We start from the raw sequence: 288,358 nt of genomic DNA, 5'->3' as shown, positions 1-288,358 counted from the left end.
GCCAATATGCCTTACGGTTCCGTACCCTTGCTTCTGAGCTTGCCTGGGATAACGAGGCCCTGCTGTCCGTCTTCTGGGAGGGCATTTCCGGTCGGATTAAAGATGAACTTGCCGATCGGGACATCCCTACCACCCTAGACGACCTGGTGTCACTTGCTACCCGGATTGACATCCGGTTCCAGGAACGTACCAAGGAGACCACCCGTGAGAGAAGGTTTCCCCGCCTTGCTCCTAACTTCCAGAGACCTGTCTCTTCTTCAGTCACTCCCCAGGCACACTCACCCGAGCCCATGCAGGTCGACCAGACCAAGTTGGTCAAATCCCGCCAAGAGTCACGCCAGGCCGAGAGGAGCTGTTTCTATTGTGGCAGCAAGGAGCACCTGATCCGTTCCTGCCCGGAGAGGCCGGGAAACGCCGGTGTCTAGGATCGCTCGGAGAGGTCGTCCTAGACAAAAGTAAGTCCTCTCCCTCCCTGACTTTGTCTGTCTCTCTCTCCTGGGGAGAGGATCGGCACTTTGAAATCGCCCACCTGGACTCTGGAGCTGCTGGGAACCTCATCTCCCAGTCCTTAGTAGAGAGATACCATATTCCCACCAAGCCTCTCACGGAACCTTTGTCAGTTGCCTCCGTGGATGGTAAACTCCTTCCAGTGCCCATCCTGCTCGTCACTGAACCCTTATCTCTGCAGGTGGGAATACTGCACTCTGAGAAGATCTCCTTCCATGTGCTATCCGGACTCTCTCACTCCCTGTTGCTAGGTCTACCTTGGCTCCAGACACATGAACCCGTATTGAACTGGCGATCCGGTGAAGTACTCCGGTGGGGTCCAGACTGCCATAAAATCTGCCTGGTTCCGGTCCGTCCAGTTCACCCTCCGCCGACTCCAGCTAATCTACCCGGTCTCCCGGCTCCATACTGGCCCTATGCGGACGTCTTCGGTAAAAAGGAAGCAGAGACGTTGCCACCCCATAGGCCATATGACTGCCCGATCGACCTGGTACCTGGCGCCACTCCTCCCCGTGGGCGTATCTACCCGTTGTCTGTGGCCGAAACTCGGGCTATGCCTGAATACATTGAAGAAAATCTGGCTAGGGGATTTATCTGAAAATCTACCTCCCCGGCTGGAGCCGGATTCTTCTTTGTCAAAAAGAAAGACTACAGAGGACTCAATCTAATCACTGTAAAAAACAAATACCCCCTGCCGCTCATCTCTGAATTGTTTGACCGTCTCAAGGACGCCAGGATCTTCTCCAAGCTGGATTTACGAGGATCATATAACCTGGTCCGTATCCGTCAAGGAGACGAGTGGAAGACAGCATTCAATACCCGGGACGGTCACTATGAGTACCTTGTGATGCCCTTTGGTCTCTATAACGCCCCCGCTGTCTTTCAAGAGCTGGTCAACGACATCTTCCGTGACCTCCTATACTCCTGCGTAGTGGTATACCTGGACGATATCTTGGTCTTCTCTCCGCATCTCCCCACACACCGGAGGGATGTTCGTCAGGTCCTGCTTAGGCTTCGACAGAACCACCTCTATGCCAAATACGAGAAGTGCCTCTTCGACCAGACCTCCCTTCCATTCTTGGGCTACGTTATCTCCCAGACAGGTCTGCAAATGGATCCCGAGAAGCTCTCTTCTGTTCTTAAATGGCCCCGTCCAGAAGGTTTGAAGGCGATACAGCGATTCCTGGGCTTCGCCAATTACTATCGTCTTTTCATCGCACACTTCTCGTCCCGGACTGCTCCCATATCTGCACTTACCCATAAGGGGGCAAATCCCAAGGTATGGTCGCCTGAAGCCGAGGAGGCCTTCCTTTCCTTAAAGAGAGCCTTTGCCTCTGCCCCCGTCCTGCACCGTCCGGACTGTAATAAGCAATTCTACCTGGAAGTTGATGCCTCCTCCTCCGGAGCCGGAGCAGTACTCACCCAAAAATCTTCTACCGGGAGAATGGTAACCTGCGGCTTCTTCTCCAAACTCTTCTCCTCGTCTGAGCGCAACTACTCCATAGGAGACCGTGAATTGCTAGCCGTCAAATTGGCATTGGGGGAGTGGCGCTATCTGCTAGAAGGGGCTCTTTACCCGGTAATCATCTACACGGATCACAAAAACCTGGCATATCTCCAAAATGCCCAGAGACTCAATCCTCGCCAGGCCCGGTGGTCGTTGTTTTTTGCCCGCTTCGACTTCATTCTTCATTTCCGCCCGGCAGACAAGAACGTCAAAGCTGATGCCTTGTCCCGGGCCTTCCTGTCCTCTGATCAAGAGGAGGAGCCTACGCACATCATTGACTCCTCCAAGTTGATGAATGTGGCCCCCTTGGATCTGACTCGTCTTCCACCCGGTAAAACGTTTGTAGCAGTACCAGATCGGGAGAGGGTTCTTCGCTGGGGACATTCTTCTAAACTAGCTGGCCATGCTGGCCAAAAGAAGACCTTCCAGCTCATTTCCCGGCATTACTGGTGGCCTACCCTGCGTAAGGACGTTGTAGACTTTGTCGCGGCCTGTTCATCCTGTGCCCGTAACAAAGTTCCCAGACATCTACCAGCTGGCCATCTCCTGCCCCTGCCCGTACCTGCTGCTCCAAGGGAGCACATTGCTATGGACTTTATCACCGATCTTCCTGTTTCTGCCGGTTGTACAGTCATTTGGGTGGTCGCTGACTGCTTTTCTAAAATGGCCCACTTCATTCCCCTGCCTGATCTCCCATCTGCACCCGAGCTGGCTAAAGACTTTATCCGCCACGTCTTCCGTCTCCATGGCCTACCCCCCCACATCGTGTCGGATCGTGGGGTTCAGTTCACCTCACGCTTCTGGAGAGCCACATGTAATCTGCTAGACGTCACCATGGATTTCTCTTCCGCTTACCACCCACAGTCCAATGGTCAAGTGGAGCGGATCAATCAGATCCTGACCAGCTACCTCCGGCACTTCGTTAATCAAACCATTCGGATTGGGTGGATCTTCTACCATGGGTCGAGTTCTCTTATAATAACCATGAGAGCGAATCCTCTTCCAAATCCCCGTTCTTTATAGTCAGTGGCCAACATCCCCGGATTCCAGTTCCTGTCTCCGCTTCCGTGGACAACCCTGCCGCAGAGTCTCTTTTCAGCGAATTTTGCCGTGACCACCTGCCTGCCAGCCAAGAGACTCTTACCCGCTCACCTGGGAGCCCGTGACCACCCGCCTGCTCACCCAGAGACTGCTACCTACCTGTTGTGTCCACCCGCTACTCCGGTCAGTCCCAGCTATCTGACCCGTGGGAGCCACCTGCTCTAATACAAGGTCGTCTTCAGTATAACACCTGCCCCTCGGGGTCCCTCCTTGTTCCAGGGCACAGAGGTTCCACCACCCGGCCCCATTACAGTCACCAATTTAACCTCAATGTAATCACATTGTTCAGCTCATGCACCTCCTCCTCCATCTCCGAAATTATCACATCAGTCACAAGCTGACAGCACTGCAGCACTGCCTTGGCCAAGCGGCAACAGGCTGTGCTGAAGATAACATGCTTAATGCTTAATTTACAAACTGCCCAGCGCTGCAGAGTTGTTGAAATCTGTAACACAGAAGCTTGATCTGTGGCTCTCCTCTCACCGCTGAACATATAGCCAGGCATTGTCGTGTGTGACAATGGGCGGAACCGGGTGATGGAGAAATGACAGCCGGGGTAGATACGGTTTCCCTCTATGCCAGTTCTTTCACCGAGCTAAAGAATATGGCTGTGGTGAAATACAACTCCCACTGAGAAGCTGTTTCAGATTGAACAACATTGTGCCCACCAGAGGATTTGATTCTGAGGGCTCACCTTTCTCCCCTGCTCAAGAGCCCCATAGCAGCTGCAAAGTTAGCGCTATCATGAACCCTCCTGAGGTAGAGGCCAAGGCACACCAGAGGATTCTCTGGTGGGACCGTCCAACCCTGCTGAGAAGCAGTCCTGGCTAAGAAAAGTGTGTGGGAAGGTTCCCGGACACTCTATGGCTGCTTTTTTACTGAGGAGGAAACACACGCAAACACAGGGAGAACATACAAAGTGCTTGCAGATGTTGTCCTTGCTGGGATTTGAACCCAGGTTCCCAGCGCTGCAAGGCTTCAGTGCTAACCACTGATCCAATGTGCTGCCGTTCACCCTCTAATATCTAACAGGCTGGAGAAACTTGCACCTACTGCCAATCTATCTTCAGCTCCTTTGTGACAAAATGTATTTGGGCACCCACTCAGTCTACCATATAAAATTCCTGAGAAGGAAATTGGGGATGGCTTCGCTACTGGTACTGGGGGCAGTGCTAATACCATGGCGTCGTACCATAGTTTGCTGGAAATATTCCAGGCTGGTAGGAGGCAAGCAAATTCCCACAGAAAAGTACCAGCAGTAATGTTCAGGCCTCATTTCAAGTGCAAGCAGCTTTAGAGGACTTCCTGGGAGAAATGACATGCAGGGTAGATAGGTTTTCCCTCTATGCCAGTCCTTTCACCGAGATAAATACAACTCTCAGCAAAAACAAGTTGTGGACTGGCTCCGTAAGGTTACCAGACACTCTATGGCTGTTTTTTTAATGTGGATCGGCCATGCTTATGCATGTTATTTCTCAAACTGCATTACAGATCAGGCTATTGTCCAACTCAGTATTCAAGAAATTAAATACGCAAAGAAAGATGTGTGTGTGTCAAAGCACCACCGACAAGTGCGAGTTGACGTTGGACGGGCTGCCATTGCTTCTGCAACAAGCTCAATTACAGGACTTCCTGGGAGAAATGACACGCAGGGTAGATACGGTTTCCCTCTATGCCAGTCCTTTCACCGAGCTAAATACAACTCTTAGCAAAAAAAGTTGTGGACTGGCTCCGTACCGTACGTGGCCACATTCATCTGTCCACGTCTTTGTGGTTAGGCGGTCCTTCCTAGTAAGTGCACTGGGGAGGGAACGGGTAATCTTGTGAGACCCGTGCTTGTGGAAGGCGGAGGCGATACCGGGAAATATAGTGGCGGCTGGGGACCGAGTATGGACACTTGGCTGCCACCGGCATGAGGTTATGAAAAGCTTCCGCCTCCAAGAGCCTCATTTCAAGTGCAAGCAGCTGTCAAAAATTTGGCAGTATAGTATTGCAGCCTGTGGGTGGGTGGGTGACTGCCTGCATACTTGTGCTTGCATTCCAAGGAATGGGGTAGGGACAACTGAATGCTGCAGTGGGACAAGGACGTGGACGGTGATTGTTGCAAGTCTGCAATGACAGGTGCATGGCGGGAGGTATCTTCGCATGCGCCAAGGATCACTTATGATGGGCACACTTTTAGGCAGTGACCTGGGAGTCAGAGATGCTTCCAGAGGTCTTCCCCATGCTGTTCCCATGTCTTTTCAGCACTGTATTCATGTGTCTGATTATGTGTCACACACCACATGGCCAGATAAGGTTGTAAATTGTTAAAATGACATTTCCTGGTGAATGCATTTGTCTTGGTTGAAAGCAATGGAAAAGTGCAAAAACGCATCAAAAACGCTATGTGTGAACATAGCCCAAGTTGTGGAGGTGTACTTTTGTTTTTGGTTATTTATTTTGCCTTATATACAAGTCATTACCCTGGAAAGGATGTTCCTTAACATATTTCCCAGGAAAATCCATTTTGGTTTAGTTTTTGTATGTTTTATTGTGAGTCCGTAAAAGTGGTGTAATACTCTGTCCACATTGTTGACAGCAGTGACCTGGGAGTCAGAGATGCTTCCAGGGGTCTTCCCCATGCTGTTCCCATGTCATTTGAGCACTGTTCCTGTGGCGCTCCTGAGGGTTCAGTCGCCACAGAGGTACTGCATCTCACCTAGAGGTCTGGTATCTCACTCTCAGGTAAGGAAGGAGTATGGCTCGGGACCCTAACACCTGCATTCACTACACCACATTTCCGGGGGACAGGGTGAGATTGCTCCTACGGGAGAGCACAGTCCCTGATCCCTGTCTGGAGTGGGGGGGGAACCACCTAGAGAGGGGGAACCATGTAGTGGATGGGGTGGAGGACGTAGATCCTGGGAGCACATGACAAGGAGATATAAAAACTAGACACCATCTTAGTTCAGTCAGACAGTCAGAGGAGGAAGGTGACAGGAGCAGAGGCTCTGCACGAGCTCTGCTCCGGAGGCGGGCCTCGCACTGAGGCCCAAGTCTGGGAAGAGAGGAGCAGGACGGCTCCAGGAATGAGGAGTGAAGGGACTCTTGGGGTACGGGCCGTGCAGCAAGCCACCCGTATGCCCGCTGCTACCAGGAGGTAGAGGGGTCAGGCCAGATAAGGGGAACCGGTCCCTCAACTAGTGGAGAAAACTACTAAGGCTCAACTAGAAACCGGAGGCTGCAGTATTTCATGTGCTGTAAGCCGAAGTCCACACCAGTGCCACTAAGAAGGTAGCCACATAGGACCCAGGGGACGGAACACACGTCGCCTGCCAAGGCCCAAGGGTACCAGATAGAAGTGCCGCTGGGTGTAAGGTGCAGGGAGCAGGCCATAGAAAGGACACACAGAAGGGGGTCCGGCTAAGTACTACGGAGATACCTGAGGGGGTGGACTGAGCCCCTCACTGAGTACGCGCAGCACGATGTGGGAAGTTGCTTGGACGTCTGTAACTTGAACTGCAATAACTGTGAGTAAAGACCCTGGGACTGCACTATCTGACTCCGTGTCATTACTGACTACCTGCACCATAACCACCATCATCTATACACGATGCCCTAGAGCTACACTCTTCCTGTGGGGAGTTACACTACCTTAGCTGCTATACCACCAGCTTCAGAGGACTGTTCCGCAGCGGCGGTTCCTATTGACCGCATTCCACAGGTGGCGTAGTCGGACATTATAAACCTATACATAAACTACCCTTAGATTGACCACCTGGGTCACGGACCGGGTCACCGCCATGGTGACTACAACCTCCAGCATCTACAGGCCCGGCTCCGGGTACCCCGCGACCCAGGGGGGCGCGTCATTCCCATCGATTTGGGCAATTTTTAGGCCCTCTACAGACCGCCGGGGGGAGCCGCCTGAAAAATGCTCGAGTTTCCCATAGACTTACATTGGGCTCGTTGCCCGGGTGGAGCACCCGAGTATTCCAATGTGCTCGACCCGAGCAACGAGTACCCGAGCATTTTAGTGCTCGCTCATCACTAATAGTAACGCATGTTGATTGCGCATGTGAAGGTTCATGCATGTAGTAGTCAAATTATTGCACTTTTTCCCTCTACTAAGTGTTTTTTTTTTCAAAGTTGGCAGATAACGTGAATTGTCTCATAATTTGCGGTATCAAAAAAGGCCCAAGCTAGGCCCCTGCGAGCTGCAGACCCGCGACCGCTGCTGGCCACAGTTGTGGCTAAGGATACAGTGCTCGTCGTGGTTGCATCACTCCGTGTCTATGCCATAGGGCGCAACATAACAACCTCCTCCTCCACATCCTCAGATAACCTACTCAGCTGCGTGCCTTTGGGTTCACACCAAGTGGGATCTATAACCTCATCATCATCCTCTGTGTTATCCCATTCCTCCCCCTGAGAGTCATCCTCCTCCTCTTCCTGCCCTGACAGCACATTACACTCAGCGTGAGTCTCAGGTTACTGAGTCTCATCAGGATCATCTTCCACCGGGTTTAAAGTCTGGTGACGAGGGTCATGATGCTGCTTGGATCCTGCTTCGTCCTGCCCCGGGTCCAACCTAAAACAATTTTGCGCATCGGTGTAGATGCTTTCCTCCTCTTGACTCTGTGAATGTTTTGAGTAGACTTCTGATGCCCATGGCATAGAGTATGTGAACAGCTCTGCAGACTCACCCATCTGTGGTTCCCTACAGTCAGTTGAGCGGTTGGAGAGTTGTGACGCGGGGGGAAGCAAGGGTAATTGGGGTGCAAACTCTGGACTGTATTGTGTGTGATGTTGATGTAGAGGAAGAGGAGGAGAGGCCACTTGATGCAGCGCTTGCCATCCACTGGAGCACATGCTCTTTCTGGCCCTCACCTACAAGGCTTACCACTGGGTGGCTGTAAAAGAAAAGGAGTGTAGTAGCCCGTCCAGTAACAAAAGTTTTCAGTTGTCTTTGGCTAGGACATGACGGTGTTGGTTCACTAGTGCTTTCACTAACATTACCACCTACCTTACGTATACCTTGAACACCAAACCTATTCCCCCTTGCTCAGATAGTGTGATAGGAGCACGCTATTAGCAACAAAAAATTAGATTTTTTTACTCTGCACTAGCTCTACACACACCTGAATTTCAGCGCCACAAAATGACAAGGAGAGATGTGGTGTACTGTATCATGTTAGCAACAGAAAAAAATAGATTTTAAAGGTGTACTAGTGCATGGAGCACAATAGAAGCAGTGCACAACAGAGTTCTATGAAATGTGCCCTGCTGACTTTGTCTGGACCTCACTAATGGCACAAGAAAAAAAAATCTGCTGGAAGGTCAATTTCACAGCCCCACAGGACACTAGCTATCTAAACTATCTGACTTGGAAGCAACCACCTAGCTAGCTAGCTAAAATCTCTAATGAATCCAGGAGCAGACCAGTAGCATTCTCTCTGACCTCTTATAGTCACAAAATGGTGCTAAAAGAACATGTATGCTCTTTATATAGAGAGGGACATGTAATTTCAGCAGCCAATGGCACAAGCCCTTGTGTCTGGACACTGTGGATGGTTCCTGTGCCATGATTGGCTAGGTGCAATTTGCACACATAAAGTTAGGGAAAAAAAAAGATTACAAGCACACCGCTCCTCTGAGCTCTCCCCTCATCAAACATATCCCCCCTGCTCATCATACACCACCACTATCCTAGCCAAAGGGATAAAAATACTTTACTGGCAACGAAATAATTTCCCGCACTTTTACCGACTTTTACCTGATTTTAAGAAAAAATGCTCGTGTGTCCGATCACGAATCCGAACATTCCATATTCGTGCCGAATTTGAAATTGGCGATCGTTTTTCGAACATATTCACTCATCTCTAGTCCTGATCATTGGGCCATGTAAACATGGTAGCAATCAGTCGACAAAAGAGAAAAGCACTTGTTCATCAGCTGATCACACTTTTTATACAGCCTCTGGGCTCATTTCGATAAAGATTTTCAGTCCCTTTGCAAAACAGATAGCACATGGGACAGTGTACGTTATTGGGGTAGTGGAGACAAGCATTTTTTCCCCACAGGTGAGTGTATGGATGAAGAAAGAGAAAAAGAAGCAACATGTCCTAGTTGCTTGCATTTTTCTTATGAGATTCGCCTATTATACTCCATTGGGGTGTAAAAAATAAAATCCCATATGAACACCTTCTACATGGCATCGGTAATAAAAAAATACATCTTTCATGAGCAGTCTGGTGGACTTTGTGATTTGTAAAACCTTGTCGAAAGGAGAAGAGACGATGAATTCTCAAATATTTCTCAAGCTGGAGAAAAAGAGGGCTATCACAGAGTTTAGTATATTGGCCATTGCAGATTGTTCTCACTAGTGTTGAGCCACCCCCGTAGTGTTCGAGTTCGGTTCGGTTCATCGAACACCCGTATGTTCGCCGAACTGTTCGTCGAACTGTTCGTCGAACACCTTCGAACACCGTTAAAACCAATGGCAGGCAAACTAAAACACATAGAAACACATAGAAAACACCTTCAAAGGTGTCCAAAAGCTAACAAACTGCTCAGAAGACACAACTAACACATGGAAAAGTGACAAGTACATATAGTCATGCGAAAAGAAAAGAGGTGGAGGAGTAAAAGGAGGGGTAGACACAGATATAGGCATTTCATGCCCTTCTAAAACCAAAAAAGTGCGAAGCCAATACGGCCAGTCCGTTCCTGCCTATGCGACCTCCGTGTCGCCGGGTTTGTGCCAGAGCTGCGGTGGACCCTGACGGCCAGCCCCCCTCTCCCAATACTGGTGCCTGTCTGCTGGTGGGTCGAGCGAGCCCCCCTGTGGTGGAGCTTTTTAATTTAAATTGTCTCTCTAATTTGAATGAATACACTTTAAATCCTTTTACAAGGATCTATTGGAGGGCAAGTCTCATGCCAGCAGCCGCGTAATTCCAGCTCCAGTAGCGTCCACTAAAGTTGATGCAGTTAAAAAGCATTTATAAGGATCGAGCTCGGCGGTCCACCGCAAGGCGTCCTACCGCCAGTCCCAGCCCCTATGCCTTGGGGTGCCTCCCGATGCTCTTCACTGAGTATCCCGGGGGCCCGAAGCATTTCCTTTGAAAAAATTAAGTGTCCAAACTACAGGTGGTGTAGCTTGCTTAACAGCTGGGATAATACGCTGACTAGCAGACACTGCTACTAGGCACAAAGTATTTCCTGGGCTACATGCAGTTAAAAATTTGTAATTAGATACTCTCGTTGGATGCTGAGAAAGCATTCCATAGAGTCTCCTGGCACGCCATATATTATTCTCTTAAAAGGCTTGGGGTAGGGGTCTAGGGGACCCTTTTATAGCCAAAATCATGGCCCTGTATCGCAATACATCACCTAGGCTGAAGATAAATGGAACTGTAGCACCCCGAGGGCTCGGTTGCTACAGAGGTATTGCACCTCACCCAGAGGTGTGATATCTCACTCTCAGGTAAGGATGGAGTGTGGATCAGGACCCCGACACCTGCATGCATTACACCACATTGCCGTGGGGCAGGGCGACCAATATGCCCCTGAGATGGGCACGACGGTCCCTGTCCCTGGCTGGAGTGGGGGGTGGGAACACCGAGGAAGGGGAACCCTGTAGCGCAGGAGCAGGGAGGAAACAGTTCCTGGGTGCATTGAGAAGGGAGTATAAAAGGTGGGCACCATCTTAGTTCAGTGCAGAGAAGTCTGAGCAGAAGTGACAGGGAGCAGGGGCTCTGCATGAGCTCTGCTCCGGAGGCGAGCCTAGTAACAGAGGCCCAGGCCTGGAAGAGGGAGAAGGAAGAGGAGCGGAGAAGGCTCCAGGAATGAGGAACGAAGGGATCCCAGGGGTGCGGAAGGGCGAGTCGCCACCACACACCCGAATCCACCTGTGTGGAGGGGTCAGGCCAAAGGGGGAGACCGGTCCCCGAAACTAGTGGAGGCGGGAAATGACCCTCAGCTAGAAACCGGAGGCTGTGACATTTTATGTGGCGCAGCCCCTCGCTACACCCGCTAGGAAGGCACCACATAGGGTCAGGGAAACTGGCGCCAAGTTTACCAAGAGGAGGCCCGAGGCAGCCGGACAGAAGCGTTGATAAGAAAGGCCAGACAAAGAACACACAAAGGGAGTCCTGTGAAGCGCTCCAAAGTTATCTGGGAGTTGTCTGAGCCCCTCATCTGGTGAGCACAGTACGACGTGGGCAGCTGTTACCTGCAGAAGTGGTCTGGATAATAAGAACTGGGAGTAAAGGCCCTGGACTGCATCACTGACTCCGTGTCGTTACTGCTGCTGCCCTGCACCATCACCCCCATCCTCCGCATACACTGCCCTGAGGCTATACTCCTCCGGTGGGGAGTTATACTACGCTCTGCTGCACCCACAACACCAGCCTCAGCGGTCTGCCCTGCAGCGGCGGTTCACTCTGACCGCAATCCACAGGTGGTGTAGTCGGACATTTAAACATCAAAACCACATAAATAGTTCCGCCACTGGTTTGACCGCCCTCAGCCACAGAACCGGGTCGCTGCCACGGAGACTACAACCCCCAGCATCCACCAAAAAGGGTCCGGCTCCGGGTGTCCCAAGGCCCAGGGGGCGCGTCAGAACATTTTCATCACCTTTCATAATCACCAATGGGACAAGGCAGGGATGTCCTCTGTCCCCTCTCTTATACATCCTAGTGACGGAGCACCTGCTCTCATCAATTCGCCATAACCCTAATATTAGGTGGAGGTGGATTGAGGTGGGAGGCACCGAGTACAAGTGCTCTGCATTTGCTGATGATGTCCTAGTATATATCACTCAATCACATATATCCATCCCTGCTGTTATGGCTGAAATAGATCACTTTGTTACATGGTCAAATTTTAAAATCAATGCAGCGAAGTCTGAGGCCCTCGATGTCTCCCTCCCCAAATCCATACAGGATTCCATCCAGTCCAACTTTCCCTTTGCCTGGCCCTCACAGGGTATCAAATACTTAGGAATTCCTATTCATAGAGACCTCTCCCGTCTATGTTATCTTAATTTTGGGCCCTTTATTGAACAACTCCATACAGACCATGGTTGGCAAGTTAGAACAGTAAGATTCACTAAGTGAACCACTGGTGTTTTGTGGCAAAGCACATGTACACTGTGTTCCAAATTATTATGCAAAAAGTGTTTAGGAGTGATAAGGGAAGAATTTGTTTGTTTGTCAGTTAAACTCATTGATGGTGATGTGTGTCAGGGCTCTTTATATCACTGTAAGCAATTGCAGACAGCTGTGCTAATTAGTTTGGCAGTTGTGTCCAATGAAAGGCAAGGCTACTTAAGAAGGCTGTCCCACATTATTAAGCAGCCTACATTTTCTGCCAAAATGGAAAAGAAACAGGATGTGTCGGCTGCTGAGAAGCAATAAATTGTGGAGTGTTTAGGTCAAGGCATGACTACAATCAACATTGCCAAGACACTTCATCCTGATCATCACACAATCAAGAAGTATGTAGCTGATTCACAGTACACACGTGTGCCTGCTGATAAGGGCAAATTGAGGACTCTTTCCTACAGGCAATTATGTCAGGTTAAAAGAGCAGCGGCAAAAAAGCCTTGTCATAGCAGCAGACAAGTTTTTGAAGCTGCTGGTGCCTCCAACGTCCCCCGAACAACAAGATGCAGAGTCCTTCAGAGGTTTGCAGCTGTGCATAAGCCATCATGTCGACCTCCTCTATCCACTGCACACAAGCAGAAACGTCTAAAGTGGGCCAAACAATACATGAAGACTGACTTCAAAACTGTTTTGTTCACCGATGAGTGCCGTGCAACGCTCGATGGTCCAGATGGATGGAGTGGAGGATGGCTGGTTGATGGACACCCCACGCAAACACGGCTACGGTGCCAACAAGGAGGAGGTGGAGTAATGTATTGGGCTGGAATCATGGGGAGAGAGATTGTCGGCCCCTTTAGGATCCCTGAAGGGGTAAAGATGAACTCCATAATGTATGTGGAGTTTCTCAAACAGCACTTCCTGCCATGGTTCAGGAAGAAGAACCGTGTATTCCACAGCAAGATCATTTTCATGCATGATAATGCACCGTCTCATGCTGCACATAACACATCTGCATCTCTGGCTGATATGGGCATAAAAGGGGACAAACTTATGGTGTGACCCCCATGCTCCCCTGACCTCAACCCCATTGAGAACCTCTGGAGCATCATCAAAAGGAGTGTCTATGATGGCGGGAGGCAGTTCACATCTAAGCAACAGCTCTGGGAGGGTATTCTGTCCTCATGCAAAACAATTGAAGCAGAAACCATCCAAAACCTGACAAATTCAATGGACGAGACAGTTCAGAAGCTCCTTTCGAGCAAGGGGTCCTATGTGCAAATGTAACATCACCTAGAATAAAGTTTTGAGTTTAAAACTGTTTGATTTCAGTTTCTAATAACCTGCTAATGCTTAAAATTTCAAAAATGACCATTTTTTTGTTCTTTATTAAAATGAAAAAGTTGATCGAAGAGTGTGGGGGATCTAAGAGTGTGGCAAACCAGTAGTCAGGATTACTTCGAATTCTGACAATCTGAGGGTCATGTTGCAGGTAGTGCAGCAAGAAGGCACTCATGTGTCTTGCGCATCTAGGAGCCCCAAAATTATTTTCCGGGCTAGATGCAGCTAAAAATTATTATTAATTTTAAATCTGGTGGAGCTTAGTATAGATGGCCTAATAGAATCAGTACTGCACACTGCTACTGTGACACCCCAGGGGTCTGGTTGCCACAGTGATAGAGATATTACGTCTGAGAGCAGGTGGGAGGTCCTTTGGTCAGGGATCCTGTGCATGCCACACCTCCTGCCCAGTCTTGGGAGGGGAAGAACTTCCCCTATATAAACCCGGGGCTGAAGCAGGGTTAGCAGTCAAGGAGAGTAGAGACAAGAAACAGCAGAAGCAATACCACTACGAGTCAGGGGCTGGCAGCTGCAGAGCTCGCCCTGACTGAGAAGCTTTCTTACCGGACCCGGCGTCCGAGGCTGTGGGGACTAACTCTTACCCAGCAGCAGAAGCCGACTGGCAGGGGATTTCAGGTCCTCAGGCCCAGAAACCCGAAGGCACGGTCACACGCGTGGGACCAGCACCGCCATCGTGGAGCGGAAGCCATTAGAAGGCCCCGAGTCACCGGCCATATGGGTGAGCACCACACGGTACACTCAGGGACGTGGGCTACTTATATCCGCTTCTAGCAAGGTAGCCAGAAGAGTACAGTCAGTTTGGGAGGCCTACAACTCCGCCTGGCCAGGGGAGATCCCATCTGCTCAACGACTGACCAGGCCCCGTTCACTAGCAAGTACTCCGGGAGGGTCTATCGTTGTTACCAGTAAAGACCCTGAATTACACCGCACCGTCTCTGAGTGGTTCCTGCTACCCCCATCATCTGCATCTGCTGCCCTGAGGCCATACCCCTCCCGTTGGGGGTTATACCATCTACGCTGCACCATCCATCCACCGGCCTCAGCGGACTGTCCTGCAGCGGCAGCTCCATAGCTGCATTCAACGGGTGGCGTAGTCGTCCTACATCTACCGCCGTTACATCGCCGCTCAGTTTGACTCCCTGGGCACGGACCGGGTCACCGCCACGAGACTACAACCCTCAAGAGATCCGGCTCCGGGTAAGCTCCCGCGTGCGCAACGCAGCGCGACACAGGCCCAGGGGCGCGTCTACTTTGGCGTAGTCGGCAGGATTTCGTGCCCGCAACCACCGGGTACTGCGTGCCTGAAAAAGAGACTTTTCAAACTTACCTGTGGTGAAGATTCCCGCCATCCGGCGCCATCTTCAGCCTTCTTCCCGCCATCGGTGAAGTTTCCCGCCATCCGGCGCCATCTTCTGCCTTCTTCCCGCCATCCGTGGAGTTTTCCCGCCATTGGACGCCATCTTGAGGACGCCGCGCGGGAAGAAGAGGGGCGTTCACTCCGAAAGCGCGCGAGAACTGAAGCCCCGCCTCACGTCCGGACGTTGCGTAAGGTCCTGGAAGGAGCCCAGCAGACGCCGACGTCACAGGAGCGCGACGGAAGGTCCTCAACCCTGACGATCCACTGCGGAGCCGCGGCCTACGGAACAGGATCATCGCAAGGTAGGCCACGGTCCACTAGGGGGGAGGAAGATGTCGGATACGGAGGAGAGCTTCACTGCCTCAACCCCCGCCAGCGCTACCGCTGCTGCAGTTATGCCCTTCACCATGCCCTATATCCCGGGAGCAGCTTGGCTACCCCAGTACTCAGGGGAGTCACATACCCTGCATGACTTTAGAGAAAAGCTGGATAGCCTCTTCCAGGTGTACCCCCTCACAGAAGAGCAAAAAGTGAGCATCCTGGTGGCCCAACTAACCGGGGCAGCCAAAAGGGAAGTAAAATCCTGGCCACCTGGGAGGAAGACTGTCGCAGGGATACTAACCCGGCTGAAGGACACCATTGATACCCGCACCTCAGCCGAGATTAAGCTTAGATTCTACGGGTGCAAGCAGCGAGCGCATGAGAGTATAAGGGACTATGCACTAAACCTACAAGAGGCCCTGAGGGCCATTAAGCAGACCGACCCTGATGGAGTGGGAAACGAGGACAGGCTGTTGACCGAACAGTTTATAGAGGGACTGTATTGTAATACCCACCGAACCCAGTTGCGGGCAATGGCCTTACAGGATCCCCGTCTGGGCTTTGCACAGTTCAAGAACAGAGCCATCCGGGTGCTCCGAGAACCGGCACCGGGTGGCGTTGTGACCCACAAGCGCCCTGCTATCATTTACCACCAGGAGGCGGCGCCCTTGTCGGCAGGGCCTGTGGGAGCTGATGCGCAGGCTTTGGACAATGACCCGGCTCCAGACCTACACCATCAGGTCCAAGAGCTAGCTAAGAGCGTTGCTGCGCTAACCCGAACTGTGCAGTCTTTACAGGCTTCCACCCCAGGGAAGATCCAGCTGGCATCCGGACCGGAGGACATCCCGTGGCGTCGACCAAGGAGGACCCCACCGGCCAGAGGAAGACCCAGTGACCGATACAGCGAGGACGGACGACCCATCTGCCGCCGCTGCAATCAACCTGGACATATGGCAAGGTACTGTTCTTTAAACGGGCGCAACCTGGGGTAGAGGGCCAACCCCCAGGAAAAAGATCACCAGGCCCATCGAACTGGCGCGACAGATATGTGGGAGGACGTCCAGTCTTGCCTGTGGTACTGGATGGCATTCCCATGAGTGCCCTACTGGACACCGGGTCACAGGTCACCACCATCCCGTACGTGCTCTTTAAGCAGTACTGGAATGACTCGGATATTACCCGCTACCCTGACGACGACTTGAGTATCATCGCCAGCAATGGCCAGCCCGTGCCACAGATCGGATTTAAAGAGGTGACCATCAAAATCGGTAGAGTCGAACTGGCAGCACAGGGACTGATCATTGTAGATATTGACAAACATGAGAGTCACCCAAAAATAACTCTAGGAACTAATGTAATTGAAAATTGTCTTGCAGAGGTGATTTTCCTTTTACAGCAGGTTGCCAAGAACGCCAGCTCCGGCGAGCAGCGGGTGCTCCAGAAAGAGATCCAGGCACTGATGCGACGGCAACAGGTGGAACTCTCCGGCGGTGAGATTGGTAGCGTAAGAATGTGTGACCCTTTTCCTATTGCCATGCCCCCAAAAAGTGAAATGATGATTTGGTGCCGGGCAGCTATTGGTCTGAGAGGTAGAGATTACCAGGCAATGGTAGAACCAGTTTACTCGGACAGTAGGCCCACCATTTTGACAGCACGGGGGGTGGTTGATGTACGCCATGGGAGGGTGCCCGTTCGCATAATAAATATCGGGGAGAGGGAAGTGTACCTGCCCCGGTATGCCACGCTAGCCAAATTATATACCATTAACCAAAATTCTATACAATCTGTGGAACCCTTGCCTCCATCTCACCCGGAGGAAGGTAACGGCTCTAAGAAAAACATGGAGGACTGGTGTCAGCAACTACATCTGGGTACTGACTCCACTCCCGCACACCAGAAACAAGGAGTCTATCGGGTGGTTCAGGAGTACGAGAGAGTGTTCAGTAAACACCCGTTAGACTTCGGGCGAGTCAAGGGGGTAGAACACCACATCCCCACGGGAGACCATCCTCCTATAAAAGAGAGGTATCGACCCGTACCCCCTGCCCACTACCAACACGCCAAGGGGATGCTTAGAGACATGAAGGAGGCTGGGGTGATCAGGGATAGCTGTAGCCCCTGGGCAGCTCCACTAGTCTTAGTCCGAAAGAAAGACAACACCATGAGGATGTGTGTAGATTACCGGAAAATCAATCGTATCACACACAAGGATGCGTACCCCTTACCAAGGATAGAGGAGTCATTGGCTGCTTTAAGATCTGCTAACTTCTTCTCTACCTTGGATCTCACTAGCGGGTACTGGCAGGTTCCTGTAGCAGAGGCGGACCGGGAGAAGACCGCATTCACCACCCCGATGGGACTTAGCGAGTTCACCTGCATGCCGTTCGGACTCTGCAACGCTCCGGGAACCTTCCAACGACTAATGGAGTGTTGTCTGGGCCACAGAAACTTCGAGACGGTCCTGTTGTACCTGGACGATGTCATCGTATATTCCAAGACGTATGAGGACCACCTGAAACACCTGGCGGAAGTGTTCGAAGCTCTGGCAAGTTACGGCCTAAAGGTGAAACCCTCCAAGTGTCACTTCCTGAAACCAAAGGTGCAGTACCTGGGACACGTGGTGAGCGCTGACGGAGTGGCTCCCGACCCTGATAAGATCACCGCAATTAAGGAATGGCCAAGCCCCTCCAGCGTAAAAGAAGTGCGGCAGTTCCTCGGGTTGGTAGGCTACTACCGAAGGTTTATTCCCGGTTTCACCAAAAAGGCAGCACCTATGCAGGACCTCCTGATAGGCCAGTCCCGGAAGGCCAAGAACCAGAAGCCGCCCTTCAAATGGGAGGAGCTGGAAGAAGAGTCCTTCCGCCAGCTGAAGATGGCCCTCACGGGGGACGAAATCCTGGCGTACCCGGATTATAGCCAGCCCTTTATCCTCTACACCGACGCCAGTAACATCGGGCTAGGAGCCGTACTGTCCCAGATCCAGCAGGGGAAGGAACGAGTAATCGCCTACGCCAGCCGAAAACTGCGACCCACCGAAAGGAACCCCGAGAATTACAGCTCATTTAAGTTAGAGTTCCTGGCCGTAGTATGGGCAGTCACCGAGCGCTTTAAGCATTACCTCGCTTCTTCCCGGTTCACCGTGTACACGGATAACAACCCGTTGACACACCTGGACACGGCAAGACTCGGTGCCCTGGAGCAGAGGTGGATGGCCCGTCTGTCCAACTACGAGTTCACAATCAAATACCGGGCAGGACGCTCCAATACCAACGCGGACGCCCTGTCCAGGATGCCCAACCTGCCGGACGGAGGAGAAGATCCGGAGGGACTGGAAGAAGTTGAACTCCCTGCGTTCCACCGTCATGGGACTATCCAGTATTCCCACCGGGTAAGGAGTAAGCAGGCTGCTACGTTGAACCCCTTACCCCACTACAACTGGGCGGAAACGCAAGACAGCGACCCTGCCGTCCGACTGGTGAAGGAGATGCTGCCTCGGCCGGAGGCTCGCCTTGAACCAGACGCTCCGGAGGAAGCCAAACAACTATGGGCAGAGAAGAGTCGACTGTTCCTTTACAAAGGGAAGTTGTGCCGCAGAATGGTTAACTCCCGGACGCATGAATTACTCTGGCAAGTAGTGATGCCACGAAGAGACGCAGCCATGGTGATGGAGGCATACCACGACGGAGCTGGACACCTCGGGTGGAAGAAGCTGGAGTTCCTGCTGCGCGAGCGGTTCCACTGGGTAGGCATGAGGGGAACCTTCGAGAAGTGGTGCAGAGACTGTGGCCCGTGCAACCTGAGAAGGAAGGACCGTGCCAGCCAGAAGACTCCCCTGCAGTCCATCGTCACCCGGCAACCGTTGGAACTGGTAGCCTTGGATCATGTAAAACTGACCCCAAGCAGAAGTGGCTACGTCTACGCGTTAACCATCGTGGATCATTACTCCCGGTTTCTGGTTGTCGTCCCCGTCAAGGACTTAACGGCTCAAACAGCAGCTAGAGCCTTCCAGCAGCACTTTTGCCGTCCACACGGGTACCCGGACCAAGTGCTGACGGACCAGGGACCTGCCTTTGAAGCGGAGGTCTTCCAGGAATTCTGCAATCTGTATGGCTGCCGGAAGATAAGGACGACACCCTACCATCCGCAAACTAATGGACTTTGTGAGAAAATGAACCAGGTGGTAATGGATCTTCTAAAAACGTTGCCCCTGGAAGAACGCAGTCTGTGGCCTGAGAAGTTGCCCGATCTGGTGGACCTATACAACCACATCCCGGTAGGTTCCACCAACTGTACCCCGGCTTACCTAATGAGGGCAAGACCTGGTAAGTTACCTGTTGACCTGGAAATGGGAGTCCTGACACCCGAGGACACTTCACCAGAAACAGACTGGGACACAGAGAGGCAGCAGCAGTACCGGAGAGTACAGGAGAGCGTGGAGCGAAGTCTCTGTCAGGCTAGGGAAAGACAAGAGAAAACTTACAACCAGTATGCTCCCGCTGTTCCCCTGGTACCCGGAGAGCAGGTCTTGAAGAGGAAGAGACAGCTCCACAAGTTGGACGACCAGTGGGAGAACGACCCGTACACCGTACTGCCCTCAAGCCACGAGAACCCGAAGGTTTGTACCATCAGTAAAGACGGAGGGGAAACCACAGCCATTGTATCCCGGGACCACCTGAAGAAGTGTCCCGAACAACTGAGGAACCCTGAAGAGGAACAAGAAGACCATCGACCCGTAGAGGAAAGGGAAGATATGGTTAGTACTGTGCTCGGGGACTTCCCTCGGTCTTGGACTCAAGTCAATGGTGCAGTTGTGGTACCCGTACTCACCTTCCTCCAACCAGCATCCCAAGCACCTACGGAGCAACAGGTAGAGCTGGAAGAACAGCCGGTCCGGGAGGCAGAAGACTCCACACAAGCAGAACAGGAGGATCAACCCTCTGCTTATAGTGAGCCTGCCGTACCCCTAGTGAGACAAAGAGCCGGTAGACAGCTGCCCAGTTTACCCTTGACAGCTCCTACACCCTGTAGTTCAGGGCCAGACAGTCAGCTCCGTAGGTCCACTAGGGCCACTAGAGGCCAGTTACCCGCACGCTGGAGGATTTGAAGTGTATAAATTGTTTTATTTATGTTTATCTGTGTATTGTTGCTTGTGTATAATTTTGTGTTTCCAGTTATTTTTAGGAATCCTTGGTGGATCTACCGGGAATCCTTGTACAATTAGTTGGAGCGTAACCCAGGATGGACTAGAGACTGTTAAGGACTCGGGGTAGGACAGACCCCTACCTGGTTACGTCTCCCTGTTTTGGTGAAATGGACACCTTGCTTTTCTTCAAAGACTGCACCCGGTTGCGGACACGCCGTAACCATTTTTATGTGTTTTTCTTATTGTATTATTATTGTTTATACCTTGTTATGTTTTTCTAAAAATATGTTTAGTCCCGGAGTACTAAATTTCACTAGGGGGGAATGTGACACCCCAGGGGTCTGGTTGCCACAGTGATAGAGATATTACGTCTGAGAGCAGGTGGGAGGTCCTTTGGTCAGGGATCCTGTGCATGCCACACCTCCTGCCCAGTCTTGGGAGGGGAAGAACTTCCCCTATATAAACCCGGGGCTGAAGCAGGGTTAGCAGTCAAGGAGAGTAGAGACAAGAAACAGCAGAAGCAATACCACTACGAGTCAGGGGCTGGCAGCTGCAGAGCTCGCCCTGACTGAGAAGCTTTCTTACCGGACCCGGCGTCCGAGGCTGTGGGGACTAACTCTTACCCAGCAGCAGAAGCCGACCGGCAGGGGATTTCAGGTCCTCAGGCCCAGAAACCCGAAGGCACGGTCACACGCGTGGGACCAGCACCGCCATCGTGGAGCGGAAGCCATTAGAAGGCCCCGAGTCACCAGCCATACGGGTGAGCACCACACGGTACACTCAGGGACGTGGGCTACTTATATCCGCTTCTAGCAAGGTAGCCAGAAGAGTACAGTCAGTTTGGGAGGCCTACAACTCCGCCTGGCCAGGGGAGATCCCATCTGCTCAAGGACTGACCAGGCCCCGTTCACTAGCAAGTACTCCGGGAGGGTCTATCGTTGTTACCAGTAAAGACCCTGAATTACACCGCACCGTCTCTGAGTGGTTCCTGCTACCCCCATCATCTGCATCTGCTGCCCTGAGGCCATACCCCTCCCGTTGGGGGTTATACCATCTACGCTGCACCATCCATCCACCGGCCTCAGCGGACTGTCCTGCAGCGGCAGCTCCATAGCTGCATTCAACGGGTGGCGTAGTCGTCCTACATCTACCGCTGTTACATCGCCGCTCAGTTTGACTCCCTGGGCACGGACCGGGTCACCGCCACGAGACTACAACCCTCAAGAGATCCGGCTCCGGGTAAGCTCCCGCGTGCGCAACGCAGCGCGACACAGGCCCAGGGGCGCGTCACTACAAAGCCCAAATTATTTTCCAGCCAAGATACAGATAAACATGATTAGTAATTTTAAAGCTTAAAACGGTTGGTGAGGTGATTTTAACAAATCATCAAGCTTTTACTCTCCCCAGGATGACACAGGGGTAGAAAAGTCGTTTCGGATCCATGATTTGTTCATCTTTATGAACGTGAGTCTGTCTACATTATCAGTGGAGAGCCGCGTGCGCTTATCTGTCAGCACCCCACCAGCAGCGCGGAACACACGTTCAGACAGAACGCTGGCTGCGGGGCATGACAAGATCTCCAAGGCGTAAGTGGCAAGCTCTGGCCATTTATCCAGATTGGAAGCCCAAAAAGAGCAAGGGTCTAGTGACACAGTAATGGTTTCAATGTTTACTTGCAGATACTCCTGTACCATCGTCTCTAGGCGTTGACTATGTGTCAGACTTCTTGTCTCCTGTGGCCTTGCAAAGGATGGGCTAAAAAAGTGGTGAAATGATTCCGCAAAACTGATTTTACCAGCAGATATTATGTTTCTGTTACAGTTTGAGTGCTGAACACTCGACGGTCCCACGGTTGGCAAGTTGGAACTGTGAGATTCACTACGTGCACCACTGGTGTTTTGTGGAAAAGCACATGTAAGATTCTGCAACAGTCTCTGCTGATACTCCTGCATGCGTGCATCCCTTTCTATGGCAGGAATAATTTCTGCAAATTTACTTTTGTACCGGGGATCTAACAGTGTGGCAACCCAGTAGTCAGGATTATTTCTAATTCTCACAATTCGAGGGTCATGTTGCAGGTAGTGCAGCAAGAAGGCACTCATGTGTCTTGCACATCCAGGAGCACCAAGTCCCTGTTGTGTTGGTGGCGAGGTAACAATCATGCTTCCTTCCTCTGTCCTCTCCCCCCAACCTCGCACAACAGAAATGTGATCAAGGTCTCCCTCATCTGATGAGTCTTCCATCAGTTCGTCCTCCACTTCTTCCTGGGCTCCTGCACCTTCCTCACTAGTTTGGCTGCTACCTGGTAAAACCATCTCCCCCACCCTCACATGCCTGCCGCCTTGGTGCTGCCGACCATCTGGACCTTGCAGATGTTAGCCCTTCCGCATACAACTCCTCCTCCTCTACTTCCTCCACCTCCTCTTGTGCCACCACCTGACTCCGAATTCTGTTTAACATGTGCTCCAGCATGTAAATCACCGGAATAGTCATGCTGATGATGGCATCGTCAGCACTAAACTTCTTCGTCGCCATTTCAAAACTGTGCAGAAGAGTGCATAGGTCCCTGATCTGAGACCACTCCTCCAGCGTGATTTGCCCCACCTCTGGATCTCGTTGGCCCAGGCTATACGTCAGAACGTATTGCACCAGGGCTTGTCGGTGCTGCCACAGTCGCTGCAACATGTGCAGAGTTGAATTCCACCGGGTAGGCACATCGCATTTTAGCCGGTGAAGTGGCAGGCCCAACGACTTCTGTAGAGATGTAAGTCGCTGAGCTGCAGGATGCGAACGGCGGAAGTGAGCACACAGCGACCGTGCCCTCTGCAGAAGTCCATCTAGTCCGGGATAGTGGGCTAAAAATTGCTGGACAACCAGGTTCAACACGTGAGCCATACAAGGCACGTGTGTGACATTGCCCCGGCGAAGGGCCGCACCCAGATTTGCAGAATTGTCTCACACGGCCTTGCCTGGTTTCAGGTCCAGTGGAGACAACCATTCATGAAACTGGTTCTCCAGAGCTGAACACAACTCCTCAGCTGTGTGACTCACATTTCCCAGACATTTCAAAGTAAAAACCGCCTGATGACGTTGAGCCCTGCTGCCAGCATAGTAAGGAGGTGTGCAGGATCCCTTCTGCGCAGTTAGAAAGCTTGTGGCATGACCAGACAGGCTTTGGGTGCAGGTGGAGGACCGAGAGGAGGTTGAGGAGGCAGATGCAGTGGAGGAACTTTAAGATAAAGAGGATTGACGCACAACTCGTGGGGACGGCAAGACTTGGACAGCAGCCCCTTGTCCTGCTGTCACCATAGTTACCCAGTGCCGAGTCAGCGACATGTAACGCCCCTGTCCATGCCTACTCGTCCAAGAGTCTGTGGTGAAATGCACCCTGTCACACACAGAGTTTCTCAAAGAAGCGGTGATGTTGTGTGCGACATGCTGGTGGAGCGCAGACACACCTTTCTTTGAGAAGTAGTGCCGACTGGGCATCTGGTACTGGGGCACTGCGACGGACATAAGGTCTCGAAAATCCTCTGTGTCCACCAGGCGGAAAGGAAGCATTTCTGTAGCCAAGAGCTTGCAGATGGTGAAATTCAACCTCTTAGCTTTCTCATGGCTAGGAGGAAATGGTCTTTTACTTGTCCACATCTGAGGGACCGAGGGCTGGCTGTTGTGCTTAGACGGGGTCGAGAAGGGTGTCCCCGGCAAACTGCCGGTCTGTGAGGAAGATGCAGGCGGACATGTTAGGTTGCCTTGATCCAAAGGTGATGCTATCGATGTCGGACAGCGCTGAACACCAGCTGGTGTTACCACCTCCAAAGAAAATGATGACCTGCCAATCACGCTGGCTGTTGCGGGTAAAGAGGTGGCAGGTCTGCATCCCAAAACAGGTGTGACTGCTGTCCCCCCAGTCACAGAGGATGAAGAGGCCGCGGATGCACAAGATGTGGCAGACGGTGGTTGGCCCGGCCGGCTAGGCCGCATTGTAGCACAATGAGCTTTCCACTGCAACTTATGCTTCATGTCCATGTGCCGGTTCATGCATGAAGTACTCAAACTATTTATTTTTTGGCCTCTACTTAGCTTTTGCTGACAAATGTTACAGATAACACGAGTTGGGTCATCTTTATCGATCTGAAAAAATGCCCAGGCTATGCAAGACTTAGCACCCATGCGACCTGAAGAGCCACCACGACTTGTGGTCAGAGGCAGAGTTGTGTTTGAGGATGCAGTTTTTGACGTGCTTCCAGTACTACGTCTCTGTCCAGGAAGGCGCAACCTGACCTCGTCGTCACTAGCATCCTCCTCCACCTCCTCTGCTGACCTCCTCTCTTGGCTGACTGTGGGTTGACAGTAAGTGGGATCTCCAACCTCATCATCATCACCCTGTGTGTTATCACACCCGTAGTCCTCAGAGCCAATCTGTTCCTGCCCTGACAAAAAACTAAAGTTGTCGCTCAAATCAGGTATTTGAGTCTCATCATCGTCTTCTTCATTGTCTCCACCAACAGGAGTTACAGTTTGGGAACGAGGGTCTACATTATGGTCAGAACCTTCTGCGTCTGGTCCTGGATCCGACTCATAAAGATTCTGGGCATCAGTGCAGATCATTTCCTCGTCTGGATTCACAGAAGCTCTGGAGCCGACCTCTGATTCCCAGGCTATAGTATGAGTAAACAGATCTGCAGACTCAACCATCTGTTCTACCCCATACTCAGACGGGCAGCTGGAGACTTGGGAGCTGTGAGGAAGCAAGTGCGATTGGGGTGACACCTCTGAGGACTGGAGTATTTGTGATGTTGAAGTTGAGGTGGAGGAGAGCCCACTTAAAGGAGCACTTGATATCCGTTGAAGCACCTGCTGTTTTTGTGCCTCATCTGGAATTTGTAGCGATTGGCGCAGCCATAAGAAAGGGATCTTATCACATTGTCCGCTAAAAGAAGCAGACATTTTAGTTTGGCTGGAAGATGGTCTTTCTTCTGCAGATGTTACTGTTGCTTTAACACCTACTCCACGGACACAACCTTTTTTCCCCTTCCCAACACGCCTATTCCCCTTTCCACCAGCAGCTGGCCTTTTTCCACTCATTTTGGTGGTTAACTAATTCACAACTCTGGAGTTGTTTGCACAAAAAAACAATGGATGGGAACCGAGCAGAGCTGAGTGGCCAAACTGTGGTATTAGGGCAAAAGTATTGGCTGGGTTAGATGCAGAAAAAAATTATATTGAATTTGCAACATGATGGAGGTCAGTATAGATGGACTAATAGACCAAGTCCCACACACTGCTAGAAGCCTAAATATTTTTTCAGAGCTAGATGCAGAAAGAAATTATATTGAATTTGCAACCTGATGGAGGTCAGTATAGATGGACTAATAGACCAAGTCCAACACACTGCTAGAAGCTGAAATATTTTTTCAGAGCTAGATGCAGATAAAAATTATATTGAATTTGCAAACTGATGGAGGTCAGTATAGATGGACTAATAGACCAAGTCCCACACACTGCTAGAAGCCTAAATATTTTTTCAGAGCTAGATGCAGAAAAAAATGATATTGAATTTGCAACCTGATGGAGGTCAGTATAGATGGACTAATAGACCAAGTCCCACACATTGCTAGAAGCCTAAATATTTTTTCAGAGCTCGATGCAGAAAAAAATTATATTGAATTTGCAACCTGATGGAGGTCAGTATAGATGGACTAATAGACCAAGTCCCACAAACTGCTAGTAGCCTAAATATTTTTTCAGAGCTAGATGCAGAAAAAAATTATATTGAATTTGCAACCTGATGAAGGTCAGTATAGATGGACTAATAGACCAAATCCCACACACTGCTAGAAGCTGAAATATTTTTTCAGAGCTAGATGCAGAAAAAAATTATATTGAATTTGCAACCTGATGGAGGTCAGTATAGATGGACTAATAGACCAAGTCCCACACACTGCTAGAAGCCTAAATATTTTTTCAGAGCTAGATGCAGAAAAAAAATATATTGAATTTGCAACCTGATGGAGGTCAGTATAGATGGACTAATAGACCAAGTCCCACACACTGCTAGAAGCCTAAATATTTTTTCAGAGCTCGATGCAGAAAAAAATTATTATTAATTTGCAACCTAGTGGAGGTTAGTATAGATGGACTAATAGAACAAGTCCCACACACTGCTAGAAGCCTAAATATTTTTTCAGAGCTAGATGCAGAAAATTTTTTTATAGAATTTGCAACCTGATGGAGGTCAGTATAGATGGACTAATAGACCAAGTCCCACACACTGCTAGAAGCCTAAATATTTTTTCAGAGCTAGATGCAGAAAAAAATTATATTGAATTTGCAACCTGATGGAGGTCAGTATAGATGGACTAATAGACCAAGTCCCACACACTGCTAGAAGCCTAAATATTTTTTCAGAGCTAGATGCAGAAAAAAATTATATTGAATTTGCAACATGATGGAGGTCAGTATAGATGGACTAATAGACCAAGTCCCACACACTGCTAGAAGGCTAAATATTTTTTCAGAGCTAGATGCAGAAAAAAATTATATTGAATTTGCAACCTGATGGAGGTCAGTATAGATGGACTAATAGAACAAGTCCCACACACTGCTAGAAGCCTAAATATTTTTTCAGAGCTCGATGCAGAAAAAAATGATATTGAATTTGCAACCTGATGGAGGTTAGTATAGATGGACTAATAGAACAAGTCCCACACACTGCTAGAAGCCTAAATATTTTTTCAGAGCTAGATGCAGAAAAAAATTATATTGAATTTGCAACCTGATGGAGGTCAGTATAGATGGACTAATAGACCAAGTCCCACACACTGCTAGAAGCCTAAATATTTTTTCAGAGCTAGATGCAGAAAAAAATTATATTGAATTTGCAACCTGATGGAGGTCAGTATAGATGGACTAATAGACCAAGTCCCACACACTGCTAGAAGCTGAAATATTTTTTCAGAGCTAGATGCAGAAAAAAATTATATTGAATTTGCACCCTGGTGGAGATCAGTATAGATGGACTAATAGACCAAGTCCCACACACTGCTAGAAGCTGAAATATTTTTTCAGAGCTAGATGCAGAAAAAAATTATTTTTAATTTGCACCCTGATGGAGGTTAGTATAGATGGACTAATAGAATTATGCTATGCCCAAAAGGTTTTACTTCAGTAGGTGCAGTAAAAAAATGTGTATTCTATACACAGGTGGTGTAGCTTGCAACACAGATAGGCTACTCCACTGACTAACACACACTGCAAGAGGCCAAAAAGGATTTGCTTTGCTAGATTTACCCAAATGCTGTGAAAAAAACTTGCACAGCACTGGTACAGACCTGCCTGGCAAAAAGTGATAGGAACTGATGTAACTTAGTCCTGAAAAGGACTGCAATTACAATTAGTCTTTACTCCTAACCTATCTATTTAAGAGCACAGACCTGCCTGATAAAAGTCGTAGGAAATGATGTAACCTAGTCCTTAAAAGGACTGCAATCACAACTATTCCCTACTCCCAAGCTATCTGTAGATTTGTGCGAAAATTGGCTTGAAATTAAGAAAGTATAGAGCACACAGCAACAGCGGTGCCGTCTAACACGCAGCTGCAGCAGTGAGAAAATGGTGGCGACGGGGAAAATGGCTGGGTCTTATAGGGCAAGGACATGTGACATACACTGCCAATGACACATGCCCTTGCTTGTGTGAAAAAAAGTACTTCGCTCCGTGTGTGCGCTGCTGATAGGCTGACAGATTGCACCTCCCCAATGTAAATGCGGGAAAGAGAAAAAAAAATGGAGATCTTCATTATTCCTGCAGAGATCCATCCCCTGCCCCTCCCCCTGCTGTACACTCAAACTGCGTATTAACATTCATTTTCAGCATTACTGAGAAAAAATCCAGTTATGATTTTGGTGCACAAACAGTTATCGAACATAACCTCGAACAGCCGAATTTTTTTCAAATCGTTCGTGTTCGCCGAACGGCTCGAACACCACCCAAAACAGCTCGAATTTGAGATTGGCGAACAGTTCGAGTCGAACACCGCTCATCTCTAGTTCTCACCAATGTTCTTTCATTTTAGTGCGTGGTTTGGTAGGATATCTGTCCTGTGAGTAGTATATTCCTTACTACACTGGAGCTCCCTTCACAAACACTGTAGCCCAAAATACACCTATTGCCTCCACAAGGAACTAAGTGAAGTGATTGGCTCTTTAGTAGCCAAGGAAATAATTTTCTCCCTCCTTTCTCTCCAAGCGCTTAGGGAGCAGAGATAACATCTATATCAGGAGTAGAATCTTCTGACAAAGACTGGAAAAAGGGATGGATGAGATAGACAGTGGCAAGTGGTCCCATAGGAGGGAGGTAGTGATAAGCGAGCACTTAAATGCTTGGGTGCTCAATCAAGCACGTTGGACTTCTTGGGTGCTTAACTTGAATAACGAGTATAATGGAAATCAATGGTGCACTTTCTCATTGCTTTCAATGGTGAAAAAACGCTGCAAAAATGCTGAAAGAATTGACGTGCTCCTTCTTTCAAAAATGCAGTTTTCGATTTCACTAAGGGACAAAAAGGAATAAGGAATCTTGTGCATGAGATGTCTGAAATTTTCTTCCCATTTGTAAGGAATGGGACTCCTAAACTGGTGATGCCTGTGCAGTAAGTGCAAGGCCTATCAAAAATTGAAAGGAAGAACTGCAATACACCCTAGAATATACGTAGGATGGCCGCTGATAACATTTTTTCCCCATTTGGAAGCAGTGGGACTCCTAAACTGATAAAGCCTATGCAATATGTGCAAGGGATTCCAAAATTTAGAAGGAGGCATTCCAATGCAACCTGGAACACACGTAGCGTAGGGTCTCAGAAAACATTTACATTTAGGAGTGGGACTTCTGTGGCCAACAGCAAAGAGTCCCGAATTCGGGGCCACTACATGGAGTGCAACTCGCGCAAGAACTTTCAGGCATCTGACTCAGATTTTGCTCCAGCTAAGGTGGGCAGCAGTTCCTCCTGTGCCACCTCGGGGCATTGGGCAGCCCTGATGCTTTAAATAGATTGAAGTAGGGGTTTCAAAACATTTTATCTCCTTGGAGACCTTTGTCAATGAAAATTCATGAACCATGTGGGGGAAACTTCTCCAACCCATTCTGGGGAAAGAACACCACAAGTCCTTTGTCCATTTATTCACACAAGAGGTGCATTTGGGTCTTTCGCCCATTGGATGCTTCTTTATTTTTATTTTACATAGAGTTGAGGCAAACCTAAGGCTCGCAGGCCGCAGTCACTGCTCCTTCCCTGCTTAAGTTGATGCTGTGGGTTTTTAGTGCCGCCGGGGGCTTAATAACTGAAAATGCTGACAGGCTGACTGTTCTCAAAGGCTTGTGACGCGCCCCCTGGGCCAGTGCTGTAGTGCGGCGCGCGTGCGCGCGGGGAATACCCGGAGCCGGATCCGATGGGGGTAGTAGTCTTCGTGTGGCGGTGACCCGGTCCGTGCCCAGGGTGGTCAAACTAAGTGGCAGTTATTGGTATGATGGTATTAGTGTCCGACTACGCCACCTGTTGAATGCGGCTATGAAGCCGCCGCTGCAGGGCAGTCCGCTGAGGCCGGTGGTACGGATGTGCAGCGTGGATGGTATAACCCCCAACGGGAGGGGTATGGCCTCAGGGCAGAGGATGAGGTTGATGTTGGGAGTGATGGTGTGGATGTCCCAGCACTAATGGTGCGACAAGGAAGCACGGAGACGCGAGGGTACAGTTCAGGGTCTTTACTGATGGTACAAGGCAAATTCCCCCGGGAGTACTGGCTAGTAGTTGGGGCCTGGTTAGTCTGCGAGTAAGCCGGAGTTCCCCTGGCCAGGTGGAGTTGTAGGCCTTCCCGTTAGTCTGTACCCTTCCTGGCTACCCTGCTTTCGGCGGTTACAAGTAGCCCACGTCCCTGGGTATACCGTGTGGTGCTCACCCGTATGGCTGGTGACCTGGGGCCTCCTGTTAGCCTCCGCTCCGGGATGGCGGTGCTGGTCCCTTCGTTGTGACTGAGCCTCCGGGCTTTTATGGCCAGTGGACCTGGAATCCCCTGCCGGATGGATTCTGCTGCTGGGTATATCTTAGTCCCCACAGCCTCGGACTCCTGTGTCCGGTTTTAGTACCTTCTCCCAGGGCGAGCTCTGCACAGCTCCAGCCCCTGGCGCTTCTCCTTGGCTCCTACAGAGCTCCTGAGGTCTATCTGTCCCTGTTTCTGCGTGTCCAGACCAGACTCCGTCTCTGTCTGGAACTCCTCTTCCCTAACCCTGCCTCAGCCCCAGTTTATGTAGGGGAAGTTCTTCCCCTCCCAGGACTGGGCAGGAGGTGTGGCATGCTTAGGATTACTGCCCAGGAGACCTCCCACCTGCTCACAGACGTAATATTGCTATTACTGTGGAAACCAGACCCCTGGGGTGCCACATTCCCCCCTAGTGAAATTTAGTACTCCCGGACTAAACATAACAGGGTATAAACAATAACAATTAAATACATGAGATGGTCACGGCGTGTCTGTAATCGGGAAGCAATAAGGGTGTCCATTTCACCAAAGAACAGGGAGCCGTAACCAGGTAGGGGTCTGTCCTGCCCCGAGTCTTTAACAGTCTGTAGTCCATTCCTGGGTTACGCTCCAAACATATTTACAACAGAGTTCCGGTTACTCACTGTCCATAACCTGTCAGTCCATATAAAGAAACCTGTAGCTGAAAAACATAATTAGCAACGGCTACAACAAAACAGGTAAACATAAAATAGTTAAAGCAACTAGCCAACTTAGATTCTCCAACGTACGGGCATCTGGCCTCTGGTAACCCTAGTGGACCTACGGAGCTCACTCACTGGTCCTGCACTTCAGGGTGTAGGAGGTGTTATGGGCAAGCTGGGCAGCTTTCTGTGCACTCTTTGGCTCACTAGGGGCACGGCAGGCTCACTACTAGCAGAGGGTTGATCCTCCTGTACTGCTGGTGTGGACTCTTCTGCCTCTTGGCCCGGCTGCTCTTCCAGCTCTACTGGTTCTTCTGTAGGCACTTGCGGGGCTGGCTGGAGAAAGGTGAGGACGGGTACCACGACAGCACCGTTTACTTGTGTCCAAGACCGGGGGAAGTCTCCGAGTACAGTCCTGATCATTTCTTCCCTTTCCTCTGCGGGTCGAGGGTTTTCTTGATCTTCTTCTTCAGGGCTTTGCAGCTGCTCGGGACACTTCTTCAGGTGGTCTCTGGAGACAACGGCTGTGGTTTCTCCTCCATCCTTACTGATCACGCAAATCTTTGGGCTCTCATGGCTTGATGGCAGTACGGTGTACGGGTCCTTCTCCCACTGGTCGTCCAACTTGTGGAGCCGTCTTTTCCTCTTCAAGACCTGCTCTCCAGGTACCAGGGGAACAGCGGGAGCATACTGATTATAAGCCCTCTCTTGCCTTTCTCTAGCTTGAGACAGACTTCGCTCCACGCTCTCCTGCACTTTCCGATACTGCTGCCGCCGCCCTGTATCCCAATCTGCCTCTGGCGAGGTGTCCTCGGGCGTCAGAACTCCCATATCCAGGTCGATAGGCAGCTTACCAGGTCTCGCTCTCATTAGGTAAGCCGGGGTACAGTTGGTAGAACCTACAGGGATGTGGTTGTATAGGTCCACCAGATCAGGCAGCTTCTCAGGCCACATACTGCGTTCTTCCAGGGGCAATGTTTTCAGGAGGTCTATCACCACCTGGTTCATCTCCTCGCAGAGTCCATTAGTTTGTGGGTGATAGGGCGTTGTTCTTATCTTCGTGCAGCCATACAGGTTGCAGAACTCCTGGAAGACTTCCGCTTCGAAGGCTGGCCCTTGGTCTGTCAGCACTTGGTCCGAGTACCCGTGTGGACGGCAGAAGTGCTGCTGGAAGGCTCTAGCTGCTGTTTGAGCCGTTAAGTCCTTGACCGGGACCACCACCAGGAACCGGGAGTAATGATCTACGATTGTGAGGGCGTAGACATACCCAGATCTGCTTGGAGCCAGTTTCACATGGTCCAGGGCTACCAGTTCCAGTGGCTGTCGGGTGATGATGGGCTGCAAGGGAGTCTTCTGGCTGGCACGGTCCTTCCTTCTTAGGTGGCACGGTCGACAGTCTCTGCACCACCTCTCGATGGCTCCTCTCATGCCTACCCAGTAGAACCGTTCACGCAATAAGAACTCCAGCTTCTTCCACCCGAAATGTCCTGGTCCGTTGTGGTACGCCTCCAGAATCATAGCCGCGTCTCGTCTGGGGACCACTACCTGCCAGGTCAACTCATGTGTTCGAGAGTTAACCATTCTCCGGCACAACTTCTCCCTGTAGAGGAACAGCCTACTTTTCTCCTTCCACAGTTGCTTAGTCTCCTCTGGGGCGTCTGGGTCCAGACTGGCATCGGCTTGGGTCAGCATTTCCTTCACCAGACGGACTGCGGGATCACTGTCTTGCGTCTCCGCCCAGTTGTAGTGGGGCAAGGGATTGAACGTCGCGGAGCGCCTGCCCTTCACACGGTGGGAATACAGGGTAATCCCATGATGGTGGAACGCAGGGAGCTCAACTTCTTCCAGATCTTCTGGATCTTCCCCTACGTCCGGTAAGTTCGGCATTCTAGACAGGGCATCCGCGTTGGCATTGGAGCGTCCTGCCCGGTATTTGATGGTGAATTCAAAGTTGGACAGGCGAGCCATCCATCTCTGTTCCAGGGCACCGAGCCTTGCAGTGTCCAGGTGTGTCAACGGGTTGTTATCCGTGTACACGGTGAATTTGGAGGAGGCAAGGTAATGCTTGAAACGTTCGGTCACTGCCCACACTACTGCCAGGAACTCCAGCTTGAATGAGCTATAATTCTCAGGGTTCCTCTCCGTGGGCCGTAGCTTTCGGCTGGCGTAAGCGATTACCCGTTCTTTCCCCTGCTGGATCTGGGACAGTACGGCTCCTAGCCCGATGTTGCTTGCGTCCGTGTGGAGGATAAAGGGCTGGCTGTAGTCTGGATATGCCAGGATTTCATCCCCCATGAGGGCCATCTTCAGCTGGCAGAAGGACTCCTCTTCCAGCTTTTCCCACCTGAAGGGCGGCTTCTGGTTTTTGGCTTTCCGAGATTGACCTATCAGGAGGTCCTGCATAGGGGCTGCCATTTTGGTGAAACCGGGAATGAATCTTCGGTAGTAGCCTACCAACCCGAGGAACTGCCGCACTTCCTTTATGCTGGAGGGTCTTGGCCAGTCCTTAATTACGGTGATCTTATCAGGGTCGGGAGCCACTCCGTCAGCACTCACCACGTGTCCCAGGTATTGCACCTTTGGTTTCAGGAGGTGACACTTGGAGGGTTTCACCTTTAGGCCGTAGTTTGCCAGAGCTTCGAACACTTCCGCCAGGTGTTTCAGGTGGTCCTCGTAGGTCTTGGAATAGACGATGACATCGTCCAGGTATAACAGGACCGTCTCGAAGTTCCGGTGTCCCAGACAGCATTCCATCAACCGTTGGAAGGTTCCTGGTGCGTTGCAGAGCCCGAACGGCATACAGTTAAATTCGCTGAGACCCATCGGGGTGGTGAATGCGGTCTTCTCCCGGTCTGCCTCTGCTACAGGAACCTGCCAGTACCCGCTAGTGAGATCCAAAGTAGAGAAGAAGTTAGCAGATTTTAATGCAGCTAAGGACTCTTCTATCCTTGGTAACGGGTACGCATCTTTGTGTGTGATACGGTTGACCTTCCTGTAGTCTACACACATTCTCATAGTGTTGTCCTTCTTTTTCACTAAGACTAGTGGAGCTGCCCAGGGGCTACAGCTGTCTCTGATTACCCCAGCCTCCTTCATGTCTCTAAGAATCCCCTTGGTGTGTTGGTAGTGTGCAGGGGGTACGGGTCGGTATCTCTCCTTTATGGGAGGATGGTCTCCCGTGGGGATGTGGTGTTCTACCCCCTTTACTCGCCCGAAGTCTAACGGGTGTTTACTAAACACTCTCTCGTACTCTTGAACCACCCAATAGACTCCCTGTTTCTGGTGTGAGGGAGTGGAGTCAGTACCCAAATGTAGTTGCTGACACCAGTCCTCCATTGGTTTCTTAGAGCCGTTACCTTCCTCTGGTTGAGATGGAGGCAAGGGTTCCACGGCCTGTACAGAATTCTGGTTTATGGTGAACAATTTAGCTAGCGTGGCATACCGGGGCAGGTGTACTTCTCTCTTACCGATATTTATGATGCGAACGGGCACCCTCCCATGGCGTACATCGACCACCCCCCGTGCTGTCAAAATGGTGGGCCTACTGTCTGAGTAGACGAGTTCTACCATTGCTTGGTAGTCTCTACCTCTTAGACCAATAGCTGCCCGGCACCAAATCATCATCTCACTTTTTGGGGGCATGGCAATAGGGAACGGGTCACACATTCTCACGCTACCTATCTCACCACCAGATAGTTCCACCTGTTGCCGCTTCATCAGTGCCCGGATCTCTTTTTGGAGCACACGCTGCTGGCCGGAACTGGCGTTCTTGGCAACCTGCTGTAAAATGAGAATCACCTCTGCAAGACAATTTTCAATTACATTGGTTCCCAGGGTGATTCTAGGGTGACTCTCATGACGGTCTATGTCCACTATAATCAGTCCTTGTGCCGCCAGTTCGACTTTACCGATTTTAATGGTCACCTCCTTGAATCCCACCTGCGGCACGGGCTGACCATTGCTGGCGATGATACTCAGGTCGTCGTCTGGGTAGCGGGTTATGTCCGAATCATTCCAGTACTGCTTGAAGAGCACATACGGGATGGTGGTGACCTGTGACCCAGTGTCTAGTAGGGCACTCATAGGAATGCCATCCAGTACCACAGGCAAGATTGGACGTCCCCCTACGTATTTATCACGCCAGTTTGATGGGCCTGATGGTCTTATGCCTGGGGGTTGGCCCTCTACCCCAGGTTGTGCCCGTTTAAATGACAGTACCTTGCCACATGTCCGGGTTGATTGCAGCGGCGGCAAATAGGTCGTCCGTCCTCGTTGTATCGATCGCTGGGTCTTCCTCTGGCCGGTGGGGTCCTCCTTGGTCGGCGCCACGGGATGTCCTCCGGTCCGGATGCCAGCTCGATCTTCCCTGCAGTAGAAACCTGTAAAGACTGCACAGTTCTGGTTAGCGCGGCAACGCTTTTAGTTAGCTCTTGGACCTGATGGTGCAGGTCTGTAGCCGGGTCACTGTTTAAAGCCTGCGCATCAGCTCCCACAGGCCCTGCAGACAAGGGCGCCGTCTTCTGGTGATAAGTGATAGCAGGGCGCCTGTGGGTCACAGCGCCACCTGGTGCCGGTTCTCGGAGCACCCGGATGGCTCTGTCCTTGAACTGTGCAAAGTCCAGGTCAGGGTCCTGTAAGGCCATTGCCCGCAACTGGGTTCGGTGGGCATTGCACAGTAGACCCTCAATGAATTGTTCAGTCAACAGCTTATCTTCATTTCCCACGCTGTCAGGGTCTGCCTGCTTAATGGCTCTCAGGGCCTCTTGTAGGTTTAGAGCATAGTCTCTTATACTCTCATGTGCCCGTTGTTTGCACCCATAAAATCTTAGTTTTATTTCGGCTGAGGTGCGGGTGTCAAATGTGTCTTTCAGCCGGGTTAGTATGTCTCTGACAGTCCTCTTCCTCCCAGGTGGCCAGGACTTTACCTCCCTTTGGGCTGCCCCGATTAATTGGGCCACCAGGATGCTCACTTTTTGCGCCTCCGTGAGGGGATACACCTGGAAGAGGCTATCCAGCCTTTCTCTGAAGTCATTTAGGGAATGTGACTCCCCTGAGTACTGGGGTAGCCAGGCTGCCCCCGGGATATAGGGCATGGTGAAAGGCATGACCGCAGCAGCGGTGGCGCTGGCGGCGGCTGTGGCGGTGAAGCTCTCCTCCGTATCCGACATCCTCCTCCCCCCTAGTGGACCGTGGCCTACCTTGCGATGATCCTCTTCCGTAGGCCGCGGCTCCGCAGTGGATCGTCAGGGTTGAGGACCTTCCGTCGCGCTCCTGTGACGTCGGCGTCTGCTGGGCTCCTTCCAGGACCTTACGCAACGTCCGGACGTGAGGCGGGGCTTCAGTTCTCGCGGGCTTTCGGAGTCTACGCCCCTCTTCTTCCCGCGCGGCGCCCTCAAGATGGCGTCCAATGGCGGGAAAACTCCACGGATGGCGGGAAGAAGGCAGAAGATGGCGTCGGATGGCGGGAATCGGCTCCAGATGGCGGGAAACGACTCCAGACGGCGGGAAACTTCACCACAGGTAAGTATAAAAGTCTCTTTTTTCAGGCACGCAGTACCCGGTGGTTGCGGGCACGTAATCCTGCCGACTGCGCCAAAATTGACGCGCCCCCTGGGCCAGTGCTGTAGTGCGGCGCGCGTGCGCGCGGGGAATACCCGGAGCCGGATCCGATGGGGGTAGTAGTCTTCGTGTGGCGGTGACCCGGTCCGTGCCCAGGGTGGTCAAACTAAGTGGCAGTTATTGGTATGATGGTATTAGTGTCCGACTACGCCACCCGTTGAATGCGGCTATGAAGCCGCCGCTGCAGGGCAGTCCGCTGAGGCCGGTGGTACGGATGTGCAGCGTGGATGGTATAACCCCCAACGGGAGGGGTATGGCCTCAGGGCAGAGGATGAGGTTGATGTTGGGAGTGATGGTGTGGATGTCCCAGCACTAATGGTGCGACAAGGAAGCACGGAGACGCGAGGGTACAGTTCAGGGTCTTTACTGATGGTACAAGGCAAATTCCCCCGGGAGTACTGGCTAGTAGTTGGGGCCTGGTTAGTCTGCGAGTAAGCCGGAGTTCCCCTGGCCAGGTGGAGTTGTAGGCCTTCCCGTTAGTCTGTACCCTTCCTGGCTACCCTGCTTTCGGCGGTTACAAGTAGCCCACGTCCCTGGGTATACCGTGTGGTGCTCATCCGTATGGCTGGTGACCTGGGGCCTCCTGTTAGCCTCCGCTCCGGGATGGCGGTGCTGGTCCCTTCGTTGTGACTGAGCCTCCGGGCTTTTATGGCCAGAGGACCTGGAATCCCCTGCCGGATGGATTCTGCTGCTGGGTATATCTTAGTCCCCACAGCCTCGGACTCCTGTGTCCGGTTTTAGTACCTTCTCCCAGGGCGAGCTCTGCACAGCTCCAGCCCCTGGCGCTTCTCCTTGGCTCCTACAGAGCTCCTGAGGTCTATCTGTCCCTGTTTCTGCGTGTCCAGACCAGACTCCGTCTCTGTCTGGAACTCCTCTTCCCTAACCCTGCCTCAGCCCCAGTTTATGTAGGGGAAGTTCTTCCCCTCCCAGGACTGGGCAGGAGGTGTGGCATGCTTAGGATTCCTGCCCAGGAGACCTCCCACCTGCTCACAGACGTAATATTGCTATTACTGTGGAAACCAGACCCCTGGGGTGCCACACTTGCATTGGCCCAGACTTCTCAACTCCACCGGATGACAGCAGCAGAACCTAAAGGCAATTCAACTTTTTTTTCTATGGTGTATCCCCATGCACCCCTTCTCACCTCAAAAATGGTATACAGTTCATGGTTTAGTATTTTCCTTCTCCTCCTCCTATATCATATCAACAGGGTTATCATGCGGCCCTTGCTCCAAATTTTTTGAGGGCCAATAGGCCGCTCTCACTCATACATTTTTGAGGGTCATCAGGCAACCCTCACTCATATTTTGGAGGGCCAGAAAGCAGCCCTCACGCTAAATTAATTTTTTAGGGCTACATACACTACCGTTCAAAAGTTTGGGGTCACCCAGACAATTTTGTGTTTTCCATGTGTTATCAAATGAGTTGAAAAATGTATATAAAATATAGTCCAGACATTGACAAGGTTAGAAATAATGATTTTTATTTGAAAGAATAATTTTCTCCTTCAAACTTTGCTTTCGTCAAAGAATGCTCCCTTTGCAGTAATTACAGCATTGCAGACCTTTGGCATTCTAGCTGTTAATTTGCTGAGGTAATCTTGAGACATTTCCCCCCATGCTTCCTGAAGCCCCTCTCACAAGTTGGATTGGCTTGATGGGCATTTTTTGTGTACCATACGGTCAAGCTGCTCCCACAACAGCTCAATGGGGTTGAGATCTGGTGACTGTGCTGGCCACTCCATTACAGATAGAATACCAGCTGCCTGCTTCTTCCCTAAATAGTTCATGCATAATTTGGAGGTGTGCTGTGGGTCATTGTCCTGTTGTAGGATGAAATTGGCTCTAATCAAGCGCTGTACACAGGGTATGGCATGGCATTGCAAAATGGAGTGATAGCCTTCCTTATTCAAAATCCCATTTACCTTGTACAAATCTCCCACTTTACCAGCACCAAAGCAACCCCAGACCATCACATTACCTCCACCATGCTTGACAGATGGCGTCAGGCACTCTTCCAGCATCTTTTCAGTTGTTCTGTGTCTCACAAATGTTCTTCTGTGTGATCCAAGCAGCTCAAACTTTGATTCGTCTGTCCATAAAACTTTTTTCCAATCTTCCTCTGTCCAATGTCTGTGTTCTTTTGTCCATATTAATCTTTTCCTTTTATTAGCCAGTCTCAGACATGGCTTTTTCTTTGCCACTTTGCCCTGAAGGCCAGCATCCCAGAGTTGCCTCTTCACTATAGACATTGACACTGGCGTTTTGCGTGTACTATTTAATGAAGCTGCCAGTTGAGGAGCTGTGAGGCGTCGATTTCTCAAACTAGAGACTCCAATGTACTTGTCTTGTTGCTCAGTTGTGCAGCGGGGCCTCCCACTTCTCTTTCTACTCTGGTTAGAGCCTGTTTGTGCTCTCCTCTGAAGGGAGTAGTACACACCATTGGAGGAAATCTTCAGTTTCTTGGCAATTTCTCGCATGGAATAGCCTTCATTTCTAAGAACAAGAATAGACTGTCGAGTTTCACATGAAAGTTCTCTTTTTCTGGCCATTTTGAGAGTTTCATAGAACAAACAAATGCAATGCTCCAGATTCTCAACTAGCTCAAAGGAAGGTCAATTTTATAGCTTCTCAAATCAGCCAAACCGTTTTCAGCTGGGCTAACATACTTGTGCAAGGGTTTTCTAAACATCCATTAGCCTTCTTACACAGTTAGCAAACACAATGTACCATTAAAACACTGGAGTGGTGGTTGTTGGAAATGGGCCTCTATACACCTATGTAGATATTGCAATAAAAACAAGATGTTTGCAGCTAGAATAGTCATTTACCACATTAGCAATGTATAGAGTGTATTTCTGATTCACTTAATGTTGGCTTCATTGAAAAAATGTGCTTTTCTTTCAAAAATAATGACATTTCTAAATGACCCCAAACTTTTGAACGGTAGTGTATTTTATTTTCAAAAATAACACCATATTGTTTGCAGACGGGAGCACAACAAACACGGTGATATACGAGACCTAGCTTCCTGTCCCTCTTTGCATAGGGGCACAGGACAACACTCTTGAAGCCAGAACAGTGCAAACAGGTGGTCAGTTGGATGGCAGATAATGCTTCCATTCTGTTTCCAAGCACCACCCTGTCTTCTACATGGTCCAGTCTCACTAGCCAAGAGTCTGGACCACATAATCTTCACCCTCATCCTCCTTCCTCCCACCATGGTGAGTCCCAGGAGACAAGTGATCCCACACTAAGACACTCCAAGGAGCTCTTTACATTTCCATTTATTGATTCTGGCCTCTCGCCCTGCACATTTTAACAGGGACATTAGGAGATTGTGTGTAGTGATGCCCAAATATTTGAGCAGCCACTGTCAGAAGAAAATGACGGTGGGGAACATCAATTAGTGTCTCAAGAGGTAGATGATGATGAGACATAGTTCCCATCAAGTGATGTTGTTAAGCCAACAAGTCAGGAGGACCAAAGTGCGGAAGTGGAAGATGAGCTGGTGGACGATGAAGTAACTGACCCAACGTGGAAGGTGCCATGAGAAGTGAGCACAGGAGAGCAAGGGGGGAGTGATCTGCAGCATCGGAATAAGCAGACAGAGGCGGTGGGGTGGCCAGAGGGAGAACGCAGGCAACTGTTCTCCAGAGTACCCACATGCAGCAAGTTCCCAAGCCAAGGGCTAGGTGTTCCTCAGTCTGGCACATTTTTAAAGAAAGTGCGGACAATAAAAGAACGGTCATTTGCAACCTGTGCCGTATGAAGATGAGCAGGGGCCAGACCACTATCAGCCTGAGCACCAACAGTATTATCCGGCACATGTCATCAAAGCTCTCTACGTGGGCCAACAATCAGTGTCTGCAGGTGACACCACTGCCTCTTCCCCTGTATTACATGCTTGCCAATTCCCTGTCAAGGACGCTGGTGCAAATGCCTCCCACCCTACACCTGTTGTTGGACATTCGCAAGCACCATCCGCAACCACGTCCAATTCCTTGGCCCAGCTCAGCATTCAGCTGTCCCTACCTCAGGCCTTGAAACTTTTTTTCCCGGTGTGCCACTGTCGCCTTATACCAGCACGTGTCCCATAACATCACCAGTGCCCTGACCAACACAGTTACTGGGGACTTCCACTTAACCATCGCTATGTGGACAAGTGCTTGTGGCCAGGGTCGCTACATTTCCTTGATTGTACACTGGGTGAACATTGTGGAGGCTGGGGCTGAGTACCGCCCTGGCATGGCAAATGTGCTACCAATGCCGAGGATTGATCACCCTTCTTCTATCCGAGTTTCCTACACCAGTTTCTGCACCCCCTTCCTCCTCCGAATTGTCATCTCGGAGCACGTCATCCATATCAATCGCAAGCTGAAAGCAGTGCAGTACTGCCTCGGTGATGCGGAAACAGGGTCTGCTGAAACTAATTTGTTTAGGTGACAAACAGCACACCGCCACAAAGTTGTGGAAAGGTGTAACAGACCAGAAAAATCTGTGGCTCTCACCGCTGAACCTACAACCAGGCATGGTCGTGTGTGATAATGGCCGTAACCTGGTGGCGGCTCTAAAGCTTGGCAACCTCGCACATGTACCATGCCTGGCCCACGTCCTCAACTTAGTGGTTCAGCATTTGCTGAAAACCTACCCAGATGTGCCTAAGTTACTTGTGAAGGTACGTCGCGTGTGCGCCCATTTCCGCAAGTCAGCTACAGCTGTAGCTGACCTGGCAGTGCTGTAGCAGTGTTTGCAAGTGCCAGCTCACAGACTGTTGTGCGACGTGACCACGCACTGGAACTCCACATTACCCATGTTGGCAAGGCTTTGTGAGCAGCAGAGGGTATTAGTTGAATACCAGTTACAACATGCCCGTCGGTGTTCCGGTCAGCGTCCGCACATAACAACCGATGAATGGGCATGGATGTTTGACATCTTTGACATTCTACAAAACTTTGAGGAATCAACTAAGATGGTGAACGTCAATGACGCCATAATCAGCCCTGTTGGATGCCCTGGAAAATGACTTCAGAGTCTCTGTCCCCAGGAGCAACCTAAAGCACACTTTGGTGCTTTACGGACTATATTCCAGAGACTATACCATACAGGCTATTCAGGAAGACTATAACATCATGGACGGTCCTGATGTCGATGAAGAAGAGGACTGATATCCCTCTCCTTCCCCATCTCCCCTCAATGTCTACAATATGTACTTTCTTCCTCCATCTCCACCTGGTCTAAAGCTCCCTCTTTAATTGTGAGCAGTGTTGCATAGAGTCAACTGTTATTCCAGCCCAGGACGCTTTGACTACATCCCACAATTTTTTAACGTTTGTTGGCTTTGCCTCAGAAATGGCAGTTTTGATGTCACCCAACAAGTGTTCTATCAGATTAAGGTCCGGGAATTGGGCTGGCCACTACCTAACCTCAATTTTGTTGGACTGAAACCAAGATTTTGGTCATTTACTGGTGTGTTTAGGGTCGGTCTTATTGAAACACCCATTTCTAAGGCATATCCTCTTCAGCGTAAGGCAACATGACCTCTTCAAGTATTTTAATATATGGAAACTGGTCTATGATCCCTGCTATTCAATATATAGGTCTGGCACCATAGTAAGAGAAACATGCTCATATCATGATGCTTGTGTGGCACCCCAGGGGTCTGGTTTTCCACAGTAATGTAATGTTATGTCTGAGAGCAGGTGGGAGGTCCTTTGGTCAGGGATCCTGTGCATGCCACACCTCCTGCCCAGTCTTGGGAGGGGAAGAACTTCCCCTGTATAAACCCGGGGCTGAGGCAGGGTGAGTCAGACAAGGAGAGTGGAGACAAGAAGCAGCATAGGAAACAGCAGAGTTCCAAGGAGTCAGGGGCTGGTAGCTGCAGCGCTCGCCCTGACTAAGAAGATTCTTTACCGGACCCGGAGTCCGAGGCTGTGGGGACTAACTTCTACCCAGCAGCAGAATCCGTCAGGCAGGGGATTTCAGGTCCTCTGGCCCAGAAGCCCGAAGGCACGGTCACACGCGTGGGACCAGCACCGCCATCGTGGAGCGGAAGCCATTAGAAGGCCCCGAGTCACCGGCCATACGGGTGAGCACCACACGGTACACTCAGGGACGTGGGCTACTTACATCAGCTTCTAGCAAGGTAGCCAGAAGAGTACAGTCAGTTTGTGAGGCCTATAACTACGCCTGGCCAGGGGAGATCCCATCTGCTCAAAGACTGACCAGGCCCCGTTTGCTAGCAAGTACTCCGGGAGGGTCTATCGTTGTTACCAGTAAAGACCCTGAACTACACCGTACCGTCTCTGAGTGGTTCCTGCTACCCCCATCATCCACGTCGGCTGCCCTGAGGCCATACCCCTCCCGTTGGGGGTTATACTATCACGCTGCACAATCCTACCACCGGCCTCAGCGGTCTGCCCTGCAGCAGCAGCTCCCAGGCTGCACTCAACGGGTGGCGTAGTCATCAACTATTTACTACTAATAGACTGCCGTCTAGTTTGACTCCCTGGGCACGGACCGGGTCACCGCCACGAGACTACAACCCTCTACCGATCCGGCTCCGGGTAGGCTCCCGCATGCGCAACGCAGCGCGACACAGGCCCAGGGGCGCGTCAACTTTGGCGTAGTCGGCAGGATTTCGTGCCCGCAACCACCGGGTACTGCGTGCCTGAAAAGCAAAGACTGTTCAAACTTACCAGTGGTGAAGATTCCCGCTATCCGTGGAGGTTTCCCGCCATCCGGCGCCATCTTCTACCTTCTTCCCGCCATCGGTGAAGTTTCCCGCCATCCCGCGCCATCTTCGGCCTTCTTCCCGCCATCCGTGGAGTTTTCCCGCCGTTGGACGCCATCTTGGGGACGCCGCGCGGGAAGAAAAGGGGCGTGGACTCCGAAAGCGCGCGAGAACTGAAGCCCCGCCTCACGTCCGGACGTTGCGTAAGGTCCTGGAAGGAGCCCAGCGGACGCCGACGTCACAGGAGCGCGACGGAAGGTCCTCAACCCTGACGATCCACTGCGGAGCCGCGGCCTACGGAAGAGGATCATCGCAAGGTAGGCCACGGTCCACTAGGGGGGAGGAAGATGTCGGATACGGAGGAGAGCTTCACTGCCCCAACCCCCGCCAGCGCTACCGCTGCTGCAGTTATGCCCTTCACCATGCCCTATATCCCGGGAGCAGCTTGGCTACCCCAGTATTCAGGGGAGTCACATACCCTGCATGACTTTAGAGAAAAGCTGGATAGCCTCTTCCAGGTGTACCCCCTCACAGAAGAGCAAAAAGTGAGCATCCTGGTGGCCCAACTAACCGGGGCAGCCAAAAGGGAAGTAAAATCCTGGCCACCTGGGAGGAAGACTGTCGCAGGGATACTAACCCGGCTGAAGGACACCTTTGATACCCGCACCTCAGCCGAGATTAAGCTTAGATTCTACGGGTGCAAGCAGCGAGCGCATGAGAGTATAAGGGACTATGCACTAAACCTACAAGAGGCCCTGAGGGCAATAAAGCAGACCGACCCTGATGGGGTGGGAAACGAGGACAGGCTGTTGACTGAACAATTTATAGAGGGTTTATATTGCAATGCCCACCGAACCCAGTTGCGGGCAATGGCCTTACAGGATCCCCATCTGGACTTTGCACAGTTCAAGGACAGAGCCATCCGGGTGCTCCGAGAACCGGCACCAGGTGGCGTTGTGACCCACAGACGCCCCACTACCACTTACTACCAGGAGGCGGCGCCCTTGTCAGCAGGGCCTGTGGGAGCTGATGCGCAGGCTTTGGACAATGACCCGGCTCCAGACCTACACCATCAGGTCCAAGAGCTAGCTAAGAGCGTTGCTGCGCTAACCCGAACTGTGCAGTCTTTACAGGTTTCCACCCCAGGGAAGATCCAGCTGGCATCCGGACCGGAGGACATCCCGTGGCGTCGACCAAGGAGGACCCCACCGGCCAGAGGAAGACCCAGTGACCGATACAGCGAGGACGGACGACCCATCTGCCGCCGCTGCAATCAACCCGGACATATGGAAAGGTACTGTTCTTTAAACGGGCACAACCTGGGGTAGAGGGCCAACCCCCAGGAAAAAGATCACCAGGCCCATCGAACTGGCGCGACAGATATGTGGGAGGACGTCCAGTCTTGCCTGTGGTACTGGATGGCATTCCCATGAGTGCCCTACTGGATACCGGGTCACAGGTCACCACCATCCCGTACGTGCTCTTCAAGCAGTACTGGAATGACTCGGATATTACCCACTACCCTGACGACGACTTGAGTATCATCGCCAGCAATGGCCAGCCCGTGCCACAGATCGGATTTAAGGAGGTGGCCCTCAAAATCGGTAGAGTCGAACTGGCCGCACAGGGACTGATCATTGTAGATATTGATAAACATGAGAGTCACCCAAAAATAACTCTAGGAACTAACGTAATTGAAAATTGTCTTGCAGAGGTGATTTTCCTTTTACAGCAGGTTGCCAAGAACGCCAGCTCCGGCGAGCAGCGGGTGCTCCAGAAAGAGATCCGGGCACTGATGCAACGGCAACAAGTGGAACTCTCCGGCGGTGAGATTGGTAGCGTAAGAATGTGTGACCCTTTTCCTATTGCCATGCCCCCAAAAAGTGAAATGATGATTTGGTGCCGGGCAGCTATTGGTCTGAGAGGAAGAGATTACCAGGCAATGGTAGAACCAGTTTACTCAGACAGTAGGCCCACCATTTTGACAGCACGGGGGGTGGTCAATGTACGCCATGGGAGGGTGCCCATTCGCATAATAAATATCGGGGAGAGGGAAGTGTACCTGCCCCGGTATGCCACGCTAGCCAAATTATATACCACTAATCAAAATTCTATACAATCTGTGGAACCCTTGCCTCCATCTCACCCGGAGGAAGGTAACGGCTCTAAGAAAGACATGGAGGACTGGTGTCAGCAACTACATTTGGGTACTGATTCCACTCCCTCACATCAGAAACAAGGAGTCTATCGGGTGGTTCAAGAGTATGAGAGAGTGTTTAGTAAACACCCGTTAGACTTCGGGCGAGTCAAGGGGGTAGAACACCGCATCCCCACGGGAGATCATCCTCCCATAAAAGAGAGGTATCGACCCGTACCCCCTGCACATTACCAACACGCCAAGGGGATGCTTAGAGACATGAAGGAGGCTGGGGTAATCCGGGATAGCTGTAGCCCCTGGGCAGCCCCACTAGTTTTAGTCAAAAAGAAAGATAACACCATGAGGATGTGTGTAGATTACCGGAAAATCAACCGTATCACACACAAGGATGCGTACCCCTTACCAAGGATAGAGGAGTCATTGGCTGCTTTAAGATCTGCTAACTTCTTCTCTACCTTGGATCTCACTAGCGGGTACTGGCAGGTTCCTGTAGCAGAGGCGGACCGGGAGAAGACCGCATTCACCACCCCGATGGGACTTAGTGAGTTCACCTGCATGCCGTTCGGACTCTGCAACGCCCCAGGAACCTTCCAACGATTAATGGAGTGCTGTCTGGGCCACAGAAACTTCGAGACGGTCCTGTTGTACCTGGACCATGTCATCGTATACTCCAAAACTTATGAGGACCACCTGAAACACCTGGCGGAGGTGTTCGAAGCTCTGGCGAGTTACGGCCTAAAGGTGAAACCCTCCAAGTGTCACCTCCTGAAACCAAAGGTGCAATACCTGGGACACGTGGTGAGCGCTGACGGAGTGGCTCCCGACCCCGATAAGATCACCGCAATTAAGGGATGGCCAAGCCCCTCCAGCGTAAAAGAAGTGCGGCAGTTCCTAGGGTTGGTAGGCTACTACCGAAGGTTTATTCCCGGTTTCACCAAAAAGGCAGCACCTATGCAGGACCTCCTGATAGGCCAGTCCCGGAAGGCCAAGAACCAGAAGCCGCCCTTCAAATGGGAAGAGCTAGAAGAAGAGTCCTTCCGCCAGCTGAAGATGGCCCTCACGGGGGATGAAATCTTGGCGTACCCAGACTATAGCCAGCCCTTCATCCTCTACACCGACGCCAGTAACATCGGGCTAGGAGCCGTACTATCCCAGATTCAGCAGGGGAGAGAACGAGTGATCTCCTATGCCAGCCGAAAACTGCGACCCACCGAAAGGAACCCCGAGAATTACAGCTCATTTAAGCTAGAGTTCCTGGCCGTGGTATGGGCAGTCACCGAGCGCTTTAGGCATTACCTCGCTTCTTCCCGGTTCACCGTATACACGGATAACAACCCGTTGATACATCTGGACACGGCAAGACTCGGTGCCCTGGAGCAGAGTTGGATGGCCCGTCTGTCCAACTACGAGTTCACAATCAAATACCGGGCAGGACGCTCCAATACTAACGCGGATGCCCTGTCCAGGATGCCCAACCTGCCGGACGAAGGAGAAGATCCGGAGGGACTGGAAGAAGTTGAACTCCCTGCGTTCCACCGTCATGGGACTATCCAGTATTCCCACCGGGTAAGGGGTAAACAGGCTGCTACGTTGAACCCCTTACCCCACTACAACTGGGCGGAAACGCAAGACAGCGACCCTGCCGTCCGACTGGTGAAGGAGATGCTGACTCGGCCGGAGGCTCGACTTGAACCAGACGCTCCGGAGGAAGCCAAACAACTATGGGCGGAGAAGAGTCGACTATTCCTTTACAAGGGGAAGTTGTGCCGCAGAATGGTCAACTCCCGGACGCATGAACTACTCTGGCAAGTAGTGGTGCCACGAAGAGACGCAGCCATGGTGATGGAGGCATACCACGACGGAGCTGGACACTTCGGGTGGAAAAAGCTGGAGTTTCTGCTGCGCGAGCGGTTCCACTGGGTAGGCATGAGGGGAACCATCGAGAAGTGGTGCAGAGACTGTGGCCCGTGCAATCTGAGAAGGAAGGACCGGGCCAGCCAGAAGACTCCCCTGCAGTCTATCGTCACCCGGCAACCGTTGGAACTGGTAGCCTTGGATCATGTAAAACTGACCCCAAGCAGAAGTGGCTACGTCTACGCGTTAACCATCGTGGATCATTACTCCCGGTTCTTGGTTGTCGTCCCCGTCAAGGACTTAACGGCTCAAACAGCAGCTAGAGCCTTCCAGCAGCACTTCTGCCGTCCACACGGGTACCCGGACCAAGTGCTGACGGACCAGGGACCTGCCTTTGAAGCGGAGGTCTTCCAGGAATTCTGCAATCTGTATGGCTGCCGGAAGATAAGGACGACACCCTACCATCCGCAAACTAATGGACTTTGTGAAAAAATGAACCAGGTGGTAATGGATCTGCTAAAAACATTGCCCCTGGAAGAACGCAGTCTGTGGCCTGAGAAGTTGCCCGATCTGGTGGACCTATACAACCACATCCCGGTAGGTTCCACCAACTGTACCCCGGCTTACCTAATGAGGGCGAGACCTGGTAAGTTACCTGTTGACCTGGAAATGGGAGTCCTGACACCTGAGGACACTTCACCAGAAACAGACTGGGACACAGAGAGGCAGCAGCAGTACCGGAGAGTACAAGAGAGCGTGGAGCGAAGTCTCTGTCAGGCTAGGGAAAGACAAGAGAAGACTTACAACCAGTATGCTCCCGCTGTTCCCCTGGTACCCGGAGAGCAGGTCTTGAAGAGGAAAAGACGGCTCCACAAGTTGGATGACCAGTGGGAGGAGGACCCGTACACCGTACTGCCCTCAAGCCACGAGAACCCGAAGGTCTGTACCATCAGTAAAGACGGAGGGGAAACCACAGCCATTGTATCCCGGGACCACCTGAAGAAGTGTCCCGAACAACTGAGGAACCCTGAAGAGGAACAAGAAGACCATCGACCCGTGGAAGAAAGGGAAGATATGGTTAGTACCGTGCTCGGGGACTTCCCTCAGTCTTGGACTCAAGTCAATGGTGCAGTTGTGGTACCCGTACTCACCTTCCTCCAACCATCATCCCAAGAACCTACGGAGCAACGGGTAGAGCTGGAAGAACAGCCGGTCCAGGAGGCAGAAGACTCCACACAAGCAGAACAGGAGAATCAACCCTCTGCTTATAGTGAGCCTGCCGTACCCCTAGTGAGACAAAGAGCCGGTAGACAGCTGCCCAGTTTACCCTTGACAGCTCCTACACCCTGTAGTTCAGGGCCAGACAGTCAGCTCCGTAGGTCCACTCGGGCCACTAGAGGCCAGTTACCCGCACGCTGGAGAATTTAAAGTGTATAAATTGTTTTATTTATGTTTTTCTGTGTATTGTTGCTTGTGAATAATTTTGTGTTTCCAGTTGTTTTTAGGAAACCTTGGTGGATTTACCGGGAATCCTTGTATATAGTTGGAGCGTAACCCAGGATGGACTAGAGACTGTTAAGGACTCGGGGTAGGACAGACCCCTACCTGGTTACGTCTCCCTGTGTTGGTGAAATGGACACCTTGCTTTCTTCAGAGACTGCACCCGGTTGCGGACACGCCGTAACCATCTTTATATGTTTTCTTATTGTATTATTAATGTTTTTGCCTTGTTATGTTTTTCTAAATGTGTTTAGTCCCGGAGTACTAAATTTCACTAGGGGGGAATGTGGCACCCCAGGGGTCTGGTTTTCCACAGTAATGTAATGTTATGTCTGAGAGCAGGTGGGAGGTCCTTTGGTCAGGGATCCTGTGCATGCCACACCTCCTGCCCAGTCTTGGGAGGGGAAGAACTTCCCCTGTATAAACCCGGGGCTGAGGCAGGGTGAGTCAGACAAGGAGAGTGGAGACAAGAAGCAGCATAGGAAACAGCAGAGTTCCAAGGAGTCAGGGGCTGGTAGCTGCAGCGCTCGCCCTGACTAAGAAGATTCTTTACCGGACCCGGAGTCCGAGGCTGTGGGGACTAACTTCTACCCAGCAGCAGAATCCGTCAGGCAGGGGATTTCAGGTCCTCTGGCCCAGAAGCCCGAAGGCACGGTCACACGCGTGGGACCAGCACCGCCATCGTGGAGCGGAAGCCATTAGAAGGCCCCGAGTCACCGGCCATACGGGTGAGCACCACACGGTACACTCAGGGACGTGGGCTACTTACATCAGCTTCTAGCAAGGTAGCCAGAAGAGTACAGTCAGTTTGTGAGGCCTATAACTACGCCTGGCCAGGGGAGATCCCATCTGCTCAAAGACTGACCAGGCCCCGTTTGCTAGCAAGTACTCCGGGAGGGTCTATCGTTGTTACCAGTAAAGACCCTGAACTACACCGTACCGTCTCTGAGTGGTTCCTGCTACCCCCATCATCCACGTCGGCTGCCCTGAGGCCATACCCCTCCCATTGGGGGTTATACTATCACGCTGCACAATCCTACCACCGGCCTCAGCGGTCTGCCCTGCAGCAGCAGCTCCCAGGCTGCACTCAACGGGTGGCGTAGTCATCAACTATTTACTACTAATAGACTGCCGTCTAGTTTGACTCCCTGGGCACGGACCGGGTCACCGCCACGAGACTACAACCCTCTACCGATCCGGCTCCGGGTAGGCTCCCGCATGCGCAACGCAGCGCGACACAGGCCCAGGGGCGCGTCACTTGCACCACCATGTTTCACTGTCTTCGGAGTGTAATGTGGCTTGAATGAAGTTTGAAGGTCGTCTGACAAACTGTCAGCGGCCCTTGTACCCAAAAAGAACAATTTTACTTTCATCAGTCCCCAAAATGTTTCTGCATTTCTCTTTAGGCCAGTTGATGTGTTTTTTGGCAAATTGTATCCGCTTCAGTACGTCTTTTTTTTTTTTTTTTTTTTTAACAGTGGGACTTTGTGGGGACTTCTTGCTGAGAGATTAGCTTCACAAAGGCGTCTTCTAACTGTCACAGTACTCACAGGTAACTTGAGACTGTCTTTGATCATACTGGAGCTAATCATTGGCTGAGCCTTTGGCATTCTGGCTATTCTTCGATCCATTCGAATAGTAGTCTTCCGTTTTCTTCCACATCTCTCTGGTTTTCCTTTCCATTTTAAAGCATTAGAGATCATTTTAGCTGAACAGCCTATCATTGTCTGCACTTCTTTAGAAGTTTTACCCTCTCCAATCAACTTATTAATCAAAGTACTCTGTTCTTCTGAACAATGTCTCAGACGACCCATATTTCTCAGGCTTTCAAGGAGAAATGCATGTACAACATGTGCTGGCTTCACCCTTAAATAAGGGCCTCCTGATTCACACCTGTTTCTTCACAGAATGATTGACCTCACTAATTGACCTCTACATTGCTATTATTGTGAACACACACCCTTTCAATTAATTATTCAAATACACAGACTCAAAAACATGCAGCTCATGACTGCTGAGTCTGTTGGTTTTCTTAGAATCTACTGCACCAACTGGTAAATTGTTTGACATAAGGTAATATAATTTATAGTAAAACCAGTGATTAATCTGGTTAGTCATACTGGACTGCTATTATTTTGAACACTACTGTACATACGTTGTTCTAAATGTTTACAAGTCTCCAAAATATAGTAAGTTAAATAAGCTTCTAAATCCTTACCACTTCAGTTTTCTCTGCCAGTCTGTGTTTACTCGTCTTGCATGGATGATGTGGTGTTCATAGATGTGACCACTGCAGTCAATCATTGACCTCAGTGGTCCTGTGCAGTAAATGCACGCCAAAGGCTACAGTGGTCATCAGAACATGGATGACACGTCATCACTGCGAGGAAGTAAACAATGACTAAAAGAGGTCACCAAAACTGGAACAATGTGGATTTTTTTTTTTATCTTTTTAGGACAGAAATATTTTTTTGCAAATAATTATTTGTAATAAAATTATTGCTTTTTAGAAAAGCTTTTAAAAATCTTGGCCAATCCCTCTTGAGATCAGTCAAAACTGTGATGTCTACGGGGGCCCAACGGACTATCTTGATGTCTGCCACTGGGGGGGGGACAAATAGCCAAGTTGGATTAGTGGTGATTGGTAGCAGCTTATCCCACCATCCTTACTACTTTTAATGGGGGAAAAAAGCAAACTTGACAATTAGTGTTATTTCTTGATTTCCCCACCTCAAAAGAGTTTGAAAGGGATTTTCTAGGAAAAATAGGACATCGATGTGATCAGAGGGGATCCGGCCTCCGTTCCTGGCACAGTACGCAATTTCTATGTGCAGTTATGAGACTGCTGTATGATAAACAATGGTGTGAAGACTCGACAATGTAGCAGTCTAATGACGTGCTTATCTGTGTAGTAGCACATTTTAATTTCCCCTCTTGAATGTTAATGAGTCTGACTGAAGGGTTTGCGCATTGTTAAAACAACAGCCACTTGAATGCCTTTTTCACCTTCAATAAGGAAACCACTAATCTCTCCCATTCCTTATACAAGTACTTTAATGGATGCGGGGAGGAATTTCATTAGCTTTCAGAGTTGGCTCCAGTCACTAACATATCTGGGACAACACTGAACATATTAAGAATGGGTGGGAAGAAAGGAAAAAAGGTAGAATTTACAGCTGTAGTAAACACTAAGCGACTAAGTGGAGACCGGAGGCAAAGTAGTGAAATCTTCAATGAAGCTGAGATCCATAACATTAAAGGAGCGTTAAAGGGAATCTGTCAGCTCATTCTATCTGTACCCCGCCATCTGATCAAATGTGGGTGTAGCTTATAAGAACACAAGTGGATCTTTACCTTTATTAATAAAAAATGCAGATCTATTGCAGGGAGACCCACGTTAAAGGTCATAAGCGACTGCGACTGGAAGTGCCCTGGGTGGGACGGCGCACCAGCACTTCCTCCGTTCTTAGCCTCACTCCACCCTCCTAGGTGACTGACACGCTGCAGTACTGCTGTCAGTCACTTAGTGGAGTCGTAGACTGAGTATGTAGCTGGGAGCCAGGGCAGTGGAAGTGCTCTCTCCGGCCCAATGCACTTCCAGTCTCATTTGCTTATCACTTCCAAAGTGGATTCTTCTACAACAGATCAGCATTTTTGTTTAATAAAGGTATGGAGTTGTGGTGCCCCTGAGGGTTCAGTCGCCACAGGGTACTGCACCTCAGATAGAGGTGTGGTATCTCCTCTTCCAGGTAAGGATGGAGCATTTCTCGGGACCCTACTTTACCACTCAACACTACGCCACTCCTATCCTGTAGGGGGCCTAAATGCACCAGGGTGCTGCCCCGGCCCGGGATAGAGGAGATGGGGGTAACCAAAGATAGGGGGAACCATGTAGTGGGTGAGGGTGGAGGACACACTTTTAGGAAATACTTATAGATTCATATATCCAACGGCCATCTTTAGTTCAAGGTCTTTGATTGAGGGTCTTCTGTCAGGGTCCAGCAAGAGGCTGTAGCTGGCGGAAGGATCGCGGTCCTCGTACTCTGGCCTTGAGACGAGGAGCGGGTCAGAGTTAACCACTGTCTCTATCCCGGTCAAGGTCCTGACCGAAGAAGGAGGGGAGCAGAGGAGATAGGCTCCACAGGCAAAAGGATCCCAGGGGGGTACGGACGGAGCGGAGTCGCCACCTGTATTCTTTATTCTGGCCTAGTCAGAGGGATTCCTGCTGCAAGAGGGGTGACCGGCCCCCGATATCTGACTTTGTTACTTCACGTCTCAGTCAGAAAAGCCCGGAGGCTTAGTGGATCCCAGGGGGATACGGACGGAGCGGAGTCGCCACCTGTATCCCTCACACTGCGTTTATCCAGTGGGACCCGGCCTTACACCACGTTCGAACCACATACATTCAGGAGAAGACTTAGTGGGAGAACCTTCCAAGGAGAGGAACACACACCAGAGGGGTCTCGACAGGTGCTCCTGATATACCTGGAAGTGCTGAACCCGCTTCCTGGTGGCCGCAGTATGCCGTGTGTAGCAGAGGGAAGCTTTGCGGCTAAAGTTCATCTAAAGTGAGTAAAGATCCGGATGACTTCACACACCACCTCAGCCTGTTATTTCCTGCGTGGCACTGCACCTACCATCCCTTCTCACACTGCCCTGAGGCCCGCTCCGCCTGTGGGGAGCCGTTCCATCTTAGCTGCTCATAACACCAGCCTCAGTGGACTGTTGCAGCGCTGGTGGCCCTCACCAGAAACCACAGGTGGCGTAGTCAAGCAAACAACTCATCCTAAAAGAAGCCCATTATTTTCATGTGACAGCCCTGGGCACGGAACGGGTCACGGCCACGACGACATCCCACACCGCCACCCTACATTGGCCCGGCTCCGGGTACCCCAACGCTCAGGGAGGGCGTCGCAGCTTGGCGTAGTCGGCAGGATTGCGTGCCCGCAGCAACGGAAGAAGATAATCCCCATTGCCGACGGGTACTGTGCGCCTTTTTCACAAAAGACTGTCGTTACACACTCAAGAAGAACGGACGCCATTATGTGCAAAAACAACAGCAACCAAAGACCTCCCATCGTGGGCCTGGTTCCCCATTGGCGCCAAAAGTGCCGACTGCCCCCTCCAGCAGGGACTGTGCGCATAGTAGTGTCCGTCAAGACGGATGGGACGTCCCAAGGAGTGCCCGTCAATCAGCCGCCCTGGCGCCGCCCCGAAAAGAGGAGGAGAAAGAGACTGCACCCAGCAGCAAAGATGGAAGTGTGGCACCCCAGGGGTCTGGTTGCCACAGTAATAGAAATATTATGTCTGAGAGCAAGTGGGAGGTTTCTCTGGTCAGGAGCCCTAAGCATGCAACACCGCCCGCCCAGACCTGGGAGGGGAAGAATTTGCCCTATATAAACTGGGTCTGGGGCGGGATTAGTGAGTGAAGTCCCAGACAGAGACGCATTCAGGTCTGGAGGACAGCAGACAGAGGGAAGCAAGAACTAGGAGCTCTGTAGGAGCAGGAGCGAGTGCCAGAGGCTGGAAGCTAGAAAGTTCGCCTTGGCTGAAGACACTAAACCCGGACACAGAGTCCGAGGCTGTGGGGACATCCAGGTCCAGCAGCAGAATCCAACCGGCAGGGGATTCCATGTCCTCTGGCCTTAGAAGCCTGGAGGCACGGTCACAAGCAAGGGACCAGCACCGCCATCGTGAAGCGGAGGCTAACGGAAGGCCCCAAGTCACCGGCCATACGGGTGAGCACCACACGGTATACTCAGGGACGTGGGCTACTTCTACCCGCATAGAGCAAGGTAGCCAGGAAAGAGTGCAGATAGTCGGGGAGGCCTACAACTCCACCTGGCCAGAGGAGATCCTACTTGCTTACAGACTGACCAGGCCCCTACTGCTAACCAGTACTCCCGGGAGGGTCTGCGTTATACCATCAGTGAAGACCCTGAACTGCACCACACGTCTCTGTGTTTCATCGCCGCACCAGCACCATCAGTACTGGGACGCTCACACCATTCCTCTCATCATCCACACTAGCTGCTCTGAGGCAATACTTTTCCCGTGGGGAGTTATCCCATACTTGGCTGCGCATACAACATCAGCCTCAGCGGTCTGCAGCGCAGCGGCGGTCCCCACTGACCGCAATCCACGGGTGGCATAGTCGGAAATTTGTTATCACACTCAGACTGCCACTGGTTTGACAGCCCTGGGCACGGACCGGGTCACAGCCACGGAGGACTACAACCCCCAGCGATCCGGCTCCGGGTATCCCCTGCACAGCACAGGCCCAGGGGGCGCGTCAACTTTGGCGTAGTCGGCAGGATTTCGTGCCCGCAACCACCGGGTACTGCGTGCCTGAAAAAGACTTTTGTACTTACCTGTGGCGAAGTTTCCCGCGGTCCGGAGTCGTTTCCCGCCAACGGACGCCATCTTGGACCGTTTCCCGCCGTCTTCTGCCGTCTTCCCGCCATCCGCAGCAGCTTCCCGCCATCGGACGCCATCTTCAGGACGCCGCACGGGAAGAAGAGGGGCGTGGACGCCGAAAGCGCGCGAGATCCGAAGCTCCGCCCCACGCACTGACGCTGTGCAAGGTCCTGGAAGGGAGGAAGAGCGACGCTGACGACATCGGAGCGCGACGCCAGGTCCTCTACTCCAACGATTGACTGCGGAGCCGCGGCCTACGGAAGAAGAGCATCGCAAGGTAGGCCACGGTCTACTAGGGGGGTAGAAGGATGTCGGACACCGAGGGGAGCTCCACCGCCACACCGGCCGCGAGCGCAACCGCTGCAGCGGTCATGCCATTCACCATGCCCTATATCCCGGGGGCAACCTGGCTACCCCAGTACTCAGGGGAGTCACATACCCTGAGTGACTTTAGGGAAAAGCTGGATAGCCTCTTCCAGGTATACCCCCTCACGGAAGAGCAAAAAGTAAGCATCCTGGTGGCCCAGTTAATCGGGGCAGCCCAAAGGGAGGTAAAGTCCTGGTCACCTGGGAAGAAGAGGACTGTCAGAGAGATACTAGCCCGGCTGAAAGACACATTTGATACCCGAACCTCAGCCGAGATAAAACTAAGATTTTACGGGTGCAAACAGCGGGCACACGAAAGTATAAGAGACTATGCTCTAAACCTTCAAGAGGCCCTGAGAGCCATTAAACAGGCAGACCCTGACAGCGTGGGAAACGAAGACAAGCTGTTGACCGAACAATTTATTGAGGGTCTACTGTGCAATGCCCACTGAACCCAGTTGCGGGCAATGGCCTTACAGGACCCTGACCTGGACTTTGCACAGTTCAAGGACAGAGCCATCCGGGTGCTCCGAGAACCAGCACCAGGTGGCGCTGCGACCCACAAGCGCCCTGCTATTACTTATCACCAGGACGCGGCGCCCTTGTCTGCAGGACCTGTGGGAGCTGATGCGCAGGCTTTGAACAATAACCCGGCTGCAGACCTGCACCATCAGGTCCAAGAGCTGACTAAGAGCGTTGCCGCGCTAACCAGAACTGTGCAGTCTTTACAGGTCCCTTCTGCAGGAAAGATCCAGCTGGCATCCGGACCGGAGGACGTCCCGTGGCGCCGACTGAGGAGGACCCCACCGGCCAGAGGAAGACCCAGTGACAGATACAATGAGGACGGACGACCCATCTGCCGCCGCTGCAATCAACCCGGACATATGGCAAGGTACTGTCATTTAAACGGGCACAACCTGGGGTAGAGGGCCAACCCCCAGGCATAAGATCATCAGGCCCATCGAACTGGCGTGATAAATACGTAGGGGGACGTCCGGTCTTGCCTGTGGTACTGGACGGCATTCCTATGAGTGCCCTACTGGACACCAGGTCACAGGTCACCACCATCCCGAACGTGCTCTTCAAGCGGTACTGGAATGACTCGGACATAACCCGCTACCCAGATGACGACCTGAGCATTATCGCCAGCAATGGTCAGCCCGTGCCACAGATAGGATTTAAAGAAGTGACCATCAAGGTCGGTAAAGTTGAACTGCCGGCACAAGGACTGATCATTGTGGACATTGACCGTCGCGAGAGTCACCCAAAAATAACCCTAGGTACTAACGTAATCGAAAACTGTCTTGCAGAGGTGATTCTTATTTTGCAACAGGTTGCCAAGAACGCCAGTTCCAGCCAGCAGCGTGTCCTCCAAAAAGAGATCCGGGCACTGATGAAGCGGCAACAGGTGGAATTATCTGGTGGTGAGATAGGTAGCGTGAGAATGTGTGACCCGTTCCCTATTGCCATACCCCCAAAAAGTGAGATGATGATTTGGTGCCGGGCAGCTATTGGTCTAAGAGGTAGAGACTACCAAGCAATGGTACAACCCGTCTACTCAGACAGTAGGCCCACCATTTTGACAGCACGGGGGGTGGTCGATGTACGCCATGGGAGGGTGCCCGATCGCATCATAAATATCGGGGAGAGAGAAGTATACCTGCCCCGGTATGCCACGCTAGCCAAATTGTTCACCATCAACCAGAACTCTGTACAGGCCGTGGAACCCTTGCCTCCATCTCAACCAGAGGAAGGTAACGGCTCTAAGAAACCAATGGAGGACTGGTGTCAGCAACTGCATTTGGGTACTGACTCCACTCCCTCACACCAAAAACAGGGAGTCTATCGGGTGGTCCAAGAGTACGAGAGAGTGTTTAGTAAACACCCGCTGGACTTCGGGCGAGTAAAGGGGGTAGAACATCACATCCCCACGGGAGACCATCCTCCCATAAAGGAGAGATACCGACCCGTACCCTCTGCACACTATCAGCACGCCAAGGGGATGTTAAAAGACATGAAGGAGGCTGGGGTAATCAGGGACAGCTGTAGCCCCTGGGCAGCTCCACTAGTCTTAATGAAAAAGAAAGACAACACCATGAGAATGTGTGTAGACTACAGGAAGGTCAACCGTATCACACACAAAGATGCGTACCCATTACCAAGGATAGAAGAGTCCTTAGCTGCATTAAAATCTGCTAACTTCTTCTCTACTTTGGATCTCACTAGCGGGTACTGGCAGGTTCCTGTAGCAGAGGCGGATCGGGAGAAAACCGCATTCACCACCCCGATGGAACTCAGCGAATTTAACTGTATGCCGTTCGAGCTCTGCAACGCACCAGGAACCTTCCAACGGTTGATGGAATGCTGTCTGGGACACTGGAACTTCGAGACGGTCCTACTATACCTGGACGACGTCATCGTCTATTCCAAGACCTATGAGGACCATCTGGAACACCTGGCCGAAGTGTTTGAAGCCCTGGCAAACTATGGCCTAAAGGTAAAACCCTCAAAGTGTCATCTACTGAAGCCAAAGGTACAGTACCTGGGACACGTGGTGAGTGCTGACGGAGTAGCCCCCGACCCTGACAAGATCACCGTGATTAAGGACTGGCCAAGACCATCCAGCATAAAGGAAGTGCGGCAGTTCCTCGGGTTGGTAGGCTACTACCGAAGATTCATTCCCGGTTTTACCAAGAAGGCAGCTCCTATGCAGAACCTCCTGATAGGCCAGTCCAGGAAGGCCAAAAACCAGAAGCCACCCTTCAAATGGGAAAAGCAGGAAGAGGAGTCCTTCCGCCAGCTGAAGATGGCCCTCACGGGGGATGAAATCCTGGCGTACCCTGATTACAGCCAGCCCTTTATCCTCCACACGGACGCAAGCAACATCGGGCTAGGAGCCGTACTGTCCCAGATCCAGCAGGGGAGAGAACGGGTAATTGCTTACGCCAGTCGAAAACTGCGACCCACGGAAAGAAACCCTGAGAATTACAGCTCGTTCAAGCTAGAGTTCCTGGCAGTGGTGTGGGCAGTAACCGAACGTTTTAAGCATTACCTTGTCTCTTCCAGGTTCACCGTGTACACGGACAACAATCCGTTGACACACCTGGACACTGCAAGACTGGGTGCCCTGGAGCAGAGATGGATGGCCCGCCTGTCCAATTTTGAGTTCACGATCAAATACCGGGCAGGACGCTCCAATACCAACGCAGACGCCCTGTCCAGGATGCCAAACTTACCGGACGAAGGGGAGGATCCTGAAGAATTGGAAGAGATCGAACTCCCTGCGTTTCACCGTCATGGGATTACCCAGTATTCCCACCATGTGAGGGGCCAGCGATCCACTACGTTCAACCCCTTACCCCACTACAACTGGGCGGAGACGCAAGACAGTGAACCCGCAATCCGTCTGGTGAAGGAGATGCTGACCCAGGCTGACGCCCGCCTGGACCCAGACGCTCCGGAAGAGACCAAGCAACTGTGGACGGAGAAGAGCAGACTGTTTCTCTACAAGGAGAAGTTATGCCGCAGAATGGTCAATTCCCGGACACATGAACTGATCTGGCAGGTTGTGGTACCGAGACGGGACGCAGCTATGGTGCTGGAGGCCTACCACAATGGGGCAGGGCACTTCGGATGGAAGAAGCTGGAGTTCCTGCTGCGTGAACGGTTCTACTGGATAGGCATGAGAGGAGCCATTGAGAGGTGGTGTAGAGACTGTGGCCCGTGCAATCTAAGAAGAAGGAACCGTGCCAGCCAGAGGACTCCCCTGCAGCCCATCATCATCAGGCAGCCGCTGGAACTGGTCGCTCTGGACCATGTTAAACTGGCTCCAAGCAGAAGCGGGTATGTCTACGCCCTAACCATCATGGATCACTACTCCCAGTTCCTGGTGGTGGTCCCTGTCAAAGACCTGACGGCTCAGACAGCAGCCAGAGCCTTCCAGCTGCACTTCTGCCGCCCACACGGGTACCCGGACCAAGTACTGACGGACCAAGGACCAGCCTTCGAAGCGGAGGTCTTCCAGGAGTTCTGCAACCTGTATGGCTGCAAGAAGATAAGAACAACGCCCTATCACCCCCAAACCAATGGACTCTGCGAGAAGATGAACTAGGTGGTGATAGATCTGCTAAAAACATTGCCCCTGGAAGAACGCAGTCTGTGGCCTGAGAAACTGCCCGATCTGGTGGACCTGTATAACCACATCTCTGTAGGTTCCACCAACTGTACCCCGGCTTACCTAATGCGAGCAAGACCTGGTAAGCTGCCTGTTGACCTGGATATGGGAGTCCTGACACCCGAGGACACCTCGCCAGAGGCAGACTGGGATACAGAACGGCAGCAGCAGTACCGAAAAGTGCAGGAGAGCGTTGAGCGAAGTCTCTGTCTATCAAGAGAAAGGCAGGAGAGGACTTATAACCAACATGCTCCCGCTGTTCCCCTGGTACCTGGAGAGCAGGTCTTGAAAAGAAAAAGGCGGCTCCATAAGTTGGACGACCAGTGGGAAAAGGACCCGTACACCGTAATGCCCTCAAGCCACAATAATCCAAAGGTGTACATCATCAGCAAGGATGGAGGAGAGACCACAGCCACTGTCTCCAGAGACCACCTGAAAAAGTGCCCCGAGAAGTTGCAAAGCACGGATGAAGATCAGGAAGACCCTCAACCCGTAGAGGAAAAGGAGGAAATGATCAGGACCGTACTCGGAGACTTTCCCCGGTCCTGGACACAAGTCAACAACGCTATCGTGGTGCCTGTCCTCACCTTTCTCCAGCCAGCCCCTCAAGTGCCTACAGAAGACCAGGTAGAGCTGGAAGAGCAGCCGGCCCAGGAGGCAGAAGAGTCCACACCAGCAGCACAGGAGGATCAACCCTCTGCTAGTAGTGAGCCTGCCGTGCCCCTAGTGAGCCAAAGAGTGTGCAGACAGCTGCCCAGCTTACCCATAACACCTCCTACACCCTGTAGTGCAGGACCAGTTAGTGAGCTCCGTAGGTCCACTAGAGTCACTAGAGGTCAGATGCCCGCTCGCTGGAAAATCTAAACTAATGCACTGTGAATTTATCTGTTTAACTGTTTATGGTTTTTGTTGTTGCCTGTTATTAATTATGTTTCTCAGTTACCCTGCAGATTTATTTGGACTAACAGGTTATGGACGCTGGATAACCGGAACAATCTTGTAGATAGTTGCACATTGTGCCTCTTGCGAAGACGGCCGCGGAAGAGAAAACCTGTCTGGCGTGGCCTCCTTGCGGCCCAAAGTAGTTAGCTTCAGCCTTGCAGCCACGCCCAAGGCCAACGCAAGGGGTTTGCTTTGGACAGGTCCCCTACTTCGCTTAAAGCTTCACCTTGGGTGACATGGACGCTCTCTTGTTTCACAAACTTCACCTTGGGTGATATGGACACCCGGTTGCGGACACACCGTGACCTTTAAAGAACTAAAGCTTCTTGTAAATATGTTATTGTATTATTGTTTATACCCTTGTATTTATGTTTCTTTAAAAAAATGTGTTTAGTCCCGGAGTACTAAAATTTACTAGGGGGAATGTGGCACCCCAGGGGTCTGGTTGCCACAGTAATAGAAATATTATGTCTGAGAGCAAGTGGGAGGTTTCTCTGGTCAGGAGCCCTAAGCATGCAACACCGCCCGCCCAGACCTGGGAGGGGAAGAATTTGCCCTATATAAACTGGGTCTGGGGCGGGATTAGTGAGTGAAGTCCCAGACAGAGACGCAGTCAGGTCTGGAGGACAGCAGACAGAGGGAAAGCAAGAACTAGGAGCTCTGTAGGAGCAGGAGCGAGTGCCAGAGGCTGGAAGCTAGAAAGCTCGCCTTGGCTGAAGACACTAAACCCGGACACGGAGTCCGAGTCTGTGGGGACATCCAGGTCCAGCAGCAGAATCCAACCGGCAGGGGATTCCATGTCCTCTGGCCTTAGAAGCCCGGAGGCACGGTCACAAGCAAGTGACCAGCACCGCCATCGTGAAGCGGAGGCTAACGGAAGGCCCCAAGTCACCGGCCATACGGGTGAGCACCACACGGTATACTCAGGGACGTGGGCTACTTCTACCCGCATAGAGCAAGGTAGCCAGGAAAGAGTGCAGATAGTCGGGGAGGCCTACAACTCCACCTGGCCAGGGGAGATCCTACTTGCTTACAGAATGACCAGGCCCCTACTGCTAACCAGTACTCCCGGGAGGGTCTGCGTTATACCATCAGTAAAGACCCTGAACTGCACCACACGTCTCTGTGTTTCATCGCCGCACCAGCACCATCAGTACTGGGACGCTCACACCATTACTCTCATCATCCACACTAGCTGCCCTGAGGCAATACTTCTCCCGTGGGGAGTTATCCCATACTTGGCTGCGCATACAACATCAGCCTCAGCGGTCTGCAGCGCGGCAGCGGTCCCCACTGACCGCAATCCACGGGTGGCGTAGTCGGACATTTGTTATCACACTCAGACTGCCACTGGTTTGACCGCTCTGGGCACGGACTGGGTCACAGCCACGGAGGACTACAACCCCCAGCGATCCGGCTCCGGGTATCCCCTGCACAGCACAGGCCCAGGGGGCGCGTCAAAAGCAGCAAAGGAGATGTCCTCCGTCGCTGGCCCACCTGCTGCTACCTCTCTCACTATGGAGGGAATCCACTTTACCGCGTAGGAGGCCGAGTTCCTCCGTGGTGAAACGCAGGAATTGACCGAGGGTCGAAGAGGCCCAGCGACTGGCCGCCACAGAGTGGAGAGAAGAGGTGTTGCAGAGGATCAGGGCCTGCCGCCAGAGCTCGTCGTGCCTGAACAGAGAGGCTCCAGCCCAGGCGGAGGAAGCCCAGGAGGCCCCGTGCAGCCCAAGTGCGGGTAAGACTGAAACCCTTATCCCGGGCGCGGGACACACCGAAGCCCTCCTAAATATCCTGCCGGCACCCCTATCCCCGGGCGCCATCGTATGGGAGCAGCTCTTGGCTCCGGAGGCCGAGGCCCAAGCCACCGCCACACCCGGAGGCCTGCTATGCCTCCCGACCCCCGATCCTGAAACGCCTGCACTAACCTGGGTGTCCACCTGCCCCAACCCGGACTGGTCTGCACCAGAAGAGGGCCCGCAGCGGCCCCCGCTATTGCCGCTCCCCGCACCTCCGGTCACCTGCCCGGCAGCAGAAGAATATGCCTGGGACAACCAGGGGGGCGACCTGATGGGCTTCCCCCAGGAGACCTGGTCCGAAGCGCAGAGGCGGGAGGAGTTCTGTAGAAAGGAGCTCCTCCAGCTCGACAAGGAGCGGCGAGGGAGGAGGATCCTCTGCGAGCGCCTGGAGATGCACACCAAGGCTGCAAAGTCGCAGGCCCGCCAGGCGGAGGCCACCCGTCCAAGCCCCCGGGAAGAAGGCCTTATTGTGCGTTTCCACCAGGAGGCAGGATGGGGCTTCATTCGGAGCCCACAGTTCAGCCGGGATGTCTTTGTCAACCGACGAGACGTCGAGCCACGTCTGGAGCAGGGCCACCCAAGCCGGAACCTCTACCCGGGTGATTTGGTATCCTACACCCGCCACCACGGGGAGCGTGGGTGGTATGCCCTGGATGTCCACAGGGTATTCAGGGAGGATGCCCCCACTCACCTACCTACAGAGGACCGGTCAGGCTCGGTCGGCAAGAATGAGCCTTTTCCCCAGTGGGGATACCACTTGTAAGCAGCCCCGGAGGATGCACCTCCTTGTTGTTTAAACTTTTGTTTTCATGTTTTTCTTTTGCACCCGGATTCTGTTGAGATAGACATTTGTCCCTGCGGACGCTAAGCAGTAGACGGGCTAACTCTGTAAATAGTTTGCACCTATTTAGGTGCTCCCTATTGGTTTTATGCAAAAACCACTTCTACTACTACCTCAGACGTCAGAAGCAAAACCTGTCTGGTGTGGCTCTACTGGAGGTCCAACTCAGGATCTCCATGCCCTGCAGCCACCCCAGGGCCTACTTTGGGGGTTTGGGACAGGTCCCTCATGCTTACCTCATGCTGCTGAACTGACACTTTTCTACAGTGCTTTCTTCATACATAATGTCTCTTTGATGTTTTATATATTTATACTATATATCTTGCAACGTTAAAAGTGTCAAAACATCCCATAAAGGGAAGATTGCTTTATTGTTACAAAAGCATTTAAAATTTGAATGTCTGTACCAACTCTTTGCTCTATTGCAGCCCACGGACGTGCTGTGTTTCCTCCGGGGGGAATGTGGCGCCCCTGAGGGTTCAGGCGCCACAGGGGTACTGCACCTCAGATAGAGGTGTGTTATCTCCTCTTCCAGGTAAGGATGGAGCATTTCTCGGGACCCTACTTTACCACTCAACACTACGCCACTCCTGTCCTGTAGGGGGCCTAAATGCACCAGGGTGCTGCCCCGGCCCGGGATAGAGGAGATGGGGGGAACCAAAGATAGGGGGAACCATGTAGTGGGTGAGGGTGGAGGACACACTTTTAGGAAACACTTATAGATTCATATATATCCAACGGCCATCTTTAGTTCAAGGTCTTTTATTGAGGATCTTCTGTCAGGGTCCAGCAAGAGGCTGTAGCTGACGGAAGGTTCGCGGTCCTCGTACTCTGGCCTTGAGAAGAGGAGCGGGTCAGAGTTAACCACTGTCTCTACCCGGTCAAGGTCCTGACCGAAGAAGGCCTTGGAGGGGAGCAGAGGAGATAGGCTCCACAGGCAAAAGGATCCCAGGGGGGTTCGGACGGAGCAGAGTCGCTACCTGTATTCTTTATTCTGGCCTAGTCAGAGGGATTCCTGCTGCAAGAGGGGTGACCGGCCCCCGATATCTGACTTTGTTACTTCACGTCTCAGTCAGAAAAGCCCGGAGGCTTAGTGGATCCCAGGGGGATACAGACGGAGCAGAGTCGCCACCTGTATCTCTCACACTGCTTTTATCCAGTGGGACCCGGCCTTACACCACGTTCGAACCACACACAGTCAGGAGAAGACTTAGTGGGAGAACTTTCCAAGGGGAGGAACACACACCAGAGGGGTCTTGACAGGTGCTCCTGATCTACCTGGGAAGTGCTGAACCCCCTTCTTGGTGGCCGCAGTATGCCGTGTGTAGCAGAGGGAAGCTTTGCGGCTAAAGTTCATCTAAAGTGAGTAAAGATCCGGATGACTTCACACAACGCCTCAGCCTGTTATTTCCAGCGCGGCACTGTTATTTCCATCATCCCTTCTCACACTGCCCTGAGGCCCGCTCCGCCTGTGGGAAGCTGTTCCATCTTAGCTGCTCATAACACCAGCCTCAGTGGACTGTTGCAGCGCTGGTGGCCCTCACCAGAAACCACAGGTGGCGTAGTCGAGCAAACCACTCATCCTAAAAGAAGCCCATTATTTTCATGTGACAGCCCTGGGCACGGAACGGGTCACGGCCACGACGACATGCCACGACGACATCCCACACCGCCACCCTACATTGGCCCGGCTCCGGGTACCCCAACGCTCAGGGAGAGCGTCGCAGCGTCACTTGTGTTCTTATAACCTACACACACACAATCAGTTTGGGGGCTGACAGATTAATAGTTAAGTAGGAGATAAAGGGTTATTCTCAAGATAGCATTACCACCGATCCAAGGGGTAGAGTATGATGAAGTGATCTCTGGGGATCCAACCCCACAATCCTGAGAAAGATTCTGAAACCCAAGAACTACAGAGCCCTGTCTTGGATGGCGTAGAAATAAAACGCATGCTCAACAACGGCTCCATTCATTGTGATTGGGACTGCTGGAAATATCCAAGCGCTGTATTCTGAACTGAGAATTCTCTAGCTGTAGATGCTCTGGGCGTGTGCAGAGCACGGAGGGAACCTTCTACTGGGAATCGCCACTCCCTACTGCTCTTTAGTTCCTGCTTTTGGGTGGACAGACCCATACTTAAACTATCCATAGATCCTTCTACTGTCTTCTTCAGTCTTGGCATTGATTCACATTACTTAAAGGTATGTAGCAGAACTTTCTGCAATAGTCCCATGTATATGATTAAAGTCTTGCAGAAATTAATATGCTTACTGCCAACAGCACCCTATTCAGTTGAATATACCTTTTCTTCTGTCTTGTTCACAACTGTTACTGTAATAGATTTTTCTTTTATTCAGAAACCATGCCATATATATGACCCATGTGCTCCCCTGTAGTCCTCCTGCCATGTATATGATCAGTGTGATCCCCTGTAGTCCTCCTGCCATGTATATGATCCATGTGCGCCCCTGTAGTCCATCTGCCATGTATGATCAGTGTGCTCCCTTGTAGTCCTCCTGCCATGTATATGATCCATGTGCGCCCCTGTAGTCCTCCTACCATGTATATGATCCATGTGCTCCCCTGTAGTCCTCCTGCCATGTATATGATCCGTGCTCCCTTGTAGTCCTCCTGCCATGTATATGATCCGTGCTCCCTTGTAGTCCTCCTACCATGTATATGATCCGTGTACGCCCCTGTAGTCCTCCAACCATGTATTTGATCCGCGTGCTCCCCTGTAGTCCTCCTACCATGTATATGATCCGTGTGCTCCCTTGTAGTCCATCTGCCATGTATATGATCCGTGTGCTCCCCTGTAATCCATCTGCCATGTATATGATCCGTGCTCCCTTGTAGTCCTCCTGCCATGTATATGATCCGTGCTCCCCTGTAGTCCACCTGCCATATGATCCGTGTGGTCCGCTGTAGTCCACCAGCCATATGATCCGTGTGCTCTCCTGTGGTCCACCTGCCATATATATGATCCTTGTGCTCCCCTGTAGTCCACCTGCCATGTATGATCAGTGTGCTCCCTTGTAGTCCTCCTGCCATGTATATGATCCGCGTACTCCCCTGTAGTCCATCTGCCATGTATATGATCCGTGTGCTCCCCTGTAATCATCCTACCATGTATATGATCCGCGTGCTCCCCTGTAGTCCTCCTACCATGTATATGATCCATGTGCTCCCCTGTAGTCCACCTGCCATGTATGATCAGTGTGCTCCCCTGTAGTCCATCTGCCATGTATATGATCCGCGTGCTCCCGTGTAGTCCACCTGCCATATGATCCGTGTACTCCGCTGTAGTCCACCAGCCATGTATATGATCCGCGTGCTCCCTTGTAGTCCTCCTACCATGTATATGATCCGGGTGCTCCCCTGTAATCCTCCTACCATGTATATGATCAGCGTGATCCCCTGTAATCCTCCTACCATGTATTTGATCCGTGTGCTCCCCTGTAGTCCATCTGCCATGTATATGATCCGTGCTCCCCTGTAGTCCACCTGCCATATGATCCGTGTGGTCCACTGTAGTCCACCAGCCACATGATCCGTGTGCTCTCCTGTGGTCCACCTGCCATATGATCCGTGTGCTCCCCTGTAATCCACCTGCCATATATATGATCCTTGTGCTCCCCTGTAGTCCACCTGCCATGTATGATCAGTGTGCTCCCTTGTAGTCCTCATGCCATGTATATGATCCGTGTGCTCCCCTGTAGTCCTACCATGTATATGATCCGCGTACTCCCCTGTAGTCCTCCTACCATGTATATGATCCATGTGCTCCCCTGTAGTCCACCTGCCATGTATGATCAGTGTGCTCCCTTGTAGTCCTCCTGCCATGTATATGATCCATGTGCTCCCCTGTAGTCCTCCTACCATGTATATGATCCGTGTGCGCCCCTGTAGTCCTCCTACCATATGATCCGTGTGCTCCCCTGTAGTCCTCCTACCATGTATATGATCCATGTGCCCCTGTAGTCTTCCTGCCATGTATGATCCGCGTGCTCCCCTGTAGTCCTCTTACCATGTATATGATCCGTGTGCTCCCCTGTAGTCCTCCTACCATGTATATGATCCGTGTGCTCCCCTGTTGTCCTCCTATCATGTATATGATCTGCCATGTTTATGATCCGTGTGCTCCCCTGTAGTCCTCCTACCATGTATATGATCCGCGTGCTCCCCTGTAGTCCTCCTACCATGTATATGATCCATGTGCTCCCCTGTAGTCCACCAGCCATAGGATCCGTGTGATCCACCTGCCATATGATCCATGTGCTCCCCTGTAGTTCTCCTACCATGTATATGATCCGCGTGCTCCCTTGTAGTCCTCCGACCATGTATATGATCCCAGTGCTCCCCTGTAGTCCATCTGCCATGTATATGATCCGTGTGCTCCCCTGTAATCCTCCTACCATGTATATGATCCGTGTGCTCCCCTGTAGTCCATCTGCCATGTATATGATCTGTGTGCTCCCCTGTAATCCTCCTACCATGTATATGATCCGCGTGCTCCCTTGTAGTCCTCCAACCATGTATATGATCCTTGTGTTCCCCTGTAGTCCATCTGCCATGTAAATGATCCGCGTGCTCCCCTGTAATCCTCCTACCATGTATATGATCCGCGTGCTCCCCTGTAATCCTCCTACCATGTAAATGATCCGCGTGCTCCCCTGTAGTCCATCTGCCATGTATATGATCCGCGTGCTCCCTTGTAGTCCTCCTGCCATGTATATGATCCGTGCTCCCCTGTAGTCCACCTGCCATATGATCAGTGTGCTCCGCTGTAGTCCACCAGCCATATGATCCGTGTGCTCTCCTGTGGTCCACCTACCATGTATATGATCTGCGTGCTCCCCTGTAGTCCTCCTACCATGTATATGATCCATGTGCTCCCCTGTAGTCCATCTGCCATGTATATGATCCGTGTGCCCCCCTGTAGTCCTCCTGCCATGTATGATCCGCGTGCTCCCCTGTAGTCCTCCTGCCATGTATATGATCCGTGCTCCCCTGTAGTCCACCTGCCATGGATATGATCCGTGTGCTCCGCTGTCGTCCACCAGCCATATGATCCGTGTGCTCTCCTGTGGTCCACCTGCCATATGATCCATGTGCTCCCCTGTAGTCCTCCTGCCATGTATATAATCCACATGCTCCCTTGTAGTCCTCCGACCATGTATATGATCCCAGTGCTCCCCTGTAGTCCATCTGCCATGTATATGATCCGTGTGCTCCCCTGTAATCCTCCTACCATGTATATGATCCGTGTGCTCCCCTGTAGTCCATCTGCCATGTATATGATCTGTGTGCTCCCCTGTAATCCTCCTACCATGTATATGATCCGCGTGCTCCCCTGTAGTCCTCCTACCATGTATATGATCCGCGTGCTCCCCTGTAGTCCTACTACCATGTATATGATCCATGTGCTCCCCTGTAGTCCACCTGCCATGTATGATCAGTGTGCTCCCCTGTAGTCCATCTGCCATGTATATGATCCGCGTGCTCCCTTGTAGTCCTCCTGCCATGTATATGATCCGTGCTCCCCTGTAGTCCACCTGCCATATGATCCGTGTGCTCCGCTGTAGTCCACCAGCCATATGATCCGTGTGCTCTCCTGTGGTTCACCTGCCATATGATCCATGTGCTCCCCTGTAGTCCTACTACCATGTATATGATCTGCGTGCTCCCCTGTAGTCCTCCTACCATGTATATGATCCATGTGCTCCCCTGTAGTCCTCCTGCCATGTATATGATCCGTGCTCTCTTGTAGTCCTCCTGACATGTATATGATCCGTGCTCCCTTGTAGTCCTCCTACCATGTATATGATCCGTGTGCGCCCCTGTAGTCCTCCTACCATGTATTTGATCCGCGTGCTCCCCTGTAGTCCTCCTACCATGTATATGATCCATGTGCTCCCTTGTAGTCCATCTGCCATGTATATGATCTGAGTGCTCCCCTGTAATCCATCTGCCATGTATATGATCCGTGCTCCCTTGTAGTCCTCCTGCCATGTATATGATCCGTGCTCCCCTGTAGTCCACCTGCCATATGATCCGTGTGGTCCGCTGTAGTCCACCAGCCATATGATCCGTGTGCTCTCCTGTGGTCCACCTGCCATATGATCCGTGTGCTCCCCTGCAATCCACCTGCCATATATATGATCCTTGTGCTCCCCTGTAGTCCACCTGCCATGTATGATCAGTGTGCTCCCTTGTAGTCCTCCTGCCATGTATATGATCCGTGTGCTCCCCTGTAGTCCTCCTACCATGTATATAATCCGCATACTCCCCTGTAGTCCATCTGCCATGTATATGATCCGTGTGCTCCCCTGTAATCCTCCTACCATGTATATGATCCGCGTGCTCCCCTGTAGTCCTCCTACCATGTATATGATCCACGTACTTCCTTGTAGTCCGCCTACCATGCATATGATCCGTGTGCTCCCCTGTAGTCCATCTGCCATGTATATGATCCGAGTGCCCCCCCTGTAGTCCTCCTACCATGTATATGATCCATGTGCTCCCCTGTAGTCCACCAGCCATAGGATCCGTGTGATCAACCTGCCATATGATCCATGTGCTCCCCTGTAGTTCTCCTACCATGTATATGATCCACGTGCTCCCTTGTAGTCCTCCTACCATGTATATGATCCTTGTGCTCCCCTGTAGTCCTCCTACCATGTATATGATCCGCGTGCTCCCCTTTAGTCCATCTGCCATGTATATGATCCGTGTGCCCCCCTGTAGTCCTCCTGCCATGTATGATCCGCGTGCTCCCCTGTAGTCCTCCTGTCATGTATATGATCCGTGCTCCCCTGTAGTCCACCTGCCATGTATATGATCCGTGTGCTCCGCTGTCGTCCACCAGCCATATGATCCGTGTGCTCTCCTGTGGTCCACCTGCCATATGATCCATGTGCTCCCCTGTAGTCCTCCTACCATGTATATAATCCGCATGCTCCCTTGTAGTCCTCCGACCATGTATATGATCCATGTGCTCCCCTGTAGTCCTCCTACCATGTATATAATCCGCATGCTCCCTTGTAGTCCTCCGACCATGTATATGATCCATGTGCTCCCCTGTAGTCCATCTGCCATGTATATGATCTGTGTGCTCCCCTGTAATCCTCCTACCATGTATATGATCCGCGTGCTCCCCTGTAGTCCTCCTACCATGTATATGATCCGCGTGCTCCCCTGTAGTCCTCCTGCCATGTATATGATCCATGTGCTCCCCTGTAGTCCACCTGCCATGTATGATCAGTGTGCTCCCCTGTAGTCAATCTGCCATGTATATGATCCGCGTGCTCCCTTGTAGTCCACTTGCCATATGATCCGTGTGCTCCGCTGTAGTCCACCAGCCATATGATCCGTGTGCTCTCCTGTGGTCCACCTGCCATATGATCCATGTGCTCCCCTGTAGTCCTCCTGCCATGTATATGATCCGTGCTCCCTTTTAGTCCTCCTGCCATGTATATGATCGGTGCTCCCTTGTAGTCCTGCTACCATGTATATGATCCATGTGCGCCCCTGTAGTCCTCCTACCATGTATTTGATCCGCGTGATCCCCTGTAGTCCTCCTACCATGTATATGATCCGTGTGCTCCCTTGTAGTCCATCTGCCATGTATATGATCCGTGTGCTCCCCTGTAATCCATCAAACATGTATATGATCCGTGCTCCCTTGTAGTCCTCCTGCCATGTATATGATCCGTGCTCCCCTGTAGTCCACCTGCCATATGATCCGTGTGGTCCGCTGTAGTCCACCAGCCATATGATCCGTGTGCTCTCCTGTGGTCCACCTGCCATATGATCCGTGTGCTCCCCTGTAATCCACCTGCCATATATATGATCCTTGTGCTCCCCTGTAGTCCACCTGCCATGTATGATCAGTGTGCTCCCTTGTAGTTCTCCTGCCATGTATATGATCCGTGTGCTCCCCTGTAGTCCAACTGCCATGTATGATCAGTGTGCTCCCTTGTAGTCCTCCTGCCATGTATATGATCCGTGTGCTCCCCTGTAGTCCTCCTACCATGTATATGATCCGCGTACTCCCCTGTAGTCCATCTTCCATGTATATGATCCGTGTGCTCCCCTGTAATCCTCCTACCATGTATATGATCCGCGTGCTCCCCTGTAGTCCTCCTACCATGTATATGATCCATGTGCTCCCCTGTAGTCCACCTGCCATGTATGATCAGTGTGCTCCCCTGTAGTCCATCTGCCATGTATATGATCCGCGTGCTCCCGTGTAGTCCTCCTGCCATGTATATGATCCGTGTTCCCCTGTAGTCCACCTGCCATATGATCCGTGTGCTCCGCTGTAGTCCACCAGCCATGTATATGATCCGCGTGCTCCCTTGTAGTCCTCCTACCATGTATATGATCCGGGTGCTCCCCTGTAATCCTCCTACCATGTATATGATCAGCGTGCTCCCCTGTTATCCTCCTACCATGTATTTGATCCGCGTGCTCCCCTGTAGTCCATCTGCCATGCATATGATCCGTGCTCCCCTGTAGTCCATCTGCCTTGTATATGATCCGAGTGCCCCCCCTGTAGTCCTCCTACCATGTATATGATCCATGTGCTCCCCTGTAGTCCACCAGCCATAGGATCCGTGTGATCCACCTGCCATATGATCCATGTGCTCCCCTGTAGTTCTCCTACCATGTATATGATCCACGTGCTCCCTTGTAGTCCTCCTACCATGTATATGATCCTTGTGCTCCCCTGTAGTCATCCTACCATGTATATGATCCGCGTGCTCCCCTGTAGTCCATCTGCCATGTATATGATCCGTGTGCCCCCCTGTAGTCCTCCTGCCATGTATGATCCGCGTGCTCCCCTGTAGTCCTCCTGTCATGTATATGATCCGTGCTCCCCTGTAGTCCACCTGCCATGTATATGATCCGTGTGCTCCGCTGTCGTCCACCAGCCATATGATCCGTGTGCTCTCCTGTGGTCCACCTGCCATATGATCCATGTGCTCCCCTGTAGTCCTCCTACCATGTATATAATCCGCATGCTCCCTTGTAGTCCTCCGACCATGTATATGATCCCAGTGCTCCCCTGTAGTCCATCTGCCATGTATATGATCCGTGTGCTTCCCTGTAATCCTCCTACCATGTATGTGATCCGTGTGCTCCCCTGTAGTCCATCTGCCATGTATATGATCTGTGTGCTCCCCTGTAATCCTCCTACCATGTATATGATCCGCGTGCTCCCCTGTAGTCCTCCTACCATGTATATGATCCGCGTGCTCCCCTGTAGTCCTCCTACCATGTATATGATCCATGTGCTCCCCTGTAGTCCACCTGCCATGTATGATCAGTGTGCTCCCCTGTAGTCAATCTGCCATGTATATGATCCGCGTGCTCCCTTGTAGTCCACCTGCCATATGATCCGTGTGCTCCGCTGTAGTCCACCAGCCATATGATCCGTGTGCTCTCCTGTGGTCCACCTGCCATATGATCCATGTGCTCCCCTGTAGTCCTCCTGCCATGTATATGATCCGCGTGCTCCCCTGTAGTACCCCTACCATGTATATGATCCATGTGCTCCCCTGTAGTCCTCCTGCCATGTATATGATCCGTGCTCCCTTTTAGTCCTCCTGCCATGTATATGATCCGTGCTCCCTTGTAGTCCTCCTACCATGTATATGATCCGTGTGCGCCCCTGTAGTCCTCCTACCATGTATTTGATCCGCGTGCTCCCCTGTAGTCCTCCTACCATGTATATGATCCGTGTGCTCCCTTGTAGTCCATCTGCCATGTATATGATCCGTGTGCTCCCCTGTAATCCATCAAACATGTATATGATCCGTGCTCCCTTGTAGTCCTCCTGCCATGTATATGATCCGTGCTCCCCTGTAGTCCACCTGCCATATGATCCGTGTGGTCCGCTGTAGTCCACCAGCCATATGATCCGTGTGCTCTCTTGTGGTCCACCTGCCATATGATCCGTGTGCTCCCCTGTAATCCACCTGCCATATATATGATCCTTGTGCTCCCCTGTAGTCCACCTGCCATGTATGATCAGTGTGCTCCCTTGTAGTTCTCCTGCCATGTATATGATCCGTGTGCTCCCCTGTAGTCCACCTGCCATGTATGATCAGTGTGCTCCCTTGTAGTCCTCCTGCCATGTATATGATCCGTGTGCTCCCCTGTAGTCCTCCTACCATGTATATGATCCGCGTACTCCCCTGTAGTCCATCTCCCATGTATATGATCCGTGTGCTCCCCTGTAATCCTCCTACCATGTATATGATCCGCGTGCTCCCCTGTAGTCCTCCTACCATGTATATGATCCATGTGCTCCCCTGTAGTCCACCTGCCATGTATGATCAGTGTGCTCCCCTGTAGTCCATCTGCCATGTATATGATCCGCGTGCTCCCGTGTAGTCCTCCTGCCATGTATATGATCCGTGTTCCCCTGTAGTCCACCTGCCATATGATCCGTGTGCTCCGCTGTAGTCCACCAGCCATGTATATGATCCGCGTGCTCCCTTGTAGTCCTCCTACCATGTATACGATCCGGGTGCTCCCCTGTAATCCTCCTACCATGTATATGATCAGCGTGCTCCCCTGTTATCCTCCTACCATGTATTTGATCCGCGTGCTCCCCTGTAGTCCATCTGCCATGTATATGATCCGTGCTCCCTTGTAGTCCTCCTGCCATGTATATGATCCGTGCTCCCCTGTAGTCCTCCTGCCATATGATCCGTGTGGTCCGCTGTAGTCCACCAGCCATATGATCCGTGTGCTCTCCTGTGGTCCACCTGCCATATGATCCGTGTGCTCCCCTGTAATCCACCTGCCATATATATGATCCTTGTGCTTCCCTGTAGTCCACCTGCCATGTATGATCAGTGTGCTCCCTTGTAGTCCTCCTGCCATGTATATGATCCGTGTGCTCCCCTGTAGTCCTACCATGTATATGATCCGCGTACTCCCCTGTAGTCCTCCTACCATGTATATGACCCATGTGCTCGCCTGTAGTCCACCTGCCATGTATGATCAGTGTGCTCCCTTGTAGCCCTCCTGCCATGTATATGATCCGTGTGCTCCCCTGTAGTCCTCCTACCATGTATATGATCCGCATGCTCCCCTGCAGTCCTCCTACCATGTATATGATCCGCGTGCTCCCCTGCAGTCCTCCTACCTTGTATATGATCCGCGTGCTCCCCTGTAGTCCTCCTACCATGTATATGATCCATGTGCCTCCTGTAGTCTTCCTGCCATGTATGATCCGTGTGCTCCCCTGTAGTCCTCCTACCATGTATATGATCCGTGTGCTCCCCTGTAGTCCTCCTACCATGTATATGATCCGCGTGCTCCCCTGTAGTCCTCCTACCATGTATATGATCCGCCTGCTCCCCTGTAGTCCTCCTACCATGTATATGATCCGCGTGCTCCCCTGTAGTCCTCCTACCATGTATATGATCCGCGTGCTCCCTTGTAGTCCTCCTACCATGTATATGATCCGGGTGCTCCCTTGTAATCCTCCTACCATGTATATGATCCGCGTGCTCCTCTGTAGTCCTTCTGCCATGTATATGATCCCCGTGCTCCCCTGTAGTCCTCCTGCCATGTATATGATCCATGTGCACCCCTGTGGTCCATCTGCCATGTGTATGATCCGTGTGCTCCCCTGTAGTCCATCTGCCATATGATCCGTGTGCTCTCCTGTGGTCCACCTGCCATATGATCCATGTGCTCCCCTGTAATCCACCTGCCACACATATATGATCCATGTGCTCCCCTGCAGTCAACCTGCCATGTATGATCAGTGTGCTCCCTTGTAGTCCTCCTGCCATGTATATGATCCGCGTACTCCCCTGTAGTCCTCCTGCCATGTACAGTGCCTACAAGTAGTATTCAAACCCCTGCAGATTTAGCTGGTTTGATAAGATGCAAATAAGTTAGAGCCTTCAAACTGCAAACGAGAGTAGGTTTTATGAACAGAAGCATAAATCTTACAAACCAAAAAGTTATGTTGCTCAGTTGAATTTTATTAAATTTTAAACATAAAAGTGTGGGTCAATTATTATTCAACCCCTATGTTTAATATTTTGTGGAAGAACCCTTGTTTGCAATTACAGATAATAATAGTCTTTTATAAGACCTGATCAGGCCGGCACAGGTCTGTGGAGTTATCTTGGCCCACTCCTCCATGCAGATCTTCTCCAAGTTATCTAGGTTCTTTGGGTGTCTCATGTGGACTTTATTCTTGAGCTCCTTCCACAAGTTTTCAATTGGGTTAAGGTCAGGAGACTGACTAGGCCACTCCAACACCTTGACTTTTTCCCTATTGAACCAGGCCTTGGTTTTCTTGGCTGTGTGCTTTGGGTCGTTGTCTTGTTGGAAGATGAAATTACGACCCATCTTAAGATCCTTGATGGAGGAGCGGAGGTTCTTGGCCAAAATCTCCAGGTAGGCCGTGCTATCCATCTTCCCATGGATGCGGACCAGATGGCCAGGCCCCTTGGCAGAGAAACTGCCCCACAGCATGATGCTGCTACCACCATGCTTGACTGTAGGGATGGTATTCTTGGGGTCGTATGCAGTGCCATCCAGTCTCCAAACGTCACGTGTGTGGTTGGCACCAAAGATCTCGATCTTGGTCTCATCAGACCATAGAACCTTGAACCAGTCTGTCTCAGAGTCCTCCAAGTGATCATGAGCAAACTGTAGACGAGCCTTGACATGACGCTTTGAAAGTAAAGGTACCTTACGGGCTCGTCTGGAACGGAGACCATTGCGGTGGAGTACGTTACTTATGGTATTGACTGAAACCAATGTCCCCACTGCCATGAGATCTTCCCGGAGCTCCTTCCTTGTTGTCCTTGGGTTAGCCTTGACTCTTCGGACAAGCCTGGCCTCGGCACGGGAGGACACTTTCAAAGGCTGTCCTGGCCGTGGAAGGCTAACAGTAGTTCCATAAGCCTTCCACTTACGGATGATGCTCCCAACAGTGGAGACAGGTAGGCCCAACTCCTTGGAAAGGGTTTTGTACCCCTTGCCAGCCTTGTGACCCTCCACGATCTGGTCTCTGATGGCCTTGGAATGCTCCTTTGTCTTTCCCATGTTGACCATGTCTGAGTGCTGTTCACAAGTTTGGGGAGGGTCTTAATAGTCAGAAAAGGCTGGCAAAAGAGATCTTTAATCCACACATGTGAAGCTCATTATTCTTGGTGCCTGAACTACTTCTTAATACTTTAGGGGGACCAAACAGAATTCTTGTGGTTTGAGGGGTTGAATAATAAATGACACTCTGAATTAACTTTTTACGTTTAAAAAAAAAAAAAAAAAATTTGCTGCAGTGCATTTCCCACTTCCAGGCTGATCTACAGTACAAATGTCACAATGCCAAGTTAATTCTGCATGTGTCAACCAGCTAAATCTGCAGGGGGTTGAATACTACTTGTAGGCACTGTATATGATCCGTGCTCCCCTGTAGTCCACCGGCCATATGATCCGTGTGGTCCGCTGTAGTCCACCAGCCATATGATCCGTGTGCTCTCCTGTGGTCCACCTGCCATATGATCTGTGTGCTCTCCTGTAATCCACCTGCCATATATATGATCCTTGTGCTCCCCTGTAGTCCACCTGCCATGTATGATCAGTGTGCTCCCTTGTAGTCCTCCTGCCATGTATATGATCCGTGTGCTCCCCTGTAGTCCTACCATGTATATGATCCACGTACTCCCCTGTAGTCCTCCTACCATGTATATGATCCATGTGCTCCCCTGTAGTCCACCTGCCATGTATGATCAGTGTGCTCCCTTGTAGTCCTCCTGCCATGTATATGATCCGTGTGCTCCCCTGTAGTCCTCCTACCATGTATATGATCCGTGTGCGCCCCTGTAGTCCTCCTACCATATGATCCGCGTGCTCCCCTGTAGTCCTCCTACCATGTATATGATCCGCATGCTCCCCTGCAGTCCTCCTACCATGTATATGATCCGCGTGCTCCCCTGTAGTCCATCTGCCATGTATATGATCCATGTGCTCCCCTGTAGTCCTCCTACCATGTATATGATCCATGTGCCCCCTGTAGTCTTCCTGCCATGTATGATCCGTGTGCTCCCCTGTAGTCCTCCTACCATGTATATGATCCATGTGCTCACCTGTAGTCCTCCTACCATGTATATGATCCGTGTGCTCCCCTGTAGTCCTACCATGTATATGATCCATGTGCTCCCCTGTAGTCCTCCTACCATGTATATGATCCGCGTGCTCCTCTGTAGTCCTCCTACCATGTATATGATCCGCGTGCTCCTCTGTAGTCCTCCTACCATGTATATGATCCGCGTGCTCCCCTGTAGTCCTCCTACCATGTATATGATCCGCGTGCTCCCCTGTAGTCCTCCTACCATGTATATGATCCGCGTGCTCCCCTGTAGTCCTCCTACCATGTATATGATCCGCGTGCTCCCTTGTAGTCCTCCTACCATGTATATGATCCGCGTGCTCCTCTGTAGTCCTTCTGCCATGTATATGATCCGCGTGCTCCCCTGTAGTCCTCCTGCCATGTATATGATCCATGTGCACCCCTGTAGTCCTCCTACCATGTATATGATCCATGTGCTCACCTGTAGTCCTCCTACCATGTATATGATCTGTGTGCTCCCCTGTAGTCCTACCATGTATATGATCCATGTGCTCCCCTGTAGTCCTTCTACCATGTATATGATCCGCGTGCTCCTCTGTAGTCCTCCTACCATGTATATGATCCGCGTGCTCCTCTGTAGTCCTCCTACCATGTATATGATCCGCGTGCTCCCCTGTAGTCCTCCTACCATGTATATGATCCGCGTGCTCCCCTGTAGTCCTCCTTCCATGTATATGATCCGCGTGCTCCCCTGTAGTCCTCCTACCATGTATATGATCCGCGTGCTCCCTTGTAGTCCTCCTACCATGTATATGATCCGTGTGCTCCCCTGTAATCCTCCTACCATGTATATGATCCGCGTGCTCCTCTGTAGTCCTTCTGCCATGTATATGATCCGCGTGCTCCCCTGTAGTCCTCCTGCCATGTATATGATCCATGTGCACCCCTGTAGTCCATCTGCCATGTGTATGATCCGTGTGCTCCCCTGTAGTCCATCTGCCATATGATCCGTGTGCTCTCCTGTGGTCCACCTGCCATATGATCCATGTGCTCCCCTGTAATCCACCTGCCATATATATGATCCATGTGCTCCCCTGTAGTCCACCTGCCATGTATGATCAGTGTGCTCCCTTGTAGTCCTCCTGCCATGTATATGATCCGCGTGCTCCCCTGTAGTCCTCCTGCCATGTATATGATCCGTGCTCCCCTGTAGTCCACCGGCCATATGATCCGTGTGCTCTCCTGTGGTCCACCTGCCATATGATCCGTGTGCTCCCCTATAATCCACCTGCCATATATATATATATTATCATTGTGCTCCCCTGTAGTCCACCTGCCATGGACAAGTGCTTCTCACTAAATTAAAACATCAAAAAATTAATTTCAGTTCTTTATATAATATGAGTTTCACTTTATGTATTAGAGTCATTACAGACAGAGTGATCTATTTCAAGTGTTTATTTCTGTAATGTTGATGATTATGGCTTACAGCCAATGAAAACACAAGAGTCATTATCTCAGTAAATTACAATAATTAACAGAAAACACATGCAAAGGCTTCTTAAGTGTTTAAAAAGGTCACTTAATCTGTTTCAGTAGGCTCCACAATATTGGGGAAGACTGATGACTTGACAGATGTCCAGAAGGCAGTCATTGACACACTCCACAAGGAGGGTAAGCCACAAATGGTCATTGCTAAAGAAGCTGGCGGTTCACAGAGTGCTGTATTCAAAGCATATCAACCACTTTACAGCCTGTGGCTTATTAGTACGCACCAGACTGTCACCCCCTGTTCAGTGCGGGCTTCGGCGCTGAGCCCGCACTGAACCAGGCACGTCAGCTGATTATTACAGCTGACATGTGCCTGCAACAGCCGCGGGTGAAATCGCGACCCACCCGCGGCTGTGAACATGTTAAATGCCGCTGTCAATCTCCGACAGCGGAATTTAACATCGCCGCACCGGAAGCACCGCTTACCCCGCCCATCAGTGACCCCGTCACGGGATCGCGCGTCACTGGTGGGTGGGCATGACAACCCTTGGTCTGCAGCAGACCCCAGTGGTTGTGATGTGATCGCTATGAGCGCCACCTAGTGGTTGGCGCTCATAGCACAGGAGCATTTCTGCTACATAGAGGTGATCTGTTCATTACTGCTATGTAGCAGAGGCGCTAAGACAGTTGCTGCTTCTAGTCTCCTATGGAGACTATAGAAGCATGCAAAAAGTGTAAAAAAAAATGTTTTTAAAAATATTTAAAAAAATATAAAAGTTTAAATCATCCCGCTTTCGCCCCATTCAAAATAAAAAAATAAAAAAAACACATACATTTGGTATCGCCGCGTTCAGAATCGCCCAATCAATATAAAAAAAAAGTAATCCGATCGGTAAACGGCGTAACGAGAAAAAAATTCTAAACGCCAGAATTGTTTTTTTGGTCGCCGCAACATTGCAATAAAATGCAATAACGGGCGATCAAAACATCGGATCTACCCCAAAATGGTATCAATAAAAACTTCAGCTCGGCGCGCAAAAAATAAGCCGTCACCCAGCCCCAGATCCCAAAAAATGGAGACGCTACGGGTCTTGGAAAATGGCGCTTTTTTTTTTAGCAAATTTTGGAATTTTTTTTCACCACTTAAATAATAAAGAACCTATACATGTTTGGTGTCTACGCAGTCATAATGACCTGGAGAATAATAAGGCAGGCCAGTTTTAGCATTCAGTTAATGTGGTAAAAAAAAATGAAAAAAACACGTCTGTGATATTGCACTTTTTTTGTCATTTCACCGCGCTTGGAATTTTTTTCCCATACACGATACGGTAAAACCAGTAATGCCGTTCAAAAGTACAACTCATCCCGCAAAAAATAACCCCTCACACGGCCATATTGACCAAAAAATAAAAACGCTATGGCTCTGGGAACAAGGGGAGCAAAAAACGAAAATGCAAAAACGGAAAATCCCAAAGTTGCAAAGGGGTTAATGGAAAGTTGAGTGGAAGGAAAAAGTGTGGTAGAAAAAGGTGCACAAGCAACCGGGATAACTGCAGCCTTGAAAGGATTAAGAAAAGGCCATTCAAAAATTTGGGGGAGATTCACAAGGAGTGGACTGCTGCTGGAGTCATTGCTTCAAGAGTCACCACACACAAACACATCCAGGACATGGGCTACACGTGTCACATTCCTTGTGTCAAGTCACTCATGACCAATAGACAACGCCAGAAGCGTCTTACCTGGGCCAAGGAGAAAAACACCTGCACTGTTACTTAGTGGTCCAAGGTGTTGTTTTCAGATGAAAGTAAATTTTGCATTTCATTTGGAAATCAAGGTCCCAGAGTTTGGAGGAAGAGTGGAGAGGCCACAATCCAAGCTGCTGGAGGTCTAGTGTGAAGTTTCCACAATCAGTGATGGTTTGGGGAGCCATGTCATCTTCTGGTGTAGGTTCACTGTGTTTTATCAAGACCAAAGTCAGCGCAGCCGTCTACCAGGACATTTTAGAGCACTTCATGCTTCCCTCTGCCGACAAGCTTTTTGGAGATGGAAATGTCATTCTCCAGCAGGACTTGGCGCCTGTCCACACTGCCAAAAGTACCAATACCTGGTTTACAAATAACAGTATCACTGTGCTTGATTGGCCACCAAACTCACCTGACCTTAACCCCATAGAGAATCTATTATAGAGGATCTATGGGGTATTGTTAAGAGGAAGATGAGAGACACCAGACCCAACAATGCAGACAAGCTGAAGGCTGCTATCAAAGCAACCTGGGCTTCCATAACACCTCAGCAGTGCCACAGGCTGATCGCCTCCATGCCACGCCGCATTGATGCAAAAGGATCCCCGACCAAGTATTGAGCATTTACTGACCATACATTTCAGTAGGCCAACATTTCAGATTTTAAAAACATTTTTCAAGCTGTTATAAATTATTCTAATTTACTGAGATAATGACTTTTGTGTTTTCATTGGCTGTAAGCCATAATCATCCGCATTAACAGAAATAAACACTTCAAATAGATCACTGTCTGTAATGACTCTATATAGGAGTTTCACTTTTTGTATTGAAGAACAAATAAATTTACTTTTTGATGATATTCCAATTTAGTGAGAAGCACCTGTATATGTCCTGCGTTCTCCCCTGTAGTCCACCTGCTATTTATATGACTTGTGTGTACTCCTGTAGTCCATTGGATACTGTTGAAAGACTGAAAAGCCAAAATAAGCTTATTTGGGCTTTTATGATGTAATGCTCTGTACCACAGATATTGCATACAACAGATTAAAGGGGTCTGTATCAGCTAGACTGAAGATGACATCACAGCCACCTGTCACCCGACGGCGGAGGCACTGACTGTTTGCAGCATCAGGTGACTGATTGGATCATCTCATCTGGTCAGCCTGAAGCTGGTGAGAGCAGCAGCACTGGAGGGCAGGATCTGACATTAAGCATTCCTTCCCTAAGCTTTTTTTTTTTTAAATAAAGACTAAAAAAAACCCTTTCAACCTCTACCCTCCCAGCCAATTTTCTATTTTTCTTTTTAACAGTTTTTTTTCGGCTTCTTCCAAGAGCCATACCTTATTTTTGCTGGTCGTTACCATACGAGGGCTTGTTTTTTATTTGCAGGAGGAGCTGTAATTTTGAATGACTCCATGCATTTTACAATAGAATATGCTGGAAAACTGGGGGGAAAAAAATTACAAGTGGGATGTTATGGTAAAAAAACAAAAACTGCAATTCTACCTTGCTTTTTGGGGTTTTGTTTTTATGTCATCCATTGTACAATAAAAATGACATGGAAACCCGAGTCAGTATCATTACGATGATCAGCTTTGAATAAAAATGGTGGTGGTAAATAAAAATTCAGAAGTTTGTAAAAAAAAAAAAAAAAAAGTTTGGTTTGTGTTGCCATCTTCTGAGACCTGTAAACATTTTCATTATTCAGTGGATGGAGCTCTGTAAGGCCTTGTGTTGTGTGGTGTTCTTATTGGTACCGTTTTAGAGTATATGACGTTTTGATCACTTTTTTATGAATTCTTTGGGGAAGTCCGGCGACTTAGGAAACAGACCATTCTGAAATTTACGCTGTGTATAGCACTGGTTACATTTTATATTGTGATAGATGGCTGAAATGGAGCACTAACTGGTTCCTCTGCGCAGCTGGTGGAAATCCACAGGAAAGATCCAAGAGACACGAAGGTTGAATAATGTGGTTGTATCCTGAGGAAGAAGTCTGATGACTTCGAAACCTGTAGATATTAAAATTTTGATATTCAACCTTCATGTCTCCTAGATCTTTCCTGTTGATTTCCACCAGCAGAGCAGAAGAACTACTTAATTGCTCCATTTCAGCTACGTTTGCTTTTTTTTCAACCTGAAAAGCACAGATTGACAGCGGCATTTAATAGACTGAACAGTAGTGATTGGTGCGAGCGCTGGTCCCTGGTGTTCTAGTCATTCACCATTTGTGGAGCGGACTTGGCTTGGACTTGAGTATTTGCCTACTCAATACACTCGATATGTGATGAAAAACGAGTTCGTGTACAGTCCTGGTGCAGAGGTGACACTTCCCAAAAATCCAAATACAGATTTTGAATCATTCAGAGGAAATTCACAAGTCCATGTCTATTAATGGACAGCATGCGGGTGGCATGGTGTCCGCTGCATCACTTCCAGTATTGGACCAAATACAGACATGTGATTGCCTTATTTAAAAAAAATAAAACAAAACCCTAGAATGTGTGAATGGAGCCTGCAAATTACAGAGAGATTGTAACTAAAATCTGCAGAATTACGATTCCAGCTCTGGTTTAGCATATTTGTAAGGCAAGTTACAATATCAGAATGCTGCAAGATAAGTAAATGAAATAGTTTACACAGGGATCTGTACAAATTAACCAAAAACGTCCTCTATTGTAGAAAATGTAAGCCCCAAATGTAGTGCTGGTGAGCGTGAGCCGATGGTGGTTATATTTCTGCTTTCTTTTATCTATAATGAATATATGGCGTAATACAGAGAAGTTCTTTTATTGCTCGTTGGAAAATACCCTGTACATACATGATCAATACTTCACACTGAGAGGGATGATTGGCCTGGAAAGCACTTTTACTCGTCTACAGAATCATTTCATTGCTGGTCTTCAGACTTCGCTGCTATAGGAAAATAGTCAGAAAATATTAGACTCATCTTTCCATAAAGCTCGTTTAATATCAGAATATTACTGAACTTCCCAGGCTCCCACCCCGCATTTTAATGCATTTATCTCCAAGAGACATAGCATCCCAGAATCATACAACTTTACCAGCTATAATACATAAAATAACTATGCCACAAACATACATTTGGATAATTATATAGTTTAGACACCCATCCACAATAATTAAAAACACAAGAGTATGAATGTTAATATGGCCTTACGCAAAAATAATACTCCCACATCTTGTCTTAAGCCAATGTTAAGAGTACATTTCTCATGTACAATAGGAATATATCTGGAAGATTTTCTTTAAATACATATACATACAGAAAGGATGCAGAAAACTCCCTTTAATGGGAACCACAGCTGAATCTAGCTGTGAATAACCTGTCCTAAAAGTGCAAAGGCGCGTCCCTAGACTGCTTCATGATCTCCTAATCCAGCAATATCAGTTATGGGAGAGGGGCGAAGGAGACAAACCCAGCAGGAGAAGTGGCAACAGACATGATACTCGGCCACTTCCAAAGGACTGGAATCAGGGGCTAAGGAGCTGGTGGAGATCTCAGTGCCTAGAAAATAACACATTGAAACTTTGTTCATTTCAGCTGGTGCTAATCTAGCGGATGAAGGAGTTCAAATACAAAAATGAAGTAGTGATTGCAGGCTCGCATATATATTCTATATATACCGTCTGAACATGCTGCATGGTCATGCGAGCACCAGATATGAGCGATTGTCTACGTGGAGAACAAGAGTCCGCACGGTAGAAGACGTGGTTAGCAGGCGATCTCTGCAGGGACATCTTGTGTAGAGCAGCAACAATCTGTCAGTAATTGGCAAGGCAGAATACTGATTTGTGGCGATGATCAGCGCGGAGCACACGTCGCTGCCGATTCAATGCACTCTATTCCCACTCTCCAACACTTTGGTCACGCGGGAAGTTTTAGGACAGCCTTCAGAGGAGCATCCTGGCAGTCCCATTAAAAGGGTGGCAGTGTAACTTGGCAGGAGAGGTTCAAAGCTGCTGAGACTGAAGCTCTGGTCCTTTCTTCAGGCTCAGGATGGGAAGACAGGGAGAACGGAGAAGAACCACCTTCGGTATAAAGATCTTAGCACTGTCAGTGCAAATACAGAGGCAGGCACACAGGCAGCCCCATTACTGGCCCTAAATATTATTTGCTTTACTGGTGCCTGCCTCCAGGGTGCTAGCTCAGTAGTGTTTTGGCAACCTGCACTAATGTTTCTGGAATTGGAGCATCTGAACACCATCTGGTGTTTGCCCATCATTTATTTATGGCAATGATCGTTTTTCTTTTGTCTGAGAAAATACGAAAGATTCCATTTTAGGCAAAATATTTCATGGCACAAACATGTGGCTTCTGAGGCTTGTAACAAACAGGTAACATTCTCACTTTTCACATCCTACGCACCCATCAGGCTGAGCATACTGGGAAGAGACGGGTTAAATCGCATCTGTCACACTATTAATCAAACGGAAAAATCTTCCTGGTTATAAAGCGGCCGTGGCTTCATACAGACATCATTCTTTCTTCACTGGCTCTTGCAATAGCCAATATTACGTCTAGCCTACGGCGAGGTGTGTCTGGTGTGCCGGATGAGCATGAGATGGGGAGGCCGGACTGTAAGGTCTGCAGGGTTTGCCCAAGGTCTACAAGAGACTGAGGGATTGGTAGTGGGCTGCAGGTGATCCCTCCAGGGGGCCCGAGTCTCCTGGACCAGAGCGAAGACCGCTTCAATTTCAACCCTTGTCAGTAGGGAGCATTGTGATATCTGCGGATGAAGGAATAATCAGACAATTATTTACAGGCGTGCATCATTACCCCCAGTATGAAGGCAAATCTAATACATATGCTACACAAAGAGACAAAAACAGCAGCTGCTTCATGGATCTATATTGCTGGATATTACACACTCGGATGTAAGGAAGATTAACCTTGTCACTTCTTTCCATTCTCCAGGACATCTCAGGACAATAGTGAAGATTTCGGCGAGATATCACATAAATAGTCATAGCCAGCAGCTATTTTATTCTTCAGCCAGAATATAGATGAATATTATCCTGGCTCCCATCAGAATTAAGAGTTTGTATACTGGAAAGATATCTAATCATTCATAAAGCGACCAGACAATTACAGATGGCGAGTCCAGGACTATTCCATCCGGGACATGGAAGAACCAGATCAGCTTCCATCACAGACACAACTGTTCGTATTACCAGCCATTAAAGGAGACCTGACGTCTGTTCAGTTTTTAGTAAGGTCAGACAACCTCTAATACATACATACATACACACATATACAATATATATATATATATATATATATATATATATATATATATATATAAAATAAACAGTCAGATTTAGCCATTTTCCAATATTTAGACCAGACAGCCTGATGAAAACAAGGTAAATGTACTGTATTGGCTCACACTGAATGGTAACGGTCCAGCATCTGTAGACAATGGTCTAACTTTACACCACCTGAGAAGTGTGCAGAAGACCCCCAGCAGTGTCCTACTGCCGCTAGAGCACAGAGCCGGCACCAGAGAGTCCTCCTAAGGACGGACGGCGTGGCAGCTCAGATCAGACGTGCCGGGAGCCGATATTGACGCCCGTGTTATGCTCATGTGAAATACCTGCACCACCTTGGAGAATTCCTAGATTAGCCTTTTCCTAACATTACATCTTCATTCATCTTGCTGAAACATCGAAAAACTAGACTATTGAAATAAAAATGGATGTGAAATCCACTTCTGGAAATGGGCCCCTGATGTCCGACACTAAATCACAGGAGCCGGTTAGGTAACTGCTGATCACTGGTAATGATTAGTGCAGAGTTGCAGCACTGAACAATCCAATAAAATAACCTTCAGTGATTACCAATATCCCTTACTTAACCAAGCACTGTCATGGAGGCTTAACCCCTTCAGGTGCGGTTCTCTGTACACCCGAAACTGGCATCGGAAGGAAGCTTCAGGAAGGCACTTGTACAATGCTCTCATTCTGTGGTATAAGTATCCCGAGGGGGATATATTATGGGTCTTCAGGGGGTACTCATGCCACACTGTATTTACAAAGGGGCAACCGTGCTTCTAACCAATGAGAAGCAGGCGACTGTAGTGTGAGAACTAAATTCAGCCAAATTAAAAGGGTTACTCCGGCAGAGCTCACTGCTTCATCGAAGAAGAGAGGGGGAGTCCTGGTGACTCACAAGCAAAAGCGGCAGGCATTGTGCACCGGTTGTGTCCTAATGAGCCGGCAGATATTTGTAGTCAAGACATCACAAGCAGCCGCTCCCCTTCGATGTGTAAGCCGAACCAGATTACCCCTTTACTCACCTGTGGAAACTGATAACGTGTCTCTATTGGGATCTACAGGGGTACAAACAATTCTACATAAAGTCCTAGAGAACCAATCTCAAGAGTGATAATACATAGGATGTGGCTACATGACGACTTTGGCCGTGACACCTGGTGGGCGACCAGTTTGCTAGGTGACGATTCTACATCGCAGAGCACTAAAAGTGAATTTGGTCACAGTATGACCCCCAGGCCTAGCGCGACCCCCCGCCCCGAGTAGCGTGACCCACCCACTACCCTGAGGCTAGCGCAACCTCCCGCCCCGAGTAGTGTGACCCACCCACTACCCTGAGGCTAGCGCAACCTCCCGCCCCGAGTAGTGTGACCAGCCCCCCCCCACCCCCCCCCCCAAGGCTAGCGAGACCGCCCCTCCCCAGAGGCTGGCGTGAGCCCCAAGAATGGCGAGACAAGAGAGAAGTCCAACTCCCATCATATTGTTTGCTCCTTGCTAGTTGTAATACCCTGGGGGTTACAATGGGACCCCATTCACATGTATTGTGCTGTGATGTAGCAGTGACCCTTGAACTTTGCTCACCCAGCAGGTGTCAGGGCCAAAGTCACCATTTAGCCCCAGCCTTAAAGAGGCATTACTACCCATTGACAGCATACAAGTGCGTATAGATCCAATAGATTACAGCCTTAGTGGACTGACCCCTATGGAGAGGATGGAGGTTCCCTTCTCCTCCCCAGCTGCACAGTGGCCTCTCTGCCTTATATACTTCATACTAGACTATCACAGCGGGAGAGGATGAGAGTCCCCTTCTGCTGATACACGATGATCCTAGAGATGTCTACACAAAGCCCTCTTGTACTTGTAGTCCCAGTGCCCACCTACAGCCACTTCTCCCTGACATGTGAATCCATGTGAGCAGACACCAGACCTTGAAAAATCCTGCAAGTGAGCAGACTGTTGGGGGCCGCAGGTTATGCGCCCATGGTGTGGAATGGCTGCACTCTCCAGCAGGTTTATAACTCTGTACTATGTAATGCAGATTGAATACACAATCAGCTCAGGGTTTTGTGCAGCTGAAGGTAACCATCCGATAAATTCAGATTTTTAAGGATGAGTCACCCACTGCTTTTTCTTGATCGACTAACTATATGTTATGCTGGTAAAGTCGCCCACGGGACAGATGTGGTCAGTGCAGAAATGTAATGGTCTTATCTGAAAAGAAGACTTTATTCTGTAAACATGAGCAAAATCTACATCCGGCTCATGGATACGAGGATGGGGCTGGTATTGCTGCAGCGGGAGTCACACGAGGGTCACACATTGGTAAGGAGCCATCTGCCATGCGTGCATCTTCCTGCTGACTTACTTCGATGAACATAAACTACATTTTGTAAGTGTGAAATTGATAACAGAAAAACAAGAGTCTGCGGAGTGGAGAAACTACTTACTGATCAGATACATACTGAACAGCGGCTTCCGATAGATGGGCACCAAGTCTACAGTCCAGTCTGCAGGGAATGTGTCATTTGTGCCGTACTGGTGTCTTCCCCTCATGCTTCAAACATGCCTCACTCACACCCATCCTCAAAAAGCCCTCCCATGACCCATCCTATCTGACAAGCTACCGCCCCATATAACTTCTCCCCTATGCCTCAAAACTACTGAAACAACACGTCCATTCTGAACTGTCCTCCCACCTCTCCTCCTGCTCTTTGACTGCCTCCAATCTGGTTTCCGACCGCACCATTCTACTGAAACTTCTCTGACTAAAGTCACCAACAACTTACTAACCGCAAAATCCAAGCGCCACTACTTTGTCCTCCTCCTCCTGGACCGGTCATCTGCTATCGACACAGTGGAACATTCCCTCTTACTACAGACTCATCTCTTGGCATCACGGACGTGGCCCTATCTTGGATCTCATCATACCTAACAAACAGGACATTCAGTGTCTCCCTCTCACACACCAGCTCCTCATCTTGCCCCCCATCTGTCGGTGTCCCCCAAGGTTCAGTTCTAGGACCCCTGCTCTTCTCCATCTATACCTTTGGCCTGGGACAGCTCAGAGTCTCACGGCTTTCAGTATCACCTCTATGCTGATGACACACAGATCTACCTCTCTGCACCCGATATCTCCTCCCTACTAACCAAAATCCCACAATGTCTGTCCGCCATCTCATCCTTCTTCTCTGCCAGATTTCTCAAACTTAATATGGATAAAACTGAATTCATCATCTTTCCACCTTCCCATTCCCCCCCCCCATCTGACTTATCTATCAACGTCAATGGCTGTTCACTTTCCCCAGTCCCGCAAGCTTGCTGCCTTGGGGTAACCCTGGACTCTGATCTCTCCTTCAAACCACATATCCAAGCCTTTTCCACTTCCTGCCGTCTCCAACTCAAAAATATTTCCCAAATCCACACATTCCTCAACCACGAATCTGCAAAACACTAGTGCACGCCCTCATCATCTCCTGCCTCGACTACTGCAACTTCCTGCTCTGTGGCCTCCCCTCTAACACTCTCGCACCCCTCCAATCTATCCTTAACTCTGCTGCCCGACTAATCCACCTGTCCCCCCCATTATTCTCTGGCCTCTCCTCTGTCAATCCCTTCACTGGCTCCCCATTACCCAGAGACTCCAGTTCAAATCCCTAACCATGGCATACAAAGCCACCCACAACCTGTTCCCTCCATACATTTGTGATCTAGTCTCCCGGTACTTACCTGCGTGCAACTTCTGATCCTCGCAAGATCTCCTTTTCTAGTCCCCTCTTTTCTCCTCTTTCACCAATCGCATACAAGATTTCTCCCATGCATCCCCCCTACTCTGGAACTCTCTACCTCAAAGCATCAGACTCTCGCCTACCGTGGAAAAACCTTCAAAAGGAACCTGAAGACCTACCTCTTCTGACAAGCCTACAACCTGCAGTAACCACCGCTCCACCATACCGCTGCACGACCAGCTCTACCCGCACCTACTGTATCCTCACCCATCCCTTGTAGACTGAGCCCTCGCGGTCAAGGTCCTTGCTCTTCCTGTACCAGTCGCTGTCACGTTTTGTTAAAGATCATTGTAATTGTTTTTGTCTGTATACCCCCTTTTCACATGTAAAGCGCCATGGAATAAATGGTGCTATAATAATAAATAATAGTAATAGTAATAATAATAATACTTTGTACACCAGGCTCTTCAGGGGCCGGCATGGCACAGACCGGCATCTGGGTATTGGGTGCGGTGGTGCACACAGCTCCCTAAGGACAAGTCTTGTGTGCAACATAATAAAGACAAGAGAAGCCGGAAGCGAGGAGAGGTCGCTAAATACCGGTTTATTTATTTTTTGTCTGATCTGGAGTCTGCTAAATATTCAGAGCCCAAAAACCTCAAATATATTCAGTCTAATCTGGGGGCTGATTTATTGTATGGAGGACGGACGCCTGGGGTCTAAATTAATGGTGGGGTCAAACATATGATATGTCAATTCTGCGGTAGATGGTATGAATTTATTTTGCCTTATGGGTTGCCAGTCTTATTTTGTGATTCGATATCTGGGCTCTAAACGAAGTTAGCTGTTCCTTGAGTATTTCTGGTAGGCCTTTCTTATTTCTTTTAGGGGTTACACCAAAAGAGGGTTTGCTGCCCCCAATGCATAGAAGGCTGGGAAACGTTATAATTAAAGGTGAACATGTCACCTGGGATCTTCAAAGCTCATTATCTAGCCTGGTAGACCACATGGAGGTTTCAATATTTGTCTGGTTATACCTGGTTCTTCTTCCAAGAGGCCCGATGCCGCCAGCTTATTCCGGAGTGCACTATAACAGTTTTCAAGTCCCTGTAATGTAGAAAATCAGAACAAATCTATCATTCACCTAGGGATAAGCATTAAATATTTGTGGTCATAGACAAGTTACCATATTTCTTCTCTCTGAAGCCCAAAACATGTGGTCATGTAATATAATAAAAGCCACAGACTACTCAATTATATACATTATGGGCCTGATCCACAAAGGTATATTCACCAGAATTCTGGCACAAAACACTTTCAAATATTGCAATATTTTTAAGCAACAAAGTTACACAAACATTTTGCAACTTTTGTCACTTGAATACCAGTTTCAGCCCTCTCTGCTAAAGTAGGGGGAGATGGGACTGGGCGTAACAAAGCCTGCCCGACAAATTCATCAAAAGTTGTGGCATAACTTGCGCCAGAAATGTTACTCCAGTCCCCGACAAGGTGACAATTCTGGTGGAGGCACAGACGAGCTGTAAGATGTGCCTAATTCACTAAGTGGCGTGCACCTATTAATGAATTAGGTGTCTCTTACTCCATCATACCAATCATAAAGACTGGCGTGCACAAAATGAATTGGGCCCATGTGTTCCTAGAATCCCGATACCCTAACAGTACCCCATCACAAGACTCAACAGTGAGCCAACACAATAAAGAGCTAACAGTACCCCATCACAAGACCCAACAGTGCCCCATCACATCAAAGAGCTAACAGTGCCCCATCACATCAAAGAGCTAACAGTGCCCCATCACAAGAGCTAACAGTGCCCCATCACAATAAAGAGCTAACAGTGCCCCAACACAAGACCTAAGTGTCCCAACACAATAAAGACCTAAGTGTCCCAACACAATAAAGACCTAAGTGTCCCAACACAATAAAGACCTAAGTGTCCCAACACAATAAAGACCTAAGTGTCCCAACACAATAAAGACCTAAGTGTCCCAACACAATAAAGACCCAAGTGTCCCAACACAATAAAGACCCAAGTGTCCCAACACAATAAAGACCCAAGTGTCCCAACACAATAAAGACCCAAGTGTCCCAACACAATAAAGACCCAAGTGTCCCAACACAATAAAGACCCAAGTGTCCCAACACAATAAAGACCCAAGTGTCCCAACACAATAAAGACCCAAGTGTCCCAACACAATAAAGACCCAAGTGTCCCAACACAATAAAGACCCAAGTGTCCCAACACAATAAAGACCCAAGTGTCCCAACACAATAAAGACCCAAGTGTCCCAACACAATAAAGACCCAAGTGTCCCAACACAATAAAGACCCAAGTGTCCCAACACAATAAAGACCCAAGTGTCCCAACACAATAAAGACCCAAGTGTCCCAACACAATAAAGACCCAAGTGTCCCAACACAATAAAGACCCAAGTGTCCCAACACAATAAAGACCCAAGTGTCCCAACACAATAAAGACCCAAGTGTCCCAACACAATAAAGACCCAAGTGTCCCAACACAATAAAGACCCAAGTGTCCCAACACAATAAAGACCCAAGTGTCCCAACACAATAAAGACCCAAGTGTCCCAACACAATAAAGACCCAAGTGTCCCAACACAATAAAGACCCAAGTGTCCCAACACAATAAAGACCCAAGTGTCCCAACACAATAAAGACCCAAGTGTCCCAACACAATAAAGACCCAAGTGTCCCAACACAATAAAGACCCAAGTGCCCCAACACAATAAAGACCCAAGTGCCCCAACACAATAAAGAGCTAACAGTACCCCAACACAATAAGGAACTAAAAGTATCCCAACACAATAAAGACCTAACATGACAAGACTAAAATGTGTCTACTGACTGCGATTAATCTACAGTGTTATGAGTTTAAAGTGAAACGTTTATGGCTATAGCTAAGTTATGGTGTTTTATTACAGATCCTGGGGTATTGATCTCTGTGAACAAAGAGGCTGAGGTCACTTTGGCCATCTTCCTGCACAGTTGGGCTACCTGCCTCCTGCTGTTTAGGGAAATGCAGCACAGCTCGATTCAAGTCAATGTGGCCATGTCTTGATGTTCCATGCACATCGATGGCAGAAAGTTAAAAAAAGGGCCACAGCCCAGCAGTTAGACCTCATCAGAGAAGAAGCGACGGCATATAGTGGCAACATGTCATCAATAAAAATGGTGCAAATCAATTTGCAGGTCCAGTTCCATTCACCATGTCCATAATCTGTGGTCGTTGGACAGGAATCCCGAGAACCGCCTCCTACCCGATGGCATCCGCAGCTCTTCCTATGATTAGCCAGCCTAGCGCTACGTCATGGTGCGATAACGACACTGTCAGGCTGGCTAATCATAGGAAGAGCCGCAGATGCCAGATGGTAGGAGGTGGTTCTCAGGCTCCCATCCAGCAGCCACAGCGTGCGTGCGTATATATATATAATTTTATTTCCTCACCTTGAGCTGCTGCAAGTCAGTTTCAATCTTTTCTATATAATGCAACATCTGGTTGAACATCTCTGAAGGTGGTGTGGGCTCAAGGTGCCCGATGACAGGCTGAACCCCCCTGACCTCTGCGTATGAGGAACCTGCTTGTTGCTCGGAGTATGTGCATTGAGTAGAGGATTCTGCGTAAACAAAGTCGTCGTCTGTGGAACTTTCTTGCATGTTCTCATAGCCCTCCAGAATCAGATATCTCCCTGCAATAAAGAAAAAAAAAAAAAAAAAAAGCATTAAGACAAAATCAAGCAGTGCTAGAAGCGAGAAATAAATATAAGCGCATGCGGCAGATACTGACCCGATATCCGATACGGAGTGTCGTCAGAATCTTTAGTGTAATTCTTTGACTGTTCATCGCTTTGAGGTTCATGAGCATCAAAAAACTGCTCGGCGCCATCTTCTTCTGCCACGTCTGAGGATACACTGCCATGCTCAGAGCGGCGCTTTTCAGTCTTTTGCTGTACAGGAGATTGCTTATTTGCACAAGTCTTTCCCATTCGTTTCCTCTGGTGGTTGAGTCCCAAAGGTCTCATCTGTTTGTCACTGTCCGTCATCTGCTGGATACTCCGACTGCAGAAACGCTGGAAGTTTTCAGCTTCCTCTCTCTGAAGGAGCTTGACCTGCTGCATTAATAATTCTCGCAGTAGTTCCACTACAGGAAATAAATGTAACAATTTAATGAGGACATTAATCAGAGTAACACGTGTGGCACACATGAAGTGCAAGAATACATTTGTATCTATTGCACTCCGCACGGGGGACACAGAAGCAGAGGAGTGACAGCGATCAGTGGGAGTCTAGAGGATCGCTCAATGGATCTACAGGGGGGATCTCTAGATCAACTGGAGTCTTAAGATAAACTTGATGGACATATTGCTAATATGTCATCTATCTTGCTCTGGGAAGCAGAATGGCATCTATATTAATCACCACCACACTTCCTCCGACTCTGGAAAGATACAAATAACTACTTATGCAGCGGAGCTTTCCCTGCTCAGAACATAATAATTACTCACATTCATGGATCAGTAATCTGGAAAAGTTTACTAAAAGTGTCATTACTGGTTGCTTGCCTAATACAGATATACAAGACTTCGCTCTATGAGACAGTTCAATAGCTCAAGTTGATGTGAGGTTTTCTTTTTTTGTATTAGGATAGAAAGTCCTTAATTTGGCTATTCTGGGACATCACACTTATGTCTATTCCTAGGTCCTCCACTATATATGAAAACCGGAACAATGGAGATGTGGAGAAGTTCCCCAGAGCAACCAGAGTGTTAAAAATGGGAAGAATACAAAGTGTGAACATGGGTAACAGCGTTACTTTGTAGCTTTCTAAAATATAATTTCAATGGTACTTACAGTTTCTGAGGGCATCCTGTGCCCACGTGTGCTTGGCAGCGGTGTAGTAGGACATGCGGCTAGGACTGATAGACGTCGGGGGCAGCGGATTGCTCTGCACCGGTTGTACGGAGCTGTCCCCTCCACTATGGGATAGTGCTGAACTCTCAATGCCTGAATCCTTGTCTGAAAGGAGAAGAAAACTAATCAATGATTCATCTGATTTCTTCTCGAAAGTCTGGTGGCACAGTCTAACTCCAATCTCTCCTGAAAAGAACAAACTTAACGGGGTCTATGAACAAATCAAAGTTCAGTTTGGTTACTTTCACGACTTTGGTATGGCCTTAGAATATTACAGCTGTACAAATACTGTTTTGGGCTTCCCTGGGATTTAAAGCCATCCCCTTTCGATAGGGGCTAAGATAATAACTAACTCAATGCTGGAGGTCCAACTGCTGCGATCCCCAGTAGTTTTGGAAGTAGGACTCTGCAGAGGAGCTATTCATTGCCTATGGGACCACCAGAAATGGTGGCACACGACACCACTTTCTCAGGCAGTCCAATAGTCAATGGAGTGGATTTTATTCATGATCATATATTAGGGGCTTTTTTAGGGGTAACTGCATGTGTGTTCATTTTGCTGAATCTCCCAATAGTCATTTCAGTCATCTTATTAAAGGATTGCTATGCCCATGTTTGCCCTGCAGTAATGTTATACAACATACATCTAAGACTACTAGATGGCAGCAGCCATAGACAATGAATGGAGCAGGGCGCACAGGCTCGACCTCCGTTCCCTTTCGACAAGGATCTACAGAGCCCCAAATTTGGGATCATAAGTGCTCCAATCTCAGGAAGAACACCACAAGCATGCAGTAAGGCCCCAGAGTCTGGGAGTACAAGCTCATGACAACCTTTGACACAGTGCAGGAATGAATGTGTCACTTTGATTAATGTCTTTCTATATCAACTAAGGAATGTGCTCCTCAGACCTGTGGGGGCATCAGTACCCTGGACCAGACATCAATCATAGGACAATAAACCTTTAACACTCCAATACTGAATTCACCTGTCCAATAGTTATGGCCACAATGGTTTATCCCTCTCCCATAATGATAGTTCTCATTCACATCAAGTGTCTCATCTATTGCATTATTCTTATGTCTTGTTGTGCATAAGTATGTGACTCTTCAGATTTTGTGTTATACTATGCCTGATGAAGAGACCCTAGTAGTCTCAAAAGCTTGCAATTTGTTACCATCTTTTCAGTTAGCCATTAAATAGGTATCAACCACATAAGACTCTCAAATCTAAATATTTTTCCATCTACTGGCTAACACAGTACAAATATGTATATTTTTCCACACCCCGTTAAGGATGAAAATCCATATTACCAAGTTACCCAAAGGATAAATAGACCCTATTTAAGGGATGTATTAAAACATGACTTTCATTCAATTAATTTAAAGAAGTGGTAAAGAATTAAAAACACAGTAGTGAACCTATGTTATATTAAACAGGACTCCTAAATTTTAGAACCCTAGCCACTTTGCTGATCAATCTAACTGTATTATGAAGACTATGCTATCTCAACTCAAACACGGCTGCAGTCCATGGGTTAAACCAGCATTGTCTGGGTACCATCAACTATAAAACTGCATAGGAATCACTAAAGCTATCTAAAATACACACATAGCCACCCCAACAAGTTTAGCCTAGACAGGCTTCCTCAGGGGGCTGGGGCTCTAATATAGGCTAGGATTGTGCACTTCTGTATCTATTGGAGGTTGTGAGCGTATTCTCAATGGTTATGTGAGCTGGATTATGTGCTGGATTCATTATAAGGGATCCTAGTAGTCAAGCTGAACTGCACCCATTAACAGAGGAAACAAAAGGGATAAAACACTCCAGCTACGCCACCAGGAACCAATGGGATTTATTTCAGCACCGAGCAAAAAAACAAAAGGCTGGGAAATAAAGGAGTCAGTAGCAAAGTTGGAGGTACATTGGCTACTTAAGCCCTGTGATATGAGCCGCTGCAGGCAGATGGCTTGTCCATATATCCACAGCATGTACTACCACCCAACCCATAAGGGGGCGCTGTAAGGGAAGGGCATGGCCAGATACAGATACCTGATGGGTATCACAATAAAGGGTGATGAAGAGAAAAGCCTTTCAAGGATAACTGTACTTAAGCTCTAAAACAACAAAGCTACATTTACAGTTATTTTTTCCAATACCAGGAGTACGTGGAGTCAATGGGTCATTGGCTGGACACGGAGGGTTATTAAATGTAGCAGAAATGAATTGCGATCACATCCAATGCACACAATAGTCTTCTGCCTGGCGAGGACGGCTCTACAACGAATGCGAGCCTCGGTGTGCGCACTGAATGAGAACATTGCTTCTGCTTGCTCTCGCTTTATAGGAAGAGCATCAGCAAAGAATGACTTTTGGAATTAGCAGATAGGAGTTAACATATGGCAACTAAATCTATCTGGAGCCAAGTACACAAAGCAAAGCGTATAACAACGTGCCGAGCTATACTCCTCTCCCATCGCCATAATATACAAAGGCACATCTGTTCCTGAACAGAACCAGGCCCATATACAATACTCAGGTACCAAGTACTGAGCAGTCACATCTGATAATGCACAGCCAGAACTGGCCGTAAAATAAGACAAACACATGGCAAGGAGTCAGATTTACAGAGGCACAACTGACGCCAAAGTCATGAAAAAAGTGAATTTGTATCCACAAATGGACACCAGGCTGTCAGCGGAGCGAGCATCATCTCTCTCACTGCAAACAGACTGTAAGGCTGGACAGACATGGCAATACAGGGAAGGATATATGGGCAGATAAATACTTGTATGCAATGCCAGGAAAATCAACGTTGCATTTCCCCTGACTGAAGCAGCGCAGAATCTTTATTTTTTTTAAGCCCGTGTTAAATGTTCATGTACAGGACAGTGGAAAAAAGGTTGCAACGCAAGAATGCCTTCAAAAATGTAAATTTTTTAATATTGGCAAAGTGAGCAAGAAAGAGAAATCTAAGTGAAATCAGCATTTTAGGTACACTTGCACAGTGAGGGACTTTCTAGGATTATAGTCCGGTGTATGAGTAACCAATCATACCAATCATTATCAGTCATTAACTGAAACAGAAATGGCTGTGAAAGAAGCTTAAATCTGAGTGAGGAACAGACAAACTACTGCAAAAGGTGAGGTTATGGAAGACAGTTTCATGTCACAGGAAAAAAAAAAAAAATAAGGCCCTCACACCTTTAGTATTAAATCAATATGCAGGAGCACACATACGCTGTGGCTAACATACACTATGCATCAACACTCTGCGATTAATGAAGACATGAATTCCACTATTCCTACACACATGAAAAAATTCAAGGTACTTCACTAACATTTTTTGAGGACTGCTTGCTCACATAAGACCCGAGACATCATTTGTGATTTACTGAAGTCACATTTGTTTGTTTTTAGTCTTATATTCATTGACTTTTTTTGGCGCTAAATTCTTCAAAATGGTGCACACGTTCATGAATTTGGTGCAAAATAAAAAATGCTTTTTATTTTTGTCTTTGATCAATTTTTTTCAGCACCTAAAGTCGCATATCCTTTTCAATTTGGTGCATTTTTGTGAACACGTAGGCACTGACCTGAGGCACACCAAATAAAAAAAAAAAAAAAGACATTTAGTAAAGTTTCCAAAACTGTGCAAAACTTCTGCAAAGCTGTTGAGAAAAAATGGCTTACAAGGAGCAAATTACACAAAAAAGAGTGGAGAAATAGCAATGATTAATAGGGGCCATAGAGTCAGATCATCCAGATAAAGGTACACCATGATGAAGCTGAATGGCTTTTACACTTCTAGATGAAAATATGTTATCTAAGTACCTTATGTATTTTATGTGTATTAGCAATAAGGGAATTCATACAGTCATACATGATGCATACTGTTTTTGTACTGTTTCAGGTGATACACCATGGCAAGAATGAGCACGGCGGCAAGAAGGAGCATGGCAACAAGACACAAGGTAGTTATACTGCATCAGCAAGGTCTCTCAAAGGCAAAGATTTAAAGCAGACTGGGGTATCAAGATCTTTTGAAGAATCAGCAAGACACAGACAACATTAAGGACTGTAGAAACAATGGTTGGCTAAATAAACTTAGTGCAGCAGATGTAATCACGCTTCATGCTCCCATCTCTTCAAAATACTAAGATGTCCAGCAGTGCCATCAGCTCAAAACTCACAGCAACCAGTGAGGCCAGCTATACCCATCTATTGTTCTGAGAAATCGGACCAGAAGTAGTTTTTCATGGAAGAATTGCGGCCTAAAAGCCAAACCTTCCACATGAAAACAAGACCGAGCGACTTAAAACCTGAAAACACAGGTGCTGGGGTGCAGAAAAATGGTAACAAGTGCTCTGGACTAAGGAGTCAAAAATGTAACATCTGGCTGTGACAGAAGGCAGTTTGTTCGCCAAAGGGCCGGAGAGCAGTAACAATGAGCGTGTGCAAGCAGAAGAGAAGCATGGTGGAGGTTCCTTGCAAGTTTGGGACCGCATGTCAGCAAATGGAGTTGGGGGCTTTGCTCAGGATTAATGGTGTCCTTAATGCTGAGAAATATAGGCAGATACTTAATCATGCAATACCATCAGGGATGCGTATGTCTCCAAATATATTCTACAGCAGGACAAGGACCCCAAACATACAGCAAACTGAATTAAAGGGATTCTCAAAGAATGTAATAAAATGGCCCTTTCAAGCACTTCACATCCTAGTCACGTGTTAGAACGGGTTGAAGTCTGAAGAAATACTGCTCCCGAGACCTGTGTCACAACTGTCAGAAGACCAGAATGGTAAAGCACCACATACATCAGAGCCAGGGAGAAGTTTGTGGCAGGAGAAGAAAGAATCTCCTGAGCACAAAGGAATCTTTTCTCCAGTCTCAGTCCTTTATGCTCAGTCACACGAGGAGAAGATTTATTTCTTCTCCTGTCACAAACTTCTCCTTGGCTCTCAGAGGTATGCATGTTTAGGATACTGGTCTACACCAGATTAGGACATGTGACTAGGACAGGCGGCCATTTGAATTACAAGACTGGTGCCATTTTATGACATTGTTGGACCCCTTTAAGAGAATCTGTCACTAGGTTTTTGCGACCCCAACTGAGAGCAGCATGATGTAGGGGTAAGTAAACCGGATTACAGCTACGTGTCACTTACTAGGTTGCTTGCTGCAGTTTTGATAAAATCATTGTTTTATCTGCTCCATATCTACCAGCTCTCTGAATGCTGAGCTTTGTATAACCCTGTCCACACCACTGATTGGCAGCTTTCTATGTACACTCTGCATAGGCAGGAAGCAGCCAATCAGTGGTGGGGGGAGGGATCGTACAGAGCTCATGAGTATGGAGGACTCCATGGCAGCAGGTTTATTATTCCTCTATGATTTTACCAAAACTACATCAGCAAGCAGCCCAGTGACACCGTTGGAATCAGGGTCTCCACCCCTACAATATACTGCTCTCAAATTAGGTAGCAAAAACCTGGTAACAGATTCCCTGTAAAAATATGCTTAGTGTAAAGAACAAGGATTACTGGAAGTGATGAAATGGGCCCACAGATCCTGGTCTCAACATTGAGTATCTGGGATTACATGAAGAGACTGAATGATTTGCACAAGCGACATCCGCAGATCTGTGATTAGTTCTCCAAGATGTTTGGAACAATCTCCTTGCTGAGTTCCTTCAAAAACTATGTAAACGTGTACCTAGAAGAATTGTTGCTTTGATAGCAAAAAGCGGGCACACCGAATATTGATTTGATTTAGATTTTCCTTTTGTTTATTCACTTTGTATTTTGTTAACTGATGGAACTAAACTTTTAAACACTTCTATTTTGAAAGCATTCATATTTTTCAACATTTTTTTTTTTAACACACCCGCCTGAAACATTTGCACAGTATTGTAGTGTTTTGGATAGAAGTGTATATAACCTGCACTTACAAGACCACAATGCCATTACATATTAGTAGTGTTGAGCGAGTATGTTCTGTTAACCCTTTCGCCGAGTATGCTCGGGCCGAGCTCCGAGTATTTACAGCTGCTCGGTGATTAGGTTAAATCGCTCCCGTGTGCATGATTTGCGACTGTTTGACAGTTTTATTATATGGGAGGAATGCCTATTTCTTACACATTCCTCACATGTAATAAAGCTGTCAAACAGTTGCAAATCATGCACACGGGAGCGATTTAACCTAATCACCGAGCAGCTGTAAATACTCGGAGCTCGGCCCGAGCATACTCGCTCAACACTACATATTAGCTATCACTCACCTGAAATGGGCCCAGTAAGGGCTTCCCCTCCTTTATCCTCCGGGTCAACTTTCTGTTTCTCGCCATCTTCATGTTCTTCTCTGATTTTATAAAATAAATGAATGATATAACACGCGTGTCAGTCTCAGGTATTTCTATATTATAATAATAATAAAAAAAAAAACATCTTAGAAAAAAACAAAAGATCTAAGCAATTTCCCAAGGGTGAGGTCAAAGAAATCAGGATGGGCATGCCAGCAGCGAGGACACCATGACTAGTCCACACTGCAGCACCACCCAGACGACTGGAAGGAGCAGGGCGCCGGTCTATATTTTTTTAACTCCTACTTAAAGCTCATACACACACCTGTTTTTCATGGATAGTATTTGAACCTATGATAGTCTGTGGAAGCGGTGGGGAAACTTTTTTTCTGCCAAGGGCCATTTGGATATTTGTACCATCCTTCGGGGCCCGTACAAATTGCGCACTAACTCTGCCCACAAAGTGCGTCCTAACGCTGGCACTGGTGTCCGGACATAATCTTTCATTGCACGAGTCCCGGCCCTCAGTAGTGAGCCCTACATGCGTGTGCTCGCAGAGCAAGAAGAAATTAACGGGCCGTCGGCCGTCAAAATACAGCTACCGGCCCAAGTACTGCAGCCCCCAGGAATCGGATAAAAGGTCATGGAGGGCCGTAAAGGGCCCGAGGTTCCCCACCCTTGGTCTATGGGGTAGATCACGTTAAGATTTTTTCCTTGTATTGAGTTGTCTGAGCAAAATCGTGGAGATTTGTCGGATTTTAATCCGAATCTCGGATTAAACTCGCCAATAAAAGTCTATGGATCTGAGAAAAAAAAAAAAAAAAAATCAGTCAGCACTTGGACGCCATCTTTTTCATGGACTGTTTGTTATGAGAAGCTTGAGAAGTCTCCATCTTTTTTCTTTTATTTTTTTATCTGAGAAACACTGCGAAAACTCTGATACTGACCAATCTCTGGATGACTCTCAGATCAAAAACACTGATGAAACTCGGGATTGTTTTTTTTGCGTAGGAGAATCACTGACATGCCCCTCATACAGTATACCCCTTTGCTTAAGTACCTAAATTGTAGTGACAAATTCACTTAAAATAACTTTTATACATGATTTTCAGAGATAATCAAGATGCCTGAGTTTTACTTACGCATTTGTAATCCCTGGTGTGACCTGTAGTGGAATTGCAGGTCTGGGATCCTCCACTTTCGATGCAGCAGCCATTCTTGCAATCAAGTCATGCCAACTAAAATAAGAAAGAAACAGCACGCTAAGGAGCAGCACGCTAAGGAGCAGCACGCTAAGGAGCAGCACGCTAAGGCCAGGTTCACAGGGTAGATCATAAGGAGGGCACGGTAGGTGTGTGAACCGAGCCTTACATGATATTTATAGCACAATATCATGACGTAGATCAAAATAACATCTGGTAAAGAATCTTAAATCTTGTACTCCCAAAATCACAGAATTCCGATACTCAGACATTGTATTATTCCAGAAAAGGATTGAAGAAAAACTAGAGTGCCACAGAAGGCCCAGCGGAGCAGAGATGAGCATTTGCGAGATTCTTTAGGTTATAATATAAAGTGATAAAAGTGCATCTTTGGCAGAAATTTTGTTTTATAACAGGAATTTTCAATGTTTATTTCTTTAAATTGCCTTTCGCACTAAATACATTTTGCAGCTCTCTGTAGTATAGGTTATAAGTGTATGATTACTGGGAGTCTGTTAGGACCACCAATGCTCCTGACAATGGAGGGCCCGAAGTCCCCTGCATGAGTAGGCCTGTAGTGCACGTGCCCTGCAGCTTTACATCAGTTCATTAGGTGTGAACGTGCACCATGTACATAAAGACAGACTTTGGGAAGCCTGTTCACAGGACCAGTAGAGGCCCAATAATCAGTCCTCCAACCATCATTCATTCATCAACTATCCTGAAGATGGGTGATAAATGTATTTTGTTGTAACATTTCTTTAGGACATGTTCACATTGTGTTTTTACTGCAATTTTCTAAAAACGTACAGTAAATTTTTGGAATCTGTCAGTAGGATCAACACCCTAAGCCGTCTATATGAGGATGTAGGTCATAGGAAGCTGAATAAAATCATACCATGATGTATGCGATCTGATGTCTTATTCCAGAGACTAGTAATCCACATTTTTCTTATATGTAAATGAGCTGATAAGATTTATGGGCCGGACACTGATCTCCCTGAGAATCTGCCTCCAGAGATAATGATAGGTGGTGTTACCAGTGTGAGACATGTAGATCAGGAGAGCAGACTGTCAGTCATTACATGTCTCACACTGGTATTGCCCCTTTCATGTAAAATAAACTCTGGAAGCAGATTCTCGGGGAGATCTATGCCCGGCCCATAGATCTTAACAGCGCATTCACATATTAGGGAAAACATGATTTTTCTGGCATAAGGCTGTGTTCACACGATGCGTATTTCATGCGTTTCCGCGGCGTTTTTGCAGTTGCGTAAACGCCGCGGAAACGCATGAAAAACGCATGGTAGAAGGGAAGCAATGTTCCCCAATGGAAATCCGCATGTGCTGTGCCCATGATGCGGATTTTTCCGCAGCGTTAACGCTGCGGTCAAAAATCCGCAGCATGTCAATTAATTTTGCGGAAACGCGGCGATTTCGCCGCCATTGACTTGCATTAGAACGCGCCAATTCCGCAAGACAGCATTTGTACTTGCGTAATTGGTGCGTTCTAATGTGCGGATGGTACCCGGGTGTGGAGGAGAGGAGAGTCTCATCCACACCCAGGTACCATTAAAAAAAGCTGTAAAAGAAGAATAAAATAAAAAATAAATGTATTCTTACCATCTGTCGGCCCGCACAGCGCTCCCGCTTGGTTCCCGGCACTTGCAGTGAGTTGTAGGACCTGCGGTGACGTCAGAGTCATGTGACGGGTCACGTGACGCTGACGTCGGCAGGTCTTTCAATTCAAAGTTGCCGGCGAGGGAGAACAGATTGAGCAGGACAGCGCGGGCCATCAGAGGTAAGTATATACACTCTCTCGGGTCACACTATATAAATCCATGCTGTTTGCATGGATTTATATAGTGTGACCTAGTTATCAAGCACTTTCCAGGTGATGCTAACATCGCCTTTAAAGCGCTTGTCAATCTGCATGCGGAAACGCATGTGAATCTGCATGTGGATCCGCATGTATTCTGCAGGAAAAACGCATGCACAATCTGCATGCGTTTTTTCTGCCAGGGAGATGCAGAAATGATGCAGAAATTTTCTGCTTCATTTCTGCATCGTGTGCACATACCCTAAAACATCGGATTGCAGATATCAAGGTATCATTTTACTCAGTTTCTCATCACCTGCAAGTCCATATAGACGGCTCAGGAGGGTTGATCCTACTGATAGATTCCCTTTAAAAATGTGTTTTTGTTTTTTTTTACAGAGGAAAATGTATAAAAAATATTAACCAAAATTGGCACCCAAAATATGCAACAATAGTCTGCTCTAACACTTGCATAATAAACGCAGTATTTCTGCACATTGGAACATGATCATAGGGGTTATTAAATTCAGATTAAAGAAACATTACAATAGTTTGAGAGGAATAAAATTCAGGTGTTTATGCAAGTAGCCAAAGCCCAGTAATGGACATTGCAGGCTATGAAAATTATGGATTTGCTCATCATGCTAAATCATTAAAGGGGTTTAATATTATTAGTAAAAACATTTTATTTCATAGACTCTGCACCAATCTTGCCATGGTGTCCGCTACCACATGTGAATGGGGCTGAGCTACAATAAGACAACCACTGTATAAATGGGGCGCTGATTCTGAAGAAAAGAAATACTCTTAATATATTCCCAATTCCCTTACACTTAAATAACTACTGAAACAAAGACAAGTCTGCCCACGTAAGTTGTACTGCAGGATAAACATAGCCCAACTCAGGACTGCGGATATGCCAACCGTCCTGCCTGAAAATATCGAAGGGTATAAAAAGGGATAGGTTTCATCAAAGTTTGCCAAATGTTGAAAAACACATCTAATAGCAGGTTCAAGGACATTCCTCTATAGTAGCCTTTAATCGAATTATTGATCCAGGAAAACCGCAAGGTCACACTTTCAAGATGAAGGACATCCTCACAAAATAACAGCTTGGGAGATGCTTAAAAAGCAACTCAGCTTTTAACACCTTAAAAATGACAAAACTTTTCACAACTTTCTGTTCCCTCCTTGTACTGGTGTTGCATTACATAATGGATTTAACTTGGATAACATCTGAAGTTATATATGCTGCCACTTTCAATCTAGGATGTTACTTAAAGAACTTGCACAGGATTGGAAAATATGGCTGTGTGCAGTATAGTTCATAGAACTACAAACGCATCTATCTAAAATCCACTTATGACATATGGCATATATTAAATATACACTTTTTCAAACTGCCGCTAAGGCAACAAGTTACCCAATTTGTTTCCCTTCGCACTATAACAACGTACATCATGTAAAACAAAGCACAAAAACAGTTACAAATCTGATGGTTCCTCCATTTGAAAACAAACTACACGTGTGTTTAATTACTATTAAGATTTACGAGCTTGTTAATTCCAATTAGAATAGAGACTTATATATAAGTATATGCTCTGTGAACCCCCCCTTTGAGAACGCCTGTATATGGCGAAACATCTGGAGAACCATATAAAAGCACACTATACATGGAGGGCCATTTCAAAGCAAACTAAACAGGTGTAGAATTACTATTATCATTTACGAACTTGTTCATTCCAACCAGAATAAAGATTTATATATAAGTATATGCTCTGTGAACCCCCTTGAGAAAGCCTGTATATGGCGAAACACGTCTGGAGGACCAAAATACAGTGAAACACCTGGAAAGACCATGTACCTAATATTTTAATGTTGAGCAGTCTCTATTTTTACAGCGATGAGAATTGCACTCACTGCTAACTTACATCTGTGAATGATAATGGCGAATATACACCTGTATAGTTTACTTTCAAATAGAGGAACAATTGGGTTTTTAATGATTTTTGGGATTTGTTTTGCATTTTATTAATAATATAAGGCTGGATGTACATAGTGTAAATATTTTATTGAGAGTGAATTGAGACCAATTGGAACTTAAAAAAAAAATAAATAAATAAATCACACACAACCTGTGGACACATGTTCTATGTTTTTGTAACCTTGTACAACCCCAGTGGAGTTTTCCATATCACTGTTTAAATCTGCAAATATTGGAGTAAATCACTGCAGGGGATAAAAAGTAACAATAACAGTATGCGAGAACAGGAGAATCAAAACATACCCATACGTAAAAGAGGTGGAGCAGAGGGGAGGTAAAGTATGCTATTTTTTGGTTACAGACTGTTTTTGGCAAGTATCGAGAAGGCAGGGTTAACTTTTGCCTTGTCTCCTGTAAAAACGACCGGTCTTGTTGCTCTTACTAGTGTTCCATGGCTGGGAAATACTGACTAAAATGGGGCTCTCCGTTTTGAATAATTCCTACTTCTTAGGAAGGTCCCTTTAGAGTAAACTGATCTCTCTGTGTCCTCCCCTCATGAGACCTCCAGCAGTCAGCTGTAATCTGTGGGAAACCTTCAACTTCTCTGCAGCACCCCCACAGGAGAAATAAAGCACTGCACAGTGTATTTTCACCTTAATAGGTCGCCTGAGTGATGCACACTCTGTAACTGCCCCATATATTGGTCAAGAGACTGGAACACCCCACTAGTAATAAAGAGGTTAACAATTATCATATTTCCACAGGATAGGTGATAATTTTATGATTGCTGAGGGTCAGACTGCTGGGATCTCCTCCCTAATTATAAGAACAAGTGTCCCACAGGCCCTGAGTGAATGGTGCATTAGTGGGCATGTGCGACCATTCAATGACTATAGAAGTGGTGGTCGTACATGCTCAGTACTAGTCCATTCAAACAGGGGGCTCTGGGAGCGTCATTCTCTGATCTGTGAAGGTCTCAGCAGCTGGAGCCCAGCAATCATTTATCATACAGCCTGTGGGTAGGCGCTCAATGATACTTATGGGACAAAACCCTCTAACTCGGGGTTCAGTAATAACGGTCTTGTAAACTAGAGACCCCTATGAAAATGCACACTTCTCTGAGGAGTTGATTTCTTTACACTTTCAACCCCATTCTGCTTTATACAAGCCTTTACAGTAAGCAGTTCTATAGTATTTGTCACATATTCATCTACTTTCTAGAAATGTGTATGCAATAAAAATTGCTGATTGTTAGCAGCAGTGTAACGTACACATTTTTCTCGGATACGGTGTTCGCGATCAGCTCATAAATTTGTGCTCCATTGTCTGACATGGATATAACAAAGAGGGCCTTGTTATCTGTGGATAAAGAAGAGAAGAAAATATAAATGGAAGAACTTTGTGGGAAGAGAACGACACAAATCCACAATATCGGTAACATATGCCATCACTGCAGCTCCTTCACAGACTTGAGAACAAAGTGCAGTGTTATGGCCAGATAGGTGGGAAGTGCAGGGAGGACCGTGCGCCCTTCATTTCGGTGACTGCCGAGGGTCCCAGGGGCCGAGCAACTACAGTTTATAATGTTGTGGCATATCTTACATACTCGGTCAGAGCTATACATATGAATATAATCAGACACGTTCACACCATTACTGACCTGTTGCTACTTGTCGAACCAGCACAGTGTTCAATTTGATGACGGGACTGAAGATGTGTTTGCTGTCCGACATGGTGGCCAGGATCTTACTGTGGCATCTAAGTATCAATTTGTCATCCTGTCTCTGAAGCAATACCAGAATGTCTTCCAACAGCAGCGTATAGAGATCTGTGAGCGAGATTCATGTGACATTACGTCTTCACGATGTTACCGGATGACCACAGGGTGACCTTTCACAATCACCAGGAAACAAGACTAAGCTACGCAACTGGTCATTTCTGAGTGCAAAAAAAGCAAAATGCCCATTCTGGGAAATCAAGACTGGTCCACAGATAATATCAACAATAATAACCAAGATTCTAGGCTACAGACGAGCAAAACAAGAAACTGGAAAATTAGTACCACACCAATGACCAACCATTAAAGTGTGTCTGTCAACATAAGATGACTGTTCAAACCAAGCTTAAGTGTCCTGTGCACCTTCAGGATGGGCAAGTAGTTCTGTGCACCTTGCCACCTACTTGCTGCATTTCCTTTACTTCCATCCTCTGTAAAGTCAGAGCTATAATTTTACGATATAGGGGTAAGAGATAGATGGAAAACAAGTAGCTGGGAGGGTGCACTGCACTGTCCAGAAAAACCAAAAGGTGCACAGAGCGCCAGTTCTTGTTTTGTAACAGTCATCTTGTGCTGACAAACCCCCTTTAATGGCTCAAAGCTACTGTATAGACACCTTTCAGGGGTTGTCCTGTGAAAAATAGTTATCACCCATCCATGGGATTCAACCTGATCGGTGGTGATTAAACCACCAGAACCTGGACCTATGGGATTGGCAAAGAGCTGAACGTTGCCCAATGGGTAATGAATGGCGTGCAGGTTGGGCATGTGAATTGCCGCTCCATTCCAACAGGGATTTAAAAAAAATCCATATGGATCCCAGCGGTCAGACCCACACAGATCAGCAAGTTATCACCTATACTGTACATGAGTGATAAAGAAGTTGTCTGGTCAAAACAAGTTAACTACTTGCACACCAACTAAGACAAACTCTTGGCAATTCGCAATCTTTCACACCCTTCGGATGAACCTAGGCTTGACCAGTAATATGCGAGACTTCAGTGTACTTTTACCATATGCACCGGGAAAGCTCCTGGCGTATAGATTAAATACATTTATAGACTCAACCTCCTCACCGACCATCCCATTCACTTAAACGAAATCTGTCAGCAGGTTTTGGCTACCTCAAATGAGAGCAGCGTAAGGTAGGCAAAGAGAAGCTGAATCCAACGATGTATCGCTTAGCTTACTGGGTGCAGCAGTTGTGACGCAATCAGAGTTTTTAGATTGACCATGAAGCAGAGCTGATAAAGCTAACCCCGCCCACACCAGGCTCTCTGTATGTACAAAGTCCATAGACAGTGAGCTGCTTAGCACATTAGGGGGCGTGTCAGACCAGGAAGCAGGTGCTGCTGTGTCCCAGCAATGATAAATTTAATGAGAATTTAAATGAGGCCAAATTCACCTGAGTTCTCACTGTATAAGATGGGTTTTTATTGTTTTGCTCTATGGAATAGTGCAGCAGAATGCACTAGTGGAAATTGTGAAACCAGGGGAAAAAAAAAAAAAAAAAAAAGAGCCTCAGCATTATAATCAATTATTTATGAGACCTGCGGATATTGTCACCAGCTGATAGCAATAGGACTGTCAGCAGCTGCATCTACTCAATCACAGACAAAAATTGGATCAAATCTGCTCATTTCTAAATGTTTTATGTAACAGAAATATCATTTCTTTGTTTTTCATTCCATAGACCGCCATTCATTACCAATGATCTTGTCTCTATTCACTTTCCAAGCTAAGGGTCCTTCATGAACCATCTTCCTCTTTGTTAAATCCAGATTCTGCAGAATACAAAAGGAAAAGATTCACTTTTTTAACTCTCTAATTTAGAAGAATAGAGCTGAATGAAATAAAAGTAAATCCCAGACTCAGGATCGATGCAAAACCAACAAGAAATAACAAAGACGTATCAGGCAAAAGCAGCTGGACAGGCTAGGATTAAACATTTGAGGCGGAAATGTAGCCGGATCAATACAATATCCAACAGAAGGATGACACCTGTAAAAAGATGTCATATATAAAGACAGAGTCTGTAACAGTATTTAGTAGTAGGATGAGAAAGAGGAAGAAAAAAATAGGAAATTATAGAAAGATAAAAGGAGGGAAAAGGATGCAGAATAAAAAGGAAAAAAAAAAATGGAGAATCTGAGCAGTGACCCTGCCATGAGTGTCCCCAGAACAACCCTGCTGGGGTATGGAGGTCCACTAGGGAGGTCCTGGTATCCAAGACACCTTCAGAGGATCCACAAGGTGATAAAAGCATCAAATCTAATTATGTGGATGTGAAGCGTTAAGATCCCCCATGTTGTGAAGCAGAGGGCGCCCTTCAACTCATTTTTGGGATTGTCCACATCCCCAACAAAGCGGAAAGGCCGATTGATATACTATGCATCTGTCATATGGCATAAAGTGTATCAGTGGATAAGGATTTGTCGTTTTTCTTTTGGAATTAGCCAGTAATTGATATCTTGTTTGTGGAAGTAAAGATCCCTTTAATCATTTTTGGGGAAAAGGCAGCACCCGGTTTACTTGGCAGGGAGGTCTAAAATCTTGAGATAGGGATATAGCATAGAATTTGGAGAGGGAGTGACAAAGTGGACGTGTGCCATGCAAGCCCTTCACAAAGGGGTCTGGGCATGGAGGAACCTTACTGAGCGGGGGAGGGAAGATAAAAAGAGGGAGATCTGAAGAGACTTTCAAGGGTCTAATGGGGTGGCATGTAATGATACTGACAACTCCGCATGACTGAGCCAGTGATCCCAAGACTGGAAATAAACAGTGCAACACTGGATTCACATCTTCTATCAATGATAAAAATATGATTCCAACATAAAGTATCTTCTCCGCATCCAAGAACAAGCAGCGTACGTCTCTACCTGCACGTCAATACGAGTGAAGCCACACAGAACCATTAAGGAATGACAGCAGACATATGATGGGCTCACAATAATACCTGGCCTGTGCTACAACACAACCACACTATCCAGCGCAACCTCTACAACACATGACTGCACGCACTTCTCTAAATCCTCAATGCTTGTCTAGCCTGAAGGTTTCTCTTAAAATAAAAAATATATATATTTTTTTAATTGACTTTAAAGGGAAGTCATCATCAGAAAATAACCTAATGTTCAAATCAGGTTTTTGTGTTTTGTTTTTTTTTTAGTTTGGTATTTTTTTCTCTCATGGGGAAGAATTTTTTTTTGCAATTTTCACACTGGGGAATTTTAAACTTATTCTCCCTGTGTTTTCAGGAAGAGCTTCAGCAAGACCCTCATTAGCAGAGGCAGGATCACCTAAACACAGCTGATAACCTTTTGTGATTGCTGGATCCGGTGTCAGGTCACAGCTGATCCTGTCCCCTCTCCATTCACAATGACTTCTGCATACACTCATTAGAAACTTCAATACAAGATAAGGTTGGGTTCTGTTCATCGTAGTGCAGCACGGTGGCTCAGTGGTTAGCACTGCAGCCTTGCAGCACTGGGGTCCTGGGTTCAAATCCCACCAAGGACAACATCTGCAAGGAGTTTGTATGTTCTCCCCGTGTTTGCGTGGGTTTCCTCCGGGTTCCCTGGTTTCTTCCCACACTCCAAAGACATACGGATAGGGAATGTAGATTGTGATCCCCAATGGGGACAGTGCCGATAATGTCTGTAAAGAGTTGTGGAATTAATGGCGCTATATACGAGTAAAATAAATAAAATGTACACATGTTGTTTCCTGAAACAGAAAGTTAGAGGCCAATGTGAAAAATGCAAGATTTCCAATTTCGTTTTTACATTAAAAAAAATATATGTAACACAAAAAACCTGATTACAACAGGTGGTCAATTTCTAAATGGCATGAATTTCTTTTTTTTTTTTTTTTTTTTTTTCCAAAATCAGTACCAAAGACATTGCTGAACAATTGTGCTAATCATGAATCCACGTAGGATGCAGGTCACCCTTTATGACAAGTGACTGTGTGCATGAAGTATTTAAGTTGATAAATTACATTTCTTGTAGAAAATAGTCACTGATTGCATTCACCTGGTCACAGAAAGGTCACTAAAATCCCTTCCATCCATTCCAGTTCTTATCAAAGTGACACCGATCACACGGTATATTGCTGTCTAGACCACTGAAGAGCACAGTCCCTGTATCTGCACAGAGACGAGACCCCTCGCTTGGTTAATATATGCCAAACAATTAGCAAATGTACACTGGCAACTTTGCAACAGCATATGCTGCAGAATGACTACATATTTTGGGGTGTATTCTGCATGGAAAATCTGCAATTTACTGTTCAATTTGGTGTACTTGAGGTATCTCTTTAATGAGTCTGTATCTAATGAAAAAACCAAATTGATGCTTCCCACTCACTCGTTGGGATCCGTGATGAGAAGGGCTCTGCCTCGCTGCACTCCATGCTTCATATTATACACAACATACAAGGGAGTGGCGTTTACATCGATCACAAGGGTTTCTAATCATCGTCCAATATAACCATACAGCCATTAGTAATATAAATCCATGTATTTCCAATGCTCACATCTCTGTATTGTGTAGTCATACTGGGTTCTACAAATTGATCTCGACATGTAGAACACTTAGGGCGGAGGACCCTAAACTTCATTACCTTGAGCCACATCTAGTGCCCCACAGTAGTGACACCAAGTGCCCCCCAATACCAGTAAAATCAAAGTTTCCCCACCATCATAAGGATATTTATTTTACTCACTTATATAGTGCCATTTACAGACACTATCGGCGCTCACAATAAAGATTCCCTATCAGTATGTCTTTGGAGTGTGGGAGGAAACCAGAGAACCCAGAGGAAACCCATGCAAACACGGGGAGAACATACAAACTCCTTGCAGATGTTGTCCTTGGTGGGTTTCAACCCAGGACCCCAGCAGTGCAAGTCTGCAGTGCTAACCACTGAGCCACCCATTGGAGCATACTTACATCCAGGGTTCCCACTATACTCCCATACCATGGCATCCAGCTTCAGGCACCTCGTCCCATCTCCAGCTTACCATATTGTAGATCTGCTCCTCTGTGTGGGGCTACTCACAAAGATCACCATCTGGAGACCTGCTCTTCAAGGCTGTTTGCAGGACCTGGTGCGAATGCATCAAGCTGGCAGACAGCCACGTGCCACATATCACGGGCCAGCGAGCCACATGTCGCTCCCGTTCCTTAGGTTGGGGAATACAGACTTAGACTGTGTGCCCACGATGCGTTTTTTAAGCGTTTCCGAAGCGGCAAAAACGCTGCAGAAACGCTTAAAAAACGCATGGTAGAAGGCCTGCCATGTTCCCCAATGATAATCCGCATGTGCTGTGCACATGCTGCGGAAATTTCCGCTGCGGATTATCATTGCGGAAAAAAAACGCAGCACTACCAATTATTTTGCGGAAGTGCTGCGTTTTCGCCGCCATTGACTTGCATTGGAACGCATGGATTACGCATCACTACAGATGTAGATGTGGATACCATGCGTTCCAATGTGCGGATGGTACACGGGTGTGGAGGACAGGAGACTCTCCTCCGGACCCGGGTACCATAGAACCTGTGAAAAAAAGAATAAAATAAAAAATAAATGTTATATTTACCTTCTGATGGCCCCCGCTGCGCTCGTCCTCCCATGCCGGCAGCTCGTGGTGGACTGAAGAACCTGCGCTGACGTCATTAGTCATATGACGGCAGGTCCTTCAGTGTACCGCGATCTGCCAGCAGACAGGACGGAGCGAAGCAAGACTCCGGGGGCCATCGGAAGGTAAGTATAGGTTTATTTTTTTATTTTTAACCATTCTTTACGGTCACACTATATAAATCCATGCCGGTTGCATGGATTTATATAGTGTGACCAAGTTGTCAAGCACTTTCCAAGTGATGCTAAAATCGCTTGGAAAAGCGCTTGTCAACCGGCATGCGGAAATGCATGTGAAGAACACTACACATCCGCATGTCCCTGGCAGGAAAACGCATTTACAATCCGCATGTACAATCCGCATGTACAATCCGCATGCGTTTTTTTCTGCCAGGGAGATGCAGAAACGCTCAGGAAAAATCTGGAGCATTTCTGCATCGTGGGCACATAGCCTTAGGCTATGTTTACATGGGGCAGATACAGTGGTGGCCAAAAGTATTGGCACCCCTGCAATTCTGTCAGATAATACTCAGTTTCTTCCTGAAAATGATTGCAATCAAGATTCTTTGGTGTTATTATCTTCATTTGATTTGCTTGCAAGGAAAAAACACAAAAGAGAATGAAGCAAAAATCAAATCATTGATCATTTCACACAAAACTCCAAAAAAGGGCCGGACAAAAGTATTGGCACCCTCAGCCTAATACTTGGTTGCACAACCTTTAGCCAAAATAACTGCGAACAACCGCTTCCGGTAACCATCAATGAGTTTCTTACAATGCTCTGCTGGAATTGTAGACCATTCTTCTTTGGCAAACTGCTCCAGGTCCCTGATATTTGAAGGGTGCCTTCTCCAAACTGCCATTTTGAGATCTCTCCACAGGTGTTCTATGGGATTCAGGTCTGGACTCATTGCTGGCCACCTTAGAAGTCTCCAGTGCTTTCTCTCAAACCATTTTATAGTGCTTTTGGAAGTGTGTTTTGGGTCATTGTCCTGCTGGAAGACCCATGACCTCTGAGAGAGACCCAGCTTTCTCACACTGGGCCCTACATTATGCTGCAAAATTTGTTGGTAGTGTTCAGACTTCATAATGCCATGCACACGGTCAAGCAGTCCAGTGCCAGAGGCAGTAAAGCAACCCCAAAACATCAGGGAACCTCCGCCATGTTTGACTGTAGGGACCGTGTTCTTTTCTTTGAATGCCTCTTTTTTTTTCCTGTACACTCTATGTTGATGCTTTTTCCCAAAAAGCTCTACTTTTGTCTCATCTGACCAGAGAACATTCTTCCAAAACGTTTTAGGCTTTCTCAGGTAAGTTTTGGCAAACTCCAGCCTGGCTTTTTTTTTGTCTCGGGGTAAGAAGTGGGGTCTTCCTGGGTATCCTACCATACAGTCCCTTTTCATTAAGATGCCGACGGATAGTACGGGTTGACACTGTTGTACCCTCGGACTGCAGGGCAGCTTGAACTTGTTTGGATGTTAGTCAAGGTTCTCTATCCATAATCCGCACAATCTTGCGTTGAAATCTCTTGTCAATTTTTCTTTTCCGTCCACATCTAAGGAGGTTAGCCACAGTGCCATGGGTTTTAAACTTCTTGATGACACTGTGCACGGAAGACACAGGAACATTCAGGTCTTTGGAGATGGACTTGTAGCCTTGAGATTGCTCATGCTTCCTCACAATTTGGTTTCTCAAGTCCTCAGACAGTTCTTTGGTCTTCTTTCTTTTCTCCATGCTCAATGTGGTACACACAAGGACACAGGACAGAGGTTGAGTCAACTTTAATCCATGTTAACTGGCTGCAAGTGTGATTTAGTTATTGCCAACACCTGTTAGGAGCCACAGGTCAGTTACAGGTGCTGTTAATTACACGAATTAGAGAAGCATCACATGATTTTTCAAACAGTGCCAATACTTTTGTCCACCCTCTTTTTTAGGTTTGGTGTGGAATTATATCCAATTTGGCTTTAGGACAATTCTTTTTGTGTTTTTTCATTGAAGACAAATTAAATGAAGATAATAATACCAAAGAATTTGTGATTGCAATCATTTTCAGGAAGAAGCTGAGTATTATCTGACAGAATTTCAGGGGTGCCAATACTTTTGGCCACCACTGTATGGAGTGGACTTCACAATAGCCAAAGTGGATACAATATTTCCAAATCTCATCCACAAGCTGCAAAAACAGTCTGCAGTGTAAGCTCACCTGAGGTGCAGATCCGAAATCTGCAGCATGTCAATTCATGCTAAAGACTGCAATGCAAAGGTTTCCTTTTGCAATGCATAGAGTGAAGTCTGTAGCAAATCCACAGTCAAAAATCAGTACATGTGACCGCATCCATAGTCATTGGAGCAATGATTCCCCACGCTACAGCAGGCGCTGAACCGATCAGTACTGCAGTCCCACTATGCCCCATTCTCACCAGAGCAGCAGGAATAGTTACACACTCAGCCTTGGTTCACACCACTTCACACTCCCCTGGAGGTTCCAGGATTTTTGACAGCAAGAATAACAGTCTGCATTGCTATAGATGCTGTCAAAACCCACCTATAAGAGATTTTTTGGTCACAGTAGATCTATCATTGCTCTCACTGCTCACACTAACTGTAATTTCCTCTGTTACAACACACAAGTTTTCAGATGCTCTTGTATCCAGATAATGGACCTCATTCATTATTGCATTTGCACCTTTTTTTGTCTAGTTTTGTGTGTTTTTCACTTGCACCTTATTTTTCTTTGAAACTTGCACCTTTTTTAACCTTGTCCCAACATCTGCCATACATGTACGACACAGGTTGGGAGCGACTATATGGAGGGGGCTCGGAGGCTGAGCCAACCGCTGCATAGCCAGCAGGTGATGGCTGTGATATTCAGCCATCATCTGCCTCTAACACCATCAGGTGGGGCAGAGTTAGGTTTCGCTGTAATCGTACGGACCTGGAGAATCATGATGTCAGGTAGTTTATAGAAGAGTGTCACAAGCAAAAAAAAAAAAATAAATAAGTAACTTAAACCTGCAAATGCTGAATTGCACCCAATGTTTTTACATGCCTGTCATGGTGCCCCCTTATGTCCCTTTGATTGTCTGAATATCCCTATAAAGGAGTGTTCTAAAGTTTGAAAATTATTCCTTATCCATGGGATAGAGAAAAGCTTCCCAATTCCTGGAGATCTGACCAATGGGACCCTACAAATCATGAGCACCGCTGTTTCATTCATTTCTAATGGACCGCCAAAGACAGACATTCGCAGCACGTCAACCTCAGCTCCATTCACACAGGTTCTTCAGAGCCCCAGCTCTCAGGGTCAGTGGAGGTCCCATCAGTTGGACCTCTAGAGATCAGGAATTTATCCCCTATGCCAAGAATGGGGGATAGCGTTCAAAGTTGAAAACACCCCTTTAAAAAGTCCAGCGCTAGAGGTCATACATGCACAGTACCTCAGTCAGCCTGCCAGGATCACCTTTTACGCGAGCAAAGTGGCCACCAGTACTGTGCAGGGTACTGAATAAGAGTTGGTGCTCCAGAATATGCTGATCAATACTGGACATTAGGTGGACGTTCAGAAAATGAGTGAAACTGACATCAGGGGGTGCCGTGACAAGTGTGTAATTGCAATATCTAGACACAGCAGCATTTTATTTAAATAATTCCATATGGAAACAATGTTTTGTGAGCTTTAATGTTTGTTATTGGGTTTCAAACCCTTTAAGAAAAGAGCCCAAGACTTTTCATATGGCAATTTATCTAGAAGGTGAAGACGTACAGCATGAGGTATGCCTAAAATTTGCATGCATCACAGATAATTTTTCCAAACAATAAGCATCGCTTTCATCTGTCATTTCTAATCACTTTCCTAATTTACATGCTGGTATAATTCATTATGGTTTGGGTTTGCAGGAAACGCGCGTCATGTAACTAGGCCGGCAGCAGCTTTATTTACCTTCCTGGAAAGCCAGGCAGCAATAAGTGACTTGGTAAAAACATCGTTACTATAAATTTCATCTTCTGAAATGCTCTGCTGGAAACGGCAAACACGAATTTAGAAATGTAAGATTTCATTATCTGTCACAGACCTTGTACTATAGCACACACCGCGGAACCATTACTCGCAAATCATTATGAATATGGCTCCCCGCAATGAATATTAAGATTGCTAACGAGTATTAATGAAGCAGATGTTTGCATATTTGTCGTAGAAAATGCAATTAATCATCTCTACATGACTACATAACTAACAAACTACTTGATAGCCCACCATTCACTGTGCATGCAGCATGCTTCATAGGTAAATTACCTTAAAGTGGACCTGTCATCAGGTCAGAAACTAACAGTTTTTGCTCTTATTTTCTTCCTGCTCCTCTACTGAGTATTCAGTTTTTTCTTTTTTAAAATCTGCCATTTTGTTCGAGAGATACAGGCTTTTTTTTTTTTTTTTTTAATTTAGTGCAAATTTTTTAGTCTTTACTAAGGGGGCGTGGCTTACAGGGTGACAACGTAGAAGCTGCCTACAGACACACCCCCAGAGCATCTGGTGAGCCACGCCCCCCTAGTGCAGACAAAAATTTGCACTGAATAAAAAGGCTTGTATCTCTGGAACCGTATGGTGGATTTAAAAAAAGCAAAAATGGGATACTCAGGTGAGTAGCAAGAACAGAAAAAGAGCAAAAGCTAGCCACTTTTGACTTGGTGACAGGTTTCCCTTTAAGCAATGTTTAAAAGACGGTGTCTCATGAAGGCTCGTAATAGAAACTGCTGGGCAATACTTGCACAGGTCACTGTATATACACACACACTACAGTGCTCATCAGGACTTTCATGTTTGAAGACTTTGCTATCTTGTATGGCAAGGACAATAGTGACTACTTTTGGGGCACATCCTCGCGGTCTCTCCATGGAAATCAAGAATTTACTGCATCTCCCTGTCCATCCCTTGTTGCATTACATGTCACCGCTGCAGAGTCGATCAATTTACTCTTTAGATTTTCTTACCTACAATGAACTGAATGTAGAATATTCCATCTGGAAAATCTGTTGTATGTCCGACCAGTTTGTACATGCTCAGTCTGGAGCAGGACAACAGTGGGAACATCCTCAGCAACCAACCACATCCATTTTATTTTCAAACTAAAATGAGTTTGGTTGCCATGGTGATCTTGCCACATTCCGTCTGCATTCACTTTTATAGTGCTAATGTATTTCTGAGGAATGTGAATGTCACCCTACGCTGGACTGCAGTTTATTCTGGTAAGAAAGTGACTTTTAGCAGACACAGAATGGCACAGCCTCATATATATATATATATATATATATATATATATATATATATATATATATATATATATATATATATATATATATATATATATATATATATATATATATATATAAAAGTTTCAAACATACAAAAACAACGCACCACAAATATACTGCTTTAAATGGGGTTGCCTACAGTGAATATTAAAAGGCCGCAATCATTGAAACAGATGGCTGCATATTTATCAGCAAAAATGCAATTAATCTTCTCTCCATTGCTAGATTTGTGAAAGTCGGAATAATCCAGGACAGGGGATAATTAGCATATCCCATTCCCAATCCTTTCCCAGAAGTAATTGGTATAGATGGGATCGCATAGTGGGGGTTACATTTAATCCTTGTAAGACTTAAAGGGAATATGTCACCTGATAATGACCTAATGTATCAGGCCGTGTGAAATTTATTTATTTTTTTTAAATATTTTTGGCCATGTTTTTTCCATATCACAATCTGTAATTAACCGCTTCGCGACGGCCCACTGTAGATAAACGTCGGCGCTTGCTGGGTTCTGTGCAGCGCCGACGTTTAAAAACGGTGGGTGGTCTCGCAGCGCTCAGGACCCCCAGGGTCCTGCAAGCGCTGCGATTCCGGTGCAGAGCGTTAGCTCTGACAGGGGACATCATCAGGACCCAATGATGTTAACCCTTTGCTATGTTCTATATGCCGCGATCTATAGTGATCGCGGCATATAGAAGATAGACAGAGGAGAGGGGGTCGTCTTACTTACCTCTCCGACGACCCCTGATAGCTTCCAGGACCTGGCGTTGCTATGGCAGCTGGAGGTCACATGACCGTCTCCAGATCTGCCATATATGGTGTCCTGCCAGGGTCAGCCTGCAGCTGAAGCCTGGCAGGACACACTGACTGTGAAACAGTCAGCAAAGATCTCATGTAATGTAATACATGTCTATTACATTGCATGAGATCAGTGATCAGAAAAATAAAAATTAATGTCCCATACAGGGACTAAGTAAAAATGTAAAAAAAAAAGTAAAAAAAAATAAAAATCACAAAATAAAAATAAATAAAATATTAAACCAATAAATCCGTATATTTATGCAAAACCAAAAAAAGTACACATATTTGGTATCGCCGCGTCCGAAACAACCCGATCTATAAAACAGTCACACTAATTAACTCCTTCTGTGCACACTGTAATAAAAATAAATAAAAAACGGAGCAAAAAATATGCTTTTTCATCATATCGCCAAACAAAAAGTGGAAAAAAATGCGATCAAAAGGCAAAATGGAAATAAAAATGCTACCGCTGAAAACGTCATCTTGTTCCGCAAAAAAAAAGCCGCCATACAGCTCCATCAGCCGAAAAATAAAAAAAAAGTTATAGTGCTCAGAATAAAGCAATGCAAAAAAATATTTTTTATATAAAATTGTTTTATTGTGTAAAAGCGCCAAAACATAAAAAAAAATACGGTAAGTGTAGTATCGCTGTAAACGTACTGACGCGAAGAATAACACTGCCTGATCACTTTTACCACACGCAGAACGGCATAAAAAAAACCCTCAAAAAACAATTTCTGAATTGTTGGTTTTTGTTAATTTTACCTCCCAAAAAACGGAATAGAAAGCGATCAAAAAATGTCACGTACCCAAAAATGGTACCAATAAAAATGTCAACTCGTCCCGCAAAAAACAAGCCATCACATGACTGTCGGCCGAAATATGGAAAAATTATAGCTCTCAAAATATGGCGATGCAAAAACTAGATTTTGCAAAAAAAAAGCGTCTTAGTGTCAGTCAGCTGTCAGCTGTCAGTTGTCAGTCATAAAAGCCCGATATAAATCTGGTATCTCTGTAATCGCACCGACCCGAAGAATAAAGTAATCTAATCAATTATATCACACAAGGAACGGCGTAAAAAATAAATAAAACCAATTCTTCACCTGCTACTGATTTGTTTATTATGTCTCCCAAAGATCGCAGTAAGGCTCTGCCCACATTTATCCTGCGCTCTGCGCTGAGCACTTACACCAGAGTTTCTGTGTCAATCTCTGAAATACGTGATTAAGCCAGAACCCATGACAGAAGATTCCCTGTAATGAGGCAGATATAGGCCACTGTGGATGCCGTCTGGCCTGTGATCGCACGGTGTCATTTGTTTTAGGCGTGCATAAAAGTGGCCAGACGGAGTCCTGAGTAACTCTGCTGCCTCATTACAGTAAATGGATCCGGCAGGGGTTTCATCTGAATTACATCACTTGGAAATTTAGATGGAAACCCCGATGTAAGTGCTCAGCCTCGAGCGCCGGATAAATGTTACGTAAAATGTTCCCAATAAAAGCTTCAACTCCGTCCTCAAAAAAAGCTAGTCCCCACTCAGGTCCGTCATCTGTTAAAAATATAAAGGGACTTCCAAGTTACTGGTAGCAGAAAGGCTCTGGAAAAGCGAAATGGCCCTTGACCCCCAAAAGAAATTCAGAAAATTTTGTGCTCCCAAATCCAAATGCCTATTCTACAATAATTTGTTCTCCAATTGTCAAATAGCGCTCCGTCCCCCCCCAGATCTCGCCGTATGGCTAAGCGGTACGATACAGCCACATATGGGGTATTGCCACTTTTAGAAGAAATTGTGTGACACATTTCAGCACCATTTTTACCCATTGCCCTGTGTGAAAATGTAAAATCTGAGGGTAAAATTTTTTTGTGGTAAAAATATTATTATGCTTTTTTCACTGCCCAATGGTATAAATTTAAAAATTAAAAAATACTCACTACTTCCCTAGATGAATTCCTTGAGAGGTGTAGTTTACAAAATGGGGTCACTTGTGGGGGTTTCTGCTGTTTCGGCATGTCAGCGACTCTTCAAATGTGACATGGTGTCTGCAACCTATCCCAGCCAACATAGCGCTCCTTTCTCTTTCGAACCCTGCCGTACACCAAAGCAGTGGTTTTCCCCCACATATGGGGTATCAGCGTACTCAGGAGAAATTGCACAACAAATTTCATGGTGCAATTCAAATGGCGCTCCTTCCCTTTCAAACCCGGCCGTGCGCTCAAACAGTGGTTTGCCTCCTCATATGGGGTATCGGCGTGTTCAGGAGAAATTGCACAACAAATTTCATGGTGCAATTTATCCTATTACCCTTATGATAACGCAAAATTAAGGGATGAAAAACGTTTTTGTGGGACAAATGTGAAAATTTTATTTTTACAGCTCAATATTATAAACTTCTGTGAAGCACCTTGGGGTTCAAGGTGCTCACCACACATCTAGATAAGTTCCCTAAGGGGTCTAGTTTCCAAAATGGTGTCACTTGTGGGGGGTTCCACTGTTTAGGCACATCAGGGGCTCCCCAAATGCAACATGGCGTCCGCTAATTATTCAAACAAATTTTACATTCAAAAAGTCTAATGGCGCTCCTTCCCTTTCAAACCCTGCCGTGCGCCCAAACAGTGGTTTTCCCTCACATATGGGGTATCAGCGCGCTCAAGAGAAATTGCACCAAAAATTTTGGGGTCCATTTTTTCCGGTTACCCCTGCGAAAATAAAAAAAAATTGGGTCTAAAGTAACATTTTTGTGAAAAACGTTAAATGTTAATTTTTTTCTTCCACATTCCAAAAATTCCCGTGAAGCACCTGAAGGGTTAATAAAGTTCTTGAATGTGGTTTTGAGCACCTTGAGGGGTGCAGTTTTTAGAATGGTGTCACTTTTGGGTATTTTCTGTCATAAAGACCCCTCAAAGTGACTTCAAATATGATGTGGTCCCTAAAAAAATGTTCTTGTAAATTTTGTTGGAAAAATGAGAAATCGCTGGTCAACTTTTAACCCTTATAGCTCCCCAACAAAAAAAAATTATGGTTCCAAAATTGTGCTGATGTAAAGTAGACATGTGGGAAATGTTATTTATTAACTATTTTGTGTGACATATCTATCTGATTTAAGGGCATGAAAATTCAAAGTTTGAAAATTGCAAAATTTTCAACATTTTCGCCAAATTTCCGATTTTTTCACAAAAAAACGCAAGTGATATCGAAGAAATTTTACCACTATCATGAAGTACAATATGTCACGAAAAAACATTCTCAGAATCAGGGGGATCCGTTGAAGCGTTCCAGAGTAATTACTTCATAAAGTGACAGTGGTCAGAATTGAAAAAATTGGCCCGGTCACGAAGGCAAAAACAGGCTCTGGCGCGAAGTGGTTAAAGAAGTTGTCCGGAACTTTTTTTAATTGCCAATGTATTCAGCCTGTGGGCATAAGTATCTCTGTAAATACCTTGTGTTGCTGATCATGCCTGTGAGAGGCGCTATCGGTGGCCACTCTCAGGAATCACGTGACCCCGCGCTGACATCACGACAAGTGAGGTGAGACTCAGCGTTGGGGTCCCCGAGGTGGCCGCTGGGTTGTGGGCAGCGTTACCCACCGCGTCACACCTAGCATCCACTGCACACTTTCCCAATGAGTGAGAATGGCTGCAGAATGAGTTGACTGAGAATCTGTCAGTCGGCTGCTAGGTCTATAACTGACCCATTTCTGAGCTCCTCTCAGTTCATTCATGACCGAACACTACACTATAGTTGACTGTCGGGGAAAAAGAGCAAAATGGCGCAATATATTTGCAACTGAGTTTCATTAAACATCATTTTTAGTCCCATATACCTGCATTCAAAATGTCCCAAAAAGTGGAAAACACCCATAAAGAATTACTATTAAAGCTATTGCTATGGTAAAAATCTAGAGACTGTTAGAGCTGGTTAGCCATGTAATAACCAAGGCAAATAAAGGAAGGTCCATTGTTATATACTGCCCATGTGCTCATTGAGCCCCATATATTGCCATCCTGTGCCCACAATTAGCCCTTGGCGTTCCCGGTGATCTCAGCAGTGCAGGGACAGAACGGTCACCGATCATTATGAGCACAAAGGGCACGAGCAGCAGTAATGCCGTAGTCAGGGCACTGGCGGTATACACAGCGCGCTGCAACATATCAGCTTGTGATCTGCAAGTGGGAATACGATGATGCAGGTATATAAGCCATGGCAGAGCGGAGCATGGAGAGTGCAGAATACAGACATTGCTCTATAAACAGTATAACAGCACCAGCTAATGATTGGGAACGGCTTACCCTTAACTCATCAATCATTGGATACTCCCCCGGCTTCAGGTACGACAGGTCAAGTCTTCGCTGGTAGTCTTCAAGTCTCTGGAAGCAGATACAAATACTGAGTACCGGGTTTAAAGGACACGATTGTCGGCCACCAGAAGTTCCTTTTAGATAGCTTTATATGAACTCATTTTCTGCTATGGGCTTTCTTAAAGATGGTCATCAACCAACAGAACGGCACCCACTTCCTCTCCACAGAAAGAGAAGGAGGCTTTACAGTCAAGTTAAGAGTCTTAAAGGTGTTGTCCAGGCTTGGGACACAAGTATGCAGCCACTATAAGTTACCATGTGTGCACACTTGCAGACACATGCTGACTGGATGTGTCTGGGAGAAGCTGAACATGTCTAGTGGGTACACGGCCGCCCTCTGTACCAGCAATACCCGGGGATCCTGAGTGTGCGCACTGCCAGCTGTGTCAGGATTCTGCAGTCACAGAGACAGGCTGCAGACTTTTGCCCCAAGCATGAACAACCCCTTTAAACCTGGAATGGACAGTGAAATCACTAACTCTTCCCCCATCATCCCGCACTGCCAGCGATCACTAATCAGTAGTGCAATCACACAGCAGTGCCAGCCATCACTAATCAGTAGTGCAATCACACAGCAGTGCCAGCCATCACTAATCAGTAGTGCAATCACACAGCAGTGCCAGCCATCACTAATCAGTAGTGCAATCACACAGCACTGCCAGCCATCACTAATCAGTAGTGCAATCACACAGCACTGCCAGCCATCACTAATCAGTAGTGCAATCTCACAGCAGTGCCAGCCATCACTAATCAGTAGTGCAATCACACAGCAGTGCCAGCCATCACTAATCAGTAGTGCAATCACACAGCAGTGCCAGCCATCACTAATCAGTAGTGCAATCACACAGCAGTGCCAGCCATCACTAATCAGTAGTGCAATCACACAGCACTGCCAGCCATCACTAATCAGTAGTGCAATTACACAGCACTGCCAGCCATCACTAATCAGTAGTGCAATCACACAGCACTGCCAGCCATCACTAATCAGTAGTGCAATTACACAGCACTGCCAGCCATCACTAATCAGTAGTGCAATCACACAGCACTGCCAGCCATCACTAATCAGTAGTGCAATTACACAGCACTGCCAGCCATCACTAATCAGTAGTGCAATCTCACAGCAGTGCCAGCCATCACTAATCAGTAGTGCAATCACACAGCAGTGCCAGCCATCACTAATCAGTAGTGCAATCACACAGCACTGCCAGCCATCACTAATCAGTAGTGCAATCACACAGCACTGCCAGCCATCACTAATCAGTAGTGCAATCACACAGCAGTGCCAGCCATCACTAATCAGTAGTGCAATCACACAACACTGCCAGCTTATAGAAAGCTCAGGGGGCAGCCATGTCACTGGCACGAGGGAATCGCACATCAACAGTGACATCAATAACAGAAAATCCCAATAAACGGTGAAGAGGTCTGAAGCAATCCGATGGGCCGACCACTGATCAAAGAACACAAGCCTCTATAGGCTGCCCGTATGTTCTGCTCAGAATGGGCCCTCCAGTCCTGCCCAGCTAGGACAATTTCTGTATTTGTGGTTTTCCCACCCCTCCTTCAACGAGCAATAACTTTTTTACCCACATGACGTATGGGGGCTTGTTTCTTTGCAGGACATGTTGTACTTTTCAGTGACATTTATTTTACAATATAGGGTTCTGGCAAATGGGAAAAAAAATCCAAGTGCAGTGAAATTGCGGGGAAAAAAAGCAATTCTGACATTTTTGGGAATTGTTTTTATGGCGTACATTGTGTAGTAAAAATTACCTAGCAATAAGATTCTCATCGGAATGATTACGGTAATACCAAATTTGTCCAGGTTTTTTTTTTTATTATTTTAGTGGCGGACCAAAAAAAGGGAAAACTTGTAAAACGAAATACATTTTTGATGGTGTTGCCATTTTCTGAGACTCGTAACGTTTTCATTCTTTGGTCTATGGAGCTGAGTGAGGGCTTATTTTTTGCGGGTCATGACCACGTTTTTGTTGATCACATTTTAGGCTAGACATGGCATTTTGATCGCTTTGATCAGGTTAATTATTTTTAGATTTTAATAGACCAGACTTTTGTATACGTGGCAATAATAAAAATGCGCATTTTTTCATTATCTATTTTTAATGGGGGAAAAGGATGGCAAGCTGAACTTTTAGACTATTTTTTAACTTTTCACTATGTTCATTATAAGTCCCCTTTGGGCACTTGAACTTGCGATCATCTGATCGCTTAGGCTGTACACAGTAATACCACAGTAATCCTGCATATGGGAAAAATCATGATCTCCCTTGAAGCCCGGCCACAGGCTGGGTTTCGCACAGCTATGTGATGACAGGCTCGGAGGTCTTCAACAGACCCCTGGCTGTCATAGCAACCCATCATCGACCCGCGATCGCAGTCACGGGGGCGCCGATTGGCACATTAAGTGACGCTGTTAAGCTTCGCTCTATCCCGCGGCTGTTAGAGGCAGATCCTGGCTGCGTCACAGCCATCACCTGCCAGGTATGAGGTGGGCTGTCCACGAGAGCCCGCTCTATTACATCCACTACCGACTTGCACCGTATATAACGGCAGATTTCGGTAAGGGGTTAAACCCATGTTCGCATCTGTAACAGGAACTGATGCAAATTCAATAAGTTTTTTTTTCAAGGAAAAACCAGAGCCGTCGCAGCGTTATATTTTCCGCTCTTAATAAAAGACAAAAGCAGCAGACGTCAGTGGGGGGCACTGTGCAGAGGATACACCGCAATGTTACGGCTCCCATTATATATTTATAGTGAATCCAAACTAAAGAAACCATCATGTGTCATCACAAGAGAGCTCTGGTCTCTTTACAGTTAGCTATTAGCCGTTACCTGTTCCCAGCTCACCTGCTTGTTCTCCGCTTCTTTGACAGCCTGGTTGACATGATTGAGTATCCTCCGACAATGGTCCGCAGCATTCTTTACCTTCAGCTTCTCTTCTGGTTGGTCTAGTGAATACAATGGAAACTTAGATAAACCAGCTGCAGCCGAGATCCATCAGACCACATATGAAGCACAGCTTTCTACCTGACACAGTGGCGATATTGCAGGGGTTGTGGGAAAAGATCCAAAGGGGTGGACATCCTTAAAATGGTTCCAGAATGGATCAAACTGACACTTTTGTAACTACTCAGAAATGGCTTATGAGGCTTGTATTAAAGGGAAGGTGTCAGCAGAAAATTAACCTTTTGTTTAAAAGGCAGTTAGATCCAGATACAGCATGAATCAGAGCCGGGCTGCAAGGTTATAGCCCGGTATATGTCCTCCGAAACGATGCTACGCTACAGAGAAAATGAAGAGCCAGCTGGGGACTATAGGAAGAAACCAGATTAGCCGAGCAAGCATGGCCCCCGACTAGCCAGGTGTCTCCCTATGGTCCTTGGACGGATCTTCAAACTGAAATACCAGAGCAAGGCTTTATTCACACAAGTATTTTTGATTAGTATTTCTATGCCAAAACCAGGAGAGTCTCCAAAACATAGAACAGCTAGGAATCTTTCAATGATATTTTTTCTGAACGTTCCACTCCTGGCTTTGGCATACAAACACTGTGACTAAGCCGTAAAGCATACCTGGCTGTCACTATGCAGCCCGGCTGACTCATGCTGCACATTTTTCGGGCAGCATCTAATGACAGATTCCTTTTAAATCAGAATTTTATATTAAAGGTATTTAAAAAAAAAAGTAAAAAAAAATCTTGCAATTTTCACACTCGCTGTTAGGCCTAATATTAGACTCGCACTTTGTTCCTGTGGGAAAAACAATGAACATTACCAGCAATAGACTGACAGACGCTGAGGCGGTCACATCACCGCTTGTGAATAGTCGATCCTGTTTTATCTATTGTATACAGAGCTGTTACCTTTCACTGTATTTTTCCTGTGATGACAATGAGGCTGCTGAAAAGTCTTCTGTACAGAACAATAAGCATGACCCTAAAATTAGGCTTAGAGTCCAGTGTGACAAATCAAAAGTTTTCTGATATATATATTTTTTTTAAATATAGATGATCGTACGGAAAATGAAAAAACACAAACATAAAAAATATCATCTTATGGTCACATAGGAGTCTCTGGAGTGCACCGATATAATAAACTATGATGACACATCACACAATGGAAAATTGCACTGAACAAAGCAAAATTATGCATCTCATCAGTAAATACATGAGCATTTCATTTTGTGGGTCGGAATATGATTAAAGATTCTTTTTCCTCCAGCTTAAAAAAGTGGAAGGATTAAGTCCAACACAAATACATCCATATATACCTATAGCAAAATGATACCCTGAGATCTGTGATCCGATGTCTTATTCCAGAGGAATCCACATTTTTCTTAACATGTAAACAAGCTGTTAATATCTATGGGCCAGAAACTGATCTCCCTCAGAATCTGCCTCCGGAGCCTATTTTAATTAGAAGGTAGAGTTACCAGTGTGAGACATGTAACTAACACAGAACAGTACAACTGAACTATGCTTGTAGCAGCAGCTCTCACAGCTTTGCTGTATTACAACACTGACTGCCTGTGAGATGGAAGCTGAAGTACAAAGAGGACAAAGAGGGAAGATTTGTCACTTATAACCCCGCATAGCTCTGCAGTGAGAGCAGACTGTCAGTCATTACATGTCTCACACTGGTAACACCACCTATTATTTACAATAAGCTCTGGAGGAAGATGTCCGGCCCATAGATCTTAACAGCTCATTTACATATAAGAAAAATGTAGAGTCTCTGGAATAAGACATCGGATCACAGATATCAAGGTATTTATTTATTTTACTCACTTATATAGCGCCATTAACTCCACAGCACTTTACAGACATCATCATCACGGTCCCCATTGGGGCTCACAATCTAGATTCCCTATCAGTATGTTTTTGGAGTGGGGGAGGAAACCTGAGAACTCGGAGGAAACCCACACAACATACAAACTCCTTGCAGATGTTGTCCTTGGTGGGATTTGAACCCAGGACTCCAGCGCTGCAAGGCTACAGTGCTAACCACTGAGCCACCGTGGTGCCCTCAGGTATCATGTTATTCAGCTTCCTATGACCTACGTGCTCATATAGACGGCTTAGGAGGGTAGATCCCACTACAGATTCCCTTTAACATAGAAGGTTGAAAAGATGTGGGAGATTTTATTTCCTACCTTATACCGGCTTCCATTACTAGTCTACCAGGTACTCTAATCCTACCATTTGGTTAGTAATATTAACATTCATTAACCATTAGCTGGCACTATACGGTTAGCTATGTAGTACATAAGCAATAATGTTTTATTCCCATTTATCCACATGAATACAGGAGAGCTTTACAGCAATTAGTTTAAAGAAAGGAAACCAGGCTCATCCTGTTAATTCATTTCCACACCATGTACGGAGCTCCTAGACACACTGGGAGTTCATCAGCACCCGCTGACCTGAATACTTGGCGATGTTGTCCAGCAGTAGCGGATATTTGGTCAGTCTCTGCATCTCCGTTGGAATAATGTCCTTCAGCTGCAAGCGTCTGCACAGTGGATTACTCTCAGCATCCTGCAAGGATACATCCATCATTGTTAACAAGACTTATTACATGCACCAGCAATTTACCATCAAGTACTCCACTTCATTACAAATTACATGAGAAGAACAGCTCCACGCTATGCCTAGCACATTACACAAAGCGCGAGAGGCCAAACGCTCTGATTATAAGCCCCCAGATCTGTCAGGAGCGCTCAGCGGCTCCATAGTTAATGTTCCCACATTTCTGTCTATAGTCCATTGACGTTACTTAATGAACACGTATGAATGGGAGTTCAGTTGAGGGAATGACATCTCCGGCCCCAGTGCATGCTGTGCAGTAACTTTTCAGCGTTACTGCTGCCCCTGAATGCAAGAAAAAATTGTCAAAATCTACTTCTATTCCACCCATACCATCCAAGCAAGAGTTTCAATTAAAAAATGATATCTTCTGGGAGCGATGGGCACGGCAGCAAGTAATGCAATTGCTTTTAGTTCTTATCAACATATGGTTCTCTTCCAATCAGCAAGCAATAAGGTCGCAGTACGCAGACCCCACCAAGACCCCGTAAAGGGGTTTCCGGTGAAGAAAAGTTATCACCTACAGTACGGACCAAAAGTTTGGACACACCTTCTCATTTAATGATTTTTCCGTATTTTCATGACTATGAAAATTGTACATTGACACTGAAGGCATCAAAACTATGAATTAACACATGTGGAATTATATACTTAACAAAAAAGTGTGAAACAACTGAAAATATGTCTTATATTCTAGGTTCTTCAAAGTAGCCACCTTTTGCTTTGATGACTGCTTTGCACACTCTTGGCATTCTCTTGATGAGCTTCAAGAGGAAATGGTCTTCCAACAATCTTGAAGGAGTTCCCAGAGATGCTTAGGACTTGTTGGCCCTTTTGCCTTCACTCTGCGGTCCAGCTCACCCCAAACCATCTCGACTGGGTTCAGGTCTGGTGACTGGAAGCCAGGTCATCTGGCGCAGCACCCCATCACTCTCCTTCTTGGTCAAATAGCCCTTACACAGCCTGGAGGTGTGTTTGGGGTCATTGTCCTGTTGAAAAATAAATGATGGTCCAACTAAACGCAAACCGGATGGAATAGCATGTCGCTGCAAGATGCTGTGTTAATTCATAGTTTTGATGTCTTCATTGTGAATGTACAATTTTCATAGTCATGAAAATACAGAAAAATCTTTAAATGAGAAGGTGTGTCCAAACTTTTGGTCTGTACTGTATCCATCGGATAACTGACAACTTGCTGACTGGTGGAGTCTGACTGCTGGGACCCGCACTGATTGGCAGAAGGGGGAACTTTTATCCCCATTAGAAAGGCGCAAAAGTGCACGTGTACCGTGAGCTCCAGTTATTCCCTATGGGGCTGCTGAGCGCTGTGTACGGCTTTTTCCTGTAGTCCCATAGGCAATGAATGGAACGGTGATCGAGCACCCAATCTACTGCTCCCCATAGGGAATGAATGGAAAAGTGATTGGGCACCCAACCTACTGCTCCCCATAGGGAATGAATGGAACAGTGATCGGGTGCTTAAACTACTGCTCCATTTTGTAATGTGTATAAAAGTTGCTCGTCGAGGATAGCAAATTCCCCATACTGACCATCATGGACAGTTCCAGCAGTGGGACACCCACCAATCAGCAGGTTACCCCCCCCCCCCCAATCTCCTCTTCAAAGCCGATCTGTCACCAGATTTCTAAACAAACTGAATACATCCCTTATATAAATCTATAAGACCTGATGAGCTAGGTGTACTTGTTAACTCCAAGTCAAAATTACTTTATTAAAATTTACCAGCCTGAAACTAAAATGAGCATTTTATTACAGGAGCTGGACTCATTTTGACATTGGGCTAGAAATACAACGTTTCGACCTATTACAGGTCTTTATCAACTACCTGTATTAGGTCGAAACATTGTATTTTTAATAATGGCAGAATAAACTTAATCTTTTATTGAACCCCCCTGGACTGGACACGGTCTACCTTTAACCTGGCTGATGTTTTTCCAATTAAGTTCCTTGGAGCTTCTGGACGTGCGTCCTGACGTTGAGTGCGGTTAGCTTTTTTGTATTGGACAACCGGACTACTCTGATCTTTGCTTTTCATCCTTCAGTTACAGATACGCTGCCTTTACATGTAAAGGTCCCATACTCCGTAATGTCAGCCTAACCCATCTATTTTGGTGGGACTAGCCGCCTACACCCTAATATAGGATGTCCGGATGGAGAAGATCAGTCAACTTCACATTTTCTGGATCATATCCCACATGACAACCTCTACATTTTGATGGTCATCCTCACAGAAAGGACAAGATGTGTAACCGCTATGGAATATGTTGGATAATATAAGCATAGTGAGTTAAAAAAACAGACCCTTTGAACTCCTGGAAAAAAGCTGCTGATGGAGATCCCTCCCATGCCCATAACAAGCACTGGCATGGTTGGCAGAAGAGAGTGTGCAGGTGTATAGGCGGGGAGTCTCGTGCAGGTGTATAGGCGGGGGGTCTCGTGCAGGTGTATAGGCGGGGGGTCTCGTGCAGGTGTATAGGCGGGGGGTCTCGTGCAGGTGTTATCGGCTAAGTGTGTGGCTAATAATGTCTAACTAATAAAAAAAAGGTGCAATCTGACAAATGAACTATTTTACCATATAAAGACCAAAAATATCAGACTAGCATGCTACTGGAGGCAAGCAAGGAACCGCTGAGTTTGGGTAGAGCCCCATAGATACACAAGCACTGTGCCCCACCTGTCCAAACTGCAGGGACGCTCAGACGGCTGGAAACTTCCCTAAAGAAACGGTCGAATGCCAATAGATCTTCTAAATAAGACGTTCCTGCTGTGGGGGTTTCACTACACATAATACAACTAGCTGAGCCCATTAGATGTCCTAAAAAAGGGACGTTTGTACTGAGCTTCTAATGGTGTCCCTCTCTGTTGATGGTTGCAAGAAGACATTGCAGCAGTGTGATGGTGATTGGTTTTATATGCATTGCTCCTGTGTCATTGCACTTTATTGGGATGGCGGCCGGAGGATAGAACTGACTGTTTCTTTTATATCAGCCCGTACATCAGACAGACACTATACGCCAGCACCAGGGATCGCAGCAGTACTACGCTACACAGTATTTCAGAGGTTGTGAAACTATTAGATCAGTGTTTATCTACACAGAGGACTTTTCTACACCCCGGGTACTCAATTTAGGAACACAGATCTGGATAAAGTCTACTTTCACACCTTATTGATGCTGCATTTTCTGATTTTGTCATTTCCTCCCACCGTCATCTTTTCTTTTCCATTCCCACACCTCTGAGTGCTTATTTTATGCAGGGCAAGTTATAGTTGGAAGTGACACTATGTAACTTGCTATATACTGTACTAAAATAACAGCAAATGGGATTAAAACCGACCCCGAAATTCTGCAATTGTTGCTCTAGTTCTGCTTTTACAGCATTCACATGGCATTAACTTTGTGCGTGTGTTACACACATATATACCTCCACATTATATACAGCGGGTGAAATATTATGAAGTATTGAACACGTCACCAATTTTGTAAGTAAATATATTTCTAAAGGTGCTATTGACATGAAATTCTCACCAGATGTCTGTAACAACCCATTCAAGCTACACAGGTGAAGAAATCAAACCATAGATGTATAATGATGAGAAATTAAACAGGGAAAAAGTATTGAACACATGAAGAAAGAGGTGCAAAAAGCCATGGAAAGACAGGACACCAGCTGAAATCTATCAGCAATTAGAAAGCAATCCTGCCACTTAGTAAAAAAAAAATAATATCAGCTGGTTCAACTGATGGGGTATAAAAAGGTGTCTCATTACCAAGGTGCCACACAAAAAACATCTCAGAGTGGGTAAAACCAGTGAGCTGTCTCAAGACCTTTGCAACCTTATTGTTGCAAAAAATACTGATGGCATTGGTTACAGAAAAACTTATAAACTACTGAAAATTGTTTCAAAGAACTATACGTAATGCTTTCAGCCTCCAAGGCCTGTATGCACGCTCACCACACAAGACTCCATTGATGAACAAAAAGCATGTTTAATTGCGTTTACAGTTCGCTCAACAATATTTAGACAAGCTTGTGAAATATGGGAGAATATAGTCTGGTTAGAGGAGACCAAAATTGAACTCTTTGGATGCCATAATACACACCATTTTTGGATGCCAAAAAGTGAAATTTGGATGTGGGAACATCATGGTGTGGGGCTGTTTTTTCAGCAAATGGCACTGGCGAACTTCATATAAGTGAAAGAAGAATGAATATCTCCGTACATTTAGCCATTCTTGAAAAAAATCTGCTGCCATCTACCAGAATGATGAAGATGAAACAAGGGTGGACATTTCAGCAAGACAATGATCCCAAACACACAGCCAAGGACACTCTCAATTGGTTTCAAAGAAAGAAAATAAAGCTGCTAGAATGGTCCAGCCAATCATCTGACCTGAATCCAATAGAAAATGTATGGAAGGAACTAAAGCTCAGAGTTCATAGAAAAGCAAAGAATCTTCAGGATTTGAAAAGTGTTTGTGTGGAAGAATGAGTCAAAATCATACCTGAGCAATGCCTGCAACTAGTTTCTCCATACTGAGGTGTTTTGAAGCGGTCATCACCAACAAAGACAAAGATATCTGTCTGTCTATGTGTATATCTTGAATATAATATGTGTACACACACACCTCAAAAACACTCCTTTTTCTCCAAAGTAAATTGCAAATTGTAAAAAATTAACATATATGGTTTTTCTACTTGCGTAAGTGCCTGAACTAGTATACAAACATTTTTTATCCCATGAGGTGAATGGTAAAATGAAAACAGACCAAAAAATTATATGCACCAGAATTGCCATTTTTTTCGATTGACGCACTGCCTTAAAAAAGTACGAGAAAAAATATTTAAACACACCAGTACCCCAAAATGGTATCAATAAAAACTAGTACATTGATAATTCAAAATACAAGCAGCTATCAGTGGAAAAAGAAAAGGGAGTCTCAGAAAATGTCGACATAAGCCAATTTGTTTTTTCCCACAAGCTCTGAACTGTTTTACACTACTACAATAAAAAAGATATGTTATAAAAGTTTGCTACCTCAATAAATGTCCTGATAATCATGTGGCTAGGTCACTTTTACTGCATAATAAACACCATAAAAACAACAAAATCAAAATCAATGGCAGAATTGTAATTTTTTTTTCTCATTTCACTACATTTTTTCAGTACCTTGTATAGTAAAATTGAAAGGTATCATTCGATATTACAAATGGTTTGCCCAAAAAAAAACCACACGTCTAGGTCGATGGAAAAATAAAGAAATGATAGCTCTTGGAAAGGAAAAAAATAACAGAAAACCAAAAAGGAAAAAAAATAAAAATAAAATCACAGTGGAATGAAGGGGTGAATCCCTCCCTGAGCTGATGATGAATGATTACACAAACACCTAAAAAATGGAAAATTGAACCTGTGTACACCAGTGAATAACATGGGTGCCAATCATTACTGTATGTGCATGCACCGTTAGCAATAGTGCAGGTATATAGAGGATATCTGTCTAGTACCTACGTGTATCCCCTCGCACATGTATGGTTGGCTGATTTAAACACCACCTCATGAAAAATTAAAACAGATTATTATACTAAGGTCACCAAGCTTACACTCCTTAACGATGGTTATAGTAAGGTCACCCAACTTACACTCCTCAAGGATGGTTATATTAAGGTCACCCAGCTTACACTCCTCAAGGATGGTCATACTAAGGTCACCCAGCTTACACTCCTCAAGGATGGTTATACTAAGGTCACCCATCTTACACTCCTCAACAATGGTCATACTAAGGTCACCCAGCTTACACTCCTCAACGATGGTCAGACTAACGTCACCCAGCTTACACTCCTCAAAGATGGTCATACTAGCGTCACCCAGCTTACACTCCTCAAGGATGGTTATACTAAGGTCACCCAGCTTACACTCCTCAAGGATGGTTATACTAAGGTCACCCAGCTTACACTCCTCAAGGATGGTCATACTTACCTCACCCAGCTTACACTACTCAACGATGGTCATACTAAGGTCACCCAGCTTACAATCCTCAAGGATGGTCATACTAAGGTCACCCAGCTTACACTCCTCAAGGATGGTCATACTAAGGTCACCCAGCTTACACTCCTCAAGGATGGTCATACTTACCTCACCCAGCTTACACTACTCAACGATGGTCATACTAAGGTCACCCAGCTTACAATCCTCAAGGATGGTCATACTAAGGTCACCCAGCTTACACTCCTCAAGGATGGTCATACTAAGGTCACCCAGCTTACACTCCTCAACGATGGTCAGACTAAGGTCACCCAGCTTACACTCCTTAAGGATGGTTATACTAAGGTCACCCAACTTACACTCCTCAAGGATGGTCATACTAAGGTCACCCAGCTTACACGCCTTAAGGATGGTTATACTAAGGTCACCCAACTTACACTCCTCAAGGATGGTCATACTAAGGTCACCCAGCTTACACTCCTCAACGATGGTCATACTAAGGTCACCCAGCTTACACTCCTCAAGGATGGTCATACTAAGGTCACCCAGCTTACACTCCTCAAGGATGGTCATACTAAGGTCACCCAGCTTACACTACTCAACGATGGTCATACTAGCGTCACCCAGCTTACACTCCTTAACGATGGTTATAGTAAGGTCACCCACCTTACACTCCTCAAGGATGGTTATATTAAGGTCACCCAGCTTACACTCCTCAAGGATGGTCATACTAAGGTCACCCAGCTTACACTCCTCAAGGATGGTCATACTAAGGTCACCCAGCTTACACTACTCAACGATGGTCATACTAGCGTCACCCAGCTTACACTCCTCAAGGATGGTTATACTAAGGTCACCCATCTTACACTCCTCAACGATGGTCAGACTAACGTCACCCAGCTTACACTCCTCAAAGATGGTCATACTAGCGTCACCCAGCTTACACTCCTCAAGGATGGTTATACTAAGGTCACCCAGCTTACACTCCTCAAGGATGGTCATACTTACCTCACCCAGCTTACACTACTCAACGATGGTCATACTAAGGTCACCCAGCTTACAATCCTCAAGGATGGTCATACTAAGGTCACCCAGCTTACACTCCTCAAGGATGGTCATACTAAGGTCACCCAGCTTACACTCCTCAAGGATGGTCATACTTACCTCACCCAGCTTACACTACTCAACGATGGTCATACTAAGGTCACCCAGCTTACACTCCTCAACGATGGTCAGACTAAGGTCACCCAGCTTACACTCCTTAAGGATGGTTATACTAAGGTCACCCAACTTACACTCCTCAAGGATGGTCATACTAAGGTCACCCAGCTTACACGCCTTAAGGATGGTTATACTAAGGTCACCCAACTTACACTCCTCAAGGATGGTCATACTAAGGTCACCCAGCTTACACTACTCAACGATGGTCATACTAAGGTCACCCAACTTACACTCCTCAAGGATGGTCATACTAAGGTCACCCAGCTTACACTCCTTAAGGATGGTTATACTAAGGTCACCCAACTTACACTCCTCAAGGATGGTCATACTAAGGTCACCCAGCTTACACGCCTTAAGGATGGTTATACTAAGGTCACCCAACTTACACTCCTCAAGGATGGTTATACTAAGATCACCCAGCTTACACTCCTCAAGGATGGTTATACTAAGGTCACCCAGCTTACAATCCTCAAGGATGGTCATACTAAGGTCACCCAGCTTAGAATCTTCAAGGATGGACATACTTAGGTCACTCAGCTTACACTCCACAAGGATGGCACGGCCAGAGGCAGCACACTCATAACCAGGATAAAGAAGATCATGTGTATAGATGATATGGCCATGTTTAAGAATGACTGCACATCTGGGAATTATAGACTGGATTCAAGTTAATTTGCAGAACATTAAAGAATAAATATAACTATATGCGATGTTTGCTTTAAGGGGCTATGACAGCGTCAAGCATGGGAAAAATAATAAATAGAACATGAATGCAAATTCCAAGCACTGCCAAGAAATAAAAACTAATGCTGGTTCTAAGGCTTCGGATGTAACTCGATATACCGGGGATCATAAAAAAGGATAACATCAGTGTCACATTCAATAGAGGCACTGTGTGTTCTAGGATCGGCCATTGATGATAAAAGCTTAAAAATACTGCCCACATTCATGTCCGCTTCCATTAAAGATAGTCTATAGAAACATCGGATCAAAGGACGGGTTCACCACAGGAGATCACTACTCCGCTGTGCATCGATTCTGGAATTATTATTTCAAGGCTTTTTCCCATTATAAAGACTTATGACCTATCCACAGGACTTGTGATAAGTGTTACAGAGCCTGCAGGTCTGCCCCCGACTACATGAACAGGGGGCCAGTATTCCCCTAATTGAATGGTGCTGCGGATGAGATAACAGAGCATGTAAGCAACTTTTTTTTTCCCTTCGGAAAACGGACATATTGTAGATTTTTCTAATTTACTGTGGATTAAAGGGGTTGCTCAGGAGTAGAAAAACATGGCTGCTATCTTGCAAAAACTGAACCAATGTAAATAGGAATGAGCTGCAATATCACACAGCCTATGGACAGGTGTGGCACTGTTTTTGGAAGAAAGCAGCCATGTTTTTCTAACAACCCTGTAAAAGGCTATGGAAACCTTTAGCAAGGAAGAATGATTTATATATGCTGGTGGTTATCTTGAGTTAAAAATGCACTTCATTTCAGGTTGTAATCTTCATTCCTACATATATTCTCACACCCCACCTGATTAGCAGCAGGCTGTACATTGCCTATTTCGGACTTTTCTCACAATGGCATTTCTCTCCCAGAAACACATGCTGGATGTAAGGTCCAGCAAAATGATCTGGTATAAAGCACGGCATAATTGTTGGGGTAGTTTCCCCTTCTACAACCATTAGGTAAAAAGACAGACGGCGGTATAACTCGGACGAGGATCACAATGCAATACCTTCCCCACCAGAGCGTGACCGCTAGAAATACAAGCTGTCACACTTGGGTCAGGAGAGCCAATGGCAAGGCTGAGTCGTGTGCAGCTCTATACGGCCGTCTGTCTCTTACCTTAGTAGCTTCTCTGAAAGACATTGATGAGGAGATGGGTGTAATTTCCCCTTCCCCTGTAGAGTCTGCCATGGGTTCTCTTTTCCCTTTACCCTCATACACAGCCTATATGATTTACCTTCCCTTGCAGAGTCTGCCATGGGTTCTCTTCTCGCTTTACCCTCATACACCGCCTATATGATTTACCTTCCCTTGCAGAGTCTGCCATGGGTTCGCTTTACCCTCATACAAAGTATATGTGATTTCCCCTTCCCCTGCAGAGTCTGCCATGGGTTCTCTTTCCTCTATACCCTCATACACACCCCGTGTAATTTCCCCTTCCCCTGCAGAGTCTGCCATGGATTCTCTTTTCTCTATACCCTCATACACAGCCTGTGTAATTTCCCCTTCCCCTGCAGAGTCTGCCATGGATTCTCTTTTCTCTATACCCTCATACACAGCCTGTGTAATTTCCCCTTCCCCTGTAGAGTCTGCCATGGATTCTCTTTTCTCTATACCCTCATACACAGCCTGTGTAATTTCCCCTTCCCCTGTAGAGTCTGCCATGGATTCTCTTTTCTCTATACCCTCATACACAGCCTGTGTAATTTCCCCTTCCCCTGTAGAGTCTGCCATGGATTCTCTTTTCTCTATACCCTCATACACAGCCTGTGTAATTTCCCCTTCCCCTGTAGAGTCTGCCATGGATTCTCTTTTCTCTATACCCTCATACACACCCCGTGTAATTTCCCCTTCCCCTGTAGAGTCTGCCATGGATTCTCTTTTCTCTATACCCTCATACACAGCCTGTGTAATTTCCCCTTCCCCTGTAGAGTCTGCCATGGATTCTCTTTTCTCTATACCCTCATACACACCCCGTGTAATTTCCCCTTCCCCTGTAGAGTCTGCCATGGATTCTCTTTTCTCTATACCCTCATACACACCCTGTGTAATTTCCCCTTCCCCTGTAGAGTCTGCCATGGATTCTCTTTTCTCTATACCCTCATACACAGCCTGTGTAATTTCCCCTTCCCCTGTAGAGTCTGCCATGGATTCTCTTTTCTCTATACCCTCATACACACCCTGTGTAATTTCCCCTTCCCTTGTAGAGTCTGCCATGGATTCTCTTTTCTCTATACCCTCATACACAGCCTGTGTAATTTCCCCTTCCCCTGCAGAGTCTGCCATGGGCTCTCTTTTCTCTATACCCTCATACACAGCCTGTGTAATTTCCCCTTCCCCTGTAGAGTCTGCCATGGATTCTCTTTTCTCTATACCCTCATACACAGCCTGTGTAATTTCCCCTTCCCCTGTAGAGTCTGCCATGGATTCTCTTTTCTCTATACCCTCATACACACCCTGTGTAATTTCCCCTTCCCCTGTAGAGTCTGCCATGGATTCTCTTTTCTCTATACCCTCATACACACCCTGTGTAATTTCCCCTTCCCCTGTAGAGTCTGCCATGGATTCTCTTTTCTCTATACCCTCATACACACCCTGTGTAATTTCCCCTTCCCTTGTAGAGTCTGCCATGGATTCTCTTTTCTCTATACCCTCATACACAGCCTGTGTAATTTCCCCTTCCCCTGCAGAGTCTGCCATGGATTCTCTTTTCTCTATACCCTCATATACAGCCTGTGTAATTTCCCCTTCCCCTGCAGAGTCTGCCATGGGTTCTCTTTTCTCTATACCCTCATACACACCCTGTGTAATTTCCCCTTCCTCTGCAGAGTCCGCCATGGGTTCTCTTTTCTCTATACCCTCATACACAGCCTGTGTAATTTCCCCTTCCCCTGGAGAGTCTGCCAGGGGTTCTCTTTTGTTGATACTCTCCTACACAGCCTGTGTAATTTCCCCTTCCCCTGTAGAGTCTGCCATGGATTCTCTTTTCTCTATACCCTCATACACACCCTGTGTAATTTCCCCTTCCCTTGTAGAGTCTGCCATGGATTCTCTTTTCTCTATACCCTCATACACAGCCTGTGTAATTTCCCCTTCCCCTGCAGAGTCTGCCATGGGCTCTCTTTTCTCTATACCCTCATACACAGCCTGTGTAATTTCCCCTTCCCCTGTAGAGTCTGCCATGGATTCTCTTTTCTCTATACCCTCATACACAGCCTGTGTAATTTCCCCTTCCCCTGTAGAGTCTGCCATGGATTCTCTTTTCTCTATACCCTCATACACACCCTGTGTAATTTCCCCTTCCCCTGTAGAGTCTGCCATGGATTCTCTTTTCTCTATACCCTCATACACACCCTGTGTAATTTCCCCTTCCCCTGTAGAGTCTGCCATGGATTCTCTTTTCTCTATACCCTCATACACACCCTGTGTAATTTCCCCTTCCCTTGTAGAGTCTGCCATGGATTCTCTTTTCTCTATACCCTCATACACAGCCTGTGTAATTTCCCCTTCCCCTGCAGAGTCTGCCATGGATTCTCTTTTCTCTATACCCTCATATACAGCCTGTGTAATTTCCCCTTCCCCTGCAGAGTCTGCCATGGGTTCTCTTTTCTCTATACCCTCATACACACCCTGTGTAATTTCCCCTTCCTCTGCAGAGTCCGCCATGGGTTCTCTTTTCTCTATACCCTCATACACAGCCTGTGTAATTTCCCCTTCCCCTGGAGAGTCTGCCAGGGGTTCTCTTTTGTTGATACTCTCCTACACAGCCTGGGTGATTCTTCCCATCTATTTGGTTGTGCATTTCAACAAATTTACACTTTCATACAGTTCAGCTGGTGGGATCTTCGCACTCCAGGTACTTGGAGGCTTTCTTTTGTCTTCACATGTTGACTTGTAAATCATTTTCCTTCTAACATGAAAAAAAACTTCACTCTTTAGTAAATTCTGTATACTGCCTATAGTTGTGCATCTGGCCACAAGCACGGTGTAAACCTTACTGAATTAACACTAATTTAGCACATTTCTACGTTCTATTAAATATCATGGAAGTAAAAAAAATATTATGTGAAAATGAACTTGCATGAGTCAGCAGTCATATGAAGAGAGTCAAATAAAAGGTCACCTACCTGAACAAACATTAAGAACTTTGAGTCCTTCTTCTGCCGGGACTTTATCATCTCCAAGGCAAAGGGTTGATTGCTACAGAAAGTTGCTACTGCTTGCTTCAGCTTCTCTTCCTCGGGTCCACAAAACTACACAAATGGACATGTTAGTTAGATGAAACATGGCTGACTGTAAGGAGCCCACACCGGGCAGAGTTAGGAGAACTTACCCAGCTTAAAACATCGTCACCGATTTGTTTTATAACAGAGTTTTCATGGCGTTTTTTGACGGCTTTCATCTGCTCCTTCAGGCCAACTGAATATAAAGGAAACACTAAAGTGTCAATGGACATAAACCAAAATGCAAGTCAGACCTAGCACAACATAAATTATCCAGCTCTCGTTTAAAGACCCTCATAGGTAAAATAAAAAAATGTAAAAAACGGACTCCTGCCCTGGAGCAGCATGGCATAATGTACTTTGGTAACAGCTCCTGATGGGTCACTGCTACAAGTCATTGCATGGACACCCCCATACTTTACCAAGAGAGGATTATACAAGGTATACATAGCTCATTGCAGGGATAGTATATAATAAGTCTATATTCACTTGGATATATTTGACCAGACTTACACAGCAAACTCAACCTTACAGATATCAATGCTTGCCTGCACAAGGGCATCCATCTAAGGCAGGGTTCCCCAACTCCAGTCCTCCAGGCCCACCAACAGGTCATGTTTTCAGGATTTCCTTAGTATTGCACAGGTGATAATTACATCACCTGCACAGGCAATAATTACATCACCTGTGCAATACTAAGGAAATCCTGAAAACATGACCTGTTGGTGGGCCTTGAGGACTGGAGTTGGGGAACCCTGATCTAAGGTATACATAAAAAAATCATAACTGGCGGAAAATGTAAAACACAGAGAAAAAGTATATTAAAAGGGGTTATCCAGTACTTTTATATTGTTGGCCTATCCTATGTATAGGCCATCAATATCAGATTGGAGGGGTGCAGCACTCTGCATCCCCACCGATCTGCTGTTCCCGCTGCCATCTGAGTGATCAGATGCACAGCGGATCAGCACAGTGCCGTCACCTGTACAGTGGCCGATGCCGGGTACTGCACATCCAACCCTATTCTTATTAATAGGAGAGGATCTGAAGCACCCGCCGGCGGCCACTATATACTTGCCAGAGTTGTGGAGCTGTGCCACTGATCAGATCAGACTGCTGCTGGGAACATCCCGGTCAATCTGACAAAGACCAGACCAAATCTGATATTGACAGCTTGTACTTTGGACAGGCTATCAATAAAAAGCAGTGGACAATCCCTTTAAACAGGGCACCATGAGCACGCCACAGGGGATTTAAGAATTGCATTAAGTACTGAGACTTTGAAAACACAGAGGAAACAAAACCAGTCAGCAGAATTGACAAATATCTGATCAGCGGGGGATTATGCCGACTACAGGTCCATTTACTGTCTATGGGACCATGTGAGATCATTTAGGGCATCTTTGGCAGTCCCATAATCTTTAAGTGGAGCAGTGGTCACTACCGCTCCATGCAAGATATGTAATAGAAATGGTCTCTATAAGTAGAATCAGGGCGCACATTGCTCTGGATGGGGGCTTCAGTGACAGTAATGGCAGCATTACTACAAGCTTTAGATATAGTGGTTGTGGTGGAAGAGAATAAAATACATAGAATAAAACGGCATGGTAGCCACAGACCGCAGTGATGTACACTGCATAAGGAAGAGAGGAGCTCAGTGCTGCCCTGCAGTCGGCTATGTGCACAGGTGACATTATAATGGGGATTTTCATAGCAAACATTTAGTTCTTCCAGTAAAAGGATGAAACTATAGAAAGTCTGCAGCATTTCCAAAAAGAAATAGGAAACTAAGGTTGTATGATTTAGTGTAGCTTTCCTGCTGCAGGGCAAATCCCGTGTGCACATACCTATAGTATTTTGGTTACCCCCCGTTTCAATACAACGGTGCTCTTTACACTATATCCCCACATAATGGCTGTTACTCACCATGAATCTCTAGGATCTCCTCCAAGTTGGAGAACACACTTCGCGTTTCGGCGGGGTTTAGGTGGCCTTCTCTGATCACTCTTTGGTGAAACACTTGGTTGAGAACATTAAGCGTCCGGACATGCGCCCTCTCCGTATAGAACAGCTCTGAGCGAGAGAAGAGCGACAGCTGAAACACTCCACAGCACAAACACAAGGGAAAGTGTCTGCCCCCTTCTCAACAGGCAAAGTACAAGGATCTCAGAGCATGAATGCCCCATCACCCATTTCATGAAGTGACTGACCATATTTAAAAGCAATCTGTAAGGTCACTCCACAAGCCGTATATATGGGCATGCAGATCTTAGAAAGAAAATCCAGCAAAACTTTTATATCTTCTATCTGTTGCTGCATTCCCAAGTCATTAGTGTTTCCATTCACATGAAAATGAGGTGTTAAGTGCTTCTAGGTGTGACAGAGTACCTAATAGGCCTCTGCCTCCCCAGGTTGTTTCCCTGCTCAGCACCAGCCTCTTTAACTTGATTGATGGCTCACTGTCTGCGTGATGTCAGGATCCAGGCAAGGAAATCAGACGGTGAGCTATCAAGCTGAAGAGGCCGGTGCTGGGCAGGGAAACAATCTTGGGAGCCAGAGGCTTTACCATGCCCAGAGGACCTAACACCTCATTTGCATGTGAATTAAAATGCTAAATTACTCAGGAATGCAACAACAGATAAAGTAAATAAAGGTGTAGATGGATTTACATTCCACAGACATGCAAACCTAGATGTGGTTTGGGGTGGGTGAGGAAAGTTGATCTTACAACAGACTTCCTTTAATACACAGAAATAAAGCTTTCCCTGACATAGTGCTGGAGCGTCTCTCTGCTGAAGCAGTCATCTCTAATATTTGCACCACCGCCTCGTTTTTCCTGCATGCTGTCGATACATTGATCTTCTAACCATAAAATATTCCCCAGTTGATCTGTTGTGGAAGTGATGGATTTATTGTCCTCGAGTCACACAATGTCCCAATTCAGCAAAACCTGAGGACAGCATCCGCAAGCTGCAATCTCCTGAGAGGAGCGGAGCCATTCCTGGCCCGCGAGAGGTGTACGCAGCAGCCCCTAAATCACCGCGCTGCAGAGCTGCTCCGGGGAAGCATTATGCAGGACGTTTATGTAGCGGATTTCATTTTCTGTTCTATATCCAGGCCATAACCATATAACTGTTTAATGCTGCATAAACCTGCATTTACACATAAAATAGACAATATTACTTCTGGTCAAGGCATTATGGTGTGTACACAGTAGTATGCTGCACATTAAAGGGGAGTGCTGACATTCGGCTGTGGTTAGATCTCTGGGGTCGAATGGCCACAGCACTGGTAATGAGGTATAAAGCGCCTACAATGCTGCGGTCATCAAATAAAAGTGTAAAACTCAAGCAGAAAAAATGCTTATAAAGCAATAAAAAAAAGCTACAGAAAATGAAATATTGCAGAATGATAGCAAATGATAGCTCCAAAATTCTAGAAAAAAGAACAATTTACAGGACTCCAGTATTTTGAGTTCGTCCTCATTCTCATATTTAAAGGATTCTTCCCCAAAATTACAGGTGTCCAGTGGTGGACTTCCAGTGATCCTAAAGATTGGGCTCTGCAGCCTTGTCTTGCATGGCACTGCACATCCTTGCCCCATGCACCAGTCATTGTCTATGGGATTGCTGGAGAAAGCCAAGGGCTGTACTTTGCCACTTCTGCAGTCCTATTGACAATGAATTGAGCCCAGGTTGACCATACGCACCTTCACTCTTTTTCAGATGGGACTGTAAGGACCCGTTCTCTGGGAACCAGGGCCCCGATTTTGCGGTCACTGAGGTTCAAGCGGTGAGACCCCCAGCAATCACAAGCTATCCCCTATAACTTGCAAATTTTTGGGAAAAAAAAAACCTTTAAAAGGCATAGTCCATTACTCGAACAACCCCTTTTGAATTGCTATATTCCTCCTCATAAAAAAAAAAAAAAAAAAAAAAAAACAGCCTGTACTCCCTTCTGGTGCCCTTCCAACGATGACGGAACTGGGACTCCCAGGCCTGTGTGACATTGTTATGTCACGTCAGCCCTGAGGTCAGACATCAGCTCTCACTTCTTCCATGTGTCAGTTACACCTTAATGAAAGGGCTGCAGGGCTCATGTGCCATTATAAAGTCTTGAAGCCCTGAGAGCCGGCAATGGATGAAAGTACAGGGTGATTATACTGTATAAGGAGGAATACAGCACCTGAGAAGGGGCTGTCTGAGTAGTGGAGAACCCCTTTAATAGGGATTTAAAAATGTGGCAATAGAATAAACTTTTACCAAATCTGTGGCACCACAGACTGTGAACACCGACAGCTTCCAGGCAGTAAAACACACCCTGCTCCCCCTTTTCAGCCACAGTAATACATGCACTGCCATTCCCTTTCTGTGCAGCCTCCATAGGCTTTAAAGAACAAAGTGATTGGCTTTATGAATATACATTTCTTATGTTGCAAAAATAGGTTTTATCCTATTAGAAACAATTCATTTCCAACTCAAGCAATGAGTCCAGTGGCTGCACACCAGAAGAAAGTGGATTTTGCAATGGAAGGATATTTTCCAAGCAGCAGTAGAACATGCGGGTTCTCTCTATTTATTGCATGGACACCATGAGATACCCAGAGCAAGAACTGCTATGACATCCATATGCCCCTATTAAGCCCCCTGGTGTATTGATCCTTTTCACAAGGTCCAACCACAGTCTCCAATGTGCACACCCATCATCCACATCCCCAGCTTCACCACTACTCTACACATTAGGTGACATGTCTAGATGGGAAGCAAGACATCAGGGGTCACGATAACAAATGTATAACAGCAATATCCACACACAGGATAACGTAATGAGGAGCATATGCGGAGACGTCCTTACCATGGATGACCTCTTGCTGTTTGATCTCGTGTGCTTTAAGTCCCTGTAAAACATCTCTGCTGACCAGTTGCTGCCAATTGGGAGGATCGACTTCCAGATCTAGATCAAGGTGTTCATCTTCACTCTGAATATCCCCAATGCCCAAGCCGTCCAATCTGAAACAGGGGAGCATAGGGAAATTAGTTACCACATAACATTATTGTGTTGCTCGCTAAGGATTACTCCCAAAATCATAAATTACTCCCTATCAAAAGTGAACACAGAAAGACAGATTATGGGGTTGTGGATCCCAGAAAAATCGGACTCTGCAGAGCCCCAGAGTAGAGGTGCACATGCTCCGCTGAATGAATGGAGCTGAGGTTGAGCATGTGCACCACCTCTCCATCCAAGACAGGGGGACAATGAATGGAGCTGAGGTTGAGCATGTGCACCACCTCTCCATCCAAGACAGGACAATGAATGGAGCTGAGGTTGAGCATGTGCACCACCTCTCCATCCAAGAAAGGACAATGAATGGAGCCGAGGTTGAGCACGTGCACCACCTCTCCATCCAAGACAGGGGGACAATGAATGGAGCTGAGGTTGAGCATGTGCACCACCTCTCCATCCAAGACAGGACAATGAATGGAGCTGAGGTTGATCATGTGCACCACCTCTCCATCCAAGAAAGGACAATGAATGGAGCTGAGGTTGAGAATGTGCACCACCTCTCCATCCAAGACAGGGTTCAACAGAACCATCCTCTGGATCCCTGGAGGTCCCAACAATCAGTACGTGTATTGGGGATTAGTTAGAATTTTGTTAATAACCCTTTAATATGTTCATACATACAAATATACTTCTGGTATAACTATGTGGTGATATTGTGCACAGTCCAAAAATATCATGACTTAAGTATATGCTGAATATAAATTTGTATGAATAGCAAATAATTATAAAATATTCCTCTCTCAAAGGGGGTTATCTTAAAAAAAAAAAAAAAAAAAAAAAAAGGCAACCTTTAGGAGGTGCTTAAAATACATAAAACTTACCAATACATCTGTAGAAAGAAATCTGTCCTGATCTGAAGATATGGGTGCTAGTTGGGGCAGCTGCACTTCTGGCTTGTGTTTGACACAAGACAGCTTCCTATGGTGGTATATGGCTACTGGTGGAAGTGGAGGAGGCTGGATGAATGTTCATTAGTCAAGCCAACACCCTACACACCCTAAATAGCCATTCTGGCGGTGACACAGAAGGCGACGGACCACCCTCACACACATCATTGGTTACATGTCGAATAAAAGCCAGAAGTGGAGCAGAAGGCACCCGTGCTAATATCCTGACATAGGGGAACTTTTAGAACACAAGTGGTGTGTGACGTGCCAGAAATGGCAATACAATCAGATATGTAATCAGACAATTTTTTTATTTTTTTTTTTAATGTATTTTTGATGTATAGGTAAAGATTAGTGATGATCGAGTGCGTTCTATTAACCCCTTCGGCAAGCGCGCTCGCTGAGTATTTTGGCATGCTCGGGATTTCTTTTAATATTGCTGCGCCTGCAACTGTCAAGGCTGTTTGACAGCTATCACACATGCAGAGATTGCCTGTCAGACAATCTCTGCATTTGTGACAGCTGTCAAACAGTCGTGACACTTGCAGGCGCGACAACATTAAAATAAATGCCGAGCATGCCAAAATACTGGGCGAGCACCCGAGCGTGCTCACCGAAGGGGTTAACAGAACAGGCTCGATCATCACTAATCTTTACCTATACATCAAAAATACATAAAAAAAAAAAAAATAAAAAAGGGGGGTGAGGCTAAGACACCCGGAACCCCCGTCCGATTAGTATAAAGTGCGGCTCAGCCCGAGGCCAAATATTAAACAATGTTTAGCATGCATATCTAAAATCATACAGCCAGTGTTTGATACATGCCCAATCCACAGGCATTATGAATCAGCTGATCAGCTGTCAGGGTCGCTATATGTGGACAAACACTTAAAAGTTTAATATTTTTTGAGTTTACTGGTAGGAATAAAAGTCTGGAGAAAAAACACCAACTGGTTTTATAGTTTAGAACTTTTGTTTTTACAGATCTATTTCGTCAGTCAGTCAATAAAGCAAACAAGACAAAAAAAAAAAACTAAAAACAAAAAAAACCACTCGCCTTCGTGAAAGTTTTGGTGTGCCATGTTCACTGAATCTGGTAAATTAAAACAAAAAATTTAATTAATCATCATAGAAATTGCCAGATGACATACAAGTTACCCACAAACCGTTATTGTCAGGGCCTCTCTTCTCTGCCTAAAAGATTTTGGCCACAAATATATATTAATATTTTTTTTTTTTTGTAACACCCTGTGCCCATTTACAAAAACTTTTTTAAAGTGAGGGAAAACCCTTGAAAAGTTAGAGATTCTCTAAGATAGGGTTCCCCAACTCCAGTCCTCAAGGCCCACCAACAGGTCATGTTTTCAGGATTTCCTTAGTATTGCACAGGTGATGTGCAGGTGATGTAATTATCACCTGTGCAATACTAAGGAAATCCTGAAAACATGTCCTGTTGGTGGGCCTTGAGGACTGGAGTTGGGGAACCCTGCTCTAAGACAATAAGTATCATAACGATAACACGATCAATATAAAACAGTAGCTTAAAAGAGTCACCTAGCTAAACGAGAAAGGACTCTGCTCCCATTTTCAGCATGGAGATAGAAAAAACATCTAAGGCCATGTTCCCACATAGCGGAAACACATTGGAGCAAATTGATGAAGACTGTTGCAGTGCACAATCCCAGTCTTGCTGGAGTAGAAGGCACCAAATCCATTAACTTCATGCCACTTAATGAATAGGCACGTCTTCTAAGTGGCGTTCGCCTCTGTGTGCTGTGCCAGAAATGCTGCTCGAATCAGGGGCTGGAGTATCATTTCAGGCATACAAAAACCATCAGTTTTAATGAGCAGATTATTACTGCACATTCTGCATAAAAAATGCAACATTTTTGCATGTAGTAACAAGGCTTCGAGTCTCTCTCTCTCAGGAGTCACATATATCTACCAAGAAAAAAAGTTTTCATTCCTAACAAAAATATAGTCACAACACAACTAATACCAGTACCGATCAGTGTCTTTCACTTCTTCCTGCAAAAGATCCAGTGGAGAAGATGGGAAGTCAAAGAGGGAACCTGAAGTCCGTGAGCTCCCATCACAAGAGTCGGTGGAATGGGAGCCTTCTCCGCTGATTTTCATGGCCACTAAAATAAAGGAGGCAAACAGTGAACGTGTCCGTATAGAGGTCTAAAGTCAATGGCAGAAAGATGATAAACCTGTTACACAGTTGTGAACGCACCTCCATCCAATTCCTTACTACCATCTGGGGAGCTGTAGCCTAAGGCACTATTAGGAGGAGGAGGAGGAGAAGAGAAGGGGCTGAAGGAAGAATCATGGCCGTCTACAGAGCCACCACTAGAACGCAGTCTGCTCTCTGCCGGCTCAGGGCTGCTGGATGAGGAGGTTGATAAGTGCTTTGGGTGTTTCTGCATTTGCAAGGCTCGTGAAACTAGAAAAAAGATAGATTTCATTAGTCCCCTTTCTGCAGTCACAGTGTTACACTCCGCAGCTGCGGTCACAATTTTGCAGGCATCAGATCTGAGCTCTCCCAGCATCAATGGCGGCTAAAACACTGCACAGTCCACTTGTCAATGCACCCTGGTGAATGTCCTGATATTACACACCGCACTGACTCCATGATAAACACTGCACAGATGGGGCCACCAATCCCGAGAAACAAAGCCCTGTGCCCTACACTGCGGATGACAAGCTGGTTTGTGACGGCCGTACACTGGGAAGGAGCCCTGAAGCTAAAGGAGGTGGCCCGTGCCCATCCTCAAAATATTCATTGGGATTTACAGAAAAGGTGAACACAATATCAGGCATTACAGCGAGCGCTGTGTGGAAGTCGCCAGTGACAGAATGATGAATGGCTGCGCCAAACCACTATGAGGAGGAGGAATGGTTAACGTATATTTGTTTCTTTTCCAAGTATCCGCGCCAGGCATCTCATCCTTACATCCCCAGTATCCGTGCCAGGCATCTCATCCTTACACATCCCCGGTATCCGTGCCAGGCATCTCATCCTTACACATCCCCGGTATCCGTGCCAGGCATCTCATCCTTACACATCCCCGGTATCCGTGCCAGGCATCTCATCCTTACACATCCCCGGTATCCGTGCCAGGCATCTCATCCTTACACATCCCCGGTATCCGCGCCAGGCATCTCATCCTTACATCCCCGGTATCCGCGCCAGGCATCTCATCCTTACATCCCCGGTATCCGCGCCAGGCATCTCATCCTTACATCCCCGGTATCCGCGCCAGGCATCTCATCCTTACATCCCCGGTATCCGCGCCAGGCATCTCATCCTTACATCCCCGGTATCCGCGCCAGGCATCTCATCCTTACATCCCCGGTATCCGCGCCAGGCATCTCATCCTTACATCCCCGGTATCCGCGCCAGGCATCTCATCCTTACATCCCCGGTATCCGCGCCAGGCATCTCATCCTTACATCCCCGGTATCCGCGCCAGGCATCTCATCCTTATATCCCCGGTATCTGCGCCAGGCATCTCATCCTTATATCCCCGGTATCTGCGCCAGGCATCTCATCCTTACATCCCCAGTATCCGCGCCAGGCATCTCATCCTTCCTTCCCCAGTATCCACGCCAGGCATCTCATCCTTCCTTCCCCAGTATCCACGCCAGGCATCTTATCCTTACATCCCCAGTATCCACGCCAGGCATCTTATCCTTACATCCCCAGTATCCACGCCAGGCATCTCATCCTTCCTTCCCCAGTATCCGCGCCAGGCATCTTATCCTTACATCCCCAGTATTCGCGCCAGGCATCTTATCCTTACATCCCCAGTATTCGCGCCAGGCATCTCATCCTTCCTTCCCTAGTATCCACACCAGGCATCTCATCCTTCCTTGGCTTTCCATCGCAGGCGACAATCCCTCTTCCTTTGCAGTCCCTTCTGTACAGTATGCCCCCATTACCTCCGCACTTCCTTGATGCTATTGGCCAGGTCTCCCAGCTTCATGCGCTGGTGTCAGACACAGTGCAGGACGCATAAGGAGCAGAACCAGGAGTGGATCCTCTCACTGCATGTCACCCTGTGGCTGGGGCGATCAGCCCTGAATATGGTCCCATCTCAGGATACTAAGGAGGCAATCACTGGGGACAAGCCGCTAACTAACTACTTACTTGCATTACTGTCTTGCCGGCTCGGCCTTCGCGGAGGGCCCAAGATGCTGGACAGCCCACGGCGCTTCCACTTCTCCTCCCCTTCTTTGTCCTTCTTCATGCTTTGCTACAAGGAGTAAGTAATCGGCAGGTTAGTAAAATAACAGGCACTTCATGACTGAACAAGTCACAATCTGACAAGCTAAATCTAGTTATTTCTAGAGAATACATTTCTGCAGGGCCACATAATAGTGGAAGCAGATCCAGGAAGATCACATAAGCCGTACGAAGCAGCACTATATTACCGCAGCACTTACCTTCACGGGGTGATGGGAATAAAGGACATGGGATCCGCATTGAAAATAGATAAGCAAAAAAAAAAAACAGAACACTTTTTTTGTGTGATAGTAGGATGTGTGCAAGGAACGGCTTTAGACATGGCTAAATTGTGTTAGCGCATGTAGATCCCTTATGCCGTGTAATAAAGCATGAGAATGGTCGCTCCACCAGCTGCAGATATGTAATGTGATGGTATCTCCAAGGTATAATGTGCAAACTGAACAACACAGATCCCATAAGAAAAACTCAAGGATTGGTGTTTGGAGAAATCTAAGTTCTGACAATTATATTGCATATAAAAAGCTATTCACTATCGCATTCAGGGATGATGGTTGTAGAAAGGATGGCATGAACATGTCTACAAGAATCTTCTACTGCCCTCAGAGACGACTTACAAGAATTGCTACCTTCCTAAAGTGGATGGTCAAGTGCGCTACCTGCCAGCAATAAAAGGGGGACTCCATATTGTGGAATAAAACACAATGGAAAAAGTAGGGGAAATTCAGAAAAAAACAGAGAAAGCCTCCAAGTTCTGCTTCATCGTCCACACACTGAGTGATGGGACAACTTAGCAGTGGTGGGGAGAAGCAGGACCTACAGGCTAAAGAAAGGAGTCAAACATTTATTTACATCTTTAGAAGTTATCACTTCTCTGTAATTCAGGTTATAACGTGCTGAGGGAACGGCTGTTCGCACACCTCTCTCTCTTTAATGTGCCATAGTTAGATGCTGGCATTACATACTTGCAACTGACTAATGGAAATGTAAAATGAGTTTAAAGAGAACCTGTCTCTTGCTAAAAATAAATACCTTGCAAAAATCCCAGAGCGCCTCCGATTCTGCCTCTCTTTTCAGTTTTGTGATGCTTCGCTCTATTGCAGAGATATTCATTTGTTTTTCTCTGGAGGGCAGTATGTGAAATCTCTGTCTGTAATAAAACTGGGCATTTCTTCAGAGTCTTCTCTGAGGGCATGCCCCGTCTCACTCGGATGCTGCCAATCACAGCTTGGTAACTGATCTAACAGTTTTTATACACTGCTGAGCTGTGATTGGCAGGATCAGAGGGGAGAGACCGGGAAAAACACCTTTAAAATAATAGTGGGTCCTTTACCCAGTGGCCCCAGTGTAGCTGCACAGGTTGCATATATATTATGTTCACTCCTGAGTATACGGACTACTCATGTTCCACATGTACACAGACTGCCAATGCTTTGTGAGCTTATTTATACCTTAATTTTTGGTAGGAAGCCAATACGCCCACGTCTCTGCTCCAGAATCCTCGGTTCTTTCACTTTTACGCCAAGGTGCTTCATGTAGGTCAGGATAACATACTGTATACTGCCACTGTACAGGAAGAATGAAATAGCTTTACTGCTAGGAAACAGAAACCGTCCTGGTGACAGATCTGCTGCTGAGCGCAGGTTCTCTGGGTGTTTGTACTTTTAATAAAGGTTTTCCATTCTTATGTGGATAAATCTTATTCACCGTAAAAAGAAAAGATCCAACTTTCTAATATTCTTTGCACTTCAATGCGATTAAATTTAAAGATCTGCGATGTCTGCCAGTAAATAGGGATATTTCATAAAGACTTCATATATCTAAAGCTTAAAGGGAATCTGTCAGTAGGATCTACCCTCCTAAGTTGTCTATATGGGCATGCAGGTCATAGGAAGCTGAATAAAATGACACCCTGATATCTGTGATCCGATGTTTTATTCCAGGGAAATCCACATTTTTTAATATGTAAATGAGCTGATAAGATTTATGGGCCGGACACTGATCTCCCTGAGAATCTGCCTCCAGAGATTTAATTTACATGAAATGGGGCGTTACTAGCATGAGACATGTAGGTCAGGAGAGCAGACTGTCAGTCATTATATGTCTCACACTGGTATTGCCCCTTTCATTTTAAAATAAGCTCTGGAAGCAGATTCTCAGTGAGATCTATTTGTGGCCCATAGCTATTGATAGATCATTTACTTATTAGTATAGTAAGGTCTTATGTATGCACAGCAACATTTAAAAAAAAAAAAAAAAAAAAAGTGATAATTTGGCTTTTTACACGATTAATAAAAAAAACATATCTTTGTAAATGAAACAATAATGGACATAATGGTTATTAATGGTTTAAAACCAAAACCTAAAATATATGTATAAACAGAGGAGTATCAGACAAATAAAGTTTACTTTTCTCTTTAAAATGCTTGTATCTCCCAAGACTGAAATTTCTCCTCCTCCACAAAAGGGAGATGTCACAAATTTCTCTGATCTAGCAAGGTAGTGGTTTTCCCGTTCAACAGAAAAAGTACCAATTACACTCTGCTACAGCCCAGTACAAGTCATTATTTCCCCTTTCATCTAAAAGATGGGTAGTCTGAAGCCAAGTGAACCTGAAAATAGATAAACAGATCCACCGGCAGAATCTTCTCATAATGCATTTTGTTCTTATTCCCTTCAAGACTACAATCTATATATTTATAGAGACCCATTTTGAATTGTAAAGAGATGGGGTTTACTTGCTCGTTCATATAAGCTTGTTTGCCGATCACCAAACAAGCAAAATGATCATCATTTTCTGCAGGAAATCATCCTGTGTTAACAAGATTTGTGATGCCGAGAACAAAGGAAGCCTATGGGCACTGAACGACCCATTACAGACCGCTCAGTGTGCATCATTAAAGGGATATTCCCATCTCCACAATCCTATCCCAATATGTAGTAGGTGTAACAATAATATTAGCAAATACCTCCAATCAGACATGTATTATAGTTTTTCTGATTCGCTATGTCTCTTTCCTCATGTGCAGGAATTGCAGGACCTTAGGTATCCATGGTTATGACCACTAGCAACCAGCTAACATAAGGTCCTGTATTGCCTGCACATGAAAAAAGACATAGCGAATCAGAAAAACTATACTATGTTTCTAATTGGAGGCATTTGCTAATATTATTATTACTACACCTACTACATACTGGGATATGATCTTGAAGATGGGAATACTCCTTTAAGCGCAGTTTGGTAGGTGTTGTAAATCCAATTTTAGTCCCTGAAAAATCAAATTATTGCAGTAAATCGAACAAGTGATCAAGGGACCACAAGAAAATAAAAGAAAAAGTTATTAAAAATATAAACATTTGAATTATCCCCACCTTCCACCTGTCCTAGTTTAAAGTGGAAAAAAAAAAAAGGAAAAATATCTGGTATTGCTGGGTCCATAAAAGTCTGATGTAGCAAAAGAACTTAGAAATATTCCCTAAAAAGCGTTCAAACTTGTATCATTAAAAACACCCACCAGCCGAAAAAGCACAAGGTCTTATACTAGACTTACACTTCCTGTTCCATACTGAAGACTTTTCAGCAGTCTTATCACCACAGACAGGACTGAAAGTTGACAACTCGATACAAAGTAGGTAACACAGGATCCACTAGAAGTAACCTTGCCTCCTCCATCTCCCTTCACAACCACCTTTGCCCAAATCAGAAAATGATCACAAAATCCTTCTCTACAGGTCAACAGGGTCAGAGGTGCTCTATTACCATGTATGTCCATGTGGCTGCTGAAAAATACAGCAAGTATGAGACTAATATTAGGCCTAGTGGTCAGTGTGAACACTGCAAGATTTTTTTTATTTTTAAAATATAGTGATATGGAAAAATCTAAAAAGAAAACAAAATAAAAAAATTTAACAACTTCTATTTCACTTAAAAAACTGATTAACAGTAAAGGTAATTTTTAGGATGACAATGTTCCTCTACGCTTGGCCTCCAAACTCTGTGCACCAAGATCATCTGGACGTTCACAGAATTTGGTAATACGGTCAATACCATCTCTCTGGTAGCCAACCCCAAGTTAAGACGTATCACTCACTCATTCTTATCTTTCACCATTCTACATCTGGTTGAGAGACCTTTGCGCTCCACGGCCTTCTTTTTCCAGTGTGCACACGGCATCTTGTGAAAGGTCCTATTAATCCAGATCTGTGTGCATCCCATCTCCGGATAGTTTCGGAGGCTCGAGGATTTGATAAATGTTTGTTTCGGTAACGGAGTACTGCTGCTTGACGACTTTTAATCAATTCAGGATAATGAGGCTTTTCTCCCCTGAGACAATTGGTGCGCGCAAATAGAATTTTTTCTTTTGATATGAACCCAGCCGATCTTAATTAAACATACTGCAATCTATGGATTAAACCCTGAATGTTTCTGCAGAATAATAATGTCCTGAAGGTCTGATACACACGCTCATATCTGCAGACGTGCGTGGGTCACTGAATGTCCTTACAAGATGTTGAACGTAATTCTCTGTCGATTGCGGTTTAGATCTGTGTGATCTATATGGGGCGTTCCCAGCTCACTAAAAAGTACTGGATGGGTGATAACTCTTAGATCAATATAGTTCCTTGACCCCTCCATCCAATTCGTCCCGGCCACGCTCTTGGGGCCAGCAGATAACAGTGGACACAAGTAGATCAGTGAGGGCCCCACTGATGAGATCCACATTGATCTAACAAGTAAGGTCTGTAGTCAGCTAACGGCCTTGAGCAGCGCCTGTGCTCTGGCTTCTGTGTCGCCTGCTATTTTCTTGGCATAGACCATGTCACATGATGATTGCAGCCCATCAGCGCCCACTGATTGATTAGCGGCAGCTATCCCGGCATAAACAGTGGGCGCTAATGGGCTGCAGTCGTGATGAGACATTGTTTATTCCATGATGTCTGCAGCCCATTGGCAGTAAAGGGGAAAAACACAAGCCAGTGTGCAGGAGCAGTGCTGGTTCGGGAGGAGAGTATAGGATTTATATTTCTGCATTAAATGCCCCCCTGCCCCTTGGACCATGCACCATAAGGTCTAAAGTAGGAAAACTCCTTGACATCTTAGAACTCGGCATTCTGCCATTCCTCCGTTATTCCTCTTGGACTGTCCTGACCTGACAGTTAATCACACCCAGATGTCAATTTATTCATTCATGTTTCCAAGAGGGATAACAAAGGAACAGCATCAGGATTTATAAAAATGATTGGACGATGTCACCGAGTGTATTGGTCCAGCCCAGCTGGTGAACAGAAGAAGGCAGAGTTCTACGCCGAGCTCCACGACTGGATCATGGGAAATGCAGGCATTTACTGAAATGGAGCCGTCAGGAGGCTGCAGGTCTTGACGTCACCTCCTCCCTTGTATCGTTAATTATCACAGATAATCAGCATTTCCCTGCACACAGGTGCTGCTCCCCGGCAGAGCCAGCTGGCTGCTGAAGCAAGTATCTGGATTACATGCAGCAGCTTCTACCGTCTCTTCCCTGCTCCATCCTCCACTTCTCAAATTATACACCTACCAGCTACAATATTACAAGGGATATTGTGTAGGTAGTCCGCACACCAACAAAACAGCCCAGACCCATGGACCCCACAGGGCCCATACAGGTGTTCTGTGGTGTCTGTGCCATTGTCACAAATTCATCAATGTTATTCACTCGCAGTCAATGGTTTTATTATATTTGTACAGTGGAATACCACCCACCATTTACCCCCCTCAGTCACCTACTTTCCTCTACATCACGGCAAAAAGGAGCTTTACATACATTTAAATGGGAAAACATTAGACATTTAAACTGGGACCATTTAGGGTCTAGTAATATCAGTGTCTTGTGAGTGAATACTACAGAGAATATTTAGACAATTTTTCATAAAGTGTCATTACGCCACATGTTTCCAAATAATCCTTACACTTTTCTAGAACTAATGAGGACACGGATCACTGAAAAATCAAGTACATCCTAAATAAAGCCAAGAGATTTATCAAAACTGTCCACATGCTAGTGGCAGCAGCTGTACAGCCTTCTGTGCCCCCCAAAGATATAGTCATAGCCCCACCCAGGAGCTATCCCTCAGTGTCTCCATAAAGCCATGTCCTGCCCATGTGCTTCCGTCTGCATCCACTAAAAGAAAACCTGTCACTAGGTTAAGGTGGGCAGTGTTTTCCTGCGGCTCCCTTAACTATTCCAATTTTAAAAAATTTTTAATCCGCCATAAGGTTCCAGAGATCTGGTCCTTTTTATTCAGTACAAATGTTTATGGTCTTTACTGAGGGGGTGTTGCTCACAGGGTAATAATGCAGTACTGCCAAAAGACACCACAGAGGTTCCCGCGAGGCACGCCCCCTTGATAAAGGTCAGAAAAATTAGTGCTAAATAAGAAGCCCCATATCATTGGAACTGTAAGGTACATTTAAAAAAAAAAAATACTAAGGACGGCAGAGGGAATAAAATAAGGCAAAACTGGCGACTTGACCTGGTGACAGGTGATCTTTAAAGGGAACTTGGTAACTGAATTGCCAGTATAATGTTATAGAGCAGAAGCGGCTGAACAGAATCATTTAGCTATGTGGGAAAAGATTCACTTGATGTAATATTTTTTTTTTAACAGAGAGCTCTTCTCTTCCTGGGTTTGGTAGTCCAGTGGGCGGTCCTTATCAGTGACTGACAGCTGTCTCTGTATGCACACCTATACAGGGGAGGCAGTAAATCACAAGTGAAGACCATTCACTTCATGGCTAAGCCTACAACAGGTTATTTTACAATTTATTAGAGGAGTTTGAGACCATGAGCCTTGGATAATGGCTGTGACCCATAAACAGTGTCAGCACTTTGGAGCCAAGTAGGAACATGGTCATCAGCCACTGAGATACTGCACCATGGAGTGAGCCTCTGCACAGATCGATTACTAGGAAGGCAGTCATAATATGGGAAAATATTACAAAATCGGGGACTTGTGGCTGTCACTAACAGAATACTGCCGACACCCATTTTGGAGCACACAGGGGATGCCTCGCATGTTAAGGACACCCACACAGTTTGACATTATGCGGAGAGCATGGTATTCCAAAAGGAAAGCAGGTGGAAATGAAATACTAATTCGCTGTTACCGCGAGGTTAGACAACATCTGAACTGTTCCCGTTTTATATAAATTGTGTGACCATTATTTCTACATCACAAATCCCATTATGCGGAGTACAATGAGTTAAGTGGATCCGTAACCTCTCCAGTGCGGCTCCGCTCTCACATAGGTAGTCTTACCTTGAACTGCTTTTACTAACAGCTTTGTTATACTGGGAACAGTTGCCAAAGAAACAAAGTCTGACGTGAACATGGTCATTATTTTACATCAGAATTTGTAAACTCAAAACTAAAAGTGGGAAGAAAAACATAGATAACCTGCAAACCTTTCTGCGTCTGCAGAATGCATCCACGTGAAGCGGCCGCAGAGAGGTCTTCATGGACAGTTAGCCAAGTCCAGACAAAGCTTCTGCACAAAGAGGCAGCGATCCAGCCCAGAGCACAGGAAAAATACCCTCCGAACCCAGTGGAATCGTAAGGTGTGGACAGGCAAAGGAAGGGGCTACCAGGAGACAACGTGTAGTTTATCCCGGTAAGGGCTTTGCCATCAGTCACACCAGATTTTATTGCGCACAAGGTGGTTTCTCCGGCATTTTCTATCAAGCAATCATTACTATAGGACAGACTAGCATGCAACTACGATGGTATCTGGCCACGGCTCAAATTCTTCCAGACTCATAGACTTACACTGGAGAGCTTGTTCTCCAACTAGATGAAAAAAAGAACAAAGTCTTATTTATTTTTTACAGGACCACTTGGTCCACGAGAAAACTTAGCCATGTCAACAGCCTCATGAAATTCATAGGCATTATAGTATAACAGTGAAAACCACAGGCAGACATCTGAACGAGACCTAACTCCCAAGGGTACGTCAACCTTGAAAGGAATAAGTCATCAGAAAATTAGTTCTGGTTTAACCCTTCACTCCAAGGCAATTTTCTGTTTTTTTTTCTTTCTTCCTCCCCTTAATCCAAGAGCCATAACTTTTATTTTTCCATCCCCATTGCCATATGAGAGCTTGTTTTTTGTGGGCAAGTTGTACTTTTGAATATCCCCATTCATTTTATCATGTGATGCACTGGAAAGAGGGAAAAAAAATTTAAGTGCGTTAAAACTGCAAAAAAAAAAAGTGCAATTCCACAATTGTTTTTTGGGTTGGTTATTTTTCATGTTCACTAAATGGTAAAACTGACCTGGCAATATAATTCTCCAGGTCAGTATGAGTACACAGATACTAAACATGAATAGTTGTTTTTTCTTTTTTAAAATGGTGGGAAAAAAATTCAGAAATTTGTAACAAATTTGCCATTTTCCAAGACCTGTAATGTTTTCATTTTTTTGGGATATGGGGCTGTGAGAGCTTATTTTTTGCACCCAGAGCTGACGTTTTACTTATAACATTTTGGAGTAGATACGATGTTTTGATCAACTGTTACAGCGTTTTATGCAATGTTGCAAAAGTAAAAAAAAAAAATAATAATTCTGCCAGGTTTTTTATGCCGTTAACCGAGCGGATTATTTTTTTATTATTTTGATAAATTGAACTTTTAAAGCGATACCAAATATGTGCATTTTTTTTTTAAAGGGACAAAGGGGGTGGTTTGAACTTGGGTTTTTTATTAATTTTCTTCAAATTTAAAAAAAAAAAAACAAAATGCTAATTTTCATTGTAGTTACAGTGGTTTGCAAAAGTATTCACCCTCCTTGGCATTTTCCGTGTTTTGCTACCTCACAACAGGGAATTTCACTGTTTTTTTTTTTTTTTTTTTTGAGGGTTTGCATCAGTTCATGTAAAGAACATGCCTACAATTGTGAATATTTGGTTTCCTTTTTATTGTGAAGCAAACAACAAATAGGAGAAAATAACTCAAAACTCAAGTACTTTGTAGAGCCTCCTTTTGTGGCAATTACAGCTGCTAGTCATTTTGGATAAGTCTCTGACATTTCCACATCTTGCCACTGGGATTTTTGCCCATTACTCAAGGCTAAACTGCTCCAGCTCCTTCTAGTTAGATGGTTTCCCCTGGTGAACAGCAAACTTCAAGTCTGACCACAGATTCTCAATTGGATTAAGGTCTGGGCTTTGACTCAGCCACTCCAAAACATTTACAAGTTTCCCCTTAAACCACTCGAGTGTTGCTTTAGCAGTATGCTTTGGGTCATTGTCTTGTTGGAAGGTGAACCTCCGTCCCAGTCTCAAATCACTGACAGACTAACAGGTTTTGCTCAAGAACATCCCTGTATTTCGTACCATCTTTCCTGTCCCTGCTTCCGAAAAACCATCCTCAAAACATGATGCTGCCACGACATTTCACTGTGGGGATGATATTCTTGGAGTGATGAGCTGTGTAGGTTTGGCGCCAGACATAGCATTTACCTTGCTGGCCAAGAAGTTAAATTTTGGCCTCATCTGACCACAGCACCTTCCTCCATACATTTGGGGAGTCTCCCACATGTCTTTTGGCAACTAAAAACGAGCTTTACAATTTTTGTGTGCTTTTCTGCCAACTCTTCCATAAAGGCCACCTCTATGGAGTGTACGGCTTATTGTAGTCATATGGACAAATATTCCAGTCTCTGCTTGGGAACTCTGCAACTCCATAAGGGTTACTTTTGGTTTCTGTGCTGCCTCTTTGATTAATGCCCTCCTTGTCCGGGCTGAGAGTTTTGGTGGGCGGCCCTCTCTTGGCAGGTTTGTTGTGGTACCATGACCTTTCCATTTGATAATAATGGATTTGATGGTGCTCAGAGATTGGGTTTTTTTTTTTTTTGTTATTTTATAACCCAACCCTGACTTGTACTTCGACAACTTTGTCCCTGACTTGTTTGGAGATCTCCTTGGTCTTCATGGCGTTTGGTTAGTGGTGCTTCTTGCTTAATGGTGTTGCAGCCTCTGTGACCTTTCAGAAAAGGTAAAGTATATATACTGACAGGCATGTGACACTTAGATTGCACACAGGGACGTCCTGTCACTATGCATGTCACTTATGAAGGCAATTGCTTGCACCAAAAAATTTTAGGGGCTTCATAGCAAAAGGGGTGAATACATATGCACATGACAATTTTTACTTATTTGATCCCATAAATTAAATTTATGGCTATATTTTTCTCACTTCACCAACTTAGACTATTTAGTGCTGATGCATCACACACAAATTGGATTGCAAAAATATTTAAACACAGGTTGTAATGTAACAAAATAGATAAAAAAAAGCCAAGGGGGGTGAATACTTTCATAAACCACTTTAATAGTCCCCTTAGGGGACTTGAAGCTGTGAACATCCGATCATTGTGCTATATATAGCAGTGATCAGCACTACTATGTGTAGCTAAAATGACAATCTATGAACACCAACCACGGGCTGGCTTTCACAGGAAGATCGTAATAACAAGCACGAGAGTCATCAACGATGACTTCACGGGCGCACTGATGAAAGCATGGAACGGCGTGCAACCCTGTTTGAGCATTTTAAATGCAGCTCTCAAGAGATGGACAGCAGCATTTAACAGGTGAACAGCCATGGGCGCGCAGTCCGGAGGTTCGCCACTTCTGAGTTATATTCTCCATCTCAGGCTCATGATGAATTCTACATAACTATTGGAGGAAACAATTAGGGGAGGACCAAGCTTTACTAGGATACCTAGGTAAAAGTTCTGGATAGGGAACCCTTTTCTGGGTCAATCTCTCTGAGACTAAGCTTAAGATACCTAACAAAATAAAGCTGCACTCTGAAACGCTACAATATATAAACATTGAATATATGAAGTTGGAACTTCATTACTGCTATAGAACAATGTTAAATTATGAAGGTACTTGGCGCACTAATTGTCCAATTCATGTGAGCACAGTAGCCAGCGAGAAGGCGTACCTCTTTGTTGGGACCCTTATCCTAACATAATGCCTTTCCCAGACTAAAAGCGCAAACAAAACCAAAGACAAACAAAATAATCACATACCCTGCTGTAAATAAAAAAAAAAAAGCAATAGTGCATATAAATAACATTGGGTAGTTAACTTCGTAAATACCGTTCTTGATCAAAAAAACTGTAAACGCCATCCCACCAGCGTCCATGCCAAATTCGGGATGATCCTCTAGTATTAAAACCTTACTCTGTGTCATAGTGACATCAATGTGAATAAGGGCTGAGCAGGACCCGGTCCCGAACATGGACACACAGCAAATGGGAAGGTATTTAATAAAAAATGTCCAGCTCAAAGGAAGGGAAGCCATGTCCTTACCTGCACTAAATACAAAAACCCAAAACTTAACTGAAAAAAAAATTAATTGGAGTATAAGTTGGTACGTATGCAAAATAGGATAATATTCACACTGGCCATAAAACAGACAAAACCAGAAACAAAACAAATCACATACCTTGCTGTAAAAAATATTGGGCACTTCGTAAACACCGTTGTTGATCAAAAAAAGCATAAAAGCCATCCATCCAGCAGAATATGTGCTCATTTTGTTTCGGTCTTTGGTTTTATCCATTTTATGGCCAATGTGAACATGCTCCTCTTTTACATGCAGATCAACTTGTACTTCAGTTCATGTTTTGGGTTTAATAATATAGGCAGGCAAGATCAAGCTCTATTTAAAACCAGCTAATGGGAGAAGGCATGAACTACAAATATCTGACCAGCACTCCCAAATAGAAAAAGACCAGTGTGAACAGGTACAAGCTAAGAGACACTCTATATAGGTTTAGGGACCCAACAAAGAGGTACGCCTAGTCGCTGGCTGTTGGGTTCACATGAATTGGCTAATCTATGCGCTAAATACCTTCATTTAACATGTTTTCTACAGCAGTAAGGTAATTTCAATTTTATATACTCAATGTTTACATACTATAGCGTTTCTGAGCGTTGCTTTCATTTGTTAAATAGAGTGGCTCCCCTAGCTTGCACCTGTTCACACTTGTCTTTCTGTTTGGAAGTGACAGTTTTTTTAATACAGTGGGTATGGAAAGTATTCAGACCACTTTTAAATTTTTCACTCTTTGTTTCATTGCAGCCATTTGGTAAATTCTAAAAAGTTCATTTTTTTTTCTCATTAAAGTACACTCTGCACCCCATCTTGACTGAAAAAAACAGAAATGTAGATTTTTTTGCAAGTTTATTAAAGAAAAACTGAAATAACACATGGTCATAAGTATTCAGACCCTTTGCTCAGTATTGAGTAGAAGCACACTTTTGAGCTAGTACAGCCATGAGTCTTCTTGGGAATGATGCAGGACGTTTTTCGCACCTGGATTTGGGGATCCACTGCCATTCTTCCCTGCAGATCCCTTCCAGTTCCATCAGGTTGGATGGTGAACGTTGGTGGACAGCCATTTTCAGGTCTCTCCGGAGATGCTCATTTGGGTTTAGGTCAGGGCTCTGGCTGCGCCAATCAAGAATGGTCACAGAGTTGTTCTGAAGCCACTCCTTTGTTATTTTAGCTGTGTGCTTAGGGTCAATGTCTTGTTGGAATGTGAACCTTCGGCCAAGTCTGAGGTCCAGAGCACTCTGGAAGAGGTTTTCATCCAGGATATCTCTGTACTTGGCCGCATTCATGTTTCCTTCAATTGCAACCAGTCGTCCTGTCCATGCAGCTGAAAAACACCTCCATAGCATGATGCTGCCACCACATTTCACCGTTGGGATTGTATTGGGCAGGTGATGAGCAGTGCCTGGTTTTCTCCACACATACCGCTTAGAATTATCACCAAAAAGTTCTACCTTCATCTCATCAGACCAGAGAATCTTATTTCTCATAGTCTGGAAGTCCCTCATGTGTTTTTGAGAAAACTCTATGCAGGCTTTCATATGTCTTGCACTGAGGAGAGGCTTCAGTTGGGCCATTCTGTCATAAAGGCCTGACTGGTGGAGGGCTGCATTGATAGTTGGCTTTGTGGAACTTTCTCCCATCTCCCTACTGCATCTCTGGAGCTCAGCCACAGTGATCTTGGGGCTCTTCTTTACCTCTCTCACCAAGGCTCTTCTCCCACGATTGCTAAGTTTGGCTGGACGGCCAGATTTAGAAAGAATTCTGGTGGTCCCAAACTTCTTCCATTTAAGGATTATGGAGGTCACTGTGCTCTTAGGAACTTTGAGTACTGCATAAATTCTTTTGTAACCTTGGCCAGATCTGTGCCTTGCCACAATTCTGTCTCGGAGCTCCTTGGGAAGTTCCTTTGAGCTCATGATTCTCATTTGGTCTGACATGCACTGTGAGCTGTGAGGTATTATCTAGACAGGTGGGTGCCTTTCCAAATCAAGTCCTATCAGTTTAACCCCTTTAAAGCCTGGGGCGTAATAGTAAGCACCACGCTATCACCCCTGCTTCAGTGAGGGCTCCGGCGCTGAGCCTCCACTGAACCGGGCACATGTCAGCTGATTTATACAGCTGACATGTGCCCACAACAGCCACGGGTGGAATCGCGATCCACCCGCAGCTGTTAACCAGTTAAATGCCGTTGTCAATCTCTGACAGCGGCATTTAACAGCGCAGCGCCTCACTTAACTCGCACATCGGTGACCCCATCACGTGATCGCAGGTCACTGATGAGTGAGCATGACAACCCTGGGTCTGCAGCAGACCCCAGTGGTTGTCATGTGCTGATCGCTATGAGCGCCACCTAGTGGTCGGCGCTCATAGCACAGGAGCATTTCTGCTACATAGAGGTGATCTGCTCATCACCTCTATGTAACAGAGGCGATCAGACAAGTGCTGCTTCTAGTCTCCTATAGAGACTATAGAAGCAAGCAAAAAAGTGTAAAAAATTTTTTAAAAAATATTAAAAAAAAATGTAAAAAAAAAATAAAAAAGTTTAAATCAGCCCCCTTTCGCCCCATTCAAAATAAAAAAACAAACAAAAAACACACATTTGGTATCGCCGCGTTCAGAATCGCCCGATCTATCAATATAAAAAAAGAATTAATCCGAACGGTAAACAGCGTAACGAGAAAAAAATTCTAAACGCGAGAATTACGTTTTTTGGTCGCCGCAACATTGCAATAAAATGCAATAACGGGCGATCAAAACATCGGATCGACCCAAACATGGTATCAATAAAAACTTCAGCTCGCAAAAAATAAGCCCTCACCCGGCCCCAAATCCTGGAAAATGAAGACGCTACGGGTCCTGGAAAATGGCGGCATTTTTTAAATTTTTTTTTTAAAGCAAACTTTGGATTTTTTTTTCACCACTTAAATAAAAAATAACTTATACATGTTTGGTATCTACGAAGTCATAATGACCTGGAGAATAAGAATGGCAGGTCAGTTTTAGCATTCAGTGAACGTGGTAAAAAAAAATAAAAAAACACATCTGTGGCATTGCACTTTTTTTTGCAATTTCACCGCACTTGACATTTTTTTCCCCGATTTCCCATACACGATATGGTAAAACCAGTAATGGGGTTCAAAAGAAAAGTACAACTCATCCCGCGAAAAATAAGCCCTCACATGGCCATATTGACCAAAAAATAAAAACGCTATGGCTCTGGGAACAAGGGGAGCAAAAAATGAAAATGCAAAAACGGAAAATCACAGGGTCCTTAAGGGGTTAATTAAAAACAGCTGGACTCCAATGAAGGAGTAAAACCATCTCAAGGAGGATCACAAGGAAATGGACAGCATGTGACTTAAATATTAGTGTCTGAGCAAAGGGTCTGAATGCTTATGACTATGATATTTCAGTTTTTCTTTTTTAATAAGCTTGCAAACATTTCTACATTTGTTTTTTTCAGTCAAGATGAGGTGCAGTGTACTTTAATGAGAAAAAAAATGAACTTTTTAGAATTTACCAAATGGCTGCAATGAAACAAAGAGTGAAAAATGTAAAGGGGTCTGAATGCTTTCCGTACCCACTGTATTTGTAAGCTTAAAATACTATTCTTCCATTTACTAATAAAAACCACTAAGAAACTTACCATTTCTCATCTTCAGGAGGCTGTGATGAGAGTCTGTACAGTAAAACAGAAAAAAAGTTTTAGTGAAGTCAACATAATGACACTGAAAGTATAGGTGCTTCTCATAAAATTAGAATATAATCAAAAGTTAAATTTATTTGAGTTAGTCAATACAAAAAGTGAAACCCATATATTATATAGAGTCATTACACACAGAGTGATCTAGTTCAAGTGTTTATTTCTGTTAATGTTGATGATTATGGCTTACAGCCAATGAAAACACAAAAGTCATTATCTCAGTAAATTAGAATACTTTATAACAACAGCTTGAAAAATGTTTTTAAAATCCGAAATGTTATCCTACTGAAATGTATGTTCAGTAAATGCACTCAATACTTGGTCGGGGATCCTTTTGCATCAATTACTGCATCAATGCGGCGTGGCATGGAGGCGATCAGCCTGTGGCACTGCTGAGGTGTTATGGAAGCCCAGGTTGCTTTGATAGCAGCCTTCAGCTCGTCTGCATTGTTGGGTCTGATGTCTCTCATCTTCCTCTTAACAATACCCCATAGATCATCTATAATAGATTCTCTATGGGGTTAAGGTCAGGCGAGTTTGCTGGTCAATCAAGCACAGTGATACTGTTGTGTAAACCAGGTATTGGTACTTTTGGCAGTGTGGACAGGTGCCAAGTCCTGCTGGAGAATGACATTTCCATCTCCAAAAAGCTTGTCGGCAGAGGGAAGCATGAAGTGCTCTAAAATGTCCTGGTAGACGACTGCGCTGACTTTGGTCTTGATAAAACACAGTGGACCTACACCAGCAGATGACATGGCTCCCCAAACCATCACTGATTGTGAAGACTTCACACTAGACCTCAAGCAGCTTGGATTGTGGCCTCTCCACTCTTCCTCCAGACTCCGGGACCTTGATTTCCAAATGAAATGCAAAATTTACTTTCATCTGAAAACAACACCTTGGACCACTGAGCAACAGTCCAGGTCTTTTTCTCCTTGGCCCAGGTAAGACGCTTCTGGCGTTGTCTATTGGTCATGAGTGGCTTGACACAAGGAATGTGACACTTGTAGCCCATGTCCTGGATACGTACTGGAAAAAGCTGGCACCATTGCACTCAAGCACTTCAGCGATCGCCAATCTGCAGAGCACATATCTCTCCCGTGTACACCGGAGAAATGTGAAATTGATTGTCAATCAGTGCTGCTTCCTAAGTGGACAGTTTGATTTCACAGACGCTTGATTCACTTGGAGTTATATTCTGTTGTTTAAGTGTTCCCTTTATTTTTTTAAGCAAAAAAATATATATATATATATATATATATATATATATATATATATATATATATATATATATATATATATATATATATATATATATATATATATATATATAATCTCATGTCAAAAGAAAGGTTTACTAATTAACCTTTTCCCTGCCAAGGACACACACAATATGGCATGACTTTGAATATTTGCAGCAACTAGATCATAAGATCTTGGCCTCACATTAAAACCTTTTAGGCCTTGGCCTTTAAAGGAATACCAAGGTGAAAACTTTAGGTGCAATAACTGAGTAGAGGGACATTTGGAATTTGGGACAAGAATGAGAAGTTTTACGGTATGGCGGAATAGGGTAAGGGTCTGAAATCAGAGAACCTGAATGAGGCACTAGGCGTCATGTCTGCTTCAGTTTTATGCACAGCTCCATTCCAACCAAAATGGCATAGAATGTCATTCTCGTGTGGAGGCCCAGTGGTTGAATCCCCAGTAAATCGGAGAGTGATACTGGACAGCATGGTGGCTCAGTTGTTAGCACTGCAGCCATACAGAGCTGGGGTCCTGGGGTCAATCCCACCAAGGACAACTTCTGAGTTTGTATGTATGTTCTCCCAGTGTTTGCATGGGTTTCTTCTGGGTTCTCTGGGTTCCTCCCACACTCCAAAGACATACTGATAGGGAATGTAGATTGTGAGCCCCAATGGGGACAGTACTGTTAATGTCTGTAAAGCGCTGGGGAATTAATGGTGCTATATTAGTGAGTAAAATAAGAAATAAATAATGAAGCAATATGTATTACTAACGAAGGCCAATGATGTGATGGTCTATAGCAACAAGTTATGTTCTGGGACTAATCTATGGAAGCAGTATCATTTCTGGAGGGTACCAGAATTTTCATGTGACATGATAGACTACGGTAATGTTATCAGTGTATTACTATCAGAATAACTTTACTTACAGAACCTCCTCAATCTTCTGTAAGATTGGCTCAGCACATAATCTCTCTTTTTCAAGTGTGTTGCGTTCCCGTGCCCGTTCTGCATCCAGTTTGGCCAATTCACTTTCTGCTAAAGTCAATCCCATGTTACGTTTTTGCCTGGAGGATAAGAGGTCAGGATTGTTCAGTATGTGTTTAGTCAGACGTATCTCATCTGTAGCCAATAAATCATAAGATATGTAATTACCTGAAGTCCTCCAAGAGTTTCTGAACTTCAGGACACATCTTTTCATGCATCGTGTGCACAAATTGTCGTAGTAAATCCTCTGGTATTAATTCTGGCCTTCTTTTCTCTGTAGTCAATGAATAGAAACAATAGGTTACACAAAACTACACAGCTTATAAATAAAGAGCACTACAATAAACAGTACCATCCATCTGTTGGGAGGACAGTGCGATTTTCCTTCCACCTATTGTCTCTTTAATAAACAAAATATAATATAAGAAAACAATAACTGAGTCTGAACTGTGATCTCCTACATTGTGACTGTCACAGGCACTGTGCAGTCATCATCATTATCACTGATATGAGCTTCTGCATCCCATGTCCATAACTTCAGTGGTACAGTCCATGCAACTGCATCATACAAACATGCATTTTGAAGAAATTGGTGGTAACGTGTCAGATTTGGGTTGGGGTCAACCACACAACAATTTTATCACAAAGAAACTGGACATTATAGATTTTTACACAGGGGGAAATTGCCACAACTATTTATATGAAAATAAGTGGACTAGCCATAAAAGAAAATCTTTAAACCAGCTTAGAGAGTGTGAGAGTCGCTGTCGATCGCACAAACATTGCATAAATCGATATAAGCTTTTTTTCTCCATTTATGAGCCACTGCTTTCTCTCTCTCATTAAACTTATCTGGTCAGAAAAACAAACAAACCCATCTTGGTCAAAACAAGATAGACTGTCAAGCTCACTGAGGTGTTAGATTACAACTCCTATTAAAGTCTATGAGGAGAAGCATTCAACAAGAGCAAGAGAATCATTGTGCTACCGCTTCTCTATCCCATTGCTGGATTCAGAGCTACACTGCTCAGTGCTACTGTATACTATTCTCCATCCTGCTGTATACTGTTCACCATGCTGCTGCTTATCATGTGCTACACAAAAAGCAGTTTTAAAGAATTATTTTATGGTCAAACGACTTCTTAAACTTTAACAAAGAAAGACTGAAAAATCCTTAGTGAAAGTCTCAACCTCCGACCGCCTAGCCTTACTGACAGCTTTACCATATCCGTCCGCCCTGTAGTTGTCATCTTACAAATATATGCATTAGTAATTAGCAGATAGCCTCTGTTGGTCCAATATCCCAGTACAGTCACATATATAAATATCAATGTCCAAAAGGACTATAAAAAAGACAGATATAACCATAGTTACCAATGAGCTCAGGTCAGAGGCATTGATATTTATATATGTGACTGTACTGGGATATTGGACCAACAGAGGCTATCTACTAATTACTAATGCATATATTTATGGATTGTTATTATTCTCTGTGATAAGTATATATATTTCTTCTTTTTTGCTCGAGATATTGTATACCGTGTTTTGTATTGATTATTAATCATATGCTTATGTTAGCTATCTGAATGACATAGTTGTCAGCTTATACACATTATGGGTCCAGGCACCCCACCACTTTTTTCATCTGTGGTGTGTCTTGCTTTTATTATTCTTGTATGTATTTTTTAATATGTATTTCATTAAAGTATTGGCAATTTTTCAACTTTGGGTCTTATAGTTGTTTTTTGCCTTCATTTATTTTGGTGTATTCTAGGTCGGTTTGGCCCATTAGATTTATTGGTGTCTACTGCTCAGTATAAGATCCAGCTGTCAGTCAGGCTGGGCAGATTCAATGTACTTTATGATAGATTCGCTTTACAAGGGTTTGCGTAAACGTCTTAAAAATAGGTAAAATTAATAAAAGATTGCACTGAACTTATTACATATCCTAACTGTTGCTAAGAATGGATGGATGGATGGATTTTTAATTTTCTAACTTACTGCTTGTTGCCTAGCTTACAAGCCATCTCTGCAGTCTATCAGAGGTGGATGGTCTTCAAGGCTTTGCTATATAGTTTACAAACTCTTATCAAACTGGCCGGATTGCAGAGACAGAGCTTTAGGGCCCCTGCAGACCTCCAAAGTGGGCACTGCCTGCAGCAACACTTCAGACCAGCAAGTCTTCAGGAGAACACCGCCCCACTAGCATTCAAAGCCAGAAAGCAGAGGGACTGGGTGCTCCTGAAGAAGGTTTGGACAACCTATTTAGGGAAGACCTGTTACCAGGTGAAAATTGTCAGTTTTTGCTCCCATTTTATTTCTGCTGCTCTCCTGAGTATTATGTTTTCGGGGTTTTTTAATATGCTATATGATTCCAGAGATTTTATTTGGAAGCTTTATTGGGTTTACCAAGGAATCATGGCTCAGAGGGCAATACTGCAAAGCAGCCTAAAGACAAGCCCCCATTTATATCATAAAAATCAGCACTAAATAAATAGGTCTATATCTCTGGAACTCAATGGAGCAGGGGTGGGCAATTCATTTTCCTGAGGGGCCACATGAGAAAACGCAACAGCTGTGGAGGCCGAATCAATAGGATGAAACTATTTCTGCTCAATATTAATTATTAATAATCAATATTAACATAATTATAATTATTATATTAATAGATTATATTAATTGAATGATTTAATATTGAGCAGAATTAAAAATGCTGACAACCCCCTATATACCATATGAGCCCCACACAGCCTCCCCACGTCCGGCACGAGAGCCCCACACAGCCTCCCCACGTCCGGCACGAGAGCCCCACACAGCCTCCCCACGTCCGGCACGAGAGCCCCACACAGCCTCCCCACGTCCGGCACGAGAGCCCCACACAGCCTCCCCACGTCCGGCACGAGAGCCCCACACAGCCTCCCCACGTCCGGCACGAGAGCCCCACACAGCCTCCCCACGTCCGGCACGAGAGCCCCACACAGCCTCCCCACGTCCGGCACGAGAGCCCCACACAGCCTCCCCACGTCCGGCACGAGAGCCCCACACAGCCTCCCCACGTCCGGCACGAGAGCCCCACACAGCCTCCCCACGTCCGGCACGAGAGCCCCACACAGCCTCCCCACGTCCGGCACGAGAGCCCCACACAGCCTCCCCACGTCCGGCACGAGAGCCCCACACAGCCTCCCCACGTCCGGCACGAGAGCCCCACACAGCCTCCCCACGTCCGGCACGAGAGCCCCACACAGCCTCCCCACGTCCGGCACGAGAGCCCCACACAGCCTCCCCACGTCCGGCACGAGAGCCCCACACAGCTTCCCCACGTCCGGCACGAGAGCCCCACACAGCCTCCCTACGTCTGGCACGAGAGCCCCACACAGCTTCCCCACGTCCGGCACGAGAGCCCCACACAGCCTCCCTACGTCTGGCAACAGACCTCCATAACCTCCCTACGTCCGGCACTAGAGCCCCACACAGGCTCCCCACGTCCAGCATGAGAGCCCCACACAGACTCCCCACGTCCATCAACAGATCCCCATAGCCTCCCTACGTCCGGCACGAGAGCCCCACACAGCCTCCCTACGTCCGGCACGAGAGCCCCACACAGCCTCCCTACGTCCGGCACGAGAGCCCCACACAGCCTCCCTACGTCCGGCACGAGAGCCCCACACAGCCTCCCCACGTCCGGCACGAGAGCCCCACACAGCCTCCCCACGTCCGGCACGAGAGCCCCACACAGCCTCCCCATGTCCAGCCAAACATACCAGACACATGGGAAAAAAAAAATTCACCTCGCTCCGGTTCCCCCAGCGCTGTGCCTCTGATCCTGTCTCCGGTGCGCCAGGAGATGACGTCATCGCGTCAGCGGCTTCACACGCTGACTGGCGGAGGAAGGGGTTGGAGGCCCCTGCTCTCCCAATGCAGTCAGTGGCTCAGCGCGGATGGAGACAGCGAGAGGGCACGGTTAATTGTTAATACATTCTCCTTATTATAAATGAGACGCCACCTTTTCCACCTCCATCAGTCAGAGTAGAAAGCCACTACAAAAATGATCTCCTTTTCTGAGGGCTCAGCTTAGTCATGAATTACAAAGTTGTACATTATTCAGTTTAACAGACTTAATCAGACGCCATGTCAGTATCTGCACACTGCAATACCAGCTGATCCACAGGGTAATGAGGAGGAAAGCAAAGCTTCCATTACACAATGAGACATCTCATCAGCTTACCTAGTTCAAGGGCAAGGTCTTCTGGAACAGACACTCGAAGGTGCTGTAAAAAGAACATTAATAGAGTCACTACCTGCCATATACTTACACGTACCGCAATACTGTTTATTGTGAAAAAGACAAGCTGATGACAAGGCCGACACTCCGCAGTGTGACCGCTCACAGGAGTGTTCATGTACTTGTTGGTGGGTGCACATTTCTACTATATAAACATCTGCAGACAGAATAAAAGGCTAATGTAAAGGAAAACTGTTCTCTTGACTGAGATATTACACGATTCACAGCCTTTGTCAAGTCCCTATAGTCCAATTTAGCAGATCAGTGGAGGTACATAGAACAAGCACTTACAGCAAGTGTATAAACAGTTAAATATGGTGTGAAGACAAGGGGTCTTCCATGGGCGCAACACTGCTCAGACAACACAGGGTGAGGGTAAAACAGCATGGGGTATTCCCATCTCCAAGATGCTATTGCAATATGTAGCAGATGTAATAATAATATTAGCAAATACCTCCAATTAGCAAATCAGATAAACTATACTACATTACTATGTCTCTTTCCTTATGGGCAAGCATTGCAGAACCTTAGGTATCCATGGTTACGACCACTGATATAGTGAGTTAGATAGTTGCTAGTGGTCGTAACCATGGATACCTAAGGTCCTGCAATGCTTGCACATGACATGAAAGAGACATAGCGCATCAGAAAAACTATACTACATTTCTAATTGGAGGTATTTGCCAATATTATTATTGCACCTACTGGAGATATTGGAGATAGGAATACCCCTTTAAGTCATTAGCCAGTTAACACAATATCTGGTTATAATACAAAAGTAGAGATACAATTGTACCCAAACATTTTGGAGAACTGACAACAGGGTGGATGTCGCTTGTGAAATCCTTCTGTCTCTTCATGTAATTCCAGACAGACTATACAATGGCGAGATCAGGACTCTAGGGGTCACATCATCACTTCCAGGACGCCTTGTGCTCTACATAGAAGATCGTTCTTAATGATACTGGCTGTATGTTTGGGGTCGCAGTCCTGCTGCAGAATAAATCTGGAGCCAATCAGACGTCTCCCTGATATGATTACATGATGGATATGTGCCTGTATTTCTCAGCATTGTGGACACCAAGAAATAGGTATTGTTGAAGTGCGTAGATGAAGTGGCCAGCCAAGGAACCTTAGTTTCCCCAAGATGAAGATGAAGGAAACCTCATGCTTACTTCAAAATTGGAAGATGTCCAGCAGTGCCATCATCTAACAACTAGCAGCAACCAGTGCGTTCGAGCTACACCCACCCACCGTTTAGAGATAACTGTCCAGAAGTGGTCTTCATGGAGGAATCTGACATGGAAACAAGACTCAACCATGCAAGAAAATAGACACTGGGGTGCAGACAATGCCAGCAGGTGCTCTGGACTGGGGAGTCAAAATGTGAAATATTTGACTGTAACATAAGGCAGAGTGGTCGCCGAAGGGTCAGGCAGCAGTACAATACTGAGTGTCTACTGGAAAAGTGAAGCATGGGGGAGGTTGTTGCAAGTTTGGGGAGGTATTTCAGTAAAAGGAGTTGGGAATTTGGTCAAGATTAATGGTGTCGTCAATACGGAGCAATACAAGCAACTACTTATCCATCATGCAATACCATCAGGGAGCCGGCTGGCTGTCTCCAAACTTATTCTGAAGCAGGACAATGACTCCAAAAATACAGCCAATGTCATTATCTTTTATGTTGAGAACAAGAAGTCCTGGAAGGGATGATATGGCCCCCAGAGCCCTGATCACGACACCTTCCAGTCTGTCTGGAATTATGTGAAGAAGGATCTGGGCAAGCGACATCCACAGAAGATCTGTGGTTAGTTCTCCAAAATGTTTTGGACAACATTCCTGCAGAGTTCCTTCAATAACTGTGCAAGTGACAAGTGTTCTGGGAAGAGCTGATGCTGTTTTGAAGAAAAAGGGCGGTCACACCAAGTACATCTGCCTGAAACTTTTACACAGTACTGACAATTACTAGACAAGAAAAAAAAACGTGAAATCAACATAAAAAGCAATAATTTGCAAAATGTCTTAATGTTAAATTCACATTTGATTGGTGACATTGTGTAAATAAGTGCCATTTGGCTTTAAATAACCAACAGGCATGATTTTACTTGCAAGAGTCTGCTTCCACACAATCGTGGCAGACTCTTTGCTTCATCATCTGCAGAGCTGCACTCCGTACACCAATAAAGTTGAAAGTAAAAATGGTCATGTCCAAAAATGCTGTTCACCAGACCAGCACATGTAGGGTTAATCTACAGGAAAATAGTGTTAAAATCCTGCCTGGTTGCCTTAGGAGAGAAGGTACAGGGAGAAAATGAACTTATGTCCCCCCTGCAGCAGCTGACTTCTATCATCAAGGAAGTGCAGGGAGCAGTTGAAGTCAGTGCTCATTATACAGTGAGCGTGCGGTCAACACTCACTGGCACACTGACAGCTCAATCTGCACACACATACTGCGGTGCACACTGTCAATGTGATGGGCAGAGATTACAGGACACTCAGTGTAGTGCCGGTGACTAATAGCTCCCTGCACTTCCCCGATGATGGAAGCTAGTGGTTGCAGCGGGGGATCTACAAGTTCATTTCTCCATGTAACCGCTGTTCCAGTAAGGCAGCCAGGCAGGATCTTTAAGCTATAGATCAGCAGATTAACACTATATCTTTAAGTAGTGTTTTTTGGACATGACTGATTCCATTTAAGGAATACTTTTTAGCTCTTGATGTTGCAGGGCTCAGTGACCAAAGTAAAGGCAAAGCAAAGGTGATCAACATATACAGGATTGATCACCCTCATGGCTATGTGACCTCACAAATGATTACTAGGAGATTAATAAAGTTATAGGGCTGGCAAGGGTAATAACAGAGCCGCTTTACAATAAAAAGAAACTAAGTAATAGTTAAAGTAGACTGCACGTTCGCTCTCACCGCTGTCCGCTCCAGGAAGAACTGATAGAACTCAAGAAATACTCTGCGCGTTTCCTTTGGGTTGGTTTGCTGATACAGGTCTCCATATAGGTAGCAGAGCTGTGGAAACACAACAGGTCATGTTATTTGCTTTCCAGAAAGTACAGTTATTTGAAGTGGTTTTCCAGGATTAGTCAAACATGTCTGCCTTCTTTCCTAAAAGTGTCACGCCTGACCACAGAGGTGTCTGGTAGTGCCCCGCGGTTCCATCAGTGAATGCGGCTGAGCTGCAGCACTACACAACCTGTGGACACCTTTGGTGCTGGGTTTTTTTTAAATTATGGACAACTTCTTTAAAGTGAAAGCGTTATTTTAATTTTTATTTCATAAATTAATAGTACGCATCAAAATAAGCAACTTTTTGTAATCTATCTTATCAGACGGCCTGTCACCAAGGCATGAAAGGAAATTCATTTTATTTACTCTACAATAGAAAGGTGGACAGAATAATGATAGAACATGACTGATACAAAACAGCTTGCACAGGTATTATAAACGTGAGGACCTATCCTCCGAACATCCTTTTCAGCTAGTCAGGTGTCTGACTTCCCGCACCCCACTTATCTGAGGTATGCAGCTCTCGTGGCAGCCGGATTTACGCAGTGTACAGAGCCAAAACAGCACAGCTCCGTACATGGTGTAAGTGCTATTCTGGGGTACTGCAGCTTAGCTAGCATTCACTTCAGTAGGAGCCGGGCTGCAGCATCAGAGAATGACCACTACATGGTCTGCGGAGCTGTTCTGGCGCTGCGGAAATGTGGCTGCTGAAGGAGCTGCAAACAGCTGATGGGTGGAGGAGCAAGGAGCGAACCTCCAACCAATGGACACTGAAGACCTAACCTCTGGATAGGCCATCAATACCAAAGTCCTTTTAAGCTGTGAACACTTTGGAAGTATAAGAAGGTAACAAACCATGTATTAGTTTGTTGCAGAAAAACGCACGGAGCGCTTTAAATTTACGGCAAAAATCAATCTTCAGTAAAGACAATTTTGCTGTTTAATAATGGAGGAGGTAACTGTCTAAGGAGCTGGAAGGGGAGATAGAGCGAGAAAGTCATTGAGAAAAATGCTGCTGCAGCTTCTAGTGTTATATCCTAGCACACCGCTGGATTCACAGCAACGCTGCTTACTGCAGTCGTATACTGGCTTTCATGCTACTTTTGAGGGGTATTCTGCATAGAAATAGAGAAGACTCTGCTTCCCCCTATGAGAGCAGCTGGTCTCAGCCTCCAACTGGAACACAGTTCTGAGAAAACTGACATTAAAAACAGAGACTCCAAAAAATGCTTAAAAATACCATGTACAAGTCTTATAATGGTTAAAAATACCATTACTCCTCATGTACACACACAAGGCAGGACTGGAGACCAGTGAATTGACTCTCCCATGTCTATTAGTCAGGTCGGTAATCGCTGGACGTGAGCCGTGTGAATCTCCTTACGGCCTGGTACTCCCAGCTCATCCTCTGATTAGCCGGGCTGACGTGACGGAGTATGTGAGTCATGCGACAAAGATGACATCGTACCAGACTAATCAATAAAAGAGCTGGGGATGCCGGGAGGTAAGAGGAGATTCGCAGGGGTCCGGTTCAGAGGTCGCAGATTACTGACCTAGCCGATGGACCGGAGTCCAGAGAATCAATTCTCCCATCTAAAAAAAACAGCTCATCCAGAAAGGTCACCTGAAGTAACAGGGACGGTCTAAAATGGAACATTAAATTCAGATATTCATATGAATTCTAAACTCCAAACAACTGAAAACAGTTTTTGGCCAATTTATGGTCATTTAAATTTTAATTCATGAGGCTTCGTGAGCTTATCAACTAATGGATAATTCATGAGCCAGTCAGGAAGGATAGGAAATATAAGATATGTTGTCAGCATCATAAAAGGAGCGTCTGACAAGTGTGCAGTGGTGTCACCAGCCTCCCAGGGAGGATGTATTAGCAGATGCTACCCTTACTGGTGGCCACCGAATCTTTCACATCGCTAGGGCAAAGGAGGCATTAATATATGCAGTGTGGCATCTCCAAAGGTAACCGCAAAGCAGCAGGCTACAAGCTATTTTACCATTATTAAATTACAGGAAAAGTGGTTTTGCAAATGGATGTACACTTTTGACACCCTGTCCATGTATTAGCTATTCACATAGTAATCTGCCTACTTGAACGTTCAGGTGTTAATGAGCCAGGTTATGCCGGGTACGCCGCACGCGAGACATAGGCAGAATACAAATTATCTCATAGTAAGTTCTGCAACGAGCAGCAGCCGGTAATGAAGAGGTTTTATTAGGATTTTATATGTTCGGTCTATAAAGCTGAGGTTAATCAAAAGGTGGAACATCACTTTAAAGTTTCATGCTTTTCATGTCTTCCGTTACCTACCAAAGGTGCAGGGTCAAATTGAGAAACTACATGGAATATAAAAACTGCAAGGTGCGCGGGGTGAGACTTCAGGAGGTCCATGCTTTGGAAGCAGCTACACTGGTCAGCCACCTGCTGGGAGAAGACAGACAAGTAAGCACCGAATCTGGATAACCTGGAGCTGTTCTCCTTATTACAGAACTAAGACCATTTATAGGATAGTGAGCAAAAGAAGGGCAAATCTATATAGTCACATATCCACTGGCATGACTAGGCAGACGTGGTACTCCGAAGTCTACATGACTTACTGACAATACCAGGGAGACCAGATGATGGCCAACGTGGCCACAACTCAACTTTAGCCATAAACATTATAAAACTAAAAAAAGATACAGAACGGCTGAAGTTGCATTAAGACTTTGGCAGCCAGGCATGCGTCCTTCGAGTGTCTTACTATAAGGGCTTTAGTGGCATCGAAAAAATGTAGAATGATCAATCTGTTATGTAGATATTTGTGTGAGATATCTATATAAAGTGAGGCTAATCCAGGGTGTGAGTTTTATCTTAAAGGGACTCTGCCAGAACAGAATGACTTGGCCTTGGCCAAATGGTTTAGTGCACCTTCCCACCCACCCATTTTCCCTCGATCTTCACCCTCCTCCTCTTCTTTGATTGACAGCTCTGGCATTATATATCCAGAGAAGAGCAGAGATGGATGGAAAACAAGTAGGCGGGAAGGTGCACTGAACCGTATGGCCATGCCAAGAGTGCCCCGAGCGCCTGCACTTTGTTTAAGGCTACGGCCCCACTACCAGTATTCGGTCAGTATTTTTTCTCAGGAGTGGGAGCCAAAACCAGGTGAGGAACAATCAGAGAAAAGGTATAATAGAAACAAGTCACCAATTCTGCATTTATCACCCACTCCTGGTTTTGGCTCCCATTCCTGAGAAAAAATACTGACCGAATACTGATAGCGGGGCCGTGGCCTAAACAGTCAGTCATTCTGTGCTGACAGACACTCTTTAATTGTATAGATCATTTCTATACAAAATTGTGGGTTTTTCCCATAAGGGTTGAATTTTTGGGCATGTGGGTTGGAGTGCCTATCTGCCAAATTGCAATGCAAACAAATAGGGAAATGAGTGTTATCGATTTTATGAAGGATGTCCGGTGTTTTGCACCATCTAGACCAGGGGTCTCAAACTCGGCTGGGTATATGGGCCGCACATGGAAAAAATTTGAATCTGGGGGGCCGCATTCTTTGTTCAATGTGACATTTTTAGTGATACCATTTTTTTTGTATACACCTTTTGAACATTTTTGCCGTGTTTATTTTTTTATGGCTTGGGTCGTTATGGATGTGGCGATAATAAACGTGCACTTTTTTGTGTTTACTTTAGTTTACATATAAAACAGCATTTTTAGTGCCCAATATTTTTTCATGCTTTATTTAATTTTTTACTTTTTTTACAATTTTATTTCCCCCAATTGGCCACATACAGTAATATTGTCTTACAATTAGCATCATATAGTAATAATGGAAAACATCTTGTAGTAATGTGCCCCATCCAGGTCCCCATCCTGTGGCAATGTGCCCCATCTTGTGGCTCTGTGCCCCATCCTGTGGCTATGTGCCCCATCCAGGTCCCCATCTTGTGGCTCTGGTCCCCATCTTGTGGCTATGTGCCCCATCCAGGTCCCCATCTTGAGGCTCTGTGCCCCATCCAGGTCCCCATCTTGAGGCTCTGTGCCCCATCCAGGTCCCCATCCTGTGGCTATGTGCCCCATCCAGGTCCCCATCTTGTGGCTATGTGCCCCATCCAGGTCCCCATCTTGTGGCTCTGGTCCCCATCTTGTGGCTCTGTGCCCCATCCAGGTCCCCATCTTGAGGCTCTGTGCCCCATCCAGGTCCCCATCCTGTGGCTCTGGTCCCCATCTTGAGGCTCTGTGCCCCATCCAGGTCCCCATCTTGTGGCTCTGTGCCCCATCCAGGTCCCCATCCTGTGGCTCTGGTCCCCATCTTGAGGCTCTGTGCCCCATCCAGGTCCCCATCCTGTGGCAATGTGCCCCATCCAGGTCCCCATCCTGTGGCAATGTGCCCCATCCAGGTCCCCATCCTGTGGCAATGTGCCCCATCCAGGTCCCCATCCTGTGGCAATGTGCCCCATCCAGGTCCCCATCCTGTGGCAATGTGCCCCATCCAGGTCCCCATCCTGTGGCAATGTGCCCCATCCAGGTCCCCATCCTGTGGCAATGTGCCCCATCCAGGTCCCCATCCTGTGGCAATGTGCCCCATCCAGGTCCCCATCCTGTGGCAATGTGCCCCATCCAGGTCCCCATCCTGTGGCAATGTGCCCCATCCAGGTCCCCATCCTGTGGCAATGTGCCCCATCCAGGTCCCCATCCTGTGGCAATGTGCCCCATCCAGGTCCCCATCCTGTGGCAATGTGCCCCATCCAGGTCCCCATCCTGTGGCAATGTGCCCCATCCAGGTCCCCATCCTGTGGCAATGTGCCCCATCCAGGTCCCCATCCTGTGGCAATGTGCCCCATCCAGGTCCCCATCCAGGTCCCCATCCTGTGCCCCATCCAGGTCCCCATCCTGTGCCCCATCCAGGTCCCCATCCTGTGCCCCATCCAGGTCCCCATCCAGGTCCCCATCCTGTGCCCCATCCAGGTCCCCATCCTGTGCCCCATCCAGGTCCCCATCCAGGTCCCCATCCAGGTCCCCATCCTGTGCCCCATCCTGTGCCCCATCCTGTGCCCCATCCTGTGCCCCATCCAGGTCCCCATCCTGTGCCCCATCCTGTGCCCCATCCAGGTCCCCATCCTGTGCCCCATCCAGGTCCCCATCCTGTGCCCCATCCAGGTCCCCATCCTGTGCCCCATCCAGGTCCCCATCCAGGTCCCCATCCTGTGCCCCATCCTGTGCCCCATCCTGTGCCCCATCCTGTGCCCCATCCAGGTCCCCATCCTGGGCCCCATCCAGGTCCCCATCCAGGGCCCCATCCTGTGCCCCATCCTGTGCCCCATCCAGGTCCCCATCCTGTGCCCCATCCAGGGCCCCATCTTGTGGCTCTGTGCCCCATCTTGTGGCTCTGTGCCCCATCTTGTGGCTCTGTGCCCCATCCAGGTCCCCATCTTGTGGCTCTGTGCCCCATCCAGGTCCCCATCTTGTGGCTCTGTGCCCCATCCAGGTCCCCATCTTGTGGCTCTGTGCCCCATCCAGGTCCCCATCTTGTGGCTATGTGCCCCATCCAGGTCCCCATCTTGTGGCTATGTGCCCCATCCAGGTCCCCATCCTGTGGCTATGTGCCCCATCCAGGTCCCCATCTTGTGGCTCTGGTCCCCATCTTGTGGCTATGTGCCCCATCCAGGTCCCCATCTTGAGGCTCTGTGCCCCATCCAGGTCCCCATCCTGTGGCTATGTGCCCCATCCAGGTCCCCATCTTGTGGCTATGTGCCCCATCCAGGTCCCCATCTTGTGGCTATGTGCCCCATCCAGGTCCCCATCTTGTGGCTATGTGCCCCATCCAGGTCCCCATCTTGTGGCTATGTGCCCCATCCAGGTCCCCATCTTGTGGCTATGTGCCCCATCCAGGTCCCCATCTTGTGGCTATGTGCCCCATCCAGGTCCCCATCTTGTGGCTATGTGCCCCATCCAGGTCCCCATCTTGTGGCTATGTGCCCCATCCAGGTCCCCATCTTGTGGCTATGTGCCCCATCCAGGTCCCCATCTTGTGGCTATGTGCCCCATCCAGGTCCCCATCTTGTGGCTATGTGCCTCATCCAGGTCCCCATCTTGTGGCTATGTGCCCCATCCAGGTCCCCATCTTGTGGCTATGTGCCCCATCCAGGTCCCCATCTTGTGGCTATGTGCCCCATCCAGGTCCCCATCTTGTGGCTCTGGTCCCCATCTTGAGGCTCTGTGCCCCATCCAGGTCCCCATCTTGAGGCTCTGTGCCCCATCCAGGTCCCCATCTTGAGGCTCTGTGCCCCATCCAGGTCCCCATCTTGAGGCTCTGTGCCCCATCCAGGTCCCCATCTTGAGGCTCTGTGCCCCATCCAGGTCCCCATCTTGAGGCTCTGTGCCCCATCCAGGTCCCCATCTTGAGGCTCTGTGCCCCATCCAGGTCCCCATCTTGAGGCTCTGTGCCCCATCCAGGTCCCCATCTTGAGGCTCTGTGCCCCATCCAGGTCCCCATCTTGTGGCTCTGTGCCCCATCCAGGTCCCCATCTTGTGGCTATGTGCCCCATCCAGGTCCCCATCTTGTGGCTATGTGCCCCATCCAGGTCCCCATCTTGTGGCTATGTGCCCCATCCAGGTCCCCATCTTGTGGCTATGTGCCCCATCCAGGTCCCCATCTTGTGGCTATGTGCCCCATCCAGGTCCCCTCTTGTGGCTATGTGCCCCATCCAGGTCCCCTCTTGTGGCTATGTGCCCCATCCAGGTCCCCATCTTGTGGCTATGTGCCCCATCCAGGTCCCCATCTTGTGGCTATGTGCCCCATCCAGGTCCCCATCTTGTGGCTATGTGCCCCATCCAGGTCCCCATCTTGTGGCTATGTGCCCCATCCAGGTCCCCATCTTGTGGCTATGTGCCCCATCCAGGTCCCCTCTTGTGGCTATGTGCCCCATCCAGGTCCCCATCTTGAGGCTCTGTGCCCCATCCAGGTCCCCATCTTGTGGCTATGTGCCCCATCCAGGTCCCCTCTTGTGGCTATGTGCCCCATCCAGGTCCCCTCTTGTGGCTATGTGCCCCATCCAGGTCCCCATCCTGTGGCTATGTGCCCCATCCAGGTCCCCATCTTGTGGCTATGTGCCCCATCCAGGTCCCCTCTTGTGGCTATGTGTCCCATCCAGGTCCACATCTTGAGGCTCTGTGCCCCATCCAGGTCCCCATCCTGTGGCTATGTGCCCCATCCCGGTCCCCATCTTGTGGCTATGTGCCCCCTGTGTTGTTCTTCACACACATAAAATAGAAAAAAAAAAAAGATGATTCTCACCTGTCCTCCGTTCCCTCGGCGGCCTTCCTGCAGATGTGGCCCGCAGGCACCACAGAGTCAGACCCCTTGACGATCCCGACCTGGTCCAGGAGGAGCCGCCGACAGCAGCGCTGCATTGCCGCACACAGACTGTCTCCCAGCACAGCATTTTCAATGTCAGCCGCCGGCCAATCAGAGGCCAGCAGCTGACATCTGCATATGGCAATGACGTCATACTCGCTGCGCCGAAACGCAGATATCAGCTGCTGGCCTCTGATTGGCCAGCAGCTGGCATTGGAAATGCTGTGCTGGGAGACTGTCTCTGCGCGGCAATTCAGCGCTGCTGTCGGCGGCTCCTCCTGGACCAGGTCGGGATCGTCAAGGGGTCTGTGCCTGCGGGCCGCATAAAGCAGCCTGAGGGGCCGCATGCGGCCCGCGAGCCGCGTGTTTGAGACCCCTGATCTAGACATTAGCTTATAAAAGAGTTCCTGATATTGTTGAGTACAAAGAGGAGTCAAAGTGGGTGAAAAACTTCTTGAGCAATGGAACAAATGGATCATTTTCCAGGTTTAAGACAAGTTGGAATCTCTTCTCAAATACCTAAACCCCTGTCTACACAGAGAATCTCTGATGCCCATCCTTACTCCTATACTATACCCTGGACATTTATGTATCATTATACTCAATATGATCACCATAACTGTAGGACTTTCCTTCTCTCTATAGCACCATTCTCCCCTCACTCCAAACTCTTCTCCCCCTACATTTCATTGTTCTTGTTATTTTCTATACTGTACCTTTTTGAGTTCAAAATTAAAAAGATAATTCTTGTGGTTAATAGAGAAAGTATATATTGTAATTGCTTTAACCTATATGCTTTCAAGTTGTTTTTTCTTGTTTCTTGTAGGTCATACTTCATGAAACCTCAACAGAAAATTCAGTTCAAGCCATGTTCAGTGCCCCTGCACTGCTCTGATGCTGCGGAGGTAAAGCAACATCTGCTTGCAGCACTGGAGAGCACATAGTGCCAACATGCTACTGTTATGAATGATCTGTCAAGCAAAAAAGCACCGCTACCCAGCCATCCAGCTTCTCGTTTTCTGGGGATTTGCACTCCTTAGTAACTGACAGATCGGACCAGCTTTAGGGTTGAGCCACCGGCCCAAACTGTGCAAGCAGACACAGCTTTGTTCCTGCAGCATCAGAGGAGAACAAGGGCGCTCAAGATGGCCAGATCCAGCATCTTACAAGCTCCATTGGGAAGATCAGTCAGGAGCACACAACCTCCTGGTAAGTAAGACGGCTGGGAAGCAAGAGAAGATGAGTAGTGTTGAGCGAGTATGTTCTATTCGAGTATGCTCGGGCCGAGCTCCGAGTATTTACAGCTGCTCGGTGATATGGTTGAATCGCTCCCGTGTGCATGATTTGCAACTGTTTGACAGCTTTATTACATGTGAGGAATGTGTAAGAAATAGACATTCCTCACATGTAATAAAGCGGTCACATACTCGGCGAAAGGGTTAATAGAACATACTCGCTCAACACTAGAGATGAGCACTTTACGGTGCTGGGCAGCCGGTCCAGAGCCGGTGACACCGAGTAATGCAGTGGTGTTTAGTTAGGGGCCAGACGGCTGCGATGCAAGTCTGATTTCTTTGCACGAGACGTAAATGCTGGGGAAGGCAAATACTAAACCATACAAGATGCAAATTATTATAACTTTTCAGGATAATATATAATTCTGTGTTAAATGTAGAATTATAAATATATATAAAATTAGAGAGCGTTAAGGCAATAAGCAATGTATGAGCACATGATGAGGTCTGTACAGTGCTGTGGAATTATTGGCGCCATATAAGTGAGTAAAATAAACTGTTTCATACCTGCTCTGGTTCAGCATCAAAGTCTTCATCCTCAGCACCAATAATACTGTGTGCAAAGCGAGCAGAGGGACTTCCCATGCTGGACTGAGAATCCTCAAGCAAGAAGACAAGAGAGCAAGTAAGTGAACAAGTCAGCTAACCGACTCTCTGCTTCAGATGTCACTCAATGACGGTGGTATTAGAGACATTATGTAGTTTTTTTGCATCCCCTAACATACAGCAAGATGACATTTTGCAAATATCTATAACATAGTTGGCTACAATGTGCATAAATGGGGCTTACACCATCCCCACAAATACATGCAGCAGATAAAGCAGAGGTTTCAGGTCTTGCTGTCGCACACTCATCCAGCAGAGACGTCTTCCCAATTTACCATGACTAACACACAGTACAATGCATGCAGATTACAGACTGCTTCCAAAGTGCACAGTTAACAATAGTTATAGGATTTAGCCGAGACTTTTGCTACTGACAGAGTAAGAAACATGTAATGTGTAAATGAACGGTGAGGCTCAGATGCTGGAAGTTCAGCCGTGTGTCTACATACTGTATCCAGATACTCGCTCTTCTCAGGGCTTTCCTCCAGAAAACTCTTTTCTCTTTGTCCACTGCTTGGGCTCTGTAAAGATGGATGGAAATAATAGGGATTACTAGACAGCACACCATCAATGTCGTGCTTAGACAAGAACGAACAAAAAGAAAATATATCATTTATCAATGCTTAGACTAGGTTCGCACCTGTGTTCGGGGATTTCCTTTTTCCCATCTGGGTTAGGGAGTGTTACACTGTGCAGAACTTTATCCATTCTAAAAACTGACACACAACGGAACAGACAGACTCCGAAATAGTTATGAGACCCCTCTGATTTTGTTTGCATCTGTTAGGCTACTGATCCATTTTGGACATTAATTCTATTTGTCTGTTCCTAAAACGAACCCAGATACAAACTCAGCCATATTATACATAAAACTGGTATAAAAGGGGGCCAAGGCCCTGAGCAGCGGAGGTCACAGGTGCAGCCATGAGACTTCTTACTGCTGATTTGCTGGATTACTGAAAAGCTCTAGGTAATATCCAGTGCAATTCCAAAAAGTGAATATTGGGGACCGTGTACATTTTACATTTGCAAAATAAAAAAAAAATAAAAAAACAATATCTGATCTCCCTTTAGAACCCACAAGTAAACAACAAAAATCAAGGTTCACTGTCACCTTCCCTGGTGGTCTGGGATAGCATAGGGTTAAAGCTAGCCTCCAAATAAGAATTAAAGCTACCTTACATATGGACGACAAAAAAGAAAAAAAAAAAATCTAAATTTTCTGGATGAAAATGATTTTGCACCCGCTTGTGGAGCCTCACTGAGGGTTATGGACACTTTTTGTGACTCACTCGACAACTCTGTGATGCTTGGAATGAATGTGGTTTAAAACAAGTCAGTGTGTGGCAACATTTTGGCATCTAATCCAATCAAAATGTAGAGTTATAGAAGTGTCCAGTGCTGATAATGTTCTCACTCAGCATGAGCCACTGTGATAAATCTGATAAATTTAATGGAATTAGTCCCACTGCGTCCGGTTTCCTTTACCTGCTCTCTATACGGACAGCGAGGACTGTGTGACGGAATAACTCCGTCCAGGCGCTGACTATAGCAAGTGGAGCTACGGAAACAGAGGAGCCTGGCTGCTACATTGCAGCTGGCAGTAAATGGGAGTTACGGAAGCAATGTCTAAACAAAGACAAAATGCAGCAATAAAGTATAAAGAATCAAGTTAGAAAAAAGCCTGACAGCTGTAATCAGAAAATAACACCCCATGTGATAGGAAACTAGTGTAGAGATCCTGGATCCATTCATAAAAACTGCGCAGCAGGCTCATTACTCACATCTGTAACATTACTGCTTGGGCGCGATCCATCGCCAATGATGTAATCACAACGATCCTGGTCAGAGGAGTAAGTATCAAGCTCATTAATCTGCCAGCAGAAGATATAGATTATACTGGGCGGCAGGTGAGACAGTAACAGGTTGGAAAAGAATGGCGTTCTTATACTGTAAACTGTGTTAGGCGGCAGCTTCTATTCCTGTACATTATTTACCTATACATTAATTAATTTATAGGTGTTGTTCGGCCTTGGGATACAAGTCTGTGGACACTAATTATCCAGTCCTGGAAGCAGGCAGTCATGTGAGCACAAGTATGTGATTTGCATATTTCCGGCCACATTCCAACTAGATGTGTCCAGCCTCACTCAATACACCTGCATTGAGCAAGGCCGCGCAAGTCTTGTTGGCACGTGACAGCATGTATGCAAGTCACATACTTGTGGTCACGAGCCCGCCACTCTTGGCACCTTAGAAACCTCACAGTGAGGTGCATTTGCTGTGAGGATTCACAAGTCTGCAGTCACAAAGTAACTGCAGACTTGTACCCCAAGCCCAGACAACTGCTTTTACATTGCAAAGATATACTCACCTCACATGTACATAAACGCTGACCATATTACACATTCAATAAAAAGGAGTTGTCCACCTCTGGGGACTTGTTTTTTACTTAAATGCATGTATTTGGGGCTAATGATCATTTTTGCATTTGGGTTGCATTTAACATTTTGCACAGTTTTGCAATTACAGGCTCTTTTTTTTACTAACAGTCAACTTTGATGTGGTCTGTGGTCATAAGTCAGCTTAGAGAAGATAAACTTACACACTATCCGCCAGAAGGTCCTGGCAAGCTGAATGACGGATTCGCAGTTACCTCATTCTGCAGCCAGCTAGAAATATTACAACACAGTGGCTATAGAAGGTAAACTGTGCAAAATCTTTAAACCCAGATGCAAAAATCATTTTTAGTCCCAATTACATGCAAGTAAAAAAAAAATTGACCAGTGGGCATTCCTAGTAGTGACTGACAACTATCTCTGCATGTACAGTCATACAGGGAGGACTGTCAATCACTAGAGAGACCGCCCACTGGACTCAAACACCAGGGATTTCACTGCGTACAAAGTAAGTTATACTGAAATATTTCTCAAGAACCTATCAATCTGATCATCTCCTCCGGCTCTATAATATCCTGCTTGCAGATCAGACATCATTTGTAACATGACAGGTTCCCTTTATTATGGCCAGTTCTAATCTCAGAATAGCAAAGACAAGAAAGCCATCTGGGCAGAGCAAAACGTTAGAGGTCTAATAGACAAGACAATTTCCAAAGACCTTGGCATACCGGCGTCAGATTAAAATGTTATATCAAGAACTTTGCTGATCACTGAATAGTCAAGAATATTCCAGGAGAGGAAAGAGGAAATTAAAGGGAAAACTCTAAAAAAACAAACTGGTTCGAAATGTTGCAAAGTAACTACTGGAGACATCTGGAGCGATGGCTTTAACCTACACCATAGATAAAGAGAAGGCTCCATGGGAGCAGGCCACAGAGGTGCTCGACGTCTAACATCTAAATGCAAAACCATGTACATGTATGTGATTGGGGGGTTCCCATGTGTGCAGGGGGCTCAGGAGCAGAGCTCCCTCCAGATGCTGTAGGCCCCAGCTATATTACATGGCCTGCATCTAACAGCGGCGACAGGAGCCAAGCTATGATCACTGCTGTCAATATCTGACAGTGGCATTTAAATGTAATGGATGTTGGTGGTTGCGAGTACCAGCCATTGTACCATCAGCCCTCTGCGACCATGGGACGCAGATAGGTTAACCAGGGCAACCAGGGGCCTTCTGCTGCCATATTGGTACTCCTGTGAAGCTCAGGTACACACTGAGTTGATGGACCGTGACATACACTATATACTGCAATACTGTGATATGGCAGTATATAGTACAAGCGACTGCCAATCCCATGTTGAAGCCCACTAAGGAGACTAAAAAAAAAAAAAAAAAAAAAAAAAAGGAAAAAATAAAGCCATTTTCAAAAATCTAAAAATGAATAAAAAAGAAAAATAAAGCAAATGTAAAAAATCAAATCACTTATCCCACATTAATAAGGAAATGCAAAAAATAAACATATCTGGCATCACCATGTATGTAAAAGTCTGATCCACAAAAAATAAAATTAATTAACCTGTAAACGCCAGAATGAGGGAGAAAAAAAAAGAAAAAAAAAACCCATATCAAAATGTCATATGTAACCCCAAATTGTAATCAATAAAACGCAAAAAAAAAAAAAACCCCACCAAACTCTCAGACAGCTCAATTGATGGAAAAATAAAAATGTTATGGGTCAAGGAAAATGGTGACACAAACCCCACCCTTTTTTTAAATATACAGTACAGACCAAAACTTTGGACATACCTTCTCATTTAAAGATTTTTCTGTATTTTCATGACTATGAAAATTGTACATTCATACTGAAGGCATCAAAACTATGAATTAACACATGTGGAATTATATACTTAACAAAAAAGTGTGAAACAACTGAAAATATGTCTTATATTCTAGGTTCTTCAAAGTAGCCACCTTTTGCTTTGATGACTGCTTTGCACACTCTTGGCATTCTCTTGATGAGCTTCAAGAGGTAGTCACCGGAAATGGTCTTCCAACAATCTTGAAGGAGTTCCCAGAGATGCTTAGCACTTGTTGGCCCTTTTGCCTTCACTCTGCGGTCCGGCTCACCCCAAACCATCTCGACTGGGTTCAGGTCTGGTGACTGGAGGCCAGGTCATCTGGCGTAGCACCCCATCACTCTCCTTCTTGGTCAAATAGCCCTTACACAGCCTGGAGGTGTGTTTGGGGTCATTGTCCTGTTGAAAAATAAATGATGATCCAACTAAACGCAAACCGGATAGAATAGCATGCCGCTGCAAGATGCTGTGGTAGCCATGCTGGTTCAGTATGCCTTCAATTTTGAATAAATCCCCAACAGTGTCACCAGCAAAGTCCCCCCACACCATCACACCTCCTCCTCCATGCTTCACGGTGGAAACCAGGCATGTAGAGTCCATCCGTTCACCTTTTCTGCGTCGCACAAAGACACGGTGGTTGGAACCAAAGATCTCAAATTTGGACTCATCAGACCAAAGCACAGATTTCCACTGGTCTAATGTCCATTCCTTGTGTTCTTTAGCCCAAACAAGTCTCTTCTGCTTGTTGCCTGTCCTTAGCAGTGGTTTCCTAGCAGCTATTTTACCATGAAGGCCTGCTGCACAAAGTCTCCTCTTAACAGTTGTTGTAGAGATGTGTCTGCTGCTAGAACTCTGAGGCATTGACCTGGTCTCTAATCTGAGATGCTGTTAACCTGCGATTTCTGAGGCTGGTGACTCGGATAAACTTATCCTCAGAAGCAGAGGTGACTCTTGGTCTTCCTTTCCTGGGGCGGTCCTCATGTGAGCCAGTTTCTTTGTAGCGCTTGATAGTTTTTGCAACTGCACTTGGGGACACTTTCAAAGTTTGCCCAATTTTTCGGACTAACTGACCTTCATTTCTTAAAGTAATGATGGCCACTCGTTTTTCCTTTACTTAGAATTTGTATTATGGCAAGAAAAAAGCAGCTAACAGTCTATTCAGTAGGACTATCAGCTGTGTATCCACCAGACTTCTGCACAACACAACTGATGGTCCCAACCCCATTTATAAGGCAAGAAATCACACTTATTAAACCTGACAGGGCACACCTGTGAAGTGAAAACCATTTCCGGTGACTACCTCTTGAAGCTCATCAAGAGAATGCCAAGAGTGTGCAAAGCAGTCATCAAAGCAAAAGGTGGCTACTTTGAAGAACCTAGAATATAAGACATATTTTCAGTTGTTTCACACTTTTTTGTTAAGTATATAATTCCACATGTGTTAATTCATAGTTTTGATGCCTTCAGTGTGAATGTACAATTTTCAAAGTCATGAAAATACAGAAAAATCTTTAAATGAGGTGTGTCCAAACTTTTGGTCTGTACTGTATATTTTTACAAAATTCCGATTTTTTTTTTTTCCTTCACTCAAAAGAAACCACTCACCATCAAAATGCCATCCAATTTGTAGGCACCATGTTATAGAGTAGGGGGAGTGGAAGAGATGGATATATAATGTGAGAAAACCTTCAGTATAACCTGGGCGTTATTTAAACTTCTGCTCTTTCTGGGGTTTTGGGTCCAGTTGGCGGTCCTCTCAGTGACTGACAGCCATCTATGTATGTAAAACAAAGCTGTCAGTCACTGATGGACCGCCCACTGGACCCAAAACCCAAGAAAGAGCAGAAGTTTACATGAGTAAAACACAGATTATACTGAATCTTTTCTCCCAAAACTATATCTCAATCCATCTACCTCTATGCACAGGTAAGCAGAGAACTGTCAATCCAGAGCAGCGCGCGGTGGGTCTGGGGACCTGCCTGTCTGACTAGTCTACAGCAGCTTTTAAAGTACGTTTTACTCTGATACTCCGCCACATTTTAGAGTTAAAGAGGGTTGTCCACTACTAGGACATCCTCTTCTGATCTAAATAATAAAATAAAAAAGCTTATACTCACCTCCTATGCTGGCACTGTTCCCGTGGTGTCGGCACTCGCTCTCCCCGGGGCTTCCGTGCGGTGTTGTGACACGTGACCCCGGTGCTCAATCAGCGCTGGAATCACTGTCTTGGTTTTCGGACAAATCGAACATGAAGAGGAAGTCCGGGCTGCAGCTGATCTCTGACTTCCTCTTCATGTTCAATTCGACAGGAGGCGGGGACAGTGATTCCAGCGCTGATTGAGCACTGGGGTCACGTGTCACAACACCGCACGGAAGCCCCAGGGAGAGCGAGTGCCGACACCACAGGAACAGTGCCGGTACTGGAGTATAAGCTTTTTGATTTTATTGGGGCCAAGCGAGGCGTATGAGAAGAGGTTGTCCAAGTAATGCACAACTTCTTTAAACCTACCTGGCTGAGAACATGCAGCTAGTGCCTGATACAAGATGCCTGTAGATAGGGCAGCATGTGTCATCTGTCAGGTTCTTTTTAAGAATGATGACGGATAGTCTGGCTGAATGGGACCCTTTCTGATGTTTCCACAACTGCAAGCTTCATATGGTAAGATTTCAATCATGGTGGCTCGCATTAAGGCCTCATGCTCGTGGTACATACAATCAATTTGATGCCTATAACACTATAGCCCCACTCCGCCAATACACATGGGAGTTTTAGATCAGAGATCTCATACAGGACGTGTGGGTGGATGGTGGGGGATTTGGAGACTTAGGACTTCTCTCCCGGATGGCTGACTACATGTTTTCTACTGACCTGTGTGGGAGATTTGGTTTTACATAATTGTTCTTGGAGCTGTTGTATGTGCTTCTTTGTGTCTTGGATTTCCTTGAAAAGCCGCGTAGATGGTGCGCTGTTGTACTCCTCCTGGGAAGACTAGAATCAAGAGGGACATTCAACAGATTTGTAGGGAATAAAGCAACAACCTACAACATCCACACCTTCACAGACACCAACCTGTAACTGTTCTTTTTCCTTCTGCAGCATTTTCTTCAGGATGTCCAATTTCTGGTCGTGCATAATATTGTTCTGTTCCTAATACAAGACGTGCAGATATGGTAGGACAAAAAATAAGTTACATTTCTCCATCTATTTACTTTTCAGTCATAATCCAGAGTCCGCTGTGTGTTACCCAACAGTGAAACGCTTCCCAACCTCTCCCATCTGCTCCTGTATCATGGCTAGCGGCCATCCAAGGAGACTGCCGCCATCCTAGGAGGCCGCTGGCATCTGCACTTAAGGGCTATGGAGTAGAGTTGGGTGAATTTATTCAAGCGGAATACTCCAATTTTAGAAAGATCTGTGTTCTCTACAACAGGGTTCCCCAACTCCAGTCCTCAAGGCCCACCAACATGTCATGATTTCAGGATTTCCTTAATATTGCACAGGTGATGGAATTATTGCCTGTGCAGGTGATGGAATTATCCCCTGTGCAATACTAAGGAAATCATGAAAACATGACCTGCTGGTGGGCCTGGAGGACTGGAGCTGGGGAACCCTGCCCTACAATATGTAATTTGTGCAATTTGCTTTGCTCAAATACAGCTAGCCACCATTTTGATTATCTATAGAGGGGCAGGCACAAAGGGAAAAAAAGAAAAAATACACTATGTATGGTCCCCGGCACCTCTTCCTACTGCTCCGTCTCTGCACATGCTCATAATTTCATAATATTGTGACGTCACGATTTCCACCAAAACCTTATGACGCACAGTTCTGGAGGTGGCGAGGCCTGAGATGTCCCTGTGCATGTGTGGCACCCCAGGGGTCTGGTCTCCACAATAATAGCAATATTATGTCTGAGAGCAGGTGGGAGGTCTCTTGGTCAGGGATCTTATGCATGCCACACCTCCTGCCCAGTCCTGGGAGGGGAAGAACTTCCCCTATATAAACCTGGGGCTGAGGCAGGGTTAGGAGAGAGAGAGAGAACAAGAGTAGAGAAGAGAAGCAGCATAGGAAGAAACAACAGGAGCTCTGTGGGAGCAGTGCTACAAGGAGTCAGGGGCTGGCAGCTGCAGAGCTCGCCCTGACTGAGAAGTTATCACCGGACCCGGAGTCCGAGGCTGTGGGGACTAATCCTTACCCAGCAGCAGAAACCGACCGGCAGGGGATTGCAGGTCCTCTGGCCCAGAAACCCGAAGGCACGGTCACACGCGTGGGACCAGCAACGCCATCGTGGAGCGGAAGCCAATAGAAGGCCCCGAGTCACCGGCCATACGGGTGAGCACCACACGGTACACTCAGGGACGTGGGCTACTTTTACCCGACTCTAGCAAGGTAGCCAGAAGAGTACAGTTAGCTGGGAAGGCCTACAACTCCGCCTGGCCAGGGGAGATCCCATCTGCTCAAGGACTGACCAGGCCCCGATCGCTAGCAAGTACTCCGGGAGGGTCTATCTTTGTCACCAGTAAAGACCCTGAACTACACGCATCGTCTCTGAGTGGTTCCTGCTACCCCCATCATCCACGTCGGCTGCCCTGAGGCCATACCCCTCCCGTTGGGGGTTATACCATTTACGCTGCACTATCCTACCACCGGCCTCAGCGGTCTGCCCTGCAGCGGCAGCTCCATAGCTGCATTCAACGGGTGGCGTAGTCGTCCTACATCTACTGCTAATATACCGCCACTTAGTCTGACTCCCTGGGCACGGACCGGGTCACAGCCACGAGACTACTACCCCTATCAGATCCGGCTCCGGGTAGTCCCTGCGTGCGCAACGCTACATCACATAGGCCCAGGGCGCGTCAACTTTTGGCGTAGTCGGCAGGATTTCGTGCCCGCAACCACCGGGTACTGCGTGCCTGAAAAAGAAAGACTGTTCAAACTTACCAGTGGTGAAGATTCCCGCCATCCGGCGCCATCTTCAGCCTTCTTCCCGCTATCGGTGAAGATTCCCGCCATCCGGCGCCATTTTCAGCCTTCTTCCCGCCTTCCGTGGAGTTTTCCCGCCGTTGGACGCCATCTTGAAGACGCCGCGCAGGAAGAAGAGGGGCGTGGACTCCGAAAGCGCGCGAGAACTGAAGCCCCGCCTCACGTCCGGACGTTGCGTAAGGTCCTGGAAGGAGCCCAGCAGACGCCGACGTCACAGGAGCGCGACGGAAGGTCCTCAACCCTGACGATCCACTGCGGAGCCGCGGCCTACGGAAGAGGATCATCGCGAGGTAGGCCACGGTCCACTAAGGGGGAGGAGGATGTCGGATACGGAGGAGAGCTTCACTGCCTCAACCCCCGCCAGCGCCACCGCTGCTGCAGTCATGCCTTTCACCATGCCCTATATCCCGGGAGCAGCCTGGCTACCCCAGTACTCAGGGGAGTCACATACCCTGAATGACTTTAAAGAAAAGCTGGATAGCCTCTTCCAGGTGTACCCCCTCACAGAGGAGCAAAAAGTGAGCATCCTGGTGGCCCAACTAACCGGGGCAGCCCAAAGGGAGGTAAAGTCCTGGCCACCTGGGAGGAGGACTGTCGCAGGGATACTAACCCGGCTGAGGGACACCTTTGATACCCGCACCTCAGCCGAGATTAAGCTTAGATTCTATGGGTGCAAGCAGCGAGCACATGAGAGTATAAGGGACTATGCACTAAACCTACAAGAGGCCCTGAGAGCCATTAAGCAGACCGACCCTGACGGCGTGGGAAACGAGGACAGGCTGTTGACCGAACAATTTATAGAGGGACTATATTGCAATGCCCACCGAACCCAGTTGCGGGCAATGGCCTTACAGGATCCTCATCTGGACGTTGCACAGTTCAAGGACAGAGCCATCCGGGTGCTCCGAGAACCGGCACCGGGTGGCGTTGTGACCCACAGGCGCCCTACTACCGCTTACCACCAGGAGGCGGCGCCCTTGTCGGCAGGGCCTGTGGGAGCTGACGCGCAGGCTTTGAACAATGACCCGGCTCCAGACCTGCACCATCAGGTCCAAGAGCTAGCTAAAAGCGTTGCTGCGCTAACCCGAACTGTGCAGTCTTTACAGGTTTCCATTCCAGGGAAGATCCAGCTGGCATCCGGACCGGAGGACATCCCGTGGCGTCGACCAAGGAGGACCCCACCGGCCAGAGGAAGACCCAGCGACCGATACAACGAGGACGGACAACCCATCTGCCGCCGCTGCAATCAACCCGGACATATGGCAAGGTACTGTCCTTTAAACTGGCACAACCTGGGGTAGAGGGCCAACCCCCAGGAAAAAGATCACCAGGCCCATCGAACTGGCGCGACAAATATGTGGGAGGACGTCCAGTCTTGCCTGTGGTACTGGATGGCATCCCTATGAGTGCCCTACTGGACACCGGGTCACAGGTCACCACCATCCCGTACGTGCTCTTCAAGCAGTACTGGAATGACTCGGATATAACCCGCTACCCTGACGATGACTTGAGTATCATCGCCAGCAATGGTCAACCCGTGCCACAGATCGGATTCAAAGAGGTGACCATTAAAATCGGTAGAGTCGAACTGGCAGCACAGGGACTGATCATTGTGGACATTGACAAACGTGAGAGTCACCCAAAGATAACTCTAGGAACTAATGTGATTGAAAATTGTCTTGCAGAGGTGATTTTCATTTTACAGCAGATTGCCAAGAACGCCAGCTCCGGCCAGCAGCGAGTGCTCCAGAAAGAGATCCGGGCACTGATGCGACGGCAACAAGTGGAACTCTCCGGCGGTGAGATTGGTAGCGTAAGAATGTGTGACCCTTTCCCTATTGCCATACCCCCGAAAAGTGAAATGATGATTTGGTGCCGGGCAGCTATTGGTCTGAGAGGTAGAGATTACCAGGCCATGGTAGAGCCAGTCTACTCAGACAGTAGGCCCACCATTTTGACAGCCCGGGGGGTAGTTGATGTACGCCATGGGAGGGTACCCGTTCGCATAATAAATATCGGGAAAAGGGAAGTATACCTGCCCCGGTATGCTACGCTAGCCAAATTATATACTATCAACCAAAATTCTATACAGTCTGTGGAACCCTTGCCTCCATCTCACCCGGAGGAAGGTAATGGCTCTACGAAAATAATGGAGGATTGGTGTCAGCAACTACATTTGGGTACTGACTCCACTCCCTCCCACCAGAAACAGGGAGTCTACCGGGTGGTTCAAGAGTACGAGAGAGTGTTTAGTAAACACCCGTTAGACTTCGGGCGAGTCAAGGGGGTAGAACACCAAATCCCCACGGGAGACCATCCTCCCATAAAAGAGAGGTATCGACCCGTACCCCCTGCACACTACCAACACGCCAAGGGGATGCTTAGAGACATGAAGGAGGCTGGGGTAATCAGGGATAGCTGTAGCCCCTGGGCAGCTCCACTAGTCTTGGTCAAAAAGAAAGACAACACCATGAGAATGTGTGTAGATTACCGGAAAATTAACCGTATCACACACAAAGATGCGTACCCCTTACCAAGAATAGAGGAGTCTTTGGCTGCTTTAAAATCTGCTAACTTCTCCACCTTGGATCTCACTAGCGGGTACTGGCAGGTTCCTGTAGCAGAGGCGGACCGGGAGAAGACCGCATTCACCACCCCGATGGGACTTAGCGAGTTTACCTGCATGCCGTTTGGACTCTGCAACGCACCAGGAACCTTCCAGCGACTGATTGAGTGCTGTCTGGGACACCGGAACTTTGAGACGGTCCTGTTATACCTGGACGATGTCATCGTCTACTCCAAGACCTACGAGGACCACCTGAAACACCTGGCGGAAGTGTTCGAAGCTCTGGCAAGTTACGGCCTAAAGGTGAAACCCTCCAAGTGTCACCTCCTGAAGCCAAAGGTGCAGTACCTGGGACACGTGGTGAGTGCTGAAGGAGTGGCTCCCGACCCTGATAAGATCACCGCAATTAAGGAATGGCCAAGCCCCTCCAGCGTAAAGGAAGTGAGGCAGTTCCTCGGGTTGGTAGGCTACTACCGAAGGTTCATACCCGGTTTCACCAAGAAGGCAGCTCCTATGCAGGACCTCCTGATAGGCCAGTCCAGGAAGGCCAAGAACCAGAAGCCACCCTTCAGATGGGAGAAGCTGGAAGAAGAGTCCTTCCACCAGCTGAAGATGGCCCTCATGGGGGATGAAATCCTGGCGTACCCGGATTACACCAGCCCTTTATCCTCTACACCGACGCTAGTAACATCGGGCTAGGAGCCGTACTGTCCCAGATCCAGCAGGGGAAAGAACGGGTAATTGCTTACGCCAGCCGAAAACTGCGACCCACCGAAAGAAACCCTGAGAATTACAGCTCATTTAAGCTAGAGTTCCTGGCAGTGGTGTGGGCAGTCACCGAACGCTTTAAGCACTACCTTGCTGCTTCCCGGTTCACCGTGTACACGGATAACAACCCGTTGACACACCTGGACACTGCAAGACTCGGTGCCCTAGAGCAGAGATGGATGGCCCGCTTGTCCAACTATGAGTTTACAATCAAATACCGGGCAGGACGCTCCAATACCAACGCGGACGCCCTGTCCAGGATGCCGAACCTACCGGACGTAGGGGAAGATTCAGAGGAACTGGAAGAAGTTGAACTCCCCGCGTTCCACCGTCATGGGACTATCCAGTATTCCCACCGTGTAAGGAGTAAGCAATCCGCTACGTTCAACCCGTTACCTCATTACAACTGGGCGGAGACGCAAGACAGTGACCCTGCCGTCCGACTGGTAAAGGAGATGCTGACTCGGCCAGATGCACGCCTTGACCCAGACGCTCCGGAGGAAGCCAAGCAACTGTGGGCTGAGAAGAGTCGACTGTTCCTTTATAAAGGAAAGTTGTGCCGCAGAATGGTTAACTCCCGGACGCATGAACTAATCTGGCAAGTAGTGGTGCCAAGAAGAGACGCAGCTATGGTGATGGAGGCATACCACGACGGAGCTGGGCATTTCGGATGGAAGAAGCTGGAGTTCCTGCTGCACGGGCGGTTCCATTGGGTAGGCATGAGAGGAACCATCGAGAGGTGGTGCAGAGACTGTGGCCCATGCAACCTAAGAAGGAGGGACCGTGCCAGCCAGAAGACTACCCTGCGGTCCATCATCACCAGACAGCCGTTGGAACTGGTAGCCTTGGATCATGTAAAGCTGACCCCAAGCAGAAGTGGCTACGTCTACGCGTTAACCATCGTGGATCACTACTCCCGGTTCTTGGTTGTCGTCCCCGTCAAGGAATTAACGGCTCACACAGCAGCTAGAGCCTTCCAGCAGCACTTCTGCCGTCCGCATGGATACCCGGAGCAGGTGCTGACGGACCAGGGGCCTGCCTTTGAAGCGGAGGTCTTCCAGGAGTTCTGCACCCTGTATGGATGCCGGAAGATTAGAACAACACCCTATCACCCGCAAACTAATGGACTTTGTGAGAAAATGAACCAGGTGGTGATAGATCTCCTGAAAACATTGCCCCTGGAGGAACGCAGTCTGTGGCCTGAAAAGCTGCCCGACCTGGTGGACCTATACAACCACATCCCTGTAGGTTCCACCAACTGTACCCCGGCTTACCTAATGAGGGCAAGACCTGGTAAGCTTCCTGTTGATCTGGAGATGGGAGTCCTGACACCCGAGGACACTTCACCAGAAGCAGACTGGGACACAGAGAGGCAGCAGCAGTACCGGAAAGTAAAGGAGAGCGTGGAGCGTAGTCTCTGTCAAGCTAGGGAAAGACAAGAGAAAACTTACAACCAGTATGCTCCCGCTGTTCCCCTGGTGCCCGGAGAGCAGGTCTTGAAGAGGAAAAGACGGCTCCACAAGTTGGACGACCAATGGGAGAAGGACCCGTACACCGTACTGCCCTCAAGCCACGACAACCCGAAGGTCTGTACAATCAGTAAAGACGGAGGGGAAACCACAGCCATTGTATCCCGGGATCACCTGAAGAAGTGTCCTGAACAGCTACGGAACCCTGAAGAGGAGCAAGAAGACCCTCGACCCGTAGAGGAAAGGGAAGATGTGGTTAGTACTGTGCTCGGAGACTTCCCTCGGTCCTGGACTCAAGTCAATGGTGCAGTTGTGGTACCCGTCCTCACGTTCCTCCAACCAGCATCCCAAGTACTCACGGAGCAACCGGTAGAGCTGGAAGAACAGCCGGTCCAGGAGGCAGAAGACTCCACACAAGCAGATCAGGAGGATCAACCCTCTGCTTATAGTGAGCCTGCCATACCCCTAGTGAGCCAAAGAGCCTGTAGACAGCTGCCCAGTTTACCCTTGACAGCTCCTACACCCTGTAGTTCAGGGCCAGACAGTCAGCTCTGTAGGTCCACTAGGGCCACTAAAGGCCAGCTACCCGCACGTTGGAGAATTTGAAGTGTTTAAATTGATTTATTTGTGGTCACCTGTCTGTTACTTGTAAATAATTATGTGTTTCTAGTTATTTTTAGGAGTCCTTGGTGGATTTACCGGGAATCCTTGTACAATTGGTTGGAGCGTAACTTAGGAATGGACTAAAGACTGTTAAGGACTCGGGGCAGGACAGACCCCTACCTGGTTACGTCTCCCTGTTTTGGTGAAATGGACACCTTTGTTTTCTTCAAAGACTGCACCCGGTTGCGGACACACCGTGACCATCTTTATGTGTTTCCTTATTGTATTTTATTGTTGTTGTTATACCCTGTTATGCTTTTGTAAAATATGTTTAGTCCCGGAGTACTAAATTTCACTAGGGGGGAATGTGGCACCCCAGGGGTCTGGTCTCCACAATAATAGCAATATTATGTCTGAGAGCAGGTGGGAGGTCTCTTGGTCAGGGATCTTATGCATGCCACACCTCCTGCCCAGTCCTGGGAGGGGAAGAACTTCCCCTATATAAACCTGGGGCTGAGGCAGGGTTAGGAGAGAGAGAGAGAACAAGAGTAGAGAAGAGAAGCAGCATAGGAAGAAACAACAGGAGCTCTGTGGGAGCAGTGCTACAAGGAGTCAGGGGCTGGCAGCTGCAGAGCTCGCCCTGACTGAGAAGTTATCACCGGACCCGGAGTCCGAGGCTGTGGGGACTAATCCTTACCCAGCAGCAGAAACCGACCGGCAGGGGATTGCAGGTCCTCTGGCCCAGAAACCCGAAGGCACGGTCACACGCGTGGGACCAGCAACGCCATCGTGGAGCGGAAGCCAATAGAAGGCCCCGAGTCACCGGCCATACGGGTGAGCACCACACGGTACACTCAGGGACGTGGGCTACTTTTACCCGACTCTAGCAAGGTAGCCAGAAGAGTACAGTTAGCTGGGAAGGCCTACAACTCCGCCTGGCCAGGGGAGATCCCATCTGCTCAAGGACTGACCAGGCCCCGATCGCTAGCAAGTACTCCGGGTGGGTCTATCTTTGTCACCAGTAAAGACCCTGAACTACACGCATCGTCTCTGAGTGGTTCCTGCTACCCCCATCATCCACGTCGGCTGCCCTGAGGCCATACCCCTCCCGTTGGGGGTTATACCATCTACGCTGCACTATCCTACCACCGGCCTCAGCGGTCTGCCCTGCAGCGGCAGCTCCATAGCTGCATTCAACGGGTGGCGTAGTCGTCCTACATCTACTGCTAATATACCGCCACTTAGTCTGACTCCCTGGGCACGGACCGGGTCACCGCCACGAGACTACTACCCCTATCAGATCCGGCTCCGGGTAGTCCCTGCGTGCGCAACGCTACATCACATAGGCCCAGGGCGCGTCACATGTGAGCTGTAAAGCCACAATGTGTGCAGTGACCTTACAATGTGCATGTGGAGGGACCCCCCGGGCCTAGTCTAGCATGCAGAGGCTCGGGGTTTCAGCGAGCAGAAGTGGTAAGAGGAGACGTTGAAGACCATAATGGAGCCGGCGAGGTGAGTATTCCTTGTTCTGTCTTTTTTTCACATCTTACATTTATAAAGAGAAATTGAACTCACTGCAAACCGAATTTCTAAGTAAAAGCCACACAATTTGGTGAATTCGAGATTCATCAGATCTACTCAGCCATAATATGGACATTTGATATGAATAAAAAACATTTTTTTTAATATGTTAACAGCTGCCTTTAGTTAGAAGATAGGCTGTAACCTTCATTTTGTGATTCATTTTTAGACTCCCTGCTAATAAGTTTTTAAACGGATATAAGTTTAAGATTTTTCTCTTGTGTGAGTGTTCCTCCCAGTAATATAGGCTGGGCGTGACATCTCTATGTATCCAGGGTGCTACGGTCTTCATTGGTTCATTCATTAACACAGTTTCTATCCTGAACTTATTTGCTTTTCATATGGTTTCCTCCAGCCTGTTTTCTCTGCCCTCCCAGACACTACAGCCGCTTTCTCCTCTCTCCACACTGCATAGACCTTTACAAGACCTATCTCCCTCCCTGCTGCTATCTATAACAATGGATGGAGATCTGAAAGCTGTCAGTATGAGTAGCAGGTGCTGTGCCAAATTTTTATCAGCTTTGGAAAAGCACTCAGCTAGATAAAGGACTTGAAGGGAACTTGCCAGGTCTGATAATGCTATTAACCTGCATATGTGGAGTTAATCTTCAGGTTAATAATGTTAGGTAGATGCCCGGCCACTGTACTAAAAGTGCAGCACCCACTAGCTCAGCAGTGTATCAGTGCAGGGCCAGCTGTCAGTCATTTTCAAGGCGTGCTTACAGCCGCCACTCACATTTGCATTACTGAAAGCCGGCAGCTCACGGGAGAAAGAACACTATTCATTTTTCCCCCGAGTGCTGAACTTTCAGTACTGCGGCCAGGCACCTTCATAATGCTAATAACATGCAGATTAACCCTATATCTGCAGGTTAATAGCACTATCTGACCTGACAGGTTTGCGTTAAAAGGGTTGTGCAGGATTTTATATGGATGGTCTATAGTTAGAATAGGTCATCAATTTCTGGTTGGTGGGTGTGTGATACCTGGTACCCCCACCAATCAGCTGTTTCCGGTACCGGCCAGATGTGATCAGTTGCAGGACTGCATAGCATAGCTCTGTCAAGTGCATAGTGGCCACGCCGGGTACAGCACATCACCCCCTACTCAAATCATTAGAGGGACGATGTGCAGTACCCAGACGCGGCCACTATGCATCAGACGGAGCTGTGCAGTTCTGCTCCACAACTGATCACACCCGGCTGCAGACGACACCGGGAACTGATCAACAGGGGCGCTGGACATTGCATACCCACCGATCAGATATTGATGACCTCTGAGGATAGGCCTTGGATGTTAAAGTCCTGGACAACCCCTTTAAAGAGACACATTCAGGAAGCAAAAAGAAAATGAACAATGACAAAAATTCTGCGTGTAAGTGAACATTTACCAGGCGATGGGAGAGATTGAGGAGCGGTTTCCGGGTCACATGGTCGAGGTTTTGCAAGATTAAAACTGCAGAAAGATAGCATTTACCACTCTAAACAGCTTAGCACATCTGAGTCCCTGTAGGGCGACAAGCACGTAGACTAAGCAGCCCCACTAATAAGGAGTGCGGTCACCCTGGATGGCAATCTGCGCAAAAACTGTACTCACAACCATATCAGATGACACCGAGCCGTCAGACTCATGTATCTACTCCTGGCATCATTCATATCTAATAGCTGGCAGAACAAGACCAGATCAGAACGCTCTGACGGTACTCACCCCTAATAATATGGGGCTGGTTATTCTTTCTAAGGGTCCAGGTCCATGATTCACTGGAGACAAGTGCAATGGAGAAAAGGGATCATTCTCCGATAAAGGGACATGGGGGGATCCAGGAGGGCGACCCTGAACTGTAAGAGCCACATAGGAGCCGGCTGTGAAGAAACCAGTATCGAGAATTATTATGTGGGTTACATGGTGCTAATACATATATTATGCAACATGCAGAGAATTGCTGTACCAGTCTGTCACACATGTACCAGATTTGCGATTTTTTTTTTTTTTTTTTTCCATTAGTAGGAAATACACTTACACTTGATCAGCTTTACAACTTCAAGGTGGTTGGAGTGTGTGACCAGGGTCCCATTGACCTGGAGGAGAAATGAGAGTAAATAGAAATCTTACTGGAGATTAAAGCCGCCCAGCCATGACAGGCCAGCATAGTATAATGACAGATCGGCCAATGCAGGGGCCAGCCTTATTCTGCATGTATGGGACTCTACAAATAATGAATATATACACACAAAGTCATGCTCGGGCCCTCCATGGGGACTAAAAACAGGGAACTTAATTATTTAACTCAAAAAGAAAATGCCATAAAGTAAAAAAAAAAAAAAAAAAAAAAACAGAAAAAGGCATCAATATAAACAATAGTTGGCCACATAAAAAAAGGCCCTCACACAGCTCTATCGAAGGAGAAATCAATACAGGTATAAGTCTAAAAAAAAAATGATGGAACGGTGATACAATGTAAATTTTAACTTCTGAAATTTTTCTTCACTACTTGGAGGGCTGTCTAGTGAAAATAAGCTATTGCGTAACCACAGGATTAAGGAGCCCTGTTCTGGCAATCAGCGGTGGTCCCAGTGGTCAGAACCCCACCGATCTAAAAGTGATCACCAATCCTGTGGATAGGTGACAAAGGGTTGGCTGGAGAAGATAACTTGGCCCCTAACCACAGGCCTGGTGTGGTTCTGACCATTAAGACTCAGCACAATGGGGGACTTTTACCCTGTGGATAAGTAATAGCTTAAAGTGTAGCCGTCATTCTAATTTTTATCTCATAAATCAATAGCACAAGTGAAAATAAGGAACTTTGTAATATATCTTATCAGAGAAATCTGCTTCTTTCTTTGCTTCTTTGCCTTAACTGATCAGTCATTATCAAAATTCTCAATTCTGAGGTAAAATCTGTATTCAGTGAAGACTTTCCCATTACCGAGATAGGAGATGGCAGCTGCTATGGATCTTTCAATCTATGTAGATTGAAAGATGGAGGAGCCAGTGAAAGAGCTCCGCCCTCCTCCTCTCCTTTCTATCTAGATAGATCATCATCAGTAGCCACTGCCATCTCCTATCTTAGTAATGGTAAAGTGTCCTCACTAAATACAGATTTTACCTCAGTATTGAGAATTTTTACAATGGCTCATCAATTTTGGCAGAGAAAAGTTCAATCTCACACCTAGTTCAGCCAATGTTTACTGTTTACACATCACTAATTTAATTAAACTATCCTAATCCAAACTGCCATTTCAGGTGACAAAGACAAGATGGTAACATCACAAAATTATAATGAGTTTCACATACTGTTCTACTTGCTTTTTTTTCCAGTGTTTTTTTCTTCACCACTCATTACTTCCATTGAGTAAAAAATGCTGAAAAAACGTTGAAAGCTGTACTCTGCTAAAAAAACATGCAAAGCACAAAATCTAACAAACTGCACAATATTGTATTGCAATTATGTCCCTGGGAACATTTATAGATGTAGGAGGGATATTTTGGCAGTGAAATAATTTGGTGCAGTCCAGGCCCTTACCTTGATGATGCGATCTCCAGTCTGCACCCCAGCTCGCATGGCAGCTCCATCTAAACCAAAAAACAACCATCTCAAATATACAATTTCTAGCTACTAGATAATCTGAAAGAAACGTACATCACTGGGACATACTATGGCTAAACACCAAAGGGCCCTATACACAATATTTACTATGTACTGTGCTTACTTACATAGCACCATCATATTCCACAGCGCTTTACAGACATTATCATCACTGTCCCCATTATGGCTCTCAATCTAAATTCCCCATCAGTATGTCTTTGGAGTGTGGGAGGAAACCCATAAAAACTCCTCGCAGATGTTGTCCATGGTGGGATTTGAACCCAGGACCCCAGCGCTGCAAGGCCGCAGTGTAAACCACTGAGCCAATAGCTGTCAGCTGGACATCGGTTCGACCATCAGTAAGCTCTTCCCTATACACGGGAGCGCTTGTTCTGCTGAGCTAAAAACAAAAAGGATCAGTAGTTTGAAATCGGACATTTCGGATCCTCATCTTCCAGAACAATCTGTCGGGGGAGATACGGAAGGCCCCCCATAAATATTAGACTGTCGGCCAAGGAAGGTTTGGACGATATTGGTCTAGGAACTCCTGGAGAGCCCTTCATTCTCTGCTCCCAGCATTAAACATCTTCTATGAAGCACATATTGGGAGTCTGTCAGAGCGCATTAATGATGGTGCACACATTCGCTTTCATTACTCACATTAAAAAAGGCTTCCTAACTAAGGCATATCTCAACTACAGGTTACCATTCCCCACTGTAAACGTATGTAATAAATCAGATTTGTACATCGAACAGGCCCACTGCTACATCCTAATAAAATCTACAAAGCACAGGCAGGGCTGCGGGGCCCAGAGGCACGTCGCACACCACCACCGCTAATCTGGTCCTCCACATAAAATCTTCATCCCTGTCCAGACCCAAAGACACAATCTCTGGCAACACAACATGAGAAGCAGCAGGAGCGAGGAGAGGGGAGAGCGGTACATTTATGGAGGCTTACCTTCCTTCACCGACTGAACAAAGACGGGGTTATCGCCACTGACCGTCAGCCCAAAGCCATTCTCATCTCTCTGTATGATCACACAGCGCTGTACTAAACCTGCATGGAGAAGAGTCCGAGCATTACACAACGGCAGCCGGGAAATCAGAGGGCCAGGCGGACAAAGACTCTGACCATTCAGGACCTTCACGCTACAGGAGACAACACAAGGCTGTAAATCTGCCACTGTACACCAACCCTGCTCCTGGGAAAGCTTTCTTTGTGGGGCAGCTGAGGGTGGAACCTCCATGTTTTATATAGGCGGAGACTACACGGTGACCATGACACAAATCATGCGGCCATAGTTTGCTATATGCGGCTGCTACATCGCAGCATAATGAAGTCGTATAGGATCACATTGGGACCAAGGTGATCACAACCAGCAGGCCAAACAGTCAAAGCCAGTTAAATTTTCTGCGACTTGCTTCCTGTGGTCCCCTAGGGGTTGCAATGCAACCTTATTGATGGACCAGCGGCACATAGCCGCCTTTGACCGTGCAACCCATGTCACCATGTAGCCCCAGCCTTAAAGAGGCTGTTCACTATTGGACACCTACTGCACGATCAATTCAGGGCCCTATAGAAAATTTTAAAAAAGTCAGCAGCCACTGATGAGCAGCCGCTGATTGGCTGCAGCGGTCACGTGGCAGGTCGTCATATCACAGGTAAGGAACAGTAGCGCAGACGTCCCTGGAAAGACGCCGCTTCAGGAGGTGCGTATACATTGTAGTTATTTTCTATAGGTCTCTGAACTGATTAAGCTGGGTAATGCGTGTTGTAAAAGAACGATCTTTTCAAGTACTTTGTGAATGAAGTTTTGGGTCATTGACTTTTCGGATTAATGTTACAATAGATAAAATATTTGCAGGTAAAGGTCTGTACTTTGGGGTTAAAAATTTGGAATAAAAACAACCACATGGTCATCAGACAGCAGCTTAGTTAGGCTGCGTGCCCACTATGCGTTTTTCAAGTGTTTTTTGCCACAGAATTTCGGCAGTGAAAAAGCTTAAAAAAACGCTTGGTAATACGTGCCCAATGGTCCCCAATGATAATACGCATGTGCTGTGCACGTTGCGGAAATTTCCGCTGCGGATTATCATTGCCGAAAAATATGCAGCATGTCCATTAATTTTGCGGACACGCAGCGTAATCGCAGCCATTGACTTGCATTGGACCGCGTGACATCCGCATCACTGCAACTGCACAAGCGGATATCACACGGTTCAATGTGCGGATGGTACCCAGGTCAGGAGGAGAGGAGAGGAGACTCTCATCCAGACTCGGGCACCATAGTACATGTTAAAAAAAGAATTTAAAATAAAAAATAAAAAAATAAAAAAAAAGGATTATACTCACCTTCCGATGTCCTCCCGGTGTTTTCTCCCCTCCTTCTGGTCTGCTGTATGGGTCGCGGTGTTGTGAAGGACCTGCCATGACATCATTGAGTCATGTGACCTGTCACATGACTCAATGACGTCACCGCAGGTCCTTCACACCACCGCGAGCCGCCCAAGACACCGGACGCAGCAGAGAAAACACCGGGAGGACATCGGAAGGTGAGTATAATCTTTATTTTTTATTTTTCACCATTCTTTTTTTTTAACTAACTTGGTCACACTACTGTAAATCCATGTCGGTTGCATGGATTTATATAGTGTGAACAAGTTGTCAAGCACTTTCCAAGTGATGGTAAAATCATTTGGAAAGCGCTTGTCAACCCGCATGCGGAAATGCATGTGAAGAACGCTTCACAAACACTTCTACTTGGCGGGAAAAACGCATGCCAGGGAGAAGCGGAAAAAATATGCAGCATTTCTGCATCGTGGGCACTTAGCCTTAGTCCGGCCTAATCATTGTGTGAATAAAATCCGCAAGGATAAATTCAGCCTAATGGTAGCTTCACACGTGCACAAATTTTCCTCTGAAGATATTTTTTTTTGCATTGGAAAGGATGAAATCTATTTAACTATCCATCCACACAAAAAAAAAAAATGTTTGAAAGTAAAAGGTTAAAAACACTATAAAAATCTATTGTATGCCCCCCTCCCCCCACATCCCCAACCTTAGTGGATGCTCAAACTGAGAGTTTTTCCAAGACTATTCAGAGTAGAAACTCTCCAACCATAACGCATGGTATTTAGAAAGTTTCTGCTGCAACAACAAAAACCCTCAGTGTATGTAAGGCCTCAGATCCTTGAGAATGTGTCACCAGGCTTTTTAAGCATGATGTGCAGACAGACACTCTGATGTCAGCAATGTGTCACTTACTGGGCTGCTTGCTGTAATTACAATCACTAATTTATCAGCAAGAGATTATCACTAAAGGACTAGTAAACTGCTGGCAGGTAGTCCTCCATATTCATGAGCTCTGCATAACCCCGCCCACACCACTGATTGTTCATAGGCAGAAAGCAACCAATCAGTGGTGTGGGCGGGGTTATACAGAGCTCAGCATTCAGATTACTGCTAGATCTGCAGTAGAGAAAACAGGGATTTTAATCAAAAGTGTAGAAAGCATCCCAGTAAGTGACACATCGCTGGAGTCAGGGTCTCTGCCCCAACATCATCCTGCTCTCAGATGGGGGCCCAAATATCTGCCAACAAATTCCCTTTAAGAATGTAGACTGTCTTCTTATTATAAAGCTGCTGCAGACATAAAAGCGTTTGTGAAGCACTAGTAATTTTTTTTGTTGCAAGGTGATTGAGCGCTAATTTGATCAGATGGTAACAGTGAATTTAAAAGAGAAAATTCTTAAGGAAAACAAAAAAAAAGAACAAAAGAGATTTACAGACAATTGCACAGATAGAGGCAAAGCCGCAGCCTACACCACCCACCCAACAAAAACACCAGGACGTTTTTAAAACCTAAAATACCAACCAGGGCCCTAAGTCTGCTGCAGGGGAACCATTGTATTACCTGTCCCATGTTTAGAAGAAAGGAGGGCGCTGAGGGTTTGTCAAAAACTGCAATGAGTGTTTCCTCTTTTTGTAGTCTTCTCTACTTTTGCACCTTGGGACAACTCATGTCTCAAGAAGTTTTCAGACCAGCACTCAGACTTTATTGCTTTGTCTTACTCTGACATACCTGTAAGGAGCTGCACAGGCATGTCAGAGTCGGGGAGATTGCACTGACTGTTCCATTCATCTAAACGGGGCTTGCAGTAATCCATGTACATGCTGCCGCCCCCGTCACATTACTTAACAGTAAGCAGTTAAATACATACCATTATTGTAGTGAGAGACAGACGGAACTGAATGTTACTTTCTACCTCCGCAACTCTATGGTACCACTGCAGACAGTTAATACTTGAGAGCGTACGGTGCGCACACTGTCTCGATTCCTAAGTATTCCTGTTGCGAGCGGACAGTATACAATTTACATACTTGGGGGTCACTTGCCGACAAGTCTTATCCTGCAACTCTCAATTCACTTCTAATGAGAGAAGTTAAACAAGTCTAGTCGGCCTGTGACCAAAAGTGTGCAGATTGTACATGTGGACTGGGTATAGAGACTTCAGATTTTTGACCCAAGTGCAAAATAAGAATACCAGTGCAGGGCAATCTGTAAGGACCCCTATTGGAGTAGATAAGTGTTCTGAATACTTTAGGAGTGCACTCATACATCAGCAGAAAAACTAAACCTCCCAGCAGATCCTGAGCAGTAGTAGTTTAAGCTGGAGGTCTGCGACTACTGCACTTCTGACCTGTAATAACCAAAGCTGAAATCGCTGTATAATAGACCCAGGTCTTGGCAACAAGCCGCAGATAATAGAATTAGGATGATGTGGTATCTGTAACAAGTGACATTCACTGTTCTAGAATTTTGCTAAAACTAAAATGGGAATCAGCTTGAAGCATGCAAAAATAACCGGCTAATAATAAAACGCTGATGGAGCCACAGAAGGCTGCTCTATTACAGAACAGGAAAAATCAGAATGTCCACGCATGATCGGATACGGCTATATTCAGAGAGGGTGAGCGTGAGTCATCTATATTGTCACTAATTGGAGACTTGAACTAGTGACTCATCCTTCACATTCAGCATCTGGAGAGCAGATAATCCCGGTTAGTGATCGTACGGCTGTAGGTTTATTCCTGCATTTATTACATTATAGGTGGTTTCACACAATACAGGTTATTCAGTCAAAGAGAGGAAGTGTCAACTCAACAGGAAAGACCAACTGCAGTGGTATTATCCAAAAATTGCAATCAGCTGATTGTACAGGTCCAGCTTTGGAAACCTCCGGCCATGTTATCACACAGGGGAGTTGAGGTCAAACATACATTTGCACATAATGGGAGCAGCCCCATAATCTGAGAGAAAAACATTCCTTTCTTCCCCAATTATATCCATTTGTATTATTAGTGCGATATAGTACATATAATACACACCGACAAAACAACATGTACTAAAAGGGTACAAAGCTGAAAAAAGCGTGACAGGGCAAGGAGACACTGGGTCAGACCGCTGGTAAGCAGCATGAAGAGCGTAGTGTGAATGGAGTGGTATCGGTCATGCACACCTCTCCTTTATCCATTCTCGATGGGACTGCCGGAGACAGCCATCAGCAGCGTTCAGAAGACTTCAGCACTCTCAGAAGGATGCCCGGAGCTACAGTGTGCGCATGATCGAGCAGAGCGCCATTCACACACAGCTCTTCAGAGCCACAGTTCTCGGGGATAACTTAAAGCCTTGTCTCCCTATAGTAACAGGCTACAAGCACACACACTGTTTGTAGTCTGTTTCGGCAGCAGTGCTTCCTTCTATCGGCCCAAGTCGTCTAGAGAGGATAAATTTCATTGTTATTATTCCAAATGATAAATCTGGCGGGTTAGAAAAAAAATAAGCGACAGACGGCAGTATGCCTGCAGGATTGGGCAACACTGGGCTTCTGCTTGTGACCTACAGAAGAACCTAAACTTCTTAAAAATACTTTTACAGGTTTTTTTGTTTTTAATTAGATACAGTAGAACATTAACTCTTGTACTGGTGGACCTGCCTGCTCAAAGATAAAGTGGGACCATATAAAAACACTCGGCTTTAGTAATTAGACCAGTGTATCCCACACCCCATCCTCACGGTCCCCCACAGGTCATGTTTTCAGGATCTCCTTAGTATTGCACAGGTGAGAGAATTCCTGATGCCTTGATGATACTTCAATCACCTGTGTAATAGTAAGGAGATTCTGAAAACATGACCTGTGGGGGGCCGTGAGGATGAGGTTTGGGAAACACTGAATTAGACAATCTATATAAAATATATACTGAGCAGGTTGTATTAATACCCAACGAAAAACACAAGCAACGTCAAAGAAAAAAAGTAGAGCCCAAGTGATCAAAAGATAATCAAGCTTCAATATTTCAAGTGTTATTTTAAGTCCTTCAAAGCCCCATGAGAGTCCCCCGCTGCCAAGCGGTTCTGGAGAGCAAGCGGCAGAGCTGTGACACCACACAAAGCAGATTGCAGAAGGACATGCTGTGAAGCTTTAGGCAGCAGAATACAAGCACCCGGAGCCATGCAGATGAAGAGAGAATTGGAGAAAAAAGCAATGGACGAGCAGGTGGCAATCGGCCACTCTCACAGCTTGGGCTTACCATAGGTCTCTTGTCTACTTTCATCCCAAGTAGACTTTGTCTTCCTGGACGAACTCTCTGCACAACAGTGGAAGAGAGAAGGAGAGATGAAGATGCAAGGTGATAATGTCACAGACAAAATTAAATTAGCCAACTGTAAAAATCAAGAAAATATAATAAAACGGGACCATTGTATCCATACTAGAGAAGAACGGGCCACATAACACGGCGGGGTAGCTAGGGAAGAGAATACAACACAAGACTCTGGAGATGGAGCAGGGTCCCGACCCTCCAAGAGGAAGGACTCAATGAATTAGAGGAGCTTATTGTTAACATGTGACAATTCGGTCATCTAATGTCACTTTCATCATAAATCACATAGCAGATGGATTGATGGTAGGCAAGTTTGTCTTATGGCATATGGGATGGTAGGTACACCGCTAAGACGTAATGGCACTACTACTACTATATGCGTCATCCCACGACATACCATTAATTCAACCATACACTCGTCTAACTTGCAAGGGATAATTAAGTGAAGAGCTTTTTCTGTTGCAATGGCAGGGTCCCTAACCCACAAGATTTCCCCTTCTGGATGTCCAAAGTTCATAGATCTAAGACAGCTCTTAAGCAAAAGCTCACTTGGCCAGCAACTACCTCCCCAACATTTACAACAGAGGTTAAAGGAGTAGGCCACTTCCATACATTGCTAGATGTGACTTTTCACCCTTGAGTATTAGGTGTTGAGATTTTACCGATGATGCTGGAGTGGTCAGGAGACCCCACGTAATACATGGTGGGGCCCGCTCACACAGCATTCAGCACTGTGTTCATGTCTCAGTTGGGTTTTCAGTCTGGACCCCCAAAAAAACAGAATTCAGACATGTCCCTGATGGAGTCATAGGTTAGGTAAAGCAAACAGTAAAAAACATGAACCTTCGGGCTTGCACTCTTCTCTTATAGACTACTTTCCGGTGCCTCCCTGAAAAGACAGACACCATGGGGTTCATACTTTGGTCTCCTTTTGCCTAATCTACCTCTATGGCACATCTAAACCCTGTATGTTAGGGATTCAGATAGATGTCCGGACAGAGACATGAACACACAGCTGAATGTTAAGCCAAAAGGCCCTCAGCTGGCTGACCAGTCCTGCTGAAGATGGCAGGGATACCCGACTGTAAAGTGAAGGAGGGCTTTAAAGGCAAGAGGGGTTTAAACATTGTATTACTGGTGACTAAACCCTTTAAATAGGATTGGTCAACCATCTAATATGTATGGGGCACAATCCTTTATTCTACAGAAGCCACTGTCCAAGGTGTGAGGCAGCGACATATTCCCCTTTCCCCAACCAAAACATGTATTGGGAATGGGGTGGAAATAAGTATTATTGTTGCTATAATTAAAATGGGATTTAAAACTGTCAGGGAAGATGACCCCAAACACCAATATAAAAAACAGAATAAGTACTCCCCTGTGCCTGCTTGGAAAACCCTTTTAAGTCTATGTGCGTACGTTCAGCATTGAAGCAGAAATTTCTGCGTTCCTGCATCTCCTTGGTAGGAAAAACGCTGCAGATAAAACGTGCATTTTGCCGCGATTTTCACACTTTTTGGTACTCTTTTTTTTAAGCGTTTTTAATGTGTTTTTGTACATCAATAAATGCTTTTTGGAGCTAAATAAAGTTATTTGAAAAGGAACGTGGGACATTGCTTTAACCCTTGGATTACTGTCAGAACTGGGACGAGTATATTGGTTAATTTAAGAATGTAATAAAGCAGTTAGGAAAAAGATAGTTATCAGCTCACCAACTTTCCAGAGTGGTGCATGGAACTCCGTCCTGATCCTCACGTAGTTAAGCAATGCATTAAAGAAATAAATGTTTCAGCTCCGAAAAGTTAAATTTGTAAAAAATTTCTTAGAAAATTTTATTTGAGAAAATTTATTTTAAAAACAGACAGGATACAAGGGCCGCAGAGGCTAATACCATGTAACAACCATACAAAAAAGGCCTATTATCCTCTTCTCTGTGCGTTTTTTGCATGGTTGTTACATCGTATTAGCCACTGCGGCCCTTGTATCCTGTCTGTTTTTAAAATAAATTTTCTCAAATAAAATTTTCTAAGAATTTTTTTTTACAAATTAACTTTTTGGAGCTGGAACATTTATTTCTTTAATCCATAATTTAAGAATGTATATCTGTTGTATTTCAAATAAAGTGTTTGCTCTGTGTCAGTGTATTTATTACTCTTTACTTTAATTAGGCCTGGTAATGAAAGGGTCTGATTGACACCAGAGGCTGCGAATCACCCGTGGACATTGACATGCGCGGTCTTTCAGGACCGCATCATGTCAAATCCTCTTGCGGAGTAGCTAGTCTCCGTAACAGAAATTTCACCACTAGAATGTATTGAATGCGGTAAACATGCATGGTTCAGTGAACACGTGGATTTACCTGGGTTCAATAGAATGCAGCATTTTGGACGCAGCAAAAATATGCGTCGATAGCACTGCAAAGCTTAAAATTTAAAATTAAAATGGCGTGGGCTCCTGTGTCATTTTTATAACCAGCAGAGGGAAAGCCTCTGAAAATGTTCCCTGGCTATTAATATCAGCCCACAGCTGTTTACTTCACCTTTATAGGGCTAGATTACAGGGGGACCCAAGAAAAAAAAATTGAAGTAGGGTCCCCCTATAAAATCTAACCAGAAAAGGCTAAACAGACAGCGGCGGGCTGATATTAATAGCCAGGAAAGGAGCCATGGATCCTGGCCCTCTCCACGGCTACTAATATCACCCCTCAGCAGTCCCAGAACTGGCGCATCCATAAGATACGCCAAATCTGGCGCTTAGCCTCCGCTCTTCCCACTGCCGTGTAGTGGTGGCGAGTGGGCTAATGGGGATGGGGTTCATGTCAGCCTTGTATGAATCAGATAAATTTTGTATTCATTTAAAAGATAAAATAATGAAATACAACTTCAGTACAATAATTTTCCATTTTCTTATTATCAAAAAGAATCCCTCCCTCAACCCCCCTCTCCTTTTACGGACAACAATAAACCTTTATTGTTATATAAAATATGGTTCAACATCACAAAAAACATCTTATAACCATTGCAATGCATTTTATAGTGTAATCACCGGATTCTTCCCTCCAAAATCATTAATCACACCTTCCATGGTGCCCATAGGTTGTCACTGAGTTTGGCGTTTTTCCTTTTTAAATAAATTTTCTTCTCCATCCGTACCACATAATCCACCTGCCTTATGTACTCTTGTCTAGAGGGAGGCTCCGTTCGCACCCAATACCTAGCTATTACCTTTCTAGCTGCATATAAGAGTCTGGCAATTGCCAGTTTTGCGACATCATTCCCTATAAGTTCCTCCACATATCCCAACAGGCAAACTATTGGATTTCTAGGAATTATACAGTGATAACATCCTTCAATTAGGGCAGCTACTTCAGACCAATAGTTTGCAAGCTTTGGGCAACTCCACATAACATGTAGTATATCGGCAACTTCTGACACACATCTCGGGCAATCCGAATTCTCCCGTACCCCTATTCTGAACAAAAAAAAAAATTGGGCGATCTATATGCTCTATGTACAAGAAGTAGTTGGGACATTCTGGCAGGTTCATTTAGAGACAACTTGGGGATATATTTCAACATGGACTCCAATTTGTCATCTTCAATGGTATCAATATCTGCTTCCCACTTTTCCTTCGCCAAAACAGGATAGTTCAATAGAAAGGTGTGAAGCAGATCAGCATACACCTTAGATATGACGCCTGTTGTACATCCCCCCATACAAATATAGTCAATAACAATATCCTTTTGAACAGATAGGTTCCTCATTTTCCTTTGCTTAATAAACGCATGCTTAACCTGTGTATACTTATAGCTGTGTCCGTCTAATAAGTGAAATTCCTCTTTCAGCATCTCTAGGGTTTTGATTATCCATCAGTTGGTAGAAGTATTGTATACCCCTTGCCACCCATCCTCTCAGCTCTCCTATTTTATAAAATTCACCTAAGTTTTCATTATCCCAAATAGGAGTATACATAGACATTCCCACTATGCCTCCAATCTTCTTCACCCTCGTCCACAGTTTATGGACTAGGCCACAGGTCGGGTATGACCTGCCCATCTTCCCAAAAAGTCCCGACTCTAGGCCCACTACCAATGGACTCTTTTTAAGATGAAATTCCAAAACCGCCTGGATAGTCCCCTTCGCTGCCCTCTGCGCCCACCCTCTAATATGCTGGGACTGTGCTTGTCAAAAAATATATCCACGGGTTTGGAAGGGCGAGACCCCCCTCTTTCGGCCTCTGGAGCATGTCAGCCTTGTATTGGCAGCTGACATTAAGCCCAGGTTAGTAATGGAGAGGAGTCTATAAGACGTCCCCATTACTAACCGCGTAGTAAAGTTTTTGCCGCTTTTTCAATAAAAGACACGGCCAGAATAAAGTATTTTAATAAAATAATACACATGGTTTTAATAATTATTTTATTGCACACCCTGTTCCCGAATTCCTTGGTCTTCTGAAGAAAAAAAATAAAAAATAACCATATCCCTCACCTGTCCGCCGTCATGACGCAACCCAGATTGTCGCTCGGCAATCAAGGTCACTTCTACAGCAGTGACATCAGCAATCACTCATGTCACTGCTGTAGAAGACAGCAATGTACACTGACAGGAGTGTAAAATCACTCCTGTCAGTGTACATGGCCCTGCTGCAGGAGTGAGGTCACTTGGGTTCATCAGATGAAGATCAGCTGATCAGCCCCGGCGACCTCAGCATCTTTGGCATGTGGGAACATTCTTGAGAATGATCCCACGCAGCACCGGTGCCATAAAGTGAGGTCCAGGAGCTCTCAGCTGATCTTTCAGCTGAGAGCTCTTGTGACCTCAGGTCCTGGCAGTGCAGCGATGTACACTGCCGGGAGAGAGCGTGCTCCAGTCAGTGCACCGCCGGCCTGAACACATCGCGAGGACCAGGAGGACACCGGACAGGTGAGAATAGGTGTTTTTTTTTATTATTTTTTTTACACACAGCGAGCAGCCCTGGCTTGGCTGAGGACACTACTACTCCACTCAGCCGCACCGTTCTCGCTGTTATCAGCGGGAGCGGCGGTCAGATGATGGGACTAGTAGTCTTCCCCAGCCGACCCAGGTACCACTGTGTGTGTGATTATTTAGAGTTTCCCAACCACTTACTTTAATTGAACCGCAGCAAATCTGCAGGTACCTGCGAATTTGCTGCGGTTCAAATAAAGTCAATGGGCGGGAAATGCTGCAGAAACGCTACATAGAAAGGACATTCTGCATTTTTAAACGCAATGACAATCCTGAGCGGAAATTTCCGCATCATGTGCACAGCACATCAGGATTGCCATAGTATTAGCTGGCAGACCGATTAGCAAGTGTTTTTGATGCACTTCCAGGTGGAAAAACTGCTGTGAAAACTCATCAAAAACACTATGTGTGCACTTAACCTAAGACTTTTTTTTTTCAAATATGCCTCATGCAGCATAAATTAAGCTTGAAATGACATATACAGCAACTAAAGTAGAAAAATAAATCCACCATCGGCACAGAGGAGCAAGACTACAGAACTCTCTGCCCAGAAAGTGGGTTCATTAAATGTATTTAGAAAGGGTCGATATTTTTGATGATCAAAACCTCTAAGATTACAGGTTGAACTACATGCACTTGTGTCTTTCTTCTCAACTTGACAATGTAATTACAGAAGATGTGGTAATGGGTCAGAGCACTGGACATAATCAGCTCTTTCACACCTAGAACACAATTATGTCCTCCGTGAGCGCGGCGGCAGTGTGGAGCGCGGATACAAAAGCACTTTATTTATGGAGTTACAAAGTGTCAAAGTATGTTCTACTAATCACTGAAAAGCAACGTAAACCAGATGGAAAAGGACCCAGACCGGTGTAATCAAAGCCTTAGATTTACTGGGAATAGCCTAAAGAGCTTAGCAGTCTGCGGCTGTCCTTTTTATTTAATTAGAGTGGGCAGCCCCAGATATATCTGATTATCATGTACTACCAATTAACAAAAGCACTTAGAAGGGTCCCTGATGTCTCCTGAAAGGGCCAGTCTTTCTACTAAAGTCAAACCTGAACTTCTGATTGTGCGACCCTGGGATGTAGAGAGGAATCCACGACGATCCTACAAGGCCCCTCTCAGTGAGACCTCCCTCGTTCCACTAACTAGCGCTGCTCGTACCTCACTATGCTGGCACATCATTAGAGAGTTACGGCTTAATAAAGTAAGTGGCAGCGCTGGGTTAGTGGAAACCGCGACATCTCACTAAACCTTCCTGTCTAGCTGGAAGGTTGTGGGACCCCACAGCCTCGAAGTACGGACCAGACCTTGAGAGAAACTTGAGCCCTTCTGTAATCTGATTAGATCAGTAATATTCTGAATATCATCACCCCAGATTAGTGACCGGTACTCTTAGTTTTGGGACAGATCTCCTACAATGAGTATTTAGTGCATTTTTCATGTGTAAAAAAAAAACCTCAGTGTATTACCATTCCAGAGAGGAGATTAATATTTATATAAAGCTCACGCTGCCATTTCTTAATGCTGTGGAAATTGACCTGCGGTGCAGTTTTGAAATCAGCAACATGTCAATTTCATTTGGCACAAACATGCATTTTATTTGTGGAATAAAGTTTTACAAAACTGGGGAATGCAACAAACAGAAACCATCCAAAAGAAAGTGGTTTCAAACAATCATTATCAAAAAAGACAAAAACCGCAGCTGAAAAAAAAATATATATATATAGAATTAGACTTACCGGTAATTTGGTTTCTAATAACCCACTACGACAGCACACAGGAGGATGTAACCCCAACCCCTAATAGGGACAGTAAATATGAAGAGGTTTAAATAGCCCCTCCCACATCCTCCCTCCAGTGTTCTTACAAAGGACCACAAGAGTATAGATGCTTCAAATTCATTTTTATTTTTACTGATCCGGCTGTTGTAGAAACAATAAGCGAGGGGGAGGGAATTACCCATGCTGTCGTGGTGGGTTATTAGAAACCGAATTACCGGTAAGTCTAATTCTATCTTCTCTAATAACCCCCCACGACAGCACACAGGAGGTATACCAAAGACATACTAGGGAGGGTCAACAGCCTGAAGGACCTTCCTTCCGAAGGCTAAATCTCCAACAGAGAACAGGTCTAGTCTGTAGTGTTTGGAGAAAGTATGAATGGAGGACCACGTAGCAGCTCTGCAAATCTGCTCGATGGAAGCACTGGCTTTTTTCAGCCCAGGAGACAGATATCGCCCTCGTAGAATGGGCCTTGAGCCTTGCTGGAGGAGGTAGATCCTGGATCTGGTAAGCCTCCGTAATCGTCCTCTTAATCCAGTTGGCTATTGTGGATTTTGCTGCTTTCTTTCCTCTGTTTGGACCTTGTGTATGGACAAATAGGTTCTTGTCTTTCCTTCCTTCTTCTGTTTCCTGAAGATAGTGCAGTACTATTCTCCGAACGTCCAGAGTGTGGAATTCCATTTCTTTCTTGTCTTTTGGGTTGTCACAAAATGATGGAAGAATTATCTCCTGAGATCTGTGGAAATTTGAGACCACCTTAGGTAGAAATAAAGGGTCAAGTTGGAAAATTAGACGATCTTCCAGGATTCTCAGGTAGGGTTTGTTGACCGAAAGGGCCTGTAGTTCACAAACTCTTCTGGCTGTAGTTATTGCCACCAGGAAAGCAGTTTTCCAGGTCAGCCTGTCCAGTCTTATGGCTGATAAGGACTCAAAGGGTGGAAGGGTTAGCCCCTTCAGAACAATGTTAAGGTCCCGGGGGGGGGGAGGGGGGGGGATTAAGTTTGTTACTGTAGGGTGGATGCGGTCATAAATCTTCTCACCCACTGATGTTCAGCTAATCTTTGATCAAAGTATGAGCTTAATGCTGCTATCTGGACCTTAAGAGTACTAGGTCTGAGACCTTTGTCTAGAATCTGTGCCACATGAGCCCTATGAGGGTCTGGGTGAGTGGGTGCACACCACCTTAAGGAGGTTTTCCAGATCTTATGGTAAATGGTGTTCGTTACAGGTTTCCTGCTCTTCTGGAGAGTTTTGATGACTTTCTCTGAGAGGCCTCTTGTTTTTAATATCAGGAATTCAGAAGCCAGGCAGCTAGGTGTAGTCTCTCAGGATCCGGATGGTGAATTGGTCCATGGAGAAGGAGATCATTGATGGGAGGAAGGATTAGAGGGTTCTCCACACTCAGATTGGTTAACGTTCCGAACCAACTTCTTTTTGGCCAGAGAGGGGCCACTAGGATTACTCTGGTCCCTTCGGTCCTTATCTTTTGTAAGGTTTTTGAAAGGATAGGCAGTGGGGGAAAGGCATACGCTAGTTTGAATTCCCATTGGTGAGCGAATGCGTCCAGGCCCAAGCAAGGGCCGTTTGGATCCAGGGAGAAATATTGGAGGTACCTTCGCGTTCTGGTGTCCGGCGAAGAGATCTACCTCTGGATAGCCCCATCTCTCGACTAACATCTGGAAGACGTCTGGCTTTAGGCTCCAATCTCCTGGATGAATCTTTGTTCTGCTTAAGAAATCGGCCTGGACATTGACTGAACCTTTGATATGAAGAGCCGACAGGGATAGAACATGTTCTTCGGCCCAGGAAAATATTCTCGCAGAGATTGCTTTTAAGCTTTCGTATCTTGTGCCCACTTGATGACTAAGGTGGGCTACTGTGGGGATATTGTCTGAAAATATCTGTGAGTTTTCTGGACCAGAGGCTCTGCTGCTCTGAGGACTTCCTCTACGGCTTTTAATTCTCTGAAATTTGATGAGCGCTGGCTCACCTCTTTGGTTCATATACCCTGGAATAGCTCTTGGGAGACCATGGCTCCCCATCCCTTCCCGCTGGCTTCCACTTATGGTTACTTGCAGAGTCTGGATCCATGGTACTCCTCTGTTCAGATTTTCATGCTCAGCCACCAGAATAGAGAGGTCTTTACCCGTGGTGATATAGGGATTTTCCTCTTTAGAGACCGTGGAGATCCATCCCAATTTGTAAGGATATGGGTCTGTAATGTTCGGGTATGTGCCTGAGCCCAGGCCACCATCTGGATACAGGATGTCATAGACCCGAGGACCGACATGGCATCTCTCAATGATACTGATCTCCTGCTTCTTAGGACATTGATCTTTGCTTTTAGCATGACCTGTTTTTGTTTGGGCAGAAATGACATCTGGCTGTGGGAATCCAATAGTACTCCTAGAAATGTGGTAATATGCATTTTGGAGATACAGTAGATTGTGGCCATGACATGGTCCTGTCCTATCAGGGGGACCGTCGACCTGATGGATTTCATCTTGAATCGTTGGTAGTGGATATACTGATTCAGTGGCCTTAGATTGATTATAACTCTGTGAGCCATTTGTTTTTTTTATTAGGAAGAGTCTGGAATAATGCCCTGTGCCTATCTCCCTAGTAGGAACCAGGGATATCACCCCTGAGGACAATAGGTCTGTAAGACCGGATATCAGGGTGGCCTGCCGACTCTGAGAAGAGAGCGGTGTTAACTTTATTCTCTGTGGAGGATAGGAGGAGAAATTTATTTTTACTCCAAACTCGACTACCGTCAGGACCCATGGGTCTGAGCAGATTTTTTTCCACTGAGGGAGAAAATTCGAGATGCAGCCCCCGACTGTCCTGACGTCATGGTCTGTTCTGATGTTGATTTTGGGAAAGAAAAAGATTCTTGCCTCCTCTACCTCTTAGGTAGCTCCATCGTCCAGTTTTCCCTTTACCCCTATATTGAGGGGTCTGTTCCTGGGAGGGACAAAAAGGCCTTTTCCTTACATTTCCAGGTTCTGGGAGGGCTTTCTTCTTGTCTAAGGCCTTCTCTAGAAGATCATCTAGGGCTGGCCCGAACATGTACTTCCCTTTAAAAGGGGATGGAACACAATTTCATTTTTAATGCCACATCGCTGCGCCAGGATTTCAACCATAGGGCCCTTCTTACAGAGTTTGTTAACCCAGATGCTCTTGCCGCCACTCTCACTGATTCTGCAGAAGCATCTGCTAAAAACCCCGTAGCTTTCTGTAGAAGCGGTAGGGATGCTAAGATGTCTTCTCTGAGGGTGCCCGAGACTAGGTGTTCCTCCAGTTGATCTAGCCAACGAGCCATTGATCAAGCTACGCCCGTAGAGACTGCGTTGGTGTTTAATAGTGCTGCCGAGGTCTCCCAGGATTTTCTGAGTAGTCCCCCCATTTTGCATTCCAAGGGGTCTTTTAATTGAGAGGAATCTTCAAAAGGCAGTGTGGTTTTCTTAGCCACTCGTGCAATCTGGATATCGACTCTTGGGACTTCAGACCAGCATTCTGCAGTCTCGCTGTCTACAGGAAATCTATCCTTTAACTCCGTAGGGGTATTCAACCTCTTTTCTAGAGATTCCCACTCCTCTAAGACTAAGTTCCTAATACTCTGGTGTATAGGGAACACCTTTTTTTCCTGGAACGTAGCCCCCCAAACATCTGATCCTGTACTGTCTGGGGAACTTTTTCTTCTTCGACCTCCATAGTTCTCCTTACTGCCATGAGCAGTTCCTCCAAGCTATCTGATGGAAAGTAATATCTCTCACGCTGGGGGTTATCAGGAGATGGACTCGGAAGATCTTCCAGAGGAAGGAGAACTGAGATATACATCTCCTCTTGAGAGTCCCCCCCTCCCTCTGGCAGGCTGATCTTCCTCTTTTAGGCTGCTGAGGGAGTAGATGTAGAATACTGAGTAGGTGAGGGTGTAGGGAGAGTGACTGAGGCTAAAGAGGATTTGATCTCTTGACGTACAATCCCCTTTATTTCTTCCATTAAGGAAGGTTGTTCCTGCCTGATAATCTTCTCCGTACAGTCCTTGCATAGGAGCTTTCTTTGGGAGGAAGATAGATTTTTTGTACAGATGGGACAGCTGCGTGACGGTTTAGCTTTGTCTCCAGATGCAGGTTCCTTGTCCCCCCTACAAGAGAGGGGAGAAGGGAAAGGGAGCTATAATCACTATTACCTGCATCTGGGAGATGGACTACCAGTGCCATACTTACTGCAACCGGACCGGCGCTGGGATCTACAGATGCAGAGCGAGAAGCTTCAACAGACATGGTTTTGTCCTACCTGCAGATGTCTTCCTGTCCAGGGCTCCTTTATGGGCAACTGGACCAGCGTCTCCCTCTGATTAGAGGGCTCCTCCCCCGGTGTCCAGGTGAAGACATGTGATCACCACATGTGGCCTCCACATCCTGGAGACCGGCATCGCCCACGCATCCAGCAGGAGAGAGGAGAGAGGAGGAGGAGATGGACCGGAGAGCTCAAAGAGGCCTCTGGCCAGAAGATCCTGCAGACCTTGCCTGAGAGCGCGGACTGGAGGAGGGGGTCCCGAATCCGGAGGAGACGGGGGGAGCGCATGTGAGGAGGAGAGGTAAACCGCTCGATGCTCCGCTGCCCGGCTAATAGCTTTCTCCCCAGTGCCTGTCGCCGGCCCAGCACACCGGGGATGACCTCTTCATCCCTGATAGGGACAGGAAATAACACTGGAGGGAGGATGTGGGAGGGGCTATTTAAACCTCTTCGTATTTCCTGTCCCTATTAGGGTGGGGTTACATCCTCCTGTGTGCTGTTGTGGGGGGGGGGGGTTTATTAGAAAAAATACGTTTTGCGACTTTTGGCTTTTTCAAGCCAGTTTGTTACAACTTCGCCAAAATAGTAAGGGGTTGGATTGCTGCAGGACGTTGACAAACCCGACCATCCAATTCATCAAATGTGCCAGTGACTGTAGTGCAGAAACTCTACAGCAGTCCTGGAGAGGAGGAGCATATCTGGCGCGGCACATGAAGACACGCGCCACTAAGACGTGCCCAATTCAGTAAAGTGCTGTCCGGATAAATGGTAGCTCTCCTGCGCTTCTGGTATACTCATAAGGAGAAGCTTGTAGGCGATGAATTCATAAAAGGATTGTTTATTAGTAGGTTACAAAGTCAACGTGTTTCCTCAGGACATAACCTTGTGATTTCTTGGCCAGATGCATGAGGCTTTGAGGGACATTCACACTGTGCTTTCAATGTACGTATTGTATAAGCATAGGGAAAGTATGGCAAAATGATCTAATGGCCAACCTGCAGCCAATGGAGGCCAACAGCGTGGGGCTGGTACACATCAGGATGCTTTTCCTTTTGCTCGGATAAGATAGCGTAGTCTGTACAGAGGCCTCTAACACTCATATACAGGGACATCGCTGAGAACACAGAAGCCTCATAATATAAAGGCATCAAATCATTACTGGGAACATCACAGTATTTAGTGTGCTGGGCCATTAATAAGTGGAGAGTAAGGCCACGGCCGCACCGCGACATGTCGCACCACACTAATTACACCAACACATCACAACACTGGGTGTTATGACAGTCTGTGTATAGACAGATCCACAACTGTGACCACCAACTGAGTGACATTAAACAGAGCATGAGATCCCTGACCGTGCAGGAACATGGTCTGATCATACCACCGCTCCTGGGCAGGGGAGGAAGCAAAAGAGTATACAGACATTACAGCAGGGGATGAAGCAAAAGAGTATACAGACAGGACAGCATGGGAGGAAGCAAAAGAGCATACAGACAGGACAGCATGGGATCGGAAATAAGGCTTTCTTTTAGGTAAAACATTTTTTAAACACAGGCAGGAAAATGCTTTATCTCACAGAAAGAATCAGCTGTGATCCCCTGCTGTAATGTCTGTATACTCTTTTGCTTCCTTCCCTGCCCAGGAGCTGTGGTATGATCAGACCATGTCCCTGCACGGTCAGACACAGTCATTACACAGTACACAGCAGGGGCACATTTATAAGATTAGCTCAGTACAGAAACATTTTATTAAACCACATCCAATTGTGGAAGTTATTATTCCAAGGTTTATTGAATATAAATCAACTTTAAAATTAACTTTGTTCGTGGGAAAACCCGTTTAAGAATCACTGGGAGGTCTGACCTCTGCCAATTCTGAAAATTAAGAGGCCACATCTCTGTTTCAGGTGCGTCCTCTTCACAAGAGCGTTCCAGTCCATCACTGCTGGGCGCTCGATTCAAGTTCCCTGAACAGCCAGATGATGGTGGTCGAAAATGGCCAAAATGGTACTTTGGGGTGGGGAGGGGGGAATCAGGGGACCCCCATTCTGGAGATGATATGGGTCTTAGAAGGTAGGACCAGCATCAGACATTTATTGCTTATCTTATCAAAAGGGCAAAAATGTATATTTCGCAAGTCAATCCCTTTAAGTGACAGTATCACCTAGCAATGTGCCATCACCTACTAACAAAGGAATACCCCTTTTAATAGGAAAACACAAAAAAATAGGGTAATAGCCCACACTGTGCGGCCCTCCCATGCTGCAAGCAGTTTTTGCTTTTCCTGTGCATCATCAGCAGACTGGCCCGCTCCAGCAGACTGGCCCGCTCCAGCAGACTGGCCCGCTCCAGCAGACTGGCCCGCTCCAGCTCGGAACTTGCAAGCTCTAAAGCAAATAGTGTGCATGCTCATTGCCTAAGACCTTACCTCCTCTATTACACTGCAGAGGTGGCCAGTAACCTAAGCAACAAGTAGTAAACTTTAGAACTAAAAGCCCGCCATTCATGAGAACAGAGAAGATTTCTACTAAGAGGTAAATTGCAAAGCTATTTTAACAAGCACGTTGCAATTTTACTGATTTAACAAGATGAGACAATTCATTCATAATAACTTTCTACAGAGAAACCTCTGAGATGACCACCCACAGCTGTAGGGAAGAATTAGGAGCGGGTGGTCCTCAAAAGAAGGGGTCAACATACAGAGGATAGGAAAAAAATCTTGTCTAGATCAGGGTGGTTCTGAAAGTGATGATAAAATGTGTCACTGTACAAGTTCTGGTAATATCAGACGGCTCCGCTCCCTGGAAGAAGTACAGGCAGGGAAGGAGGAGAGAAGCTTATCAGAGCACTGGGATGGGTGTAACAGCAGTGCTTCACCAGTAATGAGATTTACCAGATAAATACAAGAGGAGAACTGATCTGATCATACCGGGGGGCACAGACCTCTGCCCGCTGCACTCGGGCACAGGAGGAAATGTCTACCCCTTGTTATCATCCGCCCAATATTTCCAGAGATGCCCTTCACAGCTGTGCAACCAGAATGCAGGATTAGCAGACTTCACTCACCATGGCTTATAGTTTGCACCCAATTCTGGCAGACAACTGAAACCTTGAACTCCATGTCCAGCTTTTACCTTCATGCTGCTGACAGGAGCAAAATTCTCTGCTTTTTAATTTAATTTTTATTTTTTTTATACAGTGTTCAGTGCTCAAGTGCTTCAATATATAACTCCAAATCCTTACATAGACATGAATGTAAAACACAACAATTGGCGTGTGTTCAGCCACCACTAGAGGGAGCATTATGGATGCTGTATTATTATTGGCTACACTGTTTAACAGTATGACGTATGACCCTCTAGTGGTGGAAGGCAGAATAGCGATTCCGATTTTTTTTTATCTTTCTATGCAGGAAATTTAGAGCTATGTGTATAAAAAAACAACCATGGATATATTTTTTACAGTAAAGTCATATCTTCATGTATATGCCCTAATTGCACACATGAATGTCACAGAGGTGGCAATGTACATCAGAATCTGCCCTCTATTGGAAACCAACTAGAGCAGCAGAATTGGTGCAGTCACCCACTTCATGATCATAAACCCCTTCTAATACTACATTTTGCCAGCAGTAGCAGCTATCTTATATCTAGGAGGCAGGTGGAGGTCACCTGTCCCCCAATAGTAAAGCTACAGACATGGCACGGTTATGTGTGGGCATTACAAGGTTAATTATAATCCACTACATGACCCTCCTCTGTAATATATGGATTTTGCTGTAGATTTCAAAAAAGAATTTAACAGTCTCAGTATCTGTTGTGAAAACTCCAGAGCAAAGCACAGAATTATCTGGAAAGACGTCCTACCTGTAGGATCAAAATCCTGAGATGAGAAGTCATGGGACGAGCTGACAGTGCGCTCCACCTTCTGCCTCCTGTCGGCCGACACCTCGCTGCTCAGAATGCTGCCATGCCTGCAAGAAACCCATCACCAGTGAACAAGAGAAACAACACAGCACAGCATGGACACAACGGCCGGAGCTCAGCCACCAACATAGGGAAATCGTCTAGAGTTAGGATAAAATCTCATTGTCTGCAGAGATTCACATAGTCCAGGGCAAATCCTGTCAATTCAGATTGTGGTCAGAACGTCAAGTGTGATCCCCCATGGTCTGCAGGGCTTCCTTATAGGAAACTCACCAATGAAGGCCAAGTGCTCGCACTCTAAGAGGTTACACCGTATACAGCAGTGGAGTCCAACTAGCGGCACATCAGCAGCCACGAGGTGCAAGTCCCGGCACGGCCCGCCAGCCACGAGGTGCAAGTCCCGGCACGCCCCGCCAGCCACCAGCTGCAAGTCCCAGCACGCCCCGCCAGCCACCAGCTGCAAGTCCCGGCACGCCCCGCCAGCCACCAGCTGCAAGTCCCGGCACGCCCCGCCAGCCACCAGCTGCAAGTCCCAGCACGCCCCGCCAGCCACCAGCTGCAAGTCCCAGCACGCCCCGCCAGCCACCAGCTGCAAGTCCCAGCACGCCCCGCCAGCCACCAGCTGCAAGTCCCAGCACGCCCCGCCAGCCACCAGCTGCAAGTCCCAGCACGCCCCGCCAGCCACCAGCTGCAAGTCCCAGCACGCCCCGCCAGCCACCAGCTGCAAGTCCCAGCACGCCCCGCCAGCCACCAGCTGCAAGTCCCAGCACGCCCCGCCAGCCACCAGCTGCAAGTCCCGGCACGGCCCGCCAGCCACCAGCTGCAAGTCCCGGCACGGCCCGCCAGCCACCAGCTGCAAGTCCCGGCACGGCCCGCCAGCCACCAGCTGCAAGTCCCGGCACGGCCCGCCAGCCACCAGCTGCAAGTCCCGGCACGGCCCGCCAGCCACCAGCTGCAAGTCCCGGCACGCCCCGCCAGCCACCAGCTGCAAGTCCCGGCACGCCCCGCCAGCCACCAGCTGCAAGTCCCGGCACGCCCCGCCAGCCACCAGCTGCAAGTCCCAGCACGCCCCGCCAGCCACCAGCTGCAAGTCCCAGCACGCCCCGCCAGCCACCAGCTGCAAGTCCCAGCACGCCCCGCCAGCCACCAGCTGCAAGTCCCGGCACGCCCCGCCAGCCACCAGCTGCAAGTCCCGGCACGCCCCGCCAGCCACCAGCTGCAAGTCCCAGCACGCCCCGCCAGCCACCAGCTGCAAGTCCCAGCACGCCCCGCCAGCCACAGACTGGGGAGCTACTTTGTCTTGGAACAGACATAACCGCAGACTAGAGATCACAGACAGGTCGCATTCACCTCATGCATATTAAATGTGCTTAAAAAAAAGAGACAGCTTTCAGCACTTTATTTTCTGGATATAAAACGTCCAGTGAAGTCGGCATTGATAAGTCATCCATACGGCATCTGCATTGTAACCATTTTTTCAAATCATTCATGACCGAGTAATTTCTGCTTTTTTGCCCCCCCTCTCTGTGTCAAAGAGCCAAACTATTTTTTTTTCCCCATTGAGAGACATATGAAGACTTCGCTTTCACGGGATGAATTGTAATTTTAAATTAAATCATTCATTTTACCAAATGTACTGAAAAGCAGGAAAAAAAATTCCAAACGCAATAAAAGAGAAAAAAAATAAATAAAAAGTTTCTGACTTATTTTGGATCTTTTGATGACTGACATTTCGTTGCATATTTTAGGGAAAGTGCAACATCAGAAAAAAAATTCTAGTAATTTTTCCTGTTTGACATTAAAATAATTAAAGGTACGGTTTACATAATTTTATATTCTGAGATCAGATTTTTGTGGATATGACAAAGCCAACTTTTTTTTTTTTTTCTTTTCTTTCCTTTTCAACTGGAAAAAGGGGGTGATGTTTAGTGTTGAGCGAATTTGTTCGGCATTTAAAATTCGGGTTCGTGGTTCCGGCTTGTTTGTGCCAAAGAGTAGTCTCCGCCCATGAACATCTCTGATTTGCCACGCAGATGTGATCTGCATGACAGCGTGACAAATCAGGGATGTTCATGGGTGGAGCCAATTTTTTGGTGCGAACAAGCCGGAACCACGAACCCGAATTTGAAATGCCGAACAAATTTGCTCAACACTAGTGATGTTAACTTTTAAGACTTTTTTTTTTTACCTTATCTTTAGTCCTCCTAGCCTTTGTGAACCTGCAATTAACCGATTGCTTATTTTAGTAATGCACAATATAATAAAATTAGTGATGTCGTATGAATTAAAGGTGTGAGCTTTGGCTCATAGATCACCAAGACACTTACGATGGAGGGCCTTCTGGCCCCGTTTGCCCCCAATGCCATGCCTACCCGTGAACTTCCCGTAATCTTGTGGCTGATGGGTGCCGGAATTCTTGCGCTATGCAATCAGGACATTTAAACGTCACGGTTTGTGACTGACAGGGGCATAAATGATAAATCAGAAGTGATCAGAGTCCTCTCTGGTCGCTGCTGTTGAAGACAGATGTAGCCTGTAAAACGCAGTTAGCGCTTGCCAGTTAAACGGCGGGCTCAGCTGCTCCATACGCCCGCATCGACGAGGGGCATACCAGTAAGGACAGACCACCAGTATCCGAGTATCTACTGATGCAACATCATCCATAAAACGTCTACAATTACTGTTTCAAATTAGAGATGGGCCAACAACCTGAGATTGATAAAATGCAGAATAAAGGATCAAGAAACTAAACGGTCTGTACACAAAATAGACAAATATAATGCACACTAAGATGCACTTACCTGGTTGGTTTTCTTCCATGAAACCTGAAAAACAGAAACCAGATATGAAGTTATTATCAGGATATCCATTCTGCCTGGATATTACAGTAAGTCAGGAACATGTAGTAATGCTGGGCACAGTAATCCCAGCATGATGCAAGGGCAGAGAACCTGATTCCAGTGATGTGTCACTTACTGGGCTGCATGCTGCAATTTTGATAAAATCACCATTTTCTCTGTTGCAGATCTAGCGGTTCCCTGAAAGTTGAGCTTTATATAACCCCGCCCACAGCATTGACTGGCAGCTTTCTGTGTACACTGTGTATAGGCAGAAAGCTGCTCAGTGATGGAGGTGGGTGATACAGAGCTCATGAATATGGAGGACTACATGGCAGCAGGATTACTAGTTCTCTAGTGATAAATCTCCTTGTGATAAAAGGGATTTTAATCACAACTACAGCAAGCAGCCCAATAAGAGACATTAGGGCTTCTGTCTCTACAGCAGGCTTCTCTCAGATTAGGTGGCAAAAACCTGGCAACAGATTCCCTTTAACTGCTAAATATTTATCTGTTCCTACACCCTGACACAGACCTGAATGTGTGGACGTGGCACGTGCATGTAGAGACCATGCCACTGCTGGGATGGGAAATCTAAGATGTGTATGGCCGGCCCTTCTATCTTCCTACCAAGTAGGCAATTCGGTGGATCTTCTGGTCTTTTAAACCAGGGGTTGGTGCACAGCTCCAATGCACAGGACCAAGCCCGCCGGCTGCTGCCTCCCGTGGGCATGCCAAAACTGTTATAGCAGGGACGGCTCATAAGTCACCGCCATTTCTCACCATTCATTCTCCAACATAAAGTTAAACGTCTCCGTATCTGTTGCTCAAACTTTGAAGGATGCAGAGAAGTCTTCTGGGAGAACTGCAGCACAAATTCTGTAGTTTTCACGGATCCCCCCTTAGCCCCCCCATACAAGATGAAGGAGTTAGTTAAGACCCCATTATAGTACACTGTCCGCATCCCCTTCGAGCAGCCACGTCTGGGCTCCCTGCCAGATGAAGGGCAGTCTCTCCAGCCTGTGAATGGGCATGACGTCTGCATTTCCTGCCTCTACGCTGGGGCACTAATGCCCGAGCCGTGTACAGGACGGTCTCTGTCCATTACATAATCACTGCCAGGTCTCTACATCAGGGACAGGGTATAAAAACACACCATGTCAGTGTCAGGCAACCGAAAAGACCTATTCTGCAACATGACAAGCAGATCTGTACTCGGGGACACGTTACTGCTTATATCCAGTGGATAGAAAAAGTCCACACACCCCTGTTGAATTGCCAGGTATTTTTCCAACTTTAATGTCACCCATAATCTGTACAATTAAACAGAAAAATACGCTGAAATATTTAGGGTGGAAAAAGAATAAAAGAAATCAAATAATGTGGTTGTATAAATATGCACACCCTTAATCTATTCCTTTATTGAAGCATCCTTTGAATTTATGACAGCAGTCAGTCTTTATGTAGCAGTCTATCAGTATGGCACATCTAAAATTGGCAATCTTTGCCCTCTCTTCCTTGCAGTAGCTCCAAATCTGTCAGACTGTGAGGACATCTCCTGTGAACAGCGCCCTCTTCAGGTCACCCACAGATTATCAGTTTGATTTACGTCTGGGCCATTCCAAAACTGTGATGTACGGGTGTAGCCATTCTTTTGTTGATTTGGAGTAATGTTAAGGCTATGTGCCCACGATGCAGAAATGCTCCGGATTTTTCCTGAGCGTTTCCGCATCTCCCTGGCAGAAAAAACCTATGCGGATTGTACATGCGGATTGTACATGAGTTTTTCCTGCCAGGGACATGCGGATGTGAAGCGTTCTTCACATGCATTTCTGCATGCGGGTTGTCAAGCGCTTTGCAAGCGATTTTAGCCTCACTTGGAAAAGTGCTTGACAACTTGGTCACACTATATAAATCCATGCAACCGGCATGGATTTATATAGTGTGACCGTAAAAGAATGGTATAAAATAAATATTATACCTACCTTCTGATGGCCCCCGGTGTCCTTATCCAATCCGCCCGGTGTCTAGCGGTGGTCTACAAGGACCTTCCATGACGTCATTTAGTCATGTGACAGGTCACGCGACCGCCGACATCAGCGGTCGCGTGACCCGTCACATGACTAAATTACGTCACCGCAGGTCCTTTTAGACCATTGCGAGCTGCCGGCAAGCCAGGTCGGATCGCTATGGAGACCGGGGGCCATCAGAAGGTAAGCATAATGTATATTTTTTATTTTATTTTTTTATTTTTTTTTTTTTAAACGTACTATGGTACCCGGGTCTGGAGGAGAGTCTCCTCTTCTCCAAACCCGGGTACCATCCGCACATTGAACCACATGATGTCCGCATGTGCACATGTAGTGATGCGGATATTAAAGCGATTCAATGCAAGTCAATGGCAGCGAAAACGCTGCGATTCCGCTAAATAATTGATAGTGCTGCAGATTTTTCCGCAATGATAATCCACAGCATGTGCACAGCACATGCGGGTTATCATTGGGGAACATGGCAGACCTTCTACCAAGCGTTTTTTAAGAGCTTCTGCAGCGGAATTGCTGCTGCGGAAACGATTAAAAAATGCATAGTGGGCACACAGCCTTAGGGTCGTTGTTGTGCTGAAAGGCGAAATTTCTCTTATCTTTTTAATACAGGCCTGAAGGTTTGGAGGCAAAATTGACTAATATTTGGATTTGTTCATAAAATTCCCTCAACCTTGACTAAAGACCCAGTCGTCAAACACAGCCCCAAACCATGCTGCTACCCTCACCATGCTTCATTGTGGGTATGGTGTTCTTTTGGTGATGTGCAGTGTTGGCTTTGCGTCAAACATACCTATTGAAATTATGGGCAAATGTTCAGCCTCGGTCTCATCAGATCATAACACTTTTTGCCACATGCTTCTGACAATGTACGTTTTTGGCAAAACAGTCAGGATTGGATGTTTTTCTTTATAAGAAAAAGCTACCGTCTTGCCACCCATATGAATACTGGAGATTGCGGTTACATGTAGCACACAACCAGTACTTTCCAAAAATTCCTGCAGCTCCTTTAATGTTGCTGTAGACCTCTCGGCATCCTTCCAGACCAATTTTCTTTTTAGGGACGAGTTCGGTAATGTCACTGTTATGCCAAATGTAAGCCACTGCCTGAAGTTCGTCTTCAGTGTTCCATGGTATATCTAATGCCTTAGAATTTTTTTTGTGCCCTTCATCTGACTGTTAACATTCAACAATGAGATCCCTTCGCTGTGTTGTAAGCAGTTTACAGACCATGGCTTTTGCAGTAAAATGCAACTAAGAAAATGTCAGGAAAATCCTAGTAGAACAGCTAAACTGTATACGGGGCTAAATTAGAATCACTGTAAATGATGTCAGCCGTCCACTGACTACTATTTACCATGAGTTTAAAAGAAATGTGCCTATTGTGAACACAAGCACAACCCCGATAATAAGAGGATGCTCACACTTGTGCAACCACAATTATTTTAGTTTTGTTATTTTTAATTTCTTCCTCAAAATGATTTCAGATTGCTTCTCAATAGATTTGTACAGATTATAGCTGACATTGAAGGTGTAAAAAGTTCTGAAACTACGCTTTTGTATTATTTTTTTACATGACAAAAACATGGCATTTTAACAGGGGTGTGTAAACTTTTTGTATTCACTATATATCCTATGATCAGGACAATTCTATGTGACAGCCTTTTCTTGCCGGATTCGTCAGAAATAGACTACAACGGATGCCGCATTATTGGATCCATTGCCCAACGACTCCAATGTTAAAATAACAGATCAAGTTAGTGAATACCGACAACTTTTTAGTCCAACGGATTTCTGCTGAATGTGTTCTAACGAATCATTACTGGAGCCTTATCTGACATGTCTCTATTGAAGGGGATATAAAATGTAGAAACTTGGCACTCAAATATGCTTGATAGATTTTTAATTGTATTTGCAGTCACCCAAGTAGGGAAATAAAGTAGATGTTTCGGTCACAAACGGGACGTGAACACTCTGAACACGTAGAAGGACGTAGAAGGACGTAGAAGGACGTAGAAGGACGTAGAAGGACGTAGAAGGACGTAGAAGGACGTAGAAGGACGTAGAAGGACGTAGAAGGACGTAGAAGGACTACATGTCCAAAAGAACATTACTCCCAGCCCTGGAGAGAAAAAAGGTATGATGGTATCAGCAAACACGGTGTTCACCACACAGGAACAAACAGTGGTTTCCTGTATTCACTGATGCCATCATACCTTTTTTCTCTCCGGGGCTGGGAGTAATGTTCTTTTGGACATGGAGTCCTTCTAGGTCTTCCTCCTTTTTCACCTGAGCAGTCGGGAGTACACTGATGAAGGTCCCGTTTGTGACCGAAACGTCTACTGTATTTCTCTACTTGGGTGACTGCCAATACAATTAAAAGTCTATTAAGGATATTTATGAGTGCAAAGTTCCTACATTACATATCATTGGTTTTGAACCCTACTTATGCACTTACTCCAGGAGTGCAATAATCCATATTTACTTTGTTTATTCAAGGGGTGTCCCAGAATCAAAGGATAGATAAGTTGCAGATTGCTGGAGGGCCCACCTCAGGGACCTCGATCCATCACAAAAACATTCAACATGCCACATTTCTTTTTATTCATGATACCCTTGAGATAAATACACCTGTGCACATCTGTTCGTGCATATATATGACATCCATGACAACATTATCAGACAGCATTCTACATTTACATTTGCCAAATTTGTGTGATCTTGAGGTCTCGTACTGAACAGCAAGAACTCTCAGTCAAAAAACATATATGTTATGGCCGTCACTGAGACATTTAAGGAGTTAAAAAAAAAAATAAATTGGGATCTGAGTTTTTCCCCAACTCTCCACTAGAGTTGATGCAAATCAATTGGCAGGACCCCATCCATTAGCCACTATTGATGAGCGCAAGTGCTCGTTACTTGAGTTTGCCTAGGGTGCTTGGGTATGCACTGAGTATCACGGGTGGTCCGAGTAAGAGGTTTGTGTTAGACAACCACAAAACATGCGGGGATTGTCTGTGTTTGTTAGGCAATCCCCGCATGTTTTGTGGTTACCTTAACAGCTGCGAAACATGCGGGCGCAGTGACGCGAAGATGACACTCGAGCACACACGATACTCAGTGCATACCACAGCACCCTAGGCAAACCCGAGTAACAAGCACTTGTGCTCATCACTAATAGCCATATGACTAATTTGTGCTTGCTGTGCTGGGACCCTGAAAACTGCCTCAGCATGCATTGCTTTTATTTTAATTAGCTGGCCTCTCATGAAGGCACACATGCATCAGCCACAACAATGGTGTCACACAAGACCGGCTAGTCAAAAGAGAAAAAAAGTGTTGAATGCTCATTTCTGAGGACTCCTGTCCACCAGCCATAGAATACGTACGCAGCCAATGGATCAGATCCTGCAAATCAATTCGCACGCCTCTGACAGCTGTGTGTGACCCTTCACCTTGCCAATTTCTGAATATCCAGGGAGAATAAAAGGAATGGCGTAACGCTGAGCTCCAAGAAAAGATACTCACAGATTGCCATTTCATGGTGAATCCGGACACATCAGGGCCGGGGACACCACGACCACATGGGGACACCATCGTATACAAATTCTGTCATCAACATTAAAGGCTTTCAAAAAGCTAGAATATATAGAAAATAATCCTGTAATAACAGGTAGACTGGTCTGTGTGTGTAGCCTTATGAATGGCTCAACATACTCAAATAGTGTTGGAAGCTGAAGATAATTGGTTTCCATATTAGGAACTTCTTTAAAAAAAAAAAAAAAAAAAGCCAAAAATCATCATGATTAAAGTTTCACATAACCATCCAAACGACCCACCATTACGTAGACACAAAGTGATTTCAGATTTGTTTTTAACTTTAGGAGATGAGCAAAAAGTTCTCCCTAAGTGTGGCCGTCCTAATAACACAACTCCAGCCGCCTAATGTCAACAATACAGCTTTCTTTCTTCATGTCGGAGCTAGCAGGGTGTGTACCTGCCTTGGAAAGCAGCCAGAAATATTTATCTGGAGCTGCAGTTGTGATAATGCAAGGTGCTTGTCTCTCCGGCAGCTAGTCAGTATGGAGACGGCTCACAAGCATGGGGGATTTCCCAATATTCAGCACAGATGAACGGCTTAAGCATGGTGGATTAGCGGGGCCATGGCTACAGTGTCGGCACAGCCCCAGGAAGGAGGAGCGCCAAGCTCCAAATATAATAAAAACACACTTCTACATGAAAGACAACTAAGTCCATCAGTACGGAGAACATTTGCTGATTGACACTGCTAATTTTTCTCCACAAAGCAGGTAAATCTGCCACCACCAACAAAATGTAAAAGTGGATTCCAAAACCTACACCAACACATGAGGCCATGTAGCCTGACTCCAATTCATTTCTGTAAGAGCTAGGCTACATTCCCACATCCGTTGTCCAATTTGTAATGCACAGGGCTTCATTGATCCAAACACCTCTGTGTAAAAACAAATCTGTGTCTGATGTGTGAGACTCCGATCAGGTCCTATAAAAGGACCACAAGTCTACGGAGGTTGGTTAAACACGGATGAAAGGAGAAGACATCCCTTGTACTGCATCGGTTTTTCTCCATCTATTGTTAAGAGTCAGTGGATAAAGGGCTGACAGTCTGCCCACTTCAGCTTTTAAAAACTGGAGGCAAAAATGAAGGACAAGAGAAATACAGTCTGTTTAACATGGATGCAAAACTAGACACAGAAGTGAAAATTTATCCTTAGGGAATGAGTACAGCTCAGCCGCTCTCCGCCGTCTGTCACTCCACCTCCAGGAGCTGGAGCCTGGATGGACTCAATCCCATGAAATGCTGGGATGGGAATCATCCTTTAATTCTAAATGTACAGCTTCTTCTTACAGTCCTGATTAGTAACATACAAGGAGACATGGCTGTAAGGAACATGGTATGGGAAAACCAATAAGACTAAATTGTGGTGAGATCCCATATATTATTCAATAAGTGGCCAAAGTGTGAGCCTTCAGAAATGTCCACGTTCTCAACATGCATAAACAAGTGTGACCAGCAATGATCTCCAGCACTAACAGAACAACCCTAAATTTAGAAAACATATAATGGCTGCCATCATAAAGAGCGGTACAATTACAATATCAAGTAAGAAACCAGAGAACTGAGAGCATCTCAAGGGTGGAGAGAGGCACAGTGATCCAAGACCAGTAGATACAGAACGCGCTCATAGCAGAGTGTCCTTCACATACACTGCTGAATGAAGGAGAATCCCTTTAACGCAATATGTCCGAGCCGCTCAGTCACCGCCGGCTATTGGCACAGATGCAACGTCTGAGGTTTGGCCAGTCGCTGTGGCATTCGTTTCCGTGATCAGACAGGTTTTGTCCGTACAACACAAACAGTGGATAACATCAGTAGGTTACACAACCTGGTGCGTCATTCACAGAAACTCAGCACTACGTGGAGGTGCTGCAACGGGAGAAATCTGGTTGCGATCCCCAAACTCCCCACCTGCAAGACATTTTATAGGAACGCTGGCTGAGGAAATACTGCGGTCCTCGGGGTCATCACAAAGACAACCCAAGCAGTTAGATCTTGGGGAGAACATTAATGGGGGGTGTTTTATCGCCTCATACACTCAGATCGCCAAGGACAATATCCGAGATTTACCGGACAGTGCACAGAGAGATTTTTCCTTACGGATCCCATACCTGTAGAGAAGTGCAGCATGCCCCAAGTCATGTCATGGTGGGGAGGCTACAGGGAGACACACAGACTGAAGCCATCTTTGTGCTCCTCCAGGGTTTGTATAAATTGAGCTCCACTGATCGCTGGCCATACATCATACATCAGCAGACACACAAATGTGAACGTAGCCTTAACAGTCTTCATCAGTCCATTCTGCAAGATACATGACTATCCTGTGATCAGCAGCAGCTCAGCAATGCGTTCACCACCGCATCACTTTACCCCGGTGCCGTATTAATGCTCGGAGATACAAACGTTTCCAAAATATTCTAATAAAGGCTAAATGGAAAATTCTCTTCTGCATCACCATCACATCAGACAAGTCGCCACATGATTAGGAAATACAAAAGGTTTTCAATGGAAGCCCCATTTCCCCTGGAGAAAGTAATTTATCCGCTTACTCCCAGCTTCAATCCAGAGACAGAATTGCAGAAAATTACTTTGTCAGGTTCAGTGATGATTATTTTTTTGTCTGGTCTTTCATTAAAGGGAATCTATCACCAGGTTTTTTTGTTACCTCAACAGAGAGCAGCATAATGTAGGAAGAGAGACCCTGATTCCAGCATTGCATCACTTAGTTTACTGGGTGCAGTTGGTCTGACAGTTTTTAGTTTTAGCAATGCAGCAGAGCTGAGAAAGCGGACCCTACCCACATCTTTTAACCATACCTCATGCTGTCCTCACATTACATAGCAAAAACCTACTGACATGTTCCCTTTAACAAAAAACAGTAGTGGAATTTAATTTTGATCTGTCAGCTGATTGTACCAACAATTGATTTCTGACCTGATGAGGTTCATGCGTTTACTGTAAAAATCCAGGTCAGAATGGAAATATAGTCCTGATTTTAAATTGAGCATTTTAGGAGTCCAACTACAGAATGAATACACTTGGACTCATGAGGTATTTAGTTTCCTCCACCCACCCAGCCTGGCAGCTGCAGCTTGTACTGAGCAGAGTGAGATATCAGCAAGGACGAGGGACACCGAGTAGCTGTCAAACGCAAGCTCCCTGCGCAGAGAACGAGTTTACTTTTTAAAAATGATTATACAGCCATTCTGGCATGGATTATCAGCGTAAGGACACCAGGCTCATCGGGTCTAAGATTTATTCAATAATGTATGGAGTATGTATCATGAAATCAGGTAACAAAGCCACCTGTATAGAACAACAGTATAAAAGGAAAGATAGGACCTGGAGGATAATATCCACTGAGGATTTTGTTGTAAATCTACCACAAATGCAAAGAGGTTGCACATGGTATATAGGTATGAAAATCGGCAGCAGAGATATTCGCTACATGTAAGTGGGGTTTTGAAGCCCCCCATTTAGGCTAGGCTCATGTCTGCAGACAAATGACGTATGCACAGGACAGGTACGTCAGCAACATGGCGGCTGCCACACGTCTCACTACATCCGTCTGAATTTAGACATATACGACCATCTACACCAATGTTCGGTTTCCATTATTATTCTTTTCGTAGCCATTTTCAAGAACAGGAAAATGTATATGTTTTACACACACTGAAGAGGACTGCTATATGTTCCAATACATCTCCCATTGAAAATAATGGAGAAAAAAAAGCCTATATGTCGTCCATACAGGTTTTTTGGGACAAAAAAAATACAAAAACGTAGTCAACTAAAATTTTTTTTGTACATAGACAATAATAATCATCCTGACAAAACGTAGTCAATACACCGCCATATAAGTCTGAATACATATATTTACTGCAATTGAGGTGTTGACGTCCAGAGGAATGCAGTGCAGAAATGTGAAGCGCGCCTTCCATGTATTGTTCTGTCCCTTGTTATGATTAGCACTTCACTATCGGCCATGTCTACAGGGGATTGTCACACCTGTTCTGCATGGCTGGAAAAGCACGCCGTTTTGTATAAACCAGTAAGAACCTTACAGAGATTGGTGAACCCTTCAGAACTTTCTTTACTTCTCAACACATTTGACCTAAAACTACATCAGATTTTCACACAAGTCCTAAAAGTAGTTACAGAAACGAATCAAACAAAGGAGTCAAAAATATTAGACAATCACGATTTATATGAGGAAAATGACCCCATATGACATGTCAAAGTGAACCATCAATCCACTATCTGTGTAACTACATCTAAACGCTTCACTGATTGTTGCCTAGTCCTGCACATTGGCTCGGTGGAGCACTAATCCCTACAAAACAGCTTCATTTCTGATATGTTGGCTGGTTTCCTTCCATGGACTGCTCGCTTCAGGTCCTTCCACAACATTTCTATAGGATTAAAGGGGTTGTCCAGTATTAAGCTACAATTCTGAAGGCACACTGTTACTGCAGACTTGTGAATGCTCGCAGCACATGTATGGCACACTGCGAGGATTCTCCGGTGCTCGGCACAAATCCGCATGTGATTTACATACATGTGGTGCCACCAATTATATGGGCACAGCCTCCCTCAATCCAAGTGTATTGAGAGAGACCATATAGTCTAGTTGGAAAGTGCCCGGGAGCATGCATACTTGCAGTTACGTGAACACCCGCGCCTGGCACCGGATAATATCCACAGCACTCTCAGCACAATGTGAGGATTCAGAAGTCTGCAGTCTCATAGAGGGACTGCAGACTTGTAGCTTAAAACCCCTTTAAAGGTCAGGACTTTGACTTGATCAAGCCAAAATTTCTACTTTATTCTTCTCTAACCATCCTTTTGTAGAACGACGTGTGCAATTTGGGTCATTTGCTTCCTGCATGATACATAACTTAAATATTCAATGTTCCATCAATGAGAAGAAGTCTTACCCAGATATAGCACACAGACCATAATGCTACCAACACCTTGTTTCAGACATGATATCCTGTTTGTACTTTTCTTATTTAAACCAAAAAGCTCTATTTTAGTCTTATCCATCCACAAATACCCTTTTGGCTTGTCCACGTGAACTTTAGCAAACTGCAGATGGGCAATAATGTTCTTTTTTGAAAGTAGCAACTTAAGGCCACGTTCACACGGTCACTATTTTACATCAGTATTTGTAAACCAAAATCATGAGTGGAACAATCAGAGGAAAAGTATAATAGAAACACATCACCTCTTCTGTATTTATCACCCACTCCTGGTTTTGGCTTACAACGATTGAGGTAAAAAACTGAATGTGTGAAAGTGGCCTTATCCTTGCAATCCTGCCATGCTTACCAATTGTCCCTGATCGTTCATTCATGAACCTTCATATTAACTAATATGAGAGAGACCTTCAGTTGCTTAGAGGTTACCTTGGGTCCCGCTGTGATCTGGAGGCCTATTATACTCCTTGCTCTTGGAGTGATCTTTGTTGGTCTCTCACAACTTGGGAGGGTAATAATGGTCTTGAAATTACTCCATTTGTATACAATCTACCTGACTGTGAATTAGTGGACTACAAACTCTTTACAGATGGTTTGGTAACCTTTTCCAGCCTGATGAGTATAAACAACTCTTCTTTCGAAGTCCTCAGAAATCTACTTTGTTCATGCCACGATACTTTCAAGAATGTGTTGCGAGGATCAGACATTGATAGATCCTTTTTCTATAGAAAAAACAGGTCGCCCACTCACATCTGATTGTCATCCCTTTGATTAAAAGACACCAGTCTCTAAGGTTACGTTCGCAAAAAAATATGCAAGTGACCAATTTTACTGTGAACGTAGAAAATCTGCAACATCAAAAACTGACCAAAAGTTGATCGTGGGAACGTAGCCTAATTTCAACTTCAAATTATCTGCTAATTGTAGAGGGTCACATATTTTTGCCATTCATTGACATGATAGTGGATTATTTTGCTCATCTATAAAAAAAATAGTCTAATTTTTTTTTATTCATTTGTTTGATTTAGTTCTTTATCTACTTTTAGGACTTGCATGAAAATCCAATTAGTTGCAAGTCAAAATTGCGCAAAAATCTGCAAAATTCCGAAGGGTTCACAAACTTTCAAGCACCAGTGTGCATGGTACTCTACATATCCCAGAGACCATGCAGGCTTTGTGCACAGCCTGGTAAGCCAGGTTTAGTTTAGACTGATGCATAGCGTAGATGGATCATCATCTGTCACCAGTAATGTAAAGCGTTACTACAGCTTATGAAGTCCTGCATAAACACATCTAAAACAATAATTACAGAACAGTAACAATAATTACATGGCTGTATATGGCCCTGTGCATAGTATTCAGCACGGCACTAATAGCATGCTTGCTACTACAATGGCAGGCAACCAAAGCTGCTTTCTAGAAATGTAATTATACTCCATGTGTGATCCACAATTGTGCCTGAGCAGTGGGCTACAGACAACCAGACTGTAATTAAAGGGGGTTTCCACCCTAAGGCAGCTTGAGGAATACCAGCAGAGTGCAATATATACAATGTTAGGCCATGTTCCGCATGTGCAAAACCATTGCATTTTGTGCCACTGCGTTTTTTGCTGCACCAAACACCACAAAAAAGCAATCTGATTTGATTATTGTGGGGTTTTTATACATTTTTGGTGCAGACTTGAAGATATTTTTTTTTAGTGTAGAAATACTAGAATTTAGAGCTTAAAAATGCATTTGCGTTTTTTATATGCATTATTTCAGGCTGCCCATACAAAACCTAAAAAGGGGAAAACACACTAGAATAGAACATTGGAGCATAGTTTTCCACACAAGGACAAACTATTAGCGAAAAGTGCAGCTTGCAGAATACTGGTTGTGTAAAGCACACTGTTAGGATTCAGCTCTGCCTGCCTGTTTGAGCAGCCACAAGCACCCAATTTGCACACTAGTGGTCGAGAGCCGACTAGCTTCACATCCGCCTCTAAGGCTCTACTGAGGGAAGCCTGTGAGAAACTAGTGAACACGTGACTAAGTATGGAACTGGCTAGGAGAGCCCAATCTAAGTGTGTACATTGCACACTGTTAATTGTGGGTAAGCTGCATTGCTTGTCCAAAGTTTTTGTGTCGAAATTATTCAATGTCTAAAAGCAAAAAATAAAGTTTGAGCGCTATGTTTAACATCAGCGTCCATTTGATATTGAGCGGATTATGTCACAATAATGGGATTGGACTGACACTTTCTGCCTTGTCCACTTAAAGGGGTATTCCCATTAGGAACATGCCGTAAGTGTATAGTGGAGGCCATGTATTATGAGAATGAGACGCTTCGGATGGATATACAGATTAGATGGATGCTGGCTGAACGATACTTCGGCTGACAGTCATCTCTCCCACACACAAGGGCTTATCTCACGGAGGACAAGGTGATCGTCATCTCTCCCGACCATCAGTCGGCTGGTGTCCCTATACTCAGACTGTTGGCCGAACCCATCAATATTGGCGGGGTCAGCCATCTATAGTATATATTGGGTCCTTACATCTCCATCAGAGGTAGCTGGAATTAATACTTCCTGACCGCAGTGGAAAGGTGGCAATAATTCCATTAATTATATTGTTCTAAAGATAATGCAGGTCTCCCTGGTGGTATCTGCATATACTGTACATCTATGGGACATGCCGTAACTGTGAGAGATGGGGACACTTGGTATGTGAGATATCCATCACACACGAGCCCGTCCCCCACGTGGACTGTGCAGATCACCGGCATTCTGCACACACACGTAGTAAGAAGCCGGGGCGACTACACACCAATACAGCACGTACTCCATAGAAATGACCCAATCAATGGGGACAGATAAGTATGGTACATATCTAGCAAGTCACTTTGAAGATTTTCATCAAGATGAGACGAATAGTGAGACAAACGTGACGTCGACTTGCTACTGCCCGCATTACACAAGCACTAATAGAGACCATGCATGGAAAATCCAAAGTCTGGGACTGTGTATATTTCTAGAGAAGCTGAAAGAACAGTACCTGAGTGTCCCCAGCACCATGGAAAAAGTGATGGGATAATAGCCTGGCTGCAGCACGTAGGGGTCTGACACCCCACAGACAGAGGGGCCTTGTGCACAGCCGCACATACAGGTCATACACAACCATCTACAATTGGGGGGAGAGGGCCCTGCACAAGGGGGACGCCCAGAACAACATCCCCATAGATTACACACCAACCTCACTCACCCTGCAATATCATTCAATCGAAAAACTCTTACCATTTACTCAATTTCTTAATTCCTCTGCAAATGCATCAATACAAAGGGAACCCATCAGCACGTCTTCACATATAGGGGGCGGTCTAGACGCATGTTCCCCAATACAGAATAACATCATTTCTGTAAGAATCCGATGTGCCAGTCATGAGAAAGCCAGACTAGAAGCCATATGCAAATCAGGCTACAAGTGCTGTAGGGGTGTGCCAATGCACTTAAAAGAGGCCATCCATGAGAATTGGCACACCCCCCGTGCACTTACAGTCTGATTTGCAAATGGCTTCTAGTCTGGATTTCTCATGACTGGCACAATGAATCTCTACAGAAAAGGTATTATTTTTATTGGTAGACAAGGGCCCACAGCCGTACCTCTATGTAAGAGGTCTGTAGGGGGCGCTTAGGAGCGCAGAGCACGGCTTGCAGCATGTACAGTGAATCCTATGATGGGAAATTTAGAGACTGGATATTCATATAATTGCAGTCCAGCGTGCCAAACTTATTAACTCCTGATGCCAAAGACCCTTCTAATCAGCAGGAACATTCAAATAACATGGCAATAAACCATGGAGACAGGAACATTTTATACCAATGGTTCTAAATAGGTAAAACAAAAAAAACACAACAGTAATACTCCCCTCGCAGGTCCCCCGGCCCCAATTACTCCCCTCGCAGGTCCTCTGGCCCCTGCAAGTGTTTATACCCCCATCTCAGCACACAGGCTGTGCTAGTAAATTCCTGCTCACCCAATTGGCCACTGAAGTGGAAACCATGGCCAGCCAATGATTGGCAGAGCGGGATTTCTTGGGCATCAAGAAGGGCCCTGGAAGTAGTAGAAAGCACAAAGGACCGGGGGAGAATTGCAACAGGTGTAGCTAGGAATTGGCGAGCTGAGGATTGCTTCCTTCATTTTTGCAACTCAATTTTAAATCACTGAATAACTTCTTTAAAAAGGTTTTTGGGAAATGAAGTAAAAAATTAAATAAAAATAATAAAAATAAATAGAAAAATAGACCAACTTACAAAACTAGCACCAAATGTATTTTTTTTATTTAAATGCACACAAAAAAAAAAAAAAGGTTCTCCAAATACCTTTTGGCCAGGTTCACACATTATGCAGTTTTTTGTTAAATTTGGTTTGTGGGAACTGCACCTAAAGTCTACAATAAACAGTACAATGTGAATGAGGGTTTTTTTGTTTTTTTTTAAAAAAAAAAAAAAAACACATGAGTGAGGCTGGAATAAAACATTGAGATTTACAATATATGGCTGTATATGGTGGATGTGGGTGGTGGGGAGTAGCAGTGGCGGAGGAGCGGACACAGGAGCCGCCTGATGCAGCCTACCCTGTGGCAGCTACTAAAGAAAATGAATATTCACTGCTCCACACGCCCATGGGCGTGGAGAGCAGTGAATATTCATTTTCCTTAATAGCGTGCACATTGTACCCGCAGCGCGGCTCCTGCAGCGTCCGTGCCCGCTATTAAAGTCCATGAATATTCACTACAACACACTCCCCATGGGTTGTAGTGAACATTCATGCACTTTAATAGCGGGCACACAGACCACAGAGCGGAAGCAGGAGCCGCACTGCGGGTACAGTGTGAGCGCTATTAGGGAGAATGAATTGTCACTGCCATGCGCCATCACACAGGTAAGTGCTGTGCCGGAAGAGTCACTGCTCCCCACGCCGGGACTGTGTGCGTTGGGAGCAGTGACTCTTCCGGTATAGCACTTCACTGTTGCGGATGGTCTCCTGTGGGATCTCCTCCCAGACCTGGACTAAAGCATCCACCAACTCCTGGACAGTCTGTGGTGCAACGTGACGTTGGTGGATGGAGGGAGACATGATGTCCCAGATGTGCTCAATCGGATTCAGGTCTGGGGAACGGTCGGGCCAGTCCATAGCTTCAATGCCTTCTTCTTGCAGGAACTGCTGACACACTCCAGCCACATGAGGTCTGGCATTGTCCTGCATTAGGAGGAACCCGGGGCCAACCGCACCAGCGTATGGTCTCACAAGGGGTCTGAGGATCTCATCTCGGTACCTAATGGCATTCAGGCTACCTTTGGCGAGCACATGGAGGGCTGTGCGGCCCTCCAAAGAAATGCCACCCCACACCATTACTGACCCACTGCCAAACTGGTCATGCTGAAGGATGTTGCAGGCAGCAGATCGCTCTCCACGGCATCTCCAGACTTCTGCTTTATTAGAAAATTCCTAGAACGGCTTTTTTCTTTACTTCGAGATGTTTTGAGGGGGGTGCTCAAACGAGACGTCATCAGGTTCCATCACAGCTTCTATTACTCTCCCCCTGGAACAAGACATTGGCAGCGGGTGGTGCCCCTGACACAGCGGGTGGTGCCCCTGACACAGCGGGTGGTGCCCCGCAACTTTTTTCACTGAAACGAAACGTCATCAGGGGTCAGCGGAGACAGAAGGAGGGCGAGTGAGGATGATGATCCGTTTGAGGACAGTGACAGAAGCTGCGGGAGGCGTTGCGGTCACTTCTCTGCGAATGATTCTGGACATCAGCAGAGGGTGGCAGTGATAGAAGATGTGGTAAGTGACCGCTGCATTGCCCCCTGATGACATCCTGTTTCGGGGGATTGTGGAGGGAGGCTTTGCTCTACTCCCGGCACTATATCATCACATACAGCTATGTAGTCTGTTATTACATTTCTCAAACTGAGAAACCTGTTCCAAGCTATCGTGGGGGCCTGTTTTTTTGTTTGTTTTTATCTTCACCTCTATGTTGAGGTCGGTTATGATTGGTCAACATCATACAGGGGGAAGAAGAAAATGCCCCACATTATTAATGGTTAAAATTGCAAAGTGCTTACAAAAACAAGCAGATTTACAATTGTTTCCCTATTAAAAATCCTCTTCATTCTCAAGAGTGTTGGGATTTTTACTTTTCTTTAATACTTATAAACTGGGTTACTGGCCACCTAGCTGGAGAGCAACAATCCGGACCAGATTAGAGTCTGTGCGCTACTCTGATGCTGCTGCCAAAATGTCGATCTTCAGGAGCGCGCTGCCCTCAGCAAATAGGAAGCCAGGAGCGATGTACTCCTGAAGCTTAAACTTAACAACTACCCTTTAACAGCAGGTGACTAGTGCCACGTGTGTTGGGGTCTGATTGACTTATTTCAAGAACCAAAGCAGCGCCTTGTCGCCATGCACTGGCAGTGTCAGAGAAGGAGGACAACTAATCCTGAATGTGCTACACAGCCAGCCCTCTTCATAAAGAACACTAATCAGGTACCAACAAAAATATACTAGTAAAGCTTTTAATAAAGCTCATCAATATTCCATCAGCGCAGACGTCTAGTAAAGGCAGCAGGTGACAAGTGGCCGCTGACTGTCTACAACCGGCATGTCAATGTCACGTCACTGCTGGAACGGTGTTGCTGCAGAAGGAGAGTACACACTGTTTTTAAGGAGGTAGCAAAGAGGGAGAAGGTTGGAGCTGTACACGCTGGTAGTATAAATGGATCTGTTGCCGTAATTAGAAACTACTGGGTGCCGTACCTGATTGTGATTGCAGCTAACAGAGGAAAAAACAAGGGTAGTGTCTGGCACAACCAACTGGATAAAAACTATAAAGGGGTTGAGGTATTTAAGTTATATGGACTTTTGATTCAATAAACCTAAAGTTTTTATCCAGTTGGTTGTGCTGGAAACTCATTTTTAACTCTATACACGGTTTTTATTTTACTTTGGGTCCTGAATTGATTAAGCTGAGGTTGTCCAGTACAGGACAAACCTTAGGCTATGTTCAGACGTAGCCGACACCGTACACAATAGGTCTGCTCTGCGATCGTATTTGAATTATTGCAGATTTCAACGCAGACTGAATTCTTTATTGTAGTCAGTTCTGAACATCTGTAACATCCACTGTGCGAGAAGAAGGTGTCAGACACAGAACAAGGTTAGCTAAATTACAATCAAGTCCTGTGGCCATCAAGACCACTGCGTAGTTTGGCTGCAGAAATACAACCCCAATAATCTTAATTCATATGCATCACAGAAGTAATGAATGCAGAGACACAATATTCTGCATCTCCAGTGATGGTCCAACCAGCGCAGAAATGATGCAGTATTGTAGCCATTCATGGCCAAAAGGAGAAAAAGAAGCAAAATAATAAAGCGGGAGAAGATGATGAGGGAAGCAGCATTCTGTACACGAGAGCAGGAGAAGGACATCATCAGAGCAGAGGACCGGGCACATTCAGCTCCTTATGCAAATCACTAAATTATAGCAACACAATATGAACCAACGCTGTGACCGAAAATCAATGAAAACTGACACTCAGGTGAGCACAACTGGAGGACGGGAGTCTGCAATATCCAAACATTACTGTGATACCAGCACAGGATGAAGACGGAAGACAGAATTCTACAATAGGAACGGACCACAGGTCTCTGCTCACAACACCAGGGCGGAAACAGCTACAGTGTAGAGGACACTGGTGACAACTATAACATGTCAGTAACAATGCAGAGGACCGCACAACACCAGGGCGGAAACAGCTACAGTGTAGAGGACACAGGTGACAACTGTAACATGTCAGTAACAATGCAGAGGACCGCACAACACCAGGGCGGAAACAGCTACAGTGTAGAGGACACTGGTGACAACTATAACATGTCAGTAACAATGCAGAGGACCGCACAACACCAGGGCGGAAACAGCTACAGTGTAGAGGACACTGGTGACAACTGTAACATGTTAGTAACAATGCAGAGGACCGCACAACACCAGGGCGGAAACAGCTACAGTGTAGAGGACACTGGTGACAACTATAACATGTCAGTAACAATGCAGAGGACCGCACAACACCAGGGCGGAAACAGCTACAGTGTAGAGGACACTGGTGACAACTGTAACATGTCAGTAACAATGCAGAGGACCGCACAACACCAGGGCGGAAACAGCTACAGTGTAGAGGACACTGGTGACAACTGTAACATGTCAGTAACAATGCAGAGGACCGCACAACACCAGAGTGGAAACCGCTACAGTGTAGAGGACACTGGTGACAACTGTAACATGTCAGTAACAATGCGGAGGACCGCACAACACCAGGGCGGAAACAGCTACAGTGTAGAGGACACTGGTGACAACTGTAACATGTCAGTAACAATGCAGAGGACCGCACAACACCAGAGTGGAAACAGCTACAGTGTAGAGGACACAGGTGACAACTGTAACATGTCAGTAACAATGCAGAGGACCGCACAACAGCAGGGCGGAAACAGCTACAGTGTAGAGGACACTGGTGACAACTGTAACATGTTAGTAACAATGCAGAGGACCGCACAACACCAGAGTGGAAACAGCTACAGTGTAGAGGACACTGGTGACAACTGTAACATGTCAGTAACAATGCAGAGGACCGCACAACACCAGGGCGGAAACAGCTACAGTGTAGAGGACACTGGTGACAACTGTAACATGTCAGTAACAATGCAGAGGACCGCACAACACCAGGGAGGAAACAGCTACAGTGTAGAGGACACTGGTGACAACTGTAACATGTCAGTAACAATGCAGAGGACCGCACAACACCAGGGCGGAAACAGCTACAGTGTAGAGGACACAGGTGACAACTGTAACATGTCAGTAACAATGCAGAGGACCGCACAACACCAGAGTGGAAACAGCTACAGTGTAGAGGACACTGGTGACAACTGTAACATGTCAGTAACAATGCAGAGGACCACACAACACCAGGGAGGAAACCGCTACAGTGTAGAGGACACTGGTGACAACTGTAACATGTCAGTAACAATGCAGAGGACCGCACAACACCAGGGCGGAAACAGCTACAGTGTAGAGGACACTGGTGACAACTGTAACATGTCAGTAACAATGCGGAGGACCGCACAACACCAGGGCGGAAACAGCTACAGTGTAGAGGACACTGGTGACAACTATAACATGTCAGTAACAATGCAGAGGACCGCACAACACCAGGGCGGAAACAGCTACAGTGTAGAGGACACTGGTGACAACTGTAACATGTTAGTAACAATGCAGAGGACCGCACAACACCAGGGCGGAAACAGCTACAGTGTAGAGGACACTGGTGACAACTATAACATGTCAGTAACAATGCAGAGGACCGCACAACACCAGGGCGGAAACAGCTACAGTGTAGAGGACACTGGTGACAACTGTAACATGTCAGTAACAATGCAGAGGACCGCACAACACCAGGGCGGAAACAGCTACAGTGTAGAGGACACTGGTGACAACTGTAACATGTCAGTAACAATGCAGAGGACCGCACAACACCAGAGTGGAAACAGCTACAGTGTAGAGGACACAGGTGACAACTGTAACATGTCAGTAACAATGCAGAGGACCGCACAACACCAGGGCGGAAACAGCTACAGTGTAGAGGACACTGGTGACAACTGTAACATGTCAGTAACAATGCAGAGGACCGCACAACACCAGAGTGGAAACCGCTACAGTGTAGAGGACACTGGTGACAACTGTAACATGTCAGTAACAATGCGGAGGACCGCACAACACCAGGGCGGAAACAGCTACAGTGTAGAGGACACTGGTGACAACTGTAACATGTCAGTAACAATGCAGAGGACCGCACAACACCAGAGTGGAAACAGCTACAGTGTAGAGGACACAGGTGACAACTGTAACATGTCAGTAACAATGCAGAGGACCGCACAACAGCAGGGCGGAAACAGCTACAGTGTAGAGGACACTGGTGACAACTGTAACATGTTAGTAACAATGCAGAGGACCGCACAACACCAGAGTGGAAACAGCTACAGTGTAGAGGACACTGGTGACAACTGTAACATGTCAGTAACAATGCAGAGGACCGCACAACACCAGGGCGGAAACAGCTACAGTGTAGAGGACACTGGTGACAACTGTAACATGTCAGTAACAATGCAGAGGACCGCACAACACCAGGGAGGAAACAGCTACAGTGTAGAGGACACTGGTGACAACTGTAACATGTCAGTAACAATGCAGAGGACCGCACAACACCAGGGCGGAAACAGCTACAGTGTAGAGGACACAGGTGACAACTGTAACATGTCAGTAACAATGCAGAGGACCGCACAACACCAGAGTGGAAACAGCTACAGTGTAGAGGACACTGGTGACAACTGTAACATGTCAGTAACAATGCAGAGGACCACACAACACCAGGGAGGAAACCGCTACAGTGTAGAGGACACTGGTGACAACTGTAACATGTCAGTAACAATGCAGAGGACCGCACAACACCAGGGCGGAAACAGCTACAGTGTAGAGGACACTGGTGACAACTGTAACATGTCAGTAACAATGCGGAGGACCACACAACACCAGAGTGGAAACAGCTACAGTGTAGAGGACAATGGTGACAACTGTAACATCTCAGTAACAATGCGGAGGACCGCACAACACCAGAGTGGAAACAGCTACAGTGTAGAGGACAATGGTGACAACTGTAACATCTCAGTAACAATGCAGAGGACCACACAACACCAGAGTGGAAACAGCTACAGTGTAGAGGACAATGGTGACAACTGTAACATCTCAGTAACAATGCAGAGGACCGCACAACACCAGAGTGGAAACAGCTACAGTGTAGAGGACAATGGTGACAACTGTAACATCTCAGTAACAATGCAGAGGACCGCACAACACCAGAGTGGAAACAGCTACAGTGTAGAGGACACTGGTGACAACTGTAACATGTCAGTAACAATGCAGAGGACCGCACAACACCAGGGTGGAAACAGCTACAGTGTAGAGGACACTGGTGACAACTGTAACATGTCAGTAACAATGCGGAGGACCGCACAACACCAGAGTGGAAACAGCTACAGTGTAGAGGACACTGGTGACAACTGTAACATGTCAGTAACAATGCAGAGGACCACACAACACCAGGGCGGAAACCGCTACAGTGTAGAGGACACTGGTGACAACTGTAACATGTCAGTAACAATGCAGAGGACCACACAACACCAGGGCGGAAACCGCTACAGTGTAGAGGACACTGGTGACAACTGTAACATGTCAGTAACAATGCAGAGGACCACACAACACCAGGGTGGAAACCGCTACAGTGTAGAGGACACTGGTGACAACTGTAACATGTCAGTAACAATGCAGAGGACCGCACAACACCAGGGCGGAAACCGCTACAGTGTAGAGGACACTGGTGACAACTGTAACATGTCAGTAACAATGCAGAGGACCACACAACACCAGGGCGGAAACCGCTACAGTGTAGAGGACACTGGTGACAACTGTAACATGTCAGTAACAATGCAGAGGACCGCACAACACCAGGGCGGAAACCGCTACAGTGTAGAGGACACTGGTGACAACTGTAACATGTCAGTAACAATGCGGAGGACCGCACAACACCAGGGCGGAAACAGCTACAGTGTAGAGGACACTGGTGACAACTGTAACATGTCAGTAACAATGCAGAGGACCACACAACACCAGGGCGGAAACCGCTACAGTGTAGAGGACACTGGTGACAACTGTAACATGTCAGTAACAATGCAGAGGACCGCACAACACCAGGGCGGAAACCGCTACAGTGTAGAGGACACTGGTGACAACTGTAACATGTCAGTAACAATGCAGAGGACCGCACAACACCAGGGCGGAAACAGCTACAGTGTAGAGGACACTGGTGACAACTGTAACATGTCAGTAACAATGCAGAGGACCACACAACACCAGGGCGGAAACAGCTACAGTGTAGAGGACACTGGTGACAACTGTAACATGTCAGTAACAATGCAGAGGACCACACAACACCAGGGCGGAAACAGCTACAGTGTAGAGGACACTGGTGACAACTGTAACATGTCAGTAACAATGCAGAGGACCGCACAACACCAGGGCGGAAACCGCTACAGTGTAGAGGACACTGGTGACAACTGTAACATGTCAGTAACAATGCAGAGGACCACACAACACCAGGGCGGAAACCGCTACAGTGTAGAGGACACTGGTGACAACTGTAACATGTCAGTAACAATGCGGAGGACCGCACAACACCAGAGCGGAACCCGCTACAGTGTAGAGGACACTGGTGACAACTGTAACATGTCAGTAACAATGCAGAGGACCGCACAACACCAGGGCGGAAACGGCTACAGTGCAGAGGACACTGGTGACAACTGTAACATGTCAGTAACAATGCAGAGGACCGCACAACACCAGGGCGTAAACAGCTACAGTGTAGAGGACACTGGTGACAACTGTAACATGTCAGTAACAATGCAGAGGACCGCACAACACCAGAGTGGAAACCGCTACAGTGTAGAGGACACTGGTGACAACTGTAACATGTCAGTAACAATGCGGAGGACCGCACAACACCAGAGTGGAAACCGCTACAGTGTAGAGGACACTGGTGACAACTGTAACATGTCAGTAACAATGCGAAGGACCGCACAACACCAGGGCGGAAACAGCTACAGTGTAGAGGACACTGGTGACAACTGTAACATGTCAGTAACAATGCGGAGGACCGCACAACACCAGAGTGGAAACCGCTACAGTGTAGAGGACACTGGTGACAACTGTAACATGTCAGTAACAATGCGGAGGACCGCACAACACCAGAGCGGAACCCGCTACAGTGTAGAGGACACTGGTGACAACTGTAACATGTCAGTAACAATGCAGAGGACCGCACAACACCAGGGCGGAAACAGCTACAGTGTAGAGGACAATGGTGACAACTGTAACATGTCAGTAACAATGCAGAGGACCGCACAACACCAGGGCGGAAACAGCTACAGTGTAGAGGACACTGGTGACAACTGTAACATGTCAGTAACAATGCAGAGGACCGCACAACACCAGGGCGGAAACAGCTACAGTGTAGAGGACACTGGTGACAACTGTAACATGTCAGTAACAATGCAGAGGGCCGCACAACACCAGGGCGGAAACCGCTACAGTGTAGAGGACACTGGTGACAACTGTAACATGTCAGTAACAATGCAGAGGACCGCACAACACCAGGGCGGAAACCGCTACAGTGTAGAGGACACTGGTGACAACTGTAACATGTCAGTAACAATGCAGAGGACCGCACAACACCAGGGCGGAAACAGCTACAGTGTAGAGGACACTGGTGACAACTGTAACATGTCAGTAACAATGCAGAGGACCACACAACACCAGGGCGGAAACAGCTACAGTGTAGAGGACACTGGTGACAACTGTAACATGTCAGTAACAATGCAGAGGACCGCACAACACCAGGGAGGAAACCGCTACAGTGTAGAGGACACTGGTGACAACTGTAACATGTCAGTAACAATGCAGAGGACCGCACAACACCAGAGTGGAAACCGCTACAGTGTAGAGGACACTGCTGACAACTGTAACATGTCAGTAACAATGCAGAGGACCGCACAACACCAGGGAGGAAACCGCTACAGTGTAGAGGACACTGGTGACAACTGTAACATGTCAGTAACAATGCAGAGGACCGCACAACACCAGGGCGGAAACAGCTACAGTGTAGAGGACACTGGTGACAACTGTAACATGTCAGTAACAATGCAGAGGACCGCACAACACCAGAGTGGAAACCGCTACAGTGTAGAGGACACAGGTGACAACTGTAACATGTCAGTAAAAATGCGGAGGACCGCACAACACCAGAGTCGGTCACACCAGAAATCAGGAAGGGTGCCCGCCTGTGGACAGCTACAATCACACACATACAATAGTGGGCTACAACTGCAATGCCACAATCACACAGACACACACAATAGTGGGCTACAACCAGGGCTGTGGAGTTGGAGCCCACTTTGGTGGAGTTGGTATAAAATGGACCGACTCCTAAAATATACACTGCTCAAAAAAATAAAGGGAACACTTAAACAGAATATAACTCCAAGTAAATCAAACTTCTGTGAAATCAAACTGTCCACTTAGGAAGCAACACTGATTGACAATCAATTTCACATGCTGTTGTCCAAATGGAATAGACAATAGATGGAAATTATTGGCAATTATCAAGACACCCTCAATAAAGGAGTGGTTCTGCAGGTGGGGACCACAGACCACATCTCAGTACCAATGCTTTCTGGCTGATGTTTTGGTCACTTTTGAATGTTGGTTGTGCTTTCACACTCGTGGTAGAATGAGACAGACTCTACAACCCACAGAAGTTGCTCAGGTAGTGCAGCTCATCCAGGATGGCACATCAATGCGAGCTGTGGCAAGAAGGTTTACTGTGTCTGTCAGCGTAGTGTCCAGAGGCTGGAGGCGCTACCAGGAGACAGGCCAGTACACCAGGAGACGTGGAGGGGGCCGTAGGAGGGCAACAACCCAGCAGCAGGAACACTACCTCCACCTTTGTGCCAGAAGGAACACTGCGAGAGCCCTGAAAAATGACCTCCAGGCCACAAATGTGCATATGTCTGCACAAACGGTTAGAAACCGACTCCATGAGGGTGGTGCGAGAGCCCGACGTCCACAGATGGGGGTTGTGCTCACAGCCCAACATCGTGCAGGACACTTGGCATTTGCCACAGAACACCAGGATTGGCGAAGTCGCCACTGGCGACCTGTGTTCTTCACAGATGAAAGCAGGTTCACACTGAGCACATGTGACAGACGTGACAGAGCCTGGAGACGCCGTGGAGAGCGATATGCTGCCTGCAACATCCTTCAGCATGACCAGTTTGGCAGTGGGTCAGTAATGGTGTGGGGTGGCATTTCTTTGGAGGGCCGCACAGCCCTCCATGTGCTCGCCAGAGGTAACCTGACTGCCATTAGGTACCGAGATGAGATCCTCAGACCCCTTGTGAGACTATATGCTGGTGCGGTTGGCCCCGGGTTCCTCCTAATGCAGGACAATGCCAGACCTCATGTGGCTGGAGTGTGTCAGCAGTTCCTTCAAGATGAAGGCATTGAAGCTATGGACTGGCCCGACCGTTCCCCAGACCTGAATCCGATTGAGTACATCTGGGACATCATGTCTCGCTCCATCCACCACCGTCACGTTGCACCACAGACTGTCCAGGAGTTGGCGGATGCTTTAATCCAGGTCTGGGAGGAGATCCCACAGGAGACCATCCGCAACCTCATCAGGAGCATGCCCAGGCGTTGTAGGGAGGTCATACAGGTACGTGGAGGCCACAAACAATACTGAGCCTCATTTTGACTTGTTTTAAGGACATTACATCAAAGTTGGATCAGCCTGTAGTGTGTTTTTCCACTTTAATTTTGGGGGTGACTCCAAATCCAGGCCTCCATTGGTTAATAAATTTGATTTCCATTGATGATTTTTGTATGATTTTGTTGTCAGCACATTCAACTTTGTACAGAACAAAGTATTCAATGAGAATATTTCATTCATTCAGAGCTAGGATGTGTTATTTGAGTGTTCCCTTTATTTTTTTGAGAAGTGTATAATAAATTGGGTACAGTAGTTCAATGCAGTTTGTGGGGAATATTTTTTCATAACAATTTGGGCAAGTAATGAAATGTCCTATAAATGTCTGTCCTATTCCTGATCTAAGGATCTAGACTTTTAGCTGAGATTAATCTGTGCTGCAGTAAATTTATCACTTAAACATGAGCCATGTATGAGGGAGTCTGAGTCATGGAAATTGAGGAGTCGGAGGTTTGACTTACCGACTCCACAGCCCTGGCTACAACTGCAGTGCCACAATCACACACACACACACAATAGTGGGCTATAACAGGAGCTTTTGCTCTTATTTTACTCCCCTCTGTCCTGGAGTATTCTGACATACGGCTCCAGTTTTTATTTAGTGCTAATTTTTGGGTCCACCAGGGGCGGTGATCACAGATTCACAGATCCTCTGGGGCGTGTCTTTATGCTGCTTTGCATAATTACCCTGTGAGCCATTTTCCCTTGTAAAACCATAAAAATTTGCACTAAACTTTGCACTAGATAAAAAGGCCCATATCTTTAGAAATCATATGTTGTATTTAAAAAGAAAAGAAAACTTAATATTGAGGGGAATAATGGAAATGAGACAAAAGAATAAACTGTCCATTTTAGACCTGGTGACAGATCTTCCTTAAAATGTGACCATTAAACTTTCCCAACAAGTGAAGAAAGCTCCGCATAACACACCGGACTACAGCATCACCGATGTACGACTCACTATTACATGTGATCTCCCCCATCTACGGCAGGTGTATAACGAGGAGGTCTCATCATTACATGTGATCTCCCCCATCTACGGCAGGTGTATAACGAGGAGGTCTCATCATTACATGTGATCTCCCCCATCTATAGGAGATTATTAGAATGGTGGGGGTCTATTACTACATGTGATTGCCCCATGTCTGGCAGGTATATAGTGTTGTAGTCCTCTATTAAATGTACCCCCTCCCCATATATGGCAAGTATTTAATGCTGGGGTCTCTGTTATTACATGTATCCCCAATACATGGCGCATCTCTATTATTATATACATGTCCGTCCCCCTCCTCTATGACAGGTAAATAATGGTATATAATGTTGCAGTTTATCATTACTCGCACCCCCATGTATCACACATTTTCCCTCACCTGCACTTCCTATACGTTCCCCACTAGCTGGACAATCCCCCCTCTCCCCCGGTCCTCGTGTACGTTCCCCAGCAGTTGCGCATTCCCCTCTCCCCCGGTCTTCCTATACACTCCCCAGCAGTGGTATATCCCCTCTCCCCCGGTTCTCCCATACGTTCCCCAGCAGTCGCACATCCCCCTCTCTCCCTATACACTGCCCAGCAGCTGCACATCCCCCTCTCCCCCGGTCTTCCTATACACTCCCCAGCAGTGGTATATCCCCTCTCCCCCGGTCCTCGTGTACGTTCCCCAGCAGTTGCGCATCCCCCTCTCCCCCAGTCTTCCTATACACTACCCAGCAGTGGTATATCCCCTCTCCCCCGGTCCTCGTGTACGTTCCCCAGCAGTCGCGCATTCCCCTCTCCCCCGGTCTTCCTATACACTACCCAGCAGTGGTATATCCCCTCTCCTCCGGTCCTCCCGTACGTTCCCCAGCAGTCGCACATCCCCCTCTCCCCCGGTCTTCCTATACACTACCCAGCAGTGGTATATCCCCTCTCCTCCGGTCCTCCCGTACGTTCCCCAGCAGTCGCACATCCCCCTCACCCCCGGTCTTCCTATACACTACCCAGCAGTGGTATATCCCCTCTCCCCCGGTCCTCCCAGCAGTCGCACATCCCCCTCTCTCCCTATACACTCCCCAGCAGCAGCACATCCCCCTCTCCCCGGGTCTTCCTATACACTCCCCAGCAGTGGTATATCCCCTCTCCTCCGGTCCTCCCGTACGTTCCCCAGCAGTCGCACATCCCCCTCTCCCCCGGTCTTCCTATACACTACCCAGCAGTGGTATATCCCCTCTCCCCCGGTCCTCCTGTACGTTCCCCAGCAGTCGCACATCCCCCTGTCTTCCTATACACTCCCCAGCAGCAGCACATCCCCCTCTCCCCCGGTCTTCCTATACACTACCCAGCAGTGGTATATCCCCTCTCCCCCGGTCCTCCCGTACGTTCCCCAGCAGTCGCACATCCCCCTGTCTTCCTATACACTCCCCAGCAGCAGCACATCCCCCTCTCCCCCGGTCTTCCTATACACTCCCCAGCAGTGGTTTATCCCCTCTTCCCCGGTCCTCCCGTACGTTCCCCAGCAGTCGCACATCCCCCTCTCCCCCGGTCTTCCTATACACTACCCAGCAGTGGTATATCCCCTCTCCCCCGGTCCTCCTGTACGTTCCCCAGCAGTCGCACATCCCCCTGTCTTCCTATACACTCCCCAGCAGCAGCACATCCCCCTCTCCCCCGGTCTTCCTATACACTCCCCAGCAGTGGTATATCTCCTCTCCTCCGGTCCTCCCGTACGTTCCCCAGCAGTCGCACATCCCCCTCTCCCCCGGTCTTCCTATACACTACCCAGCAGTGGTATATCCCCTCTCCCCCGGTCCTCCTGTACGTTCCCCAGCAGTCGCACATCCCCCTGTCTTCCTATACACTCCCCAGCAGCAGCACATCCCACTCTCCCCCGGTCTTCCTATACACTCCCCAGCAGTGGTTTATCCCCTCTTCCCCAGTCCTCCCAGCAGTCGCACATCCCCCTGTCTTCCTATACACTCCCCAGCAGCAGCACATCCCCCTCTCCCCCGGTCTTCCTATACACTCCCCAGCAGTGGTTTATCCCCTCTTCCCCGGTCCTCCCGTACGTTCCCCAGCAGTCGCACATCCCCCTCTCCCCCTCTCTTCCTATACACTCCCCAGCAGCTGCACATCCCCTCTCCCCCGGTCCTCCCGCACGCTCCCCTGCAGCCGGTGCCCCGGTTCTCACCTGTCCGAGGCCGCAGGCTGTATTCCGCTCATTGGGTTCCTCGGGGGTCTCCTCTCTCAGCCAAGTTGCATGTTAGTTGCACTCTCGCTAGACTCGGGGTCCCGGGCTCAGTCTTCCCGCCCCGCAGGGGGATGGAAACTCCAAGCAGCAGCTCATAAGGGCACTGGGGACCGGGAGGCCGGAGGGCTAGGCGGAAAAAGTCACCAAAACAAGAGTTTTCTTCTGCCGGTACTCAAGGGTACTAAGTACCAGCACCTCTCCGGGACTCATCATGCTCAACGCGCATGCGCGCGGAAATCTCGCGTAGCTGGAATCGGCGGCGCATGCGCTATTCGCCTAGGTGAGTTACTCTTTTTGCAAATCCCCTTACTGAATTGCGCATGCGCCCTCACGTCACCACCAATTACGAGCGACTCGGGAACTTGCCAGGAAAAGCTTAGTGGCGAGAGCTCCGCCTGCCTTCGCTGTTCCCGCGTCTCGCGGTGTTATTGCCACTGCTTTGAAAACAGACACGATGCGCATGCGCGGTTGGCGCACAGGACTTTTACCATTTTATGAGACATTTTATATTATAATCTATTTATTAAATGATAATATTTATTCCACAATCGATTATTTCTGGTATTTGTAGCTGATGAACGGAGTTACTGACAGAAAGTCCAGAAAAATGGCCGCCAGCACAGTGACTGCGCTGCCTGACTGCACTGGAGCCTGTTGGTCATGTATTTGTGGAGCATTGCAACCTCTAGAATAAATAGGAGACGTCACAGTCCTTAAAGGGGGTGTCCAGTGAGACCAAGTTATCGCCAGGCGCTAATTTACTGATTGCTGGGTGTCCGACTGTAGGGACCTGCACCGAGTGGCAGGGGGTCCGACCGCTGGGTCCTGCACCGACTGGCAGGGGGTCTGACCGCTGGGACCTGCACCGACCGGCAGGGGATCCGACCGCTGGAACCTGCACCGACCGGCAGGGGATCCAACCGCTGGGACCTGCACCGACTGGCAGGGGATCCGACCGCTGGGACCTGCACCGACTGGCAGGGGGTCCGACCGCTGGGACCTGCACCGACCGGCAGGGGGTCCGACCGCTGGGACCTGCACCGACTGGCAGGGGGTCCGACCGCTGGGTCCTGCACCGACTGGCAGGGGGTCTGACCGCTGGGACCTGCACCGACCGGCAGGGGATCCGACCGCTGGAACCTGCACCGACCGGCAGGGGGTCCGACCGCTGGGACCTGCACCGACTGGCAGGAGGTCCGACCGCTGGGTCCTGCACCGACTGGCAGGGGGTCCGACCGCTGGGTCCTGCACCGACTGGCAGGGGGTCCGACCGCTGGGTCCTGCACCGACTGGCAGGGGGTCCGACCGCTGGGTCCTGCACCGACCAGCAGGGGGTCCGACCGCTGGGACCTGCACCGACCAGCAGGGGGTCCGACCGCTGGGACCTGCACCGACTGGCAGGGGGTCCGACCGCTGGGTCCTGCACCGACTGGCAGGGGGTCCGACCGCTGGGTCCTGCACCGACCGGCAGGGGGTCCGACCGCTGGGACCTGCACCGACCAGCAGGGGGTCCGACCGCTGGGACCTGCACCGACTGGCAGGGGGTCCGACCGCTGGGACCTGCACCGACTGGCAGGGGGTCCGACCGCTGGGACCTGCACCGACCAGCAGGGGGTCCGACCGCTGGGACCTGCACCGACTGGCAGGGGATCCGACCGCTGGAACCTGCACCGACCGGCAGGGGATCCAACCGCTGGGACCTGCACCGACTAGCGGGGGGGGGGGAGGGGCACTTATAGTCCTGTCAGTATAGCAGCCAGTCTGATACCGGACCACCACTCTATCCATTCTCTATGGGACGGCTGGAAAGAGCCGAAGCAGCGCTCAGCAGCCCCCCATAGAGAATAACGGAGCGGAGGTCGGACCTGCTGCTCTAACAGGGATGTAAGTGCGCTGTCCTGTCAGTCGGTGCAGACCCCAGCGGTCGGACACCCGTGATCAGTAAGGTTACCACCTATCCTGTGGACACGGGATAACTTGTTTTACCTGGACAACCCCTTTAATGCCGTAACGACCTATGACGTTCATTTTCGTCATAGTCTGATAAGGGCTGTGTGCAGCGGCCTCAGGAGCAGAGCCTGCTTCATGCCAAACAGACGCCAGCTGTGTTACGTTGCCACCATCAATCAGAGCACACTGCCATCACTTGTATGACCAGTGCTAGCGTAAACGGGCTGCAGTTCCAATGGACGCAATCGTATGGCACCGATGGGTGACCATAGCAGCTGTGGGGCTGCTGGAGACCGTCACCTATATATTGCAGTGATACAGAGATATCACAACATATAGTATGTGATCATACAATCACAGGTTCAAGTTTCCTAATGGGACTTAAAAAAAAGTTTTTTCCTAACAGTAGAATATGTTCCGTTATAGACTATGGACATCTCTATTTTTTGTGGATGATCGATCTGCAAATCAAAACTGAAACAGGTCCAATTTTCATCCGCATTGTAGATAAAGATCAGCTATTGAAGTCAATGAGTCCTTTAAGAAAATGGATAGGACCAACCATGTGGCTTGTACTGCCTGTTTTCCAGTGTCTAAAGGTAGCACAAGCTAGGCTGGGGAACCTTTAGCTTTTTACTTTGCTTATAAAAAAAAATACGCCACACTGAAGAGAAAAACTGACACACCGACCAAAATCAGATGAAAATTAGAAAAAATAAAACACTGATTAAAACCTGACATGTGAACGGGGCCTTAGCCCTTAATCAGATGTCAGTGACTTTTCGTGTATGCAAAAAAATGTCCGATTTAGGCCAGTTTTTTGTACGTACACCCCAGCACTTTGATTGACAGTTCGCTCTGAAGATACACGCTGCTCCCTTAGCTGTCAATCAAATTGCTGGGGCGTGCTAACAACCGCTGCTCAATGTGTACTGAGTGGTAACTGTTGCTGCTTCGTGCGCAGCCCCCATGTTGCTTCGTGCACAGCCCCCATGTTGCGTCGTGCACAGCCCCTCTGTTGCTTCGTGCACAGCTCCATGTTGCTTCGTGCACAGCCCCATGTTGCTTCGTGCACAGCCCCATGTTGCTTCGTGCACAGCCTCATGTTGCTTCGTGCACAGCCCCACGTTGCTTCGTGCACAGCCCCCATGTTGCTTCGTGTACAGCCCCATGTTGCTTCGTGCACGGCCCCATGCTGCTTCGTGCACAGCCCCCATGTTGCTTCGTGCACAGCCCCCATGTTGCTTTGTGCACAGCCCCCATGTTGCTTCGTGCACAGCCCCCATGTTGCATCGTGCACGGCCCCCATGTTGCTTCGTGCACTCGTGCACAGCCCCCATGTTGCTTCTTGCACGGCCCCCATGTTGCATCGTGCACGGCCCCCATGTTGCTTCGTGCACGGCCCCCATGTTGCTTCGTGCACGGCCCCCGTGTTGCGTCGTGCACGGCCCCCGTGTTGCATCGTGCACGGCTCCCATGTTGCATCGTGCACGGCCCCCATGTTGCTTCGTGCACGGCCCCCATGTTGCTTCGTGCACGGCCCCCATGTTGCATCGTGCACGGCCCCCATGTTGCATCGTGCACGGCCCCCATGTTGCTTCGTGCACGGCCCCCATGTTGCTTCGTGCACGGCCCCTATGTTGCTTCGTGCACAGCCCCCATGTTGCTTCGTGCACGGCCCCCATGTTGCTTCATGCACTGCTTCGTGCACAGTCCCCATGTTGCGTCCTGCACAGGCCCCGTGTTCCTTTGTGCACAGCCCCCGTATTGCTTTGTGCACAGCCCCCGTGTTGCTTTGTGCACAGCCCCCATATTGCTTTGTGCCCAGCCCCCGTGTTGCTTCGTACACAGCCCCCATGTTGCATCGTGCACAGTCCCCATGTTGCATCGTGCACAGTCCCCATGTTGCGTCGTGCAGTCCCCATGTTGCGTCGTGCAGTCCCCATGTTGCGTCGTGCACAGTCCCCATGTTGCGTCGTGCACAGTCCCCATGTTGCGTCGTGCACAGTCCCCATGTTGCTTCATGCACAGTCCCCATGTTGCTTCGTGCACAGTGCCCATGCTGTTTCATGCACAGCTCCCATGTGTTAGGCCAGTGTTATAGTACAGTGCCAGAAATCTGCAGCAGATATAGAAAGCAGGCATTTATTCAACGAATGCATATTTCTTATTGAAATTATTAGAATTCTGATTTCACACAGACCTTGGTATAGAATCCATGCTAGAACTGAGTGAAAAGAAAATGAACATACCTGAGAAACTATTTAAAGAACGTCAGCACAATATATACTGCTCAGCATAAATGACTACACCCCCTTTGAAAAGTAAGATTTTAATCAATATGTCACTGCACAATTTCCAAAATTTTGACCAGACTGAGTTTCATAGAATTTTTTTTAACTCCTAACATGAAAGTAAGGTTAATAATATAACTTTCATTACAAAATCTTGAGATTTACTCAAATTAGTTGATGCAAAAATGAGTGCATCCTACATAAAAAACTACTACATCTAGTATGTTGTATGACCTCCATTATTTTTAAAGACAGCACCAAGTCTTTTAGCCCTGGAATAAGCAAGTTGGTGACATATTGCAACATCTGTCTTTTTCCATTCTTCAAGAACGACCTCTATTAGAGGCTGGATGATGGATGCAAAGTGAAGTTCAACTTGACTCTTCAGAATTCCCCATAGGGGTTCGACTGGATTCAGATCAGAAGACATGCTTGGCCACTGAATCACTCTCACCTTGTTCTTCAGAAATGCAACAGTGGCCTTAGATGCCTATCTTGGATCATTGTTGTGTTGGAAAATTGCACGTCAACCAAGGGCACAGAGTGATGGTAACATCTTCTCTTTCAGTACAGGGCAGTACATCTGTGAATTCATGACACCATCAATGAAATGTAGCTCCCTAATTCCTGCAGCACTCATGCAATCACACATAAGGACACTGCCACCACCATGTTTTACTGTAGGCAGCATGCATTTTTCTTTGTACTCCTCACCTTTGTGACGCCATACAGTTTTGAAGCCATCATTTCCAAGAACATTTATTTTGGTCTCATCACTCCAGAGTATAGAGTCCCTGTAGTCTTCATATTTTTCAGCATGGGCCCTGGCAACTTGGAAGCGGGCTTTTTTGTGCGTGGGCTTTAGTATAGGCTTCCTTTGTGGATGACACCCATGCATGACATACCTATGCAGTGTACGCTGTACTGTGTCATGGGAAAAACTCACCCCGGTTTGGCTTTCTACTTCTTTATCTAACTGCATTGACCTCTGTATCATTCATTCTCTAAGGGACTGCTTTATACTCATATTATCTACTTATGCATTTAGTAGGGTTTAAGGGAATTATTGTGCTTGTTACACATCAAATCTGTAGATGCGCTCACTAATTAGACTTTGGTTAGGGAAACTTTAAAATATAATAATGATAATGGTCCTGCCTGGTGACAAGATTATTTTACAGGCTTCTGGAGAAAGGCACAATGCCAGTCATTCAAGGGTTAATTCTTTGAAACACTGAGAGGGACTTTCTAGCCAATGAAGCATCAGTATTAAACACCTGTGGTAACTACGGCAACTGTGCTGATGTCATAAATACATACATTTATGATGTAGAAGAAGATTCCGGAACCACAGGTCATTCTGCTGTGTGAAGCGCAGTACTTGATGTGTCTGGAGACCTGGAGCTTCATCACTCCACAATCTGTAAGGGAGGAAGGGGATACTGCCTAGCCAGCCAGATCAGCCATACCACCTAGCCAGCCAGATCAGCCATACCAGCTAGCCAGCCAGATCAGCTATCCCGCATAGGCAGCCAGATCAGCCATCCCACCTAGCTAGCCAGATCAGCCCTACCGCCCAGCCAGCCAGATCAGCCCTACCGCCCAGCCAGCCAGATCAAACTAACCCTAGCGATCAATGGGGTGACAGATGTTGCAGCCAGATCTCCCTCATGTCCGGTAATAGCTGCCTTCACCTTTATGTGTACGGCCTGGAGAGGTCGCATTAGGCTTCTCCATACGATGCTCGCACAGGGCACCTGCTTTGACCTTCTCCATCACTGTCTGTTTTCTGCAGATGTAATGTGTAACTTGTGTGACTATGTGATGTCACTGCTATCATATCTATAGTGGATGTATATTTTGTCTCACTGTAAATATGATACAATGTACAAATTCTGGTACAATTTGCTGTTACGTATTGGCATTAACCTTCTAAGCCAAAGGGAAGGGCAGCCCTCCAGCCATGGTTCCCTAGAGGTTTCCTCCACAGGGGGTTTTCCTCTCCTGAGTGCTGAAGGATGATTCTTCGTGAGTCGGAGGTTTGCCATTTTCAGTATCTTTTTCATAGCAATTGGCTGATTCTAAATTTCAGACACTGAATGAAATAATAATAATATGATTTGTAATAAAATTTGGTCGATTTAACATCCAATAAAAGTGTTTTGTGTGTTTCTTTCACAATCTTGCGTTGGTGGGATTTTTGGGTGAATCAGTATCCTGCATCTATGATCAAGCCGTAAAGCCAGATATGGAGTCGGATCATTTTTAACCCTGTGCTGGAAGACAGGACGGAGCAGAGATGACAAAGTGTTACTGCAAAAAACAAGCTGCCATACAGCTCCATCAGTGTAAAAATGAAAAAGTTATGGCTCTCAGAATACAGAGATGCAAAAAAAAAAATTTTTTCTATAAAATAGTTTTTATTGTGTAAAAGCGGAAAAACATAAAAAAATATATAAATGTGGTATTGCTGTAATCATACTGACCCAAAGAATAATGCTGCCATATCAATTTTACCACACTCAGAATAACATAAAAAAAATCTGAATTTCTGTTTTTTGTTCATTCTTCCTCCCAAAAATCGGAATAGAAAGCGATCAAAAAATGTCAGGTGCCCAAAAATGGTACCAATAAACACATCAGCTCGTCCCGCAAAAAACAAGCCATCACATGACTTTGTCTGCCGAAATATAGAAAAACTATAGCTCTCAAGATATGGCTATGCAAAAACTTGTTTCTGCCAAAAAAAAATCATCTTTTAGTGTGTGACAGCAGCCAAACATAACAACCCGATATATATCTGGTATCACTGAAATCGCATTGACCCGAAGAATAAAGTCGTCTAATCACTTATACTGCATGAGGAACGGTGTAAAAAATAAATAAAACCAATTCTTCATCTGTTGTTGATTTGGTTATGTAGACCATGTACCAGGGTGGTCTCCCGATGATACAGTGAACTGTGGACAAAGAACATGGCCACACAGTTTGTCAGGGAACAATTCTTTACTGAAACAATGCCTGGGTTCCTCCAACAGCACATTATAAAATTCTGTGAAGCACCTGTAAGTTCAAGGAGCTCACCACCCTCTAGATAAATTCCTTGAGGGGTCTAGTTTCCAAAATGGGGTCAATTGTGGGGACTTCCACTGTTTAGGCACATCACGAGCTCTGCAAGAGTGACATGATGTCTGCTGTGTATTCCAGCCAATCTTGCGCTCCAAAAGTCAAATGTCGCTCCTTCCCTTCCGAGCCCTGCTGTGCGCCCAAACAGTAGTTTGTCTCCACATATGAGTTATCGGAGTACTCAGGAGAAGCTGCAGAACAAATTGAATGGTTCATTTTCTCCTCTTAAATGTAAAATATAAATTTTTGTGGGAAAAATTAAAATGTTAATTTTTTCCTTCAACATTGCTTTCAGTCTTGTGAAGCATTTAAAGGGTTAATAATATTATTGAATGTGGTGTTGAGCACTTTGAGGTGTGCAGTTATTAAAATGTTATCACTTTTAGGTATTTTCTGTCATATAGGCCCCTCAAAGTAAATTCAAACATGATGTGGTCCCTAAAACAAAAAAGGGTTTTGTAAATTTTGTTAAAATTCTAACTTCCTAACAAACAAAAATTACATTTCAAAAATGTTGCAGATATAAGTAGACATATGGGAAATGTTATTTATGAATTACTTTGTATAGCATGACTAACTGGTTTAAGGATACAAAAATTAAAAGTTCAAAAATTGCAAAATTTTCAAAATGTTCGCCAAAATTCAAATATTTTCACAAATAAACGCAAAACGTTTCAACCTAAATTTACCAATAACATAAGGTACAATGTGTCATGAAAAAACAATCTCAGAATTACTGGGATTTGTTAAAGCGTTTCAGAGTTATTACCACATACAGTGACACTGGTCAGAATTATAAAATTTAGCCTTGTCAGGAAGGCGAAAACAGGCTCGGGGGTGAAAGGGTTAAACGTGTTGGATAACCACTTTAAAGGGGTTGTCCGCCTATTGGACAACTCCTTCTCAATCCAAATGTTTTCTCCTTTTAAAATAATAAAGCTTATACTCACTTCTGGTTCCGGCGCCGTTCCAGCGGTGTCGGCACCCGGATCCCGTACCAGTGTTACGTCACGCGATCCCTGTAGCCAGTCAGCACTGGCCCCACTCTACCGCCTTCAGATGTATCACATATATCCGGAGGAAGAGAGAGCGAGCAGCAGCGCATCTATGTGTCACAGGCTGAGCACAGCCAGTTATTCACCAACCAGCCGCAGGTCTCCTGACCGGAACTTCACAGCCTCATATATGCTTATGAGGTTGGCAATTTTGGGTCAAAAGGCCTGTGGCCAGTTTGCGAATGATGGTCTGTACTCACACGGCGACACACAGATGTGTGAATGCGGCCTAAAATTGATTAAATTGTCACTATTCATCTATCAGCAGTCTGACAGTTTACCATTATCCCTCCCAATATCAGACTGGGTAACAACACATCCCTTTGTAAAGGAAAATAGTAACGCCCAGTTGTCAGTTAGGTCTAGACTACTCTTTTTGAAGTGCCACATAGCCAGCTGCCAAGTGCAAATTAACTGTATTCCTTCTGGCAGCCTCCGGCTTTCAGTCATAGAGGCCCACCTCCAGTCACCACTCAGTACATAGTGAGCGGTTGTTGTAACCATGCTCCGGCACTGACGGAAAGCCAGCTCAGGCAGTGCCGACACCGCTGGAACAGCGCCAGTACCGGAGGGGAGTTTAAGTTTTATTATTGTACAGGGTGGAAAACATTCAGAATTCAGAAAGGATTCATGGATTCAAAAGGGGCTGTCCGATTAGTGGACAACCCCTTCAAGGCCAGACAGCGGCTACTATGGTCTTAATTCATCAAGACCAGGGTTGTTCATGTAGGGCTTGATGAGGGGGTGTGCTGGCGTCTCAGGTACTGGATTTATTAAGAGGCACATGCAGGGTCGGACTGGGACTCACATTTGAGAGCACACAGGCCCACTTGCTATGAAATGAATGCGATAAATGCGATATATGTTCGTCAATTTTTCTGGATCTCTCGAGATATACATCACCTTTCCAGAATACAAACTGCTGTGAATCCAGGATAACACTGTGAACTTTAAAGGGAACCTGTCAGGTCACATAACTCTATTTACCTGTAGATATAGGGTTAATCTGCAGGTTAATAGCGTTATGAAGGTGCCTAGCTGATGTACTGAAAGCTAGGCACCCGGGACAAAATAAATATTATTTCAGTCATGCAGGCGTGCCTGGGAGCAATTGCAGTCACCGGTTACAGCAGTGTGAGCGGCAGCTGTAAGCACGCCCCAGCACTTTGACTGACAGCCGGCTGTGCACTGATGCACAAGGAAGGAACGCAGCGAGCGGTAATCAGTTCCACCCACAAAAGTGATCTCAGTATCAGGGGCAGGGCTGGTCTCTGCTCTACCCGTTCACTCCTTACAATGCGCACTAACAGTGTGTTCTCTTTATGTCTCGATACTTCTCATTAGAGCCGGCGAGATTGCGCACTGTCATTGTGCACTGAGAAGCATATTGTACAGTGACAAAATCTTATGGAGCATAGGTCAGAATTGACAACAGACGCATGCTCAGTAGAGCAGGGACTAGCCCAGCCCCTGAAATGGACGTCACGTATGACGGCGCTTCGTTTCAGGGTCGGGACAGAGGTTGCGGCACTTAGCGTAGCTTCTGCCTCCTGATGACGACTCTTTTATGTATCCCATCAATGGGGAACATCATCATAGAGGTCTAAGAAGTGAGAGCTGGTGAACCAGCAACATGGTCAAGGGCTCCCAAGCATCATTGATACACATGATGGTGAAGGCTTGCCCGTCTGCTCCAGTCCATTATCACACAAGAGCTACAGTGACACAAGTAGCTGAAAGGGTATAATAGTTAGCAAAGTGTTAGAATACACAGTGAATCACAGCTCTGAATATGAGCTGCTTAGATGTCTGACAAGTTGGAGTGCCTACCGCACTTCAGTCTGTCTCTGAAAGCAGGACCGCACCCAGAAATTTAAGTTGATGGGGAAGTCCAGGAGACTATGACAAGTGATGCATGCAATGTATAGTATCAAGCTGCTTAGGTGTGGAAATAAAAGCAATGTGAACAAATTAATTTTTACATTGTTTGCATAACTTTTTTTCCAGACAACCATAAAAGAACAAAGCTATATTTATTAAGGAAGTTGCCCACTACTTGGACAACTCCTTCTCATACCCCACGCTTGGCCTTAATAAAATAAAAAAGCTTATACTCATCTCCCGTGCTGGCGCTGTTCCAGCGGTGTCGGCACTCACTCTTCCCGGGGCTCTCGTGCTGCTGTTGTGACACGTGACACCGGCGCCCAATCAGCGGAGTCGTCACTGTCCCCGCCTCCTGTCAAATTGAACATGAAGAAGAAGTCAGAGATCAGCTGCAGCCCTGGCTTCCTCTTCATGTTCGATTTGTCCGAAGACGGAGACAGTGACCACAGCGCTGATTGTGCGCCGGGGTCACGTGTCACAACACCGCACGGGAGCCCCGGGGAGAGCAAGTGCCGCCACCGCTGGAACATCACAGGAGGTGAGTATAGGCTTTTTATTTTATCAGGGCCAAACATATAGATCAAGAGGGGGTTGTCCAAGTAGTGGACAACCCCTTTAAGGCCGGACAGTGTAATAAAGGACAATATTAAACATAATAAGGGAGATCACTGTATGTAAGATAGAACAGTGTTATACATAATAAGGCAGGATACTGTATGTAATAAACAACAATGATATACAAAATAAGGGAGGACATTGTATATGATAAAGATCATTCCTATTTGTATTAAGGGAGGGCAATGTAGGTAATAAAGAATGACATTATACGTAATAAGAAAGGTCATTGTATGTAAGAAAAGACAACGCTATATGTAATAAGGGAGGACACTTTATATAATAAGGGATGTTATACATAATAAGGGCTTTTGCAGATGACTGTTCTAATCGGACGAGTGCTATCCGTCGTTTTTACCGGAGGCATTCGTCACCATGTTAGTTAATGAGGCCGTGTACATGTCAGATTTTTTCATCGGACAGTGTCTGTCCGACCAAAAAAAAAGTTGTTGCATGACTGTGCTTGATCCGAAATTCAGATAGCACTCGGCCATGCTGGTCAATGAGTCCGTGGAGATCATCGGACTGCACTCGGATGACATCTGAGTACAGTCCGAATTTCACAGACTGACAGAATGGATAAAATGAAGAATTTTTTTTCTCCATCTTCTCCCCATCCGAGAGATTCAGATCACACTATAATTACACTCTAATCAAACACTGATCAGAGGTTGATCTGCGAGTGTAATTTGCATTATAGACCCAATTCTCTTGGATAAGAGTATACACAGTCGTCTGCACCTGGGAGATCACTGTATGTAAGAAAGGACACTACTATGCATAATAAAGGAGAACATGGTATGTAATAAAGGACACTACTATCCTAAAGAAAAAAATGGATTGGCAAAGAAAATATAAAATTTAGGTTTTTATTTCATCCATAGTGCAAGATTAAAAACAGTTTAATTTCTGACGCATTTCTGGCCAAAGCCCTTAGTCGTATATTTTCTTTGTTGATTCATTTTTTTTTTCTTTTTTTGTAAACTTACCGATGGTCAGCGGTCTATGGATTGAGGTAATGTTTATAAGAGCAACCATTATCTCCATTACACGGTGAGGCTTTCCCAATTTTTTTTTCTTCGACACCACTATCCTATATGAGGTAGGATACTATATGAAATAAAGAACAGCACTATATATAATAAGGGAGGGCTCTATATGTAATAAATGACAATGTTATACGTAGTAACAGAGGACACTGTATGTAATAAAGGACAATGTTATACATCATAATGGAGGACATACATACATGCATTTGTGTATCTAAAGATTCAGCACATGGAGGGAAAAAAACAGTAGACCCAACCCCAGGTGTTGCATACATATGTATATATGTACACCTGCATATATACCTACCATATAATATTATACCATGTGAAAGTACACTTCCTATTATAAACATAACAAGAGTAAGGGTATGCTTGAAGTTATTATTTTATCACCCATCGTTACTCCTCAGACAGATTTGTGTCTACAGTACTCACCTGATGTACTACAAAAAGGACCAACAGAATAGCCATAAACCACCAGTAAGATTAAAACATAGTTTATTGAAAAGGTTTTTTATAAAAATTACCATTATATGCGTATAGGTCTATCAAGGAGGATAGGAGATAGGGAGCATCAAAATCCAATATACAATGCACCACTCAGCAAAACAACGCCCATTGAAACAATATATGCCAAACACATAGCATTATAAAGGCCAAGTGGCCCTGAACAATAGGTGAAGTGGAGTATAGTGATTAAAGATAGTGTTAATTACTCATGATGAGGGAGGATAGAATGAGCCCACCATGCTGCCCCAACGCACGTTTCACGTATAAGCCTTCTCAATGGGAAGTGTCACATCAGACTTAGTCAGAGTCTAAATGTAAATTTACTTTTAATTACTTACAGGTGACGGCTTCTCTACAGTTCTATTTTTTTCTCCTTCTGCCTCAGACAATAATGATGGCATCTCCCAGCCAGAACCACAATGACTTTGTTTCTCACTTTTGCAGCAGATCAATATTGTGTACCCTGACAATCTTGTCCCTTGTATATTATGTGCCACATGGATATAAAATACTCCATATTATTCCTTTAAATACAAATATACACCTTTCAATGTGTAACTAAATTAAAAGAAACTAGCCCCAAAATATGTATGCTCCTTAATAAAACATTCCCCTCACTATGCCCTTTGAAGCCCTTTGAACACAATTACAGTCATGGTTAAAAGTTTTGGCACCCTTCAAATTGTTCCAAAAAATGAAGCATTTCTCCCTGAAAATTATTGTAATTACACATGTTTTGTTATACACATGTTTATTTCCTTTGTGTGTACTGGAACAACACAAAAAAAACATAGAAAAAAAGGCAAATTGGACACAATTTCACACAAAACCCCAAAAATGGGCTGGAAAAAAAATTGTTGCCACCCTCAATTTAATTTTTGGCTACACACCCTTTGGAATAAATAACTGCAATCAATCGCTTCCTATAACCATCAACAAGCTTCTTACACCTCTCAGCTGGAATTTTGGACCACTCTTCTTTTGTTAACTGCTCCAGGTCTCTCATATGTGAAGGCGCCTTCTCCCAAAACCAATTTTAAGATCTCTACAGAGATGATCAATGGGATTTAGAACCAGTGTCATTGCTGCCATTTCAGAACTCTCCAGCACTTTGTTTCCATCCACTTCTGAGTGCTTCTTGAAGTATGTTTGGGGTGATTGTCTTGGTGGATGACCCATGAATTAGAAGACACAAACCCAGCTTTCTGATATTGGGCACTACATTGTGACCCAAATCCTTTGCTAATCTTCATATTTCATGATGCCTTACACACAGTCAAGGCACCTAGTGCCAGAGGCAGCAAAACAACCATAAAATATCTTTGAACTTCTACCATATTTGACTGTAGGACTGTGTTCTTTTCTTTGTAGGCCTCATTCCATTTGTGGTAAACAGTAGAATGATGTGCTTTGCCACAAAGCTCTATCTTGGTCTCATCTGTACACAAAATGCTTTTCCTGAAGGATTTTGGCTTACTCACGTACATTTCGGCAAACTGCAGTTGACGCGCCCCTGGGCCTGCTGTGTCGTGCGGCATCGCGCGCACGGGGGCTTACCCGGATCAGATGGGGGTAGTAGTCTCGTGGCGGTGACCCGGTCCGTGCCCAGGGAGTCAAACTGAGCGGCAGTCTTTAGCAGTAGATGTTAGAATGTTCGACTACGCCACCCGTTGAATGCGGCTATGAAGCCGCCGCTGCAGGGCAGACCGCTGAGGCCGGTGGTAAGGTTGTGCAGCGTAGCTGGTAGAACCCCCAACGGGAGGGGTATGGCCTCAGGGCAGCAGATGTGGAGATTGTGGTAGTGATGGTGCAGCAAGGAAGCTCAGAGACGTGTGGTGCAGTTCAAGGCTTTTACTCACAGGTGTTGCTCCGGTCACTTCGGCCAGCAGTGACCACCCGAGCCGTGCTGCGTCCACCAGGTGCGGGACTCGGCCAACCCCCAGGCAGTTCCAGAGCGTGGTCCCAAGCTCCCCTCTATTCCTTCCTACGGGCCGTCCTCACCAGGGACCCACCTTTGTCCGGCTCCCTCGGGTCTTTTGGTGGCGAAACCTTTCCCGGCTTCCCTGACCCTATGCGTGGTTTGCCTTCCTGGTGGATATGGTGAGGGGTCGCGCCAAAACTTGTCCACGACCTCCGGTTCCTGGCTAAGGATGTTTAGCCTCTACCAGTTTGGGATCCGGTACCCTCTTCTGCCAACCCTTCACCCGTCTTAGTTCACTTGTGGGATCTCAGGGTTCCCTCTAATTGTGTCTCTGGGCCTTTCACTGGGTTTTTCCTCTTCTTCCTCTTTCTCTGCGCTTCAGGCCTGGCCCTGGAGCTGGGCCCAGCCGGAGCCACAGCTCCCTGTCAGCCCTCTCTGGCTGAACTCTCCCTCAGCTTCTCCTCAGACTCAACCCCCTGTCTCAAGATGGTGCCCACCTCTTATACTCCCTCTGACACCCGAGCCCAGGTGATTAGCACCCAATGGGCTCCTTCCTATGCCCAGAGTCCCTCCCCTGTCTGCTCCTACACTACTGGGATGTTCCTCCCCCCCTCCCACTCCAGCCAGGGACAGACGCTGTCGTACCTGCACATCTACCTAGTGGGAGTACCGTTGTTCTGTCCCCCGGAAATGGGATGAGTGTAGTGCATGCAGCTAACTGAGCTCGGTCCCACACTCCATCCTTACCCGGGAGTGGAATACCACACCTCTGGTTCGAGGTGCAATACCCCTGTAGCAGCCGAGTCCTCGGGGTGCTACACAGTCTAGCTTTTTTATGTCTCTGTGTCAGCAGTGGTATCCTCTTGGGTCTCCTGCCATAGTGTTTCATTTCATTCAAATGTCGACAGATAGTTTGCACTGACATTGTTGCACCCTGAGCCTGGAGGACAGCTTGAATTTCTTTGGAACTTGATTGGGGCTGCTTATCCACCATCCAGACTATCCTGCGCTGCAACCTTTCACCAAATTATCTCTGCTGTCCACGTCCATAGAGATTAGCTACAGTGCCATGGGTTGTAAACTTCTTGATTATGTTACACACCGTGGACAAAGGAACATCAAGATCTCTGGAGATGGACTTGTAACCTTGAGACATAAGACTGCTTGTGTATTGTGCTTTCCCATACACAAGCAGGCTTGCTTATGTCTCTTAGAGAGGTATTCACATTGGTAGGTTCCTGGTATGACGAGAAACACCTTAACGTGGCTACCAGGTACACATGAATTGGCCAATTTATACGCTAAGGTTTCTCATTTATTTCTATTTTCTACAGCAGTAATGCTATTCATATTTCATATATTTCTTGTTCACATACTTAGCGTTGCAGTGTGCTGCTTTGTTTGTTAGTTATATATGGAGGTAGCTGCTCCTAGTAAGCACCTGTTCACCCCTATTTCTTGTTTTGGAAGTGCCGGACAGTTTTTTCTGTTTCAAAGCAAGTGCAAGAGCTCAGTGTTTCATGGCGGGGCCATTCATTTATATATACCTGCCCACCTGCTTGTCTTCCCTCTATCTCCACCCCCACCTCTTTTTGATTGACAGCTCTTGATTCATAGAGCCAGAGACGGGAGGAGATAGATAGAAAACAAGCAGATGGGAAGGTGTAATAAAATGGTTGTCTCGGCCATTGTGCACTGAGTTCCTGTACTTGTTTTGCCCAGTTATTCTGTGCTGACAGAGTCCCTTTCACTACTACTATAAATGTAGCCACCGTGCCTCCCATGAATGTACATTTAGCTACAGTGCCCCCTGAATAAAATATTAGCCACCACTGTGCCCACAAAATAGAACTAAAAACAACCTCTCACCTTCAGGGTGAAGATGTTTCCATCCTCTCTAGTAAATGGCGCTGGTGGTGCAATGTCTCATCTTTGCATCGTTTTAGACAAGGTGCCAAGTGGCAAAGCACTGTGCTTAGGTCGCGCGCGCGCTCCCCCTCTCTTAAACTGGCCGCGCGCGTCGTCCTAAGGAGTCCCCTGCCAATTGCCGGAGGACTTCCCATATATAAGGCACCTCCTCCAAAATGGAGGTGCCCGAGCAAAGTTGTTTGCACTGTGTCTCACCTGTGTTTCAGCCCTCAGGTTCCGCTGCTAGTTTGACTTCTCGTCCTACCTGCCAGCCTGTTATCTGTCCGTTACCTGCCGAGCCTGCCAGCCTGCTCACCTGGAGCGCTCACCTGTTACCTGCCTGTTACCTGCCTTGGCTATCTGTCCGCTCACCTGGGAGCATCCGCCTGCCCTGTCTGTCAGACCGCTCACCTGGGAGCGTCCTCCAGTTGCCTGCCTGTTACCTGCCTCGTCTGTCAGACCGCTCACCTGGGAGCGTCCACCAGTTACCTGCCTGTTACCTGTCTCGTCTGTCTGCCTGCTCACCTGGGAGCGTCCACCAGTTACCTGCCTGTTACCTGCTGTGTCCGTCAGCCCGCTCACCTGGGAGCGCCCACCAGTTACCTGTCAGTTACCCGCCTCGTCTGTCTGCCCGCTCTCCTGGGAGCACCTGCCTGTTTTCTGCCAGTCTGCCTGGAGACTTCCGCCTGCTTGCCGTGTCCATCCATCATACCGGTCAGTTCCAGCCATCTGACCCGTGGGAGCCACCTGCTCTTTTACAAGGTCGTCCCCAGAGTAGCACCTGGTCCCTCTGCCCGGATCCTCCCTGGTCACGGTGTCGTTAGCTGCCGTACGACCAGGGTCGGTTCGGGTGGATACTTAGTCACGCCCCTCTGGGTCCCTCCTTGCACCTCGGCACAGAGGTTCCACCACCCGGACCCATAACAACCCCCACCAATCAGCTGTTCAAAATGCCGGCAGAGGCTGGATGTAAGCAGTATAGAGCAGACCATCTCCTCTCCTTCACACTGTTTAGAGGTGGTTGCTGCAGATCAGCTCTTTCTCAGATAATAGAGCTCATCTGCAGTACCCTCCAGTGGCCAGTAAGTTTACATCCTCCCTTTGCCGGCGTTGCGAACAGCTGATGGGTGAAGAAAACTTAGAAGGATGCTCCAATACCTAAAATGTCCTTTTTAAATAGAGTATCTATCTTTACACCCTAACCACTTTTGTAATTTGCTTTATTATACAACACCCTACACTTCTCCCTGTTTTACTAATCCCTAATCCCTATCCAGCACACTCAGCACTGGTACTCTCACATTGTACTCTATGTCCTTTTGTTGCAAAATTTTTGCTAACCTCCCTATTCATCTCCTGTCCCCACCATTCTTGTATCCCCTCCCCACTATGCTCCACCATCTTATTTTGTATCCACCAGACTTTCAAACCATTTATAGAATAAACAATGTTTTCTCCTAAATAGGAGGTTGAGTTTGGTATTGTATGGTGGAATCTCTGTATAGGGCATGGATCTGTTTCCGTGTCCAGTGAAGTTCTTGTGATCTTCACCATCTTCACCATTGATGCTGGTTAGACGCTGAGGTTTGATGAGGGATTCCACATGATGCTTCTTGCTCTGTAACTTAATATTGGGACTATTTACACATGGTAGAAATCTGCATGTCACTAGCCATTATATTTCCATCTGATAGCAAGTAATAACTTTCTAACTATAAGTAATGTTGGAGCTGGTACTTCAGGATCTGATCTGTTAGGGAATAAAGTTCTAACATGCATGGAGCTTTGTAGTGCCAGAAGAGCTGAAGGTTGCATCCACCGGAAAGACTACACCCGAGCCTTTCTGAAATAAATCCTTTGTCTTCAGACTTCACTGTAAATCAATGGGAGGCAGTGTGTAGGATTTAGCTGTTGTGGAATTACAAGTCCCAGCATGTTTTCCCAGGAATTTTACTTTCATAATACTTGATATTCAGACACTGTCTATGGAAGTGAATCTGCCACCATTGCCTGTTAATCTATTTAAAGTCTAAATAAGTGGTAAACTAATATTTATAGTGTCATAATAGCTGGAAGCCACAGGATACCTGACTTTAACACTTACTGGGAAATATAAAAAAAAGTCAAGTTATCAAATATAGGCACAAAAAAAGAAATGCTGCCAAGAAAAAAATCTGTAGTAACAATGGAAAGGCTAATATACTAGCCCTTGTGACATTCGCCATACATGTAAGAGTTGGCACTCCACACATGTTCTGGCTTTGATACCCACCTTTAACTGCAGAAGTTGGAGCTAGCGTCAAAAGGAACAGTTGAAGGCTGTGGCGCCCCTGAGGGTTCAGTCGCCACAGAGGTACTGCACCTCACCCAGAGGTGTGGCATCTCCTTCTTTCAGGTAAGGATGGAGTACTGCCCGGGACACCAACATCTGCACTCAACACTACACTACTCCAGGCCGGCTGGAAGGGCATTATGCACTTCTTCTGCTGCCCCGCCCCTGGCTGCAGTGGGGGGAACCAAAAGTGAGGGGGAACCAAGTAGTGGGTGTGGGTGGAGGACGCAGAACAGGGGAACACTGTCAGGAGTAGTATATAAAGGGAAGCCATCTTAGAGTAGCAGGTCAGTCGTGGATTCAGTGAGAGAGAAGAGGAGAGGAGCAGAGTCTCCTAAGGAGCTCTGCTCCAGAGTGGGGCCTAGTAAGAGAGGCCCAAGAGTGAGAGGGGAGTCAGGGAGGAAGGCTCCAGTAACAGAAGGGATCCCAGGGGGTACGGTGAGTGCAGGACGGCACCCGTACGCCCGAATCTGCCAAGTGTCAGAGGGATCAGGCCGCAAGAAGGGAACCGGTCCCTGGACCAGCTGTGTTACTTCAAGTCTCGGCTGGAAAACCGGAGGCTTCTGCACTTTCAGGGTGCAGTTGCCACATTCGCACCTAAGCCGCCGAAAAGGGCACCAAGTCAGGTCCGGGAACTTCAAGTTGCCCAGAGGGATCTCAAGGTACCTGATCGGGACTTTGTGTGGTGGCAGGAGGGAGAGACCCAGCGCGGGAAGTCGGCTAAGGAAGGAACATACAGAAAAGGGGTCCCGTTAAGTGCTTCTGCTATACTTGAGGGAGTGCTGAACCCCTGCCTGGCAAACGCAACGCGACGTGGGAGGCTGACACCTGTACAGTGCCACCTGAAGAACCTAAATAACTGTGAGTAAACTCGGATGACTGCACCCCATTCTGCCATTTATTTCTACCACACTATCGCTCCTACACTACATTTCCCAGCATCACCATCTGCACCTACACTGCCCTGGAGCTATGCTCTGCCTGTGGAGAGCCGCACCAACCAAGCTGCCCTAGCATCTGCTCCAGAGGTCTGCAGCAGCGCTGGTACCCATTACCAGGAACCACAGGTGGCGTCACGAGACAAAACTGTTATTCATCCCTTCGAGTAACAGAACCCCCTTTTAAAGAGTGACCCCAGAGTACGGGCCCGGGAGCCGACTGCCGTGACCTCCCAAGAAGGTAAAGGCCCGGGTACCGAGTCCCCCATATCCCCCTGGGCGAGTCACACTCTTCCTGGCCTCACGAACAGGATTTTGTGCCCGTTATCACCGGGTATTGTGCGCCTAGAGACTGTTTTTCTTTACTGAATGTGGCGCCCTCCCCAGAAGAACGGGCGCCATTATGTGCGTACTCAAAGACAACAAGGAATCACCTCCCATCGACAGGGTGTGGTCTTAACCAGTCTAGACAGACCGCACCCGGCAGCCAGCATGGACGGAAGCCGGGACCAAGTATCCGCCTCTGGCCTGCAGCAACTAGCGACCCCCCTCACCCTGGAGGGAGCGATATCTAAGCTGTCCCCGGAGGATGCCGAATTCCTCCAGGCTGAAGTGCAGGAGCTGAGCCAGCAAGTAGAGACGGCCCAGCAAGCGGCGGTCGCAAGATGGAAGGAGGAGCTCCTGGTGAAGATCGCAGCCCGGTGGCAGCCAGCGCGGCGTGCCACCAGTGGCACCCCAGCCCCGGCGGAGCCTGATGAGAGTCAGGAGGCCACGTGCAGCACAGGAGCAGGTAGGAGAAGTTCCCCTGTCCCGGGCGCTGAAAGCGCCGACCTGCTCCTGGGCCTCCTACAGAACCCTCCGTCCCCAGCCGCGTACGCCCTGGAGCAACTCCTGAGCCCGGAACCTCCAACCCCGGGCGTCGACTCCGCGGACCTACTGCTCGGCTCCCTCCCAGAACTGCCAGCCCTGGCACCCGAGTGGGTGTACGGAGCGCCCTCTTTTGTCTGGTCCGCAAAGTATGAGGACCAGCAACAACTCTCTCTAGTCCGCATCAGCACCCCCGGCTGCCCGCCAAGGAGGAGAAGAATTTAGGTGGGACAACCGGGTGGGGGACCTGATGGGGTTCCCGCAGGAGACCCAGGCCCAAGCTCTGCAGAGGGAGGAGTTCTGCAGACATGAGCTCCTGCAGCTGGCAAAGGAACGGCGCACCCGGCGGGTGCGCTGGGAACAAATGGAGGCCAGGAACAAGGCTGCCAAAGCCCACGTCCGCCAAACAGAGTCCGTCCGGCCTAGTCCCCGTGCGGGGGGACTAATAGTAAAGTTCGATCTGGAAGCCGGATGGGGCTTTATCCGTGATCCGCGATTCGATAGAGACATCTTTGTTAATCGGCGGGATGTGGAGCCCCACCTGGAACAGGGCCATCCCGACCGAAATCTCTACCCCGGTGACCGTGTCACCTACACCAGGCACCACGGGGAACGCGGGTGGTATGCCCTCCAAGTGCATCGTGTGGTCGAGGAGGAGGAGGACATGCCCCTGCAGCCTGAGGCTGATGACCCGGCTGGGTCAGTCGGCAAAAAACAGGCATACCCCCGGCGGGGACACCACTACTGAGTAAAAGTGAGTGGAAACTGTGTAAAATAGTTACCCATAAGGGTACAAAAATCTGTTTGTGTGAACTGGAAAAATAATGTGTGCATTTAGTTACCCGTGAGGGTATAGAGACTGTAGTTTGTGGACGGTGAATAACCGAGAAACTGTCCGTTGTAAATAGTTGCACTTATTAAAGTGCCCCCTATTGGTTTTATATTAAGAGACCACTGAACAAAAACCCGTTTGGCGTGGCCGAAGACGTGGTCCAACACCTGGATCACTTATTCCCTGCAGCCACACTCAGGGCCTACTTTGAGGGTTTTCAGACGGGTCCCTCATGCTGCTCATGTTGCACCTTCACCAGTGAGATGGACACCTGGTTATGGGACTCACTGTAACTTTAAGAAGAATGTCTTATATGAAAAATGTTTTATATAACTGAAGAAAGTTTATAATGTTTTGATACAAGTAACCAGTAACGTTTAAGAAAAAGTGCCTCCCATAAAGGGAAGAAAGCGTTTGTTCGTAATCTTATATGTGAATGCATTCTAAAAATTTCAAGTCTGTAATATACCGTGTTTTACTCTGTTCCAGCCCGCGGACGTGCTGTGTTTTGCCGGGGGGAATGTGGCGCCCCTGAGGCCTCAGTCGCCACAGAGGTACTGCACCTCACCCAGAGGTGTGGCATCGCCTTCTCTCAGGTAAGGATGGAGTACTGCCCGAGACCCCAACACCTGCACTCAACACTACACTACTCCAGGCCGGCTGGAAGGGCATTATGCACTTCTTCTGCTGCCCCGTCCCTGGCTGGAGTGGGGGGAACCAAAAGTGAGGGGGAACCATGTAGTGGGTGTGGGTGGAGGACGCAGAACAGGGGAACACTGTCAGGAGTAGTATATAAAGGGAAGCCATCTTAGAGTAGCAGGTCAGTCGTGGATTCAGTGAGAGAGAAGAGGAGAGGAGCAGAGTCTCCTAAGGAGCTCTGCTCCAGAGTGGGGCCTAGTAAGAGAGGCCCAAGAGTGAGAGGGGAGTCAGGGAGGAAGGCTCCAGTAACAGAAGGGATCCTAGGGGGTACGGTGAGTGCAGGACGGCACCCGTACGCCCGAATCTGCCAGGTGTCAGAGGGATGAGGCCGCAACAAGGGAACCGGTCCCTGGACTAGCCGAGTTACTTCAAGTCTCGGCTGGAAAACCGGAGGCTTCTGCACTTTCAGGGTGCAGTTGCCACATTCGCACCTAAGCCGCCGAAAAGGGCACCAAGTCAGGTCCGGGAACTTCAAGTTGCCCAGAGGGATCTCAAGGTACCCGATCGGGACTTTGTGTGGCGAGGCGCAGGGCAGGAGGGAGAGACCCTGCGCGGGAAGTCGGCTAAGGATGGAACATACAGAAAGGGGGTCCCCTGCCTGGCAAACGCAGCGCGACGTGGGAGACTGACACCTGTACAGTGCCACCTGAAGAACCTAAATAATTGTGAGTAAACCCCACTGTCTCTGTTAGTTATTTCTACCACGCTATCGCTCCTGCACTACAACGCCCAGCATCACCATCTGCACCTACACTGCCCTGGAGCTGTGCTCTGCCTGTGGAGAGCCGCACCAACCCAGCTGCCCTAACATCCGCTCCAGAGGTCTGCAGCCACGCTGGTACTCATTACCAGGAAGCACAGGTGGCATCACGAGACAAAACTGTTATTCATCCCTTCGAGTAACAGAACCCCCTTTTAAAGAGTGACCCCAGAGTACGAGCCCGGGAGCCGACTGCCGTGACCTCCCAAGAAGGTAAAGGCCCGGGTACCGAGTCCCCCATATCCCCCTGGGCGAGTCAAGGCCATGTTCACACGTTCAGTATTTCGTCAGTATTTTACATCAGTATTTGTAAGCCAAAACCAGGAGTGGGTGATAAATACAGAAGAGGTGACGTGTTTCTATTATACTTTTCCTCTGACTGTTCCACTCCTGGTTTTAGCTTACAAATACTGATGTAAAATACTGACCAAATACTGAATGTGTGAACATTGCCTAATAACTTAGATGTTGTGATCAATAAGGGGCCCTGCTGATGTGATCATGACAACTGGGGGTCTACTCAAGGCATCCATGTTTGCCTTGCTGGTACGGCTGACATGGCTTCATAGATGATAATAAAGTAGTATATAAAAGTATTGCAATATATTGTGCAAGTGATCACGGCTGGAAGTCCCTTAGTGGGGCTAAAAAAAAAAGAGCAAAACACAGGTTTTAAAATCTAACAATTTAAAGAAGCCCTTTAATGAATGCATCTGAAATATTTCTCACTAAGAAAATATATAATTTATCCTGCATTGTGGATGAAGTAGAGAAAATAAATACAGAATTACTTTCTTTTTGATAACTTCTCTTTGCACAAAAAATAAAATAATAAAGAGCGATCAACAATTGATATGTACTCCAAAATGGTAACAATAAAAACTACAGCTCGTCCTGCAAAAAAAACACTGATGCACTGCAGAGCCGGGAGTCAGTTAGTGCCGGTCGTGCTTACAGCCGCCGCTCTCAGTGATGTGAGTAGTGACTGTAATTGCTCCAGGCACAGCGGCATGACTGAAAGCCTCCCAGGAGGAACAAAGTTAATTTTCTGCCGGGTGCTGCACTTTCAGTTCTGCGGCCAGGCACCTTCATAATGCTATTAATCTGCAGATCAACCCTTATCTGCAGGTTAATAGTGTTATCGAACTTGACAGTTTCCCTTTTATATAAAGAAGACTATAAATAAGTTAAAGTGTACAGTTTTGAGAGTGACACTAAGGCTGGAGTCACACGAGTGTATTGCATCCAATGCGATATGCCCATCAACCGCGGCAAGGTGACCTCCCTCTGATGGGTACTGCTCTACCCTACATGCCACTTTTGGGCTACAAGCCTACAACTAAATGGACAAACATGTCTCTACTGGGCTAAAACATCTACAATTTAAGTGGCATGTAGGGTAGAGCAGTACCATCAGAGGGAGGTCACCTTGCCGCGGTTGATGGGCACACATGAATTAGCCAATTTATGAGCTAAGAACCTTCTTTTTTTGTAAGTACATTTTGCTGAGCAAAAATACAGTTTAGATTCAATGTTTTCATTGTTATTATGTATCTTGGCCCTTCCTGAGTGCTGCTGTGCTTCCTTTTTGTATATTGTGCGGTTACGGCAGCTGACATCAGTTCACACTAAGGAGGTTCTGGTCAGGTTTTCCTATTATAGATAGATAAATACAAAAAAAGAACACAGCAGCACTCTGAGCTGATAGAAGGAGTGCAGAGTCAGAAAGGAGGCCCTTACAGAGTGCTGCTGTGTTCTCTTTTTGCATGTTATGCAGTCATTGCAGCTTGCACCTGTTCACACTATATGGAGGTGCTGGTCAGGTTTTTTTTTTTTGCAGTTTACTGTTGGAGGTTGTGACTGACTCCTTTCTGACTCTGCACTCCTCCCATCAGTCCAAGGGTACTTTTAATTAGTGCCGGGTCTTATCTGCCCATTTAAATTGTAGTCTTATAGCCCGAGAGAGGCATATTTAGTAGGATAGGTACCCATCAGAGGGAGGTCACCTTGCCATTGTTAATGGGCATGCATGAATTAGCCAATTTATGCGCTAAGAACTTTCATTTTTTGTAAGTAGATTTATTTAGCAATAATGCAGTTTAGATCTCATGTATTCAGAGTTTGCATTCACCTTGGCCCTTACAGAGTGCTGCTGTGTTCTTTTTTTGTATGTTTTGCAGTCATTGCAGCTTGCACCTGTTCACACTATATGAAGGTGCTGGCCAGGTTTTTTTTTTTTTTACAGAAAGATAGATAGATATCCGTGAAATATATAATCAGTGCTTTGCATGTGTAGTTTACTGTACTTATATTAACCCCTTCCCGACATGCGCCGTATATACACTGCTCTGCGGGAGCTGCGTTTCTGCAAAGTGCCGCATAAATACGGCGCCGCAATCGCGCGGGTTCACGCTGAGCGCCACCGCGATCGAGTGCGGGTGTCACAGAGCTGACACCCCTCTGCAATGCCCACAATCGGTACCAGCACCGATCATGGGCGTTTAACCCCTGTGATGCCGGTGTCAATAGTGACAGCAACATCACAGGGAATCGCAGAGGGAGTGGGCTCCCTCTCTGCTTCCATCAGCACAATGTGCTGATGGTCTCCATGGTGACCCCCGATCCCGAGATGGCCGCGGGGTCCTGCAGGAAGGTGGCCTGCAGTGCCTGCACAGAGAGCAGGAGCTGAGATGCCTCCTTCCTGTCTGTCGGACGCTGATCTGATGCTCTGCAGTGCAAAAGCATTGCAGAGTATTAGATCAGCAATCAGGGCAGGGAAAGTGAAACAGTAAAACAAAAAGTTAATAAAAAAAAAAACAACAAAAAAAAAACACAAAATAAAGAACAAAAAAAAGAAAAAAGAAAATGAATCCAATAAATACATTTATCTGTTTAAAAAAAATACACATATTTGGTATCGTCGCATCCGGAACGACCCGACCTATAAAACTTTCCCACTAGTTAACCCCTTCAGTGAACACTGGAAAAATAAAAAAATAAAAACAAGGCAAAAAGCTATGCTTTATGATCATGCCGCCAAACAAAAAGTGCAATAAAACGTGATCAAAAAGACGAATTTTAATAAAAAGTAATAAAAAATCCCCAAAATACAATTCCTAAATTGCAGGTGTTTGTTCATTCTGCTTCACAAAACAAAGAAAAACGGGATAGAAAGCGATCAAAAGATGTAATTTTTCCCGAAAATGGTACCAATAAAAACATCAACTCGTCCCGCAAGAAACAAGCCATCACATACTGTAGCTCTGTTGACAGAAATATGGAAAAATTATAGCTATCAAAATATGGCGATGCAAAAACTTGTTTTTACAATAAAAAGCGTCGTTTATTGTGTTACAGCAGCTAAACATAAAAACCCAATATAAATCTAGTATCGATGTAATCGCACCGACCCGAAGAAAAAAGTCATTTTTACCGCATGAGGAATGGCGTAAAAAATAAAATAAAATGAATTCTTCACCTTCTGTTGATTTGTTCATTCTGCCTTCCAAAGATCACAGTAAGGCTTGGATTACAGTTATCCTGCGCTCTGCGCTGAGAGCTTATATCGAGGTTTCTGTATAAATCTCTAAAATACGTGATTCAGACAGAACCCCCGGCAGAAGATTCCCTATAATGAGGCAGATGGAGGCACTGTGGACGCCGTCTGGCCTATGATCCGGCAGTCTCCGTCGTTTTATTAGGAGTGCATAAAAGTGTCTTTGGCCACAGTTTTGTGCACTTCTGAAAAGAAGGACAACGCTGAACCGAGGGCACACGGAGTCCAGATTAACTCTGCTGCCTCATTATAATGAATGGATCAATCTGGGGTTTCATCTGAACCACGTTACTTGGAGATTTAGATGGAAATCCAGATGTAAGTGCTCAGCGTAGAGCGCAGGATAAATGTGATCCCAAATGTTATGTAAAATGCTCCCAATAAAAGCTTCAACTCCATTCATAAAAAAAGCAAGTCCCCACTCAGGTCCATCATCTGTTAACGGAAATCTAGGGGGCTTCCACGTTACTGGTAGCACAAAGGCTCTGGAAAAACTAAATGGCTCCTCGCTCCCAAATCCAAATGTCCCCCTCCCTTCTGAGCTCCACAGTGTGCCTAAACCGCAGTTAGTGTCCACATGTTTGGCATTTCTGTAGCGATGAGAGCCCATCTAATTTACAGTGCATGTCTCCAGAAGTGGAGCTGGGCATTACGTACTGGTCACTACAACGTACTGGTCACTACAACGGAGTTGTCACTACAACGGCAGTTTGCAATCTTCACTAAGCAACATCCACTACTGCTTGTTTCTGGAAAACACCCATGGAGTCAAAATCATCACTACACTTGTAGATAAATTCACAAAGGGGTATAATTTAAAAAATGGAGTCACTTGAGGGGAATTCTGCTCTTCTAGCATGTAGAAGCTCTGTATATGAAGTCCGCAAACTACTCTAGGAAAATCTGCACTCCAGGAGATAATAGCCCGAAACATCGTGTCTGCAAATTGAGATTCTGATTTGGCTATTATCCTAAGTCATATTGCACGACTCGTTAAAGGGTCGATTGTGACTTTATAGGATTGCTGCTTCCAATAGGTGGCGCTAGAAAGTTCAAGTCCTCTTCCTCTCTGATGAGGCAATTTGCATATTAAATTTCCCAGAGGAGCATTTCACGGTGAATAAGCCTCCTTACCTTGGCATGCCAGAGCCAGTATGTCACTCTCTACAAGGAGAAACATTACCCCTTAGACCTCAGTACAAAGCCTCTCACCTAGCCAAATCAGTTCTCATACTTTGCACTGACGAGGGCCAACAGCCCGAAACACTGTATCTGCAAATTGAGATTCTGATTTGGCTTTTATCCTAAGTCATATTGCAAGACTCGTTAAAGGGTTGATTGTGACTTGTAGGATTGCTGCTTCCAATCGGTGGCGCTATAGAGTTCAAGTCCGCTTTCTCTCTGAAGAGGCAATTTGCATATTTTTTCCTTCCACATTCCATTATTCCCTGTGAAACACCTGAAGGGTTAATAAACTTCTTGAATGTGGTTTTGAGCACCTTGAGGCGTTCAGTTTTTAGAATGGTGTCACTTTTGGATATTTTCTGTCATAAAGGCCCCTCAAAGTCACTTCAAAAGTGATGTGGTCCCTAAAAAAATGGTTTTGAAATTTTTTTTGTAAAAATGAGAAATCGCTGGTCAACTTTTAACCCTTGTAACTTCCCAACAAAAAAAAATTATGTTTCCAAAATTGGGCTGATGTAAAGTAGACATGCGGGAAATGTTATTTATTAACTATTTTGTGTGACTTGGCTCTCTGATTTAAGAGCATAAAAAATTATAATTAATTAAAAGTTTGAAAATTGCTAAATTTTAAAAATTTTCGCCAAGTTTATGATTTTTTCACAAATAAGTCATATCAAATACATTTTATACATTCTACCACTATTATGAAGTACAATGTCATGAAAAAACAGTCTCAGAATCACTGGGATCCATTGAAGTGTTCCAGAGTTATTACCTCATAAAGTGACACTGGTCAGAATATAAAAAATTGGCCTGGCTAGGAAGGTGAAAACAGGCTTCGGGGTGAAGGGGTTAAGCTAATAAATAAATACATGAAAAGCCACATGGGGTCCCCAATATTTTTGATAAACAGCAAAGGTAAAGCAGACAGTTGTGGGCTGATATTATCAGGCTGGGAAGGTCTATGGTTATTAGGCCTTTCCCAGCCTAAAAATAGCATCCCGCAGCTGCCCCAGAGTGGACGCATCCTTTAGATGTGCCAATTCTGGCGCTTTGCCCGGCTCTTGCCAATTGCCCTGGTGCAGTGGCAACCGGCGTAATGTTATTGGGGTTGATGTCCGCTGTGATTTATCAAAAATCACAGCTGGCATCAAGCCCTGGGGTTAGTAATGGAGAGGTGTCTATCAGACACCGCATTACTAACCCAGTAATAAAAAAAAACACACACACAAAACAACTTTATTTGAATAAAGACTCTCCCACACTATCCCTGGTTTATCAATTTATTGGAAAAAAATATCCCATGCAGGTCCGCCATAATCCACTGAATCCAA

At 46.8% G+C, this 288,358-nt stretch overlaps 1 protein-coding gene across 4 annotated transcripts; it reads right to left on the bottom strand.

Annotated features, from left to right (window-relative positions):
• Nucleotides 1-83,667: 83,667 nt before the first annotated feature.
• On the bottom strand, nucleotides 83,668-259,811 carry ARHGEF12 (Rho guanine nucleotide exchange factor 12). Of its 4 annotated transcripts, none has more exons than XM_073656647.1 (41): nucleotides 259,484-259,811; nucleotides 230,189-230,212; nucleotides 227,328-227,434; nucleotides 212,317-212,373; nucleotides 206,683-206,781; nucleotides 205,659-205,708; nucleotides 204,156-204,213; nucleotides 203,843-203,997; nucleotides 193,235-193,312; nucleotides 193,034-193,153; nucleotides 187,693-187,782; nucleotides 186,358-186,429; nucleotides 185,810-185,902; nucleotides 178,964-179,074; nucleotides 176,542-176,640; nucleotides 173,563-173,605; nucleotides 169,506-169,611; nucleotides 169,280-169,417; nucleotides 167,047-167,079; nucleotides 153,465-153,579; nucleotides 151,918-152,023; nucleotides 150,001-150,210; nucleotides 149,770-149,905; nucleotides 148,822-148,857; nucleotides 146,668-146,822; nucleotides 143,740-143,886; nucleotides 141,924-142,009; nucleotides 141,718-141,843; nucleotides 129,465-129,579; nucleotides 126,891-126,991; nucleotides 123,952-124,029; nucleotides 109,619-109,694; nucleotides 107,794-107,961; nucleotides 107,405-107,492; nucleotides 102,271-102,366; nucleotides 101,108-101,187; nucleotides 94,767-94,931; nucleotides 93,703-94,056; nucleotides 93,363-93,604; nucleotides 90,916-90,985; nucleotides 83,668-85,609 (listed from the first exon to the last, which is right to left on the bottom strand). In XM_073656647.1, the coding sequence occupies exons 1-41, from the start codon at nucleotides 259,513-259,515 to the stop codon at nucleotides 85,578-85,580; spliced, it is 4,347 nt and encodes a 1,448-aa protein (XP_073512748.1). In that variant the 5' UTR covers nucleotides 259,516-259,811; the 3' UTR covers nucleotides 83,668-85,577. The 4 variants fall into 4 exon arrangements, with proteins under 4 accessions (XP_073512748.1, XP_073512749.1, XP_073512747.1 ...); XM_073656648.1 differs by having other exon boundaries at nucleotides 178,964-179,077; nucleotides 187,693-187,749; XM_073656646.1 differs by having other exon boundaries at nucleotides 83,669-85,609; nucleotides 178,964-179,077.
• Between the last annotated feature and the right edge of the window lie 28,547 nt (nucleotides 259,812-288,358).

The sequence above is a fragment of the Phyllobates terribilis genome, unplaced genomic scaffold (assembly GCF_046119375.1).
Source record: "Phyllobates terribilis strain yellow unplaced genomic scaffold, ASM4611937v1 Scaffold_12__6_contigs__length_324123572, whole genome shotgun sequence".
Taxonomy (NCBI): domain Eukaryota; kingdom Metazoa; phylum Chordata; class Amphibia; order Anura; family Dendrobatidae; genus Phyllobates; species Phyllobates terribilis.
Note: the sequence above shows the minus strand (reverse complement) of the source record. Positions and strands in the feature narration are given on the sequence as shown.

Excerpts from the sequence above, each read along its gene's own strand:
- ARHGEF12 (XM_073656646.1), bottom strand. The coding sequence starts at position 259,515 with ATGAGCGGAATACAGCCTGCGGCCTCGGACAG. Across the intron at positions 167,080-169,279 it reads CAGAAGATTGAGGAGGTTCT|ACTCTCATCACAGCCTCCTG; the intron begins GTAAGTAAAGTT and ends TTTACTGTACAG. Across the intron at positions 90,986-93,362 it reads CTGACTTGCAGCAGCTCAAG|GGACTTGAAAACTGTTATAG; the intron begins GTGAGGAAATAA and ends TCTACATTACAG.